We start from the raw sequence: 243,372 nt of genomic DNA, 5'->3' as shown, positions 1-243,372 counted from the left end.
ACCTCTCATTGATAAGTGTTAGAAGGCGGTGCATTTTCATTTGCATTAAAGGGACGACAAAGAGAAAAACAATTCCTTGAGTAATACTAGTGCATCGCACTTTCACAATAGCGATGGATCTGCTGTTGCTGCGGTAAGACACTTAGCGAACTGGGAAATGCCCTGAAACAAAAATACTGGTAGTGCCGTGACCTTGAGGCTCCCACACCAGCTTAACCACGACATCAAGAGTTTTGGTAACAACTGCTAGGGCGTTCATAACTCTTTAGAAAATCAATGGCATGACATGCTGTGGGTTCCAGACGTTTTACATTGGAAGTTCCACAAAGTATTACTGAGCCAGTGTGGGCCAGTGAAGACCCCAACAAGCAGCGGGAGGTGCTGCACTAGATTCAAGAATTAAACTCTGACTTCATATTTTTTTTCTCTCATAATGAGCTTGTCATGGCAAAATGAAGACCGTTGATTTGTCAACTTCACTTTAACGTGAGGGGCTTTGACCGCTCTTAGCTCGCGGTGTATCTGGATGGGTGATGAATAGTGGCTTGCCTTAAGTTGACTCTCTAGCTGCATTTGTTTAGTGAATTTGTCCTGTCAGCTTTTGCCGTCTGTTTCGTCAGCGATGCAGCCAGTTAGCTTCGCCTTGTCTTTAGGCGGACGAAAAACAATGGCACGCATCGCCGTTCTGCTATCAGCATCTCTAGCGTGGGGTCTCTTGCAGTTGTCTACAAGGAAATCTGCACTGCAAACATTCAGCCAGCTTGGGAAGGACAGAATGCGGTGGCTTCAGTCACGACACCACACATCAGATGCAATGAATAAGCAAAGTTGTGTCTGTTCTTGGCAGTTGCATGGAATCCACGTATACCTGGTAAAATTATACGGGAGTCATATGGGCTTGTTGGAATGGCATAGGGAACAGGAAAAGAAAATGCGTATGGAACAGTGAGTAGAATGAATTGCTTAGCAAATCGTTCATTCATTGCTAAAGAGAGAAGTGCTAAAAGTTACAATGAAAAAGATGCTGAAAACACAACAATAGGGGCTTTTGGCTTGTACGTATACTTTTTCATTTACCGTGTTACTGAATACCAGATAGAATCTGCGCATGCGCAGGTCTTTACAGAACATTAATCTTTACGTAACGAAAACTACCCACCGGGTAGCCTTTATGTTTATGGCCCTATCTCGCAAATCCACCTTTGTCGTAGGTACTCGCGATATCTGTATTGCTAAGACTCCAGCTGTTGAGTCAAAATAAGCTGAAATGTGAGCCTTAATAGCCATTACATTGTTTCAGCTGGATTATTAAACCTAGAATGGCCTCGAACACTGAAGCTGTAATTATGCGAGCCCCTCGACAGGCTGGATAGGTGGCGCCATCTAGCGGGGCCAAAATAAACCAGGCAATCACAGAATTGTTATCAAAGAAACATTGTGAATTGTGATACATACAGGTGCGAAAACCGCACAGCAGCGTTATTTTGAATCGGTTACCTTTTTAATCATTTTAACTTGAGAACATTATGCGTAAGCCAAAGTGTTCATGACTGTAGTTGCACGAAGTGTCACAAGATGTTTACACCATCGTTGCAGGGACCTTGTATTTTTTTACCCTTTTGCGCATATGTGGGTGTTGTGCACGATAAAAAGAAGCCTCGTGACTTTGCAGCAGTGGTGATTCGATTCAATCTATATTAAATATAGTTTAAATTCAGTTTGCATGATCATTTAGGGTTTGCAAAAACGTAAAGGTGTACATTAGCGTACGTACATATATGTTTATGTATGGGGAGCTAAAACCTCGGTAAGTGCAAACTAGTATCCAGTAATATGTTAACGTAAAGAAGAATGCGTACATGCTAAAAGCTCCTGATATTGTGTTGTAGCTCATTTTTAGTGCTTCCTTACTTAGAAATCATTGGAAAGTTATTGCCTTGGCCAAGACCTGTCCTCTTGTTGAAACATAGGTTCCAGTAACATTCCTCATTCATTGTATTTTCCTTTTGACGTGGCATCAAACCACCTCCTCACTTTCTCTTGCCACATTCTCTCTGAAAGCCAACATGGCAGTTTTTTACCTATAATGGTATTTTTGCTCAAAATGAACATGATCTTTTAATACAGTTATATAAATCAGTGGCATTTTGCAAAATATTTACACTTTCTCTGTAAATGTCCCGCCCCCCACTTTTTTGTGCTGCCCCCGGCTGTGTAGGCTTCATGCAACTTGCCCCTCCGCCTCAAAAGGTGACTCACACCTGCCACCTACCATTAATTAATATTTCTAGGTAGCTGAGAAAAACACTTTTCACGCAGACCATTGCTTATGGAGTTCTTGGTACAAGTGTTAAGGTGCATAGTGCTGCATTTTTCTCAGCGTAAGTTACTACATCTGTACATTTGAAGGTTGCAGGTTCAATTCTGGTGGAGAGTTTAACCGACAGAATAAGGTGGAAATGAGACTAATGCGAGAAGTTCTTTCATTTTTTACATTAATGCATGTCCTCCTTTAGTTGGCAATCACTTCGTGCTAAAATGGAGAGCCAGAGGGCTGTTGGTTGGGATTTGTGGCATGATAGACCACACTCTTCTATGGACATCGCAATCACAATTGATTGATTGATTGATTGAATTGAAATAGCTTCATGGTGATTGAAGTAACTTTTATTGCAGCAATCACAATGCCCTTTGATTACATCTTAAATGATTTACCTTGTGGCTACACTCTGAACAGAAACAGAGTATTTGAGACGTTTTTCTCTCACGCAATTATCGCCGTTTATCTTGCGTGCTTTCCTCGCGTTATCGCTGCTTGCCCGGAACTGCCTGGTCACCGGTAGCATGTAGCTTTAAATGTGGGATAGCACTCTCTATAAGAAAGTAGCGAAAAAGGCAACACAGTCAGTTCGTATGATTGTTGCTGTGCTCCAGAGTGATGCCCCATATACTCCCATTTGCCTAAGAGTGTATATTCTTTTAAGTCGTTGGGGTGTTCGGTGTAGGCACTGCACTTCCTTCTAGGTAACTGTAAGGAGCCCTACAGCCTCTAGTCTTTCGAAAGCAGGAAACACCCTGCCGTATACGTAGTGATCGTTGTTAATAGCGTCCTCTGATTGTTAGCTTGCAGCAGTCGCAAATACTCGATGTTCTGCCACTTATTTAATGTGTCACATATGTGCGCCTCTGTCCTATTTTCAGCATGTAATAATATATAGAACGTGTAATATACTTCAGCCCCCATGTGCACACCGTATGTAAGCTAGCGTAAACGTTTCATGTAAATTGTGTATTTCAGTGACGCTTCCTCTACCATATTCATGCGGGGTGTGGTGGTGTAAAATATCTAATTTATATTACAAAATTTTGGAGTCACATACTTTTTTTTTCTTCATGGCCGCTGGGCCACCAAAGGTTGCTGTTGCGGAATAAAGTGTACTTTATATTTTACATGCCTCGCTCACTTGTCTCACTATTGATTTGTTTCAGCATTGCACTTTCTTCAACTCGCAAGAAATCGATGTTCAAGCTCTCCTTTATTTGTTATATGCACATTAAAATTGCTCAGGCATTGTGACACCTCGTGCCTCCACCAAACAAGTGGAGAGTATAAACCACCGTAAGAGGGCAAGAGAACATGACACACAGAAAGAGAGAGACGAGGACAGGCGCTTGTCCTTGTCTGTCTCTTTCTGTGTGTCATATTTTGTTGCGCTCTCACGATGGTTTCTATGTCAAAGCACCAGCTCGTCCAGCTGTCAACTCTTTTGCAGTGGAGAGTACATAGATACCTTGTGTCCAAACTAGTTCAGAAGCATAATAGTGCAGAGGTAAGAAGAGGGACAAGAAAAGAAGGAACACGGACAAGCGCTAACTTTCAACTGAGGTTTGTCATGAAACGGGAAGCGTAAATACGCAGGCTGTCGTTGCATAACAGAATGAGTAGAGGCAGTAAATCAAGCAACCGCGCATGTGCAAACATGGAAAGTGCTTGATCAATATTGTACCGACACAATTGTGAACACACCGGCATCATTGTAGAAGTGGCTCGGGTAAAGCGGGTGGGGGGGGGGGGAGCTCTTGCGTGAGCAAGCTGTCCATTTCACTCCGTGATAAAAAGATTGCATTTTTGGAAGGTGCAGGCTCATGCAAGCTGTGACACCACCTGGGTTATTTTCGGGTTTTTGATGCGTTTTTTATTTTTGTTTTGTTTTTGTTCACTCGCCATGGTCGTACACATGTTGTTCATTCCATTGATGCGCGATTGACACACGTCTGCCTTTCTCAGTCTTGTCAGTCGCTATCAGCACCCGCAAGCGCTGCTTTATGTTTCGAGGTGTATTACGACAATTATATGGTGATATTGCTCACACAAGCAACAAGACGTGCTTGCAAAAGCCCTTTTTGACAAATCACTCGATTTTAGTGTTGGTACTTTTCCACATAGCGCATTCAACATTGCACATATTAAATCTACATTATAATTGAACTCTTGGGTTGGGTCATCAAACATGCACAGGTATATAATACTACGTATGTTGTGGTTCACTCATGCCAATATGGTCATAATTTCCTAATTTAATGTCTTTTTGATGAAAAGTGTAGGCCAGGTGCCTTGTAAGTGGAGAGGCAGAAATATGGCACATAGCAAACAAATGGAGAACAGTAATTGGCATGAGCAAAGCAGAGCATGAGCAAGCAGGTAGTGCTTGGCTTGAACAAAACGGTGTACAAGATGCGAAATAATAAATGAGACAACAGCAAAGACATACAGCAGACATATCTCTCTTTCAGTGTCTTTCTTTACTTTATCAACTCTTTTTCTATCTTGCTTTCTCTTTTTTTACTCGGCTCTTTTTATGTTTTTTTTTTCTCTGTCTCTCTACCTTTTTATGTTGTTACATTCCTCTTATTTCTCTATTGTTCTCTTCCTCTGTCTTTCTATCACTTTCGATCTATTATTTCATTACTTTGCTTTTTTATGCCTTTATTCCCTTTACTTCTTTTTTTTTCGCTTTCTAGGTACTCGGCTGCTGACCCGCAGGTCGCGGGTTCGATTCCCGGCTGCGGCGGCTGCATTTCCGATGGAGGCGGAAATGTTGTAGGCCCGTGTGCTCAGATTTGGGCGCACGTTAAAGAACCCCAGGTGGTCGTAATTTCCGGAGCCCTCCACTACGGCGTCTCTCATAATCATATGGTGGTTTTGGGACGTTAAACCCCACGTATCAATCAATTATCATTTCTATCGCTTTCTCTCTTTTTCATGTGTTTGTTTGACACTCGCAGCTGTTAAAACTCGACATGCCAAGATCGGTGTGCACATTTCAGTCATTCTGGAGATAGGTATTGATATATTTCTCAAAACTCAACACCAGATCCCTTTAGGAAAATGACCTATATGTGAGTTACGAAAAAGGCCTTATTCCAAATGTCAGTGTTGACTGACACTGCAGATCATCCTCTCCGTGCCTCTTTTCCAACCCTCACTGTCGAGGCTCCTGCGAAGATTAAGTACTACACTCAAACCTTGATATAACGAAATATTGCTTATTACGAAGTAAATGAAGAATAGTCTTGTGATAGATATACTGTTAATAATATACTCGTATAAAGAATCTTCGGATATAACAAACTTATTTTTGTGCCAGATGCGATTTCGTTATAAGAAGGTTTAGTGTAGTTGAGGTGTTTTTGAGACTCCCGATTTACAGTACCAGCATGATTTCAATCCACTCATGGAAAAAGAATAGAAAAGTTGCCATTGTTGTGTAGACATGTTCCAAACTATGAATCCATGTTGACTGGCAAAGAATTGCTTGTGAAGAGCAGGTTAATTATGAAGCCAGATATCAGGCTTCTAGCACCAATCGGTCAAAAGTGCTGTATGATGATACTGACCCCCTTATTCAGAAACGCTACTTGATTGGAACTTATTTATTTATTTATTTATTTTCATACCTCAAGGGCCTCCTAGAAGGAGGCATTACATGAGGGGTGGTACAAGTGACAGACTAGAACAAAAAACGAGGGTAGGGGTGAGGGGGAGGTGTGCTACCAACATAACTATATACAAGACCGCAACAACAAATGAGTGAAGAAGCACAAAAGAAACTACATGGCCGGACACGCTACATGTTTTACATTGGGACCAATCGGAGTTTAAACAGCTTGGATAACCGCGCTTTACAGCAGTACAATGGTGCAAACATACAAGTCAGAATGCAAACAACGGCAATGAGTTAGGTAGCTATAAATTTGGTAAAAACAGAAAACAATATGATGTCAGAAGGCAACGCTCCATTACTTCGCCTGCACTGACAACAATGAAAGTCATAAAAACGGGAACCATAAAAACTTCATGAGGATATTACACAATTCCGGGCGCGGTAAGCAGCGATTTAAACTGGTCAAGGTCTTTGGTCTGTACCACGTGAGCGGGAAGATTGTTCCAGTCTTTGGCTGACCGAACAAAAAAGGATTGCGCGAAAGTGTTAGTTCGTGGGCGGGGGTATGAAACTTGATGTTCGTTTTTGGTGCGAGTGTATACATGCGATTTTGGCGTGACGTAGGAGTTTGGTGATAATGAGTAATGAAACCTATGGAATAATGCCAGCCTTGCTAGTTTCCGACGGTTGTTGAGGGGAGGAATGGACGCACGCGACTTGAGATTTGTGACTTGATTTGCCCTTGACTTGCCCTTGACTTCAATGCAGCACAAACACTTTTCGAATGCGAATCTTTAGGCAGTGCCAAGGCAGTAAAAAGCACAGACGTGTTTCAAACGTGCTGCATTGAAGGGAGTTTCAAATCAAGGAGAGTTTATGAATACGGTGGTGAGAAAGTGCTGCTTGATCAAGGATCACAAAGTTTTGTTTTTGAAAGTGAGTCTTCGGTCGTTTTTTTTTTTTTTCAGCTAGTGTTGCATGCTGAGGGAGGCAGTTTTCCTGTTGAGTGTGCGCATCACCCCCGCTTACACACGGTTTCCACACCAGATGTCACATTGCTTCAGCTATGCAGAAAAAAGTCAAATGCTTGCAGATTACTTATGACAAGCTAATAATATGTTTAATATAAGAATCACGCAATAATTAAGTGTTATATCCGTTTACATGCATCGCGAAAAGCTACAACTTGCACGAAGTTAATATATCAGTCATAATGTCACTGTTTTGGTGCCATGAAGGAAATAAAATTTTTGGTGCGAATCTCGGAGGCCAAAGTGTGCATGTAGACACCAAGTTTGTCCAGATCTTTCCTCGACATTGAGCGTAGTAGGTTAAACAAAAGATCACAGTCTCCAGACATGCGTCTTTGGTAAAGGACTTCACAGTTTTAATGTGCTGTAAAACTCATTGTTGGCCTTCTGGTGAAACGGACAAAGCAGATTGTGTTTTGTTTTGTCACCCGAAAAAAAAAAATTGGCTCGTATTTGCAGAACGTATCTCAGGCATCTTCCTCGCAAGTTGCAATAGTGTGGCAACGAATTCGGCAGCAGGGTTTGCGTAGTCCATCTCTCGCTAACTCGTTCATTTATTGTCATAGCACATGTGGAAGGTGTTTTGCATCTGTTAGGTCGTGGCACACAGCTGAGCTGCACTTATTAACGTTTTGGCTTTCACGCTTAAAAGGCGAACCTCTGCAGCTCGGGCGCGATACCTGCGGAGGATATATAAGTAAACTGGATCCCCCCCCCCCCCCCCCCAAAATTCCGCCTGCCCCCCTTTTTCCGACCTACCCTAAGAGCAAGCGTAGTCAAAACACACAACGCATAAGTTCACAGCCTCCCTGCCCCTTGGAGGAATCCGCTTGTCATGGGCCCCCCCCCCCCCCCCCCCTATATGCAGTTAGCTGGTAGCATATACTTAAGGTAGCTTACACGGTAGCTTATACAGTAACTCTAGACCTTACAGCATAGTCTGTACCCAGAAAGTACGGCATAGCCAGCCATGTATAAAGTTTCCTATGTAGCCAGCAAGTACAATCAACCATACCTACAGCAGTGCTACAGCATAGAGTTTCTTATAAATTAGGAAACTCTATGTGCTACAGCATAGCGATCTAGATTGTATCGCAGAGCTTTGCGGTGTGACGTACTTGCAAAGAACTTGAAGTTTTTTTTTTTTTTTTTTGGTGAGCTCTTTTTGCGTGCGGTTTTATTGTTATGTACGCGAATCGCCGCTTAGTCGCTTAGTGTGACAACTGAAAGGCTATGCGTAAGCTGGAGCGAAGCTCTATGCTGGACCACTTTGATGTTAACGCGTCAAGTTTGCAATGATTATCAAAAAAAAAAAACACTGAACAAAATAAGATGCCTAAAACATAACTTATTTCAAGTTAATCAATTAAATTAGAATTATTGAATAACAAATAATTTTAGAACACTGAAACCATAAAGTTTCATAAAATCATAGCTGAAACCAAAACTGGAACTTGCACACACACACACACACACACACACACACACACACACACACACACACACACACACACACACACACACACACACACAAAAATTTCAGCATTCGCTGCTGATCTTAAAAGCGATGCTCTAAAAGAATGTCTAATTACGTCATGGCCGCCATGTTCTACAGGGCAGTTGGAAAAACTAGAGGCCCCTAGCGGCTGCATACAAAGTTTGTTTCGGATCTTTCCTCGGCAGCGAACGTATATGAAGAAGAAGAGCACAGCTGATGCGATGCGTTGCCGCCTTTCGTCTTCTCCAAATATGTGAGACGGTTGCTAGGCGTACCTGTGCACCTGATTTGCGGCATCAAATTCGGCACCTCGCAGCAAGGTATGCGCGCTGCGCCTCTCACGGACTCGTTCATTTTCTGTCATCGCATGTGTGGGAAGTGTTTCGCTTTGTTGCAATGTCTTGGCACATAGCGGAGCCGTGCTTCTAACGTTTCGGCTTTCACGCTCCAAAAACCCGAGCCTCGGCAGCTTATTATTTCACCGCCGGAACGTGCAAAAACCCCGGCTGTCGCTGTTGCATCGTTCTCCTGGAAGTAAACAAAACCCGTATTTTGTACCCGTTGACAGTTCGTGAGGAAGGAGGTTAACTAGACAAATGGTCTCGAGCATCCAGTATACTTACAATTAATTAAATTTGGCGCGGACGTCAATCGCAGGTTGTTGCGCTTGTAAATACATTCAATTGTGAAGCGGTTGCTCTAGCCGCACGTTAGGGCAGTGGTGTGCCGCTTGTAAAGAAGCCGTAGAAGCGTTGCATATATGTATCGCGTACGCGCAGGACGCGTTGACATTGCGAATTTTACCCCGCGTTCCAGGTAACCATGCCCGTACTGGGAGAGCCGTCGCTCGAGTCGCTACCGAACGAAATTCTCTTCAAGATATTTTCCCTGCTGGACGCCCAGTTCGTGACCGATGTGATCGGGAAGCTCTGCACTCGCTTCGCGCTGATCCTTAGCGATCCCAGCTTCTGGAAGGCAAAGTTGACCGCCAGGTGGCCCAAACCGTACCCTGTGCAAGCGGGTGAGCTAAGCGTGATGTGTTCTTTCCTGATTATTATTCCTTTCATTTCGTTTAACTTGGGTGGTTCTATGAAGGGCTTTACATTACATAGGAAGAGAGATCACCTAATAAGTATTTGATTGGAAGAAGAAAGAAAGAAAGACATTAGCATAGTTGCAAATGTAATAATGAAAAAAAAAAAAGGGTCACACAACCAAGCTACTCAACAAAAACGTGGGGCTCCAAACACCACGATGGAAAAAAAATGCAAACAGCGGAAGATGTGGCTTTCAGCTCAGTCTAACTCCGACATCTCTTGACTGTCTCTAGGTGAATCAGGGCCTTCAGCCAGTATCATCGTAGCGCTATAATCTTGCTCTAGATATCGCTACTGCCCGCGAGTTCATCTTTTATTCATACTCGGCACTTGGAACACACGTGCGGTGAACTAGCACGAGCCTCAGAGAAAGAGTCTAGCGCTGTTGTGGTGCCGGCTGAAAGCACGTATTCGCCTAGTAACGGTCGAGGCATATGTTGGAGTTTTACTGGACTGAAACTTCTGCTGTTCGTGATCCTTTCCATTGTGATAGTACGTATACAGTAGTAGTAAGACGAGCCAAACTTCAAACATGATAAAAGTCGGCAGATGTGAGAAATCGAGGTATGCAGTGTAACGTATGTGGCGTGTTAAAGATGGAAAGTTACCGGACAAGGAATGTAGCTGGAGCCAATATTTCGACAAAAGGGCTCATCTTTGCAAGACTCTGCTCTTACAAGAATGAATTTTCTTGCTCACTTAAATGAAATATTTTCTATATGAACGTAATGTTTTCCTGCCTATTTGCATTCTGTAAAGGGCAGTCTGCTGTTCTTGATTGAAAGCATGCGAGTTGTACTTGTGATATAGAATGTTGTTATCACATGAAAAATGGCACACAAAAATATCTGTTGTACACTGAAATGCATGGAGTGAGGCCTTTTTAATAAAGGCCTCACTCCATGAAGTGTAAGTGTTATAGGCATTTTCGTGAGTAGGCACGTTGGTATGAATTGACAAGTTTGTAATTCTCGCTTACCTTGTCTTCATGCTAGATGAAAGCTTTGACTGGAAAGAAGCATGCGTCCAAAGAGAACGACATTTCGAACAGTGGAACAACTGGGAAGAAGAGATGAAATTCATTCGTATTACAGATGCGCACATTGGGTTGATACACTCAGTCCTGTTGATAGACGTAAGTAAGGCATTCTATGGACATGCCAAGTAGTTAGTGTTGGTTTATGAAAAACGGCGTATTATGTAAAATGGTTTGTTCAATGCAGTATTGTTGCCAGCTGGGTTTTACAGTTTTGTTTATATTGTGTATTAAAAAAGTTTGAAGTCCCTTAAGCTTCGCCTTTAATTTGCGTTAGAGTGAAAGCTCAGTGTATGAAAACATCTAAAACGACAATATTATCAACAGCAGTGCCACACGTACCGAGAAATTAAGGTAAATACACAAGAATACATACGCCTGAGTAGGGCGTTCTCAAAATGATACCAACGGCGTCAGACGAATGGCCTACATCGGTGGCATGCTTTAAACCACGAACAATTATGCTTGTGAAATGTTTTAGAACTTGCCATGTACCCGCCACGTGGTCCTAAGGGATTACGCGCAGTAACATGTGTGTCTTTTGTAATGGGTGGCCAGATTTAAATCACAAAGTTCATTATGATAATCGCATGTTCTGACGCCCGATGACAATGTTTGCTTATGAGTCTGGCAAGTTGGGTGGGTGGAATGTTTGCTTTTTTCACGCAATATTACTGTGATATTACATGTTGCATTGTGAAGCCTATATACAGGACGCATGTGCTTGTAAAGCATGAACGTTACTTTCACTGCTTCTCCAAGCAGAGGAGATTATTTTTTTAACTGTTTTCAAGCAGACTTGTGGGAGTATTGTAGAACACCTGCTTGGCATGCAAATGGCCCGAATTCGACTCTCACTCAGGCACGCAAATTTTAATTATTTATTTTGTTTGCATCTTTCTTCCGGTCAGATGATGATGATTTTTTTGCTCGCAGCCTACGACGCCAATGCCAGCATTTCTTCAGTACAAGGTCTTTTACGCCATCGCGTTGATATAAGCTATATGTCTTTTCTCGTTCATGTATTCGTCCTAACGCTGCCCCATTCAATTCATTATAAACCCTAACCAACTAGCCCACTTTTCCGCTGTTCTGCTATAAGCTATGCGCTGCATAACTTAGTAGCTGTGGCCTTGCGCTGCTAAGGTTTGATTTCCAGCCATTGCAGCTGCACTTTTATTGGGTGAAATGTGAAAGCATTTTGTAACAAAACCAAAGATCAAAAAAGAAGAGGTTAACCACAAATGAATGAAACCAACAATGTATGGTTTGCTGTCATGGGGTGATGGCCCGGGTATATTTACAATGGACTCTCGTTAAATGGAACCTGGGCGGACCAAGGAAATATGTTCCATTTAAGAGGAGTTTCGTTTAATGAGAGATGATCAGGTGTGCAGAATACAAGAACGAAACCAATCTTTTAAGAACCACTTGTTCCATTTAAGCAGCGGTTCCGTTTAACAGATTTCCATTTACTGAGAGTCTACTGTATATTGCTCTTTATTGCTTAATGTAAAGCTCGCTAGGCATGAAATAAAACCGCAGGATTGCATCATGCACTACCAAAGTCGTAGGTCGGTGAACTCACTCGAACTTGGATTGAGTCACGGATCTTAACCTGAGTGTGTCTGGGTGGGTTATATTTTGGTGAGTTCGAGTAGAAGTGAGTCCGTTTGAAAATTTTTGAGTTTTAATTTTGAGTGAGTACGGCTCAGGAAAATTTTTATTAGTCTCAATTCGAGGTAGTCCAAAAAGCGAAGATATATTTCTCGAGTTAATCTGAGTGTGTTCCACTTTTTTCGCTGACCTGTGGTTCTATTTACTCATTTTCATCATTCCTCTCTGCTTTACTTGAATTAACCTTTATTCTCACGTGTGCTCACTAGTACTCCCGAGCAGTATTGTTCCTACAACATTTGTATTTACTGATCCAGGTTTGCGTGAGTTATGTAGTGGTGCCTTGGCCTTCCTAGCTCCAACTATTCCAGGGAAGTTGGTGATAAATATGCCCTATGTGGTCAGCTCTGCCAAGAAAAATGTACTAAGCAGTTTGAAGCAACTAGTAACTTGTACTCTTGGTACAATATCAGAAGGTGCCTAGAAGAGTGCTGATTATTTGAGATATTGGGGTTAATAACATTGACACCATGGTAAAAAAAAAGCTAATTCTAGGCTAACACACTCATGAAGCGACTCACTTGAACTCACTCAGATTTGGATTGAGCCGTGAGTACCGTTGAAAAAAATTTTAGCGAATGTGAGTCTGAGTAAGTTCAGTTTGACGCAGTAAATTTTCGCCAGTCTGAGCCTGAGCGAGCCCTAAGCACCAAATACATTTAATGAGTGAGTCTGAGTGAGCTCGACAGTTTTTGCTGACCTCGGACTATGTTGCAGCACTCTCAACCACGTTTTAAGCGAAAGAGCTGTGCATGCAAATCGCGATACAATAAGTGTCCATGGCTGGAGGTATCAACTTCACGGTGCGTCAGCATTTTCAACACTGGCTTGGGTAAAGGAAGCGTTGCCACCTTTGATAAGGGATAGGTTGGCGGCTTGTGTATGGTTGAGCTTTGCAGGGTGTAAGAAAATCCCTACAAATTCTATGGCTAGTACAAAGGTACATACTACTAGTCCCTTACACTTATTTATAGTCCTTTGCACTGGAAGAACTAGTGATGTTGTTTGTGACCACTGTGTCACAAGGAGACCGTTTGGGACAAGTATTGTGTGACACTGTTCAATGTTCAACCACAAAAGTTTTTGGGCCACGCGAGCGCATGCCAAACTGCCTGTCCATGCCACTTAGTGGTGCACCGTCTACTGCAGTGCTTGGCTGGAAACGGCTCTTCATGTTATTCACTGGCCTTTCAATTTTCTTATGCCACTTATTTGCAGTATGACCGTCACATTTTTATTTTCATAGCAGGATCCACACTATCACGGCGTGCCTCGAACGACATTCTTTTGGCTAGGTATCACTTCGTGATGAAGATTGCGACTGATAACTGTTGTGCTCATGAACTGCTCTCGAGGCAGAAGCACGCAGGCGCAAATGCCGAAAAGTGCGGCGTGATGAAAAGTGAAAAATGAAAATATTTGTGCCACTCAGAAAACAGACCGGCCATAGGTTAATGAAGGAATGCATCATGAGCGCTGCGGTGCCGTCAATCGCCGCTTGCGTAGCAGAAGTGTGGCGAAGAGGCTTCTGACCACGCTCTCACGTGGTCTGTAAACTTTCGTGGTCGATTATACAGATATCTTGCAACCCGTTTAGTTCACTGTAAGGACAGGCTGCTGATACAACAAATGTTTGGTAATACTGACTTCAATGAACCATTAAACCAGAGAAATGTGTGTGCACTATTATAATTATTAACAATGACAAGCCGGCACTGGCAACTTTAGAAATACCAGCATCAACATTTAATCATCTTTTGCTATGAACAGCAAGTGATGTGTGCCATGTACTCTATATTTGTATTTCCTTCTCATTTCCTGCAGATAGTGTAACGTAGCAAATCGGCTTTTCTTTTCTTATTAATGCACCCTCGCCTTTGCTCTTTCCCTTTTTTATTTCTCTTCCCGGATGTCAGAAATTGAAATTAATCAGTCAATTTGTGCATGTGCTTTTTCAGAATGGATCTGCATGCGTCACGGGATCTCGCGACCGAGATCTGAAAGTTTGGAATATTCGGGACCAGGACACTGTTGCTGAAGGGCATGACCTTCTTCTGCATTCGAGGCCCGATGCACATGATGTAGGTACATTCCGTTGATCCTGTTCAATCCAGTCAATTCAATCCAATTAATTAATCCAATCGTCCATTTTCACAAAATGAGTTATATATGGAATTGAGTGTGTATAATTACAAGCTTCAAGGCTCCAACACATGAACTGGTATAGCGCATTACGGGGAAGAAGAAACGGCCGAGCAGACCGACACAAGAGGACAGAGCGCTAAAGACCGACAGCAGACCGACAGCAGACCGACAGAGCGCTGTCGGTCTGCTCGGCCGTTTCTTCTTCCCCGTAATGCGCTATACCAGTTCAAGTACAACGAACCAACTCGCCCAATCTTCAACACTCGTGGACTCCAACACATGTTTTGTAATGTGTGGAGCGAAGTGAACTATGCAACAGTGAGGTAACCGATGCATTGTCCAGTAAAACAATATCGGTGGCCGAAACCACACACTGGTGGCGAACACAAGTGGCAGCTTCAACTTCCTACTTGTGAATGTAGTAGTTTCTTTAGTAAATGAAACAAACAAAAGTGTACAGAGATTTTAACAGAGCACTGGCATGACATCTCCAACTATTCATTTCTCAGCATCAAATGAAGTTTTGCTGCCCCGAAACTCCAGTGAAAAAAAAATGCTACTAATCTTGACTAAATAATTTAACATAACAGATTTTCTACAGCAAATTGCATTTTCAGGAGTTTTTGCTGTTATAGTGTGGTTGTGGAGAAGTATTCCATTGCTCCAGAATGCTTTGCCCTTGGAGTAGATATCAGAGACATTGTGCAAGCCGGAAGGAAATTCAAAACCTCGTAGTTATGTGCCACCTGTTGCCTTCTCTGAAACAAAACCGATGCTTGCTATAAAAGAAATCTTGAAATCAATTATTTAGGCCACTTTTGGGTTTTTTGGTATTTTTTCTGCTGTTCAGAGGGCTCTCATGAAGGCTGTAACACTTTAGTGACTGTGAGAAATTTAGCCGTTTGGGGGTAGTCGAGGGAACGTTATAAAAAAAAAGTCAACAGCTCTCGCAAAGCGCCGCGTGGCACTACAGAGCGAAGTTCCAAGGTTAACTCCCGGCTTCCTTTGCGCACAAAACCGCACTCTCTGCATTGCCGCCGGCAAGTGGTCCCGCCCAAAGGATGTGGACACCTTGCAATTAATAGCCCTAACCTTCAGAATGCATCGGATCAACTTACAGTGACGCGCGCCAGCCACCCGTAACGCGGCCCGAGCACAAAGCTGAACTTACCGGCGGACGACCGCTTATGTCCCAGGCCGGTTTGACGAACTCTCGTTGTCCGCTCTGAAATCACAAGTGTCGATGTTGTGTTCCGAGCCTGTGCTAGTGGCATTGTTTGAAAATTCCAGCCCAGATGCATGATAATGCTCCGAAGTTTGCCGTTTTTATGAAGTCGTCACACGCGATGTCGACGCCATCATTGAAATTATGCACTCTCACCCGCGCATGTAGATTGGCGCTTTAATATCTCCACGCGGACAAAAAGAGAAACACAAAAGCGAAACCGATAGAACACTTTTTCTTTCGCACGTTAGATGGCACCATGTGTTCACAAGTGCTCGGAACGGGGCAGATATTTATGTCGTAAATACCACAACATACTATCGATAAGGTTAGGTGTAGTCACAAAAGTGTTAATGGAAGAAAAATACTGTACATGTACAGTGTAATGTTGTTCATGCACTGTTGAAAAAAAACCTACCATATCTTTCGGGGTATAAGGTGCACCCCCTACTTATGACATTCACGAAAAAAAATCACATACAAGATGCAACTTTGTGTAAGAGGCACCTATTTTTGACACCGTCAAAATGAGAAGGCACCATGACGCACACAGTACGTTCGTTGCAAAAAGTGTAGTCACACAGGGCATAGGCTCTATGTGAGCAGGAGTATAAAACTTGTAATTAAGGCTGTGCTGAGGTGCAGAAAAGCAATATTTATTCTGCTGGATTCGAAGCCACTTCCTCCCATGCATTGTCACATGTTATTCCACCTTGGTTGGCAGCATCACGGGGTTGCTGTTGTCGTCCTCCAAAACTCTTTTACGCGGCTTTGAAAGCACCTTGAGCACATCATTGGCAGTGTCTCTACGGCATTATGAGGCTTGGTAAGAACACATAAACAACATTCACACCACTCGTTTAACATCTACACTCACACACATACAAATTGTAAAAGGCGACCAGAAGACGGAAGCTGCGACTACTGCGAGACTGAAACGAAACGTCATGTGGAAATCGAGGATGATGATAATAAAGAAGTGGTGCTTTCGTTTCTCTAACTGATATGGAGGTTGCTACAGCATTGCAATGAAACATTTTGCTTGTCTTCTTTATTTATTGATTCAGTTCTGTGGATTTAATGATTTGTTTAAGAACAAATAATTCGAACAACGCAATACCGTGATGGTGGCATTTATTGCGGCCGCAATTCTCGTGATGGCTGCAGTGCTTGAATGGCAAGTAGCTGACAAATGAAACCACACTCGCTTCATTGTTATAACAAGATTGAATATCTCTTTGCAAATGCTGCCACAGTCAGTTCATCGTACTCACAAATTAAATATCGAAGTAGTCTAGCAGAATCGCACGAGTTTTTGCATATGTAGGATGCACCAGCAAAAATATAGAAAACAAGGTGTGTCTTATACACTGTAAAATGTGGTAGGTAAAAACGTGGTGTCTGAGAGAACGGGCACTCCAAGTCCTCTAAAATATCATGCAGTTTTGCTAGCTAACGATAGCACGAATGGCACTGGAATTACATATGCAATGGAAGGTTGTACTGCATGTGAAAAACAATGTTCAGAATGCAGCTGCTGTGCTAGTTTGGCTAGTTATCGCTCTTAGTATTGCACCTAGTATTGGGTGCCATGAACTTTCTTGTTTTGTGCACTGAGCCTGTTTCATTGTCTCAGGGCTGGATTTGGGCCCTGCACTACTTGGGCCCCACGCTGTTCACCAGCTCCTTTGACAGCACAATGAGGCTGTGGGACGTCCAGTGTGGACTTCGTGCAATCGACTCCTTCACGTAAGTTTTTCATGTCCTACTTTTTCCTGCTGACGGCATGGTATTTTGTGCAGATTGCACTATCCTCAAATGCAAATGCCTCTTCACGCTTAAAAACTTTCATGTGGTTAACTATTGTTGTGTGTCCTTCATGTTATCATGTTTACAAAATGCATAACCTTTTTATTGCTACATTTTTACTTCCCTCGAACGAATATTCTTGTTTTACATATGCCCATTGAAACATTCAATAGGGGATATTCATTATGCTTGGTTCACCGGCAACACTGGCATCGGCAACACTGTGCCGGCAGCGCTGGGCACTTCGGCCATTTTTCGTTTGGTGTCAGCGCGAAGTCGTCTGTTATTATTTTCATAAAAAGAGGACATGAAGTCATTATTGGAGCTTTCGAACCAAAAAAATGTGGTCATTACCTTGGGCTTAGCTCCGATGTTGGCGTTGTGCACTTAATCTCATCAGAATGTTTTATATAGTTCCTACTCATTCGGGCGCGCTTTGCTCAAGGCAGCGATTGCATTGTAATGAGGTCGTAACATGATTCTAAAAAGAAAGGAGCATGTTTGAAAGTATATTAATAAACTAAAGCAGTCCGTATACAATCTATAAATAACATAATTACAAAAAATAAGCTAGAATATTATTACGAGACATTTTTCTGCACTGAAAATGTATGAACCTATATACTATGTGGACTTAACACCGAATACAACTTCAAAGTTATTGTGTTCATTGTGTAACTTTGCTTCTTGTTTTATTCATTGTTGCTGTAGTGTCCGAGCACCAGTGACGACAATCTGCCGCTCTGACGGGGAACTGGTGCTCGGTAGCTGTGACGGGACCATATACCGGTACGATCCCCGAGAACCTACTGGACCAACGCCATGCTACGGCCCCATTAGGGGTGTCATCACGTGCATGGCGGCGGACGATAGAACAATCCTCGCCGGTACTGTTACGGCACGGCTCTGCGCTTTCGATCGACGCACAAGGCAGCTCAGGCCCGACATGGGATTAGTAAGCAGTGCAGTCCCTTTCAACACTCAAGTGCAACTTTAACAGAGCAGCACTAAAATGCAGCAGTATATTAGTTTTTGACTGATAATTATTTGTTTAGAATTCTATTGCATTTGCAATCACAGGGTCATTATTATTAGAACATATGTAGTTTCTAATTTCCTTGCGAATGTTTATGAATGCCTGAAATTTTCTTTAAAGCATGAGAAATAGCACTGCTTGTGACCATCAATAGCTCATATTTGAATGCGGTTATATATGTTTGCATATATAACGTATGTTCTCTTTCATTTGCCTTGCTTTTTTTGCTTTGTGTTTTTACTCATTTTACGTATGTAGGACGTCCTGCCGAAGGTGATTAAGCCTCGGGGCCTCAATCTGTTTATGTACAACTGTGCATTATCTCTATTTTCAAACTGCAATGTGAGAGACAAAAAAACATAGGCGAAAGGTAAATTTTGTAAACTAATTTGGCACTGTTACCTGAATGCTGGCAGGTCGGCTTGATATCTCTTATTTGAATGTACTTATTTTTTATATGTAGCCATGGTCATACTACAAAACCTTTTAAAACTTCCTTAGAATGCAATGTTATTCATTTGTAGCGGCAAAGGGTTGCGTAGGCTTCACTTAAGTCCTTTCATATCATGTTGAGAGAAAACACCGAAACTCCATCCCCACCAATCTTTTCTTTTATGTTGTTGTTTCTGGGTTTTTTGTGCTGCCTCTTTTTATAGTAGGATTGATGTTTTTTGGTGCTATGGAAGGATAATTTATGAATACAAGAGGGATAGGTTTTTCTATTTATTGCCTAAGAAGCTCCCGCCCCCTCCCTCCCTTTGCACCTATTGCTCACCGAATTATTGACGGTGACGATGTTGAAAGGGCTAGACTCAAACCTCTATATAATGAATTCAAATATAATGAAATGTTGGTTATAACGAAGTAAATGACGGATAGTCTTGCAATAGATACAGTGTTACGTGTGCATCTTTATAACAAATTTTTGGATATAACAAACTTATTTTCATGTAAGATGCAACTTTGTTGTAGTTAGGTTTCAGTGTATATTGAAGTAAAAAATGGCAGTAAGCTGTAGTATTTTTGTTAATGCTTATGTGCCAAAGTTCGCACTACCGACTACTGGCAAAGTAAAAAGAAGTAATATCTCAACATTTATACATAAACATTAATAGAATGAACCTGAAAATTCAAACCTTAGTTGATGCATGAAAGGGTGGTCTGTTAGCGGAGAATGCCCAAATCAACAAAATACCACATTCATACTGCACAATCTTTGTTTTTCTAAACCGGGCTTTTGTAGAACTTTCATCAAAGTGGTTTGACGCCAAATATTTTCAAGCGCTGCACCTAGTTACTCAAATGTCATTGAATGCTGCCAAACTTCGAAAGGTTTGCCCATGTATTGTCATTTTTTTTATTCTGCTGTCGTATACAGTGTGTGTTGAGGGAAAGGCAGGTTAAGTAAAACCTCACTGAGAATCACTAAACATTCATTTGTCTGTTATTTCACTCTGTAGCTAGCAATACAGTAAACTACACTGTATAGTTATACTGAAGTACACGGTACTTTAGATTAACGAGTGCAGGTAAGAATTGTTACTCAGTGCACTGAAATACCCAAATCAAAATTGCCTTGCGGCTGTTACAGTGTATATGAACTACACTCAAACCTCATTATAACAAACTTGCTTCTTACATGAAAATAAGTTTGTTATATCAGAAAGTTTGTTATAAAGGTTTATTCTTAACACTAAATCTACTACGAGACTATCTTTCATTTACTTCGTTGTAACAGATGTTTTGTTATATCCAGATTCCTTATATCGAAGTTTGAGTGTAGTATATAAAGCATTCGCTTGTCACTACAAAAGCAAAATGTATACATATGAACATTTGTGATGAACATGCGACATAAGAAACATACTTTTGTGTATGGCTCAACTTTGATATGACAGTTCATATGCATAGCAAGGCATGAATGATGCCTTTATTGCATTGGACATAGCCTGTTTTCAACACTCTTCGAAAATTGTTTCTCCATGCAGCGTTTCAAGCAGAACAACCCGACTGCCTTGTCCTTCGACTCGAATCAACTCTGGGTCGGGATGCGGAGCGGAACCATTCATACAGTCGACATGAAATCGAATCCATCCAAGATCGTCCAGGTAAGCCACTGTTGGTGCTTGCAAACCAGTAGCCTTAATAAGGAAACGGTGGTCGACTGTTGGTCCTGCTCACACCAGCTACCAATTCGGCAGCTAAGTGGCCTTGGCGTTTTTCAGCTGCGAGCAGGTTTTGGATGCTCAATCTCTAACTGCACTGATCACAATCCATTACAGGTGATATGCAGATACGTTTTTGTACTGAAATCGCAAGGTAGGCAAGGTTCCTAGGTATTTGGAACTAATTCCAACCTTTATGTAAAGATCGCAGATATAGTGAAGCGAGTAGAGAGTTTTAGAACACTGTACGCAAAGCTTGCGGGTGTAGCATTAGTGTCAGTCAACGGGAGCCCTAAGAAATCAGCACTCGATGCATGCGTAACACAATGTAAAGCTTTGGGTTGCCCTGTTTGAAAACTCTCTAGTGAAACATATCTTGCCAATATGTTGCAAATGTAGTGTTCCAGTGAACATTGTGTAGTTACCTATTCTTTTAGACTAACCACAAAGGCCCTATTGTTGAGGGTATTACATATGGGGGTACAAATTCAATGTACATAAACTTAACAATACCGTGGATATTGTTAGAGGAAAACACGGCATTAGCTGTGCCGCGTGCTTGCATGTGTGTAGTGTAAGTGTAAAACTAGCACCAATTAAATAAATAATGAAATCTGAAATATAAAACCGTGCTAGTAATGATACAAAATGGGTAAAAAAAAAAGAAAGGCACCGCAGCTATGTATATAATAAAGCACACTTCGGAAATAAAACATACAAAGAAAAAGGAAGCCAGTGCTGAAGACTGAAAAGGATGGCAAAATCCGACATGCGAGGCAAACTTAATGAAGATGGCTAAACATAGTTTTGAAAGAGGTCATGCAGCTTGATGCTGCTTATTTTGGTAGCGAAGTTTGATGAAAACTCATTGCAGGCACTTATTAACCTTAAGTGTATAAGGAAGGTGGTATCTTTAGTCTTACGTCACTTCGTTGCGACAATGACCGAATGTTAATCCGGTTCGGGTGTTGGCAATTTTTAAAAGTTCTTATAATGAGTCAATTCTTGCTCCAACTTCAGACAATGGACGTGCCTCCGTCGAAACCTCGCGGCATGGTGTCCAGCATCCAGCACACCTTGGGTAGCGTTCTCGTGTCGTTTGTCGGAGTGCCCATGGTTGCCCTGGAGCCAACGCTTGACCCCGCCGTCATTGCCTGGGGTCCCGAGTGGCAGCAAGTGACTCGGGTGAGCATCTGGGTGCCTTTTGGGTGTGGGATGGTTGGACCAAGGACAAACCGTGGTCAACATTCTATAGCATGAGTTCTCAAACTGGGTTCTTCGGAAACCAGGGAGCATTTTAGGGTTGCCGTGCACAGTCAGACTGAATGGGACCTGCTTCCATCCTATCCCCATTAGCACTTAATTTACCCTTTTCAGACCCCTGGTCCTTGTACAGCAACATTGGTTCTCAGGTTCTGACCAAAAACCGAATATTGTAGACAATATATCCAGTGTTCCTATTGGAAGACAAGTATAGTGGAACCATTTGTGAATGTTTTTAGTCTCCTTGCAGAGAGAACATGTTGATAATTCAATGCGTGACACTGGCCTAGGGTCTGGCGAGGTCATTGACTTAGACGAGATCGCATACTGCGTTCACACATTCAGAGTCCTTGAGAAACGAAACACTCGCATGAGAGTCACACTAAAGACTTTTATCCGTATAGTCTACACCCTGTAATTAGTGCAATTTGCAGACTTGTGGTGACAGAGCGTGTGAAACACTAATAGCTCTACGCTCGCAAGCACCGTTTGTAACAAGTGCACGGAAATCATGGTGTAAATTTTGCGAGCCACGATACGAGCAAAAGATGATAATGTCTGTGTAAACGGTCGCATGGGCCACAATTTTTGTGGCTCATGGAGCATCGGCCTTTATGCAGCACAGTTCCCATGCACACTGTTTGCCACTACACTGCGTCAATCTTGCAGGAAGAGAGTCCTACTTATGCTTTATTGCACACGAGAGGCATCTTTTCTTGCTTGCTGTGGACTAAACGGCCATTAGTACTTAGCCTCACTATCGGTGTGCTCACTTTCGGTATGCTTTCCGATAGAGGCGGAGATGATGTAGGCCCGTGCGCTCAGATTAGGGTGCACATTAAAGAACCCCAGGTGGTCGAAATTTCGGGAGCCCTTCACTACGGCGTCTCTCATAATCATATAGTGGTTTTGGGACGTTAAACTGCACATATCAATTAATCATCACTTTCGGTATGCTGAAAGTAGTACATTGTTAAAAAAATACTATTGTTTCGGCATGTCCAATTGTATAAACATTACATATGTACTTCTGATAAAACCATCACATTGTGTTAACGTCGATTGGTGTCAGGCATCATCCTCTCAAGTTGATTTATGTAGCCGTGTCTAGGGCTACCATCCTCGCTAGCACCAGCACTTTATATCAGCTTACCTTTCATTTTCTTCCTTATATTCATGTTGCCGTTTGCATTGTTATGCAACCGTAAACAACTGGTTATATATAAACATATGCAAACAAATGCGCGCACAGACATATGTCTGTGCGCGCATTTGTATCTAGCGTCACTTCGTGATGTTTCCCTCTATAAAAAAATTACAACACAGTCACCTTCCGTCCGCATGCTTCGCATAACATAGATTCCAAAGGTACGCAGGATCTGCTGAATTCTATTGTGTGAGGCTGTGTAATCGTTGCACTAGTATGAGTACAAATGAATGTGAAAAGTGTCTTGTTGAAGCAAAAACTAACCGTTGATACTCAGTAAGTATTGATCCCACATAGCCATTTCTGCAGAGCACTGTGGTGCATATAATAAGTCAAACGCGAGAACATGCTTGAATTCTATTGCTTCTTTCTCGCAACTTCTCTTCTTGTGCAGTTCCACTTTGATGGCCGAACGCTGGCTACGGTGGGTTCGGAACGTCTTGAGGTCTGGCACCCAAAATGCAACACAGGAATCCTATGATGAACGCTGTTACGGGCCCCGTGATACATGTACCGAGCTTACATTGCAGCGCATCGACAGTACTGCCCAGCGTGAATTTAAAACAAAAAATTCGGTGTTTAAATAGTCCTAATACCACAAGTAAACGATCATGTACTCGCTTTGTGCTTGCAGCTAGACTTCAGATGACGCTATTTATCTTGTATTTCCCTATTTGTCGTAAGATTTGCTCGTCTTGAAAGCTTAGCCAATGCTCTTACATAAAGACTACCTGTCGAATGATAGCTTGTGGTTATGCCAGCCCAGGCTTTATTTAGTTGATAGGAAAGCATTAGCAATACTGCAGGTGGCTTGCTTCATGATGATAGACGAGGACCAAAATGTTGCTGTGGTTGTCATAACACGCCTTCTATAACCATAATGTTTCTGTTCCAGATATGCAAAGTTAATTATGCCTTTTGCAAAGGCATTGTCACTTATGCTGTACTATATGTTATTTAATATCGTTCATGGGATTTGTCTGCGTGACTTTTAAATCGGTGTGAATGCTCCGTTACTATTGTCACGAGCATCCAGCCTGTTACTCACGACAAGCGTGCGATTTAATTTCGATACATACATGTCTGTTTGGCAATTTTTTTTTTTGAGAGAACGAGGCTCCCATCGTGATCTTTGTATGTTTATAATTAAAAAGTTTTAAAAATCTTATCAATGGTCTATTTATGTCTAGTGAGTCTGTCTCATAATAGGGATTAGTAGAAAGATGTCCCCTTGACGAAGTGCACAATTTCGAACGGTGAACGGTTCACACCGTACAACATTGTTAAAGAAGTGTGACTGAAATGTTTGTCCGACAGCTTTATTATTTTTTTTTTTGTAAATAGATGCTGCAGGAAAATATGTCGTAAAGCACTGTTCACGAATTATACTTCAATAATAGTGAGAAAGAACAAGTAGTAAAAAAAAAAAAAAAACTGGAAAAAAAAATGTGCGTTAGCTGCACGTATGGGACGCAGTGTCACTAGCTGGGTTATCTTCATGCGAAAGCAACTCTGTGTGCAGCGTATAGTTTCGGTAATCTTTGAGGGCCTTCTGTGAAAGCTAGGGGATCGTGCTAATGGACACAGTCTGCTAAAACCTGGTTGTCAACCGTCCTTTACCTTCGTCGTACCCGAACGGAGAGCATCTAATCCAGTACAAGTGTATTGGTCCTATGTATTACTCCTAAGGAATTCGGCCAAGCTTGCGTGCTCGAACGCATCTGCCCAAGCAAGTGTCGTCACTAGAGCGCAACGAGAAGTGCGCACTACACGCCTGATAAAACGCATGGCACAAAGCAGAGCGCACACGGGTGTGGCCAGTGCTGCCCAAAAGAGCGAAGGGAGTGGCACACGCCACTATTTGGGGTAGCAAGTGATGCCTTCTTTCCCTTGCCATCAATTAACAGGATGGATGCAGTTTACTTTTGTAATCTACTTTTGTACCCACATCTCAAACCCAGTCTTCACAGATCTATCTATTTTATACGGAAAGGGGGGCAAGCAACGCCCGCTTTCCATCGCCCCCAATCGACACGATTGGTACAGTACACTTCTGTAGTCTGTTGTTGAACCTACCTCTGTAACCCAGTCTTCCTAGACCTTTTTTCAGTAAAGCTTTAGTCATCCCACAGTCTGAGAAGATTCTTAATTAATTCTAATTATGCATTAGTTGTGGTAAGTATAGCCCTTCTTTGCCGCGAGCTTGTACACTACATACAGTACCCACCAAACATCACTTTCTCAGGGTCACTTATGGATGTTCTTTAGGCACCTTTCTGTGCTTTCAAAGTTGCCCTTTTAATTATGTTTTAATAATAAGGCTCTGCGGAGCTCCGCTCTTGACGACCAAATCTGGGCGACCCAGCACACCCGTGAGGCGGTGTCGAGGCAAGCCCTTGACGTGCCCTCATGGGAGGCCTAGGCCCGGCCACCTAAACCTGCTGGTTTCTTATAATAAAGTTTATTACTCCTCCTCTTCAACTATCTCTTGAAGAAACTAAACCTTTCGTTCATTCAACTCATCTTCATTAACCTCTCTCTCCTGTAAAACCATTATTACCTTTTAAAGGTGTTTCTTTATCACTTTCATTACGTCTTTTATGGTGCCATTTTCGGGTTGCAAAAGGTCAACCCCTCAGCTATAGTTCTATTCTAGAGAGTATCAGGGAGAGAGTCATTCTTTACTGCAGTGAAGGTAGCAATTATCAAGCAAGACATCTTGCAGTATCTAATTCAGTGAAGCCAGTTTTGGTTTTGCTTAATGGGTATATTGTTGTATAGGAAGCTTCAGAAAGTTGTGCACCAATGCATTTTTGCTAGAGCTGTGCAAATAGAAAATATTGAATGTGAAGTGAATTGTGCTATTGAAGTGTGACTGCAAATTGAATAGAATATGTTTTTTACTATATTTAGAAGTATTTAAGAATACTACAAATCAAAATTGCAGAAAAAAAGTTGTAGAGGATTCTTCAGCGAATTCCTATATAAGATAGCAGTATGAAAGCGTTTCTTTTGCCTAGGCTATTGAAGCTCTGGCGGGGTGTTTCATAACCATCTTGTCGAGAACGAGGCGATACAGAGGCCGAATTGTACTTGTGTACATGATTTGCTGCAGCCAAAGGGTTGCCAACAACACTTTACCCGTAAAAGGCAAAAATGCTATTTCCTCAGCCTGTCCTGCTCTTTACACTTCTGTGGAAGCCCAACTGATGGGGTGGACAAGGGTGTGCTCCCTTTAAGTCCGGAGTTCTCACTCTGCCATGTAGACGTCAATATACAAAAACATCTGAAATTTTGGATCCTTGGAATCTGCAGCGTCCGATTTTTCGCTCTTCCTGCCCAAATTTCAGGTTTATAATAGTGTTGAATGAGTCCCCACTATTGCCACATCTGTCATCTGCGTGTTGGAACTAGCGTTCTCTTGAATCAATACGTTTGCAATCCTAGCAGAGCCTGAAATGCAGCTTTTCCACAATATGAACCACCTGCCGGTATGCTTTTCTCTTTCAATCAGTAGTCTGCCCTGCAGCATATCTTTTTGTTGCTTGGTAAATGTACATGTACAGCTGGTAATGTACAGCTGGTTTTGTAAATAGTATGCGCATTCTAGTGTGCACATCTTGGAAGACGGAGTGAACTCGCATTTGGTATTCTGTCTTTGTATGTTCACATTACTGCTGCTTTGAAGTGACATTAGTATAATGACTTGATATGTGTTCCTTACAAATCTGGTCACTGAAAGTGTGGTGGGAAAAGTTATAATGCATTTTCAAAATACTAGGTCAATGCGAGAACGGCTTCAAGCTTACCAATGGTTGAAGTCACAACTACACTGTGGTGAATAAATTTTGCTAAGTGCGTGGTGTACTATGGCGGCAATGTTTAGAAAGATGCTTAACCTGATTTTTCCAACCAGGAATCTGAAAGTTAACGACTATGGGCTGAATAATATTTTCTGAAGGGGACTCAAAAGTCAAATAATTTATGTAAGTGTGAAAGCTCATGTATGACAATGTCTACAACAAAATTGTCAACAACAGTGCCGTACTTATCTAGAAATTAAGGTGAATGCAGGAGAACACATGGGCTACAATAGAACTTTCGCGAAGTGATCCATATTACATCAGAAGTACCGCCCATAATTAATCGCTAGTAATTTAACTAGGTACACGAAATAGAGAACCTTCCGTGCATCAAGAGACATAATGAAATGCTGCTTGTTCCTTTCTGTTTTATTCATGAAAAAAAAAAAATGGTGGACGTTACTAAGGGGATGGCGCGAGTGGTTCAAAAATTCAATTATCGCGTGTTTACACTGGACAGGTCGTGCCATCTAGCGGGGCGCAGTTGAACCAAAACACGTTTATCAAAGGCAGTTGTTGCTGCTGTGGCTCTTGCTACTTTCCCTCTGCAGCACTACTGCTATTAGTGACAGCGGCTGCGCAGTAAACCTGGGCAACGTTATGCACAGCAACAGTGACGGTAGACTTTCCAGTGAGGCGGGAGATTTGAAGTATGCTAACGTGATTCGGACCACTAAACCGTGATTTTTTGTTAAAATAAGCATTTCCTTGGCACAAAAGTAACACTACGAGGTTTGTGGACCTAAATTTCTACAATCAATGTTAACTTAAGAGTTGCCTTTTTAAAGGGCCACTCACCAGGCCCCAGGCCCCATACCGAATTTTAGTTAGGCAGTGGAAGTAGTTGGGTGTCCGATGAAGAACATTTTGCCATAAAATTTTTTCGAATCGGTTCATCACGAGCGGAGAAAACAGGTTTTTAGAAGCGGTGCGGAACGAGGATGAGAGGAGGTGAGCTCGAAACGCTTGCCACTCCTCCGCGTAGCCTTCGCAAGCCAAATCTCTTCCCCACCCTCTCCAGCATCCGACAATAAGGTCACGTGCGCATGACGTGCCCAAACAAGTCCAACCCCCGAGAACGCGAGCGGCGTTGCTTTGTTAACCAGCGTTACTTTGTGGTCTTCCGCCTGCTTCTGCGGGATTGTTTGGAAACGCTGGCTTAGACGCGGTACAGTAAATGAGCACAATGAGTGCGCGAACGCGTAGGAGCGTTCCACGGCGATCGTCTGCTCAATGCGCTGACCACGGGAACCCGAACGCATGCGAAACGTTGACACATTAGCCCCGCATCTCGTAGCATTTCACGGGAAAAACTGTAAGAAAAATGCGCACAATTTTTTATTGCATCTCATTATTTATTTCAAGTTTTATTAATCTCTTAAAACAACAAATACATAAACTATGCATGCTGTGTTTAATCATTTTTGCCATGTCACGTGGTACACGGGCACGTCAGAGCAGACTTGTCTACGTAGAGGACCAACGTCACTGCATTGCCTAAACACTAGATAATTTTAAAATAACTAATTAGTTTAATATATAAGGAAAAAAGAAAGAAGATAACTGATGTATCTATCTTTGTCGTTCTTCTCTTCGACTTGATCATGATGCCAGTGGTATGTAGTAATATCTTCACTTTATATTTTTTATATCAACTTGTGGAACACGTATGGACCCCTCCATATTTTATAACTCGAGCGATGCTATAATAGCTTTTGTGAAATGACGAGTTTAGCACGGTTCCTTTCGACCAGGAGTTATTTTTTGGAAAACATTTTAACCACACTTACTCGCCCTTTGCTAGAATTTGGGCACATAGACGTTCTCGCTGGCCACTCCCCCGTGCTTTGACATTTGCTAATCAATATATGCAACTTCATGCGATTCGTTAAACATTGCACAAAAACTGGTGACATTATTTATCATTTTTTGCTACACATTTTTTTACTTTTACTGCTACTTACTGTGTTCTGCTAACCATTGTGCTTATTAGCAGCATGCTGCACATTTTGTTAGCCAAGTTCGCACTGAATCAAAGTCAATGTTTAAAAGGCAACAAACTTCTGTCTTCAAGAACAGAGGCAACTCGTGGAGACGTTTGCAAAAGGCAGTTTATTAACATAGTATAAGTATATTATGAAAAAAATAATGGAAAAAGAAGGTTGAAATTTTTATATAAGGAAATGAACAAAGCACTTCTTTGGGCAAACAAAGTGGGTTATAACAGGCATACATTAACAACTCCCTGAAAGTAAATATATTGTCACAGATGTATATATGTATATGTATAATATGTTATAGTACTGATATACTGAATAACTATGCAAAGCATGTTTGGGCTAGTTTGGGTTGCACCTAGCAACAGGCAAGGTTTATACTTTTGAAAGGCAAGGCAGAATACCCGCAGAACTCGCAAGAATATATCTCGAGAAAAGAAAGAAAGAAAAATGGTATTGTGCGATGACGGCCACAACAAAAACCGAACATCAGTATTCTCCAAAAATTTTTTTTTTGGTCACAGTGCAACACAAAACAGGCGTTACTTTTGATCATTGGCCGAGCTAGTGGACCAAATACATCGAATGAGGCATTATCTTGCTGTACGACTGAAGATGTGCGACCTTGTGCATCATGCGAAACATTGACGGCGCAACTGAAAATGAGCAAGACTATCACAGTGTGGCAGCAACTTTAGTACTGTGTCGTGTATTAATAACATGCCTCTGCTCACTCGCTGTACGGGCATTCGTGTATCTTATCACCGCAAAGCTGCCCACAATAACAAATGCATCATAGCACATCAGCTGTTTCGGCTGTGCCACATTAAAATGTCCATATTAAAATGCCTTCCCTGTTTGCATAATTGTTAACAACACCCCCTGAGTGTCCTTGGCAGCTGAATAGAATGCACTAACATACAGTTGTAGGAATGTATATTCCCACTAACACATTCGCAAAAAACCATTGCATCCATTAAGTGGTCGCCTTCTATAAGAAAGCTCAGAAAAAGAAAGTATACTAGCATGTACTGTCAACCAGACGGAGGACAAGGAAGTCGATCCGGTTCCAGAAGCGCAACTCTAACAAGCTGCGCTGAAAAACGCTTCTTTTTTTTCCTGCAACACTAACTAACTATTAAGTTGGAAGCATAATCTCATATAGAGCCGGCCAGTCTAGGCTGCCAAGGCGAAAAAGAAAAATAAAGGCTACAGTTCAGAAATGGCAGGTCAGGCACGGCGATCTTATGCTGCACCGGCCCATTTGACAAAGGCCCTCGGACCCTCGGCTTGGATGTCGTTGCGTCCATTGGCAGTGATCACGGTGCCGTCCCTCTTGATAACGATGAGGGTGGGAATGCTGCTTACGCCGTACTTGGTCTTCAGATCCCTTCAAATTTGGCAGGTGAAATAAAGAGAGCTTTTAAGGGGAGATGCTACTCGAAGACACTTTTTTTTTAATATTAACTCTATAGCAATGAAACTTGAGCTGTTTATGGAACTTAGTATGCTGATTTCAAACATATAATTAGTTTTCTTGCAAGTTGCATACTTTCAGCTCTGCGACAAGACAAAGTGAAAACCTTGACCTTTTTGCCCCCCTCCCATCCTCTTTTCATCTCTACACTTCCGTAATTTTTTACCATTCATAGTTTAAAATGTTTCAAATAAAGTGTGGAATGTAAGTAACTAATAAGGAAGCACATACAAAATAAGTAACAGGCGGGAAAAATAATAGACGTAAAAAAGTCCATATTTCACCCACCCTAGTAAAGGTTTACATACAATTTTTTATTATATAATAAAATATTGAAATTTAAATTAAATAATTGTATTTGTCATATTCTGGAAAAAATTTGGGCAATATTTCATGCAGATCCGAACACTAGTGCCCGAAAAAGGAGGAGCACATTAAAAAAATGGCAAAATTTGTGTTTTGAGAAAAGGAGTTTGAAAGTTAAAAATGAGTGTTTGTTTATGAAAGATGTTGTTAAATGCAATGACATTTACACACCAAAAAGAACAATCCTCCTTGTAGTGGCCACTGCCACTAAAATGCGCCAGCACCATAAGTTTGTCCCTTTTGGCTTTTTCGAGCCGACTCGTCACAGATATTTCGCTTACAGACAGGGCCATAAAGTGCTTGCCAAACTACTTCTGCTCCATCTGGCCGAGCCTTGTGCTGACTGCAAGCTAGGAAGAAGTTCGACAGGACTGTAAATCTAAACTAAGTCTAGTGTCAAGGGACACAACAGTGCTGATGCCATTTTGCAGCCATGTTTGTGCCACATACCGTCGTACATAATGGCAATGTTGTCCCCGCTAAGTTTCTTTGACCTAGCAAGATTGACGCTGACGTCATCCACTGCCGCATCACGAGCTTTCCGGCTGATGGCTGTGAATGACTTTTGATGCATTGGCTTTTGTAAGCCAACTGCCACAAATCGGATCAGCTGCTCCGCAGCCTATTCCTACAGAGCGCATAGCCACAATGGCTTTCACGCATGAAGAATGGCTTTTTTCATTCATAACAGAGATATACACGAGAAAAGCATTGTTAAGCTGCGCTGCTCATCAAGACATGGACCCCGCAAGTAGGCTTCACAGCACATACAGCCGCGCAGTGGCCAGTGGCGGTCCCCGATCTGAAGCACATGATAAGCCAGTTGCGGCACCTGAAGTACGCGAAAGCGTGCTCTTTTTATTATTTCTTGAGCCGCACCAGCGACGGAAACTGTCGTTATTTGAACAGTGAGCCTCGACTCTTCGCCTCATGTGGTCGACAATGGCGAGCGGCGGCACGTTATCGGCGACGAGGTGCTCGAAGACTGCCCACTTTGAACGTTTTAAAGCATTTCCACTTTAAAGCATCTCCAGTCAAGTCTTGACATGCATTTTTTTTTCAGAAAGGTAGAGGTACTAATCTTATCAAAACAGGCGAAAATAAAAAAAAGCGGTCATTTTGAAGAAAACTCGCGTTTTTCGACCCGCACCTCCCCTTAAAGTGCATGTACGCGTTATCAAAGTCGCGAAAATACCATCGCTTGCACAACTCTCGTGCATGAAAAGGTCATTAAAGGGGCCAAATGCGACAACATTATAGACTGTCTACAAAGCCCTTCTCTATAAAAATAGAAAACCCGTTATGCAAAGTTCCACAGCTAAAATATGAGCAGAAGCACCGTGGAAAGCAAAAAGTCCTTCAGATGTACAGTGTAGGTGTACAGAAGGCTCTGTGCAAAATTTTGCAGCAGAGATCCGAGTGGGCACGTTATGAAAACTTAGTGAAATTGCAATTTTCGAAACCTAATCTACAAAAAAAAAAAAAAAAAGAGCCACAACTACAGCACACCTCGAAAGTGAGGCGCGACAAGGGCATGACATAGAAAATGTGGCTCTTTAGTATCGCCTCAAACGTAAGTGTACACTGTACCATCACACGCGGGCACACGCACACACACACACACTGTAGTTTTATTTTTTTGCCACATACCTTCACAGTTGTGTAGTCGCTGTTCATGAGAGCATATCAACGAGCTGCAGTGCTCTGTAGCTTAATTTTTACTTTTCATGTTTAGGCAGACCACACGCCTTCAGAATTGATATCCCCTGCTACCATGTTGCTAGGCTGCTGGTTATTGTCAGTTGTGCTTGATGGCGATGGCAACAGCAGCAAATGATAAATTCTTCAACGAAGGCTGGGGGCGTGTTGTACATGATTGCAGTGGGAAGGAATTTTAGACAATGGGGATTCTAGCTTCCGCACTGCTTTTATGCAAAATAACAGGATTTCTGGATTTGATCAGCCAACAAAAGTGCATTGATGTAGTAGGAAAGCATCTTTTTTTTTCCCCGGTACCTTCAATAATTCCAACTTACAGTTAATTTGTGTATCTTGTCGGATCCTGCAAAATCCCAAATTGACAGGATTTGCTGCATATACTGCTTACATTTACCTTGGCCAAAGCGAAAATTCTCTGAAGACGACCTTTAAGCAAGTACAATATTGGCAGGTAAACTATTTTGACATTAAGTAGTATCAGTTTAGTTATGGTGTCATCGCTAACCTGAAGGAAACTACCTGGTCATGGTTACACAGTAACAGCAACACAGGTAGTGTCAAGGTGGCTCCACCTCTTCTAGGTGCCAAAGCTAAACTAGTTTGTGGAAGTGAGTACTGTCACAGAAGTTTATTTAGCACGCTCCATAGCTTGTCAGTGTATCTATTTCGAGATAAAGAACTTTCGAAGGTTGCCAAACGATCAAACACAACAGAACCTGATGCAATAGTGTGTTCTGTTAATGCGAAGCTATACTAAGCCTAACAGCAATTGTGGTCGGCAGCTATTGGTTTATGTTAGGTTGTGGATTCCCTAGAGTCCTCTTTTGCTGCATGTTACGTAGAACCTAAACCAGACACTAAAGTGTCTTATGGTGCTCATGTTACGAACCATGGAAAAAAAAAAAATGAACCAGCAAAATTTGAATGCTGGACTCATACCTAAGCATACAGTAAACATGAAAAAGTGAAGGCCTGTTTCAATCCGAAACCTCTTATGCGAGTCGTTCCTCGTTTGATGTAATCCAGGCTCTGGCCAGGTTATTACAACAGCTGTCGCAAACTGAGAGAAACACTTGCTGCACAGAACTGTTTTATCACCCACTGGGGTGCAGGCAATTGCAACTACACATCACAGTACAAGTCATGATCATTAGCTAGTTGCAATGGCATAGGTCAATCATAAACAGCACAAAACCACTTTGTCATTGACATATTGGTGAAGTGGCTACTCAGGAACAATCGTTCCAATGATTTGACAATAACTCTAGAAATGACCTGATCACACGTCACCCTTTGCAGAAAAAGTGTTTATGCGGGCTCAGATTAACCGTGTTGCCTGGGTAATAAATATGACAAATTGTTTCTGCAGAAGCCTGAATTTTAGAGCTTTTCACAAAAAAATAAGATGGAAACAGCACAAAAAAAAAAAAAAATCCATGTGCATCATAGAGCTACCAAACATATATTTATAAAGACTTCTCGCAAGGCAAAAGCTTTCCAGTTGACAAAATAATGTCCTGGTTAGCAATTAGAATGCAGGTCTGCCACCTTTCCGGGCAGTTTCTCTACTATTCAAGCCAACTAGATTGCATGCGAGGGCATTGGCTTAATGATGCCTCGATTCAGATGAGCACCCAACATAAATTTCCATCCAACATCAATTTTCCCTTTCATCTCGTGGGACTAGCAAAACTGGAAAATTCGTCAGGTGCTTACTGTTGGAATTTGTCGCCATACTTGAGGGCGTACCACGCCCCGTGGCTCTCCTCCATGTACTTGAGCATGTCCGCGTTGGAGCGGTCCGACGAGACGAAGACGACTTCGACTGGTGCCGCGCATTCCTCCTTCATCTCCTTGTACGCCTCGGCCAGTACTGGCGTGAACATGCGGCACGGCGGGCACCAGTGGGCTGAGAAGTAAAGGGCCACGGCCTTGGCGTCGCCAAGGGCCTTGTCAGCGGCGTGCTCGCTCCCATCCTTAAGCACAAGCGTCTTGCCGCTGAAGATGTCCATGTCTGTCGCCTGTGATACGTGCAATCCGAGAAGCCCTCAATGAGCACCGGTAAAGTCATCAAGCAAAGCTTGGGTACCCACTGATAATGATGACGAGGATGTCTAAACAAGACAAGTTAAGAACAAATGTAAACACATCATGAAGATAAAAGGTAACCAATTACAACTGCTTCACTGTGAAAGGTATACAATTACAACTACAGCCTCAACAAAGTATTCAAAAATTGCTCTAAATTATTTGATTTCTTGTTACATTACTTTTCATAAACAATTTTTATTACTCTAGCGTGTATGTGCACATGGAGACGTATAAATGGCAAGGCGGCCAGTAGGGAACGTCGCACAAATCGGTAGAAGCATGTATCTACCTCAAACTTTTGTCAAATGTTATTTTGGTAGGGCAAACTATCAGTGTGAAATTTCAAATCTAAGTTGACACAGAAGTTTGAGGTATATAATTCTTTAATCTTGTAACTGATTATAACAAAAAAATATGCATGGGTAAACCTCATCATCATCAGCCTGACTACGTCTACTGCAGGACAAAGGCCTCTCCCATGTTCCGCCAGTTAACCCGGTCCTATGCTTGCTGCTGCCAATTTATACCCGCAAACTTTCTAATCTCATCTGCCCACCTAACCTTCTGTCTCCCCCTAACCCGCTTCCCTTCTCTGGGAATCCAGTTAGTTACCCTTATAGGGTAAACCTATAACCTTTAAAAATATTGTATTTTTCTATTTCGTGAAGGTCGTCCTTGTGGAGAAAAATTCATCTAGGGTCAATTTCTCTCCAATCAGTACTTTGAACTTCTGATAAAAGAAGTGCACTTTCTGAATGGCATTATCACAGTCGTTACTCCTCAAAGGAAGTAACTTAAGTGTTACAGTATCACAGTAAAATGTAATCGATCACAAGCAATCGATTACTTGTACAAGTACGGCTCGAAGCAATGATATGTCGCTGGGCAACAAATGTCTGTGGAGTGAATGTTTGGACAACAGGATTTGTGTTTGTTACGACTATTACTACACTTGCTTACAGCCTAAAAAAAAAAAAAAGACAGCTCCACCTATAGAACTGCAGTGCCTGCCCTTCACCTGTGAAAGACAGTTGGCCTGGCTGGTGTATGCCCAAATCGTAAGTGCTTTTTCTTGGCTAATTTATAAACTACACATATCAGTTAAAGGTTCATTGTCACTATCTTAAACGTCAAGTTTGGCAGAGCCAGAAGTCTAGAAAGTTTACCAGGACAACCAAGTTTGACCCAAAACCGGCAACAAAAGTGTGGTTCTGTAAGGAAAAGTTGGCTGTCTGAAACACCCGAGAGGTGCTTGATCTGAAAATGAATAAGCCCTACTGGACGGAGCACTTGTGTAAATTCTCTGTTGGAAGCACAGCTATAGGTGTGGGCAAGCCTGGCATTTTTTTCATGGGTTGTAACCAAGTAAAGCGAAAAGTCCCAATGTGGAAGTGCAGGCTCAAGAGAAATTCCTCGTTCAACAGATTCTCATCACTCAAACAAAGAAATCAATGGCGTTGCTTCCAATGCAGCACAGGGGCAACAGCAACCAAGATAACGACTGACTTGGCAGCCATTTCAACTTTTATGTCCTTTTGGATGTTGCAAAATATGTCTGCAGTAAATCTCAAATTTCGCGTACCATAAGCAACGACAACATTTCGAGAGCGGTTGACACTTCAGGATATTGCTGAAAGGTACACAGAGCTGAGACTCGTAAGCGACAATGGCAACTTGTACATCAGGAACCATTGTTCTCATTCAATTTTTTTTTTTTACCACCTCTAGTTCTAGGAGTGCACATTGTGGTGGGAAAGTGTTATCCCTAGCACATGTACCGACATGGGCTTGCATTAATGTCCTCGCATAAAAAACTAAAAGCCAAGTCGTTAATTCATAAAGTATTGTAAGCGCGGTATCTCACACGGAAGACACGTACGCTTCCAAACAAACCGGGAACTTTTCATTCCTAGACACTGCGACACGTCGAATTGATTACATTCCGGTAGCCGAAAGCGGAAGAAGCAAGCGGAATTGCTCCGCTGGCGTGAAATGCCCGCCAGGGGCGATCAATGAGTCATAGACTGGAAACTATGCAGTGAGTCGTGCTGAGAGATTCCGCAACCGTTGCCCTTTTCGCGCGCGCTGGCTACGTGTGGCGGCGCAAAGGTTGCAACACGCCGAGCACAAAATCAAAAATGAAAATAAAGGTTCGCGTGGTCACAAGGCTAAAAGTAGGCCGTGCGGCATCGCTATCGTTACGACCGTTTTTACCACTTCGTACGTTGTTGCGGATACCTTTTCCCCCATTTATTTACGTGTTAATTTTGGACAAGAAAAAGCATAACTTGCGAACGGCGACTGCGCGCTCGCCTTTCCGCAATTAGTTCCAACCCAAATACGCGTGGAAAAGGTATCGCGCTTGTTCTGCTTCTGGGATAAGACACGCATACCACGACTGATATAATTGACAAAGTTCCTTGTTTCATTCTAACGATCGAGTTTGCTTTGCCGTTCTCAAGCTTACGATCACATGCTTGATGATTGCGCCGCCTCGTATTTTAAATCGTCGCGACTAATACGTTATGGACATGGCACGCCGATGCATTTGCTAATAAGACGATCATGCTAAACGGGACGCAATAACTACCCGATTTCATCTAATACGTTTGGAAGAACAAAGGTGGGTTACACCTGCTTTCGCCAAAGCCAATGCACAGCTCAAAGTTTTATGCCGTGGCCTTGCAGTTAACACAACGAAAGTGCCGACAACGCGAAAGCAATCGGCGGTTGCCACGTCGGATAGCGGGAAAGATGCAGCTTGACCATCGAACAGGCAGATCTCGAACATGTGAAGGTAACTTACGATTCGATAATGCGCCAAGAAAACGAAACACGGTCAGCCTCTTCTGCACAACGTTTGCACCGACAGTTAACGAGGGCGTGTACTTCGAGGGCTTCCTCCGTGTTCGAGGGGAATCCAGCCGTAAACCCAGCGTCTTTAACCGGCTCGCGAACGCAGCGCGCGCGTGGCCAAAAAAGGAAATTCACGTTGTATTGCGTGGCCTCCGTGCTTTCGGCGTTTCGCGCGCAATCACGTCGGTGTGCAACAAGCGCGTTATTTTGAAAGGTGTAGCGGCGTAGCGTCGTTTCTGAATGTTGTCGCTCGTTCGTTTGTTTAAAAAATAGAAACTCGTTTAATTCGCTCCCTAGGTATTGCAAGCATTACTGTTTTCTCTCCAGACACTTGACATTCTATCCGTTTTGTGAAGTTCAATTTGATTGATCGGAGCAGTTGACAATCCCGTGAGCAGAACAAGAGTTCATCAACTATATGCATTGTTGTGTTCAGGCTCTCGGGCTGTAGTTACCGCGACGGAAGAAAAATATGGCAGAGATTGTTGAGCACCGTGACTACAGGCTTAGTGACTTAGAAAACCGGGCGAATTGATACGGTTGCACACCTAATGAGCAGTGCGAAAAACAAACAAAAAACGAGACGAATAGAAGTACACTGCAGGACGTGCGCTTCGGTCGTCCTGTGTGCATTCTTTGTTTTCATACGCAGTTCATGATCGTGGTAAACTCACATACGGACTTAGGACTGAAACTATAGTGCTCTTGCACATCGCGTCACTGATGTTTTTAATTGTGTGGCAGTCCTATTGCCTGTTAGCTTTCTTTTTCTTATTTATTTTGTTTATTTCACACCACAATTGACACGCGGCTTCCAGGAGCTTGACTCGTGTAGAACTCGGTGTTATTCATAGTAGCCGCTATTTCTAGACTTTGGAGTTGTGTAGATGTGTCTGGCAATAAAAGCGTTCACCGTACTCATCCTCCAGATTTGTCGATTCACCGTAAGCAGTTGCGCAATGTGTTCTCAGTCAGCGATACGCGCCTCTGCCTATTCGGTCTGCCTAACTTTGTTGTCACGCTTCCGGCTAGTCATTCCAGGGGCAATTAAGCGCCATTGAGTAACGTTGGTGGTGGTGCTTGTGATGTTGCAACAGGCAGTGTTGGCGTGGCCTAAATGGCTGGCAATTGTTCCGCCTGAACATCTCCTGAATCGTGGGGATCTGTCACCAAATTTCCCACAGTCCGGTGTCTCGCAGGAAAGCCATGAGAATCCGTTGCACGCTCCTCCTCGTTGGCGTTGGCTCTTCATGAAAAATGACATCTTCAAATGACCCGTTCCTGTGACAAGCTGCGTACCATCACTGCTCTTTTCCTCTTAAACCGCGGGAACAGCCAGATAAAATGAACGTCACTGAACGTGAATGAACGTTGGTTCAACCGCATGTGCTTACTTTCTTTGATGCGTGCACCGATATCCAAGCGGACGGAATGTTTCGCATTCTGTCTCTGCCGGTGAGGGACTGCCACAAGTACAAGAGCAGCTTTCGATGACGTCCTTATCCCAACATGAGCGTGTGCAGGGGTTCCCTTTATGGGGGAGGGGGGGAGGTCAAAGGTTAGTCTACGCCCCCCCCCCTCTCCATGTCAATGTATGGGGTTGACTATGCGCCCGTCCCCGAGTCGCAGCGCCACCTCCATATTGTGTCAATGTAAGGGACTAAGTTTTCGCCCCCCTCCTATTAATTAGTGACTAGAAGGGGCGGCCGCCTTCCCCCTGTGCCCCTTCCGTGTACACGTTTGCGGATGCAAGGCCGCTATGAAGACATCCCGTAATTTAAAAAAGTTGGTACTTGTCTGTACTATATACAATGAATGAGGCACGTATACACGAATGGGAAACATAGAATCTGTTTATTTAACAGCAACGTGCTTACTTGCTCGCAAACATCGGGACTTTGTCAGTGATATCAGAAACTTCCCTGAATAAGGTTAGTTCAGCAGTGAAAAGGTGAGGCTTCATTCCTAATTACAATGAAAAAAGAAGAAAAAAAAAACAAAAACGTTTCTGTACAACAGTAACAAACTTGACTCGGTTTCTGTGACTGTATAGGCGCGGTACTACAAGCGAGGGGTCTACGCCATAGCTGTGGTGAGTGAAAAAGAAGAAAAAGAAAACTTTTCGGTGAGGTGAGCACGCTGCTTCCGTTCGTCGCTGTGAAGAAGCCGTTTCGTGGCTCTGAAGAAGCTCGACAGTGAAGGAGCTGCCCAGGCTTAGGATTGGGTGGCAGTGTCCTTATTGCTCCTTGAGAGTTCGTTATTTTCAGTGATTGTGTCGGACTTTCTCAGCTGAAGCGAGTCATTCGATCTTGATGTCATCTTCATCTCCCGGTCAAGGGCACTCCCCTTGGTTAGCTTCCACTCCGGCCAAGGATTGGCCGATTCACTTTTTGTTACGCAGTGGGGCGAGCAGTGTCCCCGTGGCACTGGTACCTACCAATGTGGGCACTATCCCGATGTATAGAACCCAAAGGTGATTCAAGTGGAGCTCCGAAAAGCCACTTCGAATTTTCAGGAAATCACCGATGTTCGCCAGTTTGGTCGCGGAGGCATCTTGTGCTGTTCCGCGGATCAGGAATGCATTCGTGAGCTCCTACAATGTTCTGAATTTGCAGCGCATCCTGTGAGCCCGTTTATTCCAGCACACCTCGCATGCTTGAAGGGATTATTCCGTGGTGTAGATTCAAGCGTGACACCTGTAGAAGTGCTATAGATTTGTTTTCGATGGCGGGTGTAATTTCAGTGTACAGGTGCACCCGTAGAATTTATAACAGAAAATCCCCAACGGAATCGGTGATAAAGACACCTTTAGGAGCAGTTCGACCTTCAGAAATTAAGGCATGGCCACTGATCTATAAGGGAGAGCCACTTTCCCCCGAACCCCTACAGTGTCTGAAATGTTGGTGATATGGACATTGCGTCCGAGGGTGCCCTTCAGTTCTGAGATGCCACCGGTGTGGAGAAAACGATGACAGCCGCGAGTGCAGCTCTGAGAAAGAGTGGGGCTGCCTATGTAATGGGGCGCGCACCCTGCAGACTGTGCAGCATAAGAAAGGGAGCTTGCTATATTTGGTATTGTGTTAAGCAAGTGGTGCTCTCGGAGAGACGCAGTTGCCGAAATGCAGGACAGATCTAAAGAATATGCAGGTGTTGCAGCACGTAGTACCATGCACCGCCATGGGTGCATCTCTCGCAACATATATCGCAGAGGCGATAGAGAAGGCTTCGAAAAAAGATGAAAAGGCAACGGAACGCCTCGCAAACAACCTTTTTGAAAGCTTGGCACAATTGGTTCCAAATCAACTGTCCCAAATTCTTGGGGTAGCATATACGCACGATCGGGATCCTCGGGCATCAGTGGTATCGCAGCGCGCGGAGTTAGACAGTGAAACAGCACGTTAGCCATTGATTTGATTTCTCCTGAGGCAAGGACTTCCCAAACTACGGAAGAGGATGATCTAACGGATGATTCGGAAGCGTGTGCAGATATGGATATGGACTTTCATAAAGCTCTGAAGCGAACCCAATCTCCCCCATCAAAAAGTTCTTCGCATAATTTGAAATAAAAAAGTATCTGTCCAAAAAAGAATTTGTAGTGCCACCATCACCATCATCATTTCTCAATCACCGCGTCTAAACATGTCTAAAAAAAGACTTTTTTGCGAAACGACATTTTGGACCAAGCAGTTTCTGCTACGGTTCTGTCATCAAAATAGGTTCTCTAACTATATTACAGTGGAATTGCAGATCAATTGTTTCTGCAGCCACAGACCTATCATACATTTCTTCGCAACTTTACCCGGATATTACATCACTGCAAGAAACATGGCTTTTAACCGGCAAGAAGGGTTACCTAAAAAAGTATCGACTATTTCGATTGGACCGACGTAGTAGAGGTGGTGGACTTGCTGTCTTGATAGCAACTAAATTTAGTTACAAAGCTAAGATCTCTTATCGATGTATGGCTCAAGATTGTGAAATTTCGATAGTAGACATAATATTACCCGACGGTTCTCCCTTTTCGTTTGTAAATGCATACTTCCCAGCTGGGGTGCAAGGCACGCGAAGTCTAGAAGACATGTTCTCTGCCTGCAGAAAGGATATACTATTTACTGGAGACTTCAATTCACATCATGTGGCTTGGGGATTCAAAACAGATGCTAGCGGAAAACGCTTGTGGGTATGGGCTAACGACAAGAATTTACCTTGTTTAATTTCGCACGCTGCTGCTTTTGTCTGAGTTCTCTCAAGATCTGTAATAGAATTGACATTTTCAAGCTCATCTCTAGATATATGTTCGTGGCGAACTTTAGACTGTGCTACTAACACTGACCGCTTGCCCATTAGATTTGTCCTTAACATTCCGAGAATACTTGTCGCCGAAAAGGTCGGCTCATTCCTCAACTATAAAAGAAATTATAAAAAGACTTGAAAGCTACTTTTATTCGCAGCGAGGACATGCAAGATGAGTTAAGGGCTATGGGTCTGTGTGCAGCGTCAAAAAGATCAGTGAAAGCCGCAACTTTTAAATTAAACTCGGCCACAAGAGGTTCTTTTAGTCCACGGTGGACTGAAGAGTGCGTGAGGAGCTATAGAAAACGTAAAGCTGCACGAAAACAACTGCTGGTCAATCAATGTCCGAAAATTGGTGTTATTATAAATTTCCAGCAGCATACTTCAAATGCACAAGTACAGCAAAATATGGCTATAATATGAAACGATTTGATTATCTGTCTAGGGCTGAAAATTAAAAAAAAATGTGCTCTTTAGATTTTTAAATTCTCAAAAGATGTTACCACGTGCTGAAAATATTGACTCTTCCGTTCTTCCTCCCCGTGAACTCTCTGATTTGGTAGAAAATACTGCGAAAGGGCTCCAAGATAGATTTGTGTCAACTATACCACTGCAAATTGTCAACCCAGTGGCGGGTGAGGATTTCGAGTATGTTACTTTAGACGAGCTGGCAGGGATAATAAGGCACTTATCTTCTTCAGCACCTAGCTGGACCAAACGGGGTGGCCAATGCAATGGTAAAAGTAATATTCGAGATTTCTCCAACTAAAGTATACTTAATCTGGTGAATTTTTCTTTGACGAAAGCTTGGATACCCGCGGAATGGAAGCTGTCTAAATTGATTGCACTTCATAAAAAGCAGGAAACAGTATTTGCCCTAGACAATATAAGGCCGATATCACTCACGTCTAATCTGGCTAAGCTAACTGAAAGAGTTTTGAATGCCCGGGTAATAAAATATATTGATAATAACGCAATCATAAACCCCAGTCAAGTTTGTTTTAGATCCGGTTGCTCAATGTGGTGTGCGCATGTTGATTTAGAGAACCGAATACACCTCGCTAGGCGTCGGCGCCAATACTGTGCATTAGTTACTCTATATTTGGCTAAAGCGTACGACAAGGTTGAGCATTCAGTTTTATTAAAACAGATGGAACATCACCACTTTCCCAACTACATCACTGCTTTGGTTTCGGAGTTTTTAAGAGGGAAGGAATATTACTGCTTCAAAGATGGGTATACTCATCGAATAGGCATAAGAAGTTACGTGGCGTACCACAGAGGGCCCGCTGTCCTGTTGCCAGTTTTATTTAAAATCTTCTTAAGCTCCATTCCATCAACTAAGGATATTCAGTTATATGCGTACGCGGACGACATTGCTTTCTTTGCAAGTAATACCGATCTTCAATCCCTATACCATCAGAGTCTACAAGATTATCTCAATACGATAGAAGGGTGGCTCAAAAACATTCATATGACGCTGAACGTACTGAAAAGTGCGCTTCTTGCATTCTCTTTTTTGCAGCCTATCAACATCTCGTTGATGTATAGTAGTTAGCTCATTCCGTAGGCGAATTTCCTTGAACATTTGGGCATCCTATATAATGATACATTAAATTGAAGAAGCCACACTGATGATGTGTACTCCAAGGCAACACGTGCCATGGGGTGGCTACGGAAGCTCGCAAACCGTAAAGCGGGTTTAAGAAGAGATGCGCTAATAAGGATATATAAACTTTATGAGCGGCCTATCGTGGAATTTGGATGCGTATTGTTTTCTGGCAGTGCAGCTTATAGAATGAGACCTCTAATACTGCTGGAAAGAGAAGCGTTGCGTTTGTGTATGGGTCTCCCAAAGTTTGTTGCAAACAACGTGTTGTATATGGAAGCTCGCCTACCTTCTCCGCTAAATAGGTTTGAAATTCTGACTGTGCAAGCATTCTTAAATATGTACAGTTCACACCAAAGACGCTCATTTGCCGTTTTCATTCAAGAACCAACTTTATTCTTCGAAACACATTGGTCGCGACTACACACTCCTCAAATCATATTTGCACAAGCGATGCTACAGCAACTGAATGTAAAAATTAAACATATTGCCCCAATAGACAACCTGAAGTCTATGCTTAGCATACAATTTGATGATATACTTCCTCATAACGCAAAACTATTGGCACAGAGGTACTTAAAAGACCAGTTAGCAGATTATCTAGCTCACCTGGAGATAAGCAACATCATTGCGACTGATGCATCTGTGTCAAAAAAAAAAAAAAAAAAGGGCTGGGATTGACATCTTCTCTTCTTCTTTTGACTTGTCTTTTTCGATTTGACTCGCAGACTATACCCCTGTATTCATTGCAGAATTATTGGATATTTTTCTTGCCCTACGCAAATTGTCCTCAAGCGAATCATCATGCAGTGATCATTACAAATTCAATGTCAGTATTTAATGCATTTTCTGCGGCAGCAAATTCAGAGCCGATCAACACGTTTCCTCATTTAATACCGAAAAACGTAAAAAAAAATGCATTTAATGTGGGTATCAGGCCACCGCGAATCATATTTGAACGAAATGGCGGACTCTTTAGCAGGAGTATCTCTGATTGGGCCCATCATCCCAGTTTTGCCAAATACAGCTTACGTGACAGCGCTAAGGTTCCGAAATGCTTGTTTGGGATACGGAATAAGTAATTTGAATAAATTTAAAGATTTCGAGCATTTAAGGTATTGCTAGAATAAATAGTGGTGTGTATTTCGCCAGTTAGAAGTCACTTATACCAGACTGCGCTGTACAGTTCCACAACTTAATTATGACCTTAAAGCTCGACTCAAGGCGTCACCGCTGTGCATTTTTTTGCAACGAAATTGAAACAATTGAACATTTCTTTTTATTTTGTCGTCGTTACTCTTATCAGAGAAAAATATGTTTAGAAGCCCCATTACAGAAGTTAGGATAAAAGTAAATGTATCAGTAATTTTATCACTTGGCGACACTTCATTTGCTCACTGCCACAGCTAGGGATAAATGCTCCACTGTGTTTGACTACATCAATGCAACTAAAAGATTACCGTGCTAGAGAACCCCAACTTTTTCAGATCTTTAGTTTATAATTCGTAGCTATGTCTGTCAGGAACAAGAGATGGTTTGACCGCTTGTTCAGCAACCATTTTTGTTTATTCGCAGTTTAATCTCTAATTTTTCAGATTGGCTTTATTTCCGTTTAGTTTCATTTAAGTATCCTGCCACCCAATTCTTGGCCCAACGCGCTCTGTGGGTGAGCGCCATCCATCTGAGGTCATCAGCATCAGCGTCAACTGATGGTTGAACGATAGCGGCGTGCGAATCACTTTTTAGAGCCGATTCAGTAGGAATCGAAAAGCGCTAGGATCGAATCGAATGCCGTTCGAAATTCGAGTAGTTTTCGAATATCGAATTGCGGCGTAGTATCATATTTGATATTCGTAAGCTTTCGAATATTCGCATTACACGAAATATAGTTGATTGATTGATTGATTGATTGATTGATTGATTGATTATTCGGCAGGCTATAGAAGGCGCAGGGCTGTAGATCGAGCCAGCAAAACAACGGGTAGCTACGAGCGATCTACCGCGATAAACCTACGCCTGATCGGCCCACCGGCGGAAGACTTCCGGTCCCTGGTCTTGAACCTCTTCGCGTCCGCAGGAACTGATCACCGTGCCGTCCATCTTGAAAATGATGAGGGTGGGAATGCCTGTGACGTACTTCCTCGCCAGCTCCCTTGATTTGATTTTTTAGGAGTAAAGGGGAGGAAGAAGGAAAATATATATACAAAAATGCGGGTATAGTTTGCACTGAAGTCGCGCAAAGCTTAACACTGCGAAGCACTGGCCCCATCGCTGCTCGTGTATACAGAAGTCCAAGCGCGCTTCCTCCTCGAGAGTGCGCACTTTCTTATGACGCCTTATGACTGACACGATCGGGCGCAGCCAGACTATACACTTGCGGAGGTTATATATATATATATATATATATATAGTGGGAGTAATAATTCAATGGGCCAGTTAGTCTTCGTGAAGGTATGGGATATGGTACAACGGGAGCGTTGTCAACAAGGATAAATATATTTACTTTTATTTTCCAACAGTTTCGGGAGGGGTCCTCCCTTCATCAGGGGATGAGTTATTATACTCATCCCCTGATATATATATATATATATATATATATATATATATATATATATATATATATATATATATATATATATATATATATATATATATATATATATATATATATATATATATATATTGTAATGATAATAAATAGTGGGGCTCAGGCAAGGGCGCAGGCTAGGTTACGGAAGCCGAGGAAGACGAAGTCAGAATAAGAACAGCCGGCCTGCAGCAAAGGCGTTGTCTCTTATTTCTCGTCGTTACAATGGCGCAGTCGACGAAGAAAACGGCTTACGTCTCGGTTTCGTCATCCAGAACGCCCGCCGACGTGCAGCCGCAGTAAGCGTCGCTTGAGGACGGCGTCAAGCCCTCCTCGGCAGCTGTTTACTGACACCACCGTTCGGGGACGGCGTCAAGGCCTCCTCGGCGGCTCCAGCACCCGTTACCGGTACCAGTTCACGATAAGGAACGCCGTCACGCTTCTTCGCTGATGGAACCCGCAAGGCGTCCGTCGCGGCCAGCATCGATCCCAGCACCGACGGATGGCGTCCAGGCCTCCGTTGTGGTTCCGGGAAACTTGTCCTGGGACGCGACACGTCGCGGCAACCATGCGCACGGGCCTCTCTCACCTAGGGATGGCGTACATGCCTCCTCCATACCTGGCAACCTGTCGGCGCTTCAAGCACCCACCGTGTACGGCGTCGAGGCCTACCCGGCGGCGCAAGACCGCTTCATCTACGCCACAGTACCAGGTCACAACTCATCACACGGGTTCCGCTTGCCTGGGAACGTCGTTGACGCTTCCAGCGCCCTGGAACCCATGTCCACGATTCCTACCACAGCTGGATTTCCAAGGGACGCCGTCCACGCGTCCTTGGTCAGCAATTGTACCACCTCGAGTACCGCAGTCACTGTATCCTCCGCAGAGGCGGGCCTTGGCTCTTCGTGCGGATCACACGACAGCGCAGCGGAGCTGCAGCATACCATCGCGCAACTCCGCGTCACGACCAACGCCCTCATAGCGTCGAGCTCCCAGCTATGTCCTGCCATCTTGCCAACATTGTGCGCACTCAATGCCATGTTGGCTGCGGCCGCCTCACAAAACTTCGAGGTAAGCTCGCCCGAGAACCGTCGCAATCTCGGGCGTTCTCTCACGGAGGTATCAGAGCAAGTGAACTGCTTGGCGTGGGCACATCTCGGAGTTTTGCCCGCAGTCCCGCCATCGCCGATTTCCTTCGAGCTACCGGAGTTTCGCGGCTTCCAGGACGATGCCAAGGAATGGGTGGCAACCGTCAACGCTGTCGGAGATCACGCAGCGTGGACGGACCAAAAGAAGTGGGGCATGGCCATAGACCGCCTTCGGAATGCTGCCGCGGCTTGGCATCGATACGAAGGCGTGCGGCAGACGTCCTGGGTGGACTGGAGTGACAAGCTCATAGCTGCTTTTGGACGGAGTCACCATCACCTCTCCACGACCACCCAGTCTTACGCGACCGCTACCGAGAATAGATCCCAGAAGGAGACCACCCTCGCGGCTTCAGCTGTATTTTGCAGCTTCCCGACAGCCAATTTAACCACCTACCCTGGGACGAACAACCCTACAGTGTTGACCCTCACTTCGAAGCGACATCTCCTGATATCACGTCAGTCTGTGGCCGAGTGTGCGGACGTCTGCCACACGCTAAGCGCCGCTTCCTTCAAAGTCACTGTCAGCAAAGACCTACCAGAGAAGGTAATACTTCCGGTTAGTGACAGGTCATCTCACAATGAAGGCTCTACTGCACGTGAAACTATAGGAATAAACAGCTTGGGCATGAGTCCGACAAAGGCAGTGCTGCAAGAGCACGCGTTGCCTCTCAAGCTGCAACCTGAACTCGGCTCTCAGATGACTACAAAGACACCCCGACGCCCCTTGCCACACCGCAAGCAACGCAGGCGTCGACGCTCAGTGCAGCAGGTGACGGTGCAGCGTGGACTATTTCCAGCATTTGTAACACGACTGCGACAGGATGCTCAAACCGACGAGATTAAACCAACGCGGCCACTTTGCAGGAGTCTGTATCTCCTGCTAGCGGCATCTTGTCCAAGTCAACAGCGTTGGCCCCATCGTGGACGACGCCTGCACCGACCATCACGTCACAGCCAGTGTCGTCCTCCGGAATCTCCTTCAACAAACTTCCATGTGAAATATCAGCTTGGCCGAGCCCGGCCACCCCGGAATAGTCAATGCCGCCCACCGGAGACATTGTCGGTAGCCCACGAGGCTCGCAGTCGGGGCCGAGTGTAATGATAATAAATAGTGGGGCTCAGGCAAGGGCGCAGGCTAGGTTACGGAAGCCGAGGAAGACGAAGTCAGAATAAGAACAGCCGGCCTGCAGCAAAGGCGTTGTCTCTTATTTCTCGTCGTTACAATATATATATATATATATATATATATATATATATATATATATATATATATATATATATATAATTCAGGTTGTATACGAGGGACTATTGGTCAGCTGCCCACTCGTAACAAGTTCACGTGCTACGTGACGCCAAACAGGATCAAAAGAGTGTGCCACACTCGCCGCCGTGGCTACTGGTGGCGCTGACTGACACTCCCACGTTTAATTCACATATAAACCCTATAGAGTGGCTGGGGGGGATAGCTGTCGTGGTAGCTCAGTGGTAGAGCATCGAACGCGTCATTCGAAAGTCGCAGGTTCGGATCCTGCCCACGGCAAGTTATCTTTTCACCCACTTTTCTTCATATTTACATTACAATTTGGTCTAATATCTTTCCCTATACTTTCCTTGGCATTATTGTCTGTTAGATCTCAATATTGTGTGAAAACACGGAAAAACGAGCCCTTACGTATACACTTATTTCCTTATATATATATATATATATATATATATATATATATATATATATATGTATATATATATATATATATATATATATATATATATATATATATATATATTGTGATGTAACGGTGAAGGCAACCTTTATTAGGCCCAGAAGACACGATGAAGCGACCACGCCCAAGGCACAGAACTCAGACAAGCCAAGTCCCCACAGCAGATGAAGATGACGACCACTCATGATGATGAATATGTGTAAAGAAAGTAGATGTGCTTAATGAATGCCTACACTAACTTCCCCCCCACGTGAAAGCGGTCATCCTGACCGCAGCTTTTGGCCGCATTTTAAAGCGAAGATGAACGCCGTATGAAAGGCTTCATGCGGGATACGTGGACTATTTCTGCTGCCCTGTAGCGGCGGTCCGTCGGAAGAAGAACGGGTGCCACGCGATAATTCACAGGAGATGTTTGCTCCAAGACAGTGTAGGGGCCAATAAAACGTAATTGAAACTTCTCGCACAGTCCGGGAGTGCGAATGGGTGTAAGAAGGAGGACTTCGTCACCAGGGCTGAAAGACACGGCACGATGAGAGGCATCATATTCAAGCTTGCGATCCTGTTGCTTGGCTTCAGTGTTGACGCGAGCCAGCTGGCGGCAATGAAGTAGACGAGACACGTATTCTTCACTTGAAGATGAACATGGTTTGACAGGCGCAGAGAAGAACGAAACATCGAGGAAAGAAGAGGGGAAGCGACCGTGGACGAGGTAGAACGGCGAGTAACCGGTTGTGCGCTGTAAAGAGGTATTATACGCAAAAGTGACAAATGGCAAAATGGCGTCCCAGTTTCTGTGGTCGGGTTCGATATACATCGCAATCATATCTGACAGTGTACGATGGAAGCGCTCAGTCAGGCCATTCGTCTGAGGATGGTAACTGGAGCTTGTTTTGTGTGTAGTGCCGGCTGCCTTGAGCACTTCTTCGACGAGTGCTGAAAGAAATACTCTTCCACGGTCGCTCAGGATTACACGAGGAGCTCCGTGTCGAAGGATTATTGCTCGAAGGATGAAGTCGGCCACTTCCGAAGCTGATGCAGAAGGCACGGGAGCTGTTTCGGCGTAGCGGGTCAGGTGGTCGACAGCTGTAACTATCCATCGATTGCCCGTGACAGTCATAGGAAGCGGACCATACAGGTCAATGCCAACTACCTCGAATGGTTGCAGGGGACACGGGAGCGGTTGTAATTGTCCACTTCGAGTTGATGTAGGTAGCTTGCGACGCTGACAAAGGGCGCATGAGGCAACGTACTTCGCGACACAGGTGGACAAGCCCGGCCAGTAGTAGTGACATCTTATGCGGTCATACGTTTTCTGGAAGCCCATGTGTCCAGCAGACATGTCGTCGTGATATGTCTTGAGGACTTGAGCCCGAAGAGAGCGAGGTAAAACGGGCACCCAGCGTTGACCATCAGGGTGGTAGATATGACGGTACAGGACGTGGTTGTTGAGCTTGAATTGCGTCAGCTGTCGGCGAAGACGGGCGTTAGGGGGCCGGCAAGTCCCGTCAAGACGGTCCATGATGCGGCGACAGTAAGGGTCAGCACGTTGGTGAGATAAGAACAAACCACACTCGCTTGGAGAAGTTGGGTCCAAAGTAGTTAATGACGAAACATGTAGGGAAGAGACGGCTGAAAGCTTCTCGTGTGCGGCAGTGGCGGGTTTGTTAAGCGGCTCCGAAGAGAGCGGGCAACGCGAAAGTGCGTCGGCGTCTTGGTGCTTGTTTCCCGACTTGTATGTGATAGTGAAGTCGTATTCTTGTAAGCGAAGAATCCAGCGACCAAGGCGGCCGGACAAGTTCTTGATTGTCGAGAGCCAGCACAAGGCGTGATGGTCCGTAACCACAGTAAAGTGGCGGCCGTGGAGATAAGGTCGAAACTTTTGTATCGACCATACGACCGCTAGGCACTCCTGTTCGGTGATGGTATAATTCTTTTCAGCAGGGGTCAGTGCACGACTCGCGTATGCGACGACTTTCTCACGTGAAGATTTGTCTCGCTGTAGGAGAATTCCACCAATGCCTCGACCACTAGCGTCTGTATGCAGGAGCGTAGGCGCGGTTTCGTCGAAATGGCAAAGGACTGGTTCGGATGTGAGTGCACACTTCAGTTGGGCAAACGCCGCTTCACATTCAGGAGACCACACGAAGGCGACGCCTGATCCGAGCAACTTGTGCAATGGTGAAGCTATTGAGGCGAAGTCTCGAATGAATCGGCGAAAATAAGAAGCGAGGCCGAGGAAACTGCGCAAATCTTTGGCTTTTTCAGGACGCGGGAAGTGTTGGACAGCGGAAATCTTGTCAGGATCGGGACGAATACCGTCCTTGCTTACGATGTGGCCTAACACTTTAATCGTCTTGCTCGCAAAACGGCACTTCTTGGTGTTCAGCTGAAGGCCTGCGTTTGCAAGGCACGTAAGAACTTCGTCCAGTCGTTGCAAGTGCTGAGGGAAGGTTGACGAGAAAATAACGATATCGTCTAAATAGCACAAGCAAGTCTTCCACTTCAAGCCTCGTAAAACTGTGTCGATCATCCGCTCGAATGTTGCTGGAGCATTGCAAAGGCCGAATGGCATGACGTTGAATTCATACAGCCCATCTGGTGTTGAAAACGCTGTCTTTTCTTTGTCATCCTCGTGCATGGGTATTTGCCAGTAACCTGAACGCAGGTCTAGGCTTGAGAAGTACTCAGCACCTTGCAGTGAATCCAAAGCATCGTCTATGCGCGGCATGGGGTAAACATCCTTGTGGGTAATCTTATTAAGTGCTCTGTAGTCCACGCAGAATCGCACGGAGCCATCTTTTTTCCTTACTAAAACAACAGGGGATGACCAAGGACTCGTGGAGGGACGTATAATGTTCCGTTGCAGCATATCGGCTACATTTTGTTCAATGATCTCACGCTCTGATGAAGAGACGCAATATGGTCGACGGCGTACGATCGAAGTGCCATCGGTCTGGATACGATGGCTAATTATGGACGTCTGTCCCAGAGATGAGGAATGGGCATCAAACAATCTGCTATGCTTTTGTAGCAAGGCAAGCAACTCATCTGTCTGTGAAGAGGTCAGTTCTGGACTAATAGTCGCAGCAAGAACAGAAACGCTTGGTGAACGTCCAATAGAAGGAAGGTCAGAACACGCTGGCATAAGCGGGACAACAGAGACAGGTTGAGATTCAGAAACGCAAGCCATTGTGGTGCCTTTAGGAATGAGAATTTTCTCAGAAGTCTGGTTTGTAGCGTAGAGAAGTCCGGAGTCATTGTGGAATCGCACTAGACCTGAAGCAAGGGCTATACCTCTTGCGAGACAGCGTGCAGATGGTTGGACAAACACGTCACCAGAGTCGATCACATTAGAAGTGATGGCAACTATCCGCTGATGACCAGGTGGTAGCTCGGTCTCTTCAGCAGCGAGCAAGCGAACGGGCTTGTCATCCGCATACAGGGCATAGTCAGTTTCCATCATATGAACAACATTTTCTCGACAGCAGATGGAAGCGTTCGCCGTAGACAGAAAATCCCAGCCTAATATAATCTGGTGGGCACACGAATTCAGCACAGCAAATTGTACAAAATGAAGAATACCAGCTATGAAAACACGAGCGGTGCACATAGCGGCAGGTCTAATGGCGTCCCCTTGAGCAGCGTGCAGTGTAGGTCCATCATAAGGGGTGGTGACTTTTCGTAGACGTGAGCACAAAGAACGATCAATGACAGACAAAGAAGCACCAGTGTCTATTAAAGCGTCCACGTACACACCTTCTATGAAAACAGCTATCGTATTATATGGACGCACTGGAGGAATTTCTGTCTTTTCGTTCGATGCAGCTTTTCCTCCAAAAGCTGCAGAGGTTAGTTTTCCGGGCGTTGGTTGGTGAATTGCGACACATGTCGCAATGGAGACGTGGAACGGCGGAGGGGTGAGGGTGAGCGGCGTCTAGTAGAGCGGTAGGAACTGGTTGGCTCAGATGTCGCAGTTGGAGACGGTGAGCGGCGTAGCGGCGGATCATAAGGACGACGTTGGAAAGCGTACCAGCTTGTCCCATCATCCCGTCCGTAGGTGTCGAGTCCACGACGCTCGTCCTGCTGACGCTTCCGACAGACGCGTGCAATGTGGCCCCGATAGCCGCAGTAATAACAGATCGGGCGATGCGGCCGCCACGGTGGGTGAAAGGGCTGGCTAGTCACACTCGGAGTTAACGAAGCCAGCGGGACAGGCGTCGAGTGTGCGGGCATCGGTTGTACCACGGGTGGTGAGCCAGCGAGGACTTGTGCGTACGTCGGCTGGAGTCGAGGTACTGGAGACTCTACAAACGCTGGCCCGGTCATGGACGTCAACTCCTCTTTGATAACATCCCGCAAAACAGTGTTGGAGGGGGGAGGTGGACTCGGTGTCATTGAGAGGCCGAAAGATTGCAGCTCTTCCCGTATAATCGCCCGGATCATGGCACGCAATGAGGCATCAGTCGTGGTAGTGTTTTCAGAGCTGTCCGGCGGTAACCGTTGGGATTCAAGTTCCTCTAGGCGTTGGCACGTGGCAACAACGTCAGCGACTGTAGTCGGGTTTTGAATGACCAAGGCACTGAACGCGACCGTGCCTATCCCTTTCAATAGATGACGAACTCTCTCTGATTCTGACATGGACGTGCTGAAACGGTGACAGAGAGCAAGCACATCCTCTATGTACGACGTGTAGGACTCACCGCATTGTTGCTTGCGAGAATCCAGTGTCTTCTTCGCGAGAGCTGAACGAACCGCCGGGGTGCCGAAAATTTGGCGAAGCTGTTGCTTGAAGCGTGTCCAGTCCGTAATGTCCGTTTCATGATTGAAAAACCATGTTTTCGCTACGCCTGTGAGGTAGAAAGAAACACGGCGAAGCTTGGTAGGATCATCCCAGTTGTTAGTGGAACTCGCTCGATTGAACTGGTCCAACCAATCTTCCACATCTTCACCTCGAAGTCCGGCGAACGTGGGCGGCTCACGCTGGTGCGCGGTGATAATCCACGTTGGATAGGCCGTGGTAGCCGGGGCCGTGGAGGTAGACGCAGAAGCGCCGGTTGGCTCGTCCTGAGGCATGTTACCGGACACCTGGTACAAACGACGACCTGAGCGCAGCTCCAGGAGGCAGATCGGGCTGGGAGAGGACGGAAGATCGTAGAGCACACTCCACCACTTGTGATGTAACGGTGAAGGCAACCTTTATTAGGCCCAGAAGACACGATGAAGCGACCACGCCCAAGGCACAGAACTCAGACAAGCCAAGTCCCCACAGCAGATGAAGATGACGACCACTCATGATGATGAATATGTGTAAAGAAAGTAGATGTGCTTAATGAATGCCTACAATATATATATATATATATATATATATATATATATATATATATATATATATATATATGAATAGTTCCAGTGCTTCGAATTTCTCGTTTTCTACCAACATTTACGCTTCATTTCGTGTCTTTTTTTTTTGTGGCATTTATGTCGTGCTTTCTTCTAACGCTAGCACTGAAGTTGGCGTGTTTTGAAGCTGGAAGCCTTCATACATAACCAGGTTGCGGGCTGCACGGCTCGCTAGCATTGCGCTCGCACACTCGCTTATTGGTTACTTAGGAGCGCACTTCAAAGAAGTCAGTCGGAGTGACGGGTGGTCGTGTAAGCTATATGGGGACTATTTGTTGCCCTTCCGTTCGGAATGTTGTGCGTTTACGAATCGACTCATGAGGTCATCACCCTATACTGCTTCACTGCGTACGGTCCTATCAATCTATCTGCCCCTTCATATACTTACTCTCGCCAGGGATCCTCGTACTTGACGGCGTACCAGTTTCCGTGGCACTCGTCCATGTACTTCACCATGTCCTCCTTGGAGTGGTCCAGGGAGACGAAGACGACCTCGGCTCCGCAAGGGAGCGCCTCCTTTGCCTCAGCGTACGCGTCGGCCAGGATGGGCGTGAAGTGGCGACACGGCGGGCACCAGTGGGCCGAGAAGTACAGGGCCACCACTTTGACGTTGCAGAGCGCCTCCTCGGCAGGGTGCTCGCTGCCGTCTGCTCGTATCAGCGTCTTGCCCGCGAACATGTCCATGACAACCACCTGGGAGGAGTTAAGATGTCTTGTCTACGTGATGTAAGACGTGTAACGTATACTGTGCTACAACATGATAGCTTCAATGCGTCGTGTTGCCGCGTCACTGTCGCCGTGAGGCAATCAGAACACTTCTAGCGTGTGTGTGAGAACTTAGGGCTTCTAAACAACGTCCCATAATTTTTCAGGACGTCGAAGTAAACGCGCGCATTGAGTTCAAAAGGACGTCATGATCAACAATTCCAAACTCAGCAGCGCTGTGAGCTGCGCACGCGTCACTAATTTCAAGACACAATTCTTCGACCTCCTCGGGCCTCTGGGTATCCCCGGCGTCATCTGTGACGTCAATATTCGCGTCTGGTCATGCCATTCGCAAAACGAATCTGTTTGTCTGCTCGCAGCTATGCGCGCTCGTTGCTCCTTTCCTCACTCGGCGAGGAGGAGAGACGAGCCGATTAACTTAGTGTAAAGAACTGGAAAGAGCGAATGCGTCTTGTGAATCATCAACGCGTGTCATTCCTCTACTATGGAACCGCTTCGAAAAGTACTCGCGCCCACGGGCTTTTGAAGACTCGTGCACAAATGCAACACCAGAACCAAAGTTTGACCTCTGGGTGGCTTAGCGATCTTTCAAATGGAAGAGCCTCCACGCCCGACCACGATGAATACAACCTTCCGACACTGCCGGTCCTCCAACGGGCTGGCTAAGATGGCGTCAGTGCGAGCCATTGCTACTTTATTGCGGTAGAAGAGCTGTAAGTTTGTTCAAATTTTATTGGTTAGTAATTAATAATTAAATAATAATTTATTTATTTATTTATTTATTTATTTATTTATTTATTTATTTATTTATTTATTTATTTATTTATTGGCGTAATTTTCAACGATGTGAGCCCCATCGAGCTGTTACAGGGTGGGACAGTTTACAATACAGAAACAATACTTGCAAACGGCATAAACATATACAAAGAATATAAAGCAAACAGATATGCAAACAAATGAAAAAAAAAAACTTTTACATGAGACTAAGCGGTAAAGGAGCAAAATGGGAGCGAAAAGAAAGAGCGAAGAAATTCTGGCAGATCTCGCATACCTACAACGACTAACTAATTCAAAAGCGAAATTCAATTGCAAAGTAATCCAATTGCAGTCAGTTGAAGCATGGCATGACACCCGTTTTCCTTTTAACGTTTTTATTATTCAGCATGCGTCTCTGAAGACCTGCAGAAACCGCGAAGCTGTGCACGCAGGACTTAAATCAGGTGGGGGGGGGGCGAGGAAGGGGGGGGGGGGGGGCTTTACCTTTCCGTAAGGAGGGGCTCGGCCCTGCCTCGGCTGGTTTGCTCGATGGATTTCGAGCTGGGCGGTTGTGCCGTCCGTGATCTCCGACGTCAACGTAGCTCACGCCGATCGGCGCGCCGTCCTCGGACGCCTTCGATCGTGTCCCCCATCTTTACTATCTCTTCTTTCTGTCGCTATGCGGCGAGTGCTCTCTGTTATTTATCTTTCCACTATTCCTTTATCCCCTTTTCCCATCCCCTACAATGCACTGCGCTGTGTCGCCAATTAGGCAGGCAGAAATTAGGTGCGATTCCCCCTTTTATCCCGAACCATTTACTACTACAACTACTACTACTACTACTGCTACTAACTGTAGCACAATAGCAACCATTCTACAAGAGCTGGAGTTGATTTTTTTTTCTGTAGCAGTGGTGCCTTAAATTTGTGCGGAAAAATTGTAACTCTCCAAATTCATCAAAAATGATTTAATCGCAATTTTTCCCCCTCTGTCTTCCGTCTTTGCGCTGTTTCAAAACCTTGTTGTTTTTTTTATACATGAATTGAACCAACTCCATCGCTCGTTTGTTGAAGGGCTGCGGCACGCCTGCTTTATCGATGGAGGCGAAAATGCCGTAGGCCCGTGTGCTCAGATTTGGGTGCACGTTAAATAACCCCAACTGGTCGAAATTTCCGGAGCCCTCCACCACAGCGTCTCTCATAATGATATGGTGGTTTGGGCCGTTAAAGACTACGTATTATTATTATTATTATTATTATTATTATTATTATTATTATTATTATTATTATTATTATTATTATTATTATTATTATTATTATTATTATTATTATTATTATTATTATTATTATTATTATTATTATCGTTTACTGAGGAGCTGTATTTTTTGTTTTTTCCTAGTGATAAGGTCGCAACCTTAACTGAGACAAGGAGAAAAATATTAGGAATATGTTACATTCATCGTAGCCTAGAGAGTATACATAGTGTGCAAGTGTTGTCGTTGTTGTAGTAGTGTCCACGCACGCTTGTCGTGTTCTCTGTGTGGCGCTTGTTTTTCGTGCCGTTGAAATATAATGAAGCGAGATAAAAAGAAATGTCATTCACATCCCTACAAGCATATAGATATTTTGTCGTTTTTTTCTTTGAGCTGAAGTGCTTTATTTTTTTTCACAAAGTTACGCATATACAAGTATCTGCATTGATAACCCGGGAAGGCTGGTATCCGGTCTTGTGTTAAAAAAGTAAAACAGACAGATCAAGTGCAGAATTTAACAACACGGTATTTTATTGCACATCATAATTTATAATAAACAAATGTCTTCATTAAACACACTTTGTTAGTCAATGCAGGTACGCCAGAGATTCCAAAATTCAAGAAAAAAATGTTTAGTACACTGCTTGAGGTTACGTACGGTATATTAACCTATAGGGTTAAAAGATTTTATATTTTTGTACCAATGTATGCAATCACTCTTTCACCGTATACATTATAACACTTTGGTAAGTTCAGGTTGCATTTTAGAGTAGGTCTAGCATTATGTGTTGGAAAAAAGTATACACTAGTAAAAATAGGAAGGCTAGTGCACATAATGTTATTAACTGAAGTGGACATCTTGTGATTGCATAGTGCGTTAACCGAAAACACATGCTGTGTTTGGGAAATGTCATGACTTATATTAATGCTGCTGTTTGAATTACTAACTATTTTCAGTGCCTATACTCTGCAATTTTCGAAAATATTGTATGCATGTCTTGTAAGTCGCACCCCGTGATTCTAAACAATAGCCAATATGGCTATGGCAAAACGCATAGTAAAGGAGCTTGAGTATTTACTCAGAGAAATATCCTCGCTTATGTTAATGAGGCAGAAACGACCGTACGCGGCCTTCTTGCACACGTTCTGAACGTGCGCTTTCCAATATATTTATATAGGGCTATTGTATAAGCTAATATTTGGCTGGTTTGTGCGTGCGTGTGTGTGAGTGCGTGCGTGCGTGTTGGTCAAATATGACGCCCAAATATTTAAATGAGACAATTTCTTGTATAGAGCTACTTTTAAAAATAATATTTGTTTGGTCTTTGTTAACGTTGTTTCACCTTGATCAAAAAACTACATGCTTTGTTTTATTTCTGTTCAATCTGTTCAAAGTTAATTTATTTTGTAAAATATATGAGGCAGTTATTTGTAACACAGCCATCGCATCCATTTGCGGCACTGCAAGCGTACCTCTTGTGAATAATAACGCTATGTCATCTGCATACAATATAGCGTTGGAGCTATGAAAAGTGTTAGGGAGGTCGTTAATGCACATCGAGAATAATACTGGGCCGTTCACGGATGTCTGTGGGACTCCATTATAGTGGCTGTGCTGTGTGCTGAGTAATACTCGCCCATTACCACAAATGAAGCTAGTGCTTCGAAGGAATCCACACTCAACCTTAATATAACGAAATATCGGTTATAACGAAGTAATTGAAGAATATTCTTGCAAAAATAGTTTTAGTAATTTACCTATATAACGAATTTTTGAATATAACAAACTTATTTTCGTTTAGGATGCAACTTTGTTGCAATGATGTTTGAGTGCACAAAGGAAGTTCCTGCAACAAAGGAAGCTATAAAAGAGGCTACCCAGTAAACTTGTGCTACAAAGAAACCTACAAATGAAGCTCGTGCCGATGTCCTTCGTAGTTTTTGCTAAAAACGGCTGGATGGCGTTTATTTTTCTTTCTTTCTTACACGAACTTTCCTCTACAGCTTACAGACTTCCCAAAAACTTGTCTGCCTTACTCGTCAATTGTAACGTATAGCATAACGTCTAACGGGAGAGGGGAATGAGAAAGGGAAGCGTTACGTTGAAAACAATCATTCTACAGCCTGTCGAGTTTACTCTAGTGCACGCTTTTGCCGCAGCTGGAATGAAATCCGCCGCGCATCTGTCGACACGGGGGCACGCGCTGAAGCGTTTTCTTTTTCTTTTTTTTTTGCAAGAATGTGTGTTATTTCCCCGGCGAGGCTGCGAGGTCACGAACAGCAATATATATATATATATATATATATATATATATATATATATATATATATATATATATATATTGAATTAACTTGAAGATAGCACATAAGAAAAGGATCGTATTTACTAACGTTTCGGCCGTGGCACGGCCTTCGTCAGAGTCACTCTATATATATATATATATATATATATATATATATATATATATATATATATATATATATATATATATATATATATATATATATATATATATATATATATATATATATATATATATATATATATACGGCTAAAAGCTGCCGTAGCGTTGCTGTAAAAGAAAATTAACGGCGTATATACTTCCTGCGCGTTATTGTACTAAATATAACTTCCATATACGAAGACAGCTGGGTGTATGCATAATAGATTTTGCAGTCGATGCCTATTACCGACTGGTGTTTCTATCTAAAAAAATCTGTCACGGCTCGAGTGCCGCATATCCAATGACGTCGTAAGATGCACGTATGAATCGTACATTTTCCAACGATCGACCGAAATTATTGTATACTTGACAAATTGATTATCTTAGAAGAAGTATTAATCGCGCGTACATGTTTTCATTTATGGCGATTGACACCGTATTGTTTAGCATGTTGGATACGTGTAGTGCAAAACACATGTGCGTCATGTCTCTTTCATGTGTCTCACGATAATATAGGACACGTCTCATATCCATATGCGTTATCATGTGAGACGTGCAATATCTTCCGAGAATATTGGATATGTGGCGTAAGTGTTATGTGAGAGAAGAAATGTTCACGCATGTTTTTCGCTTATGTCAATACGAGCTCGTTGGATATGTTGCGCACGTGGAATTCAAAACACGCGTGAATCCATCGTGTCTGTTTTGGTACATGATCGCGCTATAATATTGGATTTGTCTCGTGCATTACTTACGTCTTCTCATATGAGAAATACGCAATATCTCGCGAGATTACCATATATACGGCATATGTCTTATCTGAGAAGAAAAAGAAGCATTATTCACACGTGTTTTCGCTTATATTAGTACTTGGTTTTTGAACATGATGCGTGCGTGGAATTCAAAGCACATGCGCATGATCTATTTATTTATTTATGCATATACCCTAAAGGCCCATTTGGGCATTACTTAGGGGGGGGGGGTAGTTAAAATACAGCGGGGTCATATGAAAAACAGAAATATTTACACAGAACACGAAAAAATAATAAAAAGGTAAATGCAGAAACACATTTCGCACCAAAGAAGACATAGTAACGTAGCACTCAGTATGACATGAAACGATGTGCGCGATAACTGATGTAATATTGGCACTAGACTAAACGAAAGAAAGCCACAAAATGTTACGGTTCTGCATTCCACATCTCCATTAATCTTCGAACAAACGTGTCGTGATCACGCACAGTTACAACATCACTTGGTAGTTTATTCCAATCATAAATTGCAAGAAACAATGGTGAGTCACGAAGGAAGTTAGTACAGGCAAACATGGGCTGTATTTTGTAAACATAATCTACACGTGGAAAAATGCGATGAGCTGGTTTTATCTGTGAATGTAAGAAAGATGACTTACCGAAATAAAGCTTGTGGAAATGAGACAGCAGTGCGATAAGCCTACGTATTTCGAGAGTCGGTAATTTCAACGACGTTTTAATAGCTGTTATGCTATATAGCCGAGAATATTTTCCTGTGATAAATCGGGCTGCTTTGTTTTGAATGGCCTCAAGTTTATTAATAAGGTATTGCTGGTTTGGATTCCAAATAAGGGCGGTGTATTCCATTTTCGAGCGAACTATAAGGTTGTGTATGCGAGAAGTTTGGTGGATTGGTTAGCAGAGTGCAAATGTCATTTAATAAATCCTAGAGCTCTTAAAGCCTTACTGGCTATTGCCTCAACATGAGCAATCCATGAGAGGTTCTGTGCAAGATGAACTCCTAAGTATTTTATTGTGTTCACATTTTCAACTAGCCTATTGTTTATCATCTAAGAATGCAGCTCAGGTTTCGTAGTTTTTGTAAATTGAATATACTTTGTTTTTGAAACATTAATTTCCATTTGCCATTGGCAGCACCATCGGGTGATTTGGTTAATGTCAGGCTGCAGCGCACTCGCATCAATATGGCTAGTAATTTGTCTGTAAATTACACAATCGTCTGCAAAAAAGTCTGATTGGGGATGACAATTGGTTACTTATATCATTAACGTGATTTAGGAATAGGATTTGCCCTAGCACGGTACCTTGCGGAACACCTGATTTTACCTTTACTAATGGAGACAAGGTATTATTAACAGAAACAGACTGATAGCGATTGGACAGGAAATTAGCAACCCATTTACAGATTTTAGGATTGATGTTGAGGGCGCTTAGTTTCATATTTAGGAAGTTTTGGAGGACCTTGTCGAAGGCTTTGGCAAAATCTATAAAGAGAGCATCGACGTCTGTGTTATGTATCGCTTCGTGAATATCGGTTATTAGATCGAATAGTTCAGTTTCGCATGAAAGGCCACGCTGGAAACCATGCTGACTTGGTAAGAAGAACTTGTTCGTGGTTAGATATGTCATAACTGCAGATGATATAATGTGCTCTAAAAGTTTACATGGTATGCTTGTTAGTGAAATTGGTCTATAGTTACTGAGCATAGAGGGGTCACCTGATTTAAAGATAGGAGTGATGTGGGCAATTTTCCACGCGTCTTGTACGCTACCACTATCAATAGATTGCTGAAAAAAAAAGAAGCTAGAATGTGAGAAATAACAGGCTTTGTTATTTTTAGCATTTGTGCAGATGCCGTCCGGGCCGGGTGCCGAATTGTTTGGGAGCCTTTCACTAGCTCGTTCAATACCTTGGTGTGAAATAATTAAATCATTCATGACCGAATCTAGAGTAGTGAATCTTAAGGTCAGACGGATTTTCTTCTGTGAATACTGAACCAAAAAAATCACCTAGCTCCTTTGCAACACATGATGGGGAAAGAAGTACACCATCCTTGGAAATAGACACTTGTGATGACGAAGATGGTTTAGGGTTAATTACCTTCCAAAATTTTTTTGTGTGTTCCCTTAAGAGCGCTGTTATATCATTGTTCAAGAATTTGTGTTTGGCTACTTCGATTTCTGTCTTACATTGCTTGGATTGTTCACGGTAACGCTCCCAATCACTAGCGGATCCCGACTGTTTGGCTTTCGAGTAAAGTCGTTTTTTTTTATTTATGCTGCGCTTGACATGCAAGTTAAACCAGGCGCTCTGGGTTGACGTTTTCACTTCAATTTTAGGGATACACTTTTCTTTTAGTTCATTTAGCTGCGTCTGTATGAGATGCCAGTTCTCATTAGTAGTGCGCCACGAAAAGGTGCGCAAAAAGTCCGAAGAAAAAGACGACAGTTGATTTAAAATCATATCAACATTACCACGCGTGTAGTTGTAGATTGTTTTCTTTGGCTTTTCTGGTTTTTTGTTTTCTAAAGTATATTCACAATGAAGCACATTGTGATCACTCATATTGTCTAAAACATTCACAAGTACATGATCTGGCTCGCTATAGTCAATACAAGGTCTAAAATAGCATCACCGCGAGTCGGCAGTACAACCATTTGTGTCAAATTGAACAGGGCTAGTACATCAAGAAATTCCTAACGGTCAGACCTTCCTGCGCTGCCTTCGGGTGTACACGTCCGCCAGTTTATGCCTGGGTGATTAAAGTCACCTGCCAAAAAAATAGGGGACCGGGGATCTATGTTTTCATACATTATCTTACGATATCTTTGGATACGTATCTCATATGCGTTCTCATATGGAACGTATGAAATATAGTATGAGATTATACGTAATGCAAGAGTGAGACGACCATACATTTGGCATACCGGAGTTCTGTGCGCCAAGCCACGACACGTATATACCTGGATAGAAATAGTCGCGTTTCCGTACATTCAGTATTATAAAACCCGATTCCCTTTATATAAGCACTCTGAAGGAGCTTTTTATTTGTCGCGGCTATCTTTCGTGTTGTTGCATCCGGTATTTTCGTGAGCTGCGACAGGTGTTCTGAGCTCACTTCACGGAAATTTATTTTAGTAGTCTGCGATGTAATGGACTGTCTGTGTGCAATGAGCGTTGCCATTGTTCGTGGCCAAACATAGAAACGGATTTAAAGCAACTTACAATTTATAATGTATAAAAAGTCTCATGAGGTCGTATGGGAGACGACTTCAAATACGTATTTATCAAGCGAGAGGCGTGCGGAATAAAAATAATCTTCAACAATCCTATAACCGTTGCAGTTCTTGTAACGGTGGCTTGCGCAACCTTTGGAAATACGCGGTCGTATATACCGGGAGTATAAATAAACTAGTAATGAGATTTGAAGACGGATTGAGGAAGCAAGCCTTTTATTAAGAATTTAAAGTTCAGCTACACGCGACAAACAGTGTCGACAAACGCGGACGACACAGCCTCTATTTAGAAAAAAAAAAAGAAACACATGCACGTACAAAGAACGTGCCGTATGTTCGTTTTGATCTACCGTTCCTTCCGCGCAGTCATCATACGCAACGTGAACTGTTCTTAGCTAGCCCAGCTGCGCCTACACGAACTGGAAATATCTCGTTCATTGTGTGCGGAATGTTTTAAAATGGAATTCGGCTGCGTTATCTCGAAATTGTTGGTAGAAACTATGACGGGACGGCTTTATGCTCTCCCATAGTAGAGTACGAAGTACTCTAAATCGTAAACCACTTTTTCTAAATCAGAAACTATTTTCCCCAAACAACAGTCACATGCCAATTGGAATGATTAGTACATTTCACGAATTTTTTGTCTGTAGGGGGTGTGATGTCTGAATGAACAGGCTTTTATTGATTAGCTATGTAATTGTTCTCTTTATAATACACACTTATATCCCGTGTAATCTGAACAGAAATGGATGTCGAATCCATCCAGCTGCTTTGCTGGATGGATACGACATCCTATGCTGTTAAATTGCTGTTAAAATTGCTATGCTGTTAAAATATGCTGTTAAAGTTATGCTGTGAGATGCATTGATGTGCAGATAAAATTTTTCAGTATATTGTATACTTCCACGCTGCCGGTGAATATCAACTCAAATACCAAGAATCTTCTGATTTACAACCTCATCGTTCCGACATCGCATTTCCTGCTTTTGACATTGGTTCGCATATTTTACAGTCCCTCGCCCTCCCTCCATACATCTCACCACCGGCACGAATACGTACGTCACACAGTTTATTCTTTTAACGTCGCTATAGCCACTGAGTGCGCGCTGGCAGATTTACGTTGTCCTTACTCCATCCAGTAATTGTAAACTGTAACGTCATTCCTTACGACGTCGATTATATCACCTGCTCACTAGAATTACTGTATATGGCTCCTTACATGAAAAGGTATCATATACAGTTACTCTACTGCTAACATGCTTTCACGAAAGCAGCACCTACGTTTTATTTCCTTTTTTCACATTTAGAGTGGCTAAAGTATTGTAGTCCCACTCCGTTATGTAATACCGATGAGCGGAGTATTTAAAAATAAAGAATGAATTAATTAATAAAAGCAATGAAAACATTCGCAATAACGTGTTTAAACGAGAAACATGTGGGCTGCATGTACAAGATAAATCTGCACTTACGGTTCAGAACAACTTACGGGAAATAAAAACTTCCTGGACCTCTTGACTCGTCTGGGGCTCTCGACGATGTGTGTTGCATACACAAAGCGGCATTGTTCTGTTACGTGCTCTTCGAAGAGAGTATGAGGTCACGTGACGCGTACAGCTGGAGGCGTGTTCCGCGTGTCTATAGCGAAGAAGCAAACAACGCGCGCTGTATGACATATATACTGCCGGTAGTAAAAACCAGCACACAGAAGTGCACGACGACATGGGCGGCACTTCCAAATGATTTATTTGAAGTATGAAGCAGAGTGATATATACAAAAGACTGACGCAACACTGCCTAACCTGCTCACCTCTCGAACAACCTCACCTCAAAGGTCGCAGCTGTTGCGACGTGTCCCTTATGCATGCATTCATGGCCCAACTTACCGATAGAAAAAAGCTTCTAGTAACTCCTGTACTGTCTGATACTTACTCTTACCCAGGATCGTCACTTCACGAAATCGTGGTTCGCATTTGCAGACCTTGCAGTGCGCAAGTTCATTTTATTGAGATAGCAATTATATGTACACTGTCGGCTGGATTTTGCCACCAGCGTCGGTGACCGCCGTCATTCACCGTATATGTATACGTATCTAAATATATATATATGGAAACGCAAAAAAGAAACATGTTCTAGAAAAAGATCTCCGGCGCGCATAATTGAACGCCCGACCTCTTGCTTGTGAGTGCGTGGCGTTAGCCACTGAGCCACGAAGGAGCACCTTTTTCAACTTTGAAATGGCAAGGTACTCCACTTACCGCTGCCGACGGTGATCTCGGAAGAACTATTGTGTTTTCAGCATTACCAGTGAGATGGCGCAATGAGCGCGCGTCGCCAGATCGTCACGACTCAGTGACGTGCACTGATGCGTTCATCTCCCATGCGTTCTTTGCCCTGTGGAGGATGGGGGGAGGGCAGACGCTCACACGTGCGCACGCTTATCTCGCCGTGGGGAGAATCGTACGCCTTGGGCTTTCACCGGAACGATTATGTTGCAGTCACCGGGAGCATAAAGGTCACTGCACTCGCTGCACACTCTCCGTTTGCGAAAAAGGCGCGCTTTTCAGACACAGCGAAGTAACAACTGAGACGCTTGTTCGCGTTCATCTGTACCTGCGGGTGTGTTTCGTGCGTCATTTGTACACGAGCAGCGTGCGTCACGTTTTGATCTGGTTGCGATTCTTCGCTTGACATTTCAATTAGTTGCTATTACATTCATACTTCGCCTTCGTGGCAAAGCTGTGACTTTTCTTTCTTTAGATTTGAGTCATGTTCCTCGGCTTGTGTCTTCGTACATAGGCCAGTCTGCCTAGCATAATACATATCGCACCGATATGTGATGCTCGGGGGGCTTGCCGACGTGCTGTGCCTGCAGGCAGCGCTGCACCTACTTTGCCATTGTCACGTGATCGTAGATGGCGGTGGCGAGCTTTGGGATGGGTGGTGCCTACGTGGCGTGACGTCAGTATACAAGCGCCTCATCATGTCGACGGCCCCTTCCGTGGTTTGCAAACGCGCGTTCATTAAATTTCGCCCCATACATTGAAATGGGACTGACCGTGGATTGATGGCTTTGGATTAATAGGCATGTGTTTTGCATACTTCGTAATGTGAAATAAAATCACGAAGTATTATTTGAATTGAGCTCAATTGGATGAGGCGTTTTTAATAAAGTTTGACGAAGATTGGAGAGAAGGTGGTCTCTGTACACTTGGACAGGAAGGAGCTCATTCGTCTCAAAGCTCATAGGTGCTTATCCTGCATGCATGCTCGCAAACGAGTGTGGCGCAAACTATAGGTGCGCTTCCATTCGTTTCAGAAAGTAATAAACGACTTTATGCCTCGAAATGTGTAGTTTAGCTCTTTTTATTTAACAATACTCAGAAATAAATTTTGTTCAGAAAGTTTAATGAACAAATAAATTGAAACCGGTCAACCATACTTATTTCACCAGTCAGAACACTTGACAATAGGTTGGCGAAACTTGCGGATCTCACTCGGACTTACTGGGACTTACGGCTCAATCTAAGTCTGAGTGAGTCGAAGTGAGTAGATCTACGAGTCCGTTCGCCTAGAATGATCTTCTTCGATCATAATGTCTAGGCTCTATCAACCTCCACAACACCAATATATCACGTAATCGGTGTTCTTCTTGACGCAGTTGGATGTAGTGCCATCGAATATGACTTCTTAGTGCTCGTAAACCAGGATCATTATTCTTGAAAAAGATGACACCATAAGAGATATACTTATGGAATATTTCCTTAGAAGAGTTGTTGACGTGGGGGGGGGGGGGTTCAAGGTTCTCCCCTTCTAATTCGCGCCTCTGGCCAATAAATGTTGAAATGGTGTATGAAAGACACGACTTTGGTTATACGTGTGAGCAGACGTGAGTACAAGCGTGAATATAGGTAACGCTGATAGTAATGCTGAAGATGAATAGACATGACCGTAGGTCAGCAAGCAAAAGTGAAACTCACTCAGACTCATTCAAGAAATATATTCCTCGCGCTTTGGACTTGCTCAGACTCAGTCTCAGCTGAGCCGAACTCACTCGGACACACACTCACGAAAACGTCCGTCATCGGATCTAATCACCACCACCACCACCATCATCATAATCATTATCATCATCATAATCAGCATCGTCATCATCATGATAATTATTATCATCATCATCATCAGCCTGACTACGTCCAATGCAGGACAAAGGCCTCTCTCATGTTCCGCCAGTCAACTCGGTCCTGTGCTTGCTGCTGCCAATTTATACCCGCAAACTTCTCAATCTCATCTGCCCACCTAACCTTCTGTCTCTCCTTAACCCGCTTGCCTTCTCTGGGAATCCAGTTAGTTATCCTTAATGACCAGCGGTTATCCTGTCTGCGCGCTACATGCCCGGCTCATGTCCATTTCCTCTTCTTTATTTCAACTATGATATCCTTAACCCCCGTTTGCTCCCATATCCACTCTGCTCTCTTCTTGTCTCTTAAGGTTACTGTTACAAGCTGCCACTCTAGCGTCGCCAGCGCGAAGTCGGCGACGGGAATGACAGCAGGTCGGTTCGTTCCGTACGCAAGCAGAGACAGTGAAGAGATCAGAAACGTGAGAAAACAAAACAACTTTACTCTAGGGATATCGCAGCACACGGGATCTAATACAACACTTCAATACAACTAACAAAATACATCGACACTTGATACAACTAAAGAAATATATAACAGACAATAAATCAGCTTACGAGAGAGAACTATTACAAACTACACAAACTAACAAGAATAGAACGACGGAGGAGAAAGTTCGAAGATATAAACAGGTGAAGGCATACGTGTGATGACCGGCAGCGTTGTGTCCCCGACGATCGGAAGCGAGAAGTCGAAGAGAGTTCTGGCACGACTGCGATGTCGGCGGTGTTGCAACGCTGGTGGCTCCGGGAGGCTAGTGCTTGCAGGTGACTTCGAGCAGGTTGAGCTAACTCGAGGCGAAGTCCCGATGTCTACGTTGCAGACGTTAATATCGCGTCACAACTAGACGAACGGCTAAGTTTAGGTGGCCAGCCGATACAGAGCCACACTAAAAACTTCTAGAAGAGATGCTTGTTGATCTGTTTCTACACCATCTTGGTCAGCGACTAGTCTGCCTAGCAGGGCAAAATCCTGCGCTTAAATCCCCCTCGTGTCTCCTCGCTCTCTTCCTTGGGGACAAGAGACCTCTACCTGGGTCCAATCATGCGCGTTTAATTGATGGGAAACTCCGTCCCAAAAATATTTTGACCCCACCCCTTTTTAATTGGGAGAGGGCCCTCAACGAGCGAGAGTGACAACCTGTCGGGTTGTTGTCATACGGCTTGGCCACCAGAGCGTTTCCCACGCTTTTCCCCGTGGGAACGGTCAAACGTTTGGCTCTCAGCCGGTGCGTCTTGTAGTCTAATCCTTGTTCGGGGTATACCGCGGCCTTCTACGACCTTGCAGACGCCGCCACAGTTACAAAAGGATTAACCGTCAGCGGCGACGTTCTAAGAAGAGCACCCCATTTTGCACTTCTCGGCTCCCTTTCATGCGCCGCTGTTTCTCACGGTCAGTCGGGGAGTACGGCGCCCGTTAATTGCCGTGACGCGGTGTCGCCAAAAATAGCCGTCCGTGACAGTTACACCTAACATTTTTCTTTCCATTGCTCGCTGCGTCGTCCTCAATTTAAACTGAACCCTCTTTGTAAGTCTCTAAGTCTCTGCTCCGTAGCCAAGTACCGGCAAGATGCAGCTGTTATATACCTTCCTCTTGAGGGATAGTGGCAATCTACCTGTCATAATTTGAGAGTGCTTGCCAAATGTGCTCCACCCCATTCTTATTCTTCTAGTTACTTCAATCCCGTGGTTCGGCTCCGTGGTTATTACCTGTCCTAAGTCAGTTATTACCTGTCCTAAACTCACTCGCACTCAAACTCCTCAAATATTACTCAGTCGGACTGATTAAGACTCAGACTCACAGCTCGATCTGAGTCTGATTCGGTCCAAGTGAGTCGACTTAGGAGTGAGTTCGCCGACCTATGCACTTGATACGTCCTCATTGCGAAGTTTCACATAACATCGGTCTTTGGTTGAGTGGAAATGTTTTTTCCACTTTGCCTGCCGTACGATTCTTGGACGATATTCATATAGCGTGTACACGGTACTGAGCGCTTCGATCAAACTCGAAATGCACCTCCAGTGAATTGTGGAATATCCCAATGCGACGTGGTGCTATTTTAAAAATGCCGCACTTCAGATCACGTGGACTTTCATTTATTCGCCAGTAAAGTTCATTGATCATTTCATCTTATTCGCTATACATAAATGTTCTGTATTGGTCATTTGCACTGTCTCTGTACACAGAGACAACGAAAGTAATCAGGACCCGAAGAAGTGTCATAATAAATTTTTGGCACATTGCTTCGCTGAACGCGAAGACAGTTCCCAACCATTACTTTTGCATTTTTATGTGAAAAGAAATGCTAAATAAATAAATAAATAAATAAATAAATAAATAAATAAATAAATTGTTAAGGCGTTTATTAGCCGGCAACCAGCGAGCATACACAATGGCGACAGTTACGGTCAAGCACGGACTCTCAGCGCGAGCGGCGTCCTTGTTGGGTAGCCCCACTAGGAGGTACTCAAAAGTTCGACCCATTTCAGAGTTCGGAGGCTTCGCTACAGAATAAATAAATAAATAAATAAATAAATAAATAAATAAATAAATAAATAAATTCGCCAAATTCCACGTGCCTTGCGAACCAGTGTTATGTGAAGCATGCGGATGGAAGGTGAATGTGTTGAATTTTTTTTTATTGTGTGATACCTTACGAATTGGCGCTAAAGATGCACGTACAAATGCGCACGCATAGACATATATCAGACAGCCGCATATGTTTTAAATAACCAGCTGTTCACAGTTGCGCAACGATGGCAACAGTAACATGGATGTTAGCTACACCAGAAGCGTTACCTGATATGAAGCGCTGGTATACTTGCGAGGATGGCAGCCCTGGACACTGCTGCATAAATCGATTTCACCTGATGGCGCTTAACTATAGTTAACTATAGTAACACTATATACATGACGGCTCTATCCCTGGAGTACACGTGTAATGTTTCGATATAAAATTGGATAGCCAGCACTGCAACCACAAATGACGCTTCACGAACATTAAGGTCTATTTGAAAAGTAGTTCAGAGACTTGGAGAAGTCTGTGATAGAATGCTTGATTTCCACGCAGAATACCTTATTACCCGCCAGCTGGTATGTGCTTCACGTCTGGTGGAGAGGGTTTGTGTAGCCAGAATTTTTTTTTTTTGAGGTTGAATGTGTGGTAAGGGGAGGGTGAGCTCAACCATACTTTATGATTGTCAGTGCGCGGGTTAGCATGTGTGCGTACATATGTACGCAAGCCCCCCCCCCCCCCCCCCCCCCCGCCAACCTTGACTACACCCTGCCACCCACCAGCAATGCTCTATAGCGCAGGTATTTCTGTTTCAGTTGTTTATAGACTCTCGCATAAGCTTTGTATTATGGGTAAGCTCATTTGAAGTGATTCCGCCTCGACTTTTGTGGGTATGATGGTCGATTCGTAATTAATTAATAATTAATTGATTAACCATTAAATTATGTTTCTAGTGGATCTGTGGTTAGTGATGTGGTTTGCCAAATTTCCATGGCACATACCTGTCATCGGTTTTCGGTTGAATGGGTAAATGCTGATCAGGTAACTGTTCCCCCTTTTTTTTCGCTAGCTGAGTCTATAGGGCGGCCATGTTCGCTTTTATTTTTAATTCGTATGTAGCGTCTTCATAATCATCATCATCATCACTCATTAGTCACCGCGTTGCGCCTCTCGCTGTGGAGGCGCGTGTTAGATCAGAACAAGTCCTCGCACCTGGCGTCTAGAACGCAGGTAGCCGTCGCCACTCCGCTTTGATCCTGGAGAATAAAGTGGCGAGATTCCACATCTGGATCTCGTTACACTTAGATAAAGATGTTTCGTGATGTTCATGATGGTCTGCTTATCCTGTAAAAAAAAATAAGAAGCGGATCGAAAGGGAGATAGAGAGTCTAGGTGGAAATATTGATTCCGAAATGCAGTGATCCCGCGGTCATAGCATACCATATATCTTGAGCTCGTAAAACCCCAACATGAAATTTAATTCTGAAGAAACAGAGAAAAGAAAAAAGAAGGCACAAATTTTGTCGTCCGCTAATGCAACTTGACGTCTCGCATCGTCCCCTATTAGCTGATAACATTGAGCCCTTTCATCCACACCAAACAATACAGACCATAAAGTTTTCGTAATGTTAAAATGCTGTGTAATCATGTAATATTATTACTGACCCAAATAAGAACGCGCTGTTTTATAAAAGCGTTTTTTTTTTTTTTTTGTAAACTACCGTTCTCGTACGGTCATGTTTGCGACTCGAATCCAAACCACAGATGACTGCCGCAAATATCAAATTCTTGATAAAAACAATATCGAAGACCATGCTTTTTGTCCACGGCAAACAACCAATACATCATGACCACCATGTAACCATGTTCCAGATTCCATCTAATCGTTCGCAACATTTATACAAAGGTGACAGGCCGTCGTACAAAACAAGAGGGGGGGGGGGGGGGTTTGTTTGTATTGTGCCGCCATCTGACGAACCGTTCGCAAACTAAAATCTCGCGCATGATCCGTGATGCCTCGGCTCCCGCGGAGCGAAAGCAGGCAGCCGAGCCTCTTTCCCCATGCAGCCGCAGCAGCAGCTTGCATTCGCGATCGCCAGTGGATGCCTGGCTGACAGGTCGCTTCCATGTGATCCCGCCGCTCGATGGGTTTCAAACGCTTGCGTCGTCGTGATCCCCCGTCTACCTTGTCGACTCGCCGTAGAGCAGCGATCGGCAGCATGACGGTAAGCTCACCGATGTCGTTCTTTGTAACACTTCATCTTTTCGCGCACTTTACACACGAAAGAAACGAGCGAAGGGAAATGGAAAGCGCGGTTCTTCCTTGCGTTAAACCGAAACAGGCATCAAAACAAACGCCGATTTCGTGACTCCGATCGCGTTCCAGCGGTGCGCGTCGGAATTTTCGGGGAGCGTTTGATCTTTTTATTGCGCGTTGGTTCGCGAAAGCTGTCGCCCTAGGACAGTATAAACGCTTTGCGGAGCCGACGCCGCTTTGGTGTGTGTTCTCTCGTAGCAAGGCAAGCGTTGCTTGTTTCGATTCTTAGGGGGTGCGTTTCCTGAGTAGATGTTGAAGTTTAGGCACTGAATTTGATTAGAACACTATTATTACTGCGTCGCCTTCCCAAGGCATGTGAAAGCCGGCGCCAAATTCCAGCGCGCGTGAGTGATACTGTGGTATTAGAACTGTTGCACGTCAGAGATCATTATCGGTTCAAACTACCGTGCCCTTTCCCATCGAAGCGCTCGACTTTTCGCGCTACGAATTTCGGGGGAAAAACGCGCGTGGCTGTGATAGCGTGTTTTATATATATATATATATATATATATATATATATATATATATATATATATATATATATATATATATATATATATATATATATATATATATATATATATATATATATATATATATATATATATATATATATATATATATATATATAGCGCGCTTTCTGGACGTCTCGTGGCATAGTGTGCGTGGTGTGTCTGTGTTTGATTTCAGAGAATGCATAGACGTGTGGAAAGCAGTGGTTTTGTGTTTAGTAGTTTCGTTGTATATCTGTCGCGTGTTTCGTCTTGGGGTGGATAGGAAGCGACTTGCGTAAGCTCATATTGTTGGTAGCACATGAGTGATTTGGTTAAGAGCACAGAACGCGTTCACCAAAATTGTAGCAGACGCTGCAATAGGTGGTCCTGCACTTTTTGTGAATTTAAAAACAACACAAAACAAGAAGCCCTCTCCCCAGATTTCTTATATATATATTTGAAAGCTCACCAATCTACGGAGCCTCGAAACACTATTTTCGCTTGTCCCTAATTTTATACTGTGCGTCAAATTATATATATTTTCATGTGTGCAGTTGAGGTTAGTATAGAGCGAATTAATTTGTAGTATACACGTCAAACAAGCTTACGCCGTTCTTTGAAAAAAAAAAGAAAATAAAACAGGAAAATGTTTACGAATTAACGTCATTCGAGAATTCGATCGTTCGGTGCCTGCTAAAAACTCGAAAACGTCATTGCCGTGATATTTGTGGAGCGTTCGCCTGTCAGTCAAATGTTCATGTGTTGAGGCGTGTTGCTATTACGACATAAAGACGTGATGTTTGGCTTAGTTCGCAAGTTACGCTTGATGGCGATCACCTTGTCGTTTACGACACGTTCACGCAATTTTATTTCCCACGATACGCGGAGTAATCGCACTGGTAATAAAAGAGCTAGCTTCGACTTCTCAATTAAGATTCGCCTGAAAATTTCGCTGGATTAATAAATTGGTAATTAGAGGCTAACTGTCATATCGTTTGTCACCCTATGGCAATGGCATCGTTTTTCCAGTGAAAACGTGATTTTATTTCGGGAGCTGCTACACTAAACATAAGTTAAAGCAGAATCCTTGAAAATTGCATTTGTAGAACACCTCGGGACATACTGCGCCCCGATGCAAACTTGCACTGCGGGGTAGAACACAATAAACGCAGTGTTATCTGCCATGTCGGTGTGTTTTTTTTTTGTTTTTGTCCCGTAAAGGCATAATACAGTTTACGACACAGTAAAAAAAAACGTGCCGTTACGTGTATTCGCATAGTTATGAGCGTGAAAAATAGCAGCTCCCACAGCCTTTTACAGACTTAATTTGGTTCCATTTTTTGCTGTGATTGTTGTTCTTTTTATTGTCGGTGGTGGCGGCCGTGATGATGATGATGATCTTCCTGTGGTTTATCAGTACTGTCGTGTCTCTGAAGATAACTTAAATCACGAGCGTTGGGGGAAATTGGAAAAGCTTGACACTGGTGAAATTCGTTCAGAGTGGGATACGCCTTGCGAAGTGAACTCCGTTATGATACGTGCCATGAAGTATTTTACACTTTCGTGACCGCGCCTCTTATCGTCAGTATGTTAACGACGACTTCAAATTCAAAATTTGGCACCCTCTGTGCTGCGCTTCTGAACAGCTGTAATGCCACTTAATGGGTAAAAGAGGTAGTGTTTCATCATTTTCGCTTTCGAGGTTTTTGTCTCCCCACGCGCGGGGACTTTCGAAGCTCGACTATGGTTGCACGGCGGGCTTGTTGGTTATTCATGTTGTTCGAGGTATTGCGCATCCAGGACGGGACAGAGAAGAAGACACAGAAAGTGTAGCGCCGTGTATGTGTTCCGTGTCTTCTTCTCTGTCCCGTCCTGCATGCGCAACATGAATTTCAAAGCTCGTTCGTAGTTTGGTATGTGTGAGCGCTCGTGGTTTCGGTTGTGGCCTCGACGTCACTCGCGTTGTCTCCACGAAAACGGCGAATTGTGACGGATTCCGATTAATTTGAGTTTATATCTGTTTGTGATGATATCAGCACAGACAGGGAAGACAACTTAGACTAGTCAGGCTTCAGTACGGCCAGCGATAAAGCGTCAAACCTTCCCGGAGCCCCGCCGCGGTGGTCTAGTGGCTAAGGTACTCGGCTGCTGACCCGCAGGTTGCGGGATCGAATCCCGGCTGCAGCGGCTGCATTTTCGATGGAGGCAGAAATGATGTAGGCCCGTGTGCTCAGATTTGGTTGCACGTTAAAGAACCCCAGGTGGTCGAAATTTCCTGAGCCCTCCACTACGGCGTCTCTCATAATCATAAAGTGGTTTTGGGACGTTAAACACAGCATATCAATCGTGGTGCAAAGCAGAAGAAAACAGGGTACCGTAGGACAATAGAGCAAACTATAATCAAGCCGTCAAGGCAATCTAGGCAGCGGTGATTCACGACCACAAGAATGTAACGCAACTTGGAATTGTACAAGCAAGCGAACCGTAATGTAAACGAAATGCGCCTCCTATTTTTTGTCACGTGACTTCAAAGTCGCTTGAGCTTTACCAATCACGCCGTATGGGGCGTTGAACTTGGGCCAAGGATCGTGAGCTTTTGAGGCGCAAATAGACTTTCCCCTTCAAAACGAGTTGGCTTCCCAAGGCTGGCTGCACGACGTCATGCTCCCTCCTTTCTTTTTTTCTTCCTTCCGTGGTTGCGGCCATATATCGTACTAAATCTTACCCCTCTTTCAGCACGAGGCTCCAGTGCCTTGCGAAGCATCACGAAAGTAGCCCTGCGTCAAAGAATTGCAGTTGTTCGCCGCGAGGCCTTTTATCTGCGACGCGGGCTAACAGCGCGCTTTGTTCGCGACACGTGTACGAGATATACGCTGGCTGAGGCGCCTGAGGCTAACGGCGCGTACTTCAAAGCAGCAGCGGCAGTTTCACTCTAGAGCGTTTGACGACCCTTCGGGACACGAGCTGGACCCAACAAGGACGCACACAACGCGCGTGTTGACGAGCTACATCGCGATCGTTTGTTCGGCATAAAATGACGAGCCGCTCTACTTCTCTACTCGTGGTGTCAGTTCCAGTATAGAGGGCTGAAACATGGGCGATAAAGAAGCATCTAGAAAAAAAAATGATAGGAGAACGATAAAGAGATCGGCGAATGGCCGAAGGGGTCGGCGAACAAACAGGAGCTTAGGCGTGCGCACAAAGAGGAAAAAGGGATTGCCCCCCTCCCCCCACCCCCAATCAACTGCATGAAGGGGGCCACCAAGGCTGCTCCATATCTCACTTGTATCTGTCCCGACATTCTCTAAGTGCAAGGTTATGACCATGTAGACCTTTGACAGTAGTGTCAGGGCAAATGACTGATGTTATTTATTTATTTACTATTTACTTATTTGTGCAACATACAAGATGTCATGGGGCTTGTGGCAAAAGGTAACGTTGAAATAAACGTCACCTGACTTGCCCTCTAGCACCATCCGTTACATTCACCGCACAGAATTCTCGCGTGCGCGTGGTAAATAAATATTGTAGAAAAATCACTAGCACTCGTAAATAAACTGCACAAATGACATGTAGATAGCGCTAGAATTCGGTAACACAAAAAAATGCGATTGCAACCTAGGACAAGATGCTTCACATAAAGAATTAATAGTGTTGTCATGACAAACACAGATCGCGACCAAAAAATAAAGAAATGCATAATCATAGATAACTGAAGGAAGCTTACATATTCTAAGAGATCTTTACTGCCCGTTTCCCCATTTCCGCTATACCCCCTCGGAAAGTTAGGGACCAAAGGAACGTCGTTTAGGAATCGTGCCATCTCTTAATTCTCAATTTTTCGCGTAAGTTGCGAAGCTTCTTTTCTTTATTGAAATCGACCACCGGGGGGAGTTGGGGGTGCGTTCTTGTGCGACTTCGCCCCCCCACCCCCCCACCCCCTTTTGAAGGGGAAACCCTGTGCACGCTTATCAGCAGGAGTGCCAGATATCATAGGTGACATCGAACGAGAGACATGGACCTGCGAGCGACGTAACGCACAGGACAGACACCAAATGGACAGTAAGAGCGACATCTGCAGAATGGCCACTAAGGGATCGGAAACGCAGTCATGGAAGGCGGTGTGGTCGAGGTATACGGTAGTCGCATCTCCATGTCAGATGTGTAGGCATGCATGCCGTCGAGTTCGGCGCTTTTTTTTTTCTCGTTGACCGAGGCAGCTTCGCCGGCCGAGGACGTTAATGAGGAAGTCGCCGTCCCATTGCGGCCGTCCGTTGTATGTCCGGCGCTTCTTTATAGGGATCCCCCCTCCTGTCCTAGATCCGGCAGTCTCGTCGTCTCTGATTGCGATCACTATGCGATGACCTTTATTGGCATCTCCCACTGTTTACGTAAGACACGTGGGAAGAGTGATCTGTCTTGTCTCTAGCCATGCCTCTAATGTTAACATCGCAATGATGCACCTGTCACGTCATCTGGCGGGAATAGAGGGCATTCATCATGCCCTCTATGCCGATGTCATTACGGTATGTGCGGCTCAAGGGAAGTTAGGTGTCATTGAGACCAACAGTCTGCCGAAATTATACACGCGCGGCGCGTTACGGACTCCCATGCGCACTCACACAAATTCGAATTCCTTCACATTAGGAGGGGCCCCGCCGTGGTGGTCTAGTGGCTAAGGTACTCGGCTGCTAACCCTCAGGTCGCGGGATCGAATTCCGGCTGCGGCGGCTGCATTTCCGATGGAGGCGGAAATGTTGTAGGTCCGTGTGCTCAGATTTGGGTGCACGTTAAAGAACCCCAGGTGGTCGAAATTCCCGGAGCCCTCCACTACGGCGTCTCTCATAATCATATGGTGGTTTTGGGACGTTAAACCCCACAAATTAATCAAATCACATTAGGAGGGGTGGCCACCCCGTTCACCTAAGAGGGAGGGGAGGGGCGCAAGCATAGCCCCAGTACATTGACATAGTAGGGAGTGGGGGGCGCTGTGAAAAACCTCCTCCTACTCCTCCATTTATTTATCTTCCATTTTATTGTCGTTACAGAGGAAAGACTGACATGCCATATAGGTTACTGATTATAGACTGGCGATTATAGACTAGCATACCGTTGTGCCCATGACAGCGTCGCGAAGAGCTTCTCACAATGCGCGCGGAAATTCAATGCAGACGCAAGGAGGAGGAAAGCATTAAAGCACCTAGGAAGGAAAGAGACTGGCTTGCAATCGCGCTAATTCGGTATCCTCGTTTCCTAATGTCGCCCGGTTCCTTTCATCGTGATCCTACCGAAAGTATCAAGGTTTGGGATGTAGAGAAGTGGGGAGCGGCGAAGGATTCTCGGAATGGGATGATTATGCCATTGACGGCCGCCGTGCCGTGCCGAAGTCGACGTGCTGACGCGGCTTTGAATGGGAGGCTCGGATGGCCGCACTCACTCACCGCTACTATTGCAGCTAGTGTATAGGCTATCCGTGTCGTCGATGTTTTTTCTGTCCCTTCCACTCGGCTCCGTAATAGCCCCCATTGAGTCCGTACGGAGCGCTGAAAGCTAGCTTTCGGCGACGAAACTTATTGCCGAGTTTAGATGAGGTTTTTATGCGCCCCCCGTAATTTCTTCTCCCGAAACAGCCCTTAAGATTCGGCCTCCCCTCCCCCTTTTCCTCGCCACCTTCCCGCGCAATTTGATAACACTATCCCGACACTCAAGTTCTGGCTAAACGTGTGCTCGATTATGTTGCTCTATACTGATTACTTAAAAAATATGGCATCACGTGAGACTACTGCCGGAATGTAGATAGACGCATCAGGACGAACCTTATAGTGTCTGATGGGTTGCGTAAGGCGTGTATGCGTGCGTCGAAAGTATTATATAAATCTATATTTGAAATTAAATAGAAATCTTCGGACGTAAATTATTTTCAAAATAATTTTTGTTCGCTTAATTTCTGCACACTTTAGATAAACGTGTGCAGGGCCCCGGATTAGCGCGTCAGCGCTGGCTTTTGTTAGCGAACTATATGACGCGGTCACCTACCAAATGACCAAACTGCGATTTTTGTGCGAACAATATAAGTATAAGGTCTATTTTGCCGTCAGTACATGGAAAATGGACTGTAAAACAATAATACGTTGCAAAATGAACTCTATACAGTTCGCTGGTTATATACCCCGCCCACTGCCGGTGACCGCCATTTTTTGCCACGACGTTTGTGACATCACGCGCTTCGTGGAGAGTAGATGTCGTCTTCCACCCAAGTTTCAGCCAGCGCGTATTATTCTCTTTTTAAGGCCTAGCTCAAGAAAGCTGAAATGGCTCCATTGCACGCGCAGCTGACCGCGAAACAAAATCGTAGGCCGTAACACGGACGATCGCGAAGCAAGTACCTTGTTACGTCACGGCTCGCCAGTGCGTCATTGTTAGGCTCTCGGGCTGCTCGTGTGCTTATAAAAATATTTGTCATAAACTAAGTGCTCGACCAAATGCGCTGAAATTTCGCCGGCTTGTTAGTGAGCATCCAAGGATTAACCCGCGTAATGCCGACTATAATTGAATATTTTGTGTCATGGCCTTTCTAATATTTGCAAGTGTCGCCTAAAAGCTGGCTTGACATTCAAAGGTTTTCACGAATGTTGGTTTAGCATTGGCCGCCATTGCTGGTACACGGCATGATCAGCGAATACTTCGCACGTGCACACGGCAGCACTTCTTTGGCCAATCTGGGGCATCTCTTTTTTTCTGGGAATGAGATGGTGTCGTCGATCGTGTTCCGCTAATGCCTCTCATAATGCATGACCTCGGCAGCATAGAGAGGATCACGTGAGGATTAGCGAAAGCCCCGACTGCGTGCCAAGTTCCTTTGTTTAGACAAGAAACGTATACCGGCAGGGGTAGGGGGTCTTATCGCCAATCGGGGAAAAGATATGTTCGGAAATATGCGTGAGATGAACAAAAGGAACAGTGCTCAGCACAAACAAGGAAAATACACATAAAAAACGAGCGCAAGCACTGACATAACTTGGTCGTCGTAACGGAGCGCGGCTGGCCCACGCATTTGTACTCTATTCAATAGGTTTACAGCGAAGACGAAACACATTGACCAAAAAGACAGACACCGGCGCAGTCCCTGCATTTCACAAGAATCAGTCACTATAGACGTGATCTACCGCCCTTTCAAGTTCGTCTTCTGTGCGCAAGTTGTTCGCAGAGTTCCCCGGAAGTCCCCGCAGAGTTCCCCATACAAGCTGAGTATTAATGAGAACTGACTGACAATGAGGCCAAGGAAAGCGTAAGGGATGTTATTAGAAGTAATTGTAATGTCAATATGAAAAAAAAAGAAGAAAAAATAACTTGCCGTGGGCGGGGACCGCCAGTAAGTAGCCATTTTGATTAGTGGCGGCGCTGACGGACGCTCGCACGTTTAATGCGCGCCTGCACACACACACACACACACACACACACACACACACACACACACACACACACACACACACACACACACACACACACACGCACACGCACACGCACACGCACACACACGCACACACACACGCACACGCATGCACACGCGCACACACACACGCATGCGCACACACACACACGCATGCACACGCACACACGCATGCACACGCACACACACACGCACGCGCACACGCACACACACACACGCGCGCACACACACACACACACACGTGTGTGTGTGTGTGTGTTACGGTAAGATGCCTTTATTTATTTGCAAGAGATGATTACTGCGATAGTCCAGGGATCTGACAGATCACCGCTCGTGCCAACCTCGTTCTCTTTTTCTACCACGCGTCCCCTTAATATCGTTGCAATTCCCCCTTTGCAAGCGATGCCCACCGGGGGAGTTAGGCCTCGTTGCGATGATGAAAGCTTTTTAAACGGGCAACGTGAACGACGTTGGTCTTGCTTGAGTGGCGGCCGGTTGACAACTGTCGAGATATCACGAACCTGACATCGCTGAGACGTTCTAGGACAACAAACGGACCAGTGTAGTTAGCCAGTGGCCGCGCTTGCGAAGCGGCGTCCAAAGCCACACCAGATACCCTTTCTCAAACAATAAGTGCTGGTGACTTCCGTCGTAACGGTTCTTAGAGCGCTTCTGAGAGACGAAAGTTCGAAGACAGGCGATGTGCCGGGCCTCTTCTGCGCGGCAAATGGTTTCGGCGAGAGTTGATCAGTTTCGGAAAAAGGAATAGTGTCAAGAGCTGTGCGGGGTTGGCGTACGTGTTTCGTGGCAGGCGAAAGTTATAAATGGCAAGATGGCGTCCCATGCTTTGTTTCCGAAATCGACATACATAGAAATCATGTTGACGAGAGTCCTAATAGTTCGTTTCGTCAAACCATTAGCCTGCGAGTGATACCGGGTAGTGTGACGAAAATGGCACGAAGCAAGACGAAGGAGGTCTTCAACTACATCGGCAATGAATTGCCGCCCGCGATCGCTGATGATGACATGGGGGGATCTATGGCGTAATAATAACGTGCGACAGCCTGAACTGTGAAACTTGAGTGGCTGTTGCCGCAGGAATCGCCGCAGTTTCGGCGCAGCGTGTGAGGTGGTCAACGCCCACAATAATCCATCGGCTGCCGTTCGTTGATCGCGGAAAAGGGCAGAGCAAGTCAACACCGACGACGTCAAATGGTGAACTCGGGGGTGCTATGGGATGAAGTAGTCCGGCATGCGGAGTTGTAGGACACTTGTAGCGTTGAGATTTCTCACAGCTCGCAACGTATGCAGTCACACTTTTACGCATCTTCGGCCAGAAGAAGCGTTCTTGCGTGCGATAAAATGACAAAAATCCATATGGCCAGATAATGGGTCGTCGTGCATTGCTCGAAGTACGTGTTGTCGCAAACTTGTAGGCACAACTAGAAGTAGGCGAGGGCCTACGCCGGAATTCTTTTTGTAAAGAACGCCATCCTTTACCACGGAACCACGTTGACCGTTCGTTCCGGAAATAAGCGATACTGTTGTCACTGCGTTGTTCTGCTCGAAAAGTTGTTAGGTCAGGAAACGGAGTATCCACTACTGCCAAATATTCATTAAAGTTGTCAGCGTCACACTCGGTTGTCGGAAGGGGAAGCCGTGAAAGGCAGTCGGCGTCGGCATGACGACGACCGCTCTTGTAACAGACTTCAAAGACGTGTTCTTGCAATCGTAACGCCCAAGGAGGAAGACGACCAGATAGGTCCCGTAGTCCAGTGAGCCAACATAAAAAATGATGGTCCGTGATAATCGAGAATCGCGGCGTCCATAGATATAAGGGCGAAACTTGTGCACGGCGAATATGACCGCGAGACATTCTTGCTCTGTGACAGTATATAGTTTCGCTCCGATCTACTTAAACGGCGACTGGCATAGGCAACGACGTGTTCAGCAGCTCCATGGCGTTGGACCAAGACGGCGCCGATGCCTACACTGGCGTCGGTATGAACTTCTGTGGCAGCAGATGGGTCCTAGTGGCGAAGCACGGGCCCTGACGTATACGAACAAACTTGAGTTGCGAAAAAGACGACTCGCATTCCGCCGACCACCGAAAAGGTGGTCAGCGTAATTGTTGAGTAGGGACGTCAAAGGGTAAGCGAGGGGTGCGAACTTGGGCAGGAAGCGACGGAAGTACGACCATGGGCCTAAAAAGCTTCGCAACTCTCGTACAGACTGAGGTTGTTTGAAGCTGCTGACTGCAGCGACTTTCTGGGCGTGGGCCGAACGCCATGCTTGTCCATCAAGTGACCGAAAAAGAGAGTCTCATGGCTGCCAAAGTGACACTTCTTAGAGTTCAGGGTGAGCTTAGCTCTTTCTCAAGGCAGGTGAGAACAATGTCTATAGACGATGGTTGTGCTCATCGAACGTACGGCCAAAAATTATGTCATCCAGGTGATCTGGCAGGTCACCGCTCGTGCCAACCTTGTTCTCTTCTTCTACCACGCGTCCCCTGAGTATCGTAGCAATATATATGTGCTCATTCAGGACGTGTGCAAGAAGGTCGCGTAACATAAGTGAGACAACATTTCTCTTAGGAAATACACAATACTACTATGCGTTTTGCCATAGCCATATTGGCTGGACGACCGCTTTCGTAGCTCAGTTGGTCGAGCATCGGATGGACGCGTTATTCGAAGGTCCGCAGGTTTGGTCTCTGCAGGGCGAAAAGTTATCTCTGCTCCACTTTTCTTTCTTCATATTTACATTACAATTACACTTCTTACAGCCCCTATTCTTCCCTTGGCATCATTGCCTGTTCTCATTTATATTCTGGTTATAAAGAGTACGAACCTTCAAATATACACTTCTTTTCTTTTACATATTAAGGCAATGTATCCACGGGTTTACATCAGGCCCGTAGCCAGGAATTATTTCCAGGAAGGGGGGTGGGGCACTTCTCGAAGGCCTTGAAAAAAAAAACAATTTTTTATTATTTATTCTCGGCAAAGCACTCACCTCGATACGATTTTTTTTTTGGGGGGGGGGGAGGAGATGAGGCCTGGCACCTAGCCCCCTTCCCCGGCTACGGGCTTGGTGTACTGTACACCGCTTAAAGTAAGCCTCTGCGCAAGCCTATAGTCTGGTTGGGTCGTTCTCTACAGTGAGGGCTGCCCGAATCTGCGGTCACGGTGGGACACTTATTGGGGACGCGTAATGTCAAAGGTTATGGTGCGATAGCATTACTGTGTGGCACAAAAGATTGCTATACGACAAACATTTTTTTTTGCCTTGTTAGCTTATTACCTCTATTGGTGTGGGCTAAGTGCATGTAACATACGGGCCAGGTTGGACTGTCCCACGATATAACTGAAAGTGGCCTGGGAAATTGGTTATGGTTCGTGCAGTCAGATGTCGAGCTTCGGCGCGGAAGGAAATCACGGAAGCAGCAGTGGAATGCCGTGAACGAGGCCGAATGTCGATCGAAGACGCATGCACTGCACTTTGCGACGGCAGGATCCCCGGGATTATTTTATCGAGAGGCACGTTCTGGTTCTGCATTCGTACTGTGGTCCTATATATTGAGTTGGCTCACTATATATGGACCCCGTCGCGGCGTGTGTGTGTGCGTGTGCGTGCGTATGTGTGTGTGCGTGTGTGCGTGTGTGCGTGTGCGTGTGTGCGTGCGCGCGCGGGGAGCGTTATACGCTTGATGACTTCTTTGGATATTCATCGTTTGGGACGCACAAATTAATAAAACGCAAAAGAATCAGGACAAGAACTGGCTCTCTAATAACTGAAAGTTTATTCGAAAGAATGCGTATATATAAAAAATAAAACCATGCGCCTCGGAAAGATTACACAGATTACACGCGACAATATCAGAATGACGTTTACATATCTTGGTTGCGTAATTTAAAACAAAATGTATTTTCTTGATATACCTTCTGCGTCATTTTTCTGTGTAATGATTATACGTCGAGGCGATTCCTCTCATAAATGATCAGAATCGCATTAACACACTATATTGGAATAGATAGTCAGAAGCCGGGTAGCAAAGAGGTAGTAACGGGGCAATAAATGTAGTAACGGCTGCAGTTACTACCTCTTTCATTTCAGTTACTAACTGTTTACTAACGTAGGTAGTAAAGAGGTCGCAGAAATTAGTAATGGTTGCAGGTAGTAACTGTTTACTAACGTAGGTAGTAAACCGGTAGCAAAAGGGTAGTAACGGTCGAAGAAAGGTAGCAAACACTGCAGTTACTACCTATTTGCCTGCAGTTGCTACCTTTTTACTAACTTTTTTTTAAGAGTGTACGCGTCACGGGCCGTTACCGTACCCGCAAGTCATATATATTTGTACGTTTTATTCGCCGCTGTATAAGTAAGTGGCCTATAGTATAAGTTGCCACCGCGAAGAAATTCCGCTTCCCGGGAGAACACCTCGCTTATGAAGGTCCGGTATGCAACGACGGGCCATTTGCATAATCCAGCTAGTGCGCCTTGTTTATGACCCGGAGAAAACGGCCGTGCGTAAAAGGCCACTTTGCCGCGTGTAACCAAGGGACGTGCCTCCTCCCTCTTTCTACCGGTGCCACAGCCACGGCTTTTTTGGAAGATGCCAGATTACTAAGCTTGAAAAGTAGCGCCCGTTCTCTTTTGAGCACACGCACGCGCAGCGTCTTACTGGCCGTAAAGCGGCCCTGCAACACTTTTTGAACATGGTTCGAAAACGCTGCCGATCGGTAGTAGGGGCTCCCGAAAACGCGAGGGCCAAATATTCGCGGGAGCCCGTGAATCGTCCACGTGTGTGCGCGCAGTCACATTGAAAAAGCCGCCTATTCGAAGAAAAAGTGCTCAAGGTCACGAGGCGCGCGTGTCGTATTTTCTTTGCCCCTGCCATCCCACCCTGCTTAGCTTCCAGCGCTTTCGTCGCGGCGAGGGACGAGGGAACGCGATTGCAGCGTGCGACAAATTTGCGTAATTCCGCTCGTACTGGACAAATTATTGAATTATGAAAATTTTGCGGTGTTGAATTCGTGAGGCAATAAGCTCATTTAGTGAATTCCTTACGCGGCCTCTTGGTGGAGCGTGGTTCTAACGCCTTCTTTTTGGCCTTGCGAATTTGGCAGAATGTAACTACTATTGTTTCTCGTTTCGATACAGAATTTGGTTTACCTATTAAGCGATGACGTTAGTAGGAGATTTCGAAGCCCAATAATGTTACTGCAATTTTCTGCCATGCGGATGCAGAAATTTTGTCGAAGTGTTTTTTTTTGTGCATTTTTTTCGTGTAATATTCCTGTCCGAATGCATTGCTATACCCACTCCTGCCTACGACTTCGCATGGAAGTGGGCAGTATTCACTGAATAAATAAATAAATAAATAAATAAATAAATAAATAAATAAATAAATAAATAAATAAATAAATAAATAAATATTCTAAGTAATCGATACTTATTTAAAGGAAGGTGTATCTTAAATTAGAAATAGTGTAGACCTTTGATGTTTCTGAATGTTACGAGAAGCCCCGCTGCGGTTGTCTAGTGACTCTAAGGTACTCGGCTGCTGACCCACAGGTTGCGGGATCGAATCCCGGCTACGGCGGCTGCATTTTTGATGGAGACGAAAATACTGTAGGCCCGTGTGCTCAGGTGGTCGACGTTTCCGGAGCCCTCCACTACGGCGTCTCTCGTAATCATATTGTGCTTTCGGGACGTTAAGGCCCACATGCCAATCAAATCAAATCAATCAATCAATGTTACGAGAAATATCGTGAACTGGGGAAAATTAGCGCTTGGAATCGAATTCCGTTGTCGTCGTGGTTCAAACCAGCACCCTCCTGCTTAACAGAGCAAAAACTGAGCCATTGAGCTTCACACAACGGATTGTATACGAAAGCTTCTTACGGTGCAGTTTAAAGCGCGTGCTGCACGCAACTTCAGGCGCGAGTCGGTTCTGCGCTCGCTTTTCCCAGCAGCAAGTGGATGCACGCGCGTGCAATTCAAAGTGCGCAGCGTTTCTTCTTCGCTTCTAAATGTCAGCGAGGGAGGAACTACCACCACGTGCGCAACAACCGCATTTTCCAATTATTTGAGCAAAAAAAAAAAAAAAGGTGAGATACGATCCTGGATAAAAGGACGTTCAAAGGGACGCAAAAAAACGGAACAGCGTTTCAGATGATGGCTCATAAACCCCGGAAATGGAATGCCTCCCCTCTGAGAGCGATTTGCCTTTTTTTCTATTGTAGTACGCTGCACTATACGCATAACCGTGTGCTCATATTTATCGCTGAAGTATGGATCCATTTTTTTTTCTCGCTATCGTATCGCATTATGTCTCGAGATTTGCTCCAGAATACACGGAGTAACTGCTCCACTGCGTGTACCACTTTGTCTGAATTTTTGTATATGTCCGAGGTCTTCCTTGAAATCGACCTGATCGCAAGACCACCATGCATAAAGGGTAGATGTAAAAGAAAGAAAGAAAAAAAGATAAGGAGGAGCAGAAAGAAAAAAAGAAAGAAAAAAAGAAAGAAAGAAAGAAGGAAAGAAGAAAAAAAGAACGAAGGAAAGAAGAAAGAAAGACCGAAAGAAAGAAAGAAAGAAAGAAAGAAAGAAAGAAAGAAAGAAAGAAAGAAAGAAAGAAAGAAAGAAAGAAAGAAAGAAAGAAAGAAAGAAAGAAAGAAGTATTGCAGAGGGTCAAGCAGAGATGGCATACATAATAAAGTATGCATGAATCAGGCAGATAGTGATATTCTTGCGATAAGGAGGCGACGGGCACGAAAAAAAATGCAATTTTCTGCGATACATATACTAACATAGAGCAGGAGCAACACATGATAAAGGAAGCCTGCAAGCCAGTGCCGTATCGCTTCTGTGTGTGCGTGTCTGCGTTGTGTGGGGCATGTGTGCTTGAAGTACTTCTTATATCACGGAAACTAACGCAGTTCAAGCCTCTGAGCTTGTTATATAACCTAACCTGCTTGAATGCAATCAAGTTGTGCTTCGTTCGTCACAGTACATTTCCAGGATATTTTTCTTTTTTTTTTTGTATTCAATGAGACGTTTATGTTGTAGTAACTATACGAAAGACTGGTATTCGACGACTGCGGCTCTAACGATTCCTCTACTACTTGTTCATTTCCGTGCCGTTAAAGTTAACTGCCCCAAGACGTCTTCGGCTATCGGCAAAGATTTTGCAGTGTCGAAAAAGAAGCAAGAATGAACACCCCCTTTCTGGACTGGGACTGGGGATAAGAATGATGACAACATTATGTTGCGCCGTATAAGGAAGCCCCATGCACTTCCCCTCCGGGGCACACGGGCCTCGGAGACGTGGGCCGGCATGCCCGCGATTAAAAGCAGCCAAATAGTTCTTGCAGGTTCTTCGCGGCTTCTTCCGCCAGGCGGATGGCTTGTGGCTGCGAAGCGGCGTCGTCGCTCCGCAGTGGGGCTTTACCATTAAGTTCGGAGAACTTTATGCCTGTCTATGCTGTCTTTGCTTTATGCCTGTCTATGCTTTATGCCTGTCTATGATCCCTGTCTATGCTGGGATCGTATGCTGCCGTCTTCTCTTGGCGTAACGCAGGTAGAACCACGAACGGCACGCGCGCACATTGAGCGCACGCTCGCGCCAGGGAGAAGTCCTCTTCCTCTTGTCCTCCAAGCTCCTTGATGATAAGTACGGGTCATATGTACGAATGATATACGGATCATATACGGATCATATCTACGGATCATACGTTCTGATTATATGTACGCATTATATACGGATCATATCTACTGATCATAAGTACGGATTACGTGTACGTATCATATACAGATCATAAGTACGGATCATATGAGTGCGCATGGGGGAAGGGGCAGGAGGCGGCTGCTCCACGCATATTTATCACTTATTAGGGCGGAGGGGCGCAAAGTCTGCCCCTTGCGTTCACCTATAATAAAGGGACCCTGGAATGTTTTTGACGATTTTGAACAATAATGTGTGTGCAGTTTGAAACACGTAGGGTAACATGAAGTCCCACTCCCCGCTACGTCAGTGGTTGATTGCCTCTATGCACAGGAAGATGACTCGGCTGCTATCAGTTAGGGTTACCAACTCTTCGTTGAAGCTAAAAAAGACGGATGTGGGAGGGGGGCGCACTAACATAGCGAACTAGTAAAATCCGTTTTCATTATTGCGGCATCTTTCAGACAAATCCGCTGTTTGTTTGTAATTGCGGCTTCTTGAAGCACTTCAGCTTGATACGTGCTGTCCGTAGCCAGAGGGTTGGGGGAGGGGAGGTTCAAACACTTCGATTTTTTTGTTTTTCTTGCGTATTTCTATACATGCACACATACAAACGTGCGCACAAATATACATAAAATATTGTAACAGACTAGTAAAAGGTAGAGAAGAGGAGAGGAAGACGAAGAGTCTTGGCGCGATCGCAGTGTGCTCCCGCACACGACCATCGTTCACCTCCTGTAAATAAAGCCATCTTATCACAGCTTGCTGTTACAATATGATTAAACCCTCCATCGAAAAAAAAAGACAATCTGGCTCCACCCTTGTTTCTAGCACTGCGGGATACTCTTAGAAGTTGTATCTCACGTGGAAGTTTAAAGCTGAAGGAATTAAACTCTCTCGTATAGTCACCACTGGCCACCACAACACTGCTTTGTGTGTGCGATTTGTGCGAACTTTGTGGTCGCTATAGCGTGAGGAGGTGCATTGTCAGGCGGTGTGTGTGTGTGTGTGTGTGTGTGTGTGTGTGTGTGTGTGTGTGTGTGTGTGTGTGCGCGTGTGCGTGTGTGTGTGTTGTGTGCGTGTGTGCGTGCGTGTGTGCGTGCGTGCGTGCGTGCGCAAGCACAGTGCAGGGCTAACACCGCTCTGCTGACGTGTCACCACCGTCACCACAGCAACCAGTCAATGCTCCAATCAGCTTTGAGTCCCAGAGCTTCTGCAAGGTTGGCATTCCCAATCCGGGTCTCTGCTGGCAGAGTATGTGCTGGTATTCCGGAAACGACGTTGCTGAGTCGTTTCCGGTCTTCCTGCCATTGCAGACACGTGCTTCATCCAGAATAGCGTATATTTCCCGCGTCGCATGTGTTTTCTTTTTTTTTTAATTCTCGGACATCCGACTTCGCCTTCAACTCATTTTCTTCCCCAATATTTGTCATGCCGTTTTTGTGTCTATCTCTCTCTCTCTCTCTCTTTCTGCGTTTACATCGTTATGGATTTACATCCGTTTCTCTTGAGCTTATTCGAGAAACGCTCTCTATTGAACTCGCCAATCACATCCATCTTTTTCTCTCCTTTTCCTTCTTTCTTTTTTCCCCTCCTCTATCGTATGGGAAACGTGAGGTGTAGAAATGCGGACACAAAAAAGAACATACAGCGCGAATGCCGACCGAAAGGTCGCACCAAGCTTTTCTGAAACACCCTAGAATAATTTTTCTCTCTCTTCATTCATTTCTTTCTCTCTCGCTCTCTGTTCATTTTTTCCCACCTCCTCCTAGTTCTGTTCACTCCCTCTGTTTCTCTCAATTTATTTCTTTCTCTTCACATCTCTCTGTCTGTCTTTCTTCCGTTCTGTCTTCCCTCTTTCGGTATCCCGTTCTCTCTTCACTTCCTTCCCCGTCCCTCTCTTTCTTTCCTATTTTTTTTCTCCGTGTCTCCTTTCTCTTTTCATTTCTCCTTTCATTTCCTCGAAGGCCCGTGTGCTCAGATTTGGGTGCACGTGTAAGAACCCCAGGTGGTCTAAATTTCCGGAGCCCTCTACTACGGCGTCTTTCTTGATCATATGGTTGTTTTGGGGCGTTAAACCCCACACATTGATCGATCGATCGATCAATCAATCAATCAATCAATCAATCAATCAATCAATCAATCAATCAATCAATCAATCAATCAATTATCTCAATTTCTTTCTTACTATCGTTTCCTCTTCCTCCCCCTCTGTCTTCATTTCTTTCTTTACCACTCCCTCCCTAGCTTTCTTTCCTCCTCCACCTTTCCCTTCACTTCTTTTTGTCTGATCTTCCTACTTCCATTTCTTTCTTGCTTTCTTTCTTCTCCCGAAAGTCAATCGTTTCGAGCGTTCCTCTGTACCGACTATATACCACGTCCTTTTTTTCTTCGTATACGTACGTGGTCTTCTCGTGAATAGTTGGTCGTGTCGTCGAGGCGACCCGGCCGCACGAGTCGTAAATCGCGGAGGCCCCGAGATTGGAATTGGCCGCGGGCGCAGCTTTCGCGCCGCACAAGCCCGCCGTCTACATTCCCGACTCGCCTCGAATGAAACCCCGTGCGGTGCACGGGCGTAAGCCGCGCTTGACGTTTATATGAGGACAGCTGGTGATGTATATGTACGGGTAGCGTGCCAGGCGTTCCTAGAAGTGCACGCTTATCTTTTTTTTTTAGGGGCGAAGCTCCTTAGGGCGTGGGCTGTGCGTCCCCTGTAGCCTGTATGTAGCCACCTCTAGTTTAGTTCTTGCAGTGTTCACTAGATGGCGGTACCGTCCCCTGTATGTAGCCACCTCTAGTTTAGTTCTTGCAGTGTTCACTAGATGGCGGTACCGTCTCCTGTATGTAGCCACCTCTCGTTTAGTTCTTGTAGTGTTTACTAGATGGTGGTACTTGTAGCTGATGATGAAAAGATGCAAGATGTTATAAACTAGAAAGCGGTACTTGTAGTTGATGAAAGACGCGAGATCTTATAAAATAGGAATGATGTCACATATGGCGCGTGTCATTGGTTGAAGGCAATCGTTCGATTTAGTGCGGCGACGTACGCTAGGGGGAGCGATGTAATAAAATCGAGTGGGCAAAATGTACAGAGGATTCACGGTTTACCAGGTTTACCTCCGGAGCTCCGCCCACTCATCATCTTTCACTTCGTGGATATGGCGGAATTTTTTGTTTTTCTACATCGCCTCGTGCGTCTGTGTTTGAGCTTTAAAACACAACAACGAAAGAACGTTTACAATCTTTAGGCTGTCACACGCACACCCATTACAAGTGCACCCGACAGCAGTCTCTGCTTTTTGTCTCAAGTACACCCTCTAGGGTGTACCATTGTGACAGCACGTGGATTAGTCGCGCCTCTATAGGGCGTGATGTTCCACGACACCCGAAGAGACACTCTTGGAGCCTTAGTGGCGTACTCGTCGCAAAACTTACGAACATTTTACACCATTTGGGGTGTACTTGTGGTACTCTCCAAATGGTGTAGCATGGTGCAAATGGTGTAAAAGTTTCAACACTTGAACCAGTAACGCCTTTTTGGGGCGTACATCTGTCACGACAACCGAACAGACGCCCTTTGTAGCGCACCCGTAACAAAACATACGAACGTTTTGTACCATTCGTACCTAGATCTGCCATGACGCTACAACGTTTTACACCCTTTACATTGAGCAGATCAAGATAGATGGGGGTACTCGGGGAGTATATCTGCCACGCAACTATGGTCGTCATCTGGCTTGCTCACGTATCATTTCTTGAATATCTGGCTCTGTCTACTTTGCAATCGAGAATGCTACGTTACTTTGCTATACCTCGCGTGTCATTCCTGACCAGGAAGTGCCGAGAGCACAATAGTAACGCCAGTACGTGAGTTAGATAACGATTTTAGTTGTGTGGCCCAGATACTCCCATAATGCTCGTTTTTTTTCTCAGTGCGTACATTTCTCTCTCGCCTCGAAGTAAGTACCATGTGGTATACAAGCTCAAGCCTCGCATGACGTTTATATAAGGACAGCTGGCGAAGTATGTACCGCACGTGCGTGTTAAAGGTCTAAAGAAAAACCGTTTGCATCATTTCGCGCGTACACGTCACGCAACACTTGGGACAGTTTACGCCCTTTGAGGTGTACATTTGCCCGACACGTCGAGACACGCTTTTATAACCTTTGTGTCCCTCTCAGAATCTCTGTGACGTACCAGTCACAAAACAAAACTTTCCACATTCTTTGCGGCGCGCGCAGCTATACCAAGATGCTCCAACGTTTTACAGTCCCTTTCTTTGTGCACCGAAGAAAACAATCGAGGATTTCGGGAGTGTTTTTGCCCCAGAAGTACAATCGTCATATCAGCGTCTGGCCTTTCCTTTGTTGAAAACCATGACTCTGATTGCCACAGTTTTCTTAAAATCAGGAACGCTATGTCACCCTGATAGCACACAAGACAATTTGTGACTGAGAAGTGCCGGGATCTTAGGGATAACGCATGGAAAGTACGTGAAGTAGATCGCCATGACAGTTGTGTGACCCCTAATGCCTAATATTTCTTAGAGACACCAAAGAGAATAATTTAGTGGTCTCATAGTGTATTTTATGCCAAATAAGTGCTTGTTTTGAAATAAAGTCATGTTCTAGTGGTCCTAACGCAGTTAGAGCACTTTGAAGTCACCCGCGTGTAAACGGACCTCTCACGTAGAAGTTGCCTTACCCAACGTTGCCGGCCTTTACTGCGAGCCCGCCGACATTGCAGAGGGTTGTAGGAATCGTAGGGTCCACCGTGAACTTACTTACAGCGCAACACCAGAAAAAATACAGGACAGGGAGGGAGCAAAAGAGAAAGAAAAAAAGAAAAAAAGAGAAAGAAAAGACGGTGCTGCCTTTTCTTTCTCTTTTGCTCCTTCCCTGTCCTGTATTTTTTCAGGTGTTGCGCTGTAAGTAAGTTCACGATGGATCCTAACCAACTGGCCCAACTAACCGTCTTACTACAATCGTAGTGTTACTGGAAGATAGTGTCGGCATCTTGTGGGGCTATTTGGAACCACACTCATAGACAGATTTGTTTTTGCCTAGCGTTTTCGAGGGAAAAATGATTTAAAAGGACACGTGTTCATAATTACTTCACTGCAACGCATTCACACCAGAAGTAGAATGCATGATCCTTCCGCTAAAAAAATTTTGTGCTTGCCAGGTGAAAACAGAACTTCTGCCTCAATCGCGCCATTCTCCACGGTAACGCCAAGCATATGTGTGTGTGTGTGTGTGTGTGTGTGTGTGTGTGTGTGTGTGTGTGTGTGTGTGTGTGTGTGTGTGTGTGTGTGTGCGTGTGTGCGTGTGTGTGTGTGTCAGAGAAACGGAGAAGCAGCATTTTATTACGTGTTGTAATGCACGGATGGTGCTCTTTTTATTTCCTCTGGTTTGATTACAAGTGGTTAATTGTTGCTGGACCCTTCGACGTCATTGGGATTATTCCAAAATGTTCTACTCGTGGCACGTGTGGTGTCGTACATTTACCTCAATTTCTCAATAAGCCGAGCATTCCCTGTTGTTAATCATGACGTTTTAGATGTTCTCAAACATTCATTTTTCACTCTGACACAAATTGTTATTCGCCTTTAGTGCCTCCTAAAGTGATGATGAAATGCTTTACACACTTTGAGGTGGGCACCTGTCAAAACCCTCGAGCATCGCTTTAGAGACCGTTTGTAGTGTACCCATCACAAAACAATCCAACAACGTTTTGAACTTGCTTTGGCGTAGTATTCTCGTTTCAACGCTGTATAACAACGTTTTACACCACTAAAAGTATGCCTCTGTCACTCGAGGCTCGAAGTTTAACACTCGAAGGAACGTGCGTGTTTTCATCCATTTGTGGCATATCAATGTCAGGCTGCACTTGTTCAGTGTACACCTGCCACTAAACACCCTTAAAACACCCCCTTTTGATGTGCATCTGTCGCAAAGCGTATGAAAGCAATAAAGTTTCGCACCTTTTGAAGTTTACCTTGACCCCCAAACTAATAATCATCATCCCAATATATTCAGAAAGGCATCTTTGCCCCTTTTCTTTCGGGTCGCATAATATAGCAGCTCTAACTGCCGTTCGCATTTTGTTCTAGATTGGTAGCATAACTCTGTCAGAGACGTTGGACAAACATATATCTATATTTTAATCCCAGCAACGACCCAGTTATTTCTCTAGGTGCATTGCTAGTCTTGCTATACCGCCCTTTCCTCACCCCCCCCCCCTCCTTTGCCTTGGACGCCGGCTTGGTCTCCACCTCCTCGTAAATTGAAAACTATTAATGTAAAATCAATTGAGCGTGGAAATGGCACATTCACGCACGCACCCACATATTTATCTAAAATACGTACAGCGCTCAAATCAATTAACTTGCACTCAATGAACGGCTTCCGTTAACGTTGTAGCGCAATGACCTACCAAACAAGCCCAACAAGTTCTTTCGGGGAAACTTACGTCTCTGGAATAGATAGCGTCACTGTGGGCTGAGTATCTCACCTTGTCTGCGCTCGTATATAGTATCAAGTGCAAGTCTTTGTAAATAACAAGCAACAGGTTAGCAGCTGCCTGTGCTAAAACAAAATGCTCAAGCATTCGTAAATAGCTGAAACAAGTTACTAACTTGTTACAAGCTATATATAGAAGTTAATGGAACAAAGATATGGAAACGTTCCTTTTAATTCTGACCTAACACGCTAGTCACCTTTAAATCAAGTCAAGGCATGTAAGCCTGTGTGTTTGTTTGATTCGACTTTCATTGCGTTCTTATTTATAAAAAAAAAGTGCCCATGTATAACCAGCTAATAACAGTTAAGCTAATAAGCATGCATGTTTTACGAGAGAAAATGCATACGTGTATTCTCTTCATTTATATGATCGTTTTTATTTCTTCCCTCAATGCTGCCCTGTACATTCTTTGTTGCGCATTGTATTCGACCGACGACTAGCCACAGGCTACCGGTTCGAATAATCCTCGAATTTCCTCGTATTTTCATCATTCTGCTTATCAAAGTGAATTTTGATTAATGGATGGATTTACTGACTGATTGATTTATTGATTGATTGACTGATTTCTTTATTCAACTATCGGTAAGAAATAGTATACTGTTCACTAACGCATTCACTTCTATCTTGCACTTGGCGGGCTGCCAGCTCCAAAATTGAAGCTATCTTGCCCCCCCTTATTCTTCTGTGACTTCTTCCACTTCCCTGCCATGTCGGCAAAATATATATATATATATATGTATATATATATATATATATATATATATATATATATATATATATATATATATATATATATATATATATATGCTTCTGGCACAGCTGGGTGCTTTCGCATTCGCAGCGCCTCGTACTAGTGTCGACTCTGGCACTGTCGGACTCCGGAGGACTGCTGAATTAAGTCGTAAGTCTCCTGCGGTGACAATATATACTGCGAATGCGGAGTGGTGATCGATTGAATTCCTTCCTCGCCTTTTTTTTCCCCTTTTCGTTTCTTTATCGCTTACCCATCTGTGTGCTCCATTTCTTCTGCAGGAACTGTAATATCGGTATGTGCGAATCTATGCGGGTGCGTGTGGTTGTTACTGTATGGTGTCGTATAATGGTGCGTTCGTGAACGACATAAACGCGAACACCAAGTTAGTGTATAAGCAGCGGTTGCTGGTGATGTGCAGACGCGAATGCGACGTATTGATTTTCGAGAGATGCCATTTCTATTAAAGATTTCTGCACCCGCCCTTTCTGTTTAAACACTGCCCTGGGCCATTGTTTTAGTAATAATTATTGTTCGTGTTCCTTTTCATATTGCGAATGACTGTTCTAGAGGGCACAACTAAAAGCATGACGTGCAGCATCAGGCAGCATGGCAACGTGGGCGTTGCACACATGCATGTACCCAAACTATGCTGTTGTGGCTCCAGGCGACTTTTGCGCCTTTATCAATTCGTGGTTGTCGAAAACGCATTGAAATATAAGCGCGGCAGTTCGCAGTGACTGCGCCTGTGCGCTGAAACTGACTGTCCTTGCCGTTGCGCTCAGCAAGCTTTGAAAACGTCGCCACGTACAATTATATGAATCGTATCGAACGACGTAACATTAGCGTTGGAAGCCAACACGCGCTCGGGTATATAAGACAGTTTCGTTTTCTAGCCGTCAATTTCGTGACATACCTGAGTGTTGGCAACTTCCCCAACCTCCTTTATCAAAAGTTTTTAGGAAAAGTGCGTAGTTTTCATTCTCGTTGAAGAACCTTTCTCTGATTTTATTGAGTAAAAAAGGGCGCCGTTTACCGACCTAAGCTTGTGAAGAAAAACATACTCACTAGTAGTTATATGACTACCGGTGAGTAGTCATACAACTACTAGTTCGCCCAGCTCCTCCTCACATTGCATTTCATCACTGGGGCTTCCCCTCAGATCCGCTGTACATTGGCTTTTACGACGTGGAGTCCGCTGGAGACACGAACAAACTGTAGATTTACGCGCGATCGGATCCAAAAGAGTCAATTGTCAGGCTTCCTTCGCATGGCATCCTTATTTGTTGCTGTCACCATTCTATGCTTCTCCCCCGTAGTGAAACTACTATCTATTGTTTCTTTGTTCGATCCGACGTTTCTTGACGTTCGTTGCTAGGCTCTTTCGCAAGACCCATAGTTCAGGCATGCTTATTTCGTTTCTTGTTGAAGAATGAAAGAAAAGGGAGTGAAAGAACAGTGCAGTTTAGGGTCGATTCCTTCGTCTCGGCCAGAAAGTTTATATATGGCCGCCGTGATAGCTCAGTGGTTAGAGCATCGAACGCGTTATTCGAAGGTCGTAGGTTCGATTCCTGCTCATGGCCGGTTTATTTTTTTCATCCAGTTTTCTTTCTTCTTATTTACATTACATTTGTTCTAATAACTTCCCCTATACATTCTTTGGCATTATTGTCTGTTAGATCTCAATAATATTGTGTCAAAACACGGAAAAACGAGCCCTTAGGTGTACACGTCTTTCCCATATATATATATATATATATATATATATATATATATATATATATAAAGTTGCGTACTAAGGATCACACAGTTTCCTACAAATACTCTAGAGGGAGCTCTGGTGCTAGTGAGAGCTGCACCGCATAGCGCTTCAGTGAGCATGATAATGATGGGTGTATAGTACATGGATTTGCCCAATCTTCGTACTTTCAGCTCCGTTTGGCTTCGCGTGACTTAGAGGTGCTTTAATATGAAACAACAAAAATAAAATTCTCGGAAATTTCATTTCACCGTGCACCTTAACCTTTTAGGCTCACCAATTCAAATCGAAAACGAAGTTCAAGACAGTTTGTTTTTTAGGGGCGAAGCTCCTTAAGCCGTGGATCGTGCGTCTGCGATGTATGTATGTAGTAGTAGTAGTAGTAGTAGTAGTAGTAGTAGTAGTGGAAGTGGTGGTGGTAGTAGTAGTAGTAGTAGTAGTAGTAGTAGTAGTGATGGTGGTAGTGGTAGTGGTAGTAGTAGTAGTAGTAGTAGTAGTAGTAGTAGTAGTAGTGGGTAGTGGTAGTGGGTAGTGGTAGTGGTGGTAGTAGTAGTAGTAGTAGTAGTAGTAGTAGTGGAAGTGGTGGTGGTAGTAGTAGTAGTAGTAGTGGAAGTAGTAGTAGTGGAAGTAGTAGTAGTAGTAGTAGTAGTAGTAGTAGTAGTATAGGTAGCCACCTCTGCGGCTGGACTATAGAGGAGTGGCACGCGCGCACCCTTTTGAATTGAGGAGGAAACCCGCGCACGTTAATGCTAAATAAAAAGATAGTTGTTTCTGATGAAATACCCTACAGAGACGAGTATCGGTGACTTGATCTCCAATAAAATTTACCTTGAAGTTGATGCTTACTAAAAAAAAAAAAAACTCGTAATATAAGTACGTACCTTGAGCACTATCTGACCAAAAAAGATTGCCACGTACACTAAACTCGCTGGGCGTAACCTCCTTGGTTTTAGCAAGGTTTAGCGAGGGTTGGGCAGCAGTGCCACGAATACAGTGAACTAGTATATACCATGAACTCGAGGTGGTTAAAGGTGGGAAGTAGACACGAAGCGCAAGCCGTAAGAAAGTGTGCGTGTGCCTCCTCTCGTTCAGTCCTTGGAATGTCCGCTGGATGGCGGTGCTTCTATATGGGAAATATATGATGAAATGATGCGAGGTGGCGGTACTTGGAGTGTTCAATCGATGGACTGAAGGATGGACAGATGCATGGACGGACTCATGGACGGGCGCACGGATGGATGGATGGACGCACGGATGGATGGACGGATGCATGGATGAACAGACGCACGCATGGACGGAAGGATGGATGGACGCACGGATGGACGCAAGAACGAACGGACGGACGGAAGCGCGGACGGACTGACGGATGCTTCGCCCCACTCATCATCATGCACTCCGAGGATAAGCTGTGATTTTTTTTATTCGAAACAAAACCAAAACGGTGCAACCAACAAAGCCACAGACGCGTTCGAAGCTCGCAAGCACGATGACTGGGCGAATCCATAATCTACCCATCATTCCCATGGTCGCTGAACGATCGCAGTGCCAGAGTCCACTCTAGTTAATTTTAGGAAACTCTATGCTAACGATGACTCTCCAAAGTCGATGTTTCGGCCCAGAGAACGGCTATGCACGAACGCATGTATGTATGTATGTATGTATGTATGTATGTATGTATGTATGTATGTATGTATGTATGTATGTATGTATGTATGTATGTATGTATGTATGTATGTATGTATGCCTGCATGTATGTATGTATGTATGTATGTATATGTATGTATGTATGTATGTTAATGTATGTATGTATGTATGTTAATGTATGTATGTATGTATGTATGTATGTATGTATGTATGTATGTATGTATGTATGTTAATGTATGTATGTTAATGTATGTATGTATGTATGTATGTATGTATGTATGTATGTATGTATGTATTTTTGCGTGTTTTATTGCTCGTAAGCGCTTTTCTTTCGCGGGAGTTTTTGGCATTAGGAAACTAATTTGCTAATACCGGAATTTTACCGTTTATGTATTGTTCCTTGAAAAAAAAAACAAATATTTTCAGGCACGGTGTGCAGTCATGACTAATGTATTACGTCCTTACGCTGAGTTAGTAGACGTTTCGTAAAATAAAAAATAATAATTCGCCGTCTTTCAGTGAATTTGTTGCTTGTCCGCTGTTTAACAAAGGAGCTGTCTTCCTCCAAATGAATCGAAAGTGCGGTCTTACCGTAATACTTCGCCTTGCGTGAAATGTTTTTGCTTTGAATTATGTAACGTTTGCTCTATAATGTATCCATTTCTATGATAAACGATGCTGTCCGAACGGGGCCGCGTATAAGTGCACGTGTGGCAAAAAAAAAAAAAAAAAACGAAATGCGCTTTGTGTCGCTTCCAACGCGGGCGTGCTAAATCAACCGCGCAAGCAGCGGCGAATATACTGAAAGATGCAAAAGAAAGAAAAAAGAAACAATGAAAGATAAAACAAAGAAAGAAGCAAAGAAAGAAAGAAAGAAAGGAAGAAAGAAAGAAACAAAGAAAGGACGAAAGAAAGAAAGAAAGAAAGAAAGAAAGAAAGAAAGAAAGAAAGAGAAAGAAAGAAACCGGTCCCGTGACCGTCTTGGTTTTGTAAATAACGATGTGTTTCGAACCGTCGCTGATATCGCTTATAGCGAGTGCTAAGATGAGCAAGTTTGTTTCCTGCTTACACCGCTAAAAGGCGCCCTAGTAGCGACTTGTCGTCGCTGCTCGCGCGCAGTTTGTAGGCCCTCGATTATTTACTGCACAAGCCTAAATGTGATGTGTCTTAGTGAAACAGCAGAGTGCAGCTGACTGATCCACGGTTGGGCTACAGGAGCGGCACGCGCGAGAGTGCGCGAGATTGTGCGAGAGTGTGCGAGAGTGCGCTTCTCTCGCCCGGCCATGGATCCGTCAACTGCACTCAAGTGTGGGCCGCTCCTCTAGCCCAACCGTGACGGATAGCGGTACCGTAAAAAAAAAAAAAAAAAAGGACAACGAAAACCTGATGCAGTTTTTAATGCGAGCGCAGATGAAATTCTTCTCCATATCCTTCATAGCAATAATCGAATAGTAATAATCATGTCAAGTAGTGTTTTGCAGGGCCGTCTATGAATAGATCACCTACCAAATGGACTTTATAGCCTATATGGCGCGCGCTCGAATGGAGGAGTTTTATTGCTTGTCAGATGTACGGCCCGCACGAATCTACTTGAGAGAGTGTCAAGTTTCAGAAAGCGCAGGAGATGGATACCTGAGTGGTTGTAGAGGGTGGAATCCTCGAGAGGGCTCAGAAATTTTAAAACTATAAACCAGCAGCACTGACGCAACGCGTTAATTTAATGCGCTTGTTGTTTTGCATCGTGTCCGGAGGGCGTGGGACGAAGAACAAAAAAGTACTGTAGTCCAGTGGTCTGGTGCGTCCAACGAACATGATCGAGTGCATCCAACGAGCGCCGATACAACTGAACGAAAGCTTGAAAACCTGAAGCGATATATTAACTCTCACCGTGTCGGAGCGGCTCGTCTGTCCCAACGCACGGCGGTGTTCCAATGCTTCCGTCGCTCTTTCTCGTAAGGCCTTGCGGTAAATGAGTAAAACCGTGTTGCGGGCTACTGTATGTATAGTTGTTGAGCGCCCCACCACAAATCAATTATTAGTGTCACACCTGTCCCGTTTATTAGGGAGGCGATCGCCGGGCTAATTCTAAGAGCCGAAGTATCGGCCCTCCGAACCGCACCACGAAAGCGTGGACAATTTAGGAGTGGTCCTTATTGGCGCGCCAGCAGACGCCGGCTGTGGCCCAAAGAACAAGTCAGAGCCGAGAGTTGATAAACAGAACAAATATTATATTCTCAAAAGTGGCAGATCGAAAACACACACAAGAATGCACACTCCACAATAGTTACATACAATACGTCACCAATCAAACAACGTACTACACAGTACAATCAGCCACACTCAAAACAACGGACACAGACAACAATACGCACTACAATGCAGTCTCATGCATTGAACAACCAAGACACTTAAAGACTAAAGAGATATAAAACCTATTCAGTCCAAAGTCCTTGGAACAAAAGTCTGAATGATACTCTTCCGAGAATCACTCACTCGAAGTCCAGCGTTGTTGTCGTTCCGCAGCTCTCGAAGTCTCTCTTCCAGGAAACCTCGCCGGAGTTTCTCTTCCAGGAAAACTCCCGTCTTCAATAGGCCACTCTTCAAACTTCAACTTCTTCGCCGGAACCACGTCGGCTTCACACTCGCAGCGGTTGCCACGGGTCTTCGCTCGATAGCGGTAAACACACACACTCTTGCCTGTAGCTCGAGCCGTCCCTACGGACCACAAACTTCGCCGACTACACGGCGGACTCTCTACGCACTCTGGCGCTCACTTCCGTCTCCTCCTGTTCTGTCACTACGGGCAGAACCTTCGCCGACTCCACGGCGGAATTCCTACGCGCTCTGGCGTTAACTTCCGTCACCTCCTGATTTCTCGTCTCGGCTGCTCGGTTAAATACCTTGCGCGCGACTTTCCAGATCTTTCTCGTCATTTCGTCGGCGCGATACGCAGCGAAGGCTGGGGAGAGGCGAGACGGTTTGTCTGCCCTCCGCGTCGGATGACTCAGCTCGGTCTGACCCCGCCCCGTTCGTTCGAGAGAAATCGCGGTCTTGCTGGGCCGCAGATGTGGGGTGAGGAGGATCGTCTGCGAAGCCGTGCTTCTGCGGGGAGAGCGCGCGCCCGGGAGCCCTGGATGTTTGCTTTCTTTTTTTTTTTCTTTTTACCTCGCGGCGTTTCTGCCGCCCGTTGTCGCAAGGATTTGGCGGCGCGCTCTTGTTTAGCGCTCGTTCTGTGACACTGCCCCCCACTTTAAGAATATTATCTCATAATATTCAAAACCACACAAACGAGCGCGAACAGTCACCACACATTCTCACAGACTGTAACACAATCCGTCGCTCATGACACTACACATTCACAATATATCACTCAATACAATCGTACATTGTAGTTCAATTCCACAACACATGAAATATAGCCACAGGTACATGCCTACAACACTTCATCACACATTCTAAACAATACAACCGTACAAAGTTCTGTCTATCCAACAATTATACAACACTATACATCACACCATCGCACAGAACACTGACTCACTCGACATACACTTGAGACACAGGATAACAAGAACCTTAACACAACATATGTCACTCAGCACTGCCCAACACATTCTGATTCGACCTCAGCACCTATCTTGAGTACTTCGAACAGCGCTTGCGCCCCTTTTTGCGGTGCTCGCTCGATCTCTTCTTGTGCTTCCACGTTCTTTTTCGGCGAGCCCTTTCCAACGACGATATCTGAGGCGTCGTCTCAGCCATCGTTGTCTCTTCCGACACCGTTAACGCGTCATTACATTCGACGGGTCCTGTCTGTTTATTTTTCCGTTTGATCATGCCTCTACATTTTGCCCGGCTGGCCAACTCCGTCTCCTTTACACTGTCAGTCGGTTGAGGTCGTGCCGACGTACGTCCGGTTGCTCGGCCCGTGAACTGATTCGACACGATCGTCTTCTCCTTCGCTGTCTCTTGCGCCGCAGCTTCACCTTGGGCTCTAGTGAGCTCCGTCACGGGATGTTCCTCCACTGTATCTCGCGGCCGCTGTGTTGGCGAGGGCTCTATCTTCGGGTCTTCTCCCAAACATTCTGGATCACTTGGCCCTCGCGCCCCGTCGATGTTTCCGATGACAAGGTCATACAGGGGGGTCGTCATGCATAACGCAGTAACCTTCCCGCTGAAGTACGGGGTTTCAACCTCAATTTCTGCTTCGGGAAGCATACGGACCGTACGGTCAATTAGGCAAACCGGTTTCGTTCTGCCTGTCAACTCTCTTTCCCGTACCAAATTTCTCCTCACGATAACCGTGGAGCTACCGGTGTCTCTTAGAACCGTAATCTTCTTGCCTGCAATCTTTCCAGGAAGCGTTGGCATTCCCTTCGTAACACCGGTTGGCTGTTTTGACATTACAGCCCCCACAATAGGAATTTTCTCCCCATTCTTCAATTCTACGAATCCATCAGTGACGGCATTATTATCAGATTTCGGTGCCGCTTGAACACAGGATACCTGGTGAGTTTGACTCACTCCGTTCCGACAAGCATCTGCTTTGTGCCCAGTCTGACCACACTTAAAACATTTCACTACCGTAGGGCTCGTAAAGATCGTTCGACAGTTTTTCGCGCGATGACCCACTCGGTTACACAGAAAGCATCGCTGAATGCTCTCTGGTGCACGCTTCTTTTCTTCGGGAGCCGATTTCTTCGAATCATCGGGGCACTCCTTCTTTACCTTGGCCAAATTAGTGCCACCTTGCGCTTCCAAGAATTGATCAGCCAATTCAAGCATTCCTTCCAATGACTCAGCCTTCCTCTCCTTCAAATACAGCGACAGGCTTGGGTGGCAACTAGTAAGAAATTGTTCTTTAATTAGCAGCTCTCTAAGCTCATCGTACTCCTGTGCTGTCCCTGAAAGTTCAATCCATCTGTCGAAATAGTGGCAAGGTCGGGCAGCATACTGCGTAGCTGTCTCACCATCAGCTGGCTTTCCTGTCCGAAATCTGTCCCGGAATCCTTCCACAGTGAATCTAAATCGCTTCAACAAAGCAGCTTTCACCTTGGCATAGTTGGCTGCATCGGTCGGCGTCAGCCTACCGTACACACTGAGCGCTTCACCACTCAAGCAAGTACTCAAAGCAGTTGCCCATTGATGTTCCGGCCAATTCTGGCTCTTCGCAATCGTCTCAAATCTGTGGAGGTACGCGTCTAGGTCGTCCTTCCTTTCATCAAACGCTACGAGCAGCTTGCTTGGGTTCAAGCGGAAGCCGTGATCTTCCCGTTCGCTGCTTTCAACTCTAGCTTGGACGGGAGTTACGTTTCGCTGTTGCAAACGGAGCCGCTCGAGTTCAATTTCGTGCTGCCGCTGCCGTTCCCTTTCAGCCATCTCCGCTTCTCTTTCTTCTTTCAGCTGGCGCTCCCTCGCTTCTCTTTCTTCTCTCGCCCTTTCGGCTGCCAACTTCTCTCTCTCCAGCTCCAACTTCAATTGCTGCTCTCTTTCTTCCTTCAGCTGTCGCTCTTTTGCCTCTCTTTCTTCTTTCTCCCTTTCAGCGGCCAGCATTTCTCTCTCCACCGCCTCTTTCTCCTTCTGGCTTACCCATTTCCGTAGTTCGGCGCCGGAAAGACCCATCTTCTCACCAAGCGCAACTAACTTTTCGAGATCCATTGTGTCTCGCAACTCGCAAATACAACCTTGCCGCGTGCAAAAAGTATCTGCCTAAATAAGTCTATCGGAACACTCCCCTGCACTCGTTAACGAGAACACTGAACAACACACAAAATCGTTCCGACAGCACAATCAACAACTCGAGGCTCTTTCCTACTACTTTGGACACACTGTGCACCAAAAGGTCCTGTTTCGCGGACGCCAGATTAATTGTCACACCTGTCCCGTTTATTAGGGAGGCGATCGCCGGGCTAATTCTAAGAGCCGAAGTATCGGCCCTCCGAACCGCACCACGAAAGCGTGGACAATTTAGGAGTGGTCCTTATTGGCGCGCCAGCAGACGCCGGCTGTGGCCCAAAGAACAAGTCAGAGCCGAGAGTTGATAAACAGAACAAATATTATATTCTCAAAAGTGGCAGATCGAAAACACACACAAGAATGCACACTCCACAATAGTTACATACAATACGTCACCAATCAAACAACGTACTACACAGTACAATCAGCCACACTCAAAACAACGGACACAGACAACAATACGCACTACAATGCAGTCTCATGCATTGAACAACCAAGACACTTAAAGACTAAAGAGATATAAAACCTATTCAGTCCAAAGTCCTTGGAACAAAAGTCTGAATGATACTCTTCCGAGAATCACTCACTCGAAGTCCAGCGTTGTTGTCGTTCCGCAGCTCTCGAAGTCTCTCTTCCAGGAAACCTCGCCGGAGTTTCTCTTCCAGGAAAACTCCCGTCTTCAATAGGCCACTCTTCAAACTTCAACTTCTTCGCCGGAACCACGTCGGCTTCACACTCGCAGCGGTTGCCACGGGTCTTCGCTCGATAGCGGTAAACACACACACTCTTGCCTGTAGCTCGAGCCGTCCCTACGGACCACAAACTTCGCCGACTACACGGCGGACTCTCTACGCACTCTGGCGCTCACTTCCGTCTCCTCCTGTTCTGTCACTACGGGCAGAACCTTCGCCGACTCCACGGCGGAATTCCTACGCGCTCTGGCGTTAACTTCCGTCACCTCCTGATTTCTCGTCTCGGCGGCTCGGTTAAATACCTTGCGCGCGACTTTCCAGATCTTTCTCGTCATTTCGTCGGCGCGATACGCAGAAGGCTGGGGAGAGGCGAGACGGTTTGTCTGCCCTCCGCGTCGGATGACTCAGCTCGGTCTGACCCCGCCCCGTTCGTTCGAGAGAGAGAGAGAGAGAGAGATTAATGAAAGAGGAAGAGACAAAAAGGACGCTATTTTCTGCCTCCCGTCGCGGGGGCACGGCTCAGCGCCTTTAGGGATCGGGGAAGGGGAAGTAAAGATGATAGGAAGAAGAGAGGAAGGAAAGAAAAAGTGAATGTCATGGCAAGAGAACGTCTTGTCAGTACAGTCAGTAGTGCGAGTGAAAAGAGTCCGTCTATAAGGCGGCGAGGTCCGCGCAAGCACAGAACTCGAGGAAGGCTCGAAGGGCTTTCGTCTTCGAGCGCGCGGGAAAAAGTATGTCTTCCATTGTTTCGGCAGGTAGTCCAAGCAGACGATAGCGGCTTACCAGTGCGCAACGCTCAGTGGCCAGGTCAGGGCAGGAGCAAACAATATGCTGCAGCGTTTCGTCATCACCGCACCTTCGGCACGCTGGCGATGAAGAGCGACCCGCGGAATACATGCGTGCCGCAGGCCAGACGCTGCCAGTACGCAGGCGAAGCAACAACCGCCGCTCGCATCTGTCCAGGATTCGAGAGAAATCGCGGTCTTGCTGGGCCGCAGATGTGGGGTGAGGAGGATCGTCTGCGAAGCCGTGCTTCTGCGGGGAGAGCGCGCGCCCGGGAGCCCTGGATGTTTGCTTTCTTTTTTTTTTCTTTTTACCTCGCGGCGTTTCTGCCGCCCGTTGTCGCAAGGATTTGGCGGCGCGCTCTTGTTTAGCGCTCGTTCTGTGACAATTAGACATACCTAGAAGTTCGAGCCACTACACATGCGAGGGACCTTCCTATATTGTAAAGGAAATGGAAACGGGAACAACGCTGTACCACACGTACAACGAGTCGTCTGCTTACTTTCTCGGGAGTGATAAGCGAGTTCGCCAACTATGGCGCTTCCGTCGACGCGCAATAGGCAAATAACTGGAGATCCGCATAAACACGCACTCGACAGGCGGCTGGCTGTCGCAACCGTACAAATTATTTACGCTGTTTACTCTTCCGGCCACGCGGGTGCCTATACCCGAAGACAGAGGCAGCGGGCAGAGGGTTGTGGGGTTCGCATAGGCGCGTGTGGGGTTGGACGGGTTAATGGATCGTCGAAGCCGTCGCGTTCCGTACTATAGTTTCCTTTTTCAAGCTCTCCGTGTATAGAGTGCCTTTTGCTGTATACCTCTGTGGACGGTCTTTGGCAATATGTAGAGAGCATGTGGTCGTAGGCTTGTGAGTCATTCGAATGTCTTCTTCCTTACGAATTGCTGAGTCACTAACACGACTACGGGCTGTCCAGAGAGCCCACGATGTGGCTGTGAGGCTATAGGCCTCCCCGTTCCTACGTGGGAGAGGCCCGCGACGTTGCTTTAAAAGTGTAGCGTTTCTCGAGACCCAATTAAGTTTTGTCACTGCAGTACGGGTAATGTGACTCCGTTCTGTGACTCCGTACGGGTAATGATTTTGCTGACGCCTCAGACATATAAGTGAGTGGTGTCTCTGTTGTGGTGCTGATTCATGGACCGAACGCCGGATTTCTCGGCGTGCACTGCCCTGCTTTCAAAATAAAGGTTCTTTGGTAGCTGTTACTGGTTTGTTCCTTAAATAGAGTTCGCTTTTCATTCCTTTAAATGCGCACGCCGCTATACTTGTATACTTTTGCCTCTATACTCTGGCGTTATTTGCTGTGTGGCAGTTTGAGCTAGTTGGTATGGCATGACGATAGTCATAACGCGAGAACAGAACGACGACAAAGAGACGTGTCTTTCTTGTCTCTTTGTCGTCGTTCTGTTCTCGCGCTATAACTATCATTATTGTTATTTGCCAGCTAGACAAATTTCGGAGCGGGAGAATGGTAGGAAACAGGCTCTCCTGCCTCCCCCCTTCTTGCCTACGTGCCTGGTGTACCTTGCAAGTTTTTTCTCTCTTTTGTGGTCCACGATCTTTCCGTGCTCCGGAAAAAAAATGTAAACGTAAAGTATTTATGAGGTGGACCTTCACATATGGTTAATCGTTTGTTATTGGAACGCCTGCATATGCGTCCATAAGCTGAGTGTCCGTGTAAAATTCACTTAGTGGATACCGCATCTTTATGACGTTGCTTATACAGAGGTGCATATAGCAGCTGTAGCTTGGACGCAAAGAACGTATAGAACGCAGGCGCGTGTTTGTGAGGGTGTCTCGAGTAACAAAACAAGCCCCATGCGGACCCGTGGAGACTGCAGCTGTGACTGCACGCCGGAGCCGCGGCCAGCGCACTCTATGGCGTACTTTAGGCTTATGGCCCGTCGGGAAAGCGGTGAGGAGGAAAGCGGTGCGGCCGCGGAACGTGGAAGGAGGAGCTGTGCGTAACGACTTGGAGCAGGTGGCCGCTCTAGACACCCGAGGCAGTATTCGCTTATTATTTCTTTCTTCTTTCTTTTTGTTACTCCCTCAAACGTATTCGCGTGTACTGTGTTTGTGCGTTAACCTAGTTAGCGCCGTCTCTGGAGCGATGTTTTGTATTCGCAACTCAAATGAACATGAGAGGGCGCTGCGGAGTTGCAGCATGGCGGATTCACGGAGGTCACCGCGTCCGCTGTCGCTAACAGAAACATTGAGTTTTCTGCAGCGCGATTGCAGTTCGCGCTGCCATGTAGAAGGGGAGCGGTTTGTTGACGAGGAGCATCTTATTTTAGTCGGCACCAGTGGTCTCACAATCGCGAGCGGCGTTCTTGAAGTGGTCGCGTTTTGTGTATAATGCACATGGCGCATCGCGTCTCATGGAAGTTTGTTTACATACGTCGGGTGCCGCAGCGACATGTAGTCACTGTATACAATGGTCATATATTAGGTTTGAGTTAACAAGTTAACGCTCATGCCTCACCCGCAAAGAAGAAATCTGCTTGGCTGTTCGTTTTTTTTTTTCTTTCCGGGGGGCGCCACCTTACCGTGCTCCTACCGTATACGACTCGCGCTTGGACTGTTTGGACATCAGTACACAGCTTCTCTATCGTTTGGCCTGCGTTTAAGGCTGTGTTTACCTCTTGTTTGCCGCTGGGTGTATACACATAGCTGGGGCTCTTCTGTTTCTTCCCGTTCGAAGCCAACGGTTGCCGATAGCAGTAGTCGAAAGATATGTTTGAGGCGTATCACTGTGCACACAGAGGCAGCCTCGTACGCCAGCCAAAATTTTATCAAATTGCATAAAAAATTAACCTATTTGTATGTCTGGTGTCCGCCGTTCTCTTGTTTATCCGGTAAGCATCATTTGACCTAAATATACATCATGATTGTGCGCACAAACACTCAGAGTCCCATACGATCAAAGCGAAATCCACCTCCATTTTCTTAGTCGATGTGCTTATTTATCCCCTGCCCCCCGCCAAAAACTTTCCACCTCAAACGTGGTTTTGCATGGCCTCCGAGATTAGAGACATTGTCAGCTTTCTGCACCTTACCTGATTTTGCATAACCTCCGTGATCGGCTCACCATTAACCATGAGACGATGTCGTGTGACCAAGTCATCGTGTCACTTCATGTCGTGTGATGTCAGGATGACGCTTATGTGACGTTAGTGCTTGATGGTGATATTTTGCATCACTCATGTGGACGCCACCTTCACCGTCGGTGAATTTGCGCGCTTGATAAGGCGATGAACTTTCAGTTGTTAGGCGACGATCGTGTCGCCCTGATCTTCGTCCCTCGCCTTCGCCACGCTGCATGTTCAACCAAATTTGTTAACGTACGAACTCGCGCAACTTGCCGCGTTAAAGCAGCTGCAAGCCTGCGGGAGTGATGTGGATGGGCGTTTAGCCACTAGACCACCGTGACGGGGCTAGATAATTGATATATACATATACCTTTTTCTGAAGACAATGTGAATTCCGTGATTTTTGTCACCCACTTTCTTCGAAAAAATGTGACACATAATAAATGTTAACAGAAGCAGTCCACCTAATGTTTGCCAGTGTTGTCTGGAGAGTACCAAACTAGCGCTCCCCTATGTAAGATGATTTGAAGTTAATTGATTGATTTGTGGGGTTTAACGTCCCAAAATCACCATATGATTATGAGAGACGCCGTAGTGGAGGGCTCCGGAAATTTCGACCACCTGGGGTTCTTTAACGTGCACCCAAATCTGAGTACTGTTGAGAAACGACGGACCGATCCCGCCGAAGCCACCACTGTTGCGAAAGACGGCGACGCCAACACGGTCCCGATGGCGCCACTGCTTCCAACTCCGCCGGGAAGGTCACCAGCCGTTTGGTAGCGTATGTTTATCAGCTCGCGACTGCTTCTGCGCAGAGCCGATAAGACGAGCGGACGAGACGACGGTGAGTTAAACAAGGTTTATGTACAGCATATATACAGAGGCGTTACAATTTCGGCACTGGGGCCGACAGAGACTCGAAGAGCCGAGCTTTTCTCTCTAACACATAGTTCAGCCTTTCGCCGAAGACCGCTGACTCACACACATGTCGGCCCTCCGACATGGGGACTCCTCTCTCTAAGACTGCCGATCGCGACGCGCCGCAGGGCTTCTTTTATTTACACCGGGTCCAACCAAAGTGTCCAATCAGAAGCGCCGCGGGTCGTCCGGGCAGATTCCGCCAATGGGGGCCGCCGCGCCATGCGTCAGACCACCCGGCACGAGAACGCCGGCTCGCCGTCACGTGCGCCGATGACTCAATGCACGTGGGCGAGAGAGGCGCCGCGCGTGTTCACGCCGTTGAGATGTTCGCGTCGGGCAGACGGCGGGCTGGCCCTGACCCAGATTGCCTTTTTCAGAGGCACGGTCGTTTGACGAGGACTCGCTGGCATAACAGCACCCCCGCCGCCAGACAATGCACCGGAAAGACGAGCTGCTTCCACGGGGCTCGGATGTCAGGTGCGCTCGTTCGCCTGGTCCCTCCAGGTTCGCCTCCAGGGCCATGGGGAGAATACAGCTCCAGACTGGTCCGGGAACACATCCCATTTTTGACGACAGATCCCAGCTCCACTGGCTCGTCGTCACAACTTGCTGGCCAACTTCGCTCGTCTCTCCTGACCATCTTCGGTTTCAGCACTTGTCGATGGTTCTGCAACTTGCTAAGAACGGTTCGACAACAGACAACACACGACACAAGCAAGTGCCCTCGGTCACCCGACAGAACACCAGACAAAGTATAGTACAACATATACCTATCTACGTGTCTATCGGAATTTTGTTCCCTCTACATCAAGAGGCACATGTGGGACACAAGACTCTTAAAATGACAACTCAATCTTTTTTTTTTCCCACGTACAACAACGTAACGAATTAGAATACCACAAAGTTGGCCCCTTGAGATCACTCTAAACGAGAGCGCTCAGCCCAGGTCGTGATGAGGTCAAAATTTTGCCCCGAATCACCAGCCAGAAACCGAAAGGTTGAGAAGTTACTAGCTGGAACGCACTGCTCAATGCACCTGCATTAGCGTTTACCTTTCCTTTATTTTTTTTTTGATAGCGAACGTCAAAGTTGCGCTGTGGAGCAACATGCTCCACTTCAGTAACCGGCCACTTTTAGGCGACGATACCTATGCGGCACCAAGAGCGGCTCACACTTTCGACGTTGCACAGGGGAACAACGATACGGCTTGCTACTGATACACTCCTCACCGCTTAGCTCGATATCGTGTTCGATCACCGTCGTGTCTCCGGGACGGTCCGACAACACATACCCAAACTCGGAAACAATCTTTCTCAGGTCCTCTTTCTCAGGTCCTCCTTCACTTACGCTAGGCTCTAGGTTTATCTGCTCCCGGATTACTTTCGATGCCCCTTCGATCACCTCACTAGAACTCAAATTTTCTGCTTCCTCTTCCTCTGAAGCCTTCAACAGCTGATTTACGACCGCTTGATATTGAACATTGGGTTTCATCAAGTTGTAAATTTCGTTCTGCCGCCTTCCTACTTGCACCTCATAATTTGTATCGCAAGGCTTCGATAATACTTTGGCGGGCCCTTCCCAATCAACCTCAAGCTTGTTCCTTTTGGATGGCTGCAGCCGCATTACCTGATTATCAACTTCAAAAGCGCGCTTCTTCCCCGATTTCTCGTAGTGCTCCTTCGACAGCACTTTTGCCGCGTTTTTCTGGCTCTCCACGAGCGCTTCAATTTGGCTTTCCACTAGCGCTTCAATCGAGAGATCCTCACTCTGCCCTTGAATGAGCGTCTCTCGATCAACTCTCGGCAGCTCGCTCCAACTTTCCGCAACAGGCGAGAGCGTTGCAACCCTCTCGCTCTGACTCAATGGCGCCACGTCGTCTCCCCCAGCGCATACCGCGCCGGCCGCTCCCGCGACGGGCCGCTCGCGTGACTGCTCACATGACTCATGCGGAAAATTTCCTTTCTGGGGTTCCGTCGACCCGCCGACAAGGTCACTTGAGAGTTCACCGCATGGAACCAAGTCAAGCTTCCGCGAAAGCTTTCGCGCTTGCGATCGCGTGGGAGCCATGCACGCTAAGTTGGGGAAGAACGATTTGCCCTGCTCTTTGAGAAGCTGCTCCGAGTTGTTGGAGAAAAGATAAGAAAAACGACCATTCAGCGCGGCAGACACAGCCGCTTCGGTGCAAAGCTTACCGAACGGGCCTTCAATGACAACGGTGGCGATTGGTAAGCGAACACTCTGCTCCTCGGCGACTTGCCTGATCCACGCGCATTCTCCCGTGAAGTCATCCGGAGACACCAATGAAGGATGGACAACGTCCATGGTTGCCGCTGAGTCTCTAAGTGCTCGGCACGTTTTCTCATTGACCCTAATTTCTTGGAGATACGGCTCCAACAACCGCATGTTTTTTTCTGATTCTCGGATCGTTGCGAAGGCAAACTTTTCCTGACAGTTTCTCGCGATGTGCCCTTCCTTTTTACAGTTGTAGCAGATTAGCGGCTTCCGTTTGTTTTCCGGTTCTAATGCCTGTGTGGTAGAAACCTCACTCGATTTCTCCGCTTCTGTTTGCCCTTCCCCTACACTGTCCTTCGTAAGAGACGGGTCCTTCTTGAAATTACGGTGCGGAACGGGTTTCCGTTGATCAGGTTTCCTTGAAAAGCCCTCTTTCCTTTCATCCTTTTCAACGCGCACTGCCCTGCTATGCAACTTTCGGCGAGTATAATACTCCTCAGCTAGCTCAGCTGCCTTATTTAACTGTACTTCCCCAAGTCTGTCCTGCAGCCAAAGTCTGACATTATCCTCGATGCAGCGGTAGAATTGCTCCAATGCAACGCATTCCACCACTTTATCGCGGTCGTCATAAACACCTTCGCCCTTGAGCCATTCAATTAAATCGGCTTTAAGACGAAACGCGAAGTCAACGTGTGACTCATTCCCCTTTTCAGCATACCGGAACCTTTGCCTGAAAGCCTCGGGTGACAACTTATAACGTCTCAAGAGCACTTCCTTAACCTCGTCATAGCTCTCAAACGCTTCCCTAGACAAGCAAGTTATCGCGTCGGACACTTCGCCGGGAAGAAGAGCTAGCAGGTTCCGCGCCCAAAGAGGCCGCTCCAAAGCGTTTCGCTCACAGACGTGTTCAAACTTGACGAGATACTTCGCCATGTCCTCGCCTACTACGAACGGTGGCAGTTGGTCCCGAATTCTAAAACCGCTGACCTGAATCGTCGGAGAAGCTACGCTAGGCGCCTGCGAACACTGTAGGATTGCCAATTCTAGTCGTTTCAACTCGAGACGCTCCTGTCTCTCGGCCTCCTCGCGACGTTCGCGCCTTTCAGCTTCTTCACGTTCGCGAGCTTCGCGCCTTTCAGCTTCTTCGCGAGCTTCGCGCCTTTCAGCCTCCTCACGTTCGCGAGCTTCTCGCCTTTCTTCACGTTCGCGAGCTTCTCGCCTTTCTTCACGTTCGCGAGCTTCTCGCCTTTCAGCTTCTTCACGTTCGCGAGCTTCTACTTCTCGCCTTTCAGCCTCCTCACGGCGTGCTTTAATATCCACCCAGGCCTCATCGACTTCCTCAGCCGACACTCCCTCATCCTTCATGATCTCAAGGATCGCTTGCTTTCGTTTCGCACGGCCCAAAGTAATGCCGAGTTCCTCACAAATTTCGATGAGTTCCTTCACTTTAAGGTTCTCCATCGTTCACACTAGCCTCTTGCTGTTTGCCCCTGTTAACAATTTACTTGCCGTACCCACTATAAGCCTACTAGCAAGACGCGCAAGCAATTTTAAACACTCCCGTGTTTACCCCCTCCGCATTAACTTTGGTTTCAAAGCACTTCGACTTTGCTTGAAATGATCAAAGCTCACTCTAATGCTTCACACAGCCCTTCTCTAAACTACTACAACCTGAGCTAGAGTAGTCTGGTGAACTGAGGGGAAAACATCAGGCACTCACCGCATCGATGTCGCTGACGCCGGCCGATCCCGCAGCTGCCAACCACTGTTGAGAAACGACGGACCGATCCCGCCGAAGCCACCACTGTTGCGAAAGACGGCGACGCCAACACGGTCCCGATGGCGCCACTGCTTCCAACTCCGCCGGGAAGGTCACCAGCCGTTTGGTAGCGTATGTTTATCAGCTCGCGACTGCTTCTGCGCAGAGCCGATAAGACGAGCGGACGAGACGACGGTGAGTTAAACAAGGTTTATGTACAGCATATATACAGAGGCGTTACAATTTCGGCACTGGGGCCGACAGAGACTCGAAGAGCCGAGCTTTTCTCTCTAACACATAGTTCAGCCTTTCGCCGAAGACCGCTGACTCACACACATGTCGGCCCTCCGACATGGGGACTCCTCTCTCTAAGACTGCCGATCGCGACGCGCCGCAGGGCTTCTTTTATTTACACCGGGTCCAACCAAAGTGTCCAATCAGAAGCGCCGCGGGTCGTCCGGGCAGATTCCGCCAATGGGGGCCGCCGCGCCATGCGTCAGACCACCAGGCACGAGAACGCCGGCTCGCCGTCACGTGCGCCGATGACTCAATGCACGTGGGCGAGAGAGGCGCCGCGCGTGTTCACGCCGTTGAGATGTTCGCGTCGGGCAGACGGCGGGCTGGCCCTGACCCAGATTGCCTTTTTCAGAGGCACGGTCGTTTGACGAGGACTCGCTGGCATAACAGTACACGGGCCTCTAACATTTCCGCCTCCATCGGAAATGCAGCCGCATGATTTGAAGTTAGGAAATAGACTCATTAAGGTTTTGATTCCAGGCTTTTCCGTTCACACAGAAGCACACCAATGTTGGAGTAGTCTAGTTGTATCATTTTGGGGGGGGGGGGGTTAGATGCTAATGTTGTAAGCTGTAATGGAAATTCAGCAATCTATTTTCATAGTTTCGTTTTCCGGCACGTTCCTATTCTGCACGAAAGCGCCATTTTTGATGACGAACGAGTGGAACTGATAGCTCGTTTCGGGTGTTGTCAATACATTAGGTATGTAAAGCGTAATGAATTAAGGTTAAGTTAATTTTGTTGTTAATCAGTGGCGATAAAAAAAACTTGTTTGAAGCGGTAATTTAGACGATAAGTGACAGGCCTGATGACCTACAGTCAGTCCCCGCCCCGCCACGGTGGTCTAGTGGCTAAGGTACTCGGCTGCTGACCCGCAGGTCGCGGGATCAAATCCCGGCTGTGGCGGCTGCATTTCCGATGGAGGCGGAAATGTTGTAGGCCCGTGTACTCAGATTTGGGTGCACGTTAAAGAACCCCAGGTGGTCAAAATTTCTGGAGCCCTCCACTACGGCGTCCCTCATAATCAAATAGTGGTTTTGGGACGTTAAACCCTACAAATCAATCAATCAATACAGTCAGTTCCTGTGCGAAAAACGCCGATTGAAGCCGAACTAGACGAACATCCCACCGCACGAACCACAAGAGCTCCCGTCGTGTAGAATAGTGATACGACACCCCCTTTTTTTAGAACCTGCGAGAAGCTTTGTTCGATCAGAGGAGCGCTGGAGATAACACGAGGCTTAGCTCTTCGTCCGACGCTGTGTGGTGCGCCCGTTTCACATCAGCAGTTCGGCGCAGATGCGCTCTCAGCGTCCTCCTTATCGAAGTGCTTGATAAACATTAACATTCCTCGTGCAATGCAATATCTTATCGAGCCGCTGTGGACGTGGCGCGCGTGAGTCAGAGGACGCGGGAAATATAAGAGCGTGAAGTCACGCGAGTTTCTTATCAGTGAGACACGTTTACGCCTATATGCTTTTTCTGTCCGTGCCGCGCGCCTTATCTGCGCTCCCACCCGATTTTTCTTTCGGACGGCTATCAATCGACACCTGTCTTAGCTTTTCTTTTTGTGTAGTGGTGGATACGACGTGTTCTTTTCCGCGTTCGGTAACCCGCTGCCGTATCTCCCTGAAGAGCCGGCACTCTTTGCGTTTAATAGCGTTTCATAAGCCACGTTTAGCAGGAACGAAGGCGGCGTCATTTTTTACTATTTAGTTTTAGTATTTGCTTTGTCCAGTGGCGTTGCGTTTTTTTTTTCTCTTTTCGATTCTTCTATTGCCCACTTGACTTTACTGAAGCTGAGTTCCGCCTTCGCCAGGGCTTATCGAAGCGCGCCAGTGATTTCGACGAAGTTGCGGCGGCCAAGTTTGGATCGGACGGCTGCGGTTCTCCGCGTTGCTCAGCTCTCACAATCAGCCGCCGGTGACACGTCTCTACACCGCGTAGTGCCGGCTGTGAAAGCAACGGTAAAGGCAGCGACAGACCCGGCCCTATAATAATCGTACGTAACTAACTGGCAGCTCATATGCCGTGTTGTTAACGCTTGGCAGTCTTTTGTTTTAGGGGCGAAGCTCCTTAGGGCGTGGGCTGTGCGTCCCCTGTAGCCTGTATGTAGCCACCTCTAGTTTAGTTCTTGCAGTGTTCACTAGATGGCAGTACCGTCTCCTGTATGTAGCCACCTCTCGTTTAGTTCTTGTAGTGTTTACTAGATGGTGGTACTTGTAGCTGATGATGAAAAGATGCAAGATGTTATAAACTAGAAAGCGGTACTTGTAGTTGATGAAAGACGCGAGATCTTATAAAATAGGAATGATGTCACATATGGCGCGTGTCATTGGTTGAAGGCAATCGTTCGATTTAGTGCGGCGACGTACGCTAGGGGGAGAGATGTAATAAAATCGAGTGGGCAAAATGTACAGAGGATTCATGGTTTACCAGGTTTACCTCCGGAGCTTCGCCCACTCATCATCATTCACTTCGTGGATATGGCGGAATTTTTTTTCTCCTACCATTTTCTTTCTTTTTTTTTTCTCGATCGACCCGTTTTTCATCATCGTCACCACGAAAGAATTTAGCAGGGGCAAAGTGTTGTTGGCCTATGGCGTAAACAGTAGTCGTTTTTACGCGCGTCACCAATACGATAGGAAACACGGAATTCGCGTTTAATCCGCAATTACTTGCGATGTATACCGATAAAATAGGCGTATTCAATTATACGGGATACATTGCTGCTTGAGTCTTTAGAGTTGTGAACACTTTCGCTCTCGCCAACTGCTTAGTGTTCCATCTCATGTTGCTCACAACGGTAGTGTTCTCTATTCTTCTCTCTCTCTCTCATTGGTTATTTTATTTTTAGCCTACTCCTCTACCTCATTGTAGGGTAGGAAATAGGATATGCTTTATGTGGCTAGCGTCCTTAGATTTCCCTTCCTTAAACTTTCTCTCTCCTTTTCACTCTGCCCTCCGCATAAATAGTGAGTAAGCTGTAGGTGCTTAAAAAATACTAAAGTGATGCACTAAATCAATCTATAGGCTGATTAAATGTTATTAAATGCGAAGCATTTCTTAGCGAACTTCGGCGACTTTGAGCGTATCTATCTATCTAGCCGACTACTACGACTTTTAGCTCTCCTAGCCGTTTCGATAATCGTATCGATACGAAACTTGGTGTACCATTACATGGCTGTATGAAGAACATATTTGACTATTCATAACATGAAAATCATGACATGTATGTCACGAATGTCATGATTTACCTTTCATGGACCTGGAACTCTTGCGGTGCTTCCGTTCACATGGCATATTGCAAAACTGGTAGGTATGACATAATTGCATGGCGAACACAAGCGACATACCCTAGCATGAAAATCATGACATGCGTGTCATGTAACAACATGACTACATGCCACGCTCATGATGCGCTCGCGGCCATTTCTGTAAGCGTCACATACCAAATTTGGTATTACAGTACGTGAACGGATGACGAAGGTATGTGACAGGTGCAAACATGATAATCATGAGATGCGTGTAATGTAACAACATGACTACACGCCACGCTCATGATGCGCTGGTGGTCGTTTCGCTAGCTTCACTTATACTAAATTTGGTATCACGTGACGTGGATAGATGACGGATGTAAACGACACATCCAAACATGATAATCATGACACGGAAGTCATGTACGGCATCATTTACCTCCACCTCGTAACGTGCTGATTCTAAAGTAACATATCAACATTTCTCATTCGTGCTTCACATCTCATCGATTCCCACTACATGTGGGGTCTGCCATTTTTTTAGAGAACGCCATTGTGTTTCAATATTGCGATCTTATGGTTACTACTAGAAAAAAATAGAGGTCGGAGAATCCCTGAAAGCCTGTGCTTTTTTTCTTTAAATGCAATATAATGAATTTTCTTTCCTACAAAATCACGTAGGACCGAGCTGTCAAAATATACGACATAATGCCGAACTTGCACGAGAGCTTGACGATGGCGCATTGACCTGTACATTTTTTTTTTTGCGCGCTTTCTGATTTACTAAGCGTTTTCTTGTGGCAAGAATGGTGTTTTTGGTATCCTGGAAGGGTAATTTACTATAGCGTGAGTAAAATCGTTTTTCTCTTTTTGTGTACTTTTGAACAGGCGCTGCGACAGACGTTCTGTGATTCACTGAATATATATAGTAGGTTTTTCGTTTTTATTTTGTTTTTCGTTGGACGTGTACGGTGTGCTATGATGTTACTTGACATAACTCGGAAACCGTTTCCACAGGCGTGACGAATGGTGGATCCTTTACAGACGAAAGAGTAAAACAAAAAAATTACACCATCTCCTACTAAACTAAAGGGAGCCTTGAGTAGTGTGTGAAGCAGCACATGGGTAGACCTAAAGGGATCCTCTAACACTTTTGATTGATTGATTGATACGTAGGCTCAGATTTGGGTGTACGCTAAAGAACCCCAGATGGTAGAAATTTCCGGCGCCCTTCACTACGGCGTCTCTCGTAATCACATGGTGGTTTTGGGACGTTAAACCCCACAAATCAATCATCGCATTGCCACTCTCGAGGAGCACTTGTGTTCATCGCGCGTCTGCAGAATCTTCTTCCCCGACGCCATCGCGTGATTTGCTGAGAGAGTGTAAGGGGGCGAGGCCACAGCGTCTTACACAGCCACTTACGCAGGTTTGAACGCGCTAACGCGTGCCAGCGCGTTCTAAGAAGAAAGCGTTGGTTCGCCGCCTGCGTCTCCAGAATCTCGTTCCCCGACGCCATCACGTGATCGCTGATAGAGTGTAAGGGGGCGAGGCCACAGCGTCTTACCTAGTTCCTTACACAGGGAAGAACGCGCCAGCGCGTGCAAGCGCGTTCTAAGAAGAATGCGTTGATTCATCGCGCGTCTTGCAGAATCTCGTTCCCCGACGCCGTCACATGATTGCTGATGGAAGCGAGGCCACAGCGTCTTACCCAGTCCCTTACCTATGTCAGAACGTGCTATCGCGTGAGCGTTATCTGGCAGTGCTTGGGCCAGCTGTGGCGCATGCGCAGGAGGGTTGGTTACGCACACTGTATTGAACTCCGCCATAAACTGCTTCGCATCTCATTAAAGCTAAGCTGTACCGTAGCGTGACTCTAGCACGAGTTCCGTGACTAGTGGTTATTCATGCGCGGGGGTCTGTTAGACTGCTCAACTGCTGTTTTGGCCGGGTTTCGGTAGCGGGCTGGACAACCGGTATCGACAGAACGGAGGGCTCCTCTAAGCTAAAGAGGCAGTTCGGTTAAAAGGATCACAGACGAGAAAAGCGATTTTTGGCATATCAGTAGAGTACAATTTTACAATCGCTGATTTGTGGGGTTTAACTTCCCAAAACCACCATATGATTATGAGAGACGCTGTAGTGGAGGGCTCCGGAAATTTCGACCACCTGGGGTTCCTTAACGTGCACCCAAATCTGAGCACACAGGCCTACAACATTTCCGCCTCCATCGGAAATGCAGCCACCGCCACCAGTATTCGATCCCACGACCTGCGGGTCAGTAGCCGAGCACCTTAGCCACTAGACTAGACCACCGTAACGGGGCAAATTTCAAAATCGCGAGAACGACGCTTGGTAAACGAGAAAACGCGTGAAAAAAAAAGATTCCCGCACAAAGCATCGTGACGTCACGGATTCTAAAGGCATCTGCTGGGTCCTACGTAGCTTCTAATCGATAAAAAATAAGCACGTTGTCATCTGCGGTTGACATAGACCAAGCGTATGAAGTTTGAGAAAATCTCATCGAGCAAATGTTGACAAAATTCGGAAAATACATTTTGCAATTTCTGACGTCACGCGGGGAGTTTCGGCGTAAAATTTTAGAAATTATATTTCAACCTTGATTTTCTCCGCTCATAATGGACTTATGATAATGAAACTAATGGCATAAGAGCTCTCGTAGTGTAGTTTTATCAATCTAAACAAAGCCATTGTTGCTCTTTGGTGTTGCTGTAAGGACGCGTGCGCCATAGCATTGTTGAAGGGGCTCATTGCGTCGCGCTTTGTCGACGCTTATCGTCACGCGAACAACGTGTGCCAATCATCTCGTCCTTTAGGTGCGACGCGTAAGTCGCGCCGGCGCGATGGCTGCACCGTCCCTACTTTCGATAACGAGTTTCACTTACGGCCTGCTTATCATGACGGGGTGCCTTAGTCGAACGCCACGGAAGTGTGGCGTGTGAGCTTCATGGGAGGCGTTGTAATGCAATAGGTTTCATCAAGGGGCCAAGTGTTCATTCGCTTTTTGTTCTTGCGACACTTATAGGGACTCGTGTAGGCTGACGTGAGCTCGAAGATGTCTTGTCTTCCTGCCGCCGCGTGTATGTATCGAAGATGATAAAGAATCCAGGGTATTTCGCCGTCGTCGCCATCAGCCTATTGATCTGTCGATGCCCACTCCAGGACTAAGGTATGTCCCAGTGATCTTCTGCTCACGCGCAGCTCATTGCACTTCACACCAGCATATCTTTCTTCACTCTGCAGCTGACCCTCTGTAGCCTTCCCGAAACGTGTGTTTCAGTCTTCCGCGGTACTCAACTTCACACCTCATTTGACTTTTTTTTTTACTCGAAATTAATCTGCAGCAGGGGTGTGCAACATTTTCAGAGGAAGGGTCAAGTTTCATGAAGCCGACACAGCTGGGGCCGCACAGAAAGTATGGGGGAGAGGTTAGCATAGGCAGCATGGAGCAAAAGAAAAAACACTTGGACCATCTCCCAGAAGAGAACACTGATGGGATGCGAAGCAGCAGCACTGCGCGTGGGTGGCGTCACGGGATGAATGGCGCTAACGCGCGCGTGTTGCAGTAAGCGCTGAAAGATTCGTTTGAAGCGATGGCTGGCGTAGGTCTTGTAGGTGACAGGTTCAGACATGTTTCAACGCGCAGGTTAGGCGCGCGTCAGGTTTATTGCGCGTGAGCCGACGAGTCGGTGGTGTAGCGAGCGACTGTCGCGGTAGGTGTTGCGGGCGTATGGACAAGACGGTAGCTGCGGGCGCCGCGGCAAGCGCGCGGTATGCTTGGCAGAGAGAGACGTCAGCGTGCACTGCGAGGTGAGCGTGACGTCAACGCGCAGCAAAGGTGTGACCTACTCGGCACCGCGCCAACAGCTGCGGCGCATTCGTACGGAGGGACAGCGTTACACAGGCTAGTAAAAGAGATGCTTCGCATCTAAAAAAAAAGAGGGAGCATTACGTCACACGAGTGAAGCCCGCCGCGTCGGCCCATCACGCTTGGCCACAATGTCAGAGCGCGTGGTAGGTTTTAGCAGAGTAATTGACCATTTGCGGAAAAGTGAGCGCCCCCTGTCGTGTAAACAGGAAAGCTTCGCTTTTGGTTGGAAAACAAAACGCTTGTTTTGTTGCTTTAGGACCAAAAACGCATGCCCTTTACTGAAACAAGAAGGTAAAGGAGAAAAACATTCTGTTGACGTTTGTATACACGGTGTAAAACAAGAATTTCTCGCGTTTCAGCCTGAGAAATAACCAAGTGAGGTGATACCTGCACTCCGCTACCTCGACGGTTCGCCAGGCTCATTACGCCTGCTCTTTTAAGAAGAGCATTATGTTATACACTTGAAGTTGAACCTTGAAATGTCTGTCGATTAACTATAGGTTCAGTGAGGTTGGCTTGTGCACCGTCTGTGAGGTACGGTGTTTGCGTGAAAACGGCAGTGTTCGCCGTTACTAAGGGTCATATTGATGGAACGCCAGGCTGATGTTTTTAGTAGTAGTAGTAGTAGTAGGATTTTTATTTACAGTAAGCCGGATACAGAGCTCACTGCAGGGGCAAAGGGCTAAAGGCGAACAGCCTGACAAAGGCCCTTGTCCCTCCGCAGTTCGTGACAGTGCAAAGCTTAAACAATATATATATTCAATACATTGGTTTCAAGCAACCTGAAATTGTAAACACAAAATTTAAACATAAATAGCATAAGAAGTTTACATAACACATTTTAAGAATTAGAGGTCACTCTCGTTATAATTCACAACAAAACAATATCAGCGAAACAACATCGAAAACAGACACAAAATGCATGCGGATACAATGAATTCCACTGTATACACTCGTATAATTGACATAGAAGTTGATGAACAATTTAAGCATTTGCAGAGGCATGATACTCCATTACGTAGTTTCGATAGTGTAGACCAGTGGTTATGAATAAGTTCTTTATTTGTTTCTTGAAAGTCGCACTACTAGCCCTAAAGTTCAATTGATCTGCAAGGGTATTTAAAACCTGAGGTACCTGGTAAGCAATACTTTGTTTTCCATACTTAGTTCTTGTTCTAGGAGCTCGTTTCTTTTGTTCTCGCATACTGTAGTGTGGTCTTTCGGTGCAACTTTCTTTATATAGCTTAGTCTTTTGTATTAACTGAAGTAATTTAAAATGATATAATTGATCAATTCCGAGTATGGAATGTTTAATGAATAGTGGAGCAGTGCGCAAGTCTTGTAGATTCCCCCTGTAATTTTCAAAGCAGCGCAATATTTTCTTTTGTATAGTTATTAACTTATGGTAATTCCCTTGTGATGTCGGTCCCCAGACTAACATCCCATAACTTACTTTAGAATGGAAAAGTGCGTAGTACGTACTTATTTTTAACCTCAATGGGATTAAGTGCATTGTTCTAAAAAAACAACCAACTATTCGCGCTAATGCGGTGATAAGATGATTTACATGTGTATTCCAGTTTAATTCCTCCTGAAACCATACACCAAGAAACTTTTGTTCCCTAACATGTGCGATGCAATTTCCTTCGAATTTTACAGCTTTGTTACTAATAGGTTTGTTTATAGGTCGGAATATCATATAGGTTGTTTTTTTTTTGCATTCAAGCGCAGTCCATTTTGCCTTAACCAATTTGAAAGATTGCTTAGATAATTATTTACACTGACCTCAAGTGATAATAGATTGTCTGATGTAAAGAAAACATTCGTATCGTCAGCATGCATTATAAGTTCAGGAGAATGAGGTATATCGACAATATCATTTATATAGACAAGGAACAATAATGGCCCCAGTATAGACCCTTGGGGGACTCCTTGGTTCAACTTTATCTTTGCAGAAATAGTGTTATTCAGTTTTACATATTGATAACGATCTTCTAGGTAACTTTTAAACAGTTGTAGTGCAACTCCACGCACCCCATAACTTGATAATTTATGAATCAATGATTTGAATTGTATGGAGTCAAATGCCTTTTGAAGATCGAGGAAGAGCCCAAGAGTATATTTTTTGTTTTCCATATTTTCGATTATCTTATCTTTGATATACAGTAGAGCTTGTTCTGTTGATTTATTTTTTTGAAAACCATACTGACTTTTTGTTATTATTTGGTGCTTATTAAAAAAGGATGCAAGTCTATCATAAATAACCCCTTCAAATATTTTTGATATTGTTGGAAGCACAGATATAGGTCGATAGTTCGCTAAAGTATTGATATCACCACCTTTATGTACTGCAGTGACTTTTGCTACTTTTAGCTGCTCTGGAAATACACCGTTAGTGAGGGTGAGGTTGATAATATAGGCCAAGACATTAGATATCAATGGTGACACCATTTTTAACTCAACAGAACCTATCTCATCAATCCCTGATGCAACATTGTTTTTAAGTTTTCTAATTAATCTTTCTACTTCAACCGGATCTGTGGGTGCGAGAAAAATAGAATACGGCAAAGGAGATTTATCAGGAGTTGGAGCATTATCTCGCTTTTCATCCGTTAAAATGAAGGAACCCGCATTTATGAAATGTTCATTCATGACATTGGCCAACCTTTCACCACTGAAAATCTGACCATTAATTGTTAGGTCCTGTGTCCTATTACAACCCTTTTTTCTGTTCGTAAGCCCATTTATGACCTCCCATAGCTTCCTCTGGTCATTGTAAATGCTTTCAAATAAATTTTCATAGTAGTTCTGTTTAGCCTTTCGTATTTCTGAATTTAAAACGTTTCTATATTTCTTGTACTCAGCTAAGGCGTCTGTGTTCCGCGAACGGATGAATTCATGATACAATTTATTCTTTATTTTTATGCGCCGGTAAAGATCACGATTTATCCAAGGCTTTCTGCATTTCTTATTTCTGCCACGTGAGCGCTTCTGAAGTGGAAATGCCGCATCATAGCTAGTACTCAATAACGTCATGAATGTGTTATAAGCATCATCAGGATTTTCTTGTCTATAAACAGTGGTCCAATCTATGTTCTGAACTAGCTGAAAAAAATGTTCCCGAGTTTTGCTGTTTTTAATTCGGTGGAAAGATGTCTTTGTTTTCTGACCAATTTGAGAAGTAACTCGTGCAAGAAAGAAAATGGGCATATGATCACTTATGTCATACGCAAATACCCCGGATTTTATATTCTGTGAGCTTAAATTTGAGGCGCATATATCAAGGAGCGTAGCACTTGTTGATGTAATCCTAGTAGGTGAACGTATAAAATTTGTACTTCCATATGTAAGTAAGAGCGTTTCAAAATCTTTTGCATAAGGATCATTGGAACAGAGGTCAATGTTTATGTCACCCATTACTATGCAAGGAGTATTCCCGCGAACAGTGGATAACACAACATTAAGATACTCAATAAATTTCTTTTTGTGGCCATGTGGTGGCCTATATACGCCAATTACTATGAATGGGCCAACACACATTGTAATGCATTCAACATCATCGTTCATAACAGTATACTTATCAAGCAGTTCACTCGAAAGCGTATCCTTAAAATAAATAGCAAGACCTCCACCTTTTTGCTGGTTACGACAGAGAAGTTCATGACTATAGCCTGGAAAGAACGGTGCATCTTCTTTATAAGTAATCCATGTCTCGGAGAAAACTAGCACATCAAATCCAATAGCTATAGACCATACAAAATTAGCAATGTCGTCGACCTTTCTTTTTATGCTTCTAAAATTTATATGCAATGCTTTAAACAAGCTTTTTCCGGATTGAAATGCCCTATTAAAGTCTTCAACACTGTAATACTTTTGGTTATTTACAAGATCAGTCATAGTGGAATGTTTTTCAATTTGTTATGACATATGTCACATCTAATTTCTAATTTTAGCCAGGCTTGTCTCATCCGCAATGTGTATTACTCGTGATCCTTCATCTTTGCGTGCAAGGATTTTGCCACCGGATGTCCAGACAAATTTCCATGCGGCTTCTTTCTTTTTTTGTATTGCCGCTGCAAGCAATGCCTTGCCCTTCTGCGTCAAATGCTCATTTACAAAAATGGGCGTTTTTTTTTTGTCATCCCCAAGCATAGAACTATCGAGCCTCTTTTTTCTACATTTCGCCAGTATGTCGTCACGTTTTGTTCTTTTTACAAAACGAACGATTATTTTCTTCACACCAGGCTTAGGAGTGGGAATCCAGTGGCATGCGTCAATATCAGACAGATCAACTGCCGTGCCGACAGCTTCGCTTATCTTTCTTACAACATCCACTGGATCATTCCCGACCGACGGTTTTCCAACCAAAACCAAAACGCCTGTACAGGAACGCTACCTGTGCGGTTACTGCTCATGCGCAGTGGTTTTCCCGCAAATGGTCAATTCAATCATATGAGTTTATAGTACAGTGTACTGTAATATATTGGGTAGTGGGTTCAGGGAGCAACGGCGAGCGACGCTTGTCACGTTGACAGAATGAGGTGGCGCCACCAGAACATGGAATCGTCGCTCTGTGTTTCGGTGCATGCTCCGTAAAAGTTGCCGCTGCCCACTGGAACTTCCTGCCCAATTTGACATACGTATATGTGGTAGCGGCTTACGAAATCGTCCCTCACGCAACAACGTATCGTGATCATTGGACTGCGTATACGCTTCAGATGCTTCGATCGCGATGCTGATACGCCCAAATTTAGCTCAGTTGTCATAGTTGTTCTGAAGCGTGCGCTGTGTTAAATTATAATTACCTTGCGCAGCGAACGTTCTGAGATTCTCGGGTGGTCAATATCGAACATCTTAATCACAACCTGCGATCCAATAACGGGTTCTCGGCCTGCGAAAGGAACAAATAACTGTCACTAATGCACAAGGAACCTCCTATTTTTATGTGAAGATCTTCCAACAGTTCTCAAGCAGGTGGTGTGCCTGATTTTCCCCAGAATCAGATTTTTTTTTCTGATACGGCACATACTTGTCTGAATTGCAGTGCGCCGGAAAATTAGAATTTTGGTTAGGAAACCGAAATTCCTAACTTTTCCTAACCAAAAGTGAAGCTCTTCTAAGCAAGGAAAGTTAGTTAAAAAAAAAACAGATCCAAATCTTTTTATTACCCAAATCCGCGCTCCCGCCCCGCCGCGGTGGTCTAGTGGCTAAGGTACTCGGCTGCTGACCCGCAGGGCGCGGGTTTGAATTCCGGCTGCGGCGGCTGCATTTCCGATGGAGGCGGAAATGTTGTAGGCCCGTGTGCTCAGATTTGGGTGCACGTTAAAGAACCCCAGGTGGTCTAAATTCCCGTAGCCCTCCACTACGGCGTCTCTCATAATCATATAGTGTTTTTGGGACGTTAAACCCCACATATCAATCAATCAAATCCGCGCTCCCCTAAGCGAAATTTCAAGTGTACTTGTGCTACGGAAAGTTTATTAAATGCGAAGCATCTTTTGCGTACTGCAAGCACTTTAGGCGTCTATCTTCGTATCTATCTTTCTATAGCCGCATACGCCTGGGTGTTCTCGTGATCACCCCTTTGGCATGAGCCAAAATTATGGGATGGGAGGGTGACATTGTTTGACGAACATGACGCGCTGGTCACAATATCAATAATGTCACAATTCCGTCACGTACGCCATCTAACACTTCCCGCCAGACAGTGGCACATACCCACTGGTGTGCCACTGGTATGCTATAGTATGTGGCAGGTGGTTGACACTTAATATCTACCCAGGAACGAGAACACACATTGACAATTTCAACGCGTGAGTGTCAAGAAAAAACTTGACATAGGCAGCATTTACCCGAAGAATGCAAAGAATAAATGTCAGGTTCTCAGCGGGAATCGAACCTAAGCATCCTGCATGGCAGTCAAGCACGCCAGGTCACGCCAAGTCACGCCAGGTCTCGGAACTACTTTCCAAATAGACCTTAGTGTTCGTGAAACGTCAATTGTGGTTGCAGTGCTGGCTATTTAATTTTATAAACATTACATATGCACTTCTCTGAATCAGCCGCCACGTAAGGTTAACGTTAAATTATAGTTAGCGGCCAAGACCCAAAATTTATTTATATAGCAGTGTCCAGGGCTATAGCATCGTCGCGAGCACTCATGTCAGCTTATCGCTTCTGGTGTTGCTAATGCTCGTGTTCATGATGACATCGTTGTGCAAAAAAAAAAAAATCGATTATACAAACATCTTCAACTCTTCAACATATGTCTGTGCGTGTAAAATTTGCACATATATTTAGCGTGATTTCATAAGGCGTAGCTCAATAAAAAAATAACAACACGGTTACCTTCCCTCCGCATGCTTCGTACAACGTCGATTCCCATTGTACGTGGGAACTGCCAATTTATTTATTTATTTATTTATTTATTTATTTATTTATTTATTTATTTATTTATTTATTAAGTACCTAAAAGGCCCTGTTCTGGGTATCTGCATGAGGGGCACGAACATAGTAGGTCAGAAAATGGCTTCAATGAATGCCTAAAGGCGGTGGTCTCACTCCGGCGGCACGAACACATCGTTTTTGTCACTTTTCCAACTGACGTGGCGGCTGTTCTTCTTGTCCTATATAGTTAGTTTATGTGTCATCGAAACGCTTAATTTTTGTACATTTTAAACATATCTATTAAAAATAAGTAAGCTTTTAGCATTTGGGTAGGGAAAGCCAAGAATAAGCGCTGGCTACATGGTTTGGTCTGACTGTGTGTCAGCAGTGACCATTTTCTGAAAAATCTGCTGCAGTTTCGTACGTCGTATCGTCAAATAAACCATGACGCGCCGAGTATACGCCCGTGCCCGTTTCTGCACGTTTGAGCGTCGTTCCGTTCGATGGTTTTGTTGTTGTTGTTACCGGCACCGTACGACGCGACGTTAACAGCCCAAGTTGGCGGCATCTAAGTGCGCTCGTAAACGTATATAGTTTATAGTTAGCAGGAACTTATTTTTGACCGAGTTTGTGAATACTATAGAGGGCATCTTCGTTTTAGCGCTACACAAGACAAAACCCAAGATACACAACGGGATTTTTGTTTTAGCACTACACAAGTCAAACCCATGAGACCCGACGGGACTGACAGTTGCATGTCCTGATATTTACTCATGAAATTTGTATCTCAGGAAAGTTTATAGTCCTAGTTTTGTATTGAAGCTTAGTGCGTCACTGTAACGATGTTGCTGCTAGCTCTGAGGTGCTCTTTAAGTTTCAATTATGCTGCGGTTGCTTACCTACTCAGAACGACATGTTCTAAAAAGTACATGTGGCGATGCTCAGACTCGGTTGACTATTAGACGCTCGAACGGTGAAACCTATACGTTCACACTTTTGATGGTTTAGTCAGATGTAGGTACACGTTAAAGAACCCCAGGTGGTCGAAATTTCCGGAGCCCTCCACTACGGCGTCTCTCATAATCGTATGGTGGTTTTGGGACGTTAAACCTGACATATCGATCGATCAATCGATTTGATGGTTTTAGTCGCGTCGCCGGCACAAAGCGGTGACGTTTTAACAGCCCAAGGTAATGAATGGCAAGCTATAACACATCCGTGAACACATTTCATAGGCTCGCGGCTATTTGCAGACTGTTGATAATGACGCCCGAGTGGTCGAAGTATGCATAGGCGCGCGGTACACCGTGACATCTTTATTGGAGCGCGGAGCACTCAATGTATAGTGCGGCGTTCCGATCGTATAGGTGTCTATTGGGCCGTGACATTCAGCGTGTGTTTGTCGCGGCGGCGTGCAACAGCCAGCGACGGTCGCCCCCTCGCAGCGGTATATCTGCTACTTTTTTTTTTTTTGTGTGTCCCCCGGAGTTTGTTTTCGCGCATTGTTCTCATTGTGTTTGATCGCGCGACATGCTCCCGTTTTGTTGACGTCACAAGGCCGGCAGTCCCGCAGCGGCTGCTCGCGTGTGTGATAATAAATAACGTTGTTGCTTTTCGACTCCGACGCCGTATACGCTTTCGCTGTTTTCGTGGCATCTTATCGTTTTAGCGTACACAGAACATTAGCATAGAATAGGGGAGCCCTAGAACAGCGTATACGCAACTCTCGCCATGGACGGCGCTTGCGTCGTCATTTATAGCCTCACGCGGGCCCCCGTTGTGACAGAAGGCGTGCACGGTGATCGCAACGTACGTTATTCTAACGCTAGGTAGTTTTAGAATAGCGCACCGCGAGCCCTTGCGGTGCGGTCGCTGCCACTGCGCATGCGTCGTAACGCGAGTCGGCGTTCGCGGACCGCACGCGGAAAATCCGAAATTGCGTGTGGTAATGGCGGCCCGCATGTGTCCCGCAAGCGCTGGTTTCCGGGCAACGGTGTCGCTGCGATCGTGCGTTGTGGTTCGCAGCAGGGCAAACGCTATTCTAAAACTCTTATGGCGCCCGCAGCGCTTGCAAACGGTAATCTAAAGCTGCCTATTCTAACGCGACCTAATTGCGTGTACGGAGTGTTAGCGTTCATTGGGTGCGATCTTCTATAGCGCGGTCACACAAGGGGACAGCGTATGACGCATACGCAGTGACGACAAATGCGAACGCAGAGCGTTGTGTGCCATATTTAAAAACTGCCTATAGTTTAGCGTTGAAAACTTCCGCCGTGATTCATCGATGAGTGTGATAGAATGCTTTAACGTTGAGTTCGTATTTAATTTAACGTGGGTAACCAAAAAAAAAACAGCGCATGTGCAGTGGCGAGTCTGGCGACAAACGCAGATTCGGAGCTTTGCGTATACCATATTGCTACGTGCCAGTGCATGGAGTTGAAGAAGACAAAGCAGATAGACTGGCGCCAGCTAATCTGTGTGGCTGGCGCTGCTCGCCTAACCGGCTGTAAATACATCGGTGACTACCCCTCCGAGTCGTTCTCCTTCTCGTAACAATATTTTAAAACTGGATATTTATAGTCGTGTTGAAAAATTTAGCGACGATTCATCAATAGTGTGATAGAATGCGTTAGCTGCTTGATTACCTGTAAGTTACCTTTAGTTACCTTGACAGACAGCACTAGTCAGGTAACATTGGCCAGTAGTTCTGCTATTGTGTGAATAAACACGGTATATAGTCAGCCAAAAAAAAAAAGCACTCAGATTCGGAAATCTTTGAGTGCCAATGCCGTTTCTTAACCATAAACCATTGGTGGAACCTCCGGCGGGGTGACGTGCATATGTTGGCTACTTAGGCGGCGTTTGTGTAGCGGCCGCGGTGTGGTAGCTGCAGCTGTTGCCGCAGCTGCGCTTCAAAATGGGCTTCATAACGGGGAGGCACTACTGACCACGTTTTTGACCGAAGCCTTGAGCACATGCGAACGTTTCGGCTTCGTAGTTCGATTCGGTATGATTATTCCTTGTATTGACGAGTTAGGAAGTGGTGGTTGTAGTAAGAAAACCAACACCAGCGATGCACCATCAGCAACAACCTATATAGAAAGAGAATTGGAAACGATGGAAATCGAACATTTCAATAAAGCGGCTGGCTGGGCTACTTGGTTCTGCATACTTGTAGTATTATTATTTTTTAAGAGGTAGGGGTGGGTTTAACGTTTCAAAACCACCATACGATCATGAGAATCTCGGCCGCCGCAGCCGGCATTCGATTCCGCGACCTGCGGATCAGTTGCCGAGCGCCTTAGCTACTAGACCACTGTGGCGGATCCATACTTGTGGTAGTTCCGCTTCTTTGCATCGGTGTTCTTCATCTTTTTCCACTGTTTTTTTTACTTTTTATTGACCTATTTATAAGAGCCTTCTTGTCAATCAAATCTCGTTTAGAAGTCAGCGCTTTTCCAGTCTGATTGCTGTCCGCCGTGCACATGTGTTATTTTCGCGCTGTTAACCTTAAGCACGAGCAACTCGTTATATGATAAGAATTGAATGATTGCTAAGTGAACAAACGAGGGACGCTTGAAAATAGTGTACGGGAATAGATGGATAACACATTGCAGAAAACGCGCGTGGAGCAGTGTGGGTGAATTCGTCACCAATGTGTCGTATACAAATGCCATTATCAGTGACGACGATAAGCGAAACCACCCAGTTTCCCGTTTATTTTTTCGTCGCTTCTAACACTAACGTATTAACGAGGGTGTGATGAATTAGGGAGGGACGCAGGGTCGCGAGTTAGATTTCTGATCTCAATACTTACTGCTGACTGACTGGGGCGAACACCATGTAGGCTTTTTTTGTTTTTCCTTTTCTCGTATGCTCACATTTAACGTCTGGGCGCAACGCAATTAGAACAATGTGCGCAACAGTTTCCGCGCAACAAAAGTTGTTGCACATAACGCATACTTGTATCATAAGCAAGGTAGTATAAGAACGATGTATGCTGAACTTTCTTACTCAAGTTTCCGAAATGAATATTTTGCAAGAACAATATGATGAGAAAGTTGTGTGGCACATGTGCAGCCGCGCATATTGTGCCCTTGTGTACAACACTTGTTCGCAGTGTAAATTCTGCGACACTGTGTGCAACAGTTTGCTTTGTAAAGATCTCGATTGACAACTTTACTAAAGGAGTTTCATTGCTAAAGCGCTCAGTAAGCAAATTGAGCTTTGTGAAGATAACGACAAAAGCGTTGTGAAATGGTTGTCACTATAGGCTTGTGCGAATAGTCATTTTTAGGTTCGAAGCGAATTCAAAGCAATATTGATTTTGGTCGAATAATTTCGCGTCGAACTTGAATAGCATATATGGCATATAAAGAAAAATGGGCGTACTTATTATGACCTAAGTAACCTAAACAATACTTTTTTAATTGAAATATGGCCTCTATGCAAATGCCTCTTTTTTTTTTGTTCAAGGGAAATCTAAACAGCTTTGAGTAGTAGCAGGATTTGACTTTCGGTACGATGCGAGTGCTTAAGAGGTGGTCATCTCCATAGCTCTCACTTCCACAAAACATAGGTTCATTCTGAGTGACTCACACACAGGTCGCGATTGGAAACTTTACGTGCGGACGTATCTCGCAAAGTTCCCCGAAAATTCAAGTGAGGAGCCAGAAACTGGTGGATTTGGAGGAACGAAAATATCTAATATCATTCCCGGTACACACAAACATAGCTACCTACAACCCGGACGAGACGGTCCAAGCGCTGTTGCGAGATTTAACCCGCCGCGTAGCTCAATTGGTGTACCCTCGTCGGGAGATGCTGCTGCCAAAATCGAGCATTTATTACAAGGCTGAATCGCCAGCTATGCAGAACACACCAAATATTATCGTGACTTGAGGGCAGAGTTTCCCTCCACTTTACCCAAAATTTGATCGAAAACGGGTGACAGATTGGCGCAAATCGCAAACCGATTCTTTTCCCAGTCCTGCTTAGCTATGCGCATAATGTTTCCAGAAATCTACCCATACACGATAGGAAAAGCTTGTAAAATAGAAGCGGCCTCCCTTATCCACAGAGGTGTCCCAAGCAGCAAACAGATTCCCCGTAACATCACCGGGAGCGATAACGTACAACGCTGCTGAGCTCTAATTTACAAGATCAACCATGGACTATCCAGCTGGCCAGGGAGGCTACTGGGAGACAAGGTCTTTCATCCTCCATCTGAGTGGTCTAGCCCTGACCATTACCTAGCTAGATCTCGAAATAAAGTTGTTTCTTTCATTCTGGGAATACATGCCGTCACAATATGCTTTTAGGCTTGATAAAACAATGAATTATTTCAGAATATTATGTTCATTTAAAAGCGCTTTACAACAATCTTTCAAGTACCCATTGAATGGATTCACTAAAGAAGCTTGTTGCCTCCCGAAGTCATAGCCGCAATTTTTTTTTTTTCAAGAATCCGCCCAGTATGAGCGGAGGTGCAAAGATTTGTAGCACGCTGGGATTGCGTTGTCTCTTGTCGTCCCTATATGAAAGCGCTGGACGCTAATCAGGTAGGTATATAGCACGGGTAAAGAAAAAAAAAATCGTGCGCGCTTCGTGACCTCGAGCCCTTTTCTCTTTCTTTTCCTTTAAATACGCGGCTTTTTAGTGCGATCGCGCACGTACGCACGGATAAGTTGTGACCCCCCGTGGCGGCCCCAGTAACGGCAGAGCGTTCCATGCCGCAATCAGCCAATGGCTGATACAATGGCTGTGACGAGTGATTTTTGCGCTTGTGACGTCATTTGCCGTGAGAAGAGGGCAATATTTAGCTGACTATGAGAACTTATTGGAAATTGGAGGCCGGCGTGCTGCGCTATAATATTTGACTCGCGTGTTCTCGGTAGCCTCTACTGCCGATCGGCAGCGTTTTCGGATTATACTCAAGAAGTGTTGCAGGGCCCCTTCAAATTTGAAGGAGGGGCTTTGCGGCACAGCGAATTTTTCCAAATTAGGTTCTTTCACGGCTTAGCACTTATGCACTGCAGTGAAACCATCTTTACAAGTGGTTACGTGCGGATTAATATACTTCTTCTACTCGTTCATTGCGAATACTTCGAAATTTTCGATAATTCAATTTCGAATCTAAGCGAATTCGAATACTCTACTATTCGTTTTAATATTCGAAGCATTCGATTATTCCCACATGCCTAGTTGTCACCTACTTTTTTCTCACCTACAAATGTCAAAACATTGTAACTAACGAATGTTGCTAACTGATGGCGTATGACGTTGCTCATGCCGTACGCTATCGTGATGACGTCGTCGTGCCGCCAGTGCTTACAGATGCGCTCAGGGGCGGTGACTTACCGGACTGTTACAGACTGACGTGTGATTGACAGGTGCAAAGGTGGAATGGTTTGTTGTCTTTGCAAAATACGACTACTTCTTTTGTTTCTTTAATCGTGACGTTCCATCCCTCGACACGTGTGCGAAGGATGGATGACAGCTGGATCTTTACAGATGAACGGGCGGTGCCCGATGCAGTCTGGTTTATATAATCATTAGCTCGTATTGTTTCTGACAGTTAATGTATAGTTTGAAGCGCGTGATCTCCCGGTCATCTGTAACTATGGAAGATCTGTACTCTGCACTGGGGGGGGGGGGGGGGGGGTTGAACTGGTTGTACTGCGGAAAGGTTTGCATTGTGATTGATCCTCGTACTGTGACGGGGAAAGGTTTTTCGTGGTAAAATACTGATGGCTTGCGGATAGATGGTTCCGCGGAGTAGTTAAGACCGTTTGTATACACTGCCGATAATTTGTGGCATACGATTTGGCACGTACAAAGAAAGGTTTTCGCGTGTAGGAATGCCGCTCTTATATAACACACAACGCTATCGCCCTTGCATTGGCTTTCTATAACTTAACGTCATTATTCCGAGTTATTTTACATTCGTAATTAGAGGTAAACATGCACCGTTGGTAAAGTTGGTTCTTTGCAGCTCTGTCGGCTTTTGAATGCTGTCGGCTTTGGAATGCTGTTTTTCTGGCTTATAGTGTCGCAATAGTTTGATATAGTCAGAAGAATATATACTATAGTCTACTAGTACAATGCAAGCTGACGTCTATGTTCAGCTCTCTTTTAAAAGCTTCGCGTTTTAATATCCAGTTCTTTAGGTGCCTTATCGACCCTGGGAAGTCGCTCGCTACTGGCATAATGTTTTTTATCGGATGTCAAGGCAGCTTCTATAGATAAGACGCCCTTGGAGACAAGCTGGCGATCCGTATTTGCGTTCTCCGCCAGACACAGTGGGGCGTGACAGTGCAGCCGAAAAGATTAGCACGTCTGAGCTACACGTACTTCGCATTTGCAACTGTAGTAGTAAACGTAATGTCGCTGCGGCTCGACTTGTTTCTGACTACTTTTTTTCTTTACTTTTTTTTATTTCACTCAGTCTTCTTACCTCATGGCATCTTCGCTTTCTTGTCCTTTTTCAGAGGCATCGATGAGAGTGGTCGTGGATAGGCTTGGACATTCCCTTGGGTGAGTTGCGGTGCTCTTTGTCACCCCCCCCCCTTTCTTTTTATATTTTCTTTTCGAAGTAAAGGCGGAAGTTTATGAAAGTCCTGCCCAACGAAGAAACCTACATCGTTACATGGATTAAGTGCCTTTATGGAACTATTTTATTGGGTATGAATAAGTTTCAAGGTTATTTACGCTCGCAGTTCTCAGCGCATCACCCGCCGCGGTGGTCTAGTGGCTGAGGCACTCGGCTGCTGACCCGCAGGTCATGGGATCAGATTCCGGCCGCTGCGGCCGAATTTTCGATAGAGGCGAAAATGCTTGATGTCCGTGTACATAGATTTAGGTGCACGTTAAAGAACCTCGGGTGGTCGAAAATTCCGGAGCCCTCCACTACGGCGTCTCTCTGAGGCGTTAAAGTCGAACAATTTTTAAAATTAATTCTCTGCGTGTCCTTCTCAGTATCGATGCTGTTATGAGAGCGACTCATTTTTTTTATGCGCTGTCCTTTGGACCCTCACTGAGTCCTTGAGAGGCAGTCATTCCGAATATAGTTTCACTGTTTTTGTGTATTTCATACACTGTAATCTTTTTCTTTTACTTATCACACGTGCGTTTCACGCCGTACTCATGCTTTTGTTTACCTTTAGTACTGTAGTATTTTAGGTCATTTTACAGCAATTTTACGCTATCATTCATCATACCAGGGCCGTACCCAGGAATGTTTTTTTTTTTTCATGGACGGGGGGGGGGGGGGGTTAATTGGTAGAACGGCTAACTTTGGCATTTGGTGGTGGATGTGAAAAGGAGTACATACTTCAGTATCACCCTAGAAGTTGGAGCATAAAAAAAAAAAATTCTGGGGGCTTCAAAACCTCCCCAATTCCCCCTGAAGCTACAGCCCTGGATCGCACCCGTTGTCATGTCTTGCCGATATTTCGTCTTCACTGGCCCTTGATATCATGTCATACATTATTGTTATGTATAAGTGTCACCATAAGTTGCTGCACGTATGTACATATGGGTGAGCACGTACGAACGTGACCTTTATTATATACCTTACGATCCGCCGTCATCCCGCGTGAAAAACAGGAACACAGCATTGGTGACGTAGCGGGTGCAGCGTTTCGCAGCTGTGCACGAGGACGTGGGTTCGATTCCCAGTCGCTGCGGTTGTACACTGCGACCGCAGTGCGAAGGCGTGATGGCCGTGTACTTAGATTTGTGTAAACGTTAAGTACCCTCAGGTTGTCAGATTTTGACGTAGATTATAGTTGAAATGTCTTACCAATAGGGGCAGGCCTCATAATCATATCGTACTTTTCATATTAACAGAAACAAACAAACAAAAAAGAACGGAGACGTGCAGCTTTGCCAACTTTTCCGACGACAATCTCATTAATTTGGTTTCGTGTGTGTCGTATCAATTTAACTCACGGTCCGTGAAAAATGTGTGTGTGTGCGCGTGTGCTTGTTGGTAATAGGCAGTCGATACTTCTTGTATTACTTGTATTAGTTTTTTTTTTTTTTTACTGCGTATTGGGATCGCCGGCCTGAACGTAGGCCTACCTTTCCGCCTCTGCGTCATTATTGAACAGACACAACACAGCTTACGAAGATATTTTCGTCTCAAGTGTATTTAGACAAAAATTGCACGAAAAATTTTTCGATTGTAAGCAATGCGCCTCCGACGTATCGGGAGACTGTCTCCCCCTCATTTATTGCAAATGCGCCTTCTGAAATTTCGCACCTCAAAGGTGCGGTGAGCTAAGTTGTCAGACATTCAAGCCGCAGGGAAAAGCCAGCTTGTCAGTAGAGTGAAGCGCAAGAGTGCATGTTAGTTCAGCGTAACTTAACGGGTGTGATGCCTGCAAGAGGCATTTGCCGCCTAAAAGTCGTTATATAACATATTAAATCCAGCTTTTCGGTGTGCTGCTGTTGTTAGCGCCTGTGCGGCTTCTTTTTGTTTGGAAGCAGCTGCCCAGATGGCGCTCTTTGCGCTCGTGGTAAGCATTTCGCGCGCATGTGTAAGTGTTCCCACGCTATTGCACAGCTCGTTTTTTTTTTTTTGCCGGCATTTCGCTCTCTTTCTTTTTTCTCCTTCGAGCTCTTTCAAAAATTGTTTCTCGTTATACCATTTCAAACAAGACATTGTCATATTATTTATGCATTCGCGTTATATTAAGAACTAACATTCGAGGGCTTCTATTGACGAGACGCACTCAACGTGCCCTGTACTTTCGTTAAATTTTTAGTACGTATTAGCAGGAGTTAAGTGAGCAAAATTAACAAAAGTAACGTCGTACTCTGTGGGCAGACACGGGGGTTGTTCGTGGCTGGTGCACTGTATTTGCTTGTTTAATACGAAAGCTGCTGGCGTACGTTAGGCAGTTACGGCTGTCGAGGCAACTCTCAAATGCATCGAATGGGCTGCTAAAATTCCCTCGGAATCTTTCTCGTAACGGATACCTTACAAGTGCGCCGGTTACCTTTTTTATAGCGAGGGACCTCGTACAACTCCCATCTCCAATTCATATCTTACGCCCTGTGCATAGTTTATTCGCACATCAAAGCACACGCGTCCGTAAGGTGGCGTTGGTGTGGTATAGTGTGTCGTCGCCGCGGTGCTATTTTCGATTGCCGGCGCTTTGTAGGGCTGATTGTTTATGCGGTGTACTCATCTTCACAGCTGACCGCGCGCGCACCGCGTGGTCAACTATGCAGACAATCAACTATGTCAACTATGCAGTCAACTATGCAGACCCCTACTGGCATGCAGACCCCTACTGGGATGGGGTCATCGCCCCCTCCTCCCCACCGCAAAGCCTATGTCAGCGAACCCCCCTCTCTCCCGTCGTCAGTGCATGTCGTACACCTCCTATCACCAACTAGGACGAATGAGTAAAATTATTGTGAGCACAAGTTAACAGTACTTATACTGTGATGAAGTTTTCGTGTCAACAACAAAAAAGTGAGGAGGCATCTACAGGCCCCTCATCCGGTGTTACTTCAAGCGACCCCCCCCCCCCTCCCCCGCCCGTAAAATGAGAGTTTGTGTCCACTCCTACGCATTAACAACTTACGAATTCGTAAACAAAAACGCCGTAGACTGACCGCTCGCGGCGTGGACGTGTTGACGTCGCGTGTTCCGTAAGCTCTCCCCACTACTTGAAGAGATCCCATTTACTCCGTTCCCTGCGCGTGTAAGTTCCCCAGCAACGCCCAGGAACACTGCGTGGCGCCACCTGTTTGAGCGCACAGTCATTTATTTACTACGCGGAAGTTCGCCTCCGACGGTTGTCCCGAGAGGGCGTTTTAGCGGCGACCACTTAATGGTGCTTCGCGTACAACGCGACTCGCGTCAGCCCTCGGTGAAAGGCTCGAACCGCGGATTGTTCGTTTCGTGCGAGGTTGCTTCTTTCGCTTGGCCACAGGTCACTCTTCCGCCCTCTCTTTCCGCTCGCAAGGGTGGAAGTTGAAATGGATTCTTTGCACGACATCGCGGGTGGAAGCACGCTTTTACCGCTGCAATGGCCTTTCTGCATAATGAACGATGCGGTGTGTGTGTATATATATATACACACATGGTCGTGCATGTATATACGAATGGCCCCACGGCCTTTGTGTTTCGACTTTTCTGTACGACATGTAGACATAGCCGCGAAGTGAACCTTCCTGGCTGCGTGGTTTCTTAATGGATAGCGTTGGCCTTGGTTTTGCAAGCCTTGTGTTTAGCCGGGGTCTCCGTTATATGTATCTCAAAGTATTCGGCATCAACGCTAATTGTGCGAGCCATTGGGCTCGCCCATCGCGCGTAAGGAAACACACTTGCTCGCATTGTGGGCAACCTCGCGTGCCGTAAACGACTAGAGCTTCGTTGAGCCACATCGAGTGTGGGCGCGCCTGGTGCATTGTGCGCTTGACGAGTTGTGTAAATAGGTCGTTACGTATGCCGCATGGACGCCCGGTCGAACGTGTCGTGGGATCCTAATGCATTGTGGAGAGGGACACCGTAGTAACATTGCAAAGGTAGCGTGCGCTCTTAGCTTTGTTACGCAAGTGGAGTTCTGGGGATACGTGTGCTTTCGCAGTGTGGCTTGCGCGCTTTCTAACCCGTCACGCCGCAAGCGAAGGGAAAGAAAAACTCACGGGCGATTCGGGAGGCCCGCCTCGCCCCCTGCATAGCGTCGAATTCCGTATCCACCACTAACAGCACTTCGTCTTATGTAGACTGCTGCAACAACGTTATATAAGGGCTATATAAGTTGCCAAACTGAGTTCGCTAAAGAGCGCAATTCGAAGTGAAGTTAGGTTAAATCTTTTTGTCAGCGACGTCGTGTCTAGATCTATTTGAGATTGTTGAGCAGAGCAATCGAATTAGGTGGTGACAACTCCAGCAATTGAACGATACGCGCATGATAGTCCTTGCGAGACGATGCTCGCGTGATTGGTCGGTGTAGCCCGTGACGTCAGGTAAGGCCAACCTTCTTCTCTATCCGGGCGATTCGCATACGCTTCTTTCTAGACGAGCATCGTAAAAGTGCTTTGACCAACGTTACTAGAACGTTGGCTTTGACGTCACCGACGAAGGCGAGAAAAAGACTAGCATTTCAAATGTAAGAATTTGAATTGTGTCATAAGAACTGACTCATCGTGCCTAGACCTATACTACTACATACTGTATACTGTTACGTTCTGTATACTACTGTTACGGTGCTCGGCTGCCGACCGGAAGGATGCCGGTTCGAATCCCAGCTGCGGTGGTCGTATTTCTATCGAGGCTAGAAGCTCGTGTGCACGTTGTGTACATGTTTGTTACAAGCTGCCACTCTAGCGTCGCCAGCGCGAAGTCGGCGACGGGAATGACAGCAGGTCGGTTCGTTCCGTACGCAAGCAGAGACAGTGAAGAGATCAGAGACGTGAGAAAACAAAACAACTTTACTCTAGTGATATTGCAGCACACGGGATCTAATACAACACTTCAATACAACTAACAAAATACATCGACACTTGATACAATTAAAGAAATATATAACAGAAACAATAAATCAGCCTACGAGAGAGACCTCTTGCAAACTACACAAACTAGCAAGAATAGAACGACGGAGGAGAAAGTTCGAAGATATAAACAGGTGAAGGCATACGTGTGATGACCGGCAGCGTTGTGTCCCCGACGATCGGATGCGAGAAGTCGAAAAGAGTTCTGGCACGACTGCGATGTTGGCGGTGTTGCAACGCTGGTGGCTCCGGGAGGCTAGTGCTTGCAGGTGACTTCGAGCAGGTTGAGCTAACTCGAGGCGAAGTCCCGATATCTACGTTGCAGACGTTAATATCGCGTCACAACTAGACGAACGGCTAAGTTTAGGTGGCCAGCCGATACAGAGCCACACTAAAAACTTCTAGAAGAGATGCTTGTTGATCTGTTTCTACACCATCTTGGTCAGCGACTAGTCTGCCTAGCAGGGCAAAATCCTGCGCTTAAATCCCCCTCGTGTCTCCTCGCTCTCTTCCTTGGGGACAAGAGACCTCTACCTGGGTCCAATCATGTGCGTTTAATGGAAGGAAACTCCGACCCAAAAATATTTTGACCCCACCCCTTTTAGGGGCGAAGCTCCTTAAGGCGTGGGCTGTGCGTCCCCTGTATGTAGCCACCTCTCGTTTAGTTCTTACAGTGTTCACTAGATGGGGGTACCGTACCCTGTATGTAGCCATCTCGTTTAGTTGTCGCACTGTTCAATAGATGGCGGTACTTGTAGCTGATGATGAAAAGATGCAAGATGTTATAAACTAGACGGCGGTACTTGTAGTTGATAATGAAAGATGTGAGATGTTATAAAATAGGAATGATGTGACATGCGGCGCGTGTCATTTGTGGAAGGCAATCGTTCGATTTTGTGCGGCAACGTACGCTAGGGGGAGCGTTGTAATAGAATCGAGTGGGCAAAATCTACGGAGAATTTATGGTTTACCAGGTTTACCTCCGGAGCTTCGCCCACTCATCGTCATTCACATCGTGGATATGGTGGCACTTTTTTAATTGGGAGAGGGCCCTCAACTAGCGAGAGTGACAACCTGTCGGGTTGTTGTCATACGGCTTGGCCACCAGAGCGCATCCCCCGCTTTTCCCCGTGGGAACGGTCAAACGTTTGGCTCTCAGCCGGTGCGTCTCGTAGTCTAATTCTTGTTCGGGGTATACCGCGGCCTTCTACGACCTTGCAGACGCCGCCACAGTTACAAAAGGATTAACCGTCGGCGGCGACGTTCTAAGAAGAGCACCCATCCTGCACTTCTCGGCTCCCTTTCATGCGCCCGCCGCTCTCACGGTCAGTGGGGGAGTACGGCGCCCGTTAATTGCCGTGACGCGGTGTCGCCAAAAATGGCCGTCCGTGACAATGTTAAAAACCCCTAAGTGGTCGAAATTTTCGGAGCCCTCCACTACGGGGCGCCTCAAGTAATGATATCGTGCTTTTGACGCGTAAAAACCCAACAGTAATTGATTATTGCCGAATTCTGGAAGACTAGCAGTAGTCATTTTGTTAAGGCACGGAAGACTCCGTGTTGAGCGGAAATTTTGAAGCACGTGTGTGTAATTGCTAAGAACGTTATATATAATGACGCCAACAGGCAAAAGATAGATAGATAGATAGATAGATAGATAGATACATAGATAGATCGATAGATAGATAGATAGATACATAGATAGATAGATAGATAGATAGATAGATAGATAGATAGATAGATAGATAGATAGATAGATAGATAGATAGATAGATAGATAGATAGATAGATAGATAGATAGATAGATAGATAGATAGATAGATAGATAGATAGATAGATAGATAGATAGATCCATCGATCGATCGATCGACACTCACCGTAAAGGATATACTGCCGGCGCTGACTGACGTTCCCACGTTTAATAATTGATATAATTGCCGGGATTTAAGGTTCATTAGGACGTTAAACGCCACATTTCAATAAATTTAACGTCCCAAAACTACCATATAATTAAAAAAAAACGCCGTGGTTGAAGTATTCGGAAATTTCGACCACCAGGGGTTCTTTAACGTGTGTGCCTCAAGCAATTTTGCCTCCATCGAAAAATGCAGTCGCCGCTACCAGAATTCCATTCCGCGACCTGTGGGTCAGGAGCCGAGTGCCTTAGCTTACAGACCACCGTGGCGGGTGACTTTCTCATGTTTAAAGCCCATATATACCCTATAAAGTTGACGGAGGGATGACTGCCTCCTTTAGATCAGTGGTAAAGCAGTCGGACGCCATTATTCGAAGGTCGCAGGTTGGGGCCCTGCAGGCGGCAAGTCATCTTTTTGTCCAGTTTTCTTCCTTCGACATTCACATTACAATTATAGTAACACTTCCTATAAGATTCTCGGCATTAGTTCTCATTACCATTGTTTCTAACGACGACAAAGGAGCCTTAAAATGTACGTTTCTTTCCTTCGTGACGTAGTGCAGTAGCTCTCTCTTAAAGCTACTGAATTAAAGTTCCTCCACTGTAGGCCAGTATGCACCCTTAAGGGTAAAGGTGCAGACTGGTGGCAAAACACATATGACAGGGGTGTTTTAAGGGTGCAGATTGAATTCATAACACCCATGACGAAGGTGTTTTAAGAGTGCAGACTGGTGTCAAAACACCTATAACAGGAGTGTTTTATGAGTGCAGACTGGTTTCAAAACACCCACCACAGGGGTGTTTTAATGATGCAGGCTGATTTGAAAACACCTATGACAAGGCTGTTTTAAGAGTGCAGACTGGTGTCAAAACACCTATGACAGGGGTATTTTGGTTTGTAAAACACCCTTATCGTAGGATGTTAGATATATACGCGGAAAGCACCCTTAAGGGTGTGAACAGGTTTACAGTGTGCCAACTAAATGTTGGCAGGAACTTCAATTTCGGAACTTTGTATTGGGAAAGCATCCGCAGTGCTAAGACTTTCTTCTGCTTTAGAAACAGCATTCGAGACCGCGAAAGCGGGGCCCCTCGATCCTTTTGGTTTTAAGAGTTTTGAGCAAGAGGTGTCAGAAAAGTTACCACAGGGACACGCCGAAACAGCAACAAGATAGACACATGCGATGAGCGTTTGCTTCTTTTTGTGTCCTCTTCTACCGCGGTGTATACTGCGGACCAATAGGTGGCGTTTTCTGCGGATACCCGCAGTAATTATGCTGTCAGCGCCACCTGGCTTCTCTGCACACTTCAGTTATTAATGCGGAAGCCGAACTGCAGTGCCACCGGCGTTCTGTTGTGCGTAAGGATGAGACGCGGGCTAGCTTGCACCGCGAAAGCAAAAGAGAGAAAAAAAAAGGAAGAATACACTATTGTGGGAGTCAAATTGGACGCAGGTGGTGTGTTATTGAGCGCGATCAATTTTTTTGATGGCTCACTAGTTTACAGTTAATGACATTTGTGAAGGGAACTGCTGGATTAGATGTTGTTTTTAATATCTCCTAAACGTCTAGCACAGTTTTTTTTCAATCGAGTGTGGTTTCATTATGCTATCATGCGAAGCTAAAATTAACTAAGGGTTCCTGTAACTTTTCTTTCCTTATAAGAGGCCCTTGAACCATTGTGAGTTCAGCAAAGGGACAGCACCTTTATTTCTGGGCAAGATATTGTAGTTTGAGGTTAGGAAAAAAAAAACGCTAATTTCTACAACCCACGGGAGAACATGACACAATGTCATGGAAATGAGAGGGAGAGGTAGAGAGCGGAAATGAAATGCCACCTTTTGGAGATAAATACCCAAACCGCCACGCGCAGTGGGTACTAGATACATATGGTGAACGGAATAATAAATACATGGATGCACCACTACATGAGCGTCAACAGGCAGGGGAGGGGGCGAAAGGGGCACCTACCCCCGTCAAACCACTTCACGACGACCCTCACCCCACCTGCTACCAAAGCGATATCAGTGATACCACCTCCCTCCCCCCCCCCCCACCGCGATGCAACGCGAGTTTGGACCCCCCCCCCCCCCAAGACAAAATATCACGTCGACGCGTGCACATGCACCGCTAGCAAATGCCGTCGCTAAAGGCAGGAGTTAAGTCTCTGGGTTTCTCTGCAGCCTGTAGACTTTATGAACGCCCGCAGAGCCTTTGTGGGGTGCTATGCGCAGGCAATAGCGCGGTCTACGCTACGCTACGCTACGTGCGCTACGCTACGTGCAGGAGCGTAGCCACGGATAGCACGCCGGGACCGGGCCTTCTCCCCTCCCCCCATTTTTTTTCTCCATGACACAGAGAGCGTAAAATGACCATTTCAAAGGGGTGCCCTTCCCCCCCCCCCCCCATCATTAAAAAAAAATTGGATACGCGCCTGGCCACTGACGTGTTACCGCTAGTCCTTGAGGTTACGAAAGAAGGTTATTTGCTCGATGGGTTCGTTTATGTTTGTTCGACACGATTAATTAAACGCACATGGATGTGCATGTACGCTATGCACATTCACGTGCGTATATACGTCGACAATAGCACGCGTGTGCACATTAGATAACAGTAGTATCTTGGGTTTAACGCCCCAAAACCACGATATGATTATGAGAGACGCCGTAAATATTTGAGAGCTCCAGAAATGCTAGTACACGGGCGTCTACCATTTCGCCTCCCTCGAAATGCGACCGCCGCGGATGGCATCGAACCCGCTACCTTCAGGTAGCGGGTTCGATGCCATCCGCGGGTGGGTACATTCGGTGGGTACATCCGCGGATGCCATCCGCGGGTGGGTACATTCGATGCCATCCGCGGGTTCCACCGCGGGTGGGTACATTAAAAGAAGGATGCAAATAGTATTGATTGATTGATATGGAGAGTTTACCGTCCATAAACCACTATATGATCATGAGATACGCCGCATTGGAGGGCTCCGGAAATTTCGACCACCTGGGGTTCTTTAACGTGCACCCAAATCTGAGCACACGGGCCTACAACATTTTCGCCTCCATTGAATATGCAGCCGCCGCGGCCGTGGATTCGATCCCGTGACCTGCGGGTCAGCAGCCGGGTGCCTTAGCCACTAGATCACCGCGGCGGGGCGATCCATATAGTATGTCAGTATGGAAGCAACTAGGTTTCGAAATACACCTGCTCCTTCTTAGGATAACGCAAGTACTCCAGTAAGGGGAGCAACATCTGTGGTGAATCCTATATGTGCTCTTTCAAGGGAGCACGTTGGATCTTAAACAGGAAATATGTGCGCTATGCTTAATAGCAAGCATATACAAATGACCTGCCTGTCGGGATGCGCTACCTTCATGCACGCATCAAAGCAAACTTCATTGGGGTGATGTTTACAAATAGGGCCGTGAGTGCTGTCTGAATTTTGTCTTGGGAAATGCAAATCAATGTTGCATGATGGCCGGGGGAGTGGGTGAGTGCTGGTGTAGGTTGGGTAGGGGCAAGAGCTGGTGTGGCTTGACGGTGGCAAGTGCCCCCTTTTCCACCCTCCACTGACGCCTGTCTGCAGGGCCTTATCCGGTGGTCAGTGGCTAAAAATCAATGTTCGTGTGCTCCCCTACTTTAATTTGGATTTCCTTGTTACATAAAAAAAAACATCACTCCTATATCTGTTCATAGCTGAGCAATAGGCAGGTGTTTTCTTCTTAAATCCCACAGAGAGATAGAAATGTCGCTACCCCTTCTCTCTACAAATGATGTCATATACTCAAATGACAACGCCATATACCCAAATCCTCAGCCATTGGCTAATTTGAGCATTGTGCCCGTCGTAGTGGCCGTCACGTGCCCGCGCGCGCTATACGGTACCTCGATGGGCGCGCCCCCACTAGCGCGTGCGCGATCTCAGTGAAGGTTAGTTTCGCGTTCAAGAGAGAGAGAGAGAGAGAGAGACAGACAGACAGACAGACAGAAAGAAAAAAAAAGAAAGTGCTCAAGGTCATGTTGTGCGTGTGACGTAATTTCTTTCCCCCGGGACGTATAGTAGTAGCTTCCAGCGCGTCCCTTAGTAGCTTCCAGCGCGTTAGCCGGGACGAGAGAAGAGGGAAAGCAATTGCAGCGTGCGACAAATCCCCGCAACTCCGCTCGCACTCGAGACTTGACGTATTCTGAAATTTTCATCCAGGCTGCGGCGGCTGCATTTTCGGTGGAGGCGAAAATTCTGTAGGCCCGTGTGCTCAGATTTGGGATGCACGTTAAAGAACACCGGGTGGTCGAAATTATCCGGAGCCCTCCACGACGGCGTCTCTCATAATCGTATGGTGGTTTCGGGGGCGTTAAACCCCACATATCAGTCAATCGATCAAAAAGACCCCCCCTCCCGCTTTCCGTAAAAGATATCTGCTTACGCCCCTGGTCGTAGTTAATCGTTGATTGATTTGTGGGGTTTAACGTCCCAAAACCACCATTTGATTATGAGAGACGCCGTAGTGGAGGGCTCCGAAAATTTTGACCACCTGGGGTTCTTTAACGTGCACCCAAATCTGAGTACACGGGCCTACAACATTTCCGCCTCCATCGGAAATGCAGCCGCCGCAGCCGGGAATCGAACCCGCGACCTGCGGGTCAGCAGCCGAGTACCTTAGCCACTAGACCACCGCGGCGGGGCTCGTAGTTAATCGTGTGCTTGCGTGACACTGTGCGCAGGGCCTGAGCGGACGTTGGCGGCATGCTGCTGAACGGCGTCATCGGCCGCGGGGTGTCCGGCGGCGGCGTGATGGCGGGCGGCAAGACGTCCCTGCACGAGCACCGGGTCACGCTGCTCGTGTCCTTCGCGCTGCTCACCTACTTCCTGTGGATGGACGTGGCGCTGTACCACCGCATACAGAGCCTGCAGCTGGTCGGACCCTCGCCCACGCCGGCGCCCTCCAGCCTCTTCTCGCCCTTCACGGGCCTCTCGGTCAAGATGATGATGCTCGACCAGGTCAACAACTACATCCACGCGCCCCTCGCGAACCTCTTCGACCGGGTGAGTGGCGCCCCCCCACTGACATCTGCGTAGGTATTCGGAACGGACACTGTGACGAGAAACGTATACGCGATTGCAAATTCAATTGTGAAGACTATATATCACGTCTATACTCTGAGAATTTCAGCATTCATGGCTGATTGATAGGTGGTGATACTACTCAGTGATGGATATTGTTGGCTATTGAGATAACGACGTATAATTAGGAATTATTGAAGGTAACGTGAATTCTTTTCTCTTGCATTGACAATAAATTGAGTTATTTTTCCAACATTGTTACTTTGTTTTTATTGCGATTGCATTTATATAGATATTCTTGGCGGATTAACGTCGTCGCCTTCATGCCCTGGATATGTATACTTATGCATAGAAAGGACAGTCTACCAGAGATTCGAACCAGCGACCCCTCGCTACACGCGAGCCGCCTGAGACAATTATACCGCGCACCATGACTGCGACGGCATGTTAATCAAAATAGCAATCTATTTACACCATTTATCACTGATGGTAAGCGGGTCTTCGAAGAGATTGAGCGTGTTTTCCATCACGAAACGCTCTTACGTTTTCCGTCAATTTGAAAGCTGCCCCTGAGACGCCCACGAAAAAGTGGCCCCTTTCTGTACCCATTCGTGATGTACAAAAAAAAGAAAGAACGCCGTGAACACCTTGGGTCAGACGGCACCATGTGGCGGGAAGGGGCCTTCCCACACGCCTCAGGTTAAATGAAAAAAAAAATAAATATATAAAAACGTCGGGATCTGCGTTGCCGGCACTTCCAGCGCGTTGCTGAAACACTGAGACGTAACAACTCTGACAGTTGTTAGTTCCTGCAGGTTTTTTTTTTTTTCTAGCGTCCTTCTGTGTGCTTCAGCGATAAGCTGCAGGTATCGAGCTGCTTGCCGTTCTTCGTGAGGCGTTCCGATATTTTGCAACCGCATTCGTTGATTCGCTTTTGCGGTGAAACCGGTACTTTCCTTTAATTAAGCTCACCAACATAACATTTACGCATATAGGCGTGTGCAGTGTTCGAAAGGTATGGGGCCAAGTTTCACTACATCCCCCCCCCCCACACACACACACACTTTTTTCTTTAGTGCAAGGAAACTCGCAACGGCCTGCTCCCCACCCTCCACCCCCAGACTGTCCGGGGCGGTAGAAGGTGGGAAGTAGATAGTTCTTATAATGCAACGTCATCCAGTGTCCCTCGGCTGTCATTATTGTCCAGACACATGCGTCGCCATTAAACCTGCTCTTTCAACAATCACGGGACAGGTCCGACATTGTAAAGGTATGGGGCAGAATTGGCGCCCCTTGTGCGTACACCAATGTAATTATGTCCCTTAAAGTTTTTACACGCACCTCCCACTCCCGCATTTGTTTATATATGTAAATGCAGACATACAAACGCGCACAAGAACATGCATATGGTGGTTGAGATTAGATTCTCCCCCCCTCCCCCTTCGATTCCCCAACCGAAGTGAAATTCAAACTACGCCTCGAGGCCTGGCAAAAGTGTGGCGCAGTCCTTGCTCCTTTCGCGTCATTGGCATCACCATGGTAGCCACCACGGAGGAAGGAAAGGTGGTAGCCATCATGTGGCGCCAGCTGGCTGACGTGCTGCTTGAACTCGTACTCTGACGCGTGCAGCAAGAAACGGTGACTTCGTATTAGTGCCGGCGCCCCCTGCCCTTCCTCTGCGTTCGCCCTTGGCGCGGCAGGCGAACAAAAGAAAGTTGGCTGCAGGGGTAGCACGAAAGAACGCGGGGATGGTCCTCCCCTACACTGACACATTCTAATGAGAAGGAAAGGCATGGTCGCCGCCATGTTGAGGCACTTAGCGAAAATAATCTGTCTGTGATGTCACGCGATTTGTTCGCAAACGCGTAAAAAAAAAAACCCTCTCGCAGGTGACGCGGTTCACGGAGGTGTTCTACTTCATCACGCCGAACATGATCAGCGTGGCGGGCGTGATCAGCGCTCTGGCCGCCGCCAAGGTGGTGACGGCCGAGAGTCTGGCCATGCAGCGGCTCGCCGTTCTCTTGATGACGCTACGAACTTTCCTCGATGCCTTCGACGGACAGGTGCGTGGATGTGGCGAATATCTTTGCGGCTAAGGCCTCTACGACGATCGATGCGGTCGGACGAACGGCTACTTACGTCCCGGCTGTAATCGCGAGCGTTACGGTGCGCAACCTTGACGGCGAAATGATTCGTCTAACAAAGCATCTTCGGTGTCCTTGAAATGCCGAGTATATAGCCTTGTTATACAAGCATGTGACTAAATTTATTGAAGACAGCGTCACACGGGGCCTATTCCACCCACATGGCAATTATTTGTGAACCGCGAGTTGAAGTACGTAATACACCTATCTTAGGTCAGCTCTAACTGAAAGTGGTGCAGACGTGGCGGGTTAAGTATAAACCGGACGTGAGGCAGCACCCGGGTGATTAGCATCCGTGTGCATATAGTTAGGCGCACGTCAAAGAAGCCCGGGTGGTTGAGGCTTACGCGCATTACAACACGTACAAGAAAATATGAAAGGACTGAACTCCTCTCTGGTTCATTTTCTTCTCCGTGGTGTAATATGTGCTGTTTTCAAGATGTTAAAAAAAAATCTATGACGAGCTAGCCCAGATGTCACTTTTTTTCTACAGTATAAGCCAAAGTTCTCCACAGTCGACTGTTCGGCGTGGCTCGTAGTTGCACCGTCAACTTGGCGCGTGATACTGCAGACATTAATTATTATTCCTCGCAAGAGATATTTATGGTATTATCAAAGCCTGCGTGTCATTTTATTTCTCAAGCCTGCCCGACGCCTCCAATTTGACGTGCGCGCGCGCACTAGTCCCTGGTGTCGAACGGCATATGCACGTTATCTGTCATCGCTTGAGTTAGATTAGCCGAGCTTCGCTTATTATTACGAATCAGCTGTTGGTCGCGAAGGTTAGCCTCTATGTAGGGTATGCCCGCCGCGAGGGTGTAGCGGTTAGGGTATACTCAACTGCTGACCTGGAGGTTGCGGGTTCGATCCCGGCTGCGGCGGTCGCATTTTTGACGGAGGCAGAATGGTAGAGGCGCGTGTACTGTGCGACGTCAGTGCACGTAATAAAGAACACCAGATGGTCAAGATTTCCGGAGTGCTACACTATATGGCATCTCTCATGGTTTTGGGACGTTAAACTCCATATATTATTATTATTATTATTATTATTATTATTATTATTATTATTATTATTATTATTATTATTATTATTATTATGTAGGGTAGATTATATTAGCTTATATATTACGAGCCTCTTGTGGCTCCTGGCAGGTTGCCCGTTCCCGCATGGGCATCGTGCGGCTCATGTCCGTGCGGCAGACGTCCGGCTACATGGTGGACGGCGTGGCGGACACCATCGGCTTCGCCGCCTTCCTGGCCGGCTGCTTCCTGCACTTGCGCCGCCGGCTGCTCTCGTCCAAGCACTACCTGCCCATGGTGCAGCTCGAGGGCGTCGACAAGTCTCTGCCCAACGGTACGTGCCCACGTATACGCATGCATGCGCAGTCAGTGGCGAGCGTTGCACGTTGGGGGTCTTTCCGCAGTGGTGCATAATTGCTGCCATGCTTGATCACGTGACCGTAGCTGGCCTTCCTCCAGCCAGTTGCCTCAGCCGGCAAATTGGGCCAGTGAACTGACCGTGGCCATGAGCGCCAGTAGCTGGATTTAGGAAGCAAACATGGCTACATCCATGCAGACGCCACCGCCCGCTTGGATCCGAACTCGCGCTTGCTACTCGCCCACTGTTTTCACAACAAAGAACAAATGGTGAAATCAGCTATCGTTTCGTGTCATCTCACGCTGGGGACAAAGCATCGGGTTTATTCTGTCTTTATTTGTGAGCTCAAAGACAGAACATGCCCGATGCTAGTCCGGGGTTTAGGACGAATATTCCGGCAGGTGAGAAGCTTTTTTTTTTTTTTTTTTTCTGAGAAATCCATGTGGAATTTTTGTGGCTTCGTGCTACAAAGTAGTGGTTGTCTACTTTTCCTTTTTTATACGTAAAGTACGGTTAACCCCCCCCCCCCCCTCTTCCCGAAAAAAATTTCCGGCTCTGCTGCTGAACGGGAACAGGCCAGTTGCCGGTGAACTGCCGTGGGGTGTGTGGTCCGCAGGGGTCAAGGTTAGCGGCACTGGCGATTGGGTTTTTCGTGGAGTTCGTTCTTGTCAGTTTGCGTTTTAGTGCCAGCGTATCATCGTTACATCTCGAGCGCCTGCTGTTTGGAGTAGATGTGAACCCCACATATGGCGCCCAATGTGGAACGCCAACTGTGGGTATCGGGCTTGCTGCGTCCCGTCTGTAGTTAAAGCGAGGACCACGGAGGCTTCACATCAGAACAAACATTTATTTAACTTAACATGGTATATAGCAGGGTCGGCCCAGGGACGAGACGGCTACGAAGCGATCATGATTCCGGGAAGCAGCAATCAACCAGCGCGGGTGACAGCCTCCGTCTTTCGTGGCAGCCAAGGCACCTCTCTCCCGGGCAGCACGCAGGCTGGCCCTTTTTAAGAGTGCTGATGGTACACGCGCACCGCTACTGCGCGACACGTGGCGCCATCTCTTGATAGCCGGTGCGCGTGGTTCTCGCAAGCTCTGGTGTAAAAGTAGTAGTTCTGGCTATTATTCCTGCCTGAATTAAGACGTGCCGTCACTTTCTTTTTATATGCGAATCAGCTCTTTGACTAGCCTGTGTAACACTGTCCGTCCGTGTCTCCGTGCCAACGCGCTGCCATGTAGGTAACGACTTCAACTCGCAGTGCGCGATGACGTCACTCTCTCCCTCGCCTGCCGTGCGCTCGATGCGTGTCACATCTCTCTCGTTTCACCCTCTCCACCGCTCGCAACTTTCGAGCGCACATCGAGTGAACGTTCTTTCGGCTCGTTTATCAGCGATGGAGAGGACACCGGAAAGCCCGCCGAATAATGCGCCGAAGCGATTTGGCCTAACCCGGCCGTCACCGGCGTTACGAGGGTTAGCGGAGCCGATCGCGTTTGCGAATGGCGACGTTGCACCTACCTGCAACACCGACGAGGCGCGAGCCAGGGAGCCGAACGCAAGCGTCAGCAGCGGAAGACCAACGATACCGACGATGCACGATTAAAAAATGCCGATCGCGTCCGTGCGCAACGCTGCTGTATTGCATCCCATTAGGGTGTTTTGGGGAAGACATTGTTAATTTTGTTTTTCTTGTCGAGCTGGGTGTCTAAAGATATGAACACATACTTTTGACTCCGCCCCCGCATCACCTGAGCCCTTTACTCTGCCACTATACAGGCTTGCCTTACTGGAAAGACAGCTTGCGGTCGTTTGTGGTCGTTCACGCCCGAAGTCTTCCAGTATTCTTCGTGATGCAAGGCTGGGCCTAAGTTGCAGCGTAGCAGCCGCAATCGAACAGAGGATCGCTCATCGCCGCGTTTGGTTCTGGTCGATTCCCGCGTCGATCATTACATTATCGCGGTATTTTGCATAGGCGTTTCATAGGTTTGCATAGGTTTGCAGGTTTTGCATAGGGTACAAGATTTGTGTCTGCGATTCGCGGTCGAGTGCTGATTGTGCTTCGACGGGTGCGCGAAAAAAAGGTGGGGGGGGGGGGGGATATATAAAAAAATTGAATTCACTTATGTAATTCACTAGGTAAATTTCATTGCGTGTTAAGAACCTCAGGTGGTCAAATTCCGAGGCTCTCCACTATCATGCACCTTACCCATTGTTTTGGGCAACTAAAGTGAAATGGTGAATTGATTTAGTTCGATAAATCATACTTGGAGAACTCTAATCTGGTGAATTTCATCACAATAGGTTCTTAATGAAGAAGGAAATCAAAGATAAAGGTTTATCTCTAAATCTCGCGCTGAAATTTTAGTGCCTGACGTCACGTATTTCAAGGTGCATTTTTCGTACTCTGGCTTCATTAGCTCTGCGAATTTTTCTGAAACTTAGATTGTTCAGTCTATGGCCCCCTCAGAGGACAGTACACTTAACTTTACTAATTCTAAACTGCATAGCACCTAGTAGGCGCCTGAAAACCGTGATTTATTCGCTTTAGTTGCGAGAATTTTAAGGTGACGTCGCCACCCAACATGTTCTTTCTGAGCACTTTGTCACTTACCAAATGTCTTCTCAATTTAAACTTGGTGAATTTAGTATGTTGGAAGAGTATTCTCCAAATATGAGAACAATCGTTTTTCTCTTTAGCATTCCTTAAAGGATCGTGACTAAATTTCAAGTGAAGGCTACAATACGCGTTTTGTTTTTCAAACTTCTACAAAAACCGCAACCATTTGGCCCAATGTCAGTGATACGACGTAAATTTCAAGATGCTGGTTGCTGCGGTCGAATATTTAGCGCATTTTTGTGAGGTGAATGTTGCCAATACTTTGTAGGCTGTTGTCATTAATGTCCTTTAAAATGTATACTGTTTTCTTGTTGACAGTGCTGAAAAATTGTCCAGATATGAAGAGGCGTAAGCTAGATAGTGAGGGTAGTTAAAGCTGGTATAGCTGCCCATTCCTTATTCATTCCGTTTTCAATGTTTCAGTTTAATTCACTTGAATTCAGTAATTGAGTAGAAGGGAAAAAATTCGATATTGAGTGCCAATTTCTTAATGCGATATTACTGTTTTTCTTTTCATTGTATGAAAACATAATTTGCAGATCTAATTTTTCAGCCAAGTATTCCTTTTTAGCTTCACATTTTATGACATATGTTCCAGTCATAAAAGTACCGCAGGTGTCAAGCGATCATGGAAGAGAACAATGAGTCTAACTTGGGCCAGCTGACTGAATCTTCTAAAAAGAAAAACAGAATGCTGGCACTGACTATTAAAGTACCGGTTATAAAAGGTCTTGCATAAAAGTTGCAGGCATCACATCTGCATATAAACAATGATTTCAATGATCTCTCATAGGTTTAATATTTCTCTAATGCATTTCAGCTATGTATATAGCAATAGTCTCTCCAATGAACACAGCAGCTACTAATATGCCCGGGCCTAGGTATGTTGTTATGTCTTTCTTCAGTCCTGCGGCCGGTGTTGTATTTTTGTCGAAATGTGAACTGCAGACCTCTTAAATGAAGAAAGATTGTTTCCATACTTACTCGATATATGCCCACTCTACAGGTGGTTCATCTTTCTCGGTGGTTCAGCATCCGGCTAAGAAGATAATGGTTGTGGTGCTCTGTTTTGGCACTCAGATGGCCATCAGTTGCTTCTTCTGGGACCGCTACATCAACGAATATCATATATTACTCGAGACGCCTGGCTCAAGGAAAGAGGTGCGTAGCTCACTCGTGGGGTTCAACGGTCAGTTATAGTATTACCAACCATCTCAGAAGTTCTGGCATGTCTTCATCCTTTTATATCTGGAAATGTTAGTGAATGAAGCGTGCTATTGGATGTGTACAGGAGGTGAATTGCCGAAGAATCTGCACTGTAGAGACAGTTTTTGCGCATAGAACAGTTGTCCCGAGCTCACCTTACCTTGCAGGCCACAATTGTGAAAAAATTTTCATACCATGGCTGGGGCATTAGAGAAGGCCTAGGTTGCGGACGGGGGGGGGGGGGGGGGAGGGGGGAGAGAAGTTTGAGCAAAATGTCAGCCAACGTTGCCATCTTGAAGAAATGTTCCCTTCCCAATCACATACACGGGTCATTTCTGAAAATCTGAAAAAAAATTTGACCTCAGAACTTGAGAAACCTAGATACCGATCTTTATTATGACGGAAGTACAGACACCTATTCTGAAATAGAGAGTTCTTGTTGTTCGATTATACTTTAGCACATGATTATTGCATGGAGTGCCTCACAATAAGTATGGAATGAAGACAGGCACATGCAGACCATGAGCCACATGTGCCTGCCTTCACGACGCAAGCGGTGCTTTTAACGCTTGTGTTGTAGGTTCCTTCTTGCTTCTTTTGTGTTCGCGTGTGTGCACTGTGATGAAAATCTACCAGCCATCATTGAGCCATTTTGTAAGTTTGTATGAACTTTTCAGGCATAACATACATGCACAAAAGACATGTGAAGATGGTCACGTTCAGTATTCTGAACCTTGTATCGAACTGAAAGAGCTGTGAAAAGCCCTAACTACATCTAAAAATTCTTTTGTGCCTTTCAACTAGCTGATGCTCATCCTAACTTAGGTGAGCACGAAGTCGACATGGATTTCTTGGTGATGTTCTCTGCAGCATCCTCACACCACCTTATATGAAGATTGCATTGTCTTGAGGCTGAGAAAACATGTATTACCAGAAATCGGTGGCATTCTGAACATGGTGCGGCCGAAATGATCTCTTTTGATTGCACTGTGTGACTAACGTTATTGATTAAAGTAAACTGTTCCTTCTTTCAGAGTGATTCACAGGTAAGTTATGCCTTGACGCATGTAAGTAAATTATCCGTGTTGACTTGGAGCCTTGATAATGAGATCTAAGCCTTTTTATGTAGGAAAAAGAAACCTTGTGGTGCTCTTTCCTTACTGCTAATGATTTAGTTAATCATGGAAAGCAGAGTACACCGATTCCTATCAGGTCATTAAAACTGCATGCAGTGCCACACATGCCTAGTCACTCTTTAGGAAGGAGGCCTCCTGGGAATGTTGGTGGCCTTGAAACAGCTGAGTGTGTTTTGAATTGATGAGAAGTCTTAAAAAAAAAAACTTTGGGGCTTCCTACTTTACCTGAATTCCAGTCTTTGTTTGGTATAGTCCCTGTCAATCATGCATGATGCAACTCATGACTGCAGCACCTGGTCGGGGTGAAGGGGTAACCAAAAAAAATGAGCTCGAGAAGTCATGACATCAAAGCAAGGCTGAATATGATGGGTACTGTCGTATTTTTTTCCCGTTAACATTACAGTCGATTGGCAAGGGTGCTGTTCTTTTATGTAATTTATATTAGAACACTGGATATGTGTTTAAAGAGACAAAAAAATTCAACTTGTTGAGCACGTCAAACTACGACATAGGTGCGCATTTGAAGCAATGCTTACTAAACAGTATATCTTAAATTGGCCACCTCTCTCTTCTGTTTCAAGCGAGTAGTTGAGTAAAGCGCTTTTCGCTCCACCATTTTGACTGTGTCAGTAAATTAAACTTCCAACGCTGTACTCAACCATGCCTGAGAAGCTGTGCTATATGATCAAAGATTCCTGCATTGTCGATATTTACCATGCTTGCATTTTGAGCCAGTTAGAGACATTGATGAAGGCGTACTAGAATCTCCACCCCACTCTCGCCAGCAATTTGCAGCGAGGAAATCTGGTAGTGCTCCCTTGTCCCCTATCCACGGTAGTGACATTTTGTTGAATTCATGATCGGAAAAGCTTGTGCAGCTGCTTTGTAAACCAACCAGAATTTATAAAAAGAACAAATACGACAGTAGGGGTAGGATATTTGGCACTGTTCAGGATTGCCAACGCGATTTTTGAAGGAGAGTTCTCATACTCATTTAGTGCCATAATTGTGAGCTATGGCTTACTCTCTTTTCTGGTGCTTGCTAACCGGCCGGTCAGTCAACCAGTGCATGCTAAATGTGATCTTTTCGCCCTGTAGTGAGCTTTTGAGAATAGTTTCTCAAGGGGCTTTCATGGAGGGGGACAGTCATAGCGTCTGTTGCTAAGGACAATAGCTGCTATGTTCATTAGTTTGTGAGCTGTGTAAACTCCTCAAGTGGTCATTTTTTCTTTTTTCATCTGCATTCCTCCTTGCTAATGCTACCAGAATACCCTGTGTTGCAGCAACTTCTCCCATCGGAACTTTTCACTCTTATCAGACACTACCTGTGTCATGTGTTGAGCATCTAACTTGTATTAGCTCTGATAGCTGTTACCAGAGAGAGAGAGAGAGAGAGAGATAAAAATGACTTCTGCCACCTTTTTTTTTTTGTTCTGTTTTTTTTTTTTGGTTTGCAGGCTGCTCAAACAGAGGTGCTTCGGTCTTCCATGATGTGGATCATTATGTGGTTCTGGCGCATCGCCAATGCTCACGCGCTGATGCAAATGTTCCTCTTTGCAATCTTCATCAATCGTATGTGGGTGAGTGTCGCATATGTAACGAAAGAAACGACCAGTGGTATGGCTTATTTCGTGGCCCCCTATCTCATTTGAGATTATTCAGTTGATGAGAATTGTCAAATTTTATATAACATACCCCGGGCTCAGGATTCAGAGATTGTGTGCGGTGTGTTTGTCGTGCACCTGCTCGCGAATACTATGTCACCAAAGAAGTGCCATGCACCATTTGTGTGATCAGCTGTAATTGAAAGCTCGTTACAATAGTCACACCTGCCATAAAAATGCTTCCTTATATCCGAAAACTTGTTATAAACATATATTTGTCGCACTGTACTTACGACAGTGCCTTTTATAACAGATAATGCGCTATATCCGGGTTCGTTATGACGGGATTTCAGTCACCGTGAATGAATGTGAGAGTGTTTCAACTGTTACGAAGAAAAAAAAAATAAATATTGTCATGCCACGACTGGAGTACATGACAGCTTTATGATGCACCCTCTTATGCACCGACATCCAAGGTTTCCTCCTATATGAAATTTTTGATCCTTTCGGTGTCTTACAGGCTGCGAAAAAGCTATGTCATGATGCCATGTGTAGTTTTTTGTCACTCTAGTGTGTCACCACCGGCTTGTTATTTATTTATCTAGTTAAATGTAGATAAAAGTAGAAAGATAAACTTTTTTCAACACGGCCTTGGGGTGATGCACCATGCACGAATTTTCCGCTTGTAAGGCACTCCGATCAACATATGCCTGCATCTATTATTTAAAGCACCGTGTACGATATGTAGAGAAGCTTTTGCTATATGGGAAAAGTGTAGAAATCGGGCAGAACTGTTGTGTTCAGCAGCAGTGGCCTCCCAAGAGTTGGGGTAGGTTCCACAGATGTAGAAGCAACTTATTTTTGCCAGTTATTTGGTCTACAGTGGCTTAGAAAGACCATAAAGCATTGTGCTTATGATCAATTGAGCCTCCAGTTTAAACACTGTGTCGTTCATTGACCACAATGAGCTGCACATGACTGCAGCCGACCATTTTGATGAAGGCACTACATGTTTGATAAACACAACTCAAAAACAAATTGTGCATGCATTTTGAGCCCATGATTTCATTCCTTTTACGTGAGAATCCAAAGTGTATGACTGCAGGATAATTATTTACTAACTATATAGTACTATAATTAAAATTCATTTCAAATACTCGCACACAAGAGTATAATACTTCATTTTCTGTCTTGGAATTTAATATTGAGTGCCTGAGAATTAGGTTGTGCAAATCTGGCACATTGTCAGACACTTGGTCATAATTAATGATTAAAGGGGATATGTGCGAGAGATATGGGGATCAGTACCCAGAACCTCCATCAGTTGTTCGTTTAAAGAAGCTCTCATTTTTCGGGAGGTTATATTTACAAGAGCATTTACCACTCCAGCTTATAAGATTGGTTGTGCCATCATATTCACGAGGATGATTCTCCCACTATTATTCAAATATTGTATCATGCTTATCAAAGACTTAGGTACCACAAAAGTTTTGGTAGTTCGAAGGCACATTTATTATGACGAGTCTCAACTGTGCATTAATTCTGAATGGAAAGTCAATAATGTTATTGTTAACTATTGTGTATGCATTTCAGGAGTTCCTGTTGTGGATTCAATATGTTGGATTTGCAGTGCTCGGGACTCTGGTGGTGTTCACCGAATTTCATTTAAGGACTGTAAGTAGGATTAAAAAAAAAAAAAATCTCCGGGTGACTAAGCAATTGTGGCGTAATGACCAATGCATTATTCATGCACGCATCCATCATTACTGTTGCATAAAGTTCGCTTTCTTTGGCACGAGACCTTTGCTATGAATCACTTCACTGCGAGGGTTTCATTCTGGCAGACTTGATGCCTTCAGGTAGTATGCGAGGAATCGCTGGTCAGCCGTCGAGCTGACCAATAATCCGCAGTAAGATCACGTGCTATGTGACGTCAACAGGCAAAACGAGTGTTCCACATTCGCCGTAATGGCAATAGGAGGTTCCGACTGACACTCCCACGCTAAAATGTGCATATTTACCCTATAAAGTGGATGGGGGGATGACCACCACCGTAGCTCAGTGGTAGAGCGTTGGATGCATTATTCGAAAGTTGCAGGTTCGGTCTCTGGCGGTGGCAAGTTATCTTTTAGCCCACTTTTCTTTCTTCTCATGTATATTACATTTAGTACTAATAACATCCCCCGTACTTTCCTTGACAGCACTGTCTGTTAGTTCTCTTTAATTTCTATCTTTTAGCAACAGTGCATCCTCATCTAAGGACATGACTTGATTTTGTACACTGTTGGAAAGGAAGAGTCTGTGAACACTGAGTTAATTGAGTGTTCTTGTGGCCTCAGGTTCCTTTACATCACCCGAAAACATATTCAGCGCTAGCAAACAAAGGTGCGAGAGAGGTGCCACCACACTGCTTGGTGTCATCTCTCTGACCGCCGTAGTCGAAAAATGCATCCTTGACTTGACTTCCCAACACATTCAATGCAGCACTAACACGTTTTGAACGCGCTGCTTTAGGCGGTGCCAAGGCAGCACAAATGCACACACGCGTTTCAAGCCTGCTGCATTGAATGAGGCGGCAAGTCGAGGGTTACAGATCTTGTTTGCTGCCACTGAATATGTTTGCGAGTTCTAATTACCAAACTGCACAAAAAAATGGCAATCCTCTGCATCACTTCTGGTTGAAATGTCTTGCTAAGGACGGTCGCCTGGGGGAAAGTGGTACCGTGTTTAATGAGGTCTTGCATGTGGGGTGTTTCGGCAGGAGTTTCAAGATACTTTATCATTTTGGGAATGTTTGCTGCAAGCAGATAACTAGCTCATGTAGCTTGAGTTAGTCACTGAATTGAAGTTATGAAGAGATATTGCATGACCGATTATACAATAAGCTAAATCATTATTCATACTGTAATTATGATTAATTGCTCTGAAATGTGCTAAAATTTGTTTTAATGCCACCACTTGCTTTAAATTTGGTTTCCAGAACATTGGCGATAAATTGTGTAGATTTGATACATTCACAGAGAGTCACTTGTAATATGTCTTGCAGAGGGTTATATCTGATCTTTATTCTTTCACTTACAATATTAATCTTTGTTTCTGAACTAGCTTGCATGCTTCATTTTGTACACTGCATAGACATCATGTGTAGGAAACTCGGATGCCCACTACTTGGTTCAATCAATCAATCAATCAATCAATCTATTTCTTTGCAGGTCCAGAGCTACCTATTATGAAAAAGCATGTGGGTGCATGGAAGAGGAGAGGCAGTTCAATATGAAGGCCTAGTCACCATTCACTAGACGCGTTCCACAACACGTTTGCGATAGGACAAGACTCGACGCAGTGGTCATGGCCCCCACCCCCCTTTCTCTCGAACGCTTTCCACACCTTTCTTCATTCTTTTTCTTCAGTGGTGCTTATTTTTTCTATGCTGCAAGAAGCAGTGTTAGCTTGGTGTCGCTCTCGGACGCATTGACTGCAAGCCCGAACATCGGGAGCGACATTTCGACGACTCACCTTAATGCGAAGCTCTGCTCCACCATGTGGCACGGAACTTCTTCTTTCATCGTTGTGTCTAATCTTCTGTTCATCTAACTCAATGCCACTGTCTCACATAAGCGATCATAGCAGGGGCGTTGGGACTAGTTCGCATGATAGTTGTCTCATACTTTATAACTTTGTATCTCTGCTCTGTTCTGAACGCTGTTCTGCTCTGCTTTTCAGGTAGCGTAACATTCCGACCACATAACATTCTAACTTTCCCGACTTTATAGTTTGCACCCTAAAGCTACCGCGTTGACGTCTTTGCTCATATCTCTGGTACTTTAAAAGGAGAGGAAGAGGCTGAAACAAAAAAAAAACTACAAGACTAAAAGCTCCTTTACCAGAACTGAGTGCTCCAACACGAAGCAATCTTAAACAAAGGGACGTCGTGAATTTTATGTTTTTGTTTACGCTGCAAACTTGCCTTTTTTTTTTTTTTACTGCGAATGCGCTAATATTGGGACCCTTGCTGTCGAGGTTCGTGAGGTGGTACTTCAGTTTACTAGCAGAGCGACCGCAAGCTCTGCATTAGAGCAGGCCTTGTTTTCGCACTTAAACCCAGAACCGCCTCACGATCCTCGTGGCACTGTTTCAGACATATTTTAACGACGCGACAACATTCTTGTGCTTTAGTCCATTGTTGGTTCAGTATCGTAGCGGTGCTTATGATTTGTGCCTTAGGCACGTAGGGCTTGATAGTACCAGCCCCCCCCCCCCCCCCCCTGACAGTTGGGGGGAGGATACATATCTGAACCGGTGGTGTCGCTTATATCTGGGGAAACGTGCCGAAAACCCCGTGCCAAGGTTTCTCTGCAAATGTTTTCACGTACCTGGTCCTGTTGCAGCCATAAGGTACCCCTTAGGGTACCTAGTGAACGTGCGAGATATGGTAAAGAGCTTTAACAATACTCGAGAATCGATGAGAGATCATATTACTTTAGATTCGTGTGGCATGTCTCGCTTGGCGAGTCGAGCTACAGCAGCGGCTAAAATTTAAGGGCTGCAGCCTCCCGCACAGCATTGTATCTGTCTCGTTACTTCTAGTCCATTTGAAACAGCGCAGTTTTTTGTCACCTAGTTAGTGGAGAAGGGATGAAGGTAGCACAGCCACAATCTAACAAAAGCCTCGCAACACAAAGACTATGCAGTTATCGTAGATAAGTGTTCATTGTGATATTGTGTAAATCGTCATCAAAGTAGAATGCTACGTATACAACGTGCGTAGATACAAAGAAATTTATATTTATAGTTGTTAGGCCCCTTGAATGAGGGCATGTGTGATGAGCGTGCAGTTTATGTGCATCCCCTTTTTTCATATGTGCTGTTTTTTCATACGTGCACAGGTGATGTTTTGAACAAACGTTGCCTTTTCTTTGACAATGAACGTGTACTGTTCTAACAACATGCAGCAAACTGACTGCTTCTTTTTTGAGTGAACGGATCAAAGTAGGCTAGAGAAGTTATTTGTAAGTAAAAGAGTAAATGGACATTTTGTAGTTATTTATAAATAAAGATTTATTTTTCTATTGCGAGTGCACACAGCACTACCATTTTGTATCGTTCGGTGGCACTTTTTTAAAGAAGCAATCCAGAAATTGAAGCGGTCATTCATTGTTCGCAGTTTGGTATCGACAATAAATAGAGTGCACGACAGAAAATGTGTATCGCAAATGTCACTGTGGAAGATAACCATTTCGAATGTACCAATGACGAAAGGCAATAGATAAGGGTGTCTATTCAGGAGGTGTTTTATGGTCTAGCAGTCGACAAAAGTTTAGGCAGTGGTCGATATATATTTGTATAGAATCATTTCTTTTTGGATAGGCAGCACAACTGCTTATGCTGTTAAAATGTAAATACGAAGATTTTTTGCGTTTCATCAACAGGAAATGGAAGTAAAATCTTGGAATTTTGTCTCCATTGTTAGTGCATCGCTTGACAGAGACTGCTTAAATTTAAAATTGGTAGCCATGTTTTCGACCTATACAAATCAAAGAAATGTTCTGGCTTGCTCACTTGTCTTTCAGCAAGTATGACAAAGAGCATAATGTTGTGTATTCACTGTATAAACATGCTCTTGTCTAAAAGATGTTTACTCAAAAGCCATGAAGCACCGCACTTGCAACACGAGGACATTAGATAGCTGATAAGAGCCCATACGCGTATGCGTGTTCACCGACTTACGCGTAGTCACCGACTTAGCATCATCAATGCAATATTGCATTGTGCACTTCATAACTCTATGTCTACACATTTGAAGCAAGTGGAAATTACTGCCGCTTGCTATTGGTTCTCTCTGTCTAGTTATATTTTTCTGCAGAGTAGTGCAGCCATATCATGACTGAATTGACAAATCATTGTCAATTAGCCATTGACATATCATGAGCTTCTTTTCGTGTGCTCTATGAGCTTTTTTTTTTTTTGATGAAGAGCATTTATTTAGGGATATATAAAAGCAATCAAATTAAGGCTAAAAATGAGCTAAGATGTGTCACGAAATGCAACTGTAGTTCGTATGTTGAACTGTGTGGCCAATGTTTTCTATCATCCTTGATAATATGTCATTTTCATATTTTATTGGGTACTGTGATTCATATAATGCCTGGATCCAGCGTTTTTGGAACGCTGTCTCTCGAAACCACATTTGGAAGGCCTTTCTACGAAAATTACTGGCATAAAGGATTGAAAGCACAAGCAGAAAGCATGTCAAATTCGCTCACAAGGTCACTGCAAAGTGAAAAATTATGCGATGAATTGTGTTTCGACTTCAACAGCCTTTAGATAAAATCATTGTCTTTGCCATGTAATTAAAAACAAAGTTGATTAGCTTTTCAACGCAAAAGTTTGGAATAAAAGTTCGGTATCACATATCGTGCGACAAGCAGCCTGCATTGATGAAATTTATTCATGTATTAAAGGTGCCTGTGATTTCCCGATTGTCATCGTACCTTTATTGAAGTTTTTGTTATCTTGGCAACCCGACATTGTAGGATGTCTGCCATCTGTGTAGTACTATCTGTGCAGTACATCGTAGGACATTTGCGTAGTACTATTTGCCAAGCTATCGTGGAAAACTCTAGTCCACTCAGAAAGCTTTACAGCCCCATACTGTTCATATGTACTGTGGAAGACAACATTAATGATAGCACGTCGACACTTAGCTTCCGTGTTGTCACACTGGACTACAGCACTTGTTGGCAGCACGGCTAATGTGCTGCATTTACAGAGCTGACCGGTGTTAAAGGGAGCACAGAAGTGGGTGTCCCGCGTTCCGAGAGCCGTGTTGCGAAGAGCATCGGGAAGCATACTTAACGGCGATCACATAGACGTTTAAAATATACAAACCAGTTAAGACTGACTAAAATGAGCTCTTCCGTTCTTGTCCAGTAAGAGTAATGTGAGAATCATTTTGGCTTGCACGCTTCTTGTGGAGTCTAAACCTTGTTTGGCAATGCTGTAATTAATAGCGTGAGCTACTGCCCTTCTGTCATCACTCGACTACTTATGCCCAGACAACCTCTGAAGTTTTTATACCTTGTAGGTATACACAGCCTGCACATAAAACAAACATACAAAGATTCAACCTCTTCCCATACAACCCCGAAATATATATCTGCAGCTCTGCCCTTGCTGTAAGTAGAGCTACAAGAATGACTTCCATGTGCCATCCAGCTAGTTGCAAAACCAATCTTGTTTCAAGGACGCCTGGTGCATCTGTTCTCGTCGTTGGGGAACCTGAAATGCGCTGTGCAAAGTTCGCAGTTTTTACCCGAAATGGGGTCGACGGCGCATCTTCTAACAAGCATGGCTCAGTTCCTCAATTATCCACGTCGCACAGTACTCAATGCGATGACAACACACAAAAAGCTGTAAACTCTGCATTTCCATAGCATTGTTGCCGACAACAGTATCTGGCATGTCGCAAAGATTGATCCACTTGTTCCTGGTTTGTTCTGTCCTCCCTGTACATTGCATTCGCTTGCATGATACTTAGCAATACTTCCACATTTAAAGCACTTGGATTCATGGGTAAATTCTTTCGTTACTGTGTGCAAATTGAATATGACACTCGAAATCAAATGTATTATGAAATGCAAGCTCAGGACTAACTAGTCTTCAACACTTTCTTATTTATAACTTATAGCAACATAGAAGGCTGTAACTGCATCAAGGCTAATCTCTGGATCAAGCAGCACTTATTATTATTGCCTTCGTGTATTCAGCACGTCCTGTAATTGTCTTGTTGTTAAACAAACTTGCTCATTCACCCTATATATAACCCAACGTTATGCTAGATTATCGATGTCTTGTGAGTCAGAAGTCTGTCCTATCAAAGGGCCATTACTTTTGGCGAAGCGGTCCCTGTTTTGTGTCTTTGCAAGATAACTTGTTGGTGAAATTGGCAGCGTATTTGTCACGGAGCTTGTGTTGCTTGTTCCCAATATGCTTGATCCTCTCAGCACATCACATTTGCTGCAAAGCAGAGCGGAAAATCGCGACAAAATTGTAAATTTTCTTTGTCTGGTTAACTGCTAGATCAAGGAGATTTTCAATCAAGAAATATAATGTGGGTGCATTGCTGAGGTTGCATCAGTTGTCTGCAGATAACAGTAATGCACCAGATAATACAGGTGATGCCCTTGAATCATTACCAACATAAGTTCCCGTGGTGCTGTTGACGGCAACCATAGCAATAATAGGAGGTGCCGACTGTACAGTGTAGCATTCTGTTAGAAAAGCACGATGTATATGATGTATAGCACTCACGAATTTGTGTGAAACTTCTAAAACCGCGTCATGTCGTGACGAATCTGGTCTCTAAAAAATATTGTTGGCTCCGATTGCCACAATCAAGTCTAAATTTCGCCACTATGACCCAAAGTGAAAATGGTGGCAACGAAAGCATAAGCGTTACTTAGCCCTAAACTGTCCCATTTCAATTCGGAATACTGTACATTTTTAATTCGACTGTTTGGAATGCAGATATATGGAGAATTAGGTCCCCAATACTTCAGCCAACACGCCTATTTTTGCAGGAGTAAAATACTTTTGTGTGCTATTTAAACTATGACACAGAAATACATTCAGACTACCACTTGGGAACTTTTGTCTGCACACCTAGTAAGGTACCAACAGTACTGAAAGTTGGGCGAGTTGGTACTCATTCATGACTTCTTTGCGCATCAGACCTCGCAACGTGTTGCGCCCGTGTTGTTTGCCTCTTTTCCTTGTGTCCGTGTACGTGTTTGCGCAAATAAGTCGTGAATTAGTAAGGTACATTATGCTTTAAAGTAGGTTCTACTTTGGTACCAAGTGCCGTACATTAGTTATCTAAGACGTTGCTACCTTGGTACTAAAGTAGGAATGTACCAGATGTTTCCTGGTAGTAAGTTAATTGCACCTATTTTAGTACCAAGGCACCTTAAATTTTAGTACTAAGGTATCTTGGTCCCAGGGTGTCACTCTAGTGGTTGGTGGAAAGCACCCATCCTGGCACCAAGGTATCAGGGCAAGAAAGGGTCCTTCCCAGGGTAGGTACTAGAACTACCTCAGCGTAGGCAGATAGCATCCGCCTCGGTACCAAAGTAGCTGTGGTCGATGCTACATGGCACCTACATTGGTACTGGTGTAAACAGAGTTTGTCCAAGGTACTCTTGATTGGTGTACTTTTCTCGGTACTTTTCTCACGGTATGTGTAAAAGGAGCCCTGCAACACTTTTGCAAATAATTGTCAAATGGCCTGACTAAAAGAGCATAATGCCTCGTGAATTGACTGCTGCAAAAATATTTGGGATTCGTCAAGTACGAGGGCAGTCGCAGGGATTCATAGAACAGTTTAAGCACTTTTTCTCTTCTTAATGAGCGCGCTGAAAGCTAGGCGAGGAGAGAAGTGACAGGTGGCTGAAAGACGAGTTTTATCGGCAACATCGCAACCTGCAGCAAGCACTTTTATTTTTATTTTTTTGTTTCTTCAAACGCATGGCTTTCAGTGTGACCGTGAGTGCACAAGGAAGCCCGTGGCAACCACAGCAACTACGCAGCTGCTTATGCACAAATCGGCCAATGCTCGTGAAGTTTGGGTTAATGGCGAGGCGATTTTGATCATCTGTCCATAGAAGAGGAAACCCTTTTTAGCTGACTGAGACACCATTGAAAATTCCAGGTCGCGTGCTCCACTATAATGTTTGGCTCGTGTGACCTCCCGAGCCTCAAGTACTGGTCAGTAGCATTTTCTGAACATGCTGAAAAAGTACTGCAGGGCCCCTTTAAGGTACTGAGGCTTTGCTGATGCTCCTAAAGTTATTACAAACAAAATTATTTGCACTTCCCAAGACACATGTCAGTCTACGAGCATGTTTTCATGAATAGGTGATGACAAATTCGCGATTAGATTAATAAAAGCATGTTCTTAGTTTACAGCTTTTAGACATTATTGAAGCTGGATTAGGTCTCTAGAAGCTCCTTCCTCTGAAAAGTTGTGTGGCAGTACCAAATAAACCACTGTACATGTGATACCCCGATGTAATATAAACTCGTTTATTCACACCAATAGGGGTAGTTGTTGGATGCTGTGATCACCTTAATTGAAAAATAAAAATATAAAAAAATAAAATGTTCATGCCTAGCAAACAAGCAATGGCCTAGTTTCTTCTTGCACATATACACTAAAGAAGTTAATAAAAGCAACAAATGGCCTCATTTCTTTTCGCACATTTACACTAAAAGCTAAGACTAAGATAAAATAAGATGTTTGTGCCAGCAAGCAACAAATGGCCTGGTTGCCCGCACGTATCACAATGCCCGCCACACTTTCTTAAAGAATAAATGCACGTGCCCCATCAGTATTTCTAGGCGAGAGTCAAGTTATGTGTGCGCGAGTCCTCGCACCTCTGCACTGTGCAGTCAATGCATCTGGAAAGACTCCAACATGTGCATACTTCTATCTTTGGCTGAGAACATTAAACAGTCTCAATATTCCTAGTGCTTACTTATGGCCACTGGCCGTGGCTTAACGCTTTTAAACTTTGCAAAGCTTTTGGTTATAAGGCATGAGCTGGCACTTGGAAATTATCATTAGTGACTAGACGACCACATCTGGCAATTATGGCTCATGGCAAAATGGCAAGTACTAGTAGCGGACAGTTGTAAGCGACACAACAGTGCTTCAAATGTGGCCCATGACCACAGAAGGAGACTCGAGTTTCCTTGAGTACAGATATAAAAATCTGCTTGGCTGCTTTAATAGCATAAGAACTTTTGAACAGATAAGTGTAGGCATCTTTTGGAACTTGCACATCATATAATCTTGGAAGCCAAACTTTTGGTAATCATCATGTAGAATACTAAATGAGCTTTTGGGATGAAGTAATCGTTCCAAATGGTTCAAATTCTTTTAACTGCAGCAGACAGTATTACTTTGAAGAAGTAAATGTCTGTATTGCTGCTCGTGCTTTAATATTAAAAGGGCATGCAACATTTCCAAATTATTCGCTACACGCAGCATAGCCTTGGCAAGTTATGAATATCACAGATTGGAAAGCACTGTTACAGAGCATCAAACTGTACATTCAGTGTCACCTGTTGGCACAATAGCAGCAAAGAAAAAAAAAGCAAATTCTGTACCAAAAAGTGTACAACAGCGACAGCAAAACCCAAAATACTAGGGTGTGGTGTTAACAAGACCAGCCATTCACATTTCCGGAGCTACCCACTCGTGTTCCTCATCAAACATTTGCACTGGGATGCTTAACGTTGCACACCCAAGCCAACTCCTTTTCAGGGGCATTTCCCACACGCCAAGCCATGTGTCCGCTTGCGCATCGTAGACCTCCATTGTCGCATGATGCTGGTCCCAGCTCTCTTCGCCGCCAAACACAAAAATCCTGTTCCCAACAACGGCCACACCAGGCTTGTATCGGCGCTCTTTCATGGGCCTACAAAAGCGCCACACGTTTGTCCGTGGGTCAAAGCACTCGACTTTGTTGGTGTTCTCTTCCGACACGTGCCAGCCACCGATCACGTAGATCTTCCGGTCAAACACGCACGAGGCCGCACCCGACCGTGGCATCAGCATCGGTGTCAGCTCCTTCCAAGAATCGGCCTTGGGGTCATAACACTGAACACTGTTGATGCTGTCGATGTCATCGGCGATTGGGTTGTAGGACTTGACGCTGTCAGCACAGCTACCGCCAATGTCGGCGACTGCCACACCAGTGACAAACAGCTTCCCATGAAGCGACGCCACTGCGGGACACGTCAGCGGGACCTTCATCGGTTGCACAATGTCCCACCGGTTGCTGGCAGGGTCATAGCACTCTACACAGGCGAGACGTGATGTACCATCCCAACCACCGATGGCATACACGCAGCCGTCAAGTGCTGCAAGGGCCACTTCAGACCTCGCAACGCTCATTGGAGCTGCTTCAGACCAGGTATTCAAGGCCGGATCGAAACGCCATGCCGCCTTGCTGACAGATCCATCTGGGTATTCACCACCAGCCATGAAAAGAACATTCTGGCCACTTGCAGTCACGCCGTGCTTGCTCACAGCGTACGGGAGAGAAGCGAGACTTAGCCAGGAGCGGCTGTTGTGGGCGTAGCAGTCCACATTACGCAGGACCACCTTATCATCTTCACCTCCAACCAGGACAGTAACCTCAATCATAGAGGAGTTCTTCCGAACAGTAGTCCATGGTTGGTGGCTTTCTTTCCGCCTGTCTGGCAACAAGTGGTATGCCTTCGCCTTCTCGAGCAGCTGGCAGCACCTCTGGTTCTGGGACACGGCTGGCGTTGTGGCCACTACATCTACCAAGTAATACGTGCTCATGAGAGGCAAGCGTATGTGTTCAAAGATCTTCTCGAAGCCTTCCATACGGGACTCGGGGCTTTGCTTGAGCCAGGATAGGGCGCCTTCGAAGAGGCGTTCCTCTTTGTCGATCTTCAGGTTGTCCGAGGAGATGAACTCAACCAGCTTGTTGGCCGATATCTCTAGAAACTCCTCATGACGCATGACCATTTCGAAGGATCGGCACGCGTAGTCCTTGGCCTTGGCCTGGAGGTCAGTGCAGGCGTGCATTTCCGCGAAAGTGTGGATTCCGAGACAGTTGGTCTCGTCGATGTGCTGTTCGAGGAAGGCGCAACAGACATCCTTGACGGGACCCACGTCCAGAAGGTTGGCGGCTGACAGTAGCGACTGGACGTTAGCCCGGGTAATTGTTACGCTAGACGTGTACGCGTAGTCTATCAAGTCCCGTAGCGTCTCGGCTTCAACGCCGTTGAGGACGACGCGGTTCTGCGTCTGCTCGGCCATCTGACTCGAGAACATGGCCCGGAAGTAAGGGCTGAACGACGCGAGCACAACTTTGTGGCAGGGGTATTCTGCCCCTTCGGCGCACAGCACCACGTCGCAGAACGCTTTGCTAGCCCGGAAAGCGCCGAGACCCTTGAGGATGGAGTCCGAGTGCTCCTCGTTCGTGTACTTGTACTCGTCCTTCATCTTCGCCTCGCAGCTTTCGGAGCTGAACGACTCCGAAACTAGTTCCATGTCGGTCGGATCGCGGTTGGTGCCGCAAGAACTGACCGAGGTACACCGCCGCGGAGTAAAGTTCATTGGCAAGTTTGTGGCCACGTCTTTACGCCGGCGTTCCGAAAACGTCAGCCTTCCCGCCTCCCGAACACAACGCTAGTGCTTTCACCGCTCCGATAATTTCAGCATCTCTACGATTTGACAACCACATTAGGGCCGCCAGCACGCATTACGTAACCAGGACATGGCCACCAAGCGGCCGTTCTGAACTATCTCCGCCACTGCTATCTCGCAGTGTTAGTTTTTAGACGGTGCGCATCTCATGATATATACACTCCTGAGTATTAAGTTGTTATAATTATAAAAAAAATTAAAAGTATTGAAATAAAGGTCGCACTGTGCGGCTGACTGAAATAATAAAACAACCTTGTGTCGCTAGTGTTCTCCGAAGAGCATTATGGCTGCGCTGTTTACTTGTTTGAAACGCACATGTGATTTGTTTTTATACTGCCGGCCCCGACACCTTCTTTCCGTAATGTCATCTTGAACGAATGCAGTTTTATAGCGTTGCGCCCGTCACGGTGCTTGTGGTCAAGTAATACGGCGTGAAGGCGACGTTAATGCGGTCGGTTTCATGGCGTCCTTCGAGGAAGATGTCTGCTTCTGGGAGTCTGTGGATGTCGAGAGTGACTTCCAAGCCGACACAACGTGAGCGCGGGCTTTCTTTCCTGTACCATTTTGATCTGTAGATTACTTTTGACGTGTAAATGACAGAAGTTGCCACTTCACTGGGAACGCATCGGCAGGCAAGCTCCAAACGCAGCGATGCGACGTGCTGCCCGCTGTCATGTTTGGTGTTTGCCTGCCCGTGTAAATTGAAGACAGTGTACTGAATACCGACAGACCTCCGAAGATGAAGTGTGTCTCTGATTTCGCCTAGGTACTCACAGTAGCGCCGTTTCTTCAACGTGTGACCGTGATGTGATATGTAGTCTCGGTGATGGGAAAGTGTGGGTGGGTCGTGCCTTCGTCACAGCGTTTGCGATGCTCGCGATATGCGTTGCATTTACTATGAATAAGTTGCATTTACTACAAATAAGTTGCAGTTGTTCCTCTAGTGGAGGGCTCCGAAATTTCCGGAGCCCTCCACTACGCTGTCTCATGATCACATGGTGGTTTTGAGACGTTAAACCCCACATATCAATCAATCCCCTAATGCACTGCGTGGAATAGTGATGTTGCTTGCGGAAACAGGGAGCTGCGATTACCTTGGAGAGAGAAAAAAAAAGTTATTTCCAGGTGTTGGAAAATCTACGGCGCACTTTTATATCACACTCTGGTACCATGCATTTTCAGGTGTATTGAAATAACGCACATTCTACGGCGTTCTCCCTTTATAATTGCGTACGAGAGGTGGAAAGGTGCAATAGTGGTACTGGTATAGTGTACTAGTTCTGGTATCATAGCCTATGCTTGCATTTACTGCAACTTGCACTTTTGTACTGGTGTCATGCATTACAAAGAGCGTGATATTTTTTACTGCGATTGAAAACCGATCTGGATAAAGGTGCTGCTACACGGTCCCAGGGGTGCCGCCAGTGGGGACGTAAGGGGGGGGGGGGCGTAGTCTCTCCCTCCCCATACCCCCCCCCCCCCCTAAGAGCTAGTATAGTCGAAACGCGACGCATGTGTTCCCTGCCTCGCCGAAGACACTCTCTTGTCGTGGGTACCCTCTCAGTAAAAAAAAATCCTGGCGCTGCCCCTGCACATTCCCAATTTTCAATCGCGAACTGGCCCATAGCGATCAAGACGCTCGAAATGCCAGTTGGCAGTGGCTGTACGCAAATCGAGATTTAATTGAAGGCTGTCCCACCTGTTGTGCGTGTTGAAAACAGTGAACGTCAAAAGTGAGCTTTGTTCGATGCAAACACATTAGAAAGCGAGCCAGCTTTCTTTGAAATGAATGAAGCCATTTGCTACGAATTTGAAATAACCAAAATTGCAGATAACTAGCAAAAGGACATTGACCCCATGAATAGAGTAGCAGACGGTCAACAGACGACCAGTCTTTTAGATGCTGGATAGCACAAATTCGACATTGGATGAAGAAAGACTTATGACTGAAGCACAGAAACATTTCTCTCAACTAAGCTTTATATGTAAGGAAGCTTTTTTTTAGTAAAGCTTAGTTTTGAGCAGTGCTTGTCCGGTGTTTCCACATTCTTTCTTTTTCCTACATTGAATCTGCACTACCCTGTACTTAAGACTACAAGGTAACTAAGCAACAAATTTTGCCAAGACCAGTGTCATTTTCATTTTATTCACAAACACCTGTTTCTTCTTCAATCATACAATTCATCACAGCATTCCCTCACTCGCACCCGCGTATCCTATGTTGCCCTCTCCTCTCTCCTTTGTTAGGAAGGAGGAGAGGGTACGAAGCATCGACGACACGTTGGCGCTAAAGAAATCTGTTCTGTTCTAGCCTTGAGGAAGACAAGTCTGCTTGACACAACCCCTGTTAACAGATTTTTCACAGCATTAGACCTGTGTCACATCATAACCTTGTTGCACATTTCTCCTTTTCGTAGCATACTCTACTACAGTCATTGCCTATTTTTATTATTAGCTAAACATATTCAAATGCTCTACACCTATAAGGGTCTGAGCTTCTTTACAGCCATGCTACACAAATCTTTAGAATTCGCTGTAGCACTAAAATTTCATAGCTACTCCTGTGGCACTGTTTGGCCAGTTGTGACACCTGCTCCTTTTAAACACCGTATATCATCATTTTTCCTGTGTAGTGTGTAGATACTTCCTTCCATTGAATGTAAATGTCAACTGAGATCTCTTATGTCCATTTCAGCCTCTTCAGAGACGCCAACTGCGATGACTTGCTTGAATTCAATGACACTTTCAAGCCTCTGTGGCAAACTGATGCCCGTATTGTAAGTTCACGTTTTATTTGTCCGTGTTGCTCTTGTGTCCATTCTTCCTTAAGGCATACTCAAAATGGATGTGTTCGGCTGTGTGTTATCATTTCGTACATGTACAACTGATTACATCTAACAATAAAACCAGTTTATCTTTTTTGAGTTGGAAATCTCTTCTCCCCTCATTCCCCCCCCCCCCCCCCCAAAAAAAACCACATTAAGAAGTGTGCCTAGCTATTAAAATTAGTGTGTGAAGGCAGCAGTTCAGATGAAAATAACATCTTTACCTATTACTTTAGGGTGAGACTTCTTTTGTCTAGCAGCAAACGATGGTGCTGACACGGTTAATGCAGAACTTGGGGCTAACTGGTTGTTTACTTAAGGAATAAATACATTTATTTAGAGGGCCGTAAAGATCGGAGTGTCCCATAACATTTGTGCACTCTGGATTGTACAAAACTTATAAAGCTGTGGTGCCACGTCTTTTATACTCTTAGCACCTTTAATCTCGTTAGCACTTATGAATACTGTTGTAAAGGTTTTTTCACTGCACTCAGAGCACAGGCACCTTGCATGAGCAGCGTTCTTTCAGAAAATAGAGCTGAAGAAGACGACCCACTATAAGGTGCTGGAAAGGAAGACCCATTACCATGGGCCAAGGCTTCGCTACTGTTACCTCAGACATGAAAACGGACAATGCACGGTAGCTTAACAGTTGGCCACTGTGAAGATGCCGTGGTAGGGCCTTGAGGCCTTTCACGTTGATAATGTCGCGCCCTTTACGGCCCATGTCAAAAGATAATTCGAGGGGTTCCATGAAATAGTTAACCAAATATGGTGTGTTTGTTGACACGGTAGGGGCCCCTACCGTGTTGAAGGGAGGCTATTTGTAGTGGTAACATAGCAGTGCACAGGGTTCCTGTTTAGGGGGGGGGGGGCAAAGGTTCATTCTAGCACTCCCCCCCCCCCCTATAAAGTTAATGTATCAGTCAGATTTTGCACTCCCCTTTCTAGGTGACTAGGAGGGCGCCCCGTCCCCTAGTTAATGTATGAAACAGATTTTGCGCCCTCTCTTAAGTGACTATGGGGGGTGCACGCTCCCTCTCCCCCTCTTGTACGCACGCCAATGAGTGGTAGAGACCGAGAACCGTTGGAGCACTCCCAAGAGTGCTCCAATGGTTCTTTAATCTACCTTCCATCGCACTAAGTGACGCAGAATTTGAATACCTAAGCACTACCTGAACATGTTGCTCAGAACGATTATCTGTTTTCTGTTCTATTTTTTTTTTTATTCACCTCTACATGTGCATGTTTCTTATTCAATAAATTTCAGTTGCTAGTCAGCGTCCGTGTTGTGCACCTTCTTTTCCTAGTCCTCGTCCCTTAGTGCGCTGCTAAAATAAAATGAATCACTAGAAGGCGTTAAAGAGTTTGTTTCAAGGCTTTGCCGCATTGATTTAAATCACAAGTGTCAAGTGAAAATCTTTTCTTTATAAGTCTCCTTTTCAGAGATGAATTTTAAGGACTCTACAATGAATGAAGTTATAAACTGTCATTCATAACATTTTTTTATTGTGTGCGGGTGTATAGGCTCAATATAGCTCTGTTGTGAAGCTTGCCTAGTCTTGTTTTCATGCTCACGAAGGCATTTTGTGGTGCAGGCCGGAACCATTGATGGAACAGTTGAGATTGAGACTGGCTGCATAGAAGAGGCAAACACTGTTGAAATCAAGTAAGTTCTCCCTTCCACTTTCTGGTCAGTGACATGTCTGGTTTTGAGTTTATGGAAATATAAACTTTACCATTTACTCTAACAATCAAATGCACATTGTTATGTGTCAGTTGTGCAATATTGTGTATTGTATGAAGGCCTCTCCTGTTTTTCAATGCCAGCAAGATGCATCTGATCTGGCCGTCCACTTTCCTCTGCACTTTTTCTACTCTCTCTCTCATCGACCAGCCTTCACGCCTGTTTTGTGTTTGTGAGGGAGAGTACCCTTTAGGTGGTGCCTCATGATAGATGTCAGAATAATTTTCTTTTGTAATGAAGAAGTAGTGGGTCATTCATGGAACTACAGGAGGGGGCGCTGACTTCCGATGATTCATCAGGAACGTCAGGTGTAGCGATGGTTACGAATGTTTCTATTGAGCCGATATATTCGCCCCAAAGCAGCGTAATCGTGAATGGGAACGGATTCCCCACAGGCACGTCGGTCGCACCACCTTGAAGAGTAACAAGAGCGGTTGGGAGCTGTGAGAGGCGGTGACGAACGAAAGCACCGGAAGGCGTGAAGAATGCGGTAGCGTTGATGACGGCGGAACATGACACAGGTGCGAAGACAGTAGCGCGTGGAGGGATCTGGGTGTAGTCACTAATGACCAACTTCACGTAGGAAGGGCGATCGGCCGAAGGTAGAGCATCACCAAGGGGACAAAAGACAACTTTGGCACAGGCGCGATCAATGATAGCTTGGTGATGGGAGAGAAAATCCCAACGTAAAATAATGTCGTGAGAACAGTGCGGGGGTACTATGAACTGCACTGTGTAGGGCAGTCCTTGAATTACAAGTCTGGCGGTACATGCGGCCACAGGCTGCACAGGCTGTGCAGTGGCTGTATGAAGACACGAACCCAAGTAAGGCGTTGTCACTTTTCGAATTGAAGGTAAACTTTTTTGGCGATGACGGAACTGGAGCCACCAGTATCAATAAGGGCAAGGACAGGTACACCTTGAAAAACGGCATAATTACATTCAGCGGCGAACGAAGAGGGCTTGTGCTTTGCGACGAGGATGCAGTTCTTGCCTCATGAACTGCGTCATTTAGTTTTCCGCGTCGTTTGTTAGGGGACGTCAGAGCATCGGAGAGGGCGAGCGACGATGTGGAGTAGGAGATCAGTGATTTGAAGCTGGTCGGTGGCTTGGTCAAGGAGGGTGCAATTTGGGGTCTGGGGTGTAGGTAGTGTACGTGTGGTCGTACTCATATGGATGTGGGTTTTCACGTGAGTGCATTGGGCGGCGGCGGCACAGACGTGCGACGTGTCCGGGTAGACCACACGAAAAGCAGATCGGTCGGTTGTCGGCAGTGTGCCATGGATTAGGGACTCAGTGGACTAGAGGTCGTGGCGGCATAAACAGGAGCAGGCAATGGATGCGGCGCTCGGAACTTCTGTGGTCGTGCTGCTGCTTAAACGTACGTCAATGGTGCATTGACTGGTGGCACAAGCTGGGGAGGAAGGACCTCAGACACTTGGTCTTGTATAATAGTTTGTAGTGCAGGGCTAAACGGCACACTGCGCTCCGGTAGGCCAGAGATGAGCGAGAGTTGGTGGGCAACTTCTTCGCCCACAAAATCTTTGATCTGCAAGAGGAGGACGGGATCTTGCGAGGGAGTTGAGCCGGACATCGATTCTTGATGTGGGACAGCACGGCGGGTGACGAGACGTTGCCGGCGGAGCTCATCATAGCATTGGCAGAGCTCGGTAACTTGGGCTACAGTAGTTTAGTTGTGTTAAAATATATGGGGCGGTGTTTTGCATGCTTCATAATCACTATGTCGGCTGTCATGCTGACTCCCTAAGAGACTCGGGTTTCTCAGACGGCACGTCTCCATTCGTAGTACTATATGGGCTACTAATGGGGATGTGACACTGCAACACTGCTGCATGCACTGGCTTTAAATGTGCCCCATGAGTACTGTGAGGCAGTGGCGGAATTCGTTCAAGTGACAAAGGATTACGAAGGAGCAAATCCGACAGGTGCATGATTTAGAAGAAAGGCGATGTGTCCACCGCATCTCTGCAGGAGCGTGGCCAGGCGCTGGTGTTACGCAATTATAGCCTTCATATGGCGTTGCACGTCAACCACTGCCCAGACAAAGGCGAACCAGCGGTTCGCATTGAAAAGCGAGATTTAGCACTGGGTGTTGAAAAAAAAAAAAAAAAATAGAGGAGGCATTGGCTGTATACTGTATTTTTTTTATTACTACTTATCACTTCATGCTGATGAGCACTGGTGCCATCATTTTCAGAACTGAAAAGCAGTCACCAGCTGCTCCCGCTGGAACTGGTGGCGGATCAGCGCCAAGGAAGAAATGGACGGCCGAAGAAGAAGCCCTTTTGTTGAAATGCATGGCAAGTGCTGCAAATCTCTACTTTCTCGCACTGAGACTTGCTGAAATCAGATATATACATTGACGAGTGGTCTGTAGTGTGGCAGTGTGAAATCATGCCACAAAATCTCGCAGTTGTGTTTGCCTGAACAGCGCATCTAGGAGCTGAGAATAAGCTTCTTGGAGGCATTAGCATGTAGTATACAGAATTCAAAACCATTGCGCTCTCAAAGGTTGCTAATGGGACAGAATTCGTAGTCAAAACTTATGTGTGTGGAACACTAAAGACCCAAGTATATTACGATATTTTGTGGGTGTCATGGTGATGAGATAGCTATAAATTAGCCACTTCTTCAAGCTTTGACAGAATGCTAGCATGCAACGGTAACATTAGTCACCCAAAGTGTTTGCTTCGCTCCTTTGCACTGTTAGCCTGGTTTCTGGCCTCAATGTTTCTTGTTTCGACACTCGCAGCACATGCTGCATTGTTTGGTGTAAGTGCCAAGGTAATCATCAATGCAAAACGACTTTCGTGGTATGGTGATGTCTGTGCCTATTATGCATGGTATACAAAGTGGATCATCCGGACTTATATGCTGCTTTGAACTACGACCGTTGTAGTGGCATGCAAAAACTGCAGCATGCTTACGTAATTGTGAATTGGCCATGCTTTTCTCTGGCAGAAACAACATGGGAATAAATGGAGCAAGATTTCTGCCCTGATCAAGACCAAGAGCACCATTCAAGTCAAGACGCACGCTCACTACCTGCTCAGAAAAAGTGCAAGTATTATTGAATGTGACGATAGCGCTTCCTGTTGTACTAGCTCATGCTCTGCATTAATGCATAGGCTGCTTAATGTGAGGCCTTTGTTAACAATTTATGCTTCCGTGTAAACAAAAGTCCCACACAAGAATGAAGGAGGCACTGACACCACATTTAAGTTGCCCACGCCACTCGCCATCAGGCACGTCGATAGTGTCTATTACTCGTTTGTCAGTATTTCTTGCCATGAAAGGAGAATTGTGGTTCATGTTTAAAAAGACAACAATAACAAAAACAATGATGTTGCAAATATAGAGAAATTTTCGTATGCTAGTGTGGCTCAAGTGCAAAAAAAAAAAAACGCTGACATCTGCAGGGTCACATTGACAGGGTAAGTCAAAGTAACGGGAAACTTCGACCACAGCACTTTTTGAGAGACATGATAGCTTTAGCACCTTAATATCGAACAATCTGGCGCACATCATCCGTTGCTTAGTGGTTATGCCGCATCACGTCTTTGAACATTCCACTTGTATAGTGCAGCAGTACTGAGAGAAGTACAAGATCCCACATAACAGCTCTTTATGCGCTGTCTTCCCCTTCTTTCGTTGCTCTCTCGATATTATACAACTTGAAGATCATGAACCAACTAGCTCGAAATTTCCAAAACATGAAAACTGGAGCTTGTTGGTGACATCATCTGTTGGTACAGGATTCATACAGGTCCTTGAACACCCTTGTATTTGAAAATTACATATTCAAGGCACCTGAAGGTCCCATAATCGTATTTTCTTGTTTATGAAAACCCTCGAATTTCGGGAGCAACGCAGTGTAACCTGCTTTCTGTTCTGATTAGGGGTGTGCGAATATTCTAAAGTTTCGAATATTTAACGAATATCGCATTTGTAAAATTTGTATTTGATTCGATAACCATATATTCGAAAATTTTGAATATTTGAACTAACTCGAATATTCCTCGAATATTCCATGTTCACAAATATTCGTTCGTACGCTTGTGCAATTGTTTGAATGCTTCAAATATTCAAACGAATAATAGGTAATTAAATTTCGCTTCGGTTCGAATTTAAATTATTGAAAATTTCGAGGCATTTGCTAGAAACAAATAAATGCATATTAATCCGAATGTGCCGCTTGTGAAGGTGGTTTCACTGCAATGTAGGGGTGCTGTACTGCGAAAGCATTTTTTCAGGAGAAATCCACTCTGCCGCGAAGCTCCCCTTCAAATTTAAAACGGCCCTGCTACACTTTTTGAGCATTGTCAGCAAATGCTGCCGATCGGTAGTCGAGGCTACCGAGGACATGCAAGTCAAATATTATAGCGCAGCACGGGGCGTGTGATTTACAATAAATTCTCAGTCAGCTAAAAATTGCTCTCTTCTCTAGGCAAATAACTCCACAAGCTCAGAAAGCGCGTGTGACGTATTTTCTTTTCCCATGCCATCCCTCCCTGCTTAGCTTCCAGTGCTTTCGTCGGGATGAGCAGAGAGAATGCACTAGCAGCGTGCGAGAAATCTTTGCAACTCCGCACGTACTGGACGGAGGATTCTAAAAATATAAGCAGCGGTGACATCATGAGGCAATAAATAAGCTTCCTTAGTGAATGAATTCGCTACTTCAGCATGTATACCCTCTTCATAGTTCCAGAATGATTTCATGATAGCAAATATGGTCATGCGAATGAGCTGAAGTGTTCTTACACGCAATGGTCAACATAGAAAAGGCCATGCACTTCTGGTACCGTTACAACGGCGTCATCACATGTAGTTCTTCATTGCTAACTGTGACGCACATAAGGTGACGGACGGATTACTGCGGAGTTCCGCTGCATTTCCGACTGCGCCTTTGAAAATTCGTCGTACGTGCATCGAGTTCACGCGGCAAGATCTCCTGCAATCAACCCTTCGTTACACCATTGCTATGATATTACTCTTTTGCCAGCATCAATTTACTGCCACCTGTAGCCAGTGCGCCGAAAGCGGTCGCGATGCGGCGAAATAGTGCCCTCGCTGCCGAGAGTTGCAGCTCCGTCAACAAAAAGGCGTATTTGGGGCGTCTTTTTTATCACACGTCAGTAATCATCTATCTCGTGCGCTTACCTCGCGTTATTGCTGCGCGCGCGGTACACCTTAGTCACGACTGTGCAGCTATCAGCACAGCACAGCATTCTTGATCGCGAAATGGCGAGCGCAGTCCTCGAGAAAGGCAACGGAAGCAAGCGAGATAACGAGTATTGCTGTGTAGTTGAAAAACGCCCTAAGTACTCCTATTTTCTTTAGTGACCCACCCGGATGTGAGAACAGGGGACAAGAAAACTATAAAATCGAGGTCTTTCGAGCCATAACTGGATGAATTGTGACAACCTAGACTGTTTTAATATTCGCTTAGACTCAAGTATATGGCTATTAAATGTGACAAAATCAAACCAATGGCCTCATGCTCAGTAGTCATCAAGGCAGGTACAAAAGCTTTTCTTTCTTTTTTTTGTAATAAAGTGCTACCACATAAAAAAAAAAGATACAAAGGTTTGTTCATAATATTAATTGAACCCAACATCACAGTCAAAAGCTCAACTTTATGCTTTCTGGCAAGTACAGATTTTTTCTTGACATTTTTTAAAATTTTTGTGCACATTAACTGACTATAATAACAACTGTACTGTTTCCAGCCCAAATATATGGTTGAGTAAGAGATTACTGGCGAAAAAAAATTGCACCTCTTCATTATTTGATTCGTATTCGAAGCTATGTATTCGATGCCAATTAGAAAATTTTGATATTCGCACACCCCTAGTTGTGATTAAACGTCGATGCAGCAATGATTCAATTTCAGAAACAACATACTGTGTGACTTTGCATGTAGTTTGTTCATGCCTTGTCCTATCATTCATTCTGCACCTCACCCATCAGTTCATCTTGTAAACCCCCCCCCCCCCCCTTTCTCTCTATGTACCTTCTAACGGCTTCCATGTTGTCTCCTGCATTTATGCTGCTTTTTTTTCTTTTCAAACGAGCAGTGCATGTGGTTAGCACACTATAACGTTGGGAAGCCTTTTTGATACTAGAGAAGTTACAGCACCTGACCTGAACATTTGTTGTGTGTTGAGAAGTAGTACTTTAGATGGCATGCAATGAGGCTGGACTTTTCTACAGCATAACAACACAGTTAAAGCTTGATCTAATGAAACTTTATTTTGCGTAGTTCCCAGTTAAAGGAAGAAATTCACATCCTGCAGCTTGTTCTCATATAGTTCAACAATGTTGTCAACTCAAAATTAATAAAGCTAACTCGGAACCAAACCGGACTTAATGAAGTTAGAAAAAAAAGTTGCAGCAAGTGCAAATTTTTTGTCGATCTTCTACAGAGGTGGCTTTTTTATTCATGTGCGAGACATTAACATTATTGCGTTGAAACATCTGTCACCCATAGTCGCAAACCTGGCTTTACTTTGACAAAGCTATGTACTACCCACTTGCCCAAAACAGTGGAATCAACAGACTGTTACGCACCGGATGGCACTATGGGGGATGGTGGTTTACTGTTCCAGTAAAGGCTCCTACAGGAACACCACTGTGCGCTTTCGTTATTTCGTGATTTATACGACAAATCACCCCGATTCTCTTCTTCAAAGTTTTTTGCTCGCCCTGCTCGCATAATCACCGCGTTTGCTCTCCCCTTGTTTGCATATTGCCTGCATGCTATATTTCACAAGACTGTCTATGGGGCAGCAATGCCTGGACTACATACGTGAGGCTCAATGTTCGGTACACTTTAACAAACTTTTCGCACAAGCACACATGGGTTAGTGGCAGAAACAATGCGGTGGTAGATTTTGGGTGTCTCTATGTTTTGATTTTAGGTTTCGAGGGTCTCGAGAAACCCTGACTCAGTTTTACAGACTTTCCAAATCAACAGAGTAATTTTAACATGGGGATGACCCTGTTAAACTGGCTTACGATTGTACTATATAAGTGCAATAAGTTTAGTCAGAATCTGAAACATTATGGTAAAAATGTTCTCATATGGATGCTGTGTTTCAGTCCTCAAAAAAAAAAAAAAAAAAACAACCTCTGACAGGCCCTTGAATTTCCTTTAATATCCTTGAGTTTGCTCCTTTAAGACCTGTATGAACCCTGTGGTGACCATATTGTGACATATATGATGCCGTTGGTTTCCTATACGTGTAAGAAAAGAAGTTCTTGCAATATTGTAAGTTCAGAATCAAGGCGCGTTCTTCCTTTTCATTGCTGTCGTGATTGTGCGCTGGCGGGGTGCAATCAAATCGCCACCTCATTCCAGGCTCATCAAGGAAAAACCTCTGGTCAAGCCATCAACAACAATGTGCTTGTTGCCACACCGAAAGGACCAGTGTCCAGACCACCAAAGAAGCAGATGAAGACAAAACCGCAGGCGACCTCGCGCAACGAGAATGTCATCGTACTGAAGGAGGCTGAAGCCATTGAGACCTTGAAGAACAAGTTTCCGGAGAGTGAAATTGTCAGCATCGACAAGTCTGCCGACGAGGAAGACGACATAGACATCGACTGCGACGGCACTGACGACGTCGTGTTCTCTCCGCCCGGTTCCCCGATCCGCAAGGGTGACGCGTTAGTCGGAGTAGCTACCCCCAAGCCGGCAACCGATTCATCTGCAGAAGACACTGAGAACGAAACAAGCCCAGACAGGCCGGGGGGTCTGGAGGAAAACGCGTCCGGTGCTGTGACATTCGAGCCTCCTGTTGCAGAAGTCGTGCTGGACAAATCTGAGATCAGCAAAGATGAGAAGATAATTCATTCAGAGTTCTTTTCTGGAAGCTCTTCCAAAACACCGGAAAGGTATCGTGAATGTAACAAAGCTTTACCACATTCTCCACAGTTTTTTGGTGAAATAGAAATGCATACGAAGAACGTTTAGTATTATAAAGGTTTTTTGCACCTATAGTTTTGTTTTACCAGCTACATGCCTCTCCCTAGCGAAATACAAAAAATCGGGAAAGTTTGAACAGTGTGATGAGTATAAACAATAAGCCATACATCTCTTACGACTCCACATAAGACTCATCTGTCATTATTTTCTGCAAAGATACAATTGGACTTGTTTTTGTTAGGTTAGCCTGGAGGTAACGTACATGAGACAACATTACTAAAGGTATGCTTGTGTCCAGCACGACATGGAGTTCCTCTTGTGGTACGCACGAGGAAAGACAACTTATAGTAATCTGTGTTTGCAACCATTTTACAACCTTAAAGGTGCTCTGAAGTGAAACATTGAACAGGCTTAAATTGATAAACGTACTCTAATGTCATTACTTTCACCATCATGAGTTTATTATTATAAGAGAAACTCAAAATTAAACTTTTAATTTCTAAATCTCATTCCGAAATGTCTGCACGTCACATCACGAATTCCCAAGTGGACTTATTGTATTTTGGCATATAGGCTCCGTTATATTTCCTGAAAATTAGTATGTTAAGTCTATGGTCAAGTCTATGGTCCGCTCAGAAGACGATGTACTTGAAGGACGTAGGACATAGTAGACACTATTGAAATCCATGACACCACAGTGCTTGGTGCTGCAATTTCAAGGTGGCGTGAATGCCCAATTTTTTTTTTTTCTTTTTTTGCGTGTTTTCTCATTTACCAAGTGCCTTTTTGCATTTAGAGTGGTATTCTTGGTATTGTGAAACAATACTTTAGGAATATGCGAGAAATAGTTTTGCTCTTTAGAGTCCGTTTAGGGGCTGCTGCAAGCCAGGCCTAAAATATGCTATGTCTTGTGCAACTTCAACTACAAGACATTATTCGATTATAGCAAGGATATGATATGGGATTGAACTAGAGTGCTTATTGCAATGCTGTGGTAAACAAATAAATTGCTTAGATTTTTTTGAATAACTTTTGTGTGATTATACTTTGCATGCTTCATTGTGCTGTGATTTGCAAGCTTTTTACCTTGCTTCATTTCTTTCATATTTTGTCTGGAATGGCATGGCAACCTAGTCCCTAAGCTAATGTCTGCACATATCATTATATTATCTTTTTAATATGATAGCAATTCTAGGCTGTTCAGCCACGCTTCTATTTCTTGTCTATACAAAAACAAAAGGAAAATATAATTGATAGAGCACAAAAGGCCACGTTCACTGAACGGCCTTCATCTGTGACTTATATGTATTCCTATTTGAGAACGTCTATAGATGTGGTCGTTGCTGGCTCTTCTCTCTGCACAAATCACAGGGTAAGACAGAAGAATTTGCGTGGTCTCATTGTCCAGGTACCTTAGGATCAGGAACTTCATAATTGATGCTTGGAACAGCCAGAAGCCACGATACCTGAACAAGACGCAGGCAAGGCAGGGTCTCAAGAACTGTGGGGATGTGAACTGCATTGGAAGGATTCATGATTACTTGGAACAGATTGGGGCCATCAACTTTGGTTGTCGTAAGTATTCTGCATAATACTTGGTTCTCGCGATACCCACGTACATGCTAAATCTCTCGATTGGCACGGGAGAGTCCCGAATTTCGAGCAGTCCTCTTGATTCTATGGTTGCAGCCACAAATTGCCCGAGAAACAGTACTAGTGCCTCCATAAAAATAAAATAAATAAAGATATCTGTTTGAAAACTTTCTGATCTTGTGCTGAATGCTTATCGCTCGGTGTCTTGCGAAAAAGCACATGTCTTGTGGAAAAGGCTGACAAGGGGCTGCTAGCTGTCACAGAACAAAGCAGGCTTTGTGCCTTAATTAAATATGCCAGCTTGTGCACGGCGTATAATAATGAGTACAAGTAAACACCATTTTTTTTCTTTCGTGCCTCTTACACGAGCTTTATGAATCTCCAGATTTTGGTCAAGGTGACAAGGTGTGCATGTACCTGTGCAAATGGTCATGCTTTGCTCACTTTGCCCACTGCTTGGTGGCTAGCCATGAGGTGAGGGGTTAAATTTTGTTCGTGGCAGCTGTATTTCTATGTGGGGGATGTGCAAGAACGGTCACGTACTTCGGTTTAAGTCAACATCGAAAAACCCCACATGCTCAAAATCAGTTCAAAATGCTTCACAACTATTGGGAGATGATTTAGACTCCAACCAAAAGTTTTGAAGAAACCCGACGTTTCGAAACCGACTTGGTTCCTTCCTCAGGGGTGACTGCGGAGACTACGTAGCAGCGGCGTCCCACTAACCCGGAAGACACCAACTCATGTCCGTGACGCCAGCCACTTCATGCAGCTAGCATCAGATGTGAGCATCGACGATGATGAGAGCATGGTCTAATTTGATGTCGTTTCATTGTTCACCAACGTGCCAGTTCCTTTAGCTGTCTCCACTGCCCATTCTATGCTTGAGGAGGACGCAAGCCTGAGTGAAAGGACTCCTTTGGCGGTTGACGAGCTCTGCCGTCTACTGGAGTTCTGCCTGTCCAGTATGTACTTCTCCTACAAAGGAACTATCTTCAGGCAGAACAGTAGAACTGCGATGGGAGCTTCCATCTCCGTCACGATGGCAAACCTGACCATGGAGTACATAGAAAAGAAAGCACTCAGCTCCATTTCGCCGCGACCAAAGCTTTTTCTGCGTTATATGGACGATTGCTTTTGCGTCATTAAGACGTCTGAAGTTGAAAACTTCAGACAACACCTAAATTCCCTGCACCCAGCCACACAATTCACGACCGAGTGTGAAAGTGACCACTGCCTGCCCTTTCTCAACGTCCAGGTGGCAAGAAAGCGCAATGGCCTAGAGTTATCCGTTCATAGGAAGCCAACGCACACTGGCCGCTACCTTCAATTCGATTCTTCCCACCCCACCTGCCACAAGGTCTCGATTGTGACCACGCTACTCGAGAGAGCTAGGTACTTATGCTCCAATGACACAGAGCGAAAGAAAGAAGAGGCCTGCTTAATTGCGGACCTCAGAAAAAATGGATACCCAAAAAAACTTCATTCGAGCCGCCGCCCGCCGCGTAGAGCAACAGAGGATACGAAAACCCCAATCAACCTTAATTGGCAGCCCCCCCGAAATGCGTACCAGTTCCATACATTCAGGGAACCAGGGAGATGTTGGCGAGGATCTTCAAGAAGGAAGGGGTTCGCATCACGCACGTGCCTTCGTGTACGCTGGGCCGCCTCCTCCCCCACCCAAAAGACCGGCCAACAATAGACAGGAGCCCCGGTGTCGTTTACAAAATTCCGTGCACCGAGTGGCCCTCTTCGTATATCGGCAAGACAAAAAACCTACCGGAACAACTGAAGCGACGCGCCAACCATGTGCTGAAGTTCTACAAAGAGCGCAGTGCAGTCGCCGAACATGCCGAGACGTTGAATCACCATTGGATCGAAGCGACGGCCATCGTTGAAAGCTAGCTGAACTGGAGAAGAAGGTTATTACTCGAGTCGTGGCACATACAGAGGACAGCCCATAACATCAACTGCTCTCTCAGAACCCTTCCCCCAGTGTATACACATGGACTGCACTCTACGGCAAAACGAGAAAGAGAGAGAAAAGGGAGGGGTCATTATCCACCCCGCGAGTGCTTTGAACACGCCGCTGCTACGTAGTCTCCGCAGTCACCCTTGAGGAAGGAACCAAGTCTGTTTTGAAATGTCGGGTTTCTTCAAAACTTTTGGTTGGAGTCTAAATCATCCCCCAGTTTCATACCCAACCAGAAAGACTTCTGTCGAATGTTTACATTCACAACTACTACATGTCTCATAATCATGTTGTGGTTTTGGCACGTAAAGTCGTTGAATTGGAAAAAAAAAGAATAATAAAGGCGACCAATAACGTGTTTGTTTCGTTCAGCATGGAAGCTGATTTGTTGTGAGCTGTGAGACCTTTTTTTTCCTTTACTATTTGGTGGCATGTTCACAGGACCGTTGAAAGCAGGTTGAGATATTGCAGCTGTAAAGGTTCTTCTATGATGTGGGATATTTTTTATATTCTAGCTGTGTCTTATATCAGTTCAGCTGTGCTGTCTAATCACGCATCACCTGCTTTTGAAAGTGTACACCTCAACAAGAGAAAAGTTGAGATAATGTTGCTCGGAACTGGCACCAGGGGCATGGACTAGCAGTGTTGCATCTGTTAATCAGAATTACAATATTTAAGCTTAACTGTGCTCATCTTGCTTGTGTAGATGTGGATTCTGACTGTCATCAGTTGTGTATGTATGTCTTTTTACATTGAGTAGCCCAGGTGACATACCAAAGGACAAAGCAGCTGTCCCACTTAAAGCCATTGCAGAAGAGAAAGGAACCAAGACCCGACGTGGAGAGGCCGCAGAGACGGAAAACCGCGAGCTTAGGTGAGTTTTAAGCTTAAACTAATGGTTAAGTCTTCTCGAAGCATAAAGTCAATCCCTACCCTTGTGGGTTGACTTTACGGTGACCCTTAAACGGACACTAAAATAACTATTAAGTCGACATTGATAGTTGAAATAGTGATCCAGAAATTTCGTAGTGTTACTTGTGTGCCAAGGAAGGGCTTATTTTGAAATCAAATCACATCTTAGTGGTCCACATCGGGTTAGCGCACATCAAATTACACCCGCCTCAAGGAGTGGATCGTTTCACGTCGCTGTTGCCGTGCACAATGTTGCCCGACTTTACTGCGCAGAACAAAAGCAGCAGAACCACAGCAGCAACAACGGCCATTGATCAATTTCCTGCCATTGACTCCAAGATGGCAACTGTGATTTAATTCAACTGAGCCCCGCTAGATGGCACAACCTGTCCAGTTTACCCAGTGAAAATTAAATTTTTGAACCACTCGCGCCATTCCCATAGTAACATCCGCTGGTTCTTTTTTTCATGAATCAAACAGAAATTAACAAGCAGCATTTTATTCTGCCCCTTCATGCACGGAAGGTTTTTTATTTAGTGCAGCTAGTGCATTGATCAATTTCCTGCCATTGACTTCAAGATGGCAGATGTGATTTAATTCAACTGAGCCCCGCTAGATGGCACGACCTGTCCAGTTTACCCAGTGAAAATTGAATTTTTGAACCACACGCGCCATTCCTATAGTAGCGCCCGGTGGTTCTTTTTTTCATGAATCAAATAGAAACGAATAAGCATCATTTTATTCTGTCCCTTGATGCATGGAAGGTTTTTTATTTAGTGCAGCTAGATCGATTACTAGTGATACATTGTAGGCAGTTCATCTGACATCATCGGGATTATTTTGAGAATGTCCTACTGCGGCGCATGTATTTTTGTGCATTTACCCTAATTTCTTGGTAAGCAGGGCAGTGCTGTTGATAATATTGTCATTTTAGGTGTTGTCATACAATGAACTTTCACTCTGACATAAATTGCTGTTTGACTTTAGTGTCCCTTTAAACCAAAGGTTATTCTATCTTAAGCGAGGTTGGGTGGCATAGGCTGGACTCTTGGGAATCTTCTTGCCTCTTTTGCTTAGTGGATGTCATGAGGCAGTTGTGTCGCTACTGCAGTGAGCGTTCCATAAGCTTATAGACACCGTGCCACTCGTTTGTGTAGATAGAAGCTGCACATTAAAAAAAACGAGTGAGTGCGACTGTGCTACTATGCACTCTCAATAATATTTGTATACACTGAAACCTCAATATAAGGAACACGGATATAACCAAATGCTGGTTGCAACGAAGTAAATGAAAAATAGTCTGGCAATAGATTTAATATTTAAAATATACATATATAACAAATTTTTGGATATAACGCACCTATTTGTCTAAGATCCAACTTTGTTATAATGAGGTCTGAGTGTAGTTAGTTTCAGGGGGATCAAACTGGATATTGTTAAAACACCACATTTAGTCAAGCTTTTTTCCTGGCAGCGGTGCCTGAAGGCTTTGTTTTTGTGGTGGGTGGTGGACGTGTCAAATCTCTGTGAAAGTGTCTGTTAGCTCCAGAGTCGAAGCCCAGGATATGAGCAGTTCATATTCTGTCACCAAATTGTATTGCACCTCTTTTTTTTGGCTGCTGAAAATACGCAGCTTCTTATAGTGTGGTGTGCTTTTATAACAGGGGCGCTGCTGCACTTTTTCAACTTGCTCATAAAACGCTGCCTATGGGTGGTTGAGGCCCCTGTGAATATGTGAGCCAAACATTATAGCGCAGTGCACAGCCTGGAAATTACAATAGAATAAAATCTTGGTAATTTGATGTTCATTAATTTATAAAATCAGATAATTTGCATGTGTTTTCTGGTCCTGGCCAGCATATGCATTGTTCAATGGCTTCAAACTCTCGTTAATTTGGTCTTGTTTGGCCGCAACCTGCCTAATTCGGGCGGTCTTCAAAGTGCAGCAAGCGGGAAGAGTGACAAATGTGCAATGTAAATCTGAGAGAACGGCGCTCGCGGACAGCCGTAATTGCCACAGCCTTACGAAAAAGCATGGTTGTCATTCACAGTCACGTCGTTGTGATCGCAATCGCAGTACATAATAAGGTACGACCTCAGAGCACGTTTCAGGTGAAGAGATAGGGTTGGGCTATGTTGACATCGTGAACGAACTTGCAAGCAATTTTTGCATCTTTGGCATGTGGCATAATTACTGCATTTACATATTCCTCAAGAAAGTGAATCTGCATTGATGTAACAGACTCTCTTTTATTGTTTTCATAATACTTTTGATAATTTGCCATAAGTTAATTTGGGCAGTTTTTCTGGGCCGGTGAAAGCCGATTTAATGAGCATGAACAACAATTCTAAATGCCAGCTTGAAATTGCTCGCCGTTCTCTTGACAGATGATGCCGTAAACCATAATGACCACACCATAAAAACAAAGTCCTTGACCATAGGCTGATTTGATGAGTTGGATCGTTACCACGGCTGCCACGGGATGCTGTCACGTGCCCCTGCTCACTCTTTCGATCACACTGAAAGTAAGCCGTGCGTTTTAAGGGGGAAAAAAAGAAAAAAAAAAGTGCTCAAAGGCAGGGCTCACGAACGGGGGCATCTTCTTGCCCCCTCGTCATCCCCACCTGCATAGTTTTCAGTATGGGCGCTGGTATGAAAGGAGAAAGGAAGCGCTTAAAGCGTGCGACAAGCTCCTGCAACTCGGCTCATACTCGAAAGATTTTAACATTTTTGCGGCTGTTATTCTGGATGGCAATGAACTCCTGCAATGAAATCATTCAATGATTGCGTGGAAAAATTTTGGAGTGCCCTTTTAACCTTTCGGGGTCTGTTCTCAGCCCCTGCCTGACAACACAACACGACCACAGTGGTCCGCGGTCGGGCGCTGCCAGACAAGTTCTTTCGCAGTAGATACATTCGCACGTTTTCTCACTACACTGTGCGCTATCTGTAAAAAAGGGAGAAAGCTCGTTTGCTTGAAACAGTCTTTAGTCTTTTTCTTTCTGACCGCAACAGACGGATGATGAAAAGGTTTCGGACAGAAAAGGAATAAATTCTTGGTCAGAAGCCTACTTATAAGTGTTGTTTGTGACTGTTTCAGGAGACGTGCTCAACATTGACGTCAAAGGAGGCGGTGTGACGCTGGAACACGGCTCCGAGGGAAGCGTCATCTCTCAGACGCTCGTGCGCTCCAAGCCAAAACCAGGCCGACACCAGCAGAACCCTTTCAAGCTGATACCCTGCAGAAATTACGACGAGGGCCAGGTGATTATCTTGTGATTTATATTTAGTGTTGGCAGAACCTCTATTAGCAACTTTCATTTGACAACATATGACACACATTATGGTAGAAATACCTTTTGTTCACAATCGTAAAAATATTTTTGGTGTCTTACATGCCAAAAAGCATGGCATGATTATGAGTAAGACGGGGAAGACAACGAATCAGTTTGGAGTACTTTAGTGTGCATTGAAATCAAATTACATGTGCATTTTTGCTTTTCTCAAACCCCATTGAAATGAGGTCATGATGACCATGAAGTAAAGTAGTCTCCTCACGCTTAGCGGTGCAGCGTCATAGCCGCTAAGCCAAAATGGCGGGTGCATTTCCAGTATTCTCATTGACATAAGGAACATTGGTTATGCAATTTATTGTTAAGTTCTTTATCGATTGCGATGAAACTTGTATCGTTTATGTATATTTGCGTGCAGATTTGAAATACGTGGGTATTTTTCTAGTATAATATGTGGTTTTTAAAATATCAGACATTTCACACACTTTCTGGAAGCCATAGTTTGTCAAAACTAAGAGAGTCGCATAGTGAATAAGCACTACGGAACGACTTGGAATGAGTGCTGAATGCAAGAAAACAAAAATGGGTGTTTGAAGAAAAGTTATGGTACGTTGTATGTTTGCGAATGAGTTTAGGTCAAGCTGAGATTTCAGTCGCAAATATTCAACGTGCCACAACTTTCGTTCCTATGGACTTAGAACATCTATTCTTGTTTCGCCCTGCAGTCATTCCAGGTCATTCTGATGTGCTTAACTACTTTGTAACTCTCTCAGTTTAAGCAAAGAGTGACACCCAAAGTGACCCCTGTAATTTTAAAAACTACAAAGTTTGTACTAGAAAAATTATTGCATATTTTAAATCGGCACACATCTACTATATACGTACACTCATCAAGTTTCATTTAAATAGATGATATATTTAGGAAAATCTTTTCAGGTGCAGTGTCCCTACTTGGCAGATGCATTGCCAGTGTCCTTATTGGCATGAGTGTGTTGCTGAACATTTTGCGAAATGTGTCTATATGTCAACGACACAAGTTGTCTGAATGGTGCGGTTATAATTTTCTCTTTTGCTTTTCTCTTTCCAGGAGCCATTCAACATTGAGGTGTCAGTGACTGCCTTTTTAAAGATGGACATTCACGCACACCTCCTGAACACTGAGGTCATCGGGCTTTTGGGCGGCTACTATGATATGCACCAAAACTGCCTGGTCATCTCCACTGCGGAAGCTTGCGACTCGGTGAGCACGGACCTCGAGTGTGAAATGGACTCTGGTGAGTTGCATTGCAGTTTGCATTTTTAGGCAGATTTGTTAGGCCATGCGAATCGTAAATCTCTGCATGTATAGAACTCTACTTGAGGTATAATATCAAGCAATTCAAAAAACTGATTGGAAAAATGAAAACAGGAGAGAGAAAATAAACTTCATTTGAAAAGAGAGCTCCAGGATGTCTTGAGCTCGAGCTACATCATGGGCGCTCACGATTGGACTTAGCTGATCTTCAAGGTTGGAGCTGGCAAAGGCTCTATTTTAAAGCTCATTACCGTAGTAAGGGTTGGGTGGTCTTAGTTTGGATTTCTTGAAGCCTACTACTACACTCATACCTCATTATAACAAAGCCACATCTTCCACGAAAATATGTTATATCCGAAAATTTGTTATAATCGTATACAGTAGACTCTTAGTAAATGGAACCTGAAGGGATGGAGAAAATGAGTCCCATTCAACAGGAGTTTTGTTTACTGAGAGGTGAACATGGGTGCAGAATACAAGCCCGAAACCAAGCATTGCAGAGGCAATAGTTCCATTTAAGCAGTAGTTCCGTTGAACAGATTTTCATTTACTGACAACTTTTGTATTTTGACACTATATCTATTACAACACTATTCTTCACATACTTTGTTATAACTGATAATTTGTTATATCTGTATTTGTTATAATGGTGTGTAAGTGTATAGCTACTGAAGAGACCCGGGTTCCTCGCAGAATCTGTGTTGAGGAGAGATCTGTGTGCGGGGCTGTCAGGTGATATGTATCCCGTTAGGTCTGAGAATGTGCTGACCTGTAGAGCCTGTAGTGGTCTCTTGAGACCTGTCTACGTAGTATCTTGTGTGCAAGGGAGCACATTTCGCGGTTTAACTAGAATAGAGGATGCATCTGCTTGGACTCCACTTTCTCAGCGTCAACTTGTTGGATCACATTTTGAGCCATGAGGTTAGAAATCTCATTGCCACAATGCCGGGGTGAGCTGGCGCCCAGATGATCATAACTGGTCTCATTGGTGGCTTTTGTTTGGTAATTCTTAGCGTGTTGTGTATTCGGCAGGTAGCAAAGCTGCAGCATGCCTGCTAAAAGGCACTGAGCTTCATACTAACTTTGTATACACAAACAATACTCTTATCTGTAAGTACACCAAAGATGTGACATTGAAAGCGCAGCTTGTGTGCTTATTAAAGTCCTGCTTTATTCTTCTCGCCTTCCTACTGTAATGGGCTGACTTTCCCAACTGTATGTGGTCAGATAAACCTAAATTCGTTACTTTAGTTAGCTTATTTAGCTCAAGTGCCATTAATCAAAAACCTGGAATTAGTTATTTTCATTAACTCACTTATGTTCATCACTATGCTCATCAACAGCTGTCATCGCAGCTCATGCTAAGCTGCCACTTTAATAAGTGGGCAGCTAACGAGAAAGCTGTTGTGGTCAAACACTGGCAAGCATGCGGCAAGATCATTTCAAGTCAATAGCATGGTTATCGTCCCATTCTTTTTATTGCTTCCCACTGTTCTTTGTAAAAAATTGGTGCATTCTTGAAGTGAGGTGAACTATAGTACAGTTGACGTCCGATTTCTCGGATGCCCGAAATTCCGGACTTGCCTGATTTCTCAGACTTATCTGTAGCACCGTCAAGTTTCCCATAAACTCAATGTATTAAAAAGTCAGAAATTTTGGATGCTTATAGCTTTCGCCATCTGGTTTTGCGAGCTTTTTACCGCTAACCGCATACTCAAAGTCACTATCGATGCTGCATTTTGGTTGTTTTCGGACCCTTAAACCCACTGCGCCACGGCTGCCATACTCTCAAAACTAGAAATTTCGCAATCCAGTGCAGGCCTATTCGATGCCAGCTGTAGCCTCTGGCCGCAGCTTAGGCCACATCATGGGCTACATGGCGCTATGCAGTGGCATAAGCTACGCTGTTGACCCTTGCTCTGCCGTCCACCTGCTTGCACGCTCACAAAGCAAGAATAACAGACTCTCCGGAACCGTTATCGCCACGCGAGCGTCATACTGGACACCGAGACGGCTGTCTCCCTCGGAGTGGGCAGCGTGTGCGACAAATTTTCACCTGCAGACGTTGCCTTCGACGATCTGCACGTCGTCTGTATTTTGATTCCAGCCAGGATAACCCTTGAGGGCTTTGCTGACGCTGGCAAAGACTTCGAGCTGTGTGCAGAATTGACCAATGAGAAACCATTTGTGAATCACAGAGGATTGCGATGACTCCAACACTGAGCTAAAAGAGGCAGCACCTACACAGCCAGCGAGCTCGGAGTTGACGCGAGCACTGACACTTGTCATCGGTGTACAGCGACAGCACGACGTTAACTGAAATTGAGACAAATATCATCACGGGCAAGTGAAACGCCGTGCAAATGAAAATAAGCGACTTTTTTTTGTGTTGCGGCTAAGTGTTTGCTAATGCGGTAGCGCCAGCCGCATTCGATTTTTTTTTCTTTCCTTTCTTTTTTTCAGGTCTTTTTTTCAGAGCCATCTAAACAATGCATTTTCTAGATTGCAATGAGAACCCTATACTCCTGCTGCAACCCTCTTCATCAGCGTAAGATACCTATAAAAAATGTGTTTTCACTTGCATTCATTTTTACGGGCTGCCCAATGTTCCGGACGTTTTCACGGTCCCTTGAAGGTTTGGGAAATCGTACGTCGACTGTACATACTTTGTAGAGGAACCATTGTGGTCGAGGTCTGTCAAGACACTGTGATGTGTGACGTTTGTTCTCGGGCGTCCCGATTTATTTGATGGGTGCAGTGTCTCAGACGCAAGCCATGGAGTCTCTTCAGGAGCAAGGCTTTGATGTTGTTGGCTGGTACCACTCACACCCGACGTTCGTGCCGAACCCCTCGGTGAGGGATCTGGCCACGCAGCGCGACTATCAGGCGCTTTTCTCCAGTCAGGGCAGGCCCTTTGTTGCGGCCATCTTGAGCCCGTTTTTGCAGCCGGACGCCTCTGTTTTGCCAGCCAAGGGGCTTGCCACCCGCACCAAGTGGTGGATAGTGCGAGAGAGTGACGAACCAAGCCGTGCAGGTGAGTCCAAAGTGTGACTTAGTCCAAAGTGCGACTAGCTGTGTAGCATAATTGATGGCTGGGTGGTGGTCGTAATGCGTACGTCGAATGCCAACTCATGAACACTACAAGTGCACACTTTTTATATGAGAGAAACTACTGGAAGATAGCTTGTGCAGTGAGTTATAAATTGGGGATAAATATCAAAACCCTTTTTGAAGATATTGCCAATGGCTTTCTCAACTCCATTGGGATCACAGCAACTGGACAGAACAATTATTTATGATTTCGTCATTTTAACATGCAGTAGTGCTGTCTCGTTAACTCAAACTTGCACATCTCGAAAAATCAGCTATGTCGAAATTTTCTGCGGTAAAGAACCATTTCCCGTAGGTATAATGTGTCAGATATCATGAAATCTTCGCTTGAGATTGCAACAAAAATTTCGTCGCTGAGCAATTTAACAATGTTCATACGAGGCTGCTGCGTTTGCGGCAAAGCAGACACTGTCCTTGAATGTCTAGTGCAATATAGCGGCATAGCGATTTTGTCAAGCAACTGTATGCCACGTCATGTGACATGATAAATGTGCATTGAGGCAGATCCTGCAAAACAAAATAATACAGCTGGTTGATAGCTCTTAATTATATGTCTTTATTTTTGCTTACAAAACCTTTACAAAGAGCTGCTTAGACACTTGTTCAGTAGAACACCTTTGTCGTGTCTCTTGGGAACCACTGATACAAAATATGTTCTCTCATAAAACATACGATGCAAGCCAATGTGCGTACACGAGTGGGTTAACAGTCGGGTGAGACATAGCAGCCACTTTCAATGGTATAGCTATAAAGAGCTCATTTCACAGAAATTCAGCATTGGCATTGTTGTTGGTGTCATTGGTTTCAAGTGAAAAATCATAGTCCATGAGTGAAGGACAGAGAATGATGCAAAGCAATTTATAATAAATATTTTCGGTTGGAGTGAAAATCGAACAGAACCTTGTGTGTAGCAAGCAGAAGGCTCAATTTTATCACAGAACTACACCATTACTTTGACCTCTTGGCGGCTTTCGACAAGCAGAACTCGTCCTAGTGAAATAGGTACTCCCCTCTAGCGTTCAAACGGAAAAGTGCACATTTATGGCTTACATCGCGCGTCATCTGCTAGATGGCTCGACCATTTAGTTTTCTCCTGAGGAAGGTGTGCGGTTTTCGTATGAAAAAACGGCGTACGGTGGCGGCTACCCATGCATAGCTGGCCTGTGAACACAAAAAAATGCTATTCATTTTCGTCTTCTTCTTTGAGTGATGATGATTCGAGTTCAGATATTTATCTTAGGCCTGGAAGTGAAGACAGCGATGACTTTGAATTGAGTAGCTGCTCCAGTGATGGTGAAGACAGCACGGACACGAACATTGCAAGGGCACGCCAGTGAAGCCGCTTTGAGTCATTCTGCGTTTTGAAATTTTCTACGCTGCCCCGAAGCTTCCAGAGTGAAATATCCCAAGGGTGGTTAGCCCACAAAAGTCGAGAAAGATGTGGCATCTGTAACTGGAGCTGCTTTTCTAGTATTGTTTAAAAATGAACTTTATTCTGTTGATTTGATTAAGTATGTAGTGAAAGTATTTTTTCAACATCAACTAGCTACTCTTTAGTACAATCAGATTCGAAATCAATAAAAAAAAATAGGCACTTTTTGACCGGAAATGTTTTTTAGAAATGAGCAGTTAAGGGGTTGAGCTGCTTATTAAAAAAAACACCATATGAATGTCATGTAGTAGGAGGAGTCTCCTGAATACTGTAATATTGCGTGGCAAAAAGAATAATCCTGCCAGGATTCAAAACATGTGAATTTCGCTACGCGGGTTTTCTAAAAGCCTACTCTTTAGAAAGTGCTCAGACGTATTCAATAATCATTACCAGCATAATAAACATCAACAAAGTGAGCAGCCGTGTAGGTTTACGTGGTGCCCTATGGACACATAGTGAGCCCTTTGCTGATTGGCCAGAAGATGAATTATGATGTAGTAGGCACCTCGCAACTGTACTGGCATTCCTGGATAGTTCGAAAGGTCGACGTTACGCACACAGTCGTTCGTTTTCTTGCGGCACAGTTGAGGCGCGCACGCAGAACCTGAGCCGGGCTTGCAGCCGAGAAAGCGATGCAGATGGGGCCCAGTCAAGCTGTTGCATTCTACTCTCAGAGGTGAAGCTCAGGCGTCCTGCTAGATTTCGCTGTCCGTTGTAGATATTGCGGAATGAGGCAGGCAGCGGAATCACTTTCCGTTGCAGCACTTCATTTGTGTGACACTCGCACGGCAGTTCGGCCTATGGATCGGGCAGCTCATTTACCCCTTTGGAAGGGTAGAACGGCGTAAAAGTTGAACATGTTTATAATTTCATTGGTGTGGTTGATTTGTCTTAGTGGAGACAATTCACTTCATGGTGCAGATGACTAGTCACTTGATGGCGAAAGTGTCCTCTCAGTTTCTGGACATTCGGGAAGGGAAATGTGGGATACGTGTAGCTATTACACAAGGACCTTTGGTAACCTAGGGAAGTGTATCTAAAGGGTTAATCTTTGTTTGCTAGATGCAATATTAATTAGAACAAAATTAACCTATAGTAACTTAGTGGGGCTGGTGTTTCTGAGCATACGAACTGAAAAATTTAGGCTGGAACGCATTGATGAGGTATTGCTGTAGTAAAGCCAGTGAGACTATTTGTTCCGGGAATGTTGCCCTTCTTTTGTTGTCAGGAACCGGCGGCCCGTCTCTTGTGCCTTACGCCTTCAACGTGAAGCTCTTGAAGCCAGATCAGTCGTTCGTCCAGGACGTCACGCCAGTGGTCCACCAGCTGGTCAACAGGGTTTCATCCTGTCCAGCCCGGGTGGAGCTTTCCAAACCTTACCCCTGGCGGGCCTCACTTCGCTATTTAGACAAGGCAAGTTGCCAGTTTTAAAGACCTTATCTACTTGGGCATACTGAGCGTAACATCTCGTAACGAGTGCCACTACCAATGATGCTGTTACCCTGCGAACACGTTTCAATTTGTTTATCGTAAGAGTCCCGCAGGGGTAGCTTCATGGGTAAGGTTGTGGCACTGTAAAGGTCGAGGATACAGGTTCAATTTACAGCGACGATAGCTGAATTCATATGGGAGGGGGCAAAATGTAAAAAGATTGATGTACTTAAATGAAAGTCTGTTGAAAACATCTGTAATGAAAGTTAATTTGGGGTTCCCCGCTATGGTGTGCCTAATGATCACATTGTAGTTTTGGCTTGTAGAAGACTATAAACTGATTTTTTTTTTATTGCGAGCAGCTACTTTTAATTAATATAAATGGGGTATTTAGATGCTCTAAATTATTCAATCTATTGACTATTGGTATAGAGAAAATAGGTTGTTGATGTACAATGTTACTACATGCATGTGACGGGTTCAAAATCTATCCAGTTTTTGATATCAAGAAATGTGCCTTTTTTTATCTTTTGCCACAGAATTGTCAAAGTATTAAAACATGTCTCATTCCGTATTTAGTGTCATGCGACAGTTGTACCTACAAACCGGGGATGTCGTGTGTTTTCTAACTTTGAGTTTTTAAATTTCTCAAGCTCTATCACCAGGCAATTATTCAGCTCTCCAGCTGAGCTGATAATTCAGTCATGTCGTATGGTGTGGCTTTGATAATAATAGCAAGAACACTCCTTTAGCAACAAAGGGAAATGGTGGCAGTAACATTGATTGACAATGATTTCAGCGAATAGCATTGGTCCGATTCCAATTCTGGGCCGCTTTCGAAGCAGCATATATATTTGAACAAGACTGTTTCAACGACCATTGGCAAGCACCCATCAAAATTCACTCGCTTCAAGAGGCAACCGAAACTCAAAACCAATCAATGTTCTAAAGAAAAAAATTCACTGAGTGGGCAAAGATTTCACGAATATGGCTATTATGTGTTTAATGCGCTTTCTTGCCTTGCACCAGCCCTGAAGGTTTTGTTCCCACTGCTGACTTTGAAAAGAAGTAACTTGCCCACTTACTCAGCCGCTTTGTTCATGAAGTTATACGTACTGTATTTTCGCAAAGTGTAGTGTTTCAGAGAGTCTGCCGCGTGGGTGTAACGGTTACGGCGCTCGACTGCTGACCCGAAGGTCGCGGGACCGAATACAGGCCGCGGCAGTCACGTTTGGATGGAGGCGGAATGGTAGGGGCTTTGCGTGCTGTGCGATGTCGGTGCACGTTTAAGAACACCAAATGGTCGAAATTTCCAGAGTCTTTGCTGTGGAGTCTCTCATAGTCATGTGGTGGTTTTAGGATGTTAAACCCCAGCTATGATTATTAGTAGTATTATTTCAGAGAACCCTTCTGGTTACCGTCTAGCCTCCTGTAAGGAATTACTGCATGTAACAAAAAAAAATATATATATAATCTAATATGTTTGATGGTCAAGATATGAACATGTAGGTAACACATGCTTGATGTGATTTGAATATGTGATGATGGTTATTGACATGGCGATGGTACTTTTTGAATGATAGATGTCACTTTGTTGGGACCGTAATTGGCTACTAATGTCTGTAGCCCATTTTCTGCACTTTTGCTAGCATTGTTACATCTCAAAGTATTTTGTTGTCATTGCTGGCTCACTACGACAGCCTTGTAGCTATGACGTTGTACCAGCAGGTCATGGGTTTGATCCCAGCCATGACAACCGGATTCTGAGTGGGGGGGGGGGGGGGGGGGTTTAAAACATTTACGTAAAATTGTTGTTTTCGTGTGTAAGACATCATAATTTAATCAACACTAGTTCCGCCTCATGAACTTTTCTCAGTAAAAACAAAAAAAAACATTTGGATTTTTTTTTTTTCTCCTATAGATGCTGGCCAGCCTCCAGTTTCATATAACAAACTCGGAAACATCCGTAGGAGATGCTACAGAAATTTTGCAAGCCATTCACGCAGCATTAAGAGACATCTAGCAACTACTTCCATGCTACCCTCCAATGCAGAGTATATGTTTCAAGTTTTTATTTGTGTAGAAACATTATGAAGGAGTTGCATGTATTTTGACTGTTCTTATTGCTTGTGCCGTTAAGGCATTCGGGCGCAATTTCACTTCACGATGTAAAGAACTACTCCTGCAAGCACTATGCAAAGACACTTTTGGAATGTGCGAGCTTTTTAACTTGTTATCGTTAATTTATCACTGTCTGTGGTCTTTCACATGTCTGCATTCTTACCGCGAAAGCAGAATTTAGATAGTGTTTCCGATGGAAGCGGGAAAGTTGTAGGCCCGTGTGCTCAGCTTTGTGTGCACGTTAAAGAACCCCAGGTGGTCGAAATTTCCGGAAACCTCCACTACGGCATTTCTCGTAATCATATGGTGGTTTTGGGACGTTAAACCCCACATATCAATCAATCGAATTTAGATTCTGGTATTGACACTGGTGCTTCCGTCTTCATTTCTTGTTCACTTCTGACTTCATGTGAACGTTTTTTATCTCAATAGGTCTCCCGACCACCTCATGCATCATTACTTCATCTTTGAGCCATTGGACTTAATTCACATTTATAAAAGACTTAAGTTTATTCTACACTCGTCACAAGGCACTTGTCATTCGCAGTTAATGACATTCATTTCTAATGTCATTTTTTGCATTTCTGATTCACAGCTATACATAATAGCATTCATAATTGGTGTTTGTGTTTCTCTTTCTTCATATGCATTTTTTTTTCTTCCTATTATCATCTGCCTACAGAACTACCGAGTTTGCTTCCATGCCTGTTAGATGGATGTTGCGCAGGAATACCGACCTTGCTACTGTAGCACTACTTCCCCCCTGAAATTATAAAGGAATTGAAAAAACGCCAGGCTCGTGTGGAAAGCGCAGCACACTCGCAGCTAAAACTGGGAGAGCGGCATTTCAGGAACCCATTGTAAACTTACTTGGGGCTACTAATACGCCTGCAAAGGTCCCGCTACGCCATAAATCATAATTTTTTGTCAAGTTTTCAAGCACCCACTACGCCATTAGAAAAGCAAGGTACCCTCTGCGAGGTATTACGTGCACTTAATTGATTCTGCGACCAACGACGATGAATAATTGTGGTCAAGCCCTTTGTAATGTGCTTGAGGGATTGAACGACCTGCTAATTATGAAATTTTTATTTTGTGATGAATGGTTGCACAATTCACATTGTGTGTCGACTGCTTGTGATTTTACTCTTCTATCACGCTACGGTACCTATGTTAACGTGGTCCCTTCCTGACATAATGTCTCTATAGGTTTTTGTTTTTTTTTTTGCGAAGTTTCCAGCAGCATCATGTAGAGGGTCCAGGTTCAAACCCTGTTCTATTCTGAACATTTTTTATTTTGTTTTTTTTTTCCTTCCGATTTTGTGCGACAGCGGTTACAAACACCGGCGGTGGCAATGGAAAACTACGGCGCCAAAAACGACCCTTGTTGCAATTTCATAATAGCTTGCACTGTAAAAAGAACAGACGAGCATTTGTAAATGTGGCGAACAGGAGGTGTTGGTGTCAATTCTGGGAAAACGAATAGGGTAATTCCACATATCGCATCAACTACTGCGCTGTTCGTCATGAAGTTGTAAAAAAGTTAACATAAGTCACTTATAAGAACCTTATCTTTGATTATATTTTGTCGTTACTTGCAGATTCAGTCATTTTCTTGTCATTGTGAATACGCATGTCGTGTTTGCATGGGTTCAAAAAACACATTCATGTAGGAAATGCTATCATCTGTGAATGTCATTTGCTATGCCCATGAACCTCCAATAAAAATGGCCTTAGCACCTGATCAGACTCGCTGTAAATGACATTACATGTGTCGTGTGATAGAGTTATTCTTTTATTATAGTATGTTCTTTTCTAAACACATGAAATTGGCAAACAATGTTTGGACTCGTATGCATATGCCAGTGTATGGTCTAAGTGAAAACATTGATGAGCATGGGCAACAAATTGGGTTGTCCTGATTACACTGAATGCATCCAGAATGTCTCGTTGAAAAATATTCAGCATTGTTGTGCTGTTTTTCACATTATTGCATTCATTCATTCATCAGTGTGATAAATATAGGGGACTTCAATATTGTGACCACAAGGCCAGCTACTTTAGTTGGCTGCATTCTGTTTGTAAATATATAGTTAAACGCTTCTCGCTTTTGCAATTGCTGGTCCTGAAAATGTGCCTGAGGAAAGTCGTGTAACAAAGGCGGTCCGTTGATGGCTGCGTTGCGTTACACAGGGAAGAGTAAGCCGCAATCTTTGACTCATTCATTCATTCATCAGTGTGATAAATATAGGGGACTTCAATATTGTGACCACAAGGCCAGCTACTTTAGTTGGCTGCATTCTGTTTGTAAATATATAGTTAAACGCTTCTCGCTTTTGCAATTGCTGGTCCTGAAAATGTGCCTGAGGAAAGTCGTGTAACAAAGGCGGTCCGTTGATGGCTGCGTTGCGTTGCACAGGGAAGAGTAAGTCGCAATCTTTGACTGGTGTTCAGCAATTTTCAATCACCGGTGGATGTTACGATCCATTACACTTTGAAGGAACTTCGCTTCCAGTTGGCACGTTGACATGAGACGCAAGCTCAACTCTGCTTAAAATTTGTGTGTACACAATATAGTACTAATAGTTGAACGAATGGTATGCAAGACCACGATATAATGAACAGTGGTTAAAATTTGTGCAGATACGATATAGCACTAATATTAAAAAGAATGGTAGGTGTAACCTCCTTATAATGAACAGATATTCGGAAAGAAAATTATGGATTGCCTTCGTGCTTCTTTCAGTATAAGATAAATAAAAAGCCTGTTGAACTCATTTTCCCATTTACCCAGTTTTAATTAGCTAGAACCTGTCGTGAAGTCATTTTGTTTGAAATGAAAAATGCATAGCACTTCGAGCCGACACCTGGATGAGAAGATACTACTGTCAGTATTTGGACATATCGTAATTAGAGTTTTTGAAAATGTACTGCAGCTTTCTAAATACTAGTAAATCAAAGAGAACTATCTTATCTTTGTGTTGGATACGAGTTTTTTTTGTAACGAGGTTAAGCAGTGCTAATCTTTTCTGCTTGAGCAGTTTCATTTCGCACGCGGCAACTTGTTCAGTTTTCTTTCTATTCAATGCCTATATACTGAACATCACGTAAAATTTAACGCGTTGTTTCCACTACATATATTTCACTGTTGGAAGGTATAAATAAAGCTTTTAACATGAAATAGATGGACTTATTTCCTCACTGCTTCAACTCTCGTTGAGGTGCAGGCTTTGCATGCATTTACTCGTTCACTGCAGGACCTGTTTACATAGACCACAAATGTATGGTTTACGCGCTTAGAACAATTTTCAGGGTACGTTTTCAAGTGTTCTACTGGCCCTTTCTGCGTGCGGTGAATTGCTCAGTTTGTGAACTGGTGAAGCTACTCTCCTGTGAAGTATCTGGTGTCACCGCACACAACGTAAAGTTGCGGTAAGTTTTTTTTGTTTGTTTTTCAACGTGTCTTGTGCAGTTCCTCAAATGCACACAAGCGCAGTACTGTTTAATGTGCGCTTGCAAGGATGCGATGCCTGCTTTTAGTATTGTCCTTGTGCTGTATTCATCAGCCTTGCATGTGATACTGTATTTAGCTATCAGAGCGTTAGATTTACCATGTAATGCACTGTCTTTCGGAGGATGTTCTGTTGGTCAGAAATGTTTCCTTTCAGAAAAATTTTGTATACATCGAGCGAACTTTGCAAATAGAATGTACAGCGATTGCATGCTAGTTACACCTGAAACCTGTGTTCGAACATTGAAGTTTTGCAGCCGTCATGTTTTAAATGTTAAGAACTTTAATACTCAAGTCTACTCCTGCTAATTCAGTTATGGTGAACTCTAGAGTATGCATGCTGCGACCCTGTTATCTACATTTTTGGTTCGTTTTACTCAAGTTGCAATATCCATATTGTATTAAAAAACTGAATTTTACTAGAAGTTCTCTCTGATAACAAGGTTGCGACTTGAAATGTATTTCTTGGTGTACGCACTATTTTCGTATGTGGACACAAGGTCTTCCAATAGTATAGGTTCTATCTGTCACCATGCATAGCGTTTCTATAATCTAGATTGTGGAGTTTTAAATTAATTTAATGTTGCAAGGGCATGCGTGAGGTACCTTAATGGGGTACTCTTGAATAAGTTTACCCAGTATGTAGCTTTCACAAGCCCCAGCATTTCATTTCATCCATAGCGGAAGGCCTGGTACATAGAGCAATTTACCACGTTACCCACACTCGTGATAAAAAATAAGAATGCGTTATGTCATGCAATTCAACCAGGCGTGAAATTGGTACATAGATCAGTCATAATAATTATGTGCCATACAGAAGAAGAGTGAGATTTAAATCACCGCATTCATTCATAATTAAAGTCTAGTACATTGATTAAGTAATGCATGTGCCCAAATCATGTAAGCACTGTGTTGTAACATTTAACATTAAGTTGACTCATAAATTTGGCATGTTTTTGGTTACAGATAAAAAACCCTCCAGTGTGCTAAAACTGTTGGATTTTGCAAATATTGAAGTTGCATAGTTTTTATGCAGTTGGTTTGTGTCATTCATACAGCATAAAGGCAACATTTGTGTTCATATAGGTGCCAATCTTGATATAGGCATTGAGGCACATTGAGGCACAAATGCCAAGAAGAGGCACTTGTAGGCTCTATAAAAACACTATAAAAGACTTCCTTAGCATCTAATTCATGTTCAGATATCAAAGTGGTGCAATAGGAGTGCAAGGAACAAAAGAGGCATCTACCTGAACACCTGTGTCTACTAAAGTCACAACATGCTTAGCGATGCATCACCGAGTATCGATAAATGGGGCACATTGGGGCAATCTTTGTTTATTTTATTACAGTTTTTTTGTTGTTGAAAACGAGTACTAGATATTGGAAAAATGTTGCCAGAAGGGTGTTAGTGGCACCGTCACCTGTTAGATATGGACCTGAAACGAAGAAAATAGCATTCAAACTTCACACTAAAGCACTCGACCGAAGCAGTCTCCCATTAAGCAAGCATCTAATGTGGTATTGCACGATTGGTTTCAGATATGGCTGAGTGAAGTCAAAATTCATAGTCGCTACGTCATAGCAGTAAGTATTTTTTAAGGGCTCTTCTTAAGTAAGCATCTAAATGTGATGTCGCACAATCTCTTTCAGGTATAGCTGAGTGAAGTTAAAATCTATTCAAATCAGCTCTCAGACACGAAGTAATTGCAATAGCTAAAGTCTGCCCACTTGAGCTACAAAGTAATTGCAATAGCTAAAGTCTGCCCACTTGAGCTACATTGCAAAAAAAGTCTTTCCGACTAGTATTATATAACACTAATTGAAATTTACGTAGTCGTAGGTAGAAAATAATATTGAACTGCATCCAGTTAGGTATGTGCATTGTTTATTGGCCTGCGGTTCCAAAAATAAAACCTGAACACTGATCGTGCAGAGCCCCACATGTGAGCAATATAAAAAGAAAAACTCATTCTGCATTTGCTCTCCTGGGGAACATTTTCATTCAGGTATAGAGTTTCTAGCAAGCTGATCGTTTCTTCTTTTGCCTTTCATTTCACTCGCGGCAGTGCATGTCAAGAGTAATTGACGCTTTCAACCTTACGGATTTTTTAAGGGCTTGATCGATGTCGTTGATAAGGTCATCGCAGTTTTCAATCCCGACCGAGACTCTAATCAGGTTGTCAGTGATGCCAAGTGCTTTTCGCTGATCCTCGGGCACTGACGCGTGAGTCATGGTCACTCTGTAAAAAAATATATTTTTATAGCGGACAGTCTCGGCAATTCCCGCCGAATTTTTTAATGATTTCTTTCACGGCTTCGACCAATTGTATTTAGTAATGGGGCTTAATGAATTCCAACAGAAGTTTTGAAACGGTCCTGGAAGCAGGGTAGTCTAATAGAGCCATGTGACTTCCCTATCGTATTAACTTGAATACTACTAGGTACCAATACTACCTTTAGCTTATGCTGGCTACTTGCCATTACAATACAGAAATTGTCTTTATTCAGTCTCAAACCAATGGTCCAGTTGTCTGTGAAGCTTCATAATTTTTTTTTACATTTTGCTTCTGCTGCATTTTTTTTGGGTTGTACGAATGTAAAAGCTCTATGTAGTTGTCCCTACATCCCTTAAAATTAAAGGAATCATGAATAACCCTTCAGTCATGCTACGAACATCGCAGTCAAATCTTGCAGACATGCACAGCAAGCAGATCTAGCTAGTGGAGTGCAGTCGCAATTATTGGGTTCCCTCTTTTAGTACCGAGGCCCCTCCTCGCTCACTTCGGACCCACTGGCGCCCTCTGTGGGACATCGGACAGAGGGTCCCACGCTATTGGTCAATGGAGGGCATAAATGAAGAGTGGTGTTTCGATAAGATGCACTTTTGGCTGTGCGGTGTTGGCACATGCCATTTCTGCGCTCCATAGTCTGCTAATCTTCCCAGTGAGCTGCACTCTCATGCGGGATTTACAGTGGGATAGAGCAATTGCGTTTCGTCACACACGCTCGAAGTCGAGACACGTGCTAGGGTAACTTGTATCCACCGCGCCATCTCTTCCTCTATAGCGTCACGTGCACTCGCCGGAACTAGAGAGAAAAAGCGCTTGAAGTACTATGGGCTGAACTTTTGTAACTTCACTCATTGACAGATTCGAAACTGAGGTCATCTGATGATTACTTGGAGAAACGATGCATAACCCCTTTAGCTGCTCTCCACAGCACATAAGAATTCAACTTATTATTTAGTTATGTCATAGACAATAGGTCACAAATAAACTCTTGATATGTTCACATTAAGCTCGGGGCAAACTGGCGTGCGCAAATACAGACGACACAGAAAAGAAGAGACAGGGACAAGCACTTGTCCCTGTCTCTTCTTTTCTGTGTCGTCTATATTTGCACACACCAGTTAACCCAAAATTATGCACCATCTCGCCCAGCTATAAGTTTTACTGAATCACATTAAGCAATTCATTTCAAATGCCCAACTGCATCATTTTGGTTCTAGCTGGCCACGTGTGCTTGTGCCCAATTCACAGTGGCACTATCATGTCACCTTGTGCAGCATAAACTTTATGCATTTTTGGTATTTATTGTACCAGCGATATCACACCTACAAAAAAGAAACAAAAATGTTCAAGCAGCGTCTCTGACTTGCAAAGGCTGGCTCAATACTCAAGCTGATGGCATCACACGGTCTGCACTGTATCAGTACAAACAAGGTCATATATATTTTCTTCCTGCTCTGCCAATCAAATGTGTTTCACAAAGTCTTTTTTTCTCTATTTCTTTGATACTGTGCTTCTCTTTCTTTCTTCCTCTCTCTGTTGCGCACATGCTTTTGTATGCGGATTTCATTTTTAGTGGACCATTGGCAAATAGGGCGGGGGCTTGTTTCCTTTCTGTGGCATAACTCGCGTTTGTTGTTTCATTCACACACTGGCTAGGAAAATGCGGATTGTGCTCCCTTGACCTAACCTTAAACAGCTTCACTGTTAAAGGAAATGTTACTATGCCGGTGAATGTACTTACGGCAGCTCGGCGAGGCTTTCGATGGAGCCGAGACTTTCGGCCAGGGTTATAATCTTGAGATTCTTGAGGAAGAGGGTTGACTCCTTGAGGCCGCCTTTGAGCATGAACGTCACCATGCCGCTGAAACCGGAGCACTGGCGCTTGGCCACATCGTGCTGTGGGTGGCTAGGCAGACCTGCACGTTGCAGTAATTGGTTCGTGAATCAATGATCTTCGAAACTTTATGGTTTATCCTGTATATACGCAAATCTGACTACTCCCATGACAGGACCAGGAGGTCAAATCTTCTTGCCCCGTCCTGACATACTGAACAGCGAAGGCTCTGTTGTGATAAACTGGTGATTCAAAGTGATTTGAAAGTTAGAAAGAAGTGCTCGCATGGGTAATTGCTAAAAAACATTTGCACATCCTCACGTTAAGCCCAAGTGGCCAATGTAGTGGCGCTAATATGTATTGTCGTTAACATTGCCATTTGAGAAGCAAATCAACTTCGCATGTAGTGTATAGTTTTCATGTTATGTCGCAGAAGCACCTCGTAATGCTGGTACTAGTATTTAGACATGGCAGCCGAGATGACTTCATCTCGCATCATTTTGCTTTTTGACGGTGGTCGTTTTTCACAGTTTTTCACAGTATTATCACTTACTGATTTATTGCCTCATGTAGGATGTGCCTGTCATGCTGTCCACTCTTTATAAAACTTCACGGTGTGCTGATACCTAAAGATGGTGACAACATGGACCACAGTATCGGGATAGGTAGTTTTCATCAAGCAATGTTGTGTACCGTCGTGTTATGACCTTGATCTACTATTTCCACCTACTTTTGACTTCATGATCTTGTGATATTCTTATTATAATGATTTTACCTGCCACTATCATCAGTCGACTAGGGACTTACCAAGATCCCTAAACCTTTGCAGTGTCTGTATTAGAGCTTTTGCAAAGGCTGTACCACTTATAAAACATACTGAGCTTAGCATGTTCGCTGAAGCAAACACTTTGCATTCTAAAAAAGGTTTGTACTGGGGGCATTTATTATGCACCTCTTCCTCATCGCTGTTATCTGTTCATTGTGATCATCATTTTCATTCAGCCATTCCTATTATTATTGTGTACTCATCATCATTGTGTCTGGTGTGTTTGTTCACCCAAGCCTTTTCAACCAAATAAAAATCATTCTAACTGAGACATTATAAGCGACATATGATGGGCTAATATTATTAATCATTGTTATAGATTAAAAAAGGTGGAATAAATGACAACAGGTCAAGTTATAGGCACAGTGGCAGTTATACCAGCTTATTCACTTGGTGAACTAATAATTTGGCTTACTTGCTGGTTCTCACCTGGGTGAATGACTTTCTCTACGAGAGGGTGGGCTTCCAGAAACTTTGCCACGCGGAGTCCATTCTCCATGTGCTTCTCCATGCGAACGTGCAGGGTTTTCAGGCCGCGGTTGACGAGGAAGCAATCGAAAGGCGATGGCACGGCACCCGCAGCTGCATGGCGTGCACGTAAACAATTTATGTAAAAATGGTTTGTCGAGATTGCAGTCACAAGCATAACACGCTCATACATGCAAACAATGTTCCGCATTTTCTCCACAATCCTTTGAGATGTCGGTAGAACAGTTTAGTCATCACAAGATCATCATTTTAGCTGTGCATACGAGTGCAACTTGCAGGGTCGTTGCCGGAAAAATTTTTAAGGGAGTGGGGCGTAAAATCGCCCTTTACTCCTAACTTACTTCCTTACTCCCTAGCCTTACACTCAAAATATAGAGTAAAAAGGGTGTCTTTTTTGTCCCGCAACAACAGTCGTCATCGATCTTGCATTCCTTCCCTTGCTCTATCGCACTGCGCCCAACACTTTCAGGTCACGAACGACATGCGCATTATCAGCGTGACATGGCTTTTTTGATAGGAAAGTGGCCAGCACTGGGTTTTCAAGAAAGGGAGCGCGAGAAAGCCAGATGATGATTACTGTTGTGGGACAAAAAAAAACACCCTTTTTACTTGGATCATTTTTTTTTTCAGTGCACACCCAACTTCACTGCTTGCCATTAATAACAGCTGATTAAAGCATCTGTGTATTATGAATGTGATGCTGTAATGAATGTAACACATTTTCTACTTTTACAGTATACTCCAGGTTGAGCTTGGGTCTGACCACCTCACTTCAGATATTTGTCAATAAGACATAGGATTTACACACCACATACATTATCCCGAAAAAAGTCTTCTATAGGCAAGCTGTCAGCCACATTACAGTGGTATTGTAATACTGCACTCACCATTTTGGAAGTATCGTAGTTTGTCGTTAAGCTCTTCGTCGTTTGTACAGATGGCGCCCATGACCACATCAGAGTGCCCTGCGGTTTTAATGACAGGTGTAAGCTACCGCTCGGCAAAGTCAGTGATCTGTCGAGCACTTTCAGTAGAATCAATTGCACAAGTGGGTTGAAATAATATGTTCATACTATAATAATAATAATACAGTCTCACAATTATCACCTAAGCAATCACAAGCAATATGAAATACTGGTGGGATGTCCTACACCGATTTATCATTATTCAAATTCAATCAAGGGGCACTGATGAACGTCATTCTGAACCTGTACATGATTTCGGAAATTTCGCAACTGTACTCTCATCATTAATTTATCCATCTCTGTGATATAGTGGTTACACTGCTCGGCTGCTTACCTAAAGGTTGCAAGTTTAATCCCCGCCGCGGCAGTCGCGTTGATACAAAATAAATGCTGGAGGCAAAATAATTGCTCCTTTGCAGTATCATTGCGCTTCAAGGAACACCAGGTGGTCCAAATTAACGGGGCTGTCTTCTGCAGTGAGCCTCATAATTATGTTGACGTTTAGGCATGTAAAATCCCAGGTGTTGTTGTTATTATTATTATTATTATTATTATTATTATTATTATTATTATTATTATTATTATTATTATTATTATTATTATTATTATTACTTGAATATAGATAACTAGTTGGACTTCTTTATAAAATAACATGACCCTTTTTTATTGATGAAATATTCTTTATAATTAGTTTTGAGTTGACATTGTCTAAATCCACGAGGCCATGGGCAAACTATAGCCTGAAACCTTTAACTTTGCCCCCTATGTACCATTTTTGTATCTTTTATAGCTTGCAGACTGTCTATGAAACATAAACCTGGCGTTTTCAGTGTTTGTCATGCCCAGTGTGCACAAATGTGTAGAAATAAGCGTTGTAATTTTGTTCAATGTCTGTTTAACTCTGAAGCCAGCTAGTGAATTAAAAGTGCTACAATACTGCTTGTTACTTAAATGCATTGAATTCTACACATTACTTTAAATGCATTGAATTCTACACAGTTTTGAAATAGGAACTTACCGTTCATATATTTTGTGAGAGAATGGACGGAAACATCTGCGCCCAGCAGAAGAGGCTTCTGCAAGTGAGAAAGAAAGAAAATAGCATGCAATATTCAAGCTTTTGCCCGATTTCGTGAAAAGGCCATCAGTTGAACGGCACCGCTCGACGTACCTGGAAGTAGGAAGACATGAAGGTGTTGTCGACGGCGACAATGGCCTTGCACTTTCTTCGGACAATCTCGCAGGCCCCCTTGATGTCGACGACTTTCATGGTTGGATTGCTCGGTGTTTCCAGCCATACCAGCTAAGAAGAACAAAGAGCGAATGCAAAGTGAGTCAACACGTCATTACCTCAAGTTGCTTAATTTGCCTGTCAATAATGAATATACTGTAGTAATCGTTAGAATAAGGCCTGTAGGAGTAACGTCTGCAGTAATGAATTACGAAACAATGTTTGCAATTACAAATGCTGAAACAGCAAAATTAAAAAATCGCTTGTGCAACATCCACTAGTTTGCCACCAACAGGTTGGCTACTCCATCGGCTGCTATAATTTTTGGTTTGAGCAGGTGATTTGTGTGCTCAACTCTGAAAAGCAGTGCAAGAAGAAAAGACAAAGAATGCTGAAGTACACAGGATGTGTGGTTAGAAACGTAGGCATGCAACAAATTGTTAATGGCCAGAATGCTGTAATATCAACCTTACTTCTTGAACAGTCCAGGGACTTTATTATGCTTAAAATATTTTAAAAGTAACAGCCTGCTTTTTTTTCTTTATATTGTACTCGAATATAAATATGAAAGAAAAACATGGTTAAGAGAAAACATAACACTTACTTTAGTGTTGGGCCTTAGGGCAGCCTCGAATTTCTTTAGGTCTGTGGCATCAACAAATGTCACTTCGAACCCTCTAGGTATCAGCAGGTTCCTGAACAGCCTATTCGTGCCTGAAATGGTAGTGCTTTGTTACTTCCATGAAGACATTTATCGCTATTAACATATATATGGACCTTTAAAACACGTTGCATGTGACAATATATGCTCCTTACCACCGTACAGGTCATCGAAGCTGACGACGTGGTCACCACTGTTCAGGAGGTGTGTCAGGTTATGTGTGGCTGCCAGGCCCGAAGAATATGTCAGTGCTGGGGAAAGTAGACAAAAACATGGAGGATGTGAAATGTTTGACTTCTACTTTGACCAAAATGAACACACTTTCACATGTTATAGAGGCTCATTGCAAATCGTAAATTCTTCCAAAAGCACTTTGACTTGGGCGAGTTGGTAGTACATAATTGGATAGGCTGCAGGGCGATTGAGACAAAGAGCATAGGAGACACACAGCGCCCGGTGTCTCCTATTGTCTTTGTCTAAATCGCGCTGAAGCCCATCCGTAAATTCTTGTTCTTTTGTCCAGCTACTCAACGTACATAGGCTTGGCTTCTGCATAAATATTTAACCTTACTCTTAAGCCTTTCTTAGCTACAATTTTCATTGACTTGATCCAACTTTACCTGCGTGTTGCTAAACAGGAAAATTTAACCTTTGCCTTGGATTATGGCATAGCGTATATTGGAGGGATTTAGTCCTACAGCCTTCAAGAAGGGAAGTCCACTTTTCGAAACGTCCACTCTAGCACACAATCCCTGTTTATAGATTTTTTTCAGTTTAATTGTTATCTTTTCACAAGCTAAGCAGCGGCCGGCATAGAGCACAAGTAAAACGTTCAATTCCTTTCCAAGGTAGCCATGTAGCTGGCCCTAAAAGACAAAAGTACTATACTAAGAATCGTGTATAGAGAGTACTGTTTCGCAACAAGGCACTGTACACTGTCTGTTATTCTTGCTTTGTGAGCACATCGAGTGCATCTCCGTGTCTCGATTGAGTGGTGTTGTGTAAGTCTAGCTGCGTATCCTGGGTGTGCTATCACGTTCTCTCCAAACTTCAACACGCGAGCATGTTGAGAGGTGCTCAGGCGTTCTAGCTCATGTCAGATGCGATTGTACCACTTGTACGTATTTGAGCAGCCTCATTTTTTGTCATCGAGGTTTTCCTCTTTTCCTTAGGTTCGTATCTTTGAGAGGTGTCGGCTGCACTCCAAGGCTCAGCCTTTTGTTTATCCAGCAAGACAGACACAGTATCTACACCTATTGTGGTATTGCTCTTCAAAGAAACATCGGCCACTTATAGCGGACACCTGTGCGGTCACCATGTGCATCGCCTCCATACTTAGGCTTCTCTCTCAGAACACTTCCAGAAGCTGCCACTTTTCTGAAGCTCAGCGGAGCCACTTCAGAAAACGTGTATGAGGGGCAGATAACAGAGAGCAATCAAGTGATGGTAGATTGAACTGTGCAGCAAAGGCCCTTGCAGTTTATATCCAAACGCTGTGCTGTATTAAGGTGGGTGTAAGAGTTGCTTACCCAATTACCATATCGCCTATTAGTGATTTGCGAGTGTGGAGTGGTAGTCCTCTGTAAGTGTGTGCGTGTTATTTGCGTAACAGTACGGACACTTCCTGTCGGGAATTCGCTTTTCTCTGAGAGCTTACTGAGAGTCCAAGAGTTTACAGGCTGCAACCCTGGGATAATTATAAAATTGCATAGCTTTCAGCATTTCCTCACGCTCATGAGTTATCTAAGACATGCCGCAAGTGCACTTATTTAACTTGCTGAATCTTATTGTTCAAAGTGATAGGGCCAGTATCTTTTACTTCGCTCACCATTGCTACAGACAGCTTTTCATATCTTGGGGAGCGAGCAGCCCTTGTACGTATCGATAAGGGGGCTCATCTTTCCCAGCTCACTCCTTGTGTTAAAGCTACAAAAATGCATAGCTTGCAGCATTTCCTTGTGAACGTGGCGCACACTCGTTCACCATTCTCTTGTGAAAATGATAAGGCCAGTATCTTTTGCCTCTCTCGCCACTGCTACAGCTTTGCATTATTTAAGAGTGGCCTGCGTATGTTTCGATAAGGGGGATTATTTCTGTCAGGCACTCTTTGCGGTAAATTAAGACTGAAATGTTCATTCGATCACCCCCCATTCTCCACCTATGCAAAACTGTCTCGCAAGAGGAAAGTATGAATGTTCGGTTTTCGAAAGACAAATCCTTTCTTTTCTCGATTTGAAAGGAGCGATGTCATTGCAATAGTTTGACTTTGTTCTACTTGCAATTGATGATACAATGTAGTCGCTTCTTTTCATCAGTCATATGTTTGAATGCATGTGCACATTTCATGTACACCTTTGGCTACAATAATCAAGGTTGCTCCTCACACTTGCGAAGAATCAATAATCATTGATTGAAGATTCCATGGATTGCAAACGTACCATACTTTGCGTGCTCCAGGGCTGCGAGACACTCTTCCAGGCACTTGCGGGTCGGGTTGCCAGACCTGGAGTACTCGAATTGCTGCAATATACAAGATTAAAAGCAAGCTCACACTTAGCATACCGCTTACAAATCTACTACTAAACAGCATTGTGCAATTGCAATTGTTCACTACTGGTTTCAGTGTGCCAATATCCAGGCCCATAGCCAGGAATATTTTTCAGGGGGAGGGGGGGCACTTGCTGATGATCTTGACTATTTTTTTAAAAAATATCAATTTTCATTACCTATTTTCGGTCAAACACCCCCTCCGTCAGAAGTTCATGGGGGAGAAAGGCTAGGGCACTCTCCCCTCCTTGGCCACAGCCCTGGCGATATCAAACTTACTTTACAAGTTTTCCTATGCCACTACCGCTGCAAAATATAGTCTAGCACGTACATTAGTGAAAACGAGTACATCAGTGAAAACAAAATCAACAGGAATATTTTTGATCTGGCTTGAGTATGGAGGGACTGGAGGTTCACCTCCCTTCCCAAAAATTTTCATGTTTGCATACACGTAAAAACACGCAAGTACAAACATACAAGAAGCTCAAGAAGATTTCGTTGATGGGCTAGTTGGTACATGTCTGCGTACAAGTCTGGGTATTTGTGTCTTCTTTGTCTTTGCTTTTTTAGCGTTGCAAATACTCAATATATATCAATACATAGAGCGTAGATGAACACTACCCCCTCCCCAAATCCAACTGCCCCCCTCCCCCTAGTGGAGAGAGAGAGAAACAACTTTACTTATTCCATCTTAAGGGAAAGGGCCTGCGAGAAGGCGAGGGATCCTACTCGTGGTAGGCCTCTTCTACCACCTCAGCCTACCTCAGGATATCGCCTCCTGAAGGTTTGGGTTGTAGCTGCGCATGGCAGCCTCCCACAGCTCCCGACTACTTAATTGTTTACGAAGGTTTCGGGGGAGTGGAGTGATTTCGACATTGCCGCATAATGTGGTTAAAGTCCGCTTTTCTTACCGTACAAACCTTGCAGTCTGAATTAGAGTATATTCCGGGATAAATTTTGTGGCGTAATGTAGCGGAGAGAAAAAAAATTCGGGTTTGTAGTTTACGCCAGAGGAGGACCTCACGCCTGCGGGAGAACTGACGCTGTAAAGGTGGTAGGGTTTGGCGACCGAGGCGGTATACTGCCCACAAATGTCGTTGTATGCAAGTAATCTTTCTTTAGATGTACATGCAGTAGGTAAATCGTTGGTTTCTGAAACGTCCCCAAGGCTCGGATCGTGAAAGCTCGAGCGCTTGCGCGGGTCGCCTCATTACCAATTAAGCCCGAGCGAGCAGGTGTCCAGATTAACGCAACAAGTTTGGACGGCGGGTTACAGGAGAGAACGGCTAGGGCTGTCCTGCAAGCCCCTACCCGCTCCGAAGTTCTATGCGGCAGTTTTCGAATCACTCACTACGACAGAAGAATGAGCAATCGCCCCCCTAGTGGAAATGTGTAAGTAGGAATCCAACTGGTTTCAGCTGGTGTTAACTTTGAGGTGGGACATTAGAAGCAGTTGGTTCTCTCTCTCTCTCTCTTACACACACGCACACAACTATGCCGCTGCTCGACAAGGCTGCAAGTGCACGTGGTCGCCAAGTGGCCGACTGTGATTACTGCCTTTAGAAGAGGCCGAGGCGATTACACGCCTTGTAAATCTTGTTTCTTGCCGGGCTTTTAATGGCTCACTCTGCCTTCCGGTAATTGTCGCTTGATTACAACGTTTGCTGCACCGTGCGATCGGGTCGGCCTTAGCGTGTCATATATCCTGTGCCGCAGCTTCTTAATTGTCGGTCGCTCGCACTTTATTAAAGTCCTGGCGGTGCATCTTGCAACAGAGCACGCGACGCCCGATCGGTGTACGCAGTCGCTGGATCTGTCGCGAGATTAATGGCGTATATGGTTGCGTGACTGTGTCACGTTGTACAAGGCTCATCCCGTGGACGGCTATGCAAACTGGCCTCGTTGCTGATGCAAAAAAAAAAAAAAAGGTATGAGAACGCACCGCAATACACGCGCTGGAATGCACCAGGATTGCAGTGCGCTTGCGCAGACATGACGTCACGACACGGAAGCGCAGTGACGTCATGCGCCTCCAATATCTAAGATTTCGTTTCGCACCGCGTCGATTGAGTCTTCGGAATTGGTGAAAGCGGGGCAAATATTTGCTGTAGAGGAATTTCGCATGTGGGACCATCCTAAATCTACACTTGTCCGGCTTAATTATCTGATAAGGAATCCTATAGGATGCATCGAGTCAGTTAAAAAAAAAGTATGCCTGCATAAAGAAATGTCAGAAACAAAAATAAAAGAAAACACTGACTTCGCAACGTGCCGACTGCATAAAGCCGAGTTCACTCATGTGGATGCCTTCAAAAAAAGTTTAGCAAAAACGCATTGCGCATTGAAGTTTGCAGCGGCACCTAATGTCTAATTAAACAGCGATGCTTTATACATTTTTGCCAGTGCCTAGGCACTGGCAAAAATCTTGACATCAATACTTGACATCAAAAGAGAGCTCTCTTTTGATGTCAAGTATTGTCTACTAAACTGTTAAGCATCTTCAAAATATATGTACGTTATATCGAGTTTGTTATAAGCCGAGCACACTACAGGAATAACAAACCTCCCGATTTACTGCGCAAGTTGTCAGGTTTCTCCGGCGCAAGATGTAATAACTGTGATTGGCGATAGAGCGATCGAGTACAGAATGAGAGGAAGAGAGAGAAAAAAAGATGATAGAGAAAGAGACCAATTCTAGGGGGGGGGGAGGGGGTTCGCGAGGAGAGATTTGAACCCGCGTGTGACCACGATCTGAAGGCGAGCGTCCTAAGCACTTTGCTATCCAGGCACACTAGCAGAGTGTAACATAGGTTTGCATATTTGGTATAGCAAGTAGGTGGGAAAGGGAAGCGATAGTCAGGAGGAGGAAGGACAGCATAGCATAGGGAGAGTAATAGAGAAAAAAGGCTGAAAAGGGAGAGATAGAAATATAAAAAGCTAGAGAAATATAGAAGGAGGAAGCGATAAATACAGAGAAAGGGAAGAAAGAAAAAGGTGGAATGACCGAGAGAGAAAAAAATATATGGAGAGAGAGAATTAAAAAGAAATCGAAATAGACAGAAATCAAATGTGTTAAAACAGTGACACGAGCGAGATAAATGAACTTAATTTGGCCAGGCTCTTTGTGCTTCAGCCCTAAGGTGGGAGGCCTCCTCGGTCCAGGTGGCAATGACTCGCTGTCCCCGCCCGAGCCCTGTTCACCAATCGTATATACCTGGTTGTAAGGGTCTTGCGCCACCATGGCAGAGCCTCCCACTGGTCTTCGATTTATTCATCTGAATCCGTTTCTTTCTGGTAGTTTTTCACTTGGCTGTGGCGACGGTCCGGACTGTTGTTACACTCCAGAACCATACACGAGGCGCGCGTCCGGAGGGCAAAACTTGCAGTCCCGCCCGTAGGCCCCTGGATACGTCGCGTGCATCAGTGTTCCGTGCGAGTACGTTTCGGCCCGGAGTCTTCTCTGCAGGTCACCGCTCCAGGTCACCGAGAGGTGGCCATGTTGGAATAACGCGTGAAGTCGCTTTCAAGCTAGCCCCGCAGCTGACTTGAAACTTGTCCTGACTTCGACCGAGCCAAGTCGCCTTCAAGTCATCCGCAAGTTCGAGAACGATTTATGGCGACCGGCAAGACTGTCTTGAGTCAAGAACGAGTCAAGTACGAGTCAAGTAACATCTCTGCATTCGGGGGTTAAACCGCTTCCTCTAGTAATTGGCCAAAATGTCCGAGTACTTCTTCGGTATGCGCTCATGCTCGTCGGGACAGCCATCAGTGCGTTCCCAGCGTGTCGGAGATGGCCCGGCGTGCGCTGCTTAGTCCATCTTGGTGCCTTTTAAAGGCGTATACAGTTCTGCCTTTCCGATCCTTTCGTTCATGCATCATCTGCACGCCTCTTGCGAATCCGTTATCACGGCGGTATCCCGCGTCTTGCATGTAGCGATGGCCACGGCCATGCCCAGCTCTTCCGCTCTACTCGGGTCCTTGGCTCGTATGGACGTTGTTCTAATTTTGCCGTTTACGTCGATCGCGCTTATGGCAAAACGGTCGTTTGTAATGTACGCCGCGCCGTCCATGTATCTTACATCTCCTTCATTGCTGTTGGTGCGTTCTAGTAGTATCTGCTGGAGTAGTTTTATCCTGGCTTGTCTTCTTCCTTTGTCGTATTCTGGATGCATGCTTCTTGGTATATCGCTTATGTGTAAGTTGTTTCCGATCTCGCGCTTAGTAGGCTGACGAACGTGCGTGCCATCTTTGACGCGATAACCCGAACGTTGCTGCAGCGCTCTACCCGTATATTCGTCGGCTGCAGTCTTTCCAGCAAGTGGATGACATGGTGCGCTTCCACGAGCTCTTCAAGCGTGTTTTTTGAGCAATTTTTTTACGTGAATGTGGAACTAGAAACGGAAATAAATAGAGGAATGAACAAAGAAGAAATTTTGCAGAACTCTGAAAAACAGCAACAGCCAGGTCTACCCGGCCTTCAAGTCATGCATCATTGCAGTGAAGCGCCCACCGTCTCTAGCACTGAACAAATGCATATAAGTGTTGTAGAAATAAATATATTTGAGTTTTAATTTTTCTGTATACATCTCTACTGTTAAACAAATCTCAACACTGCAGCGCTTGTCAAATGGGTCCGTCAGTGCTACGACAGTTGACTTGCCAAGGGGGGGACCGAGCCCCTCCCTTAAAAAAAATGGAAGTTGGCTTAAGCCCTGGGTCTGCCTAGGTGCGCATCAGCTCCGCTGTCTCTTTAGCGCTTCATCTCCCGTGCAAGATACGCGTTTTTTTTTTTTTTTAGTTCTGTTCTGAAAGTTGTGTCTTGCACAATTCGCAGGTGCACGCGCACATGGCACACACTCGAAAGAGATCCGAACCTTGCTTATATAAGATAAAGTATATCTTAAACAAGAGAACAAGCCTGGGGGGAAAAAGGGGGAGTCACGGAAGTGTAGATAACGACCCTAATCATCAGCGACTGGTATCGGAGCACGATAAGCGCGTCTGCCGGTTCTCCATGTGCATTGTCGATGATTACTCTTAGACGATTAGCAGCAGTGGTGTAAATCATGTGAGTGGGGTCGGGTTTTGAACCCCCCTTGTGCTCAGGCTGTGGGGGGGACACGTCTTGAATGCGCCCCCCTCCATAAGATTTGTTTCTCAAACATCATGTATCCGAATGGCTTAATTAATATATGTGAGGTTTGGCGTCCCAAAACCACCGTACGATTTATGAGAGACGCCGTGGTGGAGGGCTCCGGAAATGTCGATTACCTGGTGTGACATCGCACCTCTACCATGTCACCTGCATCGAAACGCGACCACCGCGACCGGAATCGAACCGGCGACCTTCGGTTCAGCAGGCGAGCACCCTACAGCCACTGATCCGCCGAGGCCGACTTATCTGAATGGCTTGACAGTTAAATTTAGTGCACCCAACTTTTTTTCAAAGCCTTTATTTCCTGTAACGTGTACCGGTGTTAAATACGCCGCAGCTGGGTGGGATAGTATATTGAAATGTCAAACTGCCGCTCGATCGGTTTCAGAAGAGACTGAACAGAACAATGCAATAACGCGAGCTGGGGTCCTATACGTTCGTTTTTCAGTTCGATTTCAAGACACGTGGCTTTAGTTTTTGTGTAAGTAAAAATAAAGCCCTGAAACACTTAAAAACAAAATGACCACCATGGCTGGCCCTTGCGGTTTTTTTTTTTAGATTTACGCCACTGATAAGCAGAGTAGAGGAATTGGCTCCTTGATAATAAACCGTTGACCGTTCTTTTTTTTTTTTTTGCAAGCTTTTTTTATGAGAAAGGTATTGCGCGATTCGCCCCATGCACATTTTGATTTTTAAAGGGCCCGCCAACAAGCTCCGACTTTCTTTTTTTACACCCTTCAAACAAGCTGGTGCATCTTTCGTATAGACGGTTTCAAGATTGCAAGCGTTGTGTCCCCCCGAAAAACTTTCGGTCACCTCATTTACCAGCTCGTAACATAGAAACTGGAAGGACATTTTCACCTTTTTTCGATTGTAATAAAAGTTTCCTATTAGTTATTTTTTTTTTCAGATAAAAAGAACGTACTTAATGTTCAATGCAATCTCTTGTAGTTTTTATGTTGCTCAAAAGAACATATATTTTAATATATTCCGCCAAATGAGGAAAGGAAAGTGTATAAAATCAGCGGGCCATTTCCTAACGCTCTTCTTGCCCACCGATGCTATTGAGGCACTTGGGTGGATGAAACCGGATGTCATCCGGGACCTGTTTTTGTAAACAGTGAGAGGGTCTACACGTCCGACCAACCTCCTTCCACGCGCAGAGACGTCAACTCGGCGATCGGTGATATTGACTTCATTACTCTTTTGTTGAGACCTGGACCAATCGACGAGCTGCGTGCTGCGTCACGTCGCCAATCACCGAGGTGATGTCACTGCGCGTGGAAGAAGGTTGGTCAGGCGTGCGAAGAGATTCGCGAGCTTTTCCTGCGCGTTTAGGAGCCTGTTGACGAGTTGCTATTCTGGGTATTTTCGAAACGAAGGTTGGATGGTCTTTTGACAAAAAAAAAATCATATAAAAATTGACCTGCATTTGTGGATGGTGCATTCGTAATATTTAAAAATAATGAATAAAAAGATTGCTTGCATACGTATTACGAAGCGTTATAACACTTGGTAACACTTTTATAATGCTGCGCATGGGCGTCGGCAGGGGTGTGCAAAAAAGCAATCCCCCCTCCCCCCACTCAAGCCAAACCATGCCAATGACATAATAAGGAGGAAGGGGGGGGGCTACGACGAACCTCACCCTTTCCCTCACAAAGGGAAAGGCTAGACTGTGATATCTTTAGTTTCGCAAGGTGAAGCAACGTATATAGTCAACATGTATACGGCTGTGAGAGAGTTTTTAGTCGTAAAGCTACGGCACATGTCGTTTCTCTTGCACTATCTGTGGTTGACCGTGTTTTCTGCCAGAGGATACGCGCTATCAGTGCTCCATATTCCGGGCGTGGAGTCCGGTGTGTTTACGCTCGACGAGTATACGGTGCGCGGTTTTGTTGTTGTGAATGCATTCGTGTTCGTTTGGATGACCTCCCTGGTACGAAAAATATTTTGAAGCGACGTCGACGAACGCTCATACGCATGACTCCGGTATTCTAAGAGAACTTGTTGTTGGGCTAGTCGGTAGATCATTTCGAAAAGTTAATTAGAGCGCGAAAACTTGACACGATCACTCACACACCCATGCATCAAACACACAGCGCTCACTTCCAACTGATTTATTCCTAGCTCTATTCATAGCGCTGTGTGTTTGATGCATGGGTGTGTGCGTGTGTGAGTGATCGTGTCAAGTTTTCGCGCTCTGATAAACTTTTCGAAATGACTCCGGTATCTTAGCGCCAAAAAACGGAGACAAACGAAAGAAACTTGGACAACACGAGCGCTAACTTCAAACCACGTTTATTTGAAAACACACACACATATATATTTGGAAACACACATATATTCATGTGTGTTTACAAATAAACGTGGCTCGAAGTTAGCGCCCACGTTGTCTACGTCTCTTTCTTCTGTCTCCGTTTTTTTTTTTTGGGGGGGGGGGGGGATCTAAGATACCGAAGTCATGCATCCTTACCAACTCGCCCAACTCGCTGCGCATTCGCACTTGTATGTACATAACAAGATAGCGCCCGTCCCCCGACGATACCACCACACGACCAGACTTTGGTCGCACGTGCTCAAACCTTTCCCGTCAACACGTGCTGCGCTGACGGTCGATGTACGCCGCGCTGTGGAAAACGCGGTCGATAAGTATAGATAACGAAGTCGCGCGAATTGATATAGTATACAGAATTCCGCTATCATGTGGTGCGTGTTTATACATTGGGCAGACTGGGAGGAGGCCTCAATCAGCGCCCGCCTGAGGCACGCCCGTATAACGTTCGCGCGTAACGTATACGCAATGGTATAGTGAGGGTTTATTGGGGAGTTTTAGAATAGCGCACCGCGAGCCCTTGCGGTGCGGTCGCTGCCACTGCGCATGCGTCGTAACGCGAGTCGGCGGCGTCCGCGGACCGCCGCACGCAGAAAATCCGAAATTGCGTGCGGCCCGCATGTGGCCCGCAAGCGCTGGTTTCGAGGCTACGGTGTCGCTGCGATCGTGCCTTGCGGTTCGCAGCAGGGCAAACGCTATTCTAATAGAGAGTTTTAGTACTGCGGAATGGTGCTACGTACGCATCACGCAAGCGCCTTGCGTTACGTGGCGTCGTTTGCCACTAATCGGCTTTTAGTACGCCGTAGTACCCAACGTTTTTAGAACAATTGTTCTAAAAACGTTGGTAGTACCCGCGTACGTAACGAGCGAGAAGCGTGTTGCGCCATCTGGTAGATCAAAATAGAAGCACGTGTTGTTGACAGCCAATGTGAGCCAATCCAAGTGTTATAGCCAGATTATAACCATATTTTAAGCCACAGAGCCGGTCGGTGCTTGCCTTCGATGCCGCCATTTTGCAAAACGAAGTCTCGCGCTGTCGCGAACTTGTTCGAGAGCGGCGCGATCACCTCATACGTACGCACGCACGCATCTCATGCGTGCGTACGTAGCGGCTGCGTGCGTAACGCGATACGTGCGCGTTGCGGTCTGCGCATGCGCACTACGCAAAACGTGGCGTCCTTACGTACGCAACGCCGCCACGTACGCAGCGTACGCAGTACTAAAACTCTCTAATAGGGAGTTTTAGTGCTGGGTACCCAAGCGGCTTGCGTACGCAGGACGTTGGGGCGGCGGTATTGCGCATGCGCGAAACCCCAAACAGATGCGTCGCAAGATCGCTGGGGCGATGGGGCCATGCGTCCGCGCGGTCCACCTTCGCAAGAACTCACGGTATCCGCACTGCGTATGCTCTAGCCGTCGAGGTAAAATTAGCCAAAGTGCGAGCACTTATAGCGATTACACGGTTTCAGCCAGATTTCCAAAGCTAGAATGGCCTGGAACATAGAAACTAAAAAACATATGGCAGCCCCCGACTAGCTGAATAGGTGGCGCCATCTAGCGCGGCCATAATGAAACAGACAACCACAACTTTGTTATTGCAGAAACATTGTGCATTGTACATCTGGTGCAAAAACTGCCCTGCGACAATATTACAAATGAGTAATCTTTTTATTCATTTTCATCTCAAAAACATTACGCGTAAGCTAACAAGTTCATGACTGTGGTTGCACGAAGTGTCACGAGATGTCGACACTCTCGTTATAGTAACCTTGTATTTTTCCTTTTTTTTTTTGTATACCAGGATACTGTACATAATAAAAAAAAAGTGTCCTGATCACTATGTATGTTTAATTTTACATTTTCAATCATAAAATAATTAAATAATACTTACGCGACAAGACACTATGGCGCTGCGAGCACGTGTGACCTTCGTGCGGCTTGCGTTTGCGTGCGTGCCACCGTGGCGACAACTAAAAGGCATTCCGGTTGGGTATAGGTTGGACACGCAACGCCGCGCGCTCCCAAGCCCGCATCGCCCCAAGAGAATGCGTACCCAGCACTAAAACTCCCTAATCTCTTATCGCGCCCGCAACGCCCGCAGTGCTTGCAAACGGTATTCTAAAACTCCCTATTGGACTAACACTCCCTACTGTCAGCAGGCGTAAGGTTGTCATGCGCAGTTCGAAAATACAGCCGTATTGCGTGAGCACAAAAGACGATCGTGCCCGCGCGTTCGTCGAAGCAGATAAAATGGCGCGGTAACCTGACAAGCTGCGTGAACAAACCACCGATTGCTCCCCTATAGATAAAGAGCTTCAGTATTTGGCGAATGGCGCACGTGGCTATAATGAATCGGCTCTGAGCGTGTCCTCGTCTATCTAATCGTCCGTGTTTTCTACCGCGCAGTGTATACATATCGATCACGAATCGCCGCCAACTGACGCAGTCGTCCACTTCGTGCTGACGGGCACGCCTGCTAGGCGATTCCGGCGTATATAATGCCAACAAGATGTTTGTAATAAACGCAAATCGTTGAAAATAAATTTGAACCTTTGATAGTGGTTAGCTCTCGTCCACATCCTGCATCGTTTATTCTGCCTTTTCTTGAAATCGCTCCAATTAGGTAATATCAATCAATCAATCAATATCAATCAATCAATAGGTCCGAAAAGTCTCAATGTGACCAGAGTCGGCTAGTTCGACAGGCATACAGCCATGTTATCAGAAAAGAGTACAAACATGCTGCCCAGGATCATAGCCATGAATTTATATCTGCGAAAGTTCGGGGGGGGGGGGGAGTTAGATTAGATTAGATTTGTGGGGTTTAACGTTCCAAAACCACCATATGGTTATGAGAGACGCCGTAGTGGAGGGCTCCGGAAATTTTGATCACCTGGGGTTCTTTAACGTGCACCCAAATCTGAGTACACGGGCCTACAACATTTCCGCCTCCATCGGAAATGCAGCCGCCACAGCCGGGATTTGAACCCGCGACCTGCGGGTCAGCAGCCGAGTACCTTAGCCACTAGACCACCGCGGAGGGGCGCGGGGGGGGGGATCATACATATTTTCGGGGTATAGAGCACGTTCTGATAAATTCCTTCACGCTGCCTGATTAATGATGGACACCACGTTGCTGCCGCCCCCCCCCCCCCCTTTTTTTTTTCTTTTGCACTTCGTCGAGCCGACACGCGCATTAGACAGCTCGCGTTGTTTGACGCACTGAACGACGGGTCTTATCGGTCAACGAGGACCGCAGCGCCGGTTTGTTCGCTGCTCTGTCTACACACCTTCCGCGTGTAAATTTTGCTGTCGCGCCGTGCAGGCAGCATGCACCCCTGCAGCAGAGCCGAGTTGGCGGGTGCTCTGGCGCTGTTGCTCTGAATTGGTGTGTAGCGTTCCGTATACCTAAGGGATTGTGTAGTGCATACCTAAGGGCTCGTTTTTCCGTGTTTTGACACAATATTAATGAGATCTAACAGACAGTAATGTCAAGGAATGTAAAGGGGAAGTTATTAGAACCAATGGAATGTAAATAAGAAAGAAAAGTGGGTGAAAGAATAACCAGCCGTGAGCAGGCAATGAACCTGCTCACGGCTGGTTATTTTTTCACCCACTTTTCTTTCTTCTTATTTACATTCCATTGGTTCTCATAACTTCCCCTGTACATTCCTTGACATTACTGATCGATTGATTTGTGGGGTTTAACGTCCCACTTGACATTACTGATCGATTGATTTGTGGGGTTTAACGTCCCACTTGACATTACTGTCTGGTAGATCTCACATATTATATATATATATATATATATATATATATATATATATATATATATATATATATATATATATATATATATATATTATAACTATGCGCGAGCAACCGACCCACTTCTCTTAGTAAATCAACTTAGGATGCTATGCTACTCACTTACCCAACTAACGATGTACACCAGTAAAATTGGGAACGCTACCCCTATAAGGGAAATGGGGCCGAGCGAAGCTTGACATACGGGTGTTCCCCTGCGGGGTTGAGGGGGAATGGGGGTGGCGAAAGTTCGTCACAGCGCCCCCCTCTCCATATCATAATGTAAGGTAAGGGGGGGGGGGACATATAGGTTAAAATACACGTTAATTCCACATATAAATTAAACATACACGCTAGTATGTCTTACGGAGAGTCACACTTCTCGCGCCTTTCTGAAGAGGGTATAACTGCAAGAGTTCTCATCCAAGCGTCGAACATGATGTTTCTCGGTAGACTCTCAAACAGTACAACCCAGCCTTAACTTAGTATAAAAGCATACACTTGTTGCCGCGTCCCGATGTGGGGTGGGGGTTAACAACCCGTGTCATGACACAGTTGAGCAACAATCTCCGGTGCTATATCGCGCTGCGTCTGATGAGTCTGACAACTTTAGGCGAAAAAAAAAAAGACAAGAGAAGAGAACGCAGCAAGTACGTTGACCCAGCGGCCAGCAGACTGATGCGTGCCTGTTGGGCTCTTGATAGCCGGAGATCAAATTGGCCCCGTGATTCTCTACAAGAACGGTGGTGCAGTCTACGAAACACGCTCGTCCGCCAGTATAGGTCGACGGCACACGCTTAGCGCTGTGTATGTGCCGCACTCGATCCGCAGTGAAATGGCCTTTGCAGTATAATATAGTGACTGACTGCACGTTAAAAAAATACTGTGCGTCTGAATCAGCATCGGGGCGATGCTCTTATAAGGAGGGGCAAGTGACACGTGTTTATAAGAAAAAGAACGATGATAGGAATGTTTTGTAGATTCCAGCTAGTGGGTCAGGTGGTTTTTCGGGACGACAACGAAGCAGGCATCTTGCTGTACAGCCGATCCTGAATACGCTCTTTTCGCTGCCGTAAGCTGCTGTCATCTTTTGTTCGCGTTGCACTGCGACAATATATATCCATGCAATTAATTCATTGCCATGTCAACCAAATCTTGCAAAACGAAAGAAAATGATCGCGGTCTGCACACGGTCTGCACTCCGAATGATAGATGTCGGTATTATAGCATGCAAGAGACCTCATATTCATATCGTGGTTTTGGGCCGCAAAACTCCGGACGTTATTGAGCCGAAAGTGTCTATATAGCTGCGCAGTCACCGTGAGGAAAACCATGCGCTGAACGCGAGACAAAGGGTGAGGATTTTTTGACCCCCCCCCCCCCTCCAGCGCTAGGGTCGCTGTGAGGGGGGGGGGAGAGGCGTTAGAAACCCCCGTTTTTTTTTTTTTTTCAATTTTGCTCGCATATGTATACAAGTACGCATACAAACGCACAAACATACATAAAGTATGTTTGCCCCCTCCCATCCCTTTAACGTTTTTATTTATTGTTAATTTATTAGCTTATTATAAGCTGATGTACGAGTATTAGCTAGTTATCAGACTATCACATAAGCTAGCCCCCACCTTTGAAAAACATCATGTATGCGCCTCTGAGCCAAGTACGGTAGGCGAATAAAGCATGTTTAATTTGGGTGTCAGCTCGCGTACTAAACGACTCCACTCGAGAGGTGCAGAATCACCCACGGCGCGGTTGAATGTACGCAGTTATTTAGAAAAAAAATGAAAATGACAATAATGGTACGTAGATTTGATTTCAGACTGTCATTGTAATAATAATTGTAATAGCATATCACGTGTGCCCAACTGCCACGGTTTTGATATGAAATGTATAGAAGTGGGTGCCACAGACGACGGAGTCGAGCCATACAGAGTGACTCCTTTTCAGCCACTTCTTTTGATTAAGCTGACATCTATACGAATAAGCGCTGCATTGAAAGTGAGCACGCGATCTGACAGAGTCCTTCCCAACGCACTCCACGCGTTCGCTCAAGTTGCACTTTGAATTCGTTTGGTGGATTCCGTGCTGAACGGTTGTGTCATCCGCGATCTCTGAGGACAGCGTATATAGCTCTCGCCGATCGGCCCGCCGTCCGCAATCTTCTGACGCCGTGTAGCTCTCGCCGATTGGTGCCCCGTCCTCGGACTCCTTCGACCGTGTCCCCCATCTTTTATTATCTCTTGTTTCCTTTCTTCGCTCGTGTGAGGCAAGGTGCTCCGCCTTTTACATCCTTCTCTTTCTCCTATTATTTTTTATCTCCTTACCCCATCCCTGTGTCGTCAACTATAGACAGACAGAAATTAGCTCCTTTTTTCCTTTCCTTCAAGAACCACTTACCACCTTAGAAGTGTGGAAGCTTGGGCTAGTCGGTATGGCATGACGATAGCTATAGCGCTAGAACAAAACGACGACACAGAGACAAGAAGGAGCTCGGCTCCTTCGTCTCCTTGTCTCTGTGTCGTCGTTTTGTTCTCCCGCTGTAACTATCGTCACTTACTACCACTTACTAGTTTCACTTTTTTTTGCACGCAGAAGGCCTGCTGTATGTGAACACATATAGTTAAACATTTTTTTTTAATTTTCCGCAGCATCTTCAACTGCGCCGACAGTGACTCGTGGCACTGCGCGAACATCCGGCAAATGGACGCGGCCGTATACGCGGAAACCTTCGCATCTCAAGCTTTTTCTTATTTTATTTTTACCTTTCGCGGTTCTTCGCCCAAATTATATGTTAAGGTGCGTACGCGAGCCCCGACACTATCATTTGTAACCGGTCATTACTTTCAGAGGGGAGGACGCCGTGTTGTTGCAACGCAAATGGCCGTGATAAGACCCCACGTGCGCAGTTATTCCGTCCGCGCATGTATTTGCTGCCTGCCGGAATGCGAATGGCGGCAATAATAAACGCGTTCTGCCTGTGGGGAAGTAGCGGAACGAGCGAATGACCTTAATCAAAACGATATTTTAAAAGTGGATGAGGGGACTCTAACGCCTGTCAAAACAACAGTATGGGATACGAAGCTCACCGTATGCATGTCCTGGAATTCCTTAACTTTGTGTGTGTGTGTGTGTGTGTGTGTGTGTGTGTGTGTGTGTGTGTGTGTGTGTGTGTGTGTGCGTGTGTGTGTGCGTGTGTGTGCGTGCGTGTGTGTGTGTGTGTGCGTGCGTGTGTGTGCGTGTGCGTGTGCGTGTGTGTGTGTGTGTGCGTGTCGCATCTGAAGTGCCAAAACGCGTCTCTCCGCATTCCGTCGAGTTTTGGGAACATTACTATAGACCATTTTACGAATGGGTTTAGGCGTCGCCATGTTTCGCTTTAGCCTTGCCGTATTTTATTATTGACAAGTTCTAAACGAGCAGTGCTACGGTGGGCGCGCCGCATGAAAACGGTTGGGCTCCACGTACTTTAGTAAATAAAATAAATAACTAGAAAAGTTGGGAGAATTGGCGCTCCCTTTCAGGTGACTAGGAGGGGGGGGGGGGTACTAAATATTATTCAGAGACTTTGGGGTAGGCGGACGCGAATGGCACGCCCCCTGGTGCGCTCGCATATGGTCAAACGGCCGTGTACTCGATTTGTCGAGGCTACAAGAATATTCGTACGAATTTCGTGGAAATAAGGTTTCCCAGACGACGAAAAATTTGTCCGAACCAGGAAGGGGAAACCTTTCCTTCTGAGAAATCTATGTCGATTTCCTCGTGTGCATAGCTTCCTACTGGGTGCACGTTAAAGAACGACCCAGGTGGTCGATATTTCCGGAGCCCTCCACTATACGGCGTCTCTCATAATCATATGGTGGTTTTGGGACGTTAAACTTCACATATCAATCAATCAATCAATCAATCAACAGCTTCGTACAGTGCAAACAGGTTTTTTTCTTTCAAAAGAAAAAAAAAAGGGGGGGAGGGGCGGCTTGAGCAGGCGAGTACTTCCTCTGTTCGCTGGGCAGGCGCACATGTGAGCGATTATGTCTTTCAGGTTTTACATCAAACATATTTGTGCACAACAAGGTAGCAGACCCATCAAATCTAAAAAGAATTGCATCAAGCCGTTGCGTTTGAGGCGTGTCGCACGCACTTCCGAGTTTTGAACCATGTTGATGTGGTATGTCTCAGTGTAAGGAAACATGTAGCTATACACAGTCATCCTGACGTTTATTATCTGTCGTCATAGAGACCGTTTCACAAGACGGCTCCCTGGGCGCCGCCATGATCATCTCTGGACTGCGCTAAAGGGGCGTGAAACCCCCAAAACGCACGGCCGAGGCTGTGACGTGAGCTTTTAGACTTTTACGCGCAGCGCGTCATGGTGATGTTTTTTTTTCTCTCTCTCTCTCTTGGGAACAAGGTCTATAGCTGCTTCACTTTTTAACGCTGTGTTTGACGTTTCGCCTGATGCCTATAGCTTTCTATATAGTTACTGCCGACACGTAGTACAGGGATCAAACGTTTTCTCCCATGAAATCTTTTGGCAGTGCGGCCAGAAAACTTCCCCTGCGCATTACAAATCGACTATACAAACAATATATATATATATATATATATATATATATATATATATATATATATATATATCACGTCATAGTACACAGACTTGGTTATCACATGATGTCCATTTCGGGGTAAATCTTCATGTAGAATTTAAGGTGGATAATTTGGCACCTGGTATCCTTCATGCAGTATATAACGCTTTGTCTGATTCTCATTACACAAGAAACATCGTTTAAACTAAATTTTAAACTGTCTGAATTGACGCCTGCGTTGAAGGACGTTATGTGTTAACGTCCTACCGCGTGCGTGCTGCCCGAAAGCGAAGGAAAAGGTTCTCAGCCTATTGGGCGGACTACCGAATATTCTCTGATCGTGTGTAGCCCGCTTACTAAGGGAGATAGCGAGGTCTTCGTTCAAGGACAATTTGTCATCGTAGTGGACGTCGTTCGTGCCCTAACCGCTCTTGCAAGTGCTTATATGCGCTCTTGACGTCATCGCGAACTTGACCTAGGGTTCGACCCCAGTAATTGGCTCGCGACGCTTGTGACGTCATCGGCGCGCTATACAGACGACCTGGCACGTCACACTTTCGATCGCTTGATTGGCCGGGGCCTGCGCGAGATTGGGTGCGCCTAGAAGTCAGCACATATAGGCATGCTCACGGTGGTGGTGGTGGTGGTGGGGGGGGGGGGGGGCGGAATCAGATTTAGTTGCCCGTGCGCAGCAGCAGTCTGCCGTTTCAAATAGTTGGCAGGCTGCGTTTATACGGCTACTGCGGACGCGCAACTAAGTCTGTCTATTCTCTCTTTCTCGGAACGACACGCTGTGCATGCAATAGTCTTATCGCACGCTCACGCAAAGAGCGTTTTTTTTTTTTTTACCTTTTGATGCAGCCGATTCTAAACATGCTAAAAGGGCCATTGCAACTACGTGTCTCAAGGGATCGCTGGTGAAGTCTTGTCCTCACAGTACGCTGGATAGTTACACTAATCAGTTTAGGCGGTTGCGTTCAGCTGGCCGTCCCCATCTCCGTCGTATCCGTCTCCGAAACCCTCCTTCAAAAGTAGAAGGACCAAAAGAAAAGCAAGCAGCCCATAGACAAAATACCTATGGTTGTACTTTATGCCCATAAGGTGGCGCTCGCACTTTAAGAACGTGGTTATATATTTTCTGCGATTCTCCTGCAAATAAATCACTTGCGAGTGATGCTTTCACCCTGTGCCTCTTCGTTCTTTTTTCGGCCTCTAGAATTTTCCCACATTACGGTTTTTTTTTTCATGTTGACGTCACGTAGCACGTGATATTCATACGAGGTGGCAGCTGACCAATCATCCATCGCATGTCCTACCTGAAGGCATCGAGTCTGTCGGAACGAGACCCTTTTGCTAGTTTCTCATTAACCTGTATAACAAACCGAACCGTTAAATTTACTCTTCGTTACGCGTATAGAAGGCTTGCACGGAAAGCGGGGGTGGAGAAGGGGCAATACAATTGACCGAGAATAAGTCGACTTTCACCGTTCAGTTGTCTTAGGCGAATACCCAAGAGACCTTACCTCACAAAAATCTAACCCGGCCCCAAGCACTTACATTAAGGCTTTTGCAAACGCGGATGTACCCTACTTTGAAAATGTTACACATCATGTACCCCGACCTATACCCAAGTAATCTTTGTCCACATTGTGGGGAAATAGCTTCATTAGATCACATGCTCTGGCAGTGCACCAAATTCGCTCATTTATCGCACATCACCTCTGCCAGATGGGAGGCGGCAATCCGCAGCTCGTCCTTGGCAGATCAGCTCTGGGCTTTCCACCAAGCCCGCGAGGCGGCTGAGGAGCTCGGCATCTCAGTCCCCACGTGGGAGCTGCCCGCAACACAGTGGTCTGTGTTTTGGAGGACCAAATAAAAGTTTATCCAATCCAATCGCGAACTTTAGTGCGTACCACGCGTTTCTCGGTATCACATACGGGAAGCACACGCCAACCGTGCAGTCAACAACAACAACACTCTTGTTTGCGCCGACGGTGGTGGGGTGACTACGTATCGTTTCGCCTCTTGAGATCGTATACAAGAAGAGGACCTCGCAGCGGTGCTCAGACGCTGATAACAGTGGAGACGATATGCGATGTTTCTTTGTTTTGTTTCTTTTATAATCGTGAGAACGCACGTGAAGCCCTTGACCGGCGGCAAGGCCTTGACCGGCGATGATGTCGCTCGGTTTTTTTCGTTTGAAGGTGTTCTGTACAGTCACTCTCGCCATACGCCTGCTTGGACGTTTGCAACCTGTATTTATCGCTATCTGTGTGTATATTGAGTATACATTTCCAATCTGCCTTCACCGACTCTCTGCATAGATGTGTGAATGAACGAAGGAAAGGGGAATGGCGATCTGTGACGTGATGACGTCACAGATCGCCAAATTTTGTGCAGAGAAGAAGGAACGGCCTCGATCCCATGGAGGTGGCGCGAATCCACGTCACAGCTGCGCGAAGCCTTCGGTGAGTGGCGCTGCGATCGTTCAGCCACCATGGGAATGACGGGTATAGTGCGCGAATTTGCCTAGTATTCGTGCCTTGAGCTTCATACGCACTTGAGGCTTCGTTATCTTGCGTTTTCGCTTTTGTTTTGGATAAAAGAATGGATCATTGTGAACTTCATGTGCCGATTTGAATCGGTCAGCATAAAAGGGTCATGGTATACTGAAGCGTAACTGCCTGCTAAAGCTTTGCTAACTTCATATGCGGCAAAGCCGGTTCAGGCCACGCGCCAAACGAAGCTGAGAGAACCAAGTCTAGGCAAGACTGCGGTAAATTTATGTACTACCTATCTTCCCAATGCTAACTGCGCTGTGCGTTGCAGCTCCCATAGACGCAAGCGCCAGCTCCATCTCGTGCATTTATAGGAAACTATATATGGGTGACGGGACAGCATCAAATCATCGACTAAGAAAATGACGACATGTTTTGCCTTCGATTCGTCGTTTTAGGTGAATGAGTGAGGGACCGTCGTGATTATTTTATTGAGCTGTCGATTTCGACGGCCGTTGATTGGGTGGAGCTCGACGAATAGCGCGCTCCCTGTTCCCGCTGTTTCTTCAGCAACGTCGTTTTTGACGCGACGGAGATACCGCAACTCTGAACACAAGATGAAGGGAATGCGGTTTAACGCGGTGAACGTGGCCTCTCGAGATCCGCTATTCACGGCGCAAATATAGGAGATCTTGCATTATAACTCTGGTTGTATGTTCGCGTAAGCTTTTGAATGCGTTTGAGTGGCGTGCGTTTCATTTTTTTTTTTCCCTCTTACATTGCGATGCTTCAAACTCGCTGTTAGTCTTTAAACGCAGGCTGAAGAGGAAAACAAGAAAAAGGAGGGGGGGGGGGGGGGGTACAGTACGACTCTTACTTGTTTACTAAATGTTTCGCATTAACTATACCTAAGAAATCGACCAGAAAAAAAATGGCAGCATATCCACGGAGTGAATGATGGAGAGTGGGGCATCCGTGCGTCCATTCGCCCGTCCGTGCGTGCGTCTGTTCGTGCGTTCGCACGTCCATCTGTGCGTCCGTCCCTGCGTTCGTCCATGCATCCGCCCCTGCGTGCGTCCATGCGTCCATCCTTCGCTGCAGCCATCCGTGAGTCCGTCCATGCATCTGTCTGTGTGTCCGTTCGTCCATCTATTCAACACTCTAAGTACCACCATCTGCATCTTTTCATCATATATTCCGCATATGCACCGCCATCCAGCGGACATTCCAAGGACTAAACCAGAGGTGGCACACGCACACTTTCTTACGGCTTGCACTTCGTGTCTACTTCCCACCTTTTACCACCTCGAGTTCATGGTATATACTAGTTCACTGTATTCATGGCACTGCGGCCCAACGCTCGCTAAACCTTTCTAAAACCAAGGAGGTTACGCTCAGCGAGTATAACGTAGCAACCCTTTCTTGTCAGATAGTGCTCAATGTACATGCCAATGGCTGCTAAGAGGGAATGAGAGACATGAGAATTCGGCTTTTAGTTAACGCGCACGCTGCGAATTTTTTATTGTTCAACAACGCACAGAAGAAATCTCTCACCGGCCCCACCTTGGAGGTCAAAATGTAAGACTGGTTACACACTACGACTATACTACTACGACTACGAGGGACGAACGGGTGCCGCTATAAGGAGCTTCGCAAAAAAGAAAGCGCATGACAGGCACAAATGCGGTCGGAATTCGTTTGAAACTCTTTTTTCTTAATCGTTTTAATGTATGTATATACTATTGCGTTTGCTTGCCTTCATGACCTGCCAGTACCCGTAATTCATGTATAGAAATCGTACTTCGCGCCTACGTGGTACTTTTTGACATCGCATATGCCAAGCTGCGCGCTCCGTCCCTTCATTGCTCCGTGTCAGACGAACTGTCATTCCTGGAATGCCAGCTGCCACGAAAAACAAAAGCAGTTCGTCGTTTGAAATCGTTGCAATTAGTGATGTTTACGGGCGTGTTTTGTTTGTGCTGTTTTGTTCCGTTTCTATATTGTTTGATAGCGCGTTGGAACGAGTTCACATATGAACTGCTGCGTTGACCTCTGCGCGCGCAGCGAAAAAAAAAAACTATATACAAAACTTTTCATAAGAGAATTGTTCCAGGCTTTACAGAGCACGCCTTTCAACGGAGCAACGTTTATATTGCTGCGCTTTGCCCGTACAGTTTGTTTTCTGTTCTTCGACGAGCGTCGATGAATCGTAAGAGTGCATGAGGGGCATTAATCCATGTGTGGATTGTTGCGTGCGTATCTGGGTGCATAAAAAAAGGAAGGCGCAGTTTCACAAGTTTACTTCAGATCTTTTTAGTCATTGCGCCAGGTTTTCGCGGACTCGTCTTGGAGCAGGTGGCCCGGCTATGTCGCGTTGGAATCGAGGAGGTTTAAGAGCAGTTGCTGGAGTGGAAGCTCTTGCGATACTTTGCCAGCAGTAGTGAAGCCAGCTTTCGCCCTCCAAAGATCTCAGAAACATGTTATTTTTTGGTGGTGCCCACTTAGACATCAAGTGGCTTTGATGTGATAGTCAAAAGGCTACGTTAATTATAAACTAAAGGGGTTGTTTATGACGAAATAACCTTCAGAGACTAGTAGCGGTGACCTTATCTCACAATAAAGCTTGCCTTGAATTCGAGGCTTACTAAAGAAAAGTAGTAACCCAAGGACGCACTTTGAGCGCTACGTGACCCTGAAAGGTTGCTGTGCTAAGCTCGTTGGGCGTGCGAGGAAAACGCTCCTTCTCAATCGCCGAACGCCAAGAGCTCATCGTGCCCCTAGTAAAATGGCCGTCGCAACCGCCATCTTACAGTAGGCACGGCTTCACTCGTGGGCAAGAATTTCCACTCCAGCAATTTTATTTTTAAACCTCCTTGTTTGGAATAAGTGAAATGTTTGTAGTGTCGTACGCTGCAGGGGACAATATTTCATACTTATGTTTCACGCTAAACAGCTGACCTATCATAAGCTCATTAAGACCCGCAGGTCGCGGGATCGAATCCCGGTCGCATTTTCGATGGAGGGGAAAATGCTTGAGGCCTGTGTGCTTAGATTTAGGTGCACGCTCGTTAAAAATGCCGCCCGCATCTTCCCACTTGGGAACACGAGTAAATGCGTCGCAGAGTGGTGGGGGTATCGCGCGCATATTGCGTAATTGGGTATGGTTTGGGAACACTTAATCGTTATTTCGTCATTATTATTCTCATTTATTCAATCAAGGAGAAGCGTTTCCTTCAACGAGTGACGCGCGACGCTGATGTGCGATCCAGGGCCAATGAACGGTTGTGCAGCTCGCGAGGAGTCGGTTTTTACTACCAGATATTGCCTGCGTCGGCCTCTTAAGGCGACGAGGGGGGGGGGGGGGCAAACAGTTGGCACGAGACGTAAGCATGCGGCACTATACGCGAAGCGCGAGCATGCGCAGTAGGGGTGGGGACACCGCCGACGCGTCACACATCGTGCAACCAAGAAACTGCTCCGCATTTAGAAAACCCCGCGTGGTCGAAATTTCCGGAGCCCTCCACATGCGGCGCGTCTCATAATCGTATGGGACGTTAAACCCCCATCATTATTTAACCCATATATGCCCAAACTTGGGAAAGTTAACAAAACCAATTTATTTCCCCAAAATGATTGCTTCTACGACCTAAGAAAACATAACAAGGCTTATATTTTTTTTTTTTAAAGGAACTCTCTCCAACAATGATTTTGGAGCCGTCTTACGTGTAGGACACCAATGTTTGACACACCGCGGACAAAAAACATTAGCGCCTATCACTGTACTGTCATACGAAAGTTACTGCACACCCAATAACTGACGAACAATCACCAAGAATATGGACAATTCGACTATAAATTACTTATATATTTTTTTCTCGGTATGGCGCTCAGCTACACGCACGCGAAATAGCCATTTTGGGACTGCAACCACGTGGCCATTTGAAGCCCTGCGATTACCTAGACTTGCATGTGACAAGGACAGGGCATCGCGAGCAAACCTCAGGTGGCGCTACCTTTTTTACAGGAAAAACATTCGAGTTACGCTGAAAAGCTTCAGTTTCCCACATGTAGGACACTGGGCATATATGGGTTAAATTAACTCATTAAGTTCATGCTGACGTCGCTGAAACCGCCATATTGCGTGTATACGATAGGAAGCTGCATTCGCAACATCAGTTGAACGCCATCGCTACATCGCACGTGGCTTCTGTTGTTATTATAGGACACGCCCCTATATCTACACTACGAGTACGCGGATCGCTTTGTAGCGCTTCGCAAACCACGTCTAAATGCGGGCGTGTGCAGGGTACAATCGCGAGTGTGATAATCCCCCTCTTTGATCGAGTCCCAATGAAAACGAACTCCGCAAGGGACGCAAAAATGAAAATACAGTGATGACGTGTTTCTCACGAAAATCTGCCATTGGTACCCCGCTTCCCGGTGCCTTTGGTTGCCAATATTGTCAAAAAATGTGGCTGATCCCCCTATATATGAATCGGTATAACACTAAAGTGAAACGTGTCTTTTCAGAGGTAGTTGAGCGGTTATTGTGAATCGTTTCGTCAACACCAATAAATTGCAAAGTTAGGAACCGCAAGCAGCTAGAAACTTGCAGCGCACACCTTAAGCACAAAAGCACGCACGAAAGAGGCATACACTGGACCAGCGCGGTCTAGCAACTGTCACAGCTAGGCACTTAAAGCGCGCTGTTTAAACAAAGGAAAACGCACGGAACAAGCGCACAGGTGTACACAGGACAAGCGCGAACGACTGTCACAATTCTTCCTGCGTCGTGTGTCAGCATGCAGCGCGCTCCTTTCGTAAACGCGGCCGTAGCAGCGTGCGAAGTGACCTTCATCTTCTCCCGAATTACGACTCTGACAAGCGCGCGCGCAGCAGAGACCACGCTCCGTGGGGGCGGCGCTTCGTGGAGGCGACGACCTTTAGAGAGCGTCAGACGCGATCCCGTCACGCTATCTCGCCACTGATAACGAAAACGTGCTAAAGTTTCGAAGCTGTGAGGACTTCCAAACGGTGTATATAGATGGGTTGTCGTTAGCGGTCCATACAACGCACGCTTTGAGGAGTAGTGTTAGCGCCGTACGCTGAGAGTCGACAGGTCGCTGGTTCGATTCCGCGTGACAAATACTTGCCTTGAGTTTTTTGTTTTTTTTTTTGCTATCTCTTAGTATATATTTTTCAACGTCACTTCCGTGACGGAAGTACGTCAGCAGACCCGTGCAGGATCCCGGCATAAAACACTGTCGCGTTAAAAAATAAAAGAAGCACGCGTAGTCATAACGCTTCACATTAGATAATAACGTGATTGGTCTGCTGAAGTAAATGCATGAAATAAAATTGGCGACCCCCCCCCACCTCCTTTAAGTTATTTCGGGTGGGGTGCCATCCCTCTCCCGTGGGCACGCTTATGCTTATCCATCGTGAACATTCTTACAGCGCAACACCAGAAAAAATACAGGACAGGGAAGGAGCAAAAGAGAAAGAAAAGACGGCGCTGGTCACAACAGTTGTTTATTGGAAAAAACGGGGTGAAAAGTGTATATATAGGTACTGGCAGCCTACATCACAACATGCGCAGAATACGAGGTGCACCGAGGTAGCGTTATCACACTCATGGCAATGAACAAGATTGGCCTAAATAACTTAACTCCTTTTCATGCAGTGTGACGGATGGTCCACTAACGCACTTGCTCCCCCTAATCTTTATATGACGTGCCTCAGGGATTTCTCTTGTTAGCTGGTTATGATGCTTGAAATGATGGTGGTTCTCTCGCTCTTTTGCTCCTTCCCTGTCCTGTATTTTTTCTGGTGTTGCGCTGTAAGAAAGTTCACGATGGATCCTAACCAACTGGCCCAACTTACCGTTTTACTACGCTTATGCTTATACCGGCGTGTAATACCGGTGGCCGCTAAACTGTACCACGAAGTGTTGCAGAGTTATCGCGACAGGGCTTCCTACACGATGCCGGATAGACGAAACACGATCACCGGTATCAGCCGCTTTCGCCATCGGAGTTTGGCTGCCGTCATGTTGCGTTTTATCGCTGTCAGCCCACCCGGCGGAGTCGAGGTCGATGGCCCCTGAAAATGCGCGTCGCCTCGATCGTATACTGTTCTTTCAAACAGCGCGCGTCTCCGCGTGTGCGGATCACGTGACGTTTCCCTTTCATGCATGGCGTGATGCGGGAGCTATACTGTTGACTGACACGTTTATTTCTTTTGATTGCCTCGCCCTTGCATCAACTGTTGTACAGGTGTTCTTTTCCGCCCCAGGCATGTGCGGCAGATATTTGTTTCGAGAAATTGCCACGCTCGCACGAAAAAAGCGAAGAAAAGGTGTAAAAGGAAAGCCCGTATGATGACGTATTGTGGACGTCAGATATCGTTACGGCGCGAAGCAGACTACAAGCCAAGCAGCAGCTGCTTCGAACGTAAGCAGAGCAGCTGACGGACAAATAGCTTCGAAAATCGTATTGAAAGCGACACTATAAAGCCGAACATAGTCACGTGCGTGTTAAAAAAAAATAAAGTGTTGTTTGTTTCTTGGGCTTTAAGCGTTTCCTGGTGGAAGCGTGGGTGTAGCTTCCGCCCAAATTTATGTAAACTTTTGTATTATGTAATGTAACGTAATATATAATGGAAACACAGGCGTAGCCAGGGAATGGTGGGAGGGCGTGTTCAAACTCTCCCGACTTTTTTTTTTTTCCGACTTCACATGAGCATATAATGTACACGCATACATACAAATACATATGCGAGCACGACTTTTCACGAAGTATGCTTGAACCCCCCCCCATCCGTCACAAGGAAACAAATCCTGGCTATACGCCTCTGACGGGAAACTTGTGAATTCAAGGAAAGTTACTTTCCGCATGTTCTTAGAGAAAGAAGTCTACATGACGTCTTGATTAGACGTCTGTTAGTTTATGGTTGGTCTGCGTGGCATTTCGTATGTATAACTGAGACCTTACGCCTCATGTGCAGGCTCTTGTGTATGCATCATTGGTGCAAGAAACATTACGCCTGTACTTATAGACTACAGACATACATGTCTACATGACATGAAGGGTAGACGCCCGTTGGATAACGACAGGCCACGTTCCTTAAGTACCAGTCTGCAGGCCCTGATGCGTAGTTATAATCCTACATATTTCGCGAGTTTTGAACTACCACACTCTTCCTTAAGAAACGTGACACGTGGTTTGGTGCGCGTCAAAAAAAAAAAAAAAATACGGGCGTGTACTCACAAAAGGTTCGGCTGGCGCCCGTTGCTTGAACGTGGTGGCCAGAGATATGGGAGGCACCACGGCGCGCGAAGTCCATTGATCGGGCTCCTGTCCGGCGTGGATGGCGTTGGTGTCGAAATGCAGCCTGGAGTAGTCCAGTTGGTGTTCGTCGAACGCGCTGTTGCTGCCCATGACGTTTGTTTATCGCCTTAAAAAAAGACGCCCGTTCCTGTCGTTCACTTCTTCTTCTTCTTCCTCCTCCTACAGTACACGTGTGCGTACGACACTCGCCACGCCGGTGTAACTGATCGAGCAGAGCTCCCGCTAGCGTCTGCTGCGAAAGCCGACTGCAGCGTGGAGCTTGTTTTAGAAGACCGGCGGCTTCCGAGGCGACAGTCGACCCCCCGGCGGGAAAAGGGCGCGTATTGAAAAAAAAAATAAGCATAAAAAAGTGCCGCCACACAAGTCGGGAGTCTCGTGCGATGACGTAGGAGCGAGGAGCAGGAAGGCGTGCCGACGTGCCAGCGTCGACATCGCACTCGACGCTCTCCATTGGCTTCCCTTTCCGTTATCCTTTCTCCCCGCGTCGTTTAAATCTGCACTCAGCGTACGCGCCCTCTCCCTTACGTCTCTTCGTACAGCTCTTCGTCATTAAAACATCCGAAAAAAAAAGAGACATCGTTATAGCCGAGCGTGTGCTCAATTGCGCACGAATGGTTCCTCGTAATAATTTTCCTGTTGCACTTTTCAATCCGCTGCGCTTTCAAATCAGCTGGCTGGATTAGCGAAGCTTATTCATGACGAGCTGCCTGTCATTAGCGGCTAGCCACAGAAAACCTACCAGTTTGGGCTAGCCGCCTTTGCGTATTCACCGAAATTGGCTGAACAAAGAGCTTACGAGCTGGCGGAAGTATACACATTGTGTTCGTTGCATGATGGGCCCAGTTCCTGCTCGTCTTCTGCCCCGTTTTCGGGGATCAATGTCGTTGAGAGGTCTGTTTTCAGAATAATAATGGCGTCGTCAATGGGGATTAATACTAACCACGAAATTCTAAATTACTGGCGTCTGGATTGCGCAGCCACGAACGCGTCGAAGGGAAGAATGATGATGATGGCCTATATATATGTATAAGGCCAACACCTTCATTTGGGGATTAGTCGAGGAACAAATAATCGATTGACAACAGGGATCACATAATGGAAATTCATTCTCTGCTCTCTTTTTTTGGGGGGGGGGGGGGGGGGACAACCTTATGAAAAAAGGCCGATTTTGGATTAACCGATACGGACGTGCCTGCTACATGAAACTAAGTAACTAAATCTGGAGCCCCCCAATATTGTCACCTTCGCCTCCTAGATCAACCATAGTCAAAGCATAACGCATAAGTTCTGTGCCTCCCTTCCCCTCGAAGGTACACAATATTCGTTGGTGCCCCCCCCCCCCCCCCCAGAAAGAAACCTTGGCGCTGCCCCTTAACGGGTCCACGTAATTTGGGGAGCTTGGAGGGGGGGGGGGGCATGCATTCGTGTCCCAGAATATGCTCGCTTGTGTGCGCTCGTTTGGGGACATATTCAACGACACGTAATCGGACCGCGACGCTATACTTCGATATCTCGGCGAGGCGGCGGAGTACGAGCCTGATTTCTCGTCGCCCGTCGCCAACGTTTGACGTTGCCGTCAAGAGACGGCGACGTCCGTGCTAAACATCTCGTCGGTATGCAAGCGCCAAGGCCACCTGTAGTTGCTCGCGAGAAACTTCACCAAGGCATTTGCCTGATCGTAAACGACGCGACAGGTGTGCTCACGCCGCTTTAGCTACGTGCATGAATGCATCTAGTACAAAAGCGGCATTCTAGAGTAGAGACCATAACAGAAGTACATGATCCCCACTTGTTAGGAATTAAATGGTGAAAGCCTGCAATCTGGCCAAAAAAAAAAAAAAACAAAGTTTTACAGTGAAAGAAGCACAGGAAATATTTTTTTTTCGTTGTTGTGGTCAACACTTGGAAAATTGCGCAAGTTTCATTTAGGTATTATTCCACGTGTTCAAAAGAAGCTATGTTGCGGCTCGGGCGAGAAGGGTCCAGATTTTTTTTTCTCCCTCGAACGTCGAAGAGTGTGACAGAAAGTATAGAAGCCTCCCCTCTCCCTATTGAAGGCGCACCATAAAGAAAAACGATTTCTTTCATACTAGCTGATTACTCGTTCGCCGAAATCACCACGCTTGTCGTGAGACGACGCCTTATAAGCGAGAAGACGCGCTAAAAAAAAAAAAAAATGCCGGTAGAGACGCCACCGTTTTCCCACACCAAACACCGTGACGTCATAGAATTTGACAGCGTTTACTAGGCCCTACGTAGTTCGTTATCACTGTAATATGAATACACACGTCTGAAGGACCCGTATACTTAAGATATCAAGTGTCAGGAAATTTCATTGAGGAAATGCCTCGAAAAATAAATAAATAAATAAAAATATGCTTTGAAAACTCTGTCGTCACGCGCGAAGATTTCGGCGCGAAATTGAAAATTGAGACTTTGACCTTGATTAAATTTCCTCTCCTGTTTGTGAATCTACGAAGGTCAAATTTACGGCGAAATGAGCGCTATTGGAGCTTTCACAGCATAATTTACCAATCTTTACTTAATCATTGGACTTTTATTTTAGTGTCCCATTAGATGACGCCTCCGATTCTGTAAATGGTACAACTGGCTAACCTCCCTGTCCTTCCTCATTTATTCCTCCTCCTCCTTTGTGCAGGAACTCGACGTGAAACTGCTTGTAGCGAAACCTGGTAAAAATAAACGAGCTGAAATAAAAGAAACAAAGAAAGCTGAAAGGAACAAGGCAAATACGTTTGTTTCTTTCGGAAGTGTGTAGATATAAAAAAAAAAGCACTGGAGCACGGTAAGCTTTTCCTCCAGAAATGACGCGATCGTTTTAGCCAATTGTACAAGAAACTGGTAATGATTGTAAGTGCCCAGTCGTAAATTATCGTCTATCTCTGCCATGTTCTACGA

General features: G+C 45.1%; 6 protein-coding genes across 11 annotated transcripts; 3 read left to right on the top strand and 3 right to left on the bottom strand.

Moving 5' to 3' along the window:
* Positions 1-8,579: 8,579 nt before the first annotated feature.
* Positions 8,580-24,302, top strand: LOC119181743 (F-box/WD repeat-containing protein 9-like). 2 transcript variants are annotated; one of them, XM_037432986.2, is made up of 9 exons: positions 8,580-8,794; positions 9,291-9,495; positions 10,567-10,706; positions 14,243-14,365; positions 17,291-17,403; positions 18,175-18,418; positions 20,488-20,607; positions 21,685-21,849; positions 23,529-24,302. In XM_037432986.2, the coding sequence occupies exons 2-9, from the start codon at positions 9,297-9,299 to the stop codon at positions 23,613-23,615; spliced, it is 1,191 nt and encodes a 396-aa protein (XP_037288883.2). In that variant the 5' UTR covers positions 8,580-8,794; positions 9,291-9,296; the 3' UTR covers positions 23,616-24,302. The 2 variants fall into 2 exon arrangements, with proteins under 2 accessions (XP_037288883.2, XP_075731666.1); XM_075875551.1 differs by lacking the exon at positions 8,580-8,794 and adding an exon at positions 8,857-9,008.
* A 4,788-nt stretch (positions 24,303-29,090) lies between these two features.
* Positions 29,091-54,954, bottom strand: LOC119181395 (uncharacterized). Its single transcript, XM_037432624.2, has 5 exons — positions 54,650-54,954; positions 45,420-45,557; positions 44,015-44,048; positions 34,273-34,577; positions 29,091-30,384 (listed from the first exon to the last, which is right to left on the bottom strand). The coding sequence occupies exons 1-5, from the start codon at positions 54,943-54,945 to the stop codon at positions 30,240-30,242; spliced, it is 918 nt and encodes a 305-aa protein (XP_037288521.2). The 5' UTR covers positions 54,946-54,954; the 3' UTR covers positions 29,091-30,239.
* Positions 54,955-72,218: 17,264 nt separating this feature from the next.
* Cpes (Ceramide phosphoethanolamine synthase) lies at positions 72,219-163,922 on the top strand. Of its 4 annotated transcripts, XM_075875550.1 has the most exons (10): positions 115,975-116,342; positions 120,644-120,787; positions 135,367-135,412; positions 147,020-147,341; positions 149,249-149,422; positions 150,656-150,857; positions 154,509-154,663; positions 157,302-157,424; positions 159,042-159,122; positions 160,661-163,922. In XM_075875550.1, exons 4-10 carry the CDS (start codon positions 147,042-147,044, stop codon positions 160,679-160,681), a joined length of 1,056 nt encoding a protein of 351 aa, XP_075731665.1. In that variant the 5' UTR covers positions 115,975-116,342; positions 120,644-120,787; positions 135,367-135,412; positions 147,020-147,041; the 3' UTR covers positions 160,682-163,922. The 4 variants fall into 4 exon arrangements, with proteins under 4 accessions (XP_075731664.1, XP_075731665.1, XP_037287606.1 ...); XM_075875549.1 differs by lacking the exons at positions 115,975-116,342; positions 120,644-120,787 and adding an exon at positions 72,219-72,368; XM_037431709.2 differs by lacking the exon at positions 120,644-120,787 and having other exon boundaries at positions 115,976-116,342.
* Positions 163,923-167,504: 3,582 nt separating this feature from the next.
* LOC119180641 (kelch-like protein 24) lies at positions 167,505-170,769 on the bottom strand. The gene has a single exon (XM_037431753.2). The coding sequence runs from the start codon at positions 170,599-170,601 to the stop codon at positions 168,682-168,684; it is 1,920 nt and encodes a 639-aa protein (XP_037287650.2). The 5' UTR covers positions 170,602-170,769; the 3' UTR covers positions 167,505-168,681.
* Positions 170,770-170,951: 182 nt separating this feature from the next.
* Positions 170,952-203,552, top strand: LOC119181744 (histone H2A deubiquitinase MYSM1-like). Its single transcript, XM_075875548.1, has 13 exons — positions 170,952-171,225; positions 173,387-173,468; positions 175,115-175,185; positions 177,482-177,584; positions 178,246-178,344; positions 182,645-183,180; positions 184,620-184,786; positions 187,537-187,650; positions 190,790-190,953; positions 192,070-192,256; positions 195,035-195,310; positions 198,048-198,232; positions 200,172-203,552. The coding sequence occupies exons 1-13, from the start codon at positions 171,152-171,154 to the stop codon at positions 200,271-200,273; spliced, it is 2,160 nt and encodes a 719-aa protein (XP_075731663.1). The 5' UTR covers positions 170,952-171,151; the 3' UTR covers positions 200,274-203,552.
* A 1,652-nt stretch (positions 203,553-205,204) lies between these two features.
* Cth (Cystathionine gamma-lyase) lies at positions 205,205-240,723 on the bottom strand. 2 transcript variants are annotated; one of them, XM_037431830.2, is made up of 11 exons: positions 240,373-240,723; positions 214,621-214,702; positions 212,338-212,433; positions 212,126-212,235; positions 211,462-211,593; positions 211,309-211,366; positions 210,213-210,290; positions 209,266-209,418; positions 207,918-208,092; positions 205,982-206,125; positions 205,205-205,321 (listed from the first exon to the last, which is right to left on the bottom strand). In XM_037431830.2, exons 1-11 carry the CDS (start codon positions 240,541-240,543, stop codon positions 205,303-205,305), a joined length of 1,218 nt encoding a protein of 405 aa, XP_037287727.2. In that variant the 5' UTR covers positions 240,544-240,723; the 3' UTR covers positions 205,205-205,302. The 2 variants fall into 2 exon arrangements, with proteins under 2 accessions (XP_037287727.2, XP_037287728.2); XM_037431831.2 differs by having other exon boundaries at positions 205,987-206,125; positions 240,373-240,720.
* Between the last annotated feature and the right edge of the window lie 2,649 nt (positions 240,724-243,372).

This window comes from Rhipicephalus microplus, chromosome 10, assembly GCF_043290135.1.
Source record: "Rhipicephalus microplus isolate Deutch F79 chromosome 10, USDA_Rmic, whole genome shotgun sequence".
NCBI classification, from domain to species: Eukaryota; Metazoa; Arthropoda; class Arachnida; order Ixodida; family Ixodidae; genus Rhipicephalus; species Rhipicephalus microplus.
Note: the sequence above shows the minus strand (reverse complement) of the source record. Positions and strands in the feature narration are given on the sequence as shown.

Coding starts and splice junctions, on each gene's coding strand:
- LOC119181743 (XM_037432986.2), top strand. CDS start 9,297: ATGCCCGTACTGGGAGAGCCGTCGCTCGAGTCGCTACCGAACGAAATT. Junction 10,707..14,242: donor ACTCAGTCCTGTTGATAGAC/GTAAGTAAGGCA, acceptor GTGCTTTTTCAG/AATGGATCTGCATGCGTCAC. Junction 14,366..17,290: donor CGAGGCCCGATGCACATGAT/GTAGGTACATTC, acceptor TCATTGTCTCAG/GGCTGGATTTGGGCCCTGCA.
- LOC119181744 (XM_075875548.1), top strand. CDS start 171,152: ATGGCGTCCTTCGAGGAAGATGTCTGCTTCTGGGAGTCTGTGGATGTC. Junction 184,787..187,536: donor GGCCATCAACTTTGGTTGTC/GTAAGTATTCTG, acceptor TACATTGAGTAG/CCCAGGTGACATACCAAAGG. Junction 190,954..192,069: donor GAAATTACGACGAGGGCCAG/GTGATTATCTTG, acceptor TTCTCTTTCCAG/GAGCCATTCAACATTGAGGT.
- LOC119180641 (XM_037431753.2), bottom strand. CDS start 170,601: ATGAACTTTACTCCGCGGCGGTGTACCTCGGTCAGTTCTTGCGGCACC.
- Cpes (XM_075875549.1), top strand. CDS start 147,042: ATGCTGCTGAACGGCGTCATCGGCCGCGGGGTGTCCGGCGGCGGCGTG. Junction 154,664..157,301: donor CGCCTGGCTCAAGGAAAGAG/GTGCGTAGCTCA, acceptor TTTGGTTTGCAG/GCTGCTCAAACAGAGGTGCT. Junction 157,425..159,041: donor TCTTCATCAATCGTATGTGG/GTGAGTGTCGCA, acceptor TATGCATTTCAG/GAGTTCCTGTTGTGGATTCA.
- Cth (XM_037431830.2), bottom strand. CDS start 240,543: ATGGGCAGCAACAGCGCGTTCGACGAACACCAACTGGACTACTCCAGG. Junction 212,434..214,620: donor CCTGGAGCACGCAAAGTATG/GTACGTTTGCAA, acceptor TACTTTCCCCAG/CACTGACATATTCTTCGGGC. Junction 210,291..211,308: donor TCTCACAAAATATATGAACG/GTAAGTTCCTAT, acceptor TTAAAACCGCAG/GGCACTCTGATGTGGTCATG.
- LOC119181395 (XM_037432624.2), bottom strand. CDS start 54,945: ATGGACATGTTCGCGGGCAAGACGCTGATACGAGCAGACGGCAGCGAG. Junction 45,558..54,649: donor TACGAGGATCCCTGGCGAGA/GTAAGTATATGA, acceptor AATCAAATCAAG/GGAGCTGGCGAGGAAGTACG. Junction 30,385..34,272: donor TATGGCGACAAATTCCAACA/GTAAGCACCTGA, acceptor CCAAATTTGAAG/GGATCTGAAGACCAAGTACG.